This window comes from Malania oleifera, chromosome 8, assembly GCF_029873635.1.
Source record: "Malania oleifera isolate guangnan ecotype guangnan chromosome 8, ASM2987363v1, whole genome shotgun sequence".
Lineage (NCBI taxonomy): Eukaryota > Viridiplantae > Streptophyta > Magnoliopsida > Santalales > Ximeniaceae > Malania > Malania oleifera.
The window spans coordinates 63,215,067-63,464,540 of NC_080424.1; the positions used below are offsets into that span (position 1 = coordinate 63,215,067).

A 249,474-nucleotide genomic window follows, 5' to 3' on the forward strand; every position below is an offset into this window, starting at 1 on the left:
TTGTTGGGTGTCTCTAAGTGAACACCTTGTTGAAAGCTCTTTGTGAGCTATTGTGTATTGGCTTCTCCGCCCGAAGGAGGATTATAGTGGATTTTGGGAATCCTTGAGTTGGTCTCAAGGCATGGACATAGGCGGGGTGCCAAACCACGTAAATATCTTTGTGTTCAGCTTCTCTTCTTTCATATCTTATTTATTATTATTGAGATTTCCTGCATCTTTACACAACAACTTTATACACTTGCTCTTTGTAAGATTTTTGTAGTTGTAGAAAGTTGCACTTCACTGAAGAAAGTCTATTCACCCCCCCCCCCCTCTTGACATTCAACCAGGCCAACAAATACTTTCTTCTTGATTATAACCTTGTGTTACTAGTCTAGCTTTATTTCTTATAACTATCTCATTTTCATCCTTTTTATTTCTAAATACCCATTTAGTTCCTATGATTGATTTGTCTTTGGGTTTAGGTATAAGTTCCCACACTTGACTTCTTTCAAATTGATTTAGTTCCTCTTGCATAACTATAATCCAAGAATCATCTTTTAAGGCTTCTTCAATATTCTTGGGTTCATCTTGAGATAAAAAGGCATAATGGTTGCAAATATTTTTCAATGAGGCTCAAGTGGTTATTCCTTTTGAAGTTTCACCAAGAATTTGTTCTTTTGGGTGACTTTTGGCATATCTCCATTCTTTAGGTAGTTCTGGATTTTCTGCAATGTTTTCATTTGAAGTTTCATTACTATTTTCTTCTTTTATTTCAAGATCTTCTTCTTTTTGTGGAATATCTTCTTTTTCATCAATCTTAATTTTATTGTCATAATTGTTTGATTCATCAAATGTTATGTGAATTGATTCAATGATAGTAAGAGTTCTTCTATTATAAACCCTATAGGCTTTGCTATTTGTAGAGTAGCCTAAGAAGATACCTTCATCAGATTTTGCATCAAATTTTCCTAAATCATCTTTAGTGTTAAGGATAAAATATTTACATCCAAATACATGAAAGTATGAGATATTAGGTTTTCTATCTTTCCATAGTTCATATAACGTTTTGTCTATACTTAATCTTATAGACACCCTATTTACAATATAACATGCTGTATTTACAGCTTCAGCCCAAAAGTATTTAGGTAGGTTATTTTCGTTTATCATTGTTCTTGCCATTTCTTGTAGGGTTCTATTTTTTCTTTCTACCACTCCATTTTGTTGTGGAGTTCTAGGTGCTAAGAAATTATGACTTATTCCGTATTCATTATAGAATTTATCAACATCTTTGTTTCTAAATTCCTTACCTTGATCACTTCTAAAACTTGCTACATTATAGCCCTTTTCATTTTGTAATTTCTTACATAAGGTGATTAGCATGTCACAGGCTTCATCTTTGTTTGCTAGGAATAACACCCAAGTGAATCTTGAATAATCATCCACTATTACAAAAGCATATTGTTTTCCTCCTAAGCTTAAGGTTCTAGTTGGACCAAATAAGTCTAGGTGCAATAGTTCTAAGGGTCTTTTAGTAGATATATATTTTTTCCTTTTTAAAGCTTGTTTTGACTTGTTTTCCCTTTTAGCATGCATCACACATCTTGTCTTTTATGAATTTGGTATTTGGTAGTCCTTTTACAAGATTTTTCTTTGATAATTTGGATAATAGGTCCATGCTAGCATGTCCTAATTTCTTATGCTATAGCCAACTTATTTCATTTATTGCTGCCAAACAAGTTACGTTTTGATTCACTAGATTCTCAAGGTTTATACAATAAACATTATTTATCCTATAAGCTATAAACAAGGTTTTATTTTCTTTAGGATTTTGGATAACACATTTTTCTTTCTTAAAGGTTATTTCAAACCCTTTGTCACTCAATTGGCTAATGCTTAAAAGGTTGTGTTTTAATCCTTCTACTAATAACACACTATCAATGGTAATAGAAGGTTCTTTACCTATTCTCCCGATGCCAATAATCTTACCTTTGGCATTATCGCCGAAGGTGACATATCCTCCATCCTTTTGTCTTAGAGAGGTAAACTTGGACTTATCGTCGGTCATGTGTCTTGAACACCCGCTGTCCAAATACCACTTATCCGTTGACGATGTTGTCCTAAAACATACCTACAATGGAGGATTCATTGTGTTAGTCTTTGGAACCCAAATTCTTTTAACTTTCTTTGTTTTGTTGTTAGTTCCATTATTAACTTTCCATTCTCTTTGTACTTTAACATACTTTCTTTTTAGTGGGCAATCAAACATTACGTGACCTTTAGTCTTGCACATATAGCAAGTAGTGTGAAGTGCTAGCATAGTGCTTGGCTTCCTTGACGAAGTATCCCATGTAGAATTTCTTATTCTTTTTATTTGTTTTACCATTATAACATATTCCTTCTTTATTTCCATGTAGCCTTTGCTGTCCAATCATCTTTTCAAAATTATCTTTACCTTTTGTAAAGTTATATATAATTTTTTCCTTATCCTTTACTAATTTTTTAAGTTCATTCACTTCTAAATCCTTTTTATTCAAGTTTTCTTTATGAGTTTTCCCTAATTCTTGAGTTACTTTATTTACTTCCTCCTTTAACTTCTCAATACAGGAGTCTTTTTGATCCTTCAAGGTTATATTTCTTTTGGAATTTTTTATAAATCTTTTATGTAGGGAAAATAATTCAGCTTGTAATTCTTTGTATGAGGGCATACTATCACATAACTCATCACAATATTCATTGCAAGATTTTGTTGAAGAGTAGTAGGAGTTTACCTCTTCATCATTCGCCATGAAGCATATGTTTGCCATTTCTTGTCCACTTAATTCGTTTTCTGTTTTGCTGAAGCTTGAGTCATCCTAAGTAGCCTTCATAGCTTCCTTCTTTTTCTTCTTGTCTTTCTTGAGCAATGGGCAGTCCGGTTTGATATGCCCTGGTTTCTTGCAGTAATAGCATATTAGAGGTTAATTTTTACTTTTATTTTCTTTTCTACTTGATTCTCCTTTTTCAGTTTTCCTTACTTTCTAGGAAATCTTTTATTCCTTCTATAAAACTTACCTAGTCTCTTATTGATGAATGCTAATTCATCTTAATCTAAATCACTTGTCTCACTTTCCTCTTCACTTGAGCTGTGGCTAGATGCTTTTGGTGCAATAGATTTCTTATGCTTTGGTTCAGGATTTCTTTCTTTTAGAGTCATTTCATAGGTAAGGAGTGAACCTATGAGTTCATCTAAGGAGGTGGTCTTAAGGTTTCTTCCCTCGATAATTGTTGTAGCCATTGGTTCCCATATGGAGGGAAGGCCTCTCAAAATTTTCCTAATCATTTCATAGGTGGTATAAGTTTTTCCTAAGGCACTTAAGGAATTGATTATGTGGGTGAATCTTGTGTACACACTTGATATGGTTTCATTTGGATTCATTTTGAATGTTTCATACTCGCTTGTTAATATGTCTATCCTATTGTCCCTAACATCAACAGTTCCTTCATATGTAACTTCTAATTTGTCCCATATTTCTTTAGCCGTCTTGCAAGCCATGACTCTATTAAATTCGTTAGCGTCTAAAGTGCAATACAAAGCATTTATAGCACTCGAATTTATTTGAAGCATTTTATAATCTGAATCGATCATATCCTTTTTCTCTTTTGGAATCTGTTTTCCATCTACTATTTTAGTGGGAATGAGGTCTCCATCCATAACTACTTCCCATGCTTTACAATCCATGTGTTGGAGGTAGATTTGCATTCTCTTTTTCCAAAAGGTGTAGTTGTGTCCACAAAAGATTGGTGGACGAGTTGAGGATTGACCCTCTCTAAAAGGAGCTACTCCTATGTTTGCCATTTAGATCTTTTTATAGCTCTTGTTAGGAATTTGCTATAACTAAGCTCTGATACCAATTGAAATTAAGAATAGTTTCCCAAGAGGGGGGGTGAATTGGGATTTTAAAAATCTTTCATTTTTAATACTTTGTTTTATATCAACAATCTCAACAAGCAATCACAAAATCAAGTCAACCACAACCAATCAACAAAATAGTCAAAATCTTGATCTTTATATCAATAGCCCTGTATCAAAAAGTAAAGCATGCAGAATTTATATAAGCCATGTGTTATTTCACAATCACACTTCTTCTTTGTGTTTAATTATTAAACAAACTTTCAGATTAATAAGTTTAGGATGATCAACCAACGTAGTCCCTTTCGGTTTCCACAATCAATGTTGATCAAGCCAAAACGAATTATCTTCTAGTCTATTTAACAACCATACACTCAAAATTTAACAATTTAAAGCATACACGTAGGTTGTAAGTTTTGCTGAAAAATAAATAGTAAGGAAGAAGAGAGAGACACAAGGTTTTATGAGGTTCGGATTATACCCAGCCTACGTCCTCGCCTTTGGCAAACCAACAAAGGATTCACTAATTCAGTTTTGTTGACGGGTGGAACAATACCAATTACAACCACTCCTTCCTTTAGGCTTGAGCCCGCCTCTCCAAACGATATTCCCTCATTCGGTCGAATGATTCTACAACCTTGAATCGTCTATAGACAAGAAACAAGATAGAGAAAAGTTTGTGTACAAAAGACACTCTCACAGCAGAGTAGATTAGTACAAGATTCCGCACAAGTATACTTCAAAGTAAATCAAATATATAAAAGGATTGAAGCTCAAACTGAATTTAGATCACCAAATATCTTCCAAGTATTGAAACATTCAGACTTTGAAGGCTTTACTTCGAAATTTGTATCAGCAGTAACTCAGTAGTTGAAGTAGGATGAACACAAGAGAGTTTGAGAGCTTTTAGGAAATTTTGATTGCTGGAAAATTTCTCAGTGTAAAAATCTTTGAAGTTTGGGGCTATTCATAGAAGTTTAAAAGTAATTTCTTGCCCCTTAAGTTTATTTGGAGTAATCCCTAAGTTTTTCAAAAGAGTAGTGCCCAAGAAATCCATTTAAAAAATCTTCCCGTTGGAGTATTTTAAAAAAATATTTGAGTGGCAGTCGCCTACCACAACGTGACAGTCGCCTGCCATAAAAGAATTTCAAAATACAGAACACTAGCAGTCGCCTGCCAGAACCTAGGCAGTCGCCTGGCTTGACCACCCAAGCGCTTGGCTGTGCTCAGGCAGTCGCCTGGCACCCTACTACCTCTTTGAAAAATTCTTATTTAATTTGGACAGTCATCTGCCACATGGAGGCAGTCGCCTGGCCTATCAGATTTCAAAAAATTTTCTTCTTTTGAACCTTCATCCACTTTGATTTTTTAAAACATTCTTTAGGGTTTTTCTAACACCACTTTTCTAAGTTTCCTTTTGTTTTATAAGAGCTTCAATTCAGTTTATATTTGAAGTTTACTTGAAGTACTTACATTCAATCATTCTTAAAACTATATTCTTTTGATCTTCAATTGATTCTTTGTTCTTCAATCATCTTTGAGCTTCTGATGATCTTTCTTTCTTGGTCTTTTTGAATAGTACTTTCATCATAAGCTTTATCATCCTTTTGAGCTTTGAACTCTTTCTAAGCTTTGTCTTCTACCTGAAAAACTTTCATTTGAAAAAAACCATATTAAACATATCATGATTTGTTATCATAAAAATAAGAATTGTAAGCCTTGTTAGGCCAACAGATTCGGATGGATTTGGAGAGGCTAGGTATGGAGCTGATAGAGGGTGATCACCATACATTCATTGCCAACCTGGTGTTGTAGCCTACCTTACAAGAAAGAATTAAAGCTACTCAGAGAAATGACACAGAGTTAGTAGAGTTGATAGAGAAGGTGCAGGACGGGCAGGGAGAGGAGTTCAGTATATCAGATGATAGAGTCCTACGGTTTCGTACCAGACTATGTGTTCCTACAGATACTGAGATTTGGAGGGCTATCCTAGAGGAGGCACACTACACACGGTTAATCCTAGCAGTACTAAAATGTATCGGGATCTCTGAGAATCCTTCGGGTGGAGTGGCATGAAGAGAGAGATAACAGAATTCGTAGAGCGGTGTCTGATGTGCCAGTAGGTAAAGGCTAAGCACCAAAAGCTGGCAGGACAATTGTAGTCACTCCATATCCCTGAGTGGAAGTGGGACCATATATCCATGAATTTTGTCATAGGTTTACTTTTGGCGCTACATGGTCAGAATGCTATCTGGGTGATTGTAGACCAGCTGACAAAGATTGCCCACTTCTTACCTATTAAAGTCAGCTACCCTATGAATAAACTGGCAGAGATATATATATTCAGAAGATAGTTCAATCTCATGGAGTGCCAGTATCTATATTTTCAAACCGAGACCCACAATTCACATTGCGATTTCGGAGGAGCTTACAGGAGGTTTTTGGGTCTCAGTTATCATTCAGCACAACTTTTCATCCTCAGACTGATGGGCAGACAGAGAGGATGATCCAGATACTTGAGGATATGCTTCGAACATGTGTGCTGGATTTTCGGGGTAGTTGGACCTAGTATATGGTGAATAATTGAGAAATACTGAGCTTGCTGGATCTGCTTTAAATATCTGCTCAGTTAAATTGTGTTGGGTTTTGCAATTGCTTAGACAGATCCTAGGTTGTGCTATACTGCTTGTGATTAAAACTGAACCTAAGAGAAAATTTTAAATACCCAATTCACCCCCCTCTTGGGAATACAAAAATTCCAACGTATATTTTTAACCTCTCGAAGAGATGTTAAAATCGACCTCCTGAAGAGGTGAGACGTTTATTCTCCATATGAGGTAGTACACTTAACCTCTAGAAGAGGTGGTAAATTATTACCCATTTTCATATTGTAATTGAAATTATACTCCTGAAGAGTACAAATTGAGGAAAAACAATTCCTAAAGAAACATATTTAAGTACCCCTAGAAGGGTGGAAGTAATATTATGTCTATTGTTATCTCAATTTTGTTTTAGTTTTACATTTATTTTTTCTAAATTGTCTTATTATTGTTAATTTATTCAGATATCGAACCTAAACAAAGTTGAATTTGTTCCCCTTGATATCAAAGGTAACAATTATTTATCATGGATTCTTGATGTTGATATCCATCTAAATGCAATAAACTTGGGAAACATTATTTTAGATGAAAATACCGCCTCCCTGTAGGATCGCGTGAAAGTTATGATCTTCCTCCGTCATCATTTAGATGAAGAATTAAAACTAAATACCTCACTATCAAAGACCCACTTATCTCGTGGAAAAAATTTAAAGGATAGATTTGACCATCAAAAGATTGTGATTTTACCAAATGCTCGACATGAATAGTTGCACTTGAGGTTGCAAGATTTTAAAAAAGTCATTGAATATAACTTATTTCTGCATAAGAATAGTTCGAAGTTAAAATTATGTGGTGAAAAATATTACTAATGAAGACATGCTTGAAATGACATTTACTACTTTCCATCCCACTAATGTGCTCCTGTAACAGCAATATAGGGAGCTGAAATTTACTAAATTTTCTGAAATTATATCATGTCTTTTTGTTGCTGAGCAAAGTAATAATCTTTTGATGAAAAATTACCAAACTCATCCAATTAGTTCAACCACATTCCCTGAAGTGAATATGAATACATCCCATGGTCGAGGACGAGGCCAAAGGCATGGTCATGAGCATGGTCATGGCCATTGTTGAAATAATCATTGGCATCAACGTAAGGCTGCAATCCCCCAAAAGTGGGATAACCCCCAAAAGCAAGATAATGATCAGGATCAATGACCTAGGCATTATGAAAATCAATGCTACAAATGCGAAGGAAAAGGCCATTGGTCGCATACCTGTCGTACACCCAAACACTTGGTAGATCTATACCAAGCCTTTATAAAAGAAACAGAAAAGAGTAAAGAAGTTGAAACAAATTTTATTGATAATGTTGTTCCAATATACCCTAATGCTCAACAATCCAACTCTGTTTATCTTGATATTGCTGATTTCCTTTTAAATCAAGATGAAAATAATGATATAATATTTTAAGATATAAAGTCAACAATATTATATTTGGATTTCAATAAATAAATTATTGTATTTATTGTTGCTATGATAAATTATAATAATGGATTTTTAAAATATGTATTGTAGTGTGGATTGTACTAAAACTTTGATCAATTCTAAGATGTCTATGGAAGAAGTTTATTTAGTTGATAATGCTACAACACACAATTTTTCGAGATAGGAAATGTCTCCATTACTTGAATATATCTTCAACAAATGTTAATACAATATCTAGTCTTACAAATTTGGTTAAAAGCTCCAGAAGAGCTAATATAAAGTTGCCCAATAATACTTTATTACAAATTGATGGAGCTTTATATTCCAGCAGATCCAAAAGTAATCTTTTAAGCTGTAAAGATTTAAGACTCAATGAATATCACATTGAAACTACAAATGAAGGCAATAAATAATTTTTTTATATTACTTCTATTGTTTCTAAGAAGAAACAAATTTTAGAAAAATTGCCAACTTTATTTTCTAGATTGTATTATATAAAAATTAAAGCAGTTGAATAATATAATGTTTTGCATCAAAAGTGCAATGACCAAAAGTTATTTACACTTTGGCATGATTATCTTGGACATCCTAGAGATGTAATGATATGAAGAATCATTGAAAATTCACATGGTCATCCACTAAAGGACCAGAAGATTCTTTTATCAAGTGATTTCATGTATATTACTTACTCTCAAGGGAAATTAATTGTCAAACTATCTATTTCAAAGATAAGTCTTGAATCTCTTAGTTTTTTTTTCTTTTTTAGTAAAAGAGGACAGCACCTCCTTTCTTTATTAGAAAACCCCTCACTTATGGCGGAGGAAAATTGTGGTTACAGCAAAACAAGATACAAATAGATAACCACTAAACAACTCTAAACAGGCCTAGAAAAAATCAAAACCTTAAAACAAACCTAAACCCACCAAACAAAAAACGAGAGGTTGAACTAATGATAAAAGGAAATTAGACCCAACCTATCTATCCAAAGGATACCTTTCAGAGAATGTGGTAAAAGATGTTGTTTTTCGTAGATGACATTGTTTTCCAATTCTCTTTCTCTAGCGAGAAAATCAGCCGCACTATTGTCTTCTCTATATTGATGGATCACCATGAAGTTCACTCCTTCCAACTCTGCCACAAGGTCCTCACAAAAATCCCAAAGATACCACAAGGTACATCTACCTTTACGAAGCCAATCAACAACAATTCGCGAGTCACATTCAATAATCACATTATAATAATGAAGTCGTTTGCATAAGCGGATTCCTTTCAAAACTGCTTTTAATTCCACACTATTGTTCGTACTAATGCCAAAATATCTTGAAAAAACTGCTTTCTCCATGCCATGATAGTCTTGAATAATTCCTCCACCTCCTAAAGTATCCGGATTGCCCCTACAGCTCCCATCACAATTAAGTTTTATCCACCCTGCTGGAGGTTTAACCCACGAAATAATTTTTCCAGACCTGGCATGAACTCCCTGATGTTTAATTCGAAACTCCTTCATAATCATAATGTTCAACATCTTCAATTTTCGAAAAGAATTAGTGCTTTCAGCTAAAGAACTAACCCAGTATCGAACACTTCTCCACATCTGATTTGCACTTTGATATACTCCTTCCATTTTCACTTTGCATCTTCGATTCTAGAGGCACTAAGTAATCAAACACGGAATCAGTCCGATTAAAATACATTTAATAGATGATTTTCAAGCATAGTGGAACCAGTTTGCAATTCTGTTTTTCCAGGGTAGGAACTACTGGAACGAAATCCCCAACACCACATTAGCTTGACGCAAAACCTCTGAAGCCACCTCGCCTAAAGAAAGAACGTGATCAGTGTTTTCTTGGCTTCTCTGCATGCAACAATCACATGCCAAAGCCAACGATATTCCTATGGCCTGAATTATAGAATCTACTGCCAAGCATCTGAACTAGCCTTTCCTTAAACACATTGAGATTCTTTTGGGCAATGAAGAATGTCAAAACCAGTCATTCCACACAAAATTGTTACTTCTGCTCTTCACTACCTTCCATGCCATTTTTGTAGAGAAATTATCTTCAGGGGCAGGCTTCCAGATGAATATATTTTAACCACTCTTACTTGCCGGCACATTATGCAAAATTTCCATTGTTCTATTAGCCTCAACCAATTCCAGTAATAAATTAGAGTTCCAGTTATTATTCTGCAATATTTAGCCCTAAAGAGACCTGACTATAGATTGTTAGCCGTGAGCAATCTGAAGGCAAATTTCATAAGAAGAGATTTCTGAACTTTTTAAGATCTCTCAAGCCCATACCCCCTTCTGAGGTAGGCTTACGAATTCTCCCCCAAGAGCGCCAATAAATCCTCCTTTTACCTTCCCCCTCTCCCCATAAAAAATTAGCAAGGAGAGAGTTGATACGAGAAAATGTGACTTAGGAAACATTAATAACAGACATCAAATGTATAGGTATGCTAGATAACATATGTCTTAATAAAATCAATCTTCCACCTTACGAGAGTAACCTTAATTTCCACCCTGTAATTTTCTTTCTAATCTTCTCCACAAGAGGCTTCAAGATCCTGGAAGACAATTTTCCAAGAACGAAAGGCGCACCCAAATACGTAACTGAAAATTTACCTTCCATGAAACTCGTGATTCTCAATAAACTAAGTCTTCAAGTAGGAGTAATGTGTTTTGAAAGGAATACCGCTGACTTTGTTGTACTGATTTTTTGACCCGACCACTTTTCATATATCTCCACAGCGTAAACCAAATTTCTAATAGACCTCTTTCCCCCATTTGCAAAAATAAGAATATCATCCGCATATAGCAAATGCGAAACCAAAGGGGCCCCAATCGGATGATTAAATTGTCCAATACGACCCATCTCATAGTTTTTTCTAAGGAACCTTGTCAAAACCTCCTCCATTATTATGAATAAATGAGGGGAAAGTGGATCCCCTTGCCGCAATCTTCTAGTAGATTGAAAAAACCCTTTAAAAGTTCCGTTCATCATAACGGAAAACCATGGGGACTCCACAGAATTTTGTATGAGCTTACAAAACCTCTTAGAGAAACCAAAAGCTTTTAGAACCTCCAAAAGAAAATTCCAGTTTCACTCTGTCATAAGCTTTAGCCATATGAAGTTTTACCATCACATTGCCTCCAGCCATTTTTTTGTGCAAAGACTCAACCATTTCCTGTGCAAGCGTAATATTCTCAAAAATACTGCGCTCGAGGATAAAAGCACCTTGTTCATGTGAGACCAACTTACCAACAACCTCGGTTAGTTTAAAAACAATAATCTTGGAAAAAAATTTGTAAGCCACAGAGCATAAACTAATAGACCGGAATTTATCAAAGCTAGAAGGATTGTCCATCTTTAGAATTAAAACAATAAACGAAGAAGAAAAAAACCTGAAAATTGGAGTGCCCTGAAAAAAGCTCTTTGCCGCATCCAAGACATCTTTTTTTACAAAGTCCCAACAAGATATATAAAATTCATATCCAAATCCATCTGGTCCCGGATTGCTTTCTCTAGAAATAGAGAACACCACTTTTTTAACTTCTTCTTTCGTTGGATGGCATAGAGAAAATTATTATCAACGTCTGAAATTTACCTTTGAATTAACTCAGAGAGATCACAAAGTTCAACCACTCTGAAAAAAAAAAAAATAGAGCAGCAGCTTCATTATGTATTACTTCCACACCATCCAACATCCTCCCGTTGTTTAGAACCATACGGTCTATACGGCCCTTATTTCGCCTCTGGTTGATAACTGGGTGGAGCAATTTAGAGTTTTGATCCCCCTCAATTAACCAATTTTTTTTTCGCAATTTGTCTTGGGTGAGATGCTTCCTTATTCTCCCACACCCGAATCTCCAACTTAGTAGTCAAGTGATCGACTTCGACCTCCTCAGAAAAACCTGATTGTAACTAATTTTCTAGAGATTCCATTCTTTTCTTGAGAGCTTGTATGCTTTCTCCCACTCTCTAAAAGACATTTTTATTCCATGCACGTAAAACAAATTTTATTCAATCCGCTCCTAAAGAATCACACCAAATAGTTGTGAAAAGAATCCTAAGATATTTGATATGAACAATTGATTTATAACTTTGGTACCCTAAGGACACTAGATTTGAAATGATTAATTATTCAGATGCCAACTAGGCAAGATGTAAAATTGATAGAAAAAGTACAAGTGGTACATGTCATTTTCTAGGATGATCTCTAGTATCTTGGTTTTCAAATAAACAAAACTCTGTAACTTTATCTACTGCTAAAGCAGAGTATGTAGCACCAGGAAGTTGTTGTGATTCTTACAAAGAATTCGTGGTGATATATGCTGACCAATACATCCACCATCTGGACCATTTAGATATTTTATGGTTTTAATTGATGCATCTACTAGATGGTCACATGTTTCTCTACTTTCTACTCATAATATTGCATTTGCTAGACTTCTTTCTTAACTGATTAGATTACGAGCTTATTTTCCCTATTATGCAATTAAATCAATTCATTTTGATAATGCTAATGAATTTACATCCCAATTTTTTGATAACTATTGCATGTCACTTGGAATAGATGTTGAACATCCTGTTGCTTATACCCATACACAAAATAGTTTAGTTGAATCTTTTATTAAGAGACTTCAACTCATTTCTAGACCTATAATTATAAGAACCAAATTGTCTTTTATCTGTTTGGGGGCATGCTATTCTTTATGTTGTATTTTTAGTTCGTATAAGGCCAATTACTTACAATAAACTTTCACCCATGTAATTAGTTTCTGGGTAACAACCTAATATTTCTTATTTAAGAACTTTTGGTTGTGCAGTATATGTTCTTATTGCCCCTCCTCAAATAACTAAAATGGGTCCTCAACGTAAGCTTGATATCTATGATTTTGATTCCCCTTCTATTATTAAATATCTTGAACCTTTATTGTTTAAAACATGGTTTCAAGATTGTTATTTTGGTGAAGCAGTATTACTTACATTAGGGGGAACAAAATCAATGCCTGAAGCACAGTATGAAATCACATGTAATGCTAAGAGTTTATCTCATTTAAATTCTTACACAAATCAAAGTAAACTTGAAGTTAAGAAGAATATATATTTGCGAGGGATTGCAAATCAGTTACTTGATTCTCTTGCAGATACTGAAGCCATACTAAAATCTCATATACTTACTGCAAATATTTCAGCACGTATTGATGTCCCCAAAGGACAATAACTGACTAATAAACATAAACCACAAGTTAAGTGTGGAAGACCTATTGGTTCAAAAGATAAAACTCCCATAATGATAAAATTGAATTCTATAAATACTTCATAAAAGGTTATAGAGACGGATAATTCATTCGACATTTACAAACCCGTTTCTCCTAAAAATGAAATCCCTATTATGGAACATCTTGAGGAGAAATCTCCTGAAGAGAAAACTCCTAAAGAGACATCCCTTGAAAAGGGGCAGGTATCTGGAAATAATAATAAGATCTCAATTTATTATATAGGAGAAATGTGGGATAGAAATAAAGTTGTTGTCAACAACATATTTGCATATGTAGTAGTTATTGACATTACCAAAAGTAATGAGGATTCTAAACCTAAATCTATTAATGAATGTCGATATATAAGTGACTAGCCAAAATAAAAAGAGGCTATCACAGCCGAATTAAACTCTCTATTAAAAAGAGAAGTTTTTGGACCTATAGTCTAGACACTAGAAGATGTCCAACCCATTGGATACAAATGGGTATTTGTGCGCAAGCGAAATTAAAATAATGAAATTACTCAATATAAAGTAAGGCTTGTGGCACAAGATTTCTCGTAGAAATCCAAAATTGATTATGAGGAGACATATTCTCCCACAATGGATGAAATCACTTTTAAATTCTTAATTGGGCTAGTAGTTGCTGAACGACTGAGCATGCGTCTTATGGACACAGTAACAACATACTTATACATATCATTGGATAGTGAAGTTTATATAAAATCCTTGAAGAATTTAAATTGTCTGAAGCAAAACACATAAATGTATACTAAATTAAACTTCAACGTTTTTTATATGGATTAAAACATTTTAGACGCATATGGTACAATCATTTGAGTACCTTGTGAAAGAAGGATTCATAAATGATCCAATTTGTCAATGCATTTTTATTAAAAGATTAGAATCCATATTTTCTATAATTTCTATTTATGTTGTTGATTTGAATTTAGTTTTTACTTTGATGAAGAGTTCACTAAAGCTGTTGATTATTTAATGGAGAAATTTGAGATGAAAAATTTAGGAAAGACAAAATATTGTCTTGACTTATAAGTTGAATATGTAAATGGTGGAATTCTTATTCATAAATCTAAATATACTGAAAAGATATTAAGGCAATTCTATATGGACAAAGCTCATCCTTGGGATCTCCAATGATGGTGCGATCACTTGATGTTAAGAAAGATCAATTTCAACCTCATGATAAGAATGAGAAATTACTTGGTCTTGAAGTACCATATTTAAGTACTGTCAGTTTTTTGATGTAGCTGGTCAATTATACAAGACCCGACATTGCATTTATTGTAAATCTACTAGCAATATATGACTCTACTCCAACTCAACGTCACTGGAATTGAATTAAGCACATTTTACGCTATTTGAGAAGTACTACTGATTTGGGTTTATTATACTCATTTGATTCTAAGTCTCAACTAGTAAAATATGCATATGCTTGATATCTATCTAATCCCCACAATGCTAAATCTCAAACAAGATATGTATTTCTTTACGAAAAAACTGTTATATCTTAGAAACCAATAAAGTAGACGGTTACAGCAACATCTTCTAATCATTTTGAAATACTAGCTATCCATAAGGCTAGTAGAGAATGCCTGTGGCTCAGATCAATGAGTTCTCATATCAAAGCAAATTGTGGTCTTCAATCATTCAAGGGTATTCTAACAGTTTTATATGAAGACAAAAATGCATGTAAAGCTCAACTAAGAGGGGGATACATAAAGGGTGAAAAAACAAAACGTATCTCTCCAAAATTCTTCTATACACATGAACTTCAGAAGAATGATGATATAGATGTTCAGCTGATTCGATCAAGTGATAATTTAGTATATTTGTTCACCAAACTTTGCCTATTACAATATTCAAGAATTTGATTCATCTAATTGGAATGAGACATCTTAAAGATTTTAATAGAAGAAGTTAATATACGAGTGACATCTAAGAGGGAGTGTTATGAAAACCATAAAAATTAATGGCCATCCCTTCATTTTCCACCACCATAAACTATGTTCCTTCGTTTTCCATCACCATAAATTATGTGCTATCCTTATTGTCTTATAAAAGGGTCTCTCTCCCTCTCATTTTGATATAGACGCATAAGGTTTGGAGTAGGCATACGAATAGAAAGGATGCGAGAAGAGGAGAGATAGAAAGAAGAGAGATATTTTGTATAAGACCGGTTTCAAATCATCTTATAATTCCTCCAGAAATAGTGAAGTTTTTGATCCCATCTGTTCGTGGAATAGGTATAACTGAACCATGTAAAATTTCTGTCCCGTCTCTATTTATTTTTCTACATATTTTACAACAAATTTTAAATTTATACACCCCAAAATTTAAGTTTTGAAATCTATGCTCTCAAATAGTACCCAGAGATATCTAAATTTGATGATAGTTCCAATGCATCCACATTACAAAATTCTCACTATCATCCTATTTTTACATTTGATCACTTCAAATTTGAACACAAATTGTGGAACGAAAAGAGTAAGTCGAGATGATACTAGTGAGCCCTAATCTTCGGCCTAGTTCACACTTTCAAAAGGATGGGCCCAATTTATTTCTAGCTCGTTAATACATTTCACAGCGGACTTTTTGTCCTGGGCTGGAGCCTTGGCCCAGGCCCAGCTCAATTACGTGTAGAAGCAGCACAAAAAAAGCAAAACCAAAGAGTCCAAACTTCAAACTCCAAGTTGGAAAAATTGAAAATAAAAAGACTCAAGAATTAAGGGAGTCCTGTTTCTAACATGGTAGTAACATGCTCCCAAGTTACACAACGACGTATACAAAAGACGACGTCTCAATCAAATAGTCACGCCGATCTCCCCGTTCTGGGAAACGATTTTATGCCAGCTCACGCTTTAAACGACGCCGTTTACAAATTTGCAGAAGAGAAGACGACCCGTAATCGCAGTTGAAAGCGCCGCTTGGTAAAACCATTTTATGCCCTTGGAGCCGCTGGAGCGACGGCGATTTATTAAATTAAACCCCTCGGATTAATTCGTACTTCACCATTATTATAAAATAAATAAATATTTTCCCCTGACGAGGTTGATTCTCTCTCCTGCCGCTCCCTCTCTCATCTCCTTTTCCTCTCTCTTTGATTCCCCATCGACGCCATTGAAGCAACCTCCGAGGAATTCGACTACCTCAGATCTCGCATCAGCAAACCCTAGAACTCTCATGGACCGACCGAGCCCTGCGATCTCATCAGGTGCGCATTTCTTCGCATACTCGAATCCTATTCATTTTCAATCGTTCTTTGGAAATCTTCAATCTTAAACCTTGGATAACCGATATAGATTCCAATTTCTCTGAAAGATAATCACGATACGCAATGCTCTAATCACAAAGTGACCTCTTGGTATTTCTTTTTTCTATTTGCGAGATTCAAATACTCTTAGTTAGTAGTGTGGTTGGTTTTCATTTGGCTTTTGTGTAGCTTATTTGGATTTATTGGGCTCTAGTTTTATCCTACTTGACTTAATTGCGGGCATCTTGTCGAGCTGAGAACAATTAGTTCATTGATAAGTAACTAATGCTTTGTTTCATTGCGGAGTAAAACAAGAAAAGAGAAAGGAAGTAAATGTTACGTTTTTGGAAATTTTCTAATCTGACTTGTAAATGACTTAGATCATCTAGATAATTGGGCAAAAAATGGCCACTTGTTCCCAAAAAAAAGTATAAGACATGGTTGTTGTCTATATGCACATCCTCTGTCCATTTTTACCCCCTTTTTGGCTACGTTTATATTAAAGATTTTGTTTGGTAAAGTAAACAAAAGGATAATGGGAAAGAAATTCATTTTTCAATGTATCTTCTCTCTATGTATCAACTATCAAATCTGATTAAAAATAAAAATTTGCTCTAATATGATTAAGAATAAAAAAATCAAATGTTAATTATGTGTAAGATTAAAAGCTTGTGAATGATTTGTTATAAATTTAATTTTCTTTATTACTATAACCAAATTTGAAAATGAGGACTCCTTTTTTTTTTTTTTTGGTGAAATATTTTTCAAGTTCCAAATGGGGCCTTAAGCCAAGTACAAAAAAAAGTTATAGAGCTAGAATATTCTTTTGTCCTACTTACTTTTGGTCAATTTCTCACTACCTAAATGGTGCATAATTGTTTGAGTCCATTCATTTTTGAATATTTTATTGGAAATTCTGAATTCATGAGATAATTCAATTAATGCATTAGTATGGTGTTGCTATTTCACAACCCTCAGCTTTTAAACAATTTTATTTGCAAAGTGCTTTCTTTAAGTTTAAAGTGTTTTGAGTAGTTTTGCCAACTAAATTATTCTTTGTGCTGTATGAACTAGAACGTTGAGCTCGGATATTGATGCGAGGGAATATGACTTTTGTCGTGAGTTTTGATTTGCATAGTCTGCATCTTTTATGAATCCTGGTGGGGAAGGATGAACATAGTTAAGGGTGTTGCGGACCTTATTCGAAGGACTTCTGGTGGCCAAACTGGAGAATCTGGTTCAGGGTCTCAAGTGGAGAGGTTTTCTGCCCCTGCTCCCAAAATCTGCTTCAGGTATCTGTGTTTAGTGATCACACCTTAAATAATTATACTCTCTTATGCTGCCTTGTTATTCCTTTTGAAATCACAAAGTTAGTTTGTATCTCCTGCAAAGTGGCGAGCAACCTTGTAAATTAATAGAACTGCAATGTTGTTTTGAACACTGTTGGACAAACTCATTGCATAAGTGGTTGAAAAGAAACAATTTTGAACACATATTTGAACGTGTTGGCTGCCTTGTTTGCAACTTAGTTGAACACCTTTGAAAATTTTTGCCACCTCGGTGGCAACTTGAAGTGATGATAAAAATTAGAAATAGGATCAATCGTTGGTAATGCAGTGTTACTAGCCATTTTCCAAGAAAGAAAAAAGAAGAATCTTTATTGAATGATTTGCTTACAGAAAAAGGAGTCACACTTGAGATGCATGAGATCACATGGGTGTGTTGTGACTGGACCATACATTAAGTCAAACTTGGAAAGAGAAGGGGAGAATGGATTATGAATTAGTGGGAAGGCATAATAGGGTTTGGAGTTTAGATCCTTCTGGGAAGTTCTCATGTAAATCTTTTTTCATCTATTTGACTAGTGATTCTATTGTGGATCATTTTGCTTTGTATCCTTTGGTTTGGAAAGATAAAGCTCTCACAAAAATAAAAGCTTTCATTTGGACTGCGATACTTGAAAGAATTAATACCAATGATTTGCTTTAGAAGAGAAGACCTAATAAGGTCCTGCCCCTTGACATTCTTTTTGTCCTTTGGATGATGAGTGAAGAGGAAGGGGAGCTTAGGTGTGACGGTAAGGTTGTTGCCGTGTGACTTGGAGGTCATGGGTTTGAGGCGTGGAAGCAGCCTTTTGCAAAAATACAAGGTAAGGCTGCGTACTATAGACCCATTGTGGTCCTCCCCTTCCCCAAACCCCGCATACGTGGGGAGCTTTGTGCACCGGGCTGCCCTTTTTTTTTAATTTAACGATGAGTGAAGAGACTTGTGCGTATCTCTTTCTTCATTGCCCCTTCATGTTGGCTATTTGGCATATTTGGTGAATATTGGGTCTGTATGTACACTTTGAAGGCCTTTTATACCATAACTTTTAGGGTTTTTGGCAAAGGAAAGGATGGGAAAGCTTTATGGCGTTGCACTTTTATGGCTATTATTTGGTCTGTTTGGTTGGAAAGGAACACTAGAATATTCAAAGGTGTGGCTACTACTAACAATTTGCTTTGGAGTAGAGTGGTATATCTTGTGTTGCCGTGCAAATGGGTTTTTTTTTTTCATCATGTTTCTTTGGAAGACTTTCAGCGGGATTGGTTGGCCTTGTTACGTTGAGTTTTTCTTTGTTTAGGTTGCATTCTTTCGAACTAGTTTTATTTTGATGTGAAGGGAGGATTTTTTATTCTCCCTGCCTTTTTTATTTTCCTTTCTCTTTCTAATTTTCTGATGTACATTCTTCTCTCTTTTAATTCAATTCTTTGTTTATCAAAAAAAAGAAAGAAGTTCATGATGAAATCTTTCATTTTCATGATTTGAACCTCACATGGAAAATCTGATTTTCAGCCCAACACTTCAAGTCATCTAGACCTATGATTTGGAGTAAATCTTATCCATATATCTTGACACCTTTTACAGATGTCCTGGACCTTTGTCTTATGGCTATGTTAAAAATGTTCCATTGCCTTATAAATGTTAATGGCAGTGCTTAGACTGGATATGCTTTGTAGATACATTTTGTCAGTATAGATCTTGGGGTCATTATTTTGGTGAAGTATGTTTGCGAGTTAATTTATATATAATAATATATTTATGGAGTGTAGAAAAATTCTTAATTTATCCTGTTGAAACTCTTAAGTGACCTGCTTTTTGGAGCAAGCTAGAGGCATGATCAATATTTTAAGCACATAGTCATAGATTAACCCCCCTCCTCTTTTTAATGATTTATTATTTTTTTGAAAATATTTTAGGTGACAGCTGGTGTAAATGATGAAAAATGTTGAAAACTATGATAAATACAGAAAGATAAGAAAGGAGAATCTATACCAAAAGTAAGGAAAGATATGACAAGGAGGATGTAAATTATTACCTTGATATTTCAAAATAAGAGATGAATTTAGCTGAAAAACAGTTGCCCACTCTCTGAAAAGATTTCCTTGTTCCACCTTCTCACATTATCCTTCAACAGTCTTAATTTTCTTGTTAGACAGTGCTGAGAGACCCCTCCACTCTGAACTACCCACCTATTACTGACCAGCTCCCCAAACCCTTCTTCCCTTAGCCCTATATTTTTCTAAGCAAAAAGGAGTGCTGCATCTTGATAACATGCCACTGTAAAGAAACTGGGGATGGCTATTCGAGATTGACCTTAGGAAAAAATTTTGAGCTTGTCAGGTTACGTCTCCTTGCTCTCAGTGTAAACCAAGAATGCATTGATCCTTGAACATGCTGCCACATTCTTGTTGTTTGACCAAGTATAAAGACCCCTTGCAAAGGCAAGTCAATTAACTGCAATTCATTAATTCTTCGTTGTTCTGGAAACAGAGGAACTCGTGTAGGTATTGAAGTTGATGGGGGTGTTAAGTGCACCCTATGAAGGCGGCACAACAAGCTGCAGTGAAGTTATGTACTGAAAGGCAGAGAGCATTGTGTTGGTTAAGGTTCTTAAAAATGGTAGGGAAAGGTTTGTACGCATGACAAAGTCCAATAGCAAGAATCTGTACAACATACAAATTCCAGAAGGGGACCAGAAAAGAGCGTGGCGGGACTTCCTTGCTGCTGTGTTGAATTATCAGTGCCATCGATAGATGTTTCCAATCCTGTGGCAAATGGAGATGTTCTGACTGTGGCTCTTCAAATATTCAGAAAGTTGAGGAGGAAAAGGAGAGGGCTAGTGTGTTTCAGAGGTTATCATCGAACTCATCCTATGCAGATGTGACCAGACTAGCGTTGACAAAAAGAAAGGAAGATGGAGTGGAAATCACTTCCAAAGGGTTTGGGAGGCTATGCCTCTATTACTAATCCTTTTCCCTTGACAAAGGAGGGTGGGAACACTAGGAAAGACCTCACCTATGCTAGGGGTTTTCCTGTGGGGTCGACAGGGTTGGCTGCAGCTGGGGTGGCATTTCAGAGGTCTAATTTATTTGGGCGGGGCTGTGTGGGTCATTAAAAGAAAGGGACCAAATGTTGTATAGGGTCCAAATCCACAGCAATTAAGGTCAGTGGCGGAGGCAGAGAATGGCAGCCCAGGTCAAGTTAATTTGGATATCCTGGTTGGGCAGAATGGCAGATATAAGATGACAGTTTGGATCCAGAAAAACCAGTGGCAGAGGGTTATATTGTGGAGGCTTCTATGAGCAGCAAGAAGCAAGGTGACCTTTGCAATCAAGATGCGCCATCAACTGCAGCTCCATTTGAGAGGATGAACTCAATATCCGTAAGGGAAACAGAGGATGACTTGATGTATGATCCAGAAGAGGATATGGGTAGTATGTGTGGATTAGAGAAGGAGCTTTTGGTGGATCAGTTGAGAGATGCTTTTGAAAAGGGCGGGCTGGTTCAGATGTTTGAAGACTTCAGTGGGGATCTTGAAGAGGATGGGTTAAATAAAGTTGGTATTCTAGTAGCAAGTTCTCAGTATTTGGAGAAGGTTAGCTTTCATTCGGATTTAGATCTTACTCTAGCAGTCAATTAGATGAGAAATGAGTTTGAACTTGCTGAAGATAACTGGTTATTCCAATTATTCGAAAATGATGAGGATCTGAATGGTGACACTGTCATGAAAAATGAAGAATATTGGCCAATATAGGGATTCTTGATATGCATATACAAGTAAGGACTCTATTAATCGTTTTTCATATCAAATGATTGCCTTGAATGATAGGGGGTCTTTATCTTCTAACCCGAGCTTAGTTTTCTTCATGCCAATAACTTGGACATTTCTTCCTTGGGCAATTGGGAAGGGGGGTTAATGATGAGAAGGTAGATGCTTCGTTGGGGGATTTGAGTTCCTCTAGAGCTAGTATTGGTATCCTTCCCCTTCCCATTCAGCCTCATCTTAGCTAAGGGAGGTGAGAAAGACTTGATAGACTTGCACAAGCTCCTAGTAGACCTTGGCCTGAAACTAGTAGATCTTGTAGGAAAGAAGGTGAGGTTGAATTTGAGCCCTAGAACCTAGAAAGTTCATAAAGAACTGAGAAATTTGGTTTCCTCCATTAAATATTGGGTTGGGATGGGGGTAAGGGGATTGGGAAGGGAAAGCTGGTTAGGATATTAATATTATCAGTTGGAATGTGAGAGGTTTAAAGGGTGTGCGTGTGAGGAAAAGGAGCCTACTCGAGGAAGTACTCCCCATACATCATATTGATTTAGGAAACTAAATTGTAGATGGTTGACCAAGGGATTATCAGGAACATTTGGGGCAGTCAGTGTGGGGAATGGGACCTCTTACCCTCCTGAGGCGCCTCTGGTGGTGTTCTAGTTATGTGGGATTCTTGATCTATCTCTAAAGTAGATACTTTCTTGGTGTTCTTTTCCCTTTCTGTTCTTATTGAAGTGAAATTGAGGGGCCAATGGTGGGTATCTCTGTGTATGATCGTCCTAGACCAACTCTTGGGAGTGCTTTTTGGGATGAGTTGTATTACATTTATGGGTTTTGCTGACCTAGGTGGGTGTGGGAGGGGATTTTAATGCAGTTAGGTTTGTGGGGGAAGAAGAAAAGGTGGAGAGCGCCCCGGGGGGGGGGGGGGCATTAGAGCACTAGCCAATAGATTGGATAGAATTTTGTTTGGGAGGATGAATTCCCTTACCTTTCTCAAATTATTCTCCTGAGACCTACTTCTGATTACTTCCTTATTATGCTGGAATCTAGTAGGGTCTCATAGGGTCCCACTCCTTATAGGTTTGAGAACATGTGACTGAACCATGCTTCTTTAAGCCCTTAGTTTGGAGCTCGTGGGAAAAGGACATAGGGAGGGGTTGAGAAGGGTTTAGGTTTATGAGGAAGTTGAGATGTTTGAGGGAGAATTAAAAATTTGGAATAAATAGGTGTTTGGGAATGTTAGAATAAGAGAAGCCAACATCTTAGGTGAGCTGGATTTCTTGGACCGAAAGGAAGAGGAGATTAACCTTTTAGAGAAGTGAGGTGTAAAAATGATATATTTAAAGAGTGAATTGGAAGAGGTGATTCTCAAGGAAATGAGGAGTTGGAGACAAGACCAAATTTAAATGGATTAGAGAAGGATATTATAATATTGGCTTCTTCCGTAGGAGACCTAATGGAAATATGAGGAAAAATATGATTAGAGAGTTGGAGGTGCGAGGAGGGAGAATTATTAATGACCTTGATAGAATAACCTCTGAGATCTCAATTTTTTTTTGATAATCTTCATTCTGAAGAAGAGGGTTGTAGATCGTGGTTGACATTTTAGAGTTGGATCCCATCTCTAGAGATCAAATGCTTTGGTTAAAGAGACCTTTGAGGAGAAGGAGGTTGGGGGGGGGGGGGGGGCCTTAGTTTTTGGGATGGATAGGGATAAGGCTCTAGGTCTGGATGGTTTTAATCTAGTTTTTTTCCAAGATTGCTGGGTTACTATTAAGGATGAATTGCTTAAAATCTTTCATGAAATACTTTGCTCTATCCTATAAAGGTTTATTTTATTTTCCCTTTTCTTAAATATAAAGCCACCCGATGGAGGGGACAAGCTCTTGCATTGGTCTTCTTTCTTGCATATTCGCCCTTTCATCTCTCTTTTCTATCTCGTGTTCGTTTCTTGTTATCAATTAGGTGCAATGGTGGGGTTTCTTTCTATCTAGAGGGATGGGAAATCCTTCAATTTGAGGCTGGGTAAGGTAAGGAAGGTTGGAGCTATGTTTCTTCTTGAGAAGAATAGAAAATGCAATGGGTGGGTTCGACTCTCTTCAGGAGTAGCTTTATGGTTTTCTCAGGGGTTATTGGATCTTGCTGGTAGTTTGGGCAAGGGATTTTGAAGATTCAAGGTGGGTTATGTTGATTAGAGGATGGGGATTCATGCGACTAGGGCAAGGAAATTCTTGGAATTAGGACAAGGATGGAGGGAAAATAAGTATTCCATATTTGTTCCTAAAGGGCTTAACAGGGAAGGGTTGTCGTAGTTTGGGGATGCCTTTGCCCCTTGAAGAGTTCTTGTCAGGCAAGCTCGAATGGAGCAGACAACAAAAAATTCGATGGAAATCGCTCTTGGAGTTAGGTTGCTGTTGGAAGTGTTGGTGATGGTGGCAGTCATGGTCTTAAATTTCCACGAAATTGTCGAAATTTCCGATTTCCATCACCCTCGAAATTGAAATGGCAGTCAATTTTCGTCTTGCATGATTTCCGTCAAAATCTCAACGAATCATCTAAAATTTATTTAAATCTCAAATTTTAGCGAAACTTGTCAAATTTTTAACTATACGATGAAATTTCATCAGAATTCAAATGAGAAATTTAGGAGTGATGTGAAATTTCTATCTTAATTTATTTTATTTATTTTATCGAAAGAAAAGATTATTACAAGTGCTTTTGAAATTATATGAAAAAATAAACATACAAGTAACATTTTATTTAACCATTCATGTCTAAATTACCATTATTTGTATAATAAATAATATTGAAATAACTTATGAATTTCATTTGTATTAACTAAATATGTTTAATGTACATTATCTTACAAATAAATTTGATACGCATACTATTTTACAACTTCTCCACCTCATACAAAATATAGATGTATTTAATTTGTAATATATTAGTCCTAAAACTTATAATAATATGTTTTTTAACCATTTCTAAAGTTTCACAAAGAATTCCGTGCTTTACTACTAATTTCTGTTATTTTTTCAAATTGAAATTGAAATTTACATAGAAATCGAAATTCCTCGTTGAAATTTCCGTACTTTTGAAGCTCAAAATTTGAGTCGAAATCGAAATATAAGACCTTGGTGGCAGTTGATTGGCTTCAAAGAATATACAAGAGGTGGTTTGTGCTTGGTGTGGGGGAAGCTCGCTAGAGGAGTTCATTCAATTAGCATCTTAAGAACAACCGACGACATTGAAGGTTACGTTGCCAGCTGAGCAGTTGAAAACAAAGGCAGATAGGGTTTCTTGTGTGGATGACAAAAAGACGAAGAGTGAGGTGACTAGGTTTTCTTGTGTGGAAGACAGGTTGATGAAGATAGAGTGGGAGGGGCTTGGCTTGTTATCAATTAGCATTGATTTGGACCGTTTGTTTGAAAATAATAAAAGCCTATTGAATTCTTTGTTGTGCCTATTGGTTAAGGAGGTCCAAAAGCAGTCTCTGGATTTAAAATTGGGCTTGGGTAGTGGGGAAGCTTCATCAGAAGAGTAGAAAGGCCACTTAACTAGGAAGGCCCAAGAGCTTCTACAATTCCCTAAACATAACAGAGCTTGTGTTTGGGAAGTCTCTTCGTCTACAACTAGGGAGGATATGGGGGGTCATTGTCCTTCGAGGCGGCATCAAATCAAACAATGTCCATCTCTTAATGGTGTACAAGATGATTCGGTGTTTTGTTCTTCTTCTAATAACATCTTTGATGGCCATGATGAGGGATGCTTCGATAAAGGTAAAATGAATGAGGCAGAAGGAGGAAGACTTGATGGGTGTGTCGTTTCTCCTCGTTGAAGGGAAATGACACTAGGGGGGAGATCTAGGATTGTAAGGGAGTTTGGTTTAAGATTTTAATTCTTGCGATTTTGAGAATCAGGATGTCATTTCTGGTTTGGTGGGAAATCAAGATGGAAAGGGAGTCTGTTCAAATAATTTGAAGAGTGGTAATGTATATGCTTGTCGTAAGAAAATGCAAATGGGTTTTGAAGGGAGGAAATGCATTGAAGATAAGCGAGAGTTTATTGGTGCAAAAACACATAAAATTATAAAGAGACAAATGCATTTAACTTATGTGCTGTCTCCTCGATTAAAAGGTTTATGTCTCCTCGATTAAAAGGTTTAGAAGATATTAATCTATTTGAAGAGGAGGTCCCAAAAGATGTTAAAGAGGTAAAGGATGGAATTTTGCTTACTCTTGGTCAAGACGAAATTCCTAAAAAAGGCGCTGAAACTCAGAGGTTGTTGGATGACTTGGGCCTCATGTTGTTTTATCAAGGAGTTAATGAAGTCAAGCTTGATGGTGGCAAATCCAGGATGGAATAGGGTTAGTGGGAATTAGCTAATTTGAAGTGTTTGGTGAACTATTATGGGAAGGGGTTAAAGAGGGAATTTCTCGGCTGATTTTAGCAGTTGTTATTTTCTATTTTCATTGTTATTTATTTTTTTAGTTTTATTTGTTTCATTTTATTTTTTTTGAGGATTTAGTATCCTTGCCTAGATTGTACATTCTCTACCTTAATACATTTTATTTTATTATTAAAAAAAGGTCTTTCATGAATTTTATGGGAATAAGATTTTGAGTAAGAGCATTAACTCTACTTTATTGTCCTCGTGCCTAAGAAATCAAGGTCCATTAAGATAGAGGTCTTTAGACTTATTCTAGTCTAACAACAACAACAACAACAACAACAACAACAAACCAATCCTTAAGTCCCACTAGGTGGGGTCGACTACTTGAATCCTTTTTCGCCAATTTATGTGATCATGGACAATTTCCTTTGACAAATTTAGGGTTATTAAATCCTTACTCAATATCTCATTCCAAGTTATTTTAAGTCTACCCCTACCCCTTCTACTTCCTCTCAGTAACTAACTCACTCTTCTTCATTAACCCACCATGTGGCCTTCGTTGCTAGTGCCCAAACCATTTTAGTCGTCCATCTTATCTTCTACAGGAGCTGTGCTTAACTCACTGTCGAATATGTTCGTTTCTTAATTTATTTTTTAACGTTACACCACTCATCCATTTAAGCATTCTCATCTTGGCAACTTTTACTTTTTGGATATGCTATTTCTTAGTCGCTCAACATTCCGATCCATATAGTATAGCTGGTCTTACAGCCGTCCTATAAAATTTTCCTTTTAATTCTAAGGGTATTCTACGATCACAAAGAACATTTGAAGCACTTCTCCATTTTACCCAACTTGGTTTAACTTTATGCATTACATCTTCAAGTTCTCACTCAGCTTGCATAATAGATCCAAGGTATCGAAATCTATTAGTGCTATTGATTTCTTCATAATCAAGTTTAACTTTGTCTCTAATATTCCTCTGAGTCTTACTGAAATTACGTTGCATATATTGTCTGCTTTGAGCCCTCATTTTTTTTCTTTAGTGATGGACCAACTAACTAAGAGCATTCAAAATGAGGTTCCATGGTGTATGTTGTTTGCAGATGATATTGTATTGATTGATAAAAATAGGGGCGGAGTAGAGGCTAAGTTAGAATTATGGAGAGAAGATTTGGAATCTAGTAGCTTTAGTATAAGTAGAAATAAGACAGAATATATGAAATGTAAGTTTAGTAATGGTAGGAGGAATATTGGAAACAAAGTTAAACTTGATAATGAAGAAATAAATAGCACTTGTAGATTTTGATACTTTGGATCTATTATACAAACTGAAGGAGAAATTGAAGATGATGTAATGCATAGAGTTAAAGCAGGTTGAATTCTTACACTAACCAAATGCCAGAATTGTATTCCAGCAGTAATTTTTTTTTTTTTTGATAGCAAAGAAATTCATTAATAGGAAGAGAATTTTGAAGTGGGAGAAAAGGAATCTCCCAAAAAGTTCTAGAACAAACCAGAGAAAAACTAAAACATCAAAAAACAGAAACCAATCTTCCAATCCCTATTTAAATCCTGAAAGCTAGTATCTCTCAAAATTCCAAATCCAATACACCATAAAGAAGTCAAGAACTGAATCTTTTCCCACACCAAATGCAAATTCAACTTCTTCCCGGAAAAAAAAAAATCCTTGCATTACATTCCAACCAAATACCCCATAAAACTGCATACTTAATACACTTCCATGGAGCTGCCCTATCCTTCTTCCAAAGCCAGCAAAAGAAGTGATTAACAAATCTTCCATTGAATAGGGGCAGACCCAACTCTCTTCCATAATACTGAACAATTTATTCCAAATCCTTCATGCAAAATCACAATGTAGAAAGAGGTGAGAGGCTGTTTCAGAATTCCTATAACAGAGCACACAAAAATCTGGAGATAGAACCTTCAAAGGTCTCCTAATCTGCAGCAAAGTTATTGGTATTGATTTTGTTAAGCATAACCAACCAAGTAAATGCTTTAATTTTTGGGGATACTTTAGCCTTCCAAATAACTATATAATGAGGAAAGGGGAAATTTGAATAATTCAAAAACTCAAAGAATGATTTATAAGAAAACACCCCCAAATGATTTAGACACCAAGAACGAACGTCCCTACCCAAGGATAATTTGCAATCGTTCAATGCAGACAACAAAAAAGAGAACTACAACATCTCCCCGTCATTTAGGGGCCTCCTGAAATGAAAATTTTAAGAGACAAGAGAGCCCCTCCCATTATCCACAAAGAAAGAAATAACTCTGTTTGGCTTAGAGCACAATCTAAAAAGGTGAGGAAAAGAAATGGAAAAAGAATCGTTCCCGAGTTATAGGTTTTTCTAGAAACGGCTTCCTACTACAAATTTAGTGTGAGGGGTAAAAATAGAGTAAATCTAGGAAATAGACCTCCATGGACTCCCCAAAGAATATCTCAAGCTTGCATTGGTATCCCACCCATTCTCATCCAACCCAAATACTGCAAATAACTCTATGCTATAGGGATCTATCTTCCAAGGGGAAGCGCCACACCCATTTAGCTAAAAGAGCTGTGTTTTTACACACCAGGTTACCAAGACCTAACTCCTTTTTAGATTTACTAACCTCCTCCTAGTTTACTAAATGGTCCCTTCAACCCCCCAGACCATACTACAAAAAATTCCTCATAATTTTGTCAAGCTTGCTCACGACTCCCATTGGAATACTAAAAACAGATAAAAAAATACCAAGTGATGCTAGAGAGACAAGCTTGGATAAGCGTAATTCTACCTCCAAAAGAGAAAAGGGAACCCTTCCAACCATCAAATCTCTTCGTAGTATTCCTCTCCACTATTGGATTCCAAAATCTGTCCCCTCTAGGATTCCCACCCAGTGGAACCCCTAAATAAGTTAGGGGCCATTCCAATAAACCACTCCCTGCATTTGCTGCCCAAACTCTAGTCCTCTCATCGGGTACATTTAAGGCTGCTAAACTACTTTTCCCCATATAAATCTTAGGCCCAGAAATTCTCTTAAAAACATTAAGAATACCCAAAATTCTTCTAAATGAAAGATTATGATCGTCAAGAAAGAAAATGGTATCATCAGCAAATTGAAGATGAGGGACTACCACCCCTCACCCCCCCACACCTAATCCTTTAAGTCTTTGACCAACCCTTTATCAACCGCCCTATCCACCATCCTACTTAAAACATTAACTACAAGTACAAACAAAAAGGGGGATGATGGTTTTGCTTGTCTAATGCATCTTGAAGCAGTAAACCAAGATTTAGGTTCACCATTAACAAAAATTGAAGACCACACATAGACTAGTAGTCCCTAACGCCTTCGCTGTCTAAACCCCTCTTTCACGAAGACCTTATCTAGGAAACTCCAACTCACTCTATCATAAGCTTTCTCAAAATCTACTTTAAAAACAAATCCCCCTCTTCTTATTCCTACGAATGCTCTCCACCACCTCATTAGCCACCAAGATAGCATCCAGTATTTGTCTCCCACACACAAAAGCACTTTGGGCTCTAGAAATAGAATCATTGAGCACCGCATTGGCGCACTCAACCTATTAGTTAAGTCTTTAGTGATAATCTTATAAACACTAGAGACGAGACAAATAGGTCTAAAGTCCTCCACTTCAGAAGATTTAGCTTTCTTAGGCACCAAAGCTTTAATGTTAGAGTTGATACTCTTGCTAAAAACCCCATTCCCATAGAACTCATTGAAAACTTTCATCAAACCAGCCTTATCTCCCAACAATCTTGAAAGAATGCCATGTTAAACCCATCCACACTTGAAGCCTTATCTCTATCCATCCCCAAAACCATCCCCCTCACTTCCTCCTCATCACAAGGTCTCTCTAGCCAAAGCAATTGATCAGAAAAGATAGGATCCCAATCTAAACCCTTAATCATAGGTCTATTAAGACTATCCTTAGAGTACAAATTGCAAAAGAAGTCAGTAATAATAGAAGATATCAGACGCTGATCATTAGTACTCCTCCCATACCGTAAATCCAACTCCCTAATCAAATTCTTCCTCTTACTTCCACTGGCTAATCTATGGAGAAAAGAGGAATTACAATCACATTCTTTCACCCGCTTAAATGTTGTCATTTGTCCTCAATTCGTCATTTTCTGAAAGATCACCTCTTCCACCTCATTTTTAATAGAGAATCTTCTAGCCTTCTCGCCGTCCGACAACATTACCTCCTTTTCCTTTCTATTCTGACCTGCCAACTCGTTTAGAAGACTAGATTTGGATAGAAAGGAGGAGGTAATGTTGTTGGACAGCGAGAAAACATTAATGTTTGAAAATCTCATTCATTCATTCGCTCATGTGTTAGAAATGAAAGTCTAAAGTCTTACAACACTTTTTATGGATCCCTACTTGCGGATGTTGGTAGTAGGATTCAAGTTGTTGCGAAGCGAGAAATTTCTAAATCCAGCAATTACTTTCAAGCATATAAGTTGATGAATTAGTCTCACAAGAGACACTTAAAAATGATAATCCTATAAATAACCTAGAAAATAGCTTAAAATTATGAAAATTACAATTTTGCCCCCTAAAACATATAAAATTATGACTATCAAAAATTCACAATTATAAAATTACTGCTCTGCCTCTAAGATTTGTTGCTCCAGAAACAAGAAATGGCAATACTACATAGAAATGAAGCCTTGAAAGTTGTTTTTCCTTGACCCTTTAAGTGCCTGCATGATCATTTCCTTCTATCTGATTTCCTGGAATTATTCTACTTTTCATTTGAAGGCCCCCTTTTGATTATGTCATAAGTTACACCATGTTAAATGGTTGGACCTTGTTGTACACAGTTAAGGTAAAATTTGATCATACTAGGTTTTACTGAAACAGCCATAAGTAACACATGCATGATATTGTCAATGTAGAGAAGAGTTTAGCTGCGTGACTAGTGGTGTTTGACTTGCTTATATGGCCATGGGGCTTGTTGAAATGGAAATTACTATACTTACTACTTAGGTGTTATATAGTTTCAGGATCTATGCTTTTGTGGTTGCTGTATCATGTGTTAAATTTATGCAACAACTGCCTCCTTTGTGCTAAAGTGGAACATTTTTTTTTCTCGTGCTTTATTTTTCCTCTCTTTAATTCCAAAATTTCTGATAACATTGTTCAATTTTCATATTTCGTTGATCTTTTCGTTCCTTTACAGTGAAGTTGGTGATGAGGCATTTCTAAAATCACTTTGGGAGAGATACAATAATGCTGTTGATAAGGTAATTTTGGACAGTATGGTTGGTTTATGTATGTTGCTTCTGCTTAGTGATAAAATAATCTTGAGCATGACAGTGCTGCTCTATACAGATAGTTTAATTTTTCTTGCTTCGTTTTGGCATTTTTCTTATAGGGGATAATTTTTTTTAACTGATATGCAAAAAAGGATTGTAGGCAGCACTTTTGTAATTTTTCTTTGTTCATGAAAATCAGCTTGTCCTCTTGCTAATTGTACTTATTCTGTTTTAATTAGTTTCTTTCTCTATCTAAAAAGAGAAAAATTATGGATTTGTGATTATTTCATTGCATTATTTTTATTTTTATTTTTATTTTTTGGAGGTGGTGAGTGGAGGGAGGGAAATATGATGAATGTGTGAATGGTGATGTTGGTTGCAATGTTTTTTTTTTTTTTGATAAACAAAGAATTGTTTTGAAGGAAGAAAGGAGTACAATGCACCTATTCAGCCCTTTCTTTTCTTCGGAATGGGGCTCTGTTTCTTGAGATTTCCATTTTTCTAGGAATCTCAATGAAAGAGAGGTTGATGAGCTTACTGCCATGCTTAACATTCTGGAGCCTTTTATTCCTAATAATAGTGATGTGAGAGGGGTTTTTTTCTGCCAAATCCTTTTCCTTCACCTCCTTAAAACTCCTTCCTCTGATTCTTTTCTGAGTCATTTTTCTTGGTCCACATAATTTTGAAGGCTAATGCCCCTTTTAAGATCAGAACATTCATCTGGATTGTTTCCCTCAACATGCTTAAGCTTAATATATATGACTCTTACTACAGTGCAGACTGAATCCTGATATGTGCTCCAAGTGTAGTAAGTCCACTGAAACAAATACATGCCACTTCTTTCACTGCTAGATGGGTAACTGTCTTTGGTGGACTGTTTGTCATGTTTTAGGGAAGCTTGGATGGCTCTGCGGGTTGTGGAAGATTTCCTATAAGTGAGCTTCAGGAGTTTTGGCGAATCCAGAAATGGTAGGGCTTTATGGAGATGCACAGTTTTGCTACTTTGTGGTCCATTTGGATCAAGAGGAATTCAAGAATTGTCAATGACCGCAAAACTTCTCCTTGTTTTTTATGGGATAGAGTTAGTGTTTCTGGCCTCCTTTTTTGGGCTCATTCTTTTCTGGGGAATATTGCTGCCTGATCTGCAAGGGAATTGGGGGGCAGCTCTTTTGTTTGTAGAAAATCATGTTCTCCTCTCTTTAAACCTTCTTTCTCTGTTAATATTTTTTCTCTTACTATACTTTTTCTGTTAATATATTATGGCTATCTTTTGGTGTATTTGGTGAGAGAGAAATGCCAGATTTTTTAGGAACTTGGTGCCCCTCTTGAATTGCTTTGGATTATCATGTTTCTTGCGTCAATGTGGGTTTTGGAAAATGGCTTCCTTCATCATCTTTCTCTGGAAAATTTACAGTGGGCCTGGGTGGCTTTGCTTGAGTTGGGTTGTTTTTGAAATCCTTGTGTTCTGGAGCTTTTATTTTTCCTCTGGCAGATTTACAGCAGGAGTGGGTGGCTTTGCTCGAGTAGAGCTGTTTTGGTAATCTTTGTGTTCTGGAGTTTTTATTTTGCATCTTTTCTTTTCTTTTGGATGGATATCTTATTTCTCCATTTTTATCTTACCTTTTTATAGTTGTACTATTCTCCTCTATCCCTAATAAATTTCTTTGTTATAAAATACACACACACACACACACACACACACACGCATATATGTGTGTGTGCTCTTATCCAAGAAAAATAATGAATAAGAAAAAGATACTCTCCTGTTCCAGAAGGAAAGCAACTAAGAAAATTTTTTTTTTTGGGGGGGTGGGGGAGAGACAAATTGTGGATGCCATTTTGATTGCTAATGAGGTTGTAGAGGATAATTGGAGAAAAGGAGAAGGGGCTCATCTTTAAACTGGATTTTGAGAAAGCTTATGATAAAGTTGGTTGGAATTTTTTCTTGGATAAGATTTTTGAGAGGAAGGGGTTTGGAGAGAGATGGCATTGGTAGATTAGGGGTTATATGTCTAATGTGAGCTATTCAGTTTCAGTGAATGATGAGCATAATATTTAGGGCTTAAAGGGGGATTAGACAAGGTGACCCGTTGTGTAGACATGGTGAACCATGCTGTTGTATTATCTTTCTATTTTTAGATTCTAGCGGGGGTGTCTTGTAAGATTGAGAAAATCATGAGTGATTTCCTCTGCTCAGGGGTTGGAGGTTTTAGGGATCATTTGGTTAGTTGGGAGGTTGTGTGTAGGTCTAAACGGGATGGTGGTTTTGGTCTTGGTAATTTGGTGTCTAAAAACACTGCTCTCCTAGGAAAATGGCTTTGGCAGTTCGCCTGGAGGACTCTTCTCTTTGGCATGGAGTTGTTAAAAGCAAGTTTGGGCTGGATGAGAATGGGTGGGATAGCAGTATGAAGGCTAGATGTTCTTTGGGAAGTCTACGGAAAGCTATTTCTCAAATTTATCCCTTCTTTTTTCCCCATACCAAGTTTGAGTTGGGAAGGGTCATTTTATTAATTTTTGGAAAGATATTTGGTTCAGTAATGTTGTTTTGTCCACCTATTTTTCTCATATCTTTTGTTTGAGCTCAGGGTAGAATAGTACTCTTTCTTTTGTTGTTGACTTGGGTGGTCCTTTGCCTTCGTGGGATTTTTACTTTTGAAGGTTCTTTAATGATAGGGAAGTGGAAGAGTTATCCTTTTTGTTAGTTTTGTTGAATAACTGTCGCATTTCTTTGGGAGCGGATAGTTGTTCCTGGTCCTTGGATCCTTTGAGTGTCCATACTTGCAAATCATTTTGTGAATTTTTGACTGCTGTTCGGATCTACTTTTCCGCTTTACAATTCCATTTGGAAGGCCAAAGAACCCCAAAAATCAAGGCTTTTATCTGGTTGGTTGCGCTTAATAGAATCAATACCAATAACTTGTTGCAAGTTAGGAGACCAATGAAAGCATTCTCTCTAGATGTTTGTGTGCTTTGTTTTAACTTGTCAAAATCTGCATCCCATCTTTTATGCAGTGTCATTTTGCATTGAGGGTGCGGAATAAGTTATTTGGTTTTCTTGAAGACTGTTGGGTTTGTCCAGAGATGGTTGAGGATCTTTTGGCGAATTCATTTATTAGTTTTGGTAGGAGAAAGGAAGTGCAGCGCTTTGGAAATGTGCTTTCCTTGTGGTAATTTGGGGGCTTTTTCTGGAAAGTAATGCATATTTTTTTTTTGGGGAAGAAGTTGAAATTTTTTGCTGGTTTGGGAGAGGATTTACTGTATGACATCTCTTTGGTGTGTTTGTTATGGGAATTTTAAGGGGGCGAGTTTTTTGGATATTTAGTGCGATTGGTGATATTTGTCGGTTTGATATTGTGAGATGGAATTTTTTGTTTGTTTTCCTTTTCTTTGTTTTCACTTTTTTGTATTTTATTTTTTTTTTACCTGGTTTGTCCTAGATTTTGTTTAGGAGATATTCTCCTTGTATATTCTTTATCAATGAACTTCTTCTTTTTCTATATAAAAAAAGGATTATTGCAAAGGCATTGGCAGAGAGGATTAAGTTGGCAATGGGGAAAACAATTTCTAATTCTTAGGAAGCTTTTGTGGGGGTTGAAATTAGAATAGTGTTCCCAAGAGAAGGGGGGGGGGGTGAATTGGGTAAATTAAAAATTTAAATTCTTTTCAACTTCTTACTTGTTTTAATGCAACAACAAGAATGTAAGTAAATCAATCAACTTATGACCACAACCAAATCACACCACAAAGTACTGAAAATTAAAACACAATCCAATCATCCGCAATATGAAAATCAATCAATCATTCAAGAATTTGATGTTTTTTGGTAGCAGCCCTGTATTTATTTGCAAGCCCTGCTTTGGATTGAATTTCATTGCGTTTCTCTTAATTAAGATTTCCACAAATTAACCAACGTACTCCCTTGTGGGTTTCCACAAACGGTTAATTGAAACGTACTTTCTAAAATCAAGAGTATTCTTTGAATTTTGTTTTTAAGCCCTGCAACCTGCACTTAGCATACACAAGAATATATAGTGCAGAAAATAAAAGGAGTAGAGATGAGAAGAACACCAAGTTTTATGAGGTTCGGCTTATCCCCAGCCTACGTCCTCGCCTTTGGCCAATTCCACCGAAGGATTCCACTATGTATGCTCCTTTCCGTGTGGAGCAAGCCTTTTACAATATTCCCTCTTTTTCAGGAAGAGAAACCTCTCCAAGCGATCAACCCACGCTTGGTACAATGATCCAAATCAGCTTTGAACCGTCAAAATACAACGAGAAAGCTACAAGAATATGAGTACAATGAAACTCTCAAAACAGAGCAGAGTTGTACAAGTTAGAGCACATATTATACTTCAATCAAATAATAATAAAGAAAGTATGAAGCTTAAGTATAGAGATCACCAAGGGTTCGTTAAGTGATTGAGAAAACTCAGTGTTAGAACCGTTGATTGATGATTTAACAGCAATTTCAGAAGTTATCTCCCAGATGGAGTGTGAGCAATAGAGAACTTTGAGAGAGATTGAAAGCTTGAATGTAAGAGTGCTGTGTGATTACTTGGTGATTAAATTCTTAGGATTAAATGAGTATTTATAGGCATTTTAGGATTAGTTTCCTTGTTCCCCAAGTTACTTGGAGTGTCCACCAAGTTTTTATAACGTTCATAATTGAAAAACTAATTTTTAAAATTTTCTCGTTGGAGTTTAAAAATTTGAAATCCCGTGGAGTTAGTCGGCTAGACAGGCGACTGGGTAATGATTTTCATAGGGTCAGTCGATTGGACAGGCGGCTGAGACCCTTCTGTCTGCCATAAATTAAATTTGGTAAATTGTCATTCGGCTGGCTCGACCACGTTCAAAAGTTGTTAGTCGGCTGGCTCATTTTATTTTACAGTTGCATTCTTTGTCAGTCGGCTGACTGATCCTAGTTCATAATGGTCAGTCGGCTGGGCAGGTTTTCAACATATCGCTTTATGTCAGTCGGCTGAGCCATTCCAGGGTGTTCAGGTCAGTCGGCTAACCAGTCCATTCTTTTCCAAAAACTTCCAATTTTGATTTTGTATACTCTTGCAATTTAAAAGAATCAAATGTCACTTTATAAAATCATTTTCCAGGGTTTTCAAAAATTGGTCTCTAAGTCTTTGCACCTTAATGAGCTTCATATTTCTAAATTATATTTGATTTGAAGTACTTACAAACGACTTTACTGAATATGACTTTTTAAGTACTAAGTCTTCAAGTCTCTTGATGTTCATCTTGACCTTGAGTCCCTCTTAGCCTTTAAGCTTCTTCATTTGTCTTTTAATGCTTTAATACTCGGAGAAGCTTTCATTTGATTTGGCTTTGATTTCCATTTTGCTTACATGATAAACATGAGTGTAGAGTTATGTAATCCGGAAATAAAGTCACTCAACAACACATGTTAAAAACATCTTCATTTGTTATCATCAAAACAAGATTGAAAAGCCTAGTTAGGCCAATAGGGGTGTATATATGTATAAGTAATTCATTAAAAAAAGAGAAAAGAATTTACAATGGGTTGGGAATGAGAGATTGATGGAGGACCACCTTTATAGGAAAGATGTCTTTGGAGGACCTCTTTGTATTTTTAGGGATTTCATTTTAGTATTTGTAATTATGTTTTTAGTTGGGTCTTATTTGTAAATATGTTTTAGTTGTATTAGTGGTATAAGTGCTGGACATGTAAGTTATTGTACAGTTATTGTTTTGAATCAGATTGCAGTCTCTCTCTCTCTCTCTCTCTCTCTCTCTCAGGCTACTGCTACTACGGTGAGGGGATCCGTTGTCTGCCTTTCCTTTTTATATTAGTAGCTGATGGCCTTAGATAGGGGCTTTGTTCAAGGCATTGCTGTATGTTGGGAAGATGTGGTTGTTTCTCATTTGCAGATTGCTGATGATACCATGTTGTTCTTGTCAGATGATAGGATATCTTTTTGTGATACTCTCACCATTTTATTGGTGGAAAAGGATTCATGGAGCCACATGGGACTTAAGTCTTGGGCTGTTTTTCTTTTTTTGTTGTTGTTGTTATTGTTTTGTTTTTTTGTCTTTCTTTTTTTGACTGCAATTAATATTATTGCAGAGGTGACTTCTAGCTTTGCTTCCTTTGTTGATTGTGGGATCCAGCAGTGGCCTGTGGCATATTTAGGAGTTCCGTTTGGGGGGGGGGGGGGGGGGTGTAATCCTAGAACTGAGGGGCTTTGGAATCCACTCATTGTTAAGGCCTCTTGGAGTCTTGATGGGTGGAATTTTTTTTTTCCTCCCATGGGTGGTTGCATTACTGTAATCCAGGCATGTCTGGCTTCAATTCCCCTATACTTATTTCAAATTGTTCTGTGGAATTTTTTTTTTTCAATCAATGTGAGGGATTCGTAACACGGTATATAAGACTTGTGATTCAGGCAATCAAATATTTTGCGTGTAAGGCAAGCCCCCCAGAAATGGTTTCAGAAAATGGGTGATCAAAAGATCAAATCAATATGCATATCTTGGTGAGTTTTAATTTTGGTGGTCTTTCTTTTTGTTTCCTCTTCCTGTTATATTGATCAGAAGCATTTAGCAGTGCCATGTCAATTTAGAATAAGATTTTATGGGGGTTGCTAATGGGTTAGAGAGGATTATGAGATATTTCTTTGGTAAGGAGGGATTATATTGTGAGTTGGAAGGTTGTTTGTAGGTCAAAGGGGGAGGGGGATTGGGTCTTGGTAAATTGGTGGCTAAAAACATTGCTTTGGTGGGCAAGTGGCAATGGTGTTTCCCTTAGAAATTTATTCTTTATGGCATAGTGTCATCAAAAGTATATTTGGTTTGTGAGATAATGATGGGATGCTAAATTTATAGCTAGAGTTGTTCACAGAAGCCCGTGGAAATTCATTCCACACGTATCTTCTTTCTTTTTTCTTTGTGTCAAATATGAAGTGGGAGATGGTTGTAGGGTTCGGATTTGAGGATCTATGGTTTGATGAATTGTGTTTTTTAGCGGATTTTTCTTTTTATTTTTGGTATTACTTTGTATCTTGATGCATATGCTTCTTCTATCTTTGTTATTCACTTATTCATCACTCTTGGGTCTTGCGGGACTTTATATTCTGTATAAGTATTAAAGACAGGGAGACCCTGGAGCTTTCTTCTCTCTTAAATTTGCTGGTTTGCTGGCTTCTTTCAAATATTCTCATGCAGGAAATGGTAAGAGTTTGGTGTTTGGAGATGTCTGGGGCCTTATTCATGTAAATCATTTTACTCTCATCTTAACCATTCTCTTTATTCTTTTCTTCTTGCTAATTGGTTGTGGAGAGCTAAAAGTCCTTCGAAGGTAAAGGCGTTTGTGTAGATTGAAATTTTTAGTTAAGCCAACACTAACAATCTGTTGCTGATTTGTAAGCCTTACATGGCTTTTCCTCCTAATATTTGTATTTTGTGTTATGATCTCAATGAAGACCATGTACATTTACTCATTCATTGGTCTGTTGCTTGGAAAGTTTTTGGGGTAAGCTTTTTAATTTGACTGGAGCATGTTGGATTTGTCCTCATACTTCGGAGGAGTTTTTGTTGGCTTTGGAAAGCAGAAGATGGCCAAGGTTCTGTGTCAGTTCACTGTTTATGCAATTATTTGGGTTTTTTGGCTGGAGAGGAATGATTGGACTTTTTGTGTCTGATATTCATCTTTAGATCTTATTTAGGAAAGGGTTGTGTTTTTGGCTTCATTGTGGGTGTTGCTTTTGGTTGACTTTTATTTGACATTCAGCAGGATTGGTTGTGTTTTTGGTTCTGAGAAAATATTTAAATTAGGGAGAGCTCCTTCATTCTTCACCACCCCCCGCCCCTCCCAAAAAAAAAAAGGAAAAAAGAAGAAGAAGAAAATACTCAAAAACAGTTAGCTTGTATTGTAACAGTTTAACCTCCAAAAAAATTCATTTTAGGTTTTTTAGAAGAAGATTAGAACTAAACCTTCAATGTGTAGATTTTGAGTAAACTATTCCTCAAGCTTATTAATGATGGAAAGGGTTTGAAAAGGGGTTTCCTTGGCTAATATTGCTTAGTTTTATTTTGTGAGCTTTGTTTTTTTTGTTCACTTTTTTTTTTCCCTATATTCGGTGGACTCCTTGTCTCATGCATTGTACCTTCTCTTCTCTTTATCTAATATATCTTCTTTTGTCTAATTCTCAAATTTCTCCAACAAGATCCTAGCCTTTTGGATTCTTTGTTTTGTAGTAGGTTTTTTTTTTTTTTTTTGTATTTTTTTGCGTTTTTATTTTGTATATTTGAGAATTTCTTATTGTCTTTGTAGTCCTACAACAATAACAAGCCTTTAGTCCCACTAGGTGGGGTCCGCTACATGAATCCTTTTCCGCCAATTTACCCAATCGATAGCGTTTTCATCTTATAAAGGCTATTAAATCCTTGCTCACTAACTCATTCCAAGTTATTTTAGGCCTACCCCTACCCATTTTCATGCCAGAAACAATAACTAACTCACTCCTCTTCACAGGTGCTCTACTAGGCCTACGTTTCAAATGCCCAAACCATCTAAGCTGCCCCTCCCTTATCTTGTCTTTAGTTGGTGCTATGCCGAAATTATAGCGTACTTGCCCATTTTTTTTACTTTATCTTTTTATGTTATACCACTCATCCACCTTAACATTCGCATTTCAACAACTTTTACTTTTTGTACATGTTTCTTAGTTGCTCAACATTATGAGCCATAAAGCATAGTCGACCTTATAGCCATCTTATGTACTCTCCTATCTTCTTTTAATGAATTTCTTCTTTTTCTATACATAAAACAGTGATCACAAAAAATATAATAAAATATATTATGTAAAGCATAATAAAGTATATAATGGTAAATATATTAATATTAATAGAAAATAATTATGCTACAATTAAATATAATAATATTATAATATTGTTATTGATTTATGATATTATAATTTCATATTATATTACATAAGTTTTTAAACTATTCAGTATGTTGTGGCATAATTGACAAATTAGATTGATTTTCGATTCTTATTTCATTGTAGACCGAAGGTCTTAAATTTTGAGTTGGACACTTTAAAAGTAAAGAATCTTGGTGGTACGTTTGATACTGATGTCAATTTCAATTTCAATTTTTAAAAAATGTGGGAAATTAGTATTGAATGACGGAATTATTTAATGAATCTTTGGAAGCTATTAATAGACATTATATTGCAAGTTTTAGAATCAACATACTATAAATAGAATACATCAAGGACATTTTATTTTATTTTTTTGGTCAGCAAAGAAAAATTTTATTGAGAAAGGGCATCAAGGGGAGGACACCCAAGTGCAAAGGAAAGAGCAAGGGAGAAATATCCCTTGCTGATTAGTATCAAGAAAATCAGGATTATAAAGGAATCCCTCCCAATGAGCTCAGACTGCCAGCTAGATATCATAGCAATCCAACCGTCCATGGCAGCCTCAATGAGAGAAGTAGTTCCTTTAAAGGCTCTTTTGTTCCCTTTTCTCCACACAGCCCAAGAAATAGCAAAGGGAATGAGGTGGAAAGATTTTCTTCCTTCCTTATTTTGTTCTAATCCCTTTCCAAGTCCACAGTTCACCTTCCACTGTAACTGCAGCGACCCAGTTCTGTTTGACCATGGAAATGGCTAAGTTCCTCATTTCTTGGCCCATAAACAGTGCAGAAGGACATGATCATCCGTTTCTGCTTGCTCCAAGCATAAAAAGCATCTATTGACAACGTAGAATCCTTTTTTTTGAAGATTGTCCAATGTAAGGATCCTCCCTTGAGTTGCTTGCTTCCCATGTGAAAAAAGTTATCTTATTAGGGGCTGCTGTTTTCCAAATAAGCTGGTGTTTGTAGAATGAGCTAACTGTGAAGTTTCCATCCTTGCTCAAAACCCATTTTGGTTCATTGGTATGGGCTGACACTGAATCTTATAGAGACTGCCGAAAAAATCTGTAAGAGTATGAAGCTCCCAATCAAAAGCATTCGTATTCATGGGAATGCCCCAAATAATCCCCTGATTGGTGAGCTCAATGTGTTGGCTAATGAGGGCATCTTTGCTGCAAGCAAGCCTGAAGATGGAAGGGAAAGAGGAGCTGAGCTTGGTTTTGCCAGACCAGATATCATGCCAGAGGAACACATCCTCTCCACTCCCCAAATGAAAGTGGATGAGTGAGAGGAATTTCTCCCATCCTCTTCTGATATATCTCCAAACACCTGTACTGTGAGCTTCCTTCAAATCTTTTGAGGTCCAGCTGTTATGATGGAGCCATAGCAATGACATCCCTCCAGAAATGATTTTCGCTATGATGAATCCTCAAAGCCATTTAGGGTTTGTTAAAGATTGTAAGGGATTTGAGTCAAAGGATGCCTTTCTGCAAAGGTTCCTTAACAACCCCCAATTTAACAAGATGATACTTGAAAACCTCGCCCCTGTTCCGCTAAAGGAATCTTCTTTGTATACCTTCCTATCAAGGACATCTTATCAAATAAAAAAAAACATTAAGGACATGTATGTGGGGTATAATCATCATATTAAACATATTCAGTTAATACATAAATGACATTCATTTATATTCATAAATCAGTTACACTTTTGTCATTGTGCAAGCACAGCTAATTTAAACATAGAAGGTTGAATAAATTGTTGTGGTAATGTTTGAGTTCAATTTTGCAAAAAATAAAAAATTTTGGAATCCATCTTTCCTATTTTTCTTGTTATAATCTTTATTTTCGATAAGAAGAATTTTTAACACAAAAAATCCAATTTGAGTTTTGAATTTCAAATTTTTAGTTAAAGGATATTTTGTTCCATAGGCAAATTTTTGATAAATTTCTTTGAAATTTCAAGATTTGGATAAAGCTTGGATTATTTGTGGAAAATTTGTCTGAAGTTTCTAATCTTATGTTTAGAGAGGCCTTGGATTTGGGTTTGTGCTGGATTTGAATACTATGTGATATAAAATTGATATATGTCCAAATCTACTCAAATGTAAATCCTAGGTTGGAAATCCATGCTCCCATATGCAGCATAAAATTCTTTCAGTAAATTGAATTTCAAATTTCTATTATCTAAAAATGAATAAATGGAAATTTAAAATTCAATTTCGATGGCGCTGCTTGTTTTATTTTTGAACAGACCCTGTACCTGCAGTGGTGATGGTGCAGCATTGTTTATTTCTTCATCAGTTTATTCTTCTGTTTCTGTGCCTGAACTGGGAAACAGGGTTTAGGAAAGTATTCTCATGTGCTCTCTGTTTTGTTACAGACACCACCTAAAAAAATAATCACGTGGCCCAAAAAATCACTGTACTACATACTGTTAATTAATGTTGGTGGTAATACTTGATTGATTGCAGCTTGCATGTCTAGTTGTTCCTTCATGTGTTCACTAATTGGCTAAAATTTCAGGTGGAAAAAAGAAAATTGTTTCACATTTTTCTTAAGCAATTCCTTGTTGTATTCAAGAACTGGGAGCCTGCTTATTCTGGTCAGTTCCCAGAGGCTGCTTTGTCTACTATCGCTGCTGTGGATCATGCATCTCATTTTGATGATATAGTATTTGGCTGTTCTGCTGGACATCCTGCTGAAATTATTCTGGCGTTAACAGAAGAGGTTACAAAATTAATTGCTCTGGTCACTGATTGTAAGTTGACTACAAGACCTGCTGTTCAGATGTTGCTTCTTGGACTCTCTCTCTCTCTCTCTCTCTCTCTCTCTCTCTCTCTCTCTCTCTCTCTCTCCCCCTTTTTAGGTTATTTAAACTGCTAGCAAATTTTCTTCCAATTGAAAATTTGCTGCTTATTTTGGTGATGCTGGATACAGAGTTTTAATCCTAGCTTCTGTGAACTTTTTGAGAATTGGCAAACTTGATGTTTGATTTTTCCGTGCTCATCTCTCTGGTTGTGATAGGCTTGATACAGTTATTTATATATGTTGTTGTTTCTTTGTTGTTGCTAACAATTATGTATCTCTATACATTGTTTTTGGGATGGAAGTTTGATTAAAACAGAAGAAGGGTTCAGATGACTCCCAGAGCTTTGAATGAATGTTGATGAAGAGATGAGAAAATAGTGGAAGTGACTAGGGTCTGAGATTTATCTGAAGAACATAATCTGAATCATTATATGAGTTCCTATACTGGCCAATAAACCATAGGATAATTCTCACACCCATCTTTTGCCACGTTGCTAACAAGGACAAGGGATTTCGCTGAGAGGCTCTGCTTCAGGGTTAAAAGTCTTTAATTTCATTCAAGTTCTATTGAAATGTATTCTGCTCAACTTTGACCAAAGAAATGTACTGGGACCACTGTGCCAATTTGTAATTGTGTAGGTTTTTTTTGGGGGTACTATTTATAGGTCAATGATTTGCCATAGCCAGGCCTTGTCGTTGACTGGACAACAATGATATTTTTTGTCTAATAAGACTGTTCAGACCAAGATCTTAAATTTCAATTTTGACTCAAATTTCGAAGCTCCAAAAGTACATAAAATTTGACAAAAATTTAGATTTCGATTTGAAAAAATAACGGAAATTAGTAGTAAAGCATGGAATTCTTTGTGAAACTTTAGAAATTGTTAACATACATAATAATGTTAGTTTTAGGACTAATATATTACAAGTTAAATACATATATGTTGTGTATGAGGTGGAAAAGCTGTAATATAGTATGTGTATCAAACATATCTGTAAGATAATGTGCATTAAACATATTCAATTAATACAAATGAAATTCATAAATTATTTAAATATTATTTGTTATACAAATGCTGATAATTTTGACATGATTGGTTAAATAAAATGTCGTTGTAAGTTTATATTTTCATATAATTTTAAAAGCACTTGTAATGATCTTTTGTTTCGATAAAAATAAATAAAATAAATTAGGAGAGAAATTTCTCTTCACTCCTAAATCTCTCATTTGAATTTTGAGGAAATTTCATTGCATAGTTAAAATTTCAACAAGTTTTGCTAAAATTTTGAGATTTTGATAAATTTCAGATGATTCGTTAAGATTTCGATGGAAATTATACAAGATGAAAATCAACTGCCATTTTGATTTCAAGGGTGATGGAAACCTGAAATTTTGACGGAAATTTTGACAATTTCATGGAAATTTAAGAGCATGATTCAGACAATAAATAAGGAGACACGTAACATAGGATTATACACCTTTTCTTCTTCCTTAAGTAGGTGTATCAGGCACATTTGACCAATCAACTTTCAGAACTTCTAATAACTGAAGTTGCATATTAAGTTATGCATCATTCAAGATGAATGAAAACTTGAAGATGTCTTGCATTTTCATATAGTTAAATGTTGGTACGTTTAAGTGGAGAATTGCATCTGGTATGCAACATGCTATGTGATCATCAAGTGTTTATAAAATAAAAAGTAAAATTAGTGCTTTGAGGATACTTCCACACAGCTCTTAATCTTTGAGGAATTATTTGTTTCCTAGAAGATCACTTCATGACGGAAGACAGTTCAGGAAAATAATCAGTTTCTTGTTGTTTGGAGGGAAGTGGAAAATACACTCATTGACTTTTGAAAATTGCCTTTGCATTGTTGAAGTGGGAGTCAGTAATATGGAAATCATTTTGTGTTTTGTGAGTCTTCTTCTGTAGACTGTATAAGTTAGTTTTCACTTTTAAGGTGTACGCATTTATGATGGCTCTCTCTCTCTCTCTCTCTCTCTCTCTCTCTCTCTACTATGGCTTCAAAACAGCATGCAATTTTTAAGTGATTAATTAGACCTTCGATATGAGATTGGACAAGGTGGGGGAGGTATAACATTTCTAGCAGGTAAAACTCTCGAAGAGGTTGGTTTTTGGTTGGATGATGATCTATCAGATTTTGTTTGGTCTGAAAGGGGTTCTCGAAGTGTTTGTATGGGAAATCTGCAGTACTAGATAATGATTTGGTGGACGAGGGTGGGAAGTATCTGGAGTTAGGTCTAGTGTGGAATGGTTCAAAAGGGGTTGGATGACGAAGCTTTGTGAACAATTTACTAGCTAGAGTTCCCCCATGAACCTTGAGGCATAGGTGATGGAAGTTCCCAGATTGGGGAGCTGGATGGTGATGGAAGGGAAGTTATGTGAAGGAGAAGGTTGTGCTAGTAGAATCCAATTTAGGAAGGCAGGAAGTGGTGTATGGGAAAGATAAGGTATGCCTTTGTTGTGGGGGTGAGCTTCAACTGAAGGATCTTGGGATGTAGATGCTAGAAACAGCAGCGGCTCAATTGGAGTTGAATGCTCATATTGCTAAGGCACCTAGTTGTTCCGGAGGGTATATTGGTTGACGTGGCTAGGGTTATGCTTGGGGAAGCGGTGGCTAAGAAATCTGGCTTGGGCTGCGTGTTCCTTGTTTTGGATTTGGGCTGGATAATTGAAAAAGGAGGAGCCTCCTCTGTAACTAAGTTGGTCCATTTAATTGAACAAGCCCATAATGCTGTAGGCCTGCCTTTGGATGCTAATGATGGCTTGTCTCATCTGGGTCTTTCACAAAGGTCTAGGTCTTGAATCAGGCCCATAAGTAATCTAGACTACTTTTAGATTAGTTTTTTTTTTTTTTTTTTTTTGAGATAAGTACTTTTTCCATAAATGTACTTTTCTATAAGTGTGTCCAAACGATCCCTAACATCACTTTAAGGATATATGAGACAACTTCACATTGGGATCCATAGGAGTATTAGCCACTATAAATTATGTTTCAAATGCAAATCATTGAATCAAGTTCCAAACTCGTGAATTTGTCTATGAATGATTAAACAGATCATTAAGGTGATGATTTTGTAGCAACTTAGGGGCGTTGAGAAGATATTAAATACACAGGTATTTTCTCTCTATTTTTAAAATTCCAATAAGAGTTTCTAGTAGGATTGATAGAATTATGAGAGATTTTCTTTGGTCAGGGTTAGTGCGTCCTTGGGATCATTTGGTGAGTTTGGAGATGGTTTGTAGGACTAAGAGGGAGGGTGGTTTGGGTTTTGAAGTTTGGTGTCTAGAAACACGACTCTTTTGGCTAATTGGCTCTGGTGGTTCCTGCTAGAGGTTTTTTCATTGTGGCATAGAGTTATCAAAAGTAAATTTGAACTTGATGCGAATGGATGGGATACTAATTTTGGTTTTAGATGCTCTTCAAAAAGTATATGGAAAGCTATATCTCCAATTTACCCTCTCTTGATTCCCCATACTAAATTTGTTTTGGGTATGGGTTGTAATATCCATTTTTGGGAATATCTATGGATGGGGAATGTTGTTTTGTCCACCTCCTTTCCTTGCCTTTTTTCATTTGAGCTCAGGACAAAATGATCCCATTTCTTCGTTTAGAGTAGTCTCGGACGATCGTTTACCCTCTTGGGATTTCCATTTTAGTAGAGCCTTGAATGATAGGGAACCTATTGAGTTATCTATTGTATTGATTATGTTGAATAATTGTAGGGTATCCTCCAAAAATGATAGCTGATATTGGTTGTTGGATTCTTCGGGAGTCTATTCTTGTAAATCTTTCTTTGAATTCTTGGTTGGGACAAATTCCTCTTTACAAGGAAATATGGAAGGTCAAAATTCCCCCTAACATCAAAGTGTTTCTTTGGTTGGTTGTTGTATAAGATAAATACTAATGACTTGCTGCAGATGAGGAGACCTTTAAAGGTTTTCCTTCCTGATATTTGAATGATGTGCTTTAATTGTTTAGAGTTTGTTTCACGCTGAACAAGTTATTCAAATACTTTGAAGAAAGCTAGGTTTGTCTTAGAAGAGTAGAGTAGTTATTGGCAATTTCTTTTGTGGGGTTTGGGAGGAAGAAGCAAGGTATTGCATTATGGAATTGTACTATATTTGCGGTGTTTTGGGGCTTGTGGAAGGAATGTAATGCGCGTATATTTGCATGGAAGAAGTTACCATATTGGTTGGTGTGGGAAAAGATTTTTTTATTATTATTTATTTATTATTTTTTTATGGCTTCTTTATGGTGTATGGGCTATGGAAATTTCAAGGGAATGTGTTTTTCAGAAGTTCAGTGCGATTGGAAGTCTCTTCTGAGGGCGTTTTAAGTTTTTTGTCATTGTATATTTTTGCAATTTTTTTTTGGTATTCCTGAGGATTATCGGATTTTGTTAAGGGGATGTCCTCTCTCCTGCTTGTAAATTCTATCTTTATTTAATGACTTTCTTTTCCTATAAAAAAAAAAAAAATTAAATGCACAGTCAAATATCTATTGGTAACTTCAAGGGAATGTGTGCAGCTTTATGGTGTATGGGCTATGGAAATTTCAAGGGAATGTGTTTTTCAGAAGTTCAGTGCGATTGGAAGTCTCTTCTGAGGGCGTTTTAAGTTTTTTGTCATTGTATATTTTTGCAATTTTTTTTTGGTATTCCTGAGGATTATCGGATTTTGTTAAGGGGATGTCCTCTCTCCTGCTTGTAAATTCTATCTTTATTTAATGACTTTCTTTTCCTATAAAAAAAAAAAAAATTAAATGCACAGTCAAATATCTATTGGTAACTTCAAGGGAATGTGTGCAGCTTTATGGTGTATGGGCTATGGAAATTTCAAGGGAATGTGTTTTTCAGAAGTTCAGTGCGATTGGAAGTCTCTTCTGAGGGCGTTTTAAGTTTTTTGTCATTGTATATTTTTGCAATTTTTTTTTGGTATTCCTGAGGATTATCGGATTTTGTTAAGGGGATGTCCTCTCTCCTGCTTGTAAATTCTATCTTTATTTAATGACTTTCTTTTCCTATAAAAAAAAAAAAAAATTAAATGCACAGTCAAATATCTATTGGTAACCCTCTTTTATTTATGCCACCAACTCCTTTTTTTAATATGCTGTGCGGCTTTTGCTGGAAACTCAAACTTTATAATCTCTTATTGGCTTTTTACTAACAACCCATTTCCTTTATGGAGTACCTTTGGGAATGCCCAAGCAAAGAAGATTGTTATCCTCAATGGCATCAAAGAGATTGATGAGCAAGAATACCAAGGCCTTGATGATGAATAGAGAGCTATGTTTAAGAAGGAATTGAACGAGGTTATTAATGTAGAAGAGATATCTTGGAGGTAGAAATCCAGAGCTTTATAGCTCAAAGAGGGAGACTGTAATGCAAAATTCTTTCATTGGATAGCAAATGCTCACCATAGAAGTAACACCTTATCCAACATTGAAATTGGGGAAATCACCTTAACTAGGAAAGAATATTTTAGGAAAGGTATTTGTGATTTTTATAAAGACCTCTATATTGAACCGGAGGCTTGGAGACCTATAGTGGATGGTAAAGCGCTTGGACTGGATGGTTTCCGCTTGGCTTTCTTTCATGCTAACTCGAGCCTCCTTAAACATGACTTGTTACACATGTTCGAGGAGTTCCATAGATCAGGAAAATTCATCGGTTGCATCAAGGATTTTTGCCCATTAGCTTGGTGGGAAGCATTTATAAAATTATACGCCGAAGTACTAGCTAAGAGGTTCAAAAAAGCAATAGTGGAAGTCATTGGTTAGTATCTACATGCTTTTGTGGCTGTAGGACAAATTATGGATGTTGCCCTTATTGCTAATGAAGTAATGGATGCCTATCTGAAGGAAGGGAAAAAAGGATAATAGTGTGCAAACTGGATATGGAGACAGTATTTGATCATGTCAACTGAAACTTCCTTCCTTATCTCCTCTAGAAAATGGGCTTTGGGGAGCTATAGTGTAGTTGGATTGCTCAATGCATGAAACCCCAAGCTTCTCAATGCTCATAAATGGCTGCCCTTCTAATTTCTTTCTCTCCTTGAGAGGCTTGAGACAAGGAGATCCCTTGTCCCCTTTTCTTTTTATTTTGGTCATGGAGGTGCTTAGTCTCATGCTGATGAAAGCTACTGAAGGAGGGATCTTTAGAGGTCTCAGGGTGGGCAGAAATGGAAGGCCTACTGAAGTTTCTCATCTTCTTTTTGCAGATGATACTATTATTTTTTGTGAAGATGGCCCCCTTCATATCGTCAACCTCCATTGCATTTTGTTAGTGTTTGAAGCGGTCTCTGGTCTGAAACCTTGGTAAAAGTGAGCTTATTCCAATTGGGTTGCAAGATGGGAACCTTTCCTATTAATTACCTCAGTCTCCCCCTAGGAGCCAAATTCAAAGATAAAGGAGCCTAGGGCCCTATTATTGAAAAGTTTGAGAGGAGATTGGCAGGATGGAAAAGAAATTTCTTATCAAAAGGAGGCAGACTCACTTATTAGGAGCACTTTAATGAATCTTCCAATTTACTTCATGTCTCTCCTTCTCTTACTAGACTCAGCTGCTAGGAGATTGGAGGGAATTTATAGAAGATTTCTTTGGGGAAGCTTAGAGGAAGAGTTTAAATATCACCTTGTTAGATGGGGAGTGGTTAGACAACCTATTTGTTTGGGAGGTTTGTGGTTGTAATCCCTCCTCATTTTCATTAAAGCTCTCTTGAGGAAGTGGTTATGGAGGTTCATGAAGGAGAAAAACCACTTTTGCTAGGATATTGTTGTTTCTAAATATGGGCTTAAGCATAATGGTTGAGCGACACACAATAGTAGGGGACCCTATAGAGTGGGAGTTTGGAAATTCATCAGGAAAGGATGAGATGATTTTTTCCAATTTGTGACATTTCAAGTGGGGAATGGGGCCAATTTTTACTTCTGGCATGATGTGTGGCGTGAGAACAGTATTCTTAGAGTTGTCTTTCCTTCCATCTACAACTTGCCTTGTGACAAAAAATGCCCTTATCAATCATCATCTCCAAATCAATGATCAGGGAATTTTCCGAAATATTCCTTTTACTAGGAATGTGGCATATTTTTTACAAAATTCTCTATAATTTTCATCACCAAAACATCACCAACAAACCAAAATGTGCTTTGGACAAAAATAGTGTATTCATTGTTAAATCTTTCTACAAGAAGCTCTCCTTGATGGGACCAAGTTTCAACAACTTCCCTTGGATTTAGGGGTGTTCATGGGTCCGGTTGGGCTTAAACTTCCAGCTGATCTGATCCTGTTGGTTTGGTAAGAAGCCAATCTTAAGTTGAATTGTTGAGAATGCGATTTGGGTTGGTTGGGTTGGCTTGAAAATCGGGTGGTTTGGTTCATGTTGGCAGTTTAACTTAAAATAATGGGAAATAGAAAAAAAAAGAAGGAATGTGTGAGAATTTTTTCCAAACATAATAACATATGTTACATTGAAAATAATACATAAACTAGTATCATTCAAGTTGAATACATTAAATTAATAGACTTATATTGAAAAAAGAAAAAAAAAACAATAGTATCAATGTAATATTATGAGTAACACACTAAGTACTTTACAATTTTCAATTTTACATTGATAATACAAATATAAAGAAGGTTCCAAAACTAATAAAAAAAATATATATATTGTGTCTATTTTCTAACATGCATACCATCAACAACATAAAATAAAAAATGCAAAATATGTCTATTTTCATCCAAAAGGACTATAACATCATATCCATAAACATTACTACAATAGAAATGAAGTTAAAAACATAGACATTACGCATACCATCAACAACATAAAATAAAAAATGCAAAATATGTCTATTTTCATCCAAAAGGACTATAACATCATATCCATAAACATTACTACAATAGAAATAAAATTAAAAACATAGACATTAAAACATTCTAAAGTGTATGTGCCCATCCCATAGTCCATCCTATGCATTATTTCATAGGTCTTGAGTAATAGTAGATATATAATATATATATAAAAAAGAGGTGGCCCGGGTTGGGTTGAGTGAATTTGATGTTAAACCCACAAACCAAACCATATGATCAGGTTATGCAAAATAGGAAGCTACCAACTGACCCATAAACCATTCCAAACCGATTTTTTGGTTTGGATTGGGCGGGTTGGTCAGGTTGTTGAACACCCTTACTTGGATTCACATTTGGAGGACAGCAGCCCCTTCAAAGATTGCCATTTTTGTTTTGGAGTCCACACATGGAAATATTTTAACCCTTGACAATCTGCAAAAAAAGAGGGCCTACGGTCACAAATAGGGTTTTTCTTTGTACGGCTGATGCAGAATCAGTCAACCACATTCTTCTCCACTGCCCTTGGGCAAGGAACTTGTGGAATTTGGTTCTGTCCTTGACTGGATGGCAGTGGGTTATGGAAAATTCTGTTTGAGGGGAGATTTGGGCTTGGAATGGCATCAGGGCCTCCAAGGAGAAGCGAAAAGCTTTGAATCTTATCCCTCTTGCCATCTTTTGGTGTGCTTGGAAAGAAAGAAATAAGTGAGCCTTCAAAGATCAAATTACTCTGCTTCAAATTTGCAAAGAGCAGTGGATTGCTGTTGTTTCCAGCTCTGGGTTAGTGGGCAAATTGTTAATGATCATAATGTAATCCTTGATGTTTGCGACACTCTACAGAGTGGTTGATGTTTTCTACCACAGGTTGGCATCCCCTTGATGCCTTGCTAATATAAATTTCTCTTCACTGCTCCGAAAAAAAAAAATACTATGATCATCATTTTATTTATACATTTTTGACATTACCAAGTCCTTATCCTTACTTTCTCTAATCTAAAATATAAAATATCAACTGACCTATAGTATTTCACTGAAAGAACTATGCCTGCTTTTTAGGTTGTAAAAAATGGTAATTTTTTTTTTTTTCGTGACTATGGCTAAGAAATTTCAAAAATGACGTTGTAGCTGTGTTTCTAGTCAATATAGAATTGTAAACTTGGGCATATGGTTTGTTAAAAGTATTCTGAGCTTTATAATGTTGAGAGTGTGGTTATATTTTCTGGGAAGTTGGTGAATATTTCTTTGTTATGGGATAAGACTCATTACGTGGCTTCGCTACAGTGTGTTGGTTCTCAGTGCCTTAAGGAATGAATTTCTGTGGCATCCAATGGGATTGGCTATATTGTTTGGTTTGATTGATATTTTTTCCTTTTTTTTTTTGGTCTTCTTTTTGTTTTTGTTTTGTTCTGTTTAGGAGGATTTCTTATTCTGCTTTTGTATATTCTCCCTACTTTAATGGAATCATCTTCTTTTCTTATTAAAAAAAAAAGAAAAAAAAAATAAAAGGGGAGTGAGGTGGTGTCATAATCAGAGTGAGATTTTGTCATAGTTTGAGAAAGGTTTTGATTCTCACCTAGTTAGAAGAATCTTGTGACTAAATGGTGTGTCTTTAATACATGCTGAAGCAGGATAAGCTTCACTGAGCTCCAATAGCCCCTGTTTGATGTAGCCAAAATGAGAGACTTGACAGGCTAAGGGGGAAATCCTAATTGTGTGTACATGGGATACACCAGGCTGGTACTAGCCCATCAGCTAGCAAAGGCTAAGGAGCTTTGGGGGAATTCTTTTTCTGTGTTGAAGAAGGATGTGATTATGCCTTCAGTGGAGGCATTTCTGATGGTGAGGTTTTGGGGTTTTGAGAGTAGTAATGAAGGAATGGTGTCATGGAGGTGTGCTGTGTTTGCTTCTTTTTGGACTTTGTGGATTGAGAAGATCGCTAGAACCTTTCATGGAAAATTAATTTCTTTTCATTTATTGGGGGATAAAGTTGTTTTTTTATTTGCTTATTTTTGAGTGCATTCCTTGGGTTTCTTTTGGAGAATTTATTACCTGATATCCAACGGGATTTAAGGAAGGCTTTAATGTAATTATTTGTTGGTCCCGTTAGAAGGATGTCTTGATCTCTGTCGTTTGTAATTCCTTCCTTTCTATCTCTACTAATGAAATTCTTTTTCTTTGAAAAAGGAAAAAAAAATTATCAATAGCCAGTCATTCAATTCTATTCAGTCTAGTCCAGTCCTGCAAAATGCACCCTAATATGCTTTGTAACAATGGATCTTGTAGAAGTTCTTCCATTTTAGTTGTTATGTTTTCTAATTGAACCACTATTATGAGAAAATTGAAAGCTACAAGAGAACAGAGAATCATCATTGTCTATTTTACAAATTGTAAGTTGTACTAGCTTTATTTTGGTTTGCATCGCTGTTTGTTGAGTGATTTGATTCCATTCAAAAACTATTTCAAATTTGAAAATTTTAGATTATTCACTTGGAAAACATTTGGGTGACTGTCTATTTTGTATCATACTGTTGACAACTTTTTGGATGAGTATAGAGATGGTGGGTTACTTGATTATTTTTATGAGTTAAGTGTTTCTTTCCATGTCAACTAACTTCTGCACAAATTAACTGGGTTTGATAATCTGTCAGCTGATTTATGTTTTCCCCCATTTCTGATCCAGTTAATAGCAGTGTTGTACAATCAACAACAGGTTCATCTGGCATTCCCACTAGCTTGAATATCACCTTGGAAGGGTTTCCTGTCTTGGAAGCTTTGACAATTGTAACCCGCTCAATTCATAACTGCAGAGTTTATGGCTATTATGGTGGGATTCAAAAGCTTACCGCATTAATGAAAGGTATTTCATATGCTTTGTGACCCTTTTTTTTTTTTAAAAAAAAAAAGAAATTTGTGCTTCTTGTTGTATGTCTTAGGTGCTGTGATTCCCTATTTCCTTTATTCGTTATAATTAATTTTGGCATGGGCTTGTGTGATTTAAGTTGTTTTATCTTAATGTTCAATCTTTAATTTTACTTTTTTGTTGTTTTTGATTGTTTAATGTTGTAAATTTTTGAAGCTTGGTATACATTGTTGGCCCACAACCTAACAGCTTAAGCTTTTAGGTAAAGTGGTATTCTGACATGGTATCAGAGCTTGTTGCCAGGAGGTCCTGGGTTCTAGTTTTATTGCCCGCAATTATTTTGTGGTGTTCGAGAAAAAAAATTTATCGTGTGTTTATCTCTCCACATTCTATCGGGGTGCATGTTTGTTGGAGTGTTGAAGCCTGATGTACACTCTTGGCCCACAGCCTTGCTTAGGCTTCTAGTTTAAGTGGTATTCTAACAAAAATGAAAATGTACTATGATGTATGTGTTGAATTGGATTCTGTGGGTTTTAAGTTAGAAGGGCTTATTGGTGTTTTGCTGACTCATGAGTGCAGAAAGAAAAAGACAAGAAAAAGGTAAAAATTTTGATTTGGTGTACAGTCTTATACTGATCAGCAGAAGTTGTAAGGTTTCCTTGGGGCTTTGATCAACAAGAAAAGAAGATAACGAAAAGAAATAATTTTCATCCTGATAGTAAGATAATGCACTGTTTCCTTACAAGAAATTATCATCCCGGTAATTGTGCAAAGTTGGGAACATTTTGATGTTCATGGCATCTATGACTCAAAACCCATCAGTATTGACCATTTTTCATTCCTCCTTCTCACTGGGTTCCCTGTGCTTGTTCTTTGTGGATTTTCTTTATGAGGTATTTTTATCACAGGTTGAATCTGTATAACTTTCTTACTTGTATTGATGTTACGTAATTGGAAAATACGTTTCTAGGTGGTTATTTCTACCAAAGGAAGACCTTGTATAATGCCTCAAAGTGATATACTGTATGCATGCTTGGAGTTTCTAGCCACACTAAATGCATATGCTATATTGTCTATTTTGTTCCTTTGTGTCTGTGTTTTGTATTAAATATCCATTTGCAGATTCTCAGCAGTTGCCATGTTCTATTATCATCATCATGCTCTTACCAAAAGCTTAAATTTTGAATTTGATGGAATTTTTGAGGGTCTTAATTTATGGAAATTTCGATGGGAACTTCCATTTTAATTTAAATAAACAATGAAAATTTAAAGTAAATTATGGAGGTTATGAATGAAACTTTGGAAAAATGTTAAAGTAGATGACCATGAATAATTTAAAACAAAACAAAAGCCCTGGAGTCCTCCCTCCCCCTGCCCCCCCCCCCCCCCACTTTTCCAGTTTTTAATTAAAAAACCTGATATTTTGGCAGAAATTTCCCAAAGTTCCAAAATTTGAGAAAAAATTGCTGAAAGGAATTTGAACACAGTTTCCATTTCAACCCTCTTGAGATTTTGGTAGTTTTGCCGGGATTTACAATGCGTTTCATACCTTGGAATGGAGTGGAAAGGAATCAAACTTATTACTTGATTTTTGTACATTTTTTATTTAGTTTTTCACTCCAGTCGATTCTCACCTATTTCATTCTGCGAACTAAACACGACATTAATGCTTTGGTTTCTACTCATTGGTAAATCCCTTCTTTCTCCTTGAGGTGATTCAGAGCTTCAGAAAAAAATCAGGCGAATCAACACACTTCACAAATAATATTTTTCATACACTGGAATTTTAGTATAAAAATTTATGGGAAATCTATGCTTTACCAGAAATAATAGGAAGCCTTGAGTTAGAGTTACCTAGAATTTCGTGGGGTGGAAGTAGTGCACGACATATACTTTCGCTCTCATAGTCATTCTCATTCTTGCTCACTCTTCTAGGTCTTCATGGATTCACTCAAAGCTGGGAGTGGAAGAACTGTTCCACGAATTGGTGGATGAAAAATCCTTCAAGCTGGCGCATATAGAAAGGAAAACTTTAAGCCTGCACTTGAAAAAAGTCGGGGTAGGAGGCTTTGTTCGAGTGGAGGAGGAATCTCAGTTTTGTAGCTGGTGGATAAGGATTTCTGTATCTGCTGCAAGATGGGTTTATGAGTGTTTGCCATTATTGTTCAAGTTGGAGTGGGTCACTCGCTACAGGAAATTCATGAAAATTATATACTGAGTGGCATTTAAACCAAATAATAATAATATAATAATAATAATTATTATTATTTTTTCGGACCTTGGTCTACAATCGAATGACAAGGTTTGGTCAATCACCTGTTCATTCCTGGGGGCATGGAAGGGGAAGGCTGGTGTAGATTTCTGTTTGAGGTGTGGGAGCTCGTAGGTTTGTAGGAGACTAGAAAAATTGAGGCTCAACCTTTGGTGAATCAACCCTAGAGCCAAGGATGATGCCATTGCGGGAGTTGTGGAAATTACCAATTGGCGAATTTTGGAGTGGTGGCGGCTGGTGGTTTTGGGGAAGCTAGGGTTTGCGAGAGGAAAGGCACAAATGTATGCATGGGTTGGGCCAAGGAAAATCAATGTCATGATTAATCTGGCCCAGCTGTTGGAGAATAAGCCATGGGCTTGCTATGGGAGTGTGGCGCGTTTGCAAAATGATTTTGGCACTAGAAGCCAAATTTTTTCGAATGGCTTTTTAGGGAGGTCTTACGGGCCTGTGGCCCTAACACACTAGGGCGTTGTTTGGGCTGCAATGGGATAGCCATTTCTTTTCTGGCCATGCACCTCCAAACTCAGGGACTCAGTAAATTTGAAGAGGGTGTACAACTGAACCCTCCTCAAACTCAGTTCTTCCTTTAGAAGACTTGAAGCGTAGAAAGAGGATTGTGGGGGCAGCAGGAGTCGAAACAATTGAGCAGAATGAGATTGGTTCCTCTCCTTTTATATCTCACTTTCAACATTTGGTGGAAAAAAAGGGTATGTCAATTTGGAGGGAAAGGAAGCCCTTTTGGATGGTGATAAAATCAATGCTAGGAAGGGATAACAGGAACTAACTAATTTGCAGTGCTCTACCAACTACGATGGGAAGGGCTTGAAATGAGGTTTTCTTAGGTAGCTTTTTGTTGGGGAATTGAGGGGGCACTTGTATGGTTTTTGTTTAGGTTCTTTTTGAGGGCTAGGAAGTTGCAGTTTGGGTTGTCATTTAGTTTTAATTTTCTTTTTTGAGGATATCTTGTCGTCTATTGCTCATATCATCTTTTCTCTTAAATTATCTTCTTTTATTATCTAAAGAAACATGGTATATAGATTGTCACATTTTATTTTTACATAACAAAATAAATTTTATTTTAAGGTATTCCTAAATTTGTGAAAGAATTTTGAACCACCTGGCATGGTTGTTATCGAGTAAGAATTGTTTTTTCTGGCCGCTGGTTTGTCTCCAAAGTGATGTAGGATATTGTGAGAGAACTCTCACTGTTGATGAAGGGAAACTTTCAGTTAGGTTTGGAGTTTACGCTTGCTTCTACAATGCTGTTAGTCAGCCTCCTGTATAGCAGATTATGATGACTAAATGAGAATGTAGAATTGGACTGGGAAACTTATTGTATGCGTGGAGGCTTCAGTTTGTGCAGTCAGTTTTGTTCAGTGTGCTGTTTATTGCATTAATGTTTTTATCCTTCTGAACAAAGGTTCTTACTTTGGTGGTGATCTAACACTAGTATGAATATCAAAGAAAGTTGGCTGCGTTGGTTGATCTCTGTTTTCTCTTTTACAAAGGAAGAAGACAAAAATAGAAAGAAGAAAATTGTGTTTGCTGGGGGTTGAGTTTGGAGTGAGATGGGGGAGCTAAACCTGAATAGAGTTGACAGGGAATTTGGCAGCAAGCATGAGGCATTTTTTTTGAACTATTGTTTCCAAGTCTCTTTCTCTATGGGCAAAATGGTTTGCATACTATAGGCTATCATGCGGGGCCAGTTTGTTTAGGTACAATGATCAGATTACTGAGGATTCCAATAGTTCCACAAGTGTTGGTGGCAAGTACGTTTAGCATTTGACAATGGCTGCTTCCTATGGGCTCGTGATTAGAAAAGTTCTTTTGGAACTGGGGAACTTCTTTAGGACCATAAATTATGTAGATGCTGGAATTCTAAGCTCTGAAATCAACACATTAGACAAGATATGATGTGTGCACGACAAGGACTTAAATTTCGATGGTCTTGATGTACGGAAATTTCTACGGAGATTTTGATATGATGGAAATTTACAATGAAACGCTAGAAAATATTAAAACAGATGATTATGCTTAATATGATATCAAAATACATTAACAAAATGCATATATGACAAGTTTTTAGTGCGTAGGGTATATAAACTGCATATCATGAAGCATGCTATGAAGTGAAGAAAATTCAGATGATCATAAAGTTCTTGAGTCATTCATTTGATGATTTAAGCCAAAAAAATTATTATTTTAAATAACCACATTTTCAATAAATATCATACATTTAATGTTCTAATACCATATGGAGTTTCTTGGTGGGTCGAAGTCATCTCTCCTATTCCTATCATTGAGATTTTGAGATGACATATATTGTTTACAATAATCACTCCATGTCATATATTTCCAAAATATTGAGTATAGTACATGTGTTGTTCATACTCCTCCATAGTAATCTGATTCATAGCAGTGTATGCTCGGACAGAAGATCTTGCTGTACCTGCCACCTGGATGTTTTCTTGTAGGTTCTACTTGTTGTGTATGTCCATAGGATTGCCCTGCATTTGCACCCATATTCTTGGCTTGTTTGTCCATATTCATAGGTATGTGGTTGTCTATTTCCATATTGTTGTGCCTTCTTATATGCATATGGAAATGTAGCTCAAGGGTGTTGAAAACTTTATGAACTGCATCAAGCAAATAAGGATCTTCCTCAACACCTTCTTTGTATTGACATTTGTATTTTGAAAATATGTTGTCAATCAATCAAAGTAAAATGTAATAAGTAATTTGATATATGAATTTCTTGAAATTTATAAATATTTTAAATTTGGTACCTGCTGCATGAAGAGGATGTTTAAGGGTTCTCTCCTACCGGTCATTTGATTACTTTGAGAACCCATCTTGCACTTCGTGCGCCAACTTCAATGGCCTCTTTCATCGCCCTTTTTTGCTTCAAACACAACTCCTAATGTCGGCACACTTCACTATCGACGTGCACCATACTCGATATATTGGCTCATAAATGTTACAGACTTTGCCACTCTATCCCAAAAATTGATGGTTGAGGATTGTGCTTTCAATTTCTCTACCTAATTTTGTTTAACTAAGAGAATGCTTAGCCTATTCATCAGATATGTATAGAGAGTTTAAACCTTCTCTACCTTTCTCTCTCTCTTTGTTTTTTTTTTTTTTTTTTGTGATAAGCTATCAAGGGTAATGTAGTTTGTAGCAAACCGTGTACCCTCTGGACGCACAATATCCCCTTGATAGTGCTCCCTAATTTTAGCAAGAAACCTTCTATGGTAATACACAAAATTAGTGATTTGTCTCCCTTACAAGATCCCTTGTGCTTATTGCCTCTTTTTTTCCAATCTCCTAAAAAAATGGGATTAATGCAATGGACTAATCTAAAATACTAATAGAATAGAAAAGAACCATCTTTTCTGTGTACTTTCCTCGATTCTGTTGCTACTGTGGGATTTACACAATCGATAGGATCATATAGATATCCCTTTAGCAGCGCAAGGAGTCCAATACAAGTTTAATTTTTCATTAATTTTAGACCCGTTTTCTTGTATGCATTGCCATTATTTGTCACCAGCTAGACAACATGTTGCTTTCCTACCTACTGCACAACATGTTTTAATAGGCCATACATGTATTCATGGTATTTTATTTTGTCGATCTACTGACTCTAGAAAAATTGTACTCCGTTTGGAGTAAACCATGAAATTTATGATGGGTAATTTTCTATGGCCTGTCCATCCTTCACACATTACAGTGCAACCATAAGTGACCCACATTTTCTTCACTTATACGTGGCCTTCCATTTCTTTTACCTCTAAATCAAGTCATTTTGTTGTAATCTCATAGGGTGTCGATGGATCAACTCCCGCTCTAGCTGCTTGGCAATCCTACAACATGTTTTTAAGTGAGGTGATTTTGCCTTCTTGGGTGGAATATTATCATATATAAAAAACTTTGAATCAATTTATTCCTTTCTTCTTTTACTTGGAATAAAATTTTCAAGCTTTTTTGTTTTTCTATGTGGAGGGGGAGCTTAGGCGCAACGGTAAAGTTTGCGCCGTGTGACCTGGAGGTCATGAGTTTGAGGCGTGGAAACAATCTCTTGCAAAAATGTAAGGTAAGGCTGCGTACTATAGAAACATTGTGATCCGCCCCTTCCTCAGACCCTGCATACATGGGAGCTTTGTGCAGTGGGCTGCCCTTTTTGTTTTGCTATATCTAACTTGTAATACTGAGGAGGCTTTGAAATCTATGGCTTTGTTTCTGGCTCTCTCACACTTTGAGATTGCCTCATGGGAGGTCGCACCAGCCCTAAAACTGTCTTCTTGTTGGCTACCTGCAAACCTACGAAATTGGTCTTTTTCCCATTCCATTTGTTATGGAGCATAGAATGCTCGATAGTATGCAGACCTCTCATAAGGACAAATGCCAGACGGGTATACAATACCATCAACATCGTCCTCTTCATCAATTTATTGTAGTTGCATCAAATTCCGACGCAATTTATTTTTTATTTCTTCCATTCTCTCTACTTTCATTGCTTTAGCTGCCATTGTTTTACTTCTGGAGGTACTTGATCACAACATTTTATATTATGCCGTGGATCATAATTTGCTAAGTGCATCCTTTATCTTGTTGCTCCATCACTCTTCATTTGTATTCTGCACTATTTGCAAATAAATCCGTTCTTTACGTTGGGCATTGGTTACCCATGTTCCCATGCTTGACCTTGTTTTCTTCTTTCAGACATTTTTGTAGATAATTTTACTTTCCTACAAGACTACAGTGATTAGGTGTTAATCTAGTCAACAATTTAAAAAGGAAATTATTTAGATGCTAAATCAAGATAAAATTTATAAAGAAGACAAACACTGAAATATAAAATTAAATTTACAAAATTAATGATAATTTACAAAATTACTAATAAATTATGGAGATTAAATTATTTAAATAATTGAAATAGTTAATAATATAATAAGCTAACAAGTAGTAAATTACTAATTTTATTTGGTTTCTAGGGTACAATGATTATATGTTAATCAACAATTTGAAAGAAAATTATTTAGATGCTAAATCGAGATAAATTAATAAATAAAAGAAATATTAAAATATTAAATTAAATTTACAAAATTAATGATAATTTTATAAAATACTAATAAATTATGTTAAATTATTCAAATTAATGAAATAATTTGTACTATCATAAGCTAAGTAGTAAATTACTTCAATTTTATTTAGTTACTAAATTTACTCGTCAGTATTTTCTATTTACTAGGAGTCTAGGATTAAGGGGGTAAATGGGAGAGGTTAATAGGGATTTGGGATTTAAGGAGGGGCAATCTCGTTAATAGATTGGGATGGGGGAGGGGGGAGGGGGAGATTTTACGTAAATGAAGATTACTTAACCAGCTTCCCCTTTGCTTGTTGGCTGTCCTGTTGCTGCTCTTGCCCACTGTTTGTGGAGTTTGTAGCCTGCGACTCTGCAAGGGGGAAATTGCAGAGATGGGAGGAGGCACTTCCGGCTGGGACTTGGGAGATGGAGGTTGAGGATGAAGCCAAAGGCTAGAGGGAAGGAGAAGGATCAAAGTGTTGGAGCGGAAGGCTAGGGTTTTTCTTTGGAGTTTGAAGGTGGAGGCAGCCGTAGGCTAGGGTGTTTTTTGGAGTTCGAAGGCGGAAGATGGAAGAAGAAGCCTCTTTGTTGAGGATCTTGAAGCATGTATGCTTATGCGTGCAACACAGCTAATTTATAGAAAAAAATTTCCTTTTGTTTCAATTATTGTGTAGATATTTTCACTGCCAGGGTCTTCAACCTCTTGATGAATTTGTGGAATTGCTGGAGTGCTGCACATGGCTTGCGTCTGCAAAGCATCTCTGCAAGATTTTTTTTTTCTTTTTCTTGTCTCATCTAGTCCTCTGAAAAGTGAGAAATGAGCTGAGATTTGATTCAAATCTCTCCAGTCTCCACTGTATACTCACGGGCTGCACAAAAAGAACTGGCAAATCATGTGGGGAAAACAAAACGAAAGCAGAGGGGAGCACTGAAATTTCCCCCTCCAATTTTTTTTTTTTCATTTTTCCCATAATTTCCAGAAAATTTTGGGAGAGCAACTGAAATTTCCGAAATTTTCGATTAAAATTTACTGAAATCTTGAAATTTCAGTCAAATTTCTGCAAAAACAAATCTGTATCTCAATTTCATTTTGAGACCCCCCAAAATCCGAAATTTCGACATTTCGACCGAAATTTATGTCCTTGGTACGCGGTGATATGGCAACTTAGAAAAATAGAATACAGCATGGTGAGATGGCTATATATGTGTGCATTGTCTGTGTGTATATGTGGGCACATTTTATGCTTGTTTTTTCCAGTTTGATATAATACATACACATGTATGTGCACATGCATTTACCGTTGTCTTCCCTGTCACCTTATTTACAATCCCTATCATTGTCCAGGAAAAAATTGGTGCAGACAAAGATTTATTTATTAATTACTAAATATTATTATGGATGTGCTTTTCAAGTTGCATTTTGACTGTGATCTGGAATATTTGTTTCTTCCATTTGAAGTATAATACTTTGGTTGTTGTTTTGTCTTTCTGTTCTTTCTCTCTCTCTCTCTCTCTCTCGTATTTATTTTATTTTTTGCAGCGGCTGTTGTCCAACTCAAAACAATTACTAGCACACTTCCTGCTGATGAAACTCTATCAACTTATGCTGTAGAGAAGACCAGGATTTTGCTGAAAGTACTTGTATATGTTGTGTCAATAATATGTAGTTTCATTGATTTAAATGCAACTGTATACGAGAAGGTTCAGTTTTTCAGCAATGCTGTGGAATTTCCAGTTCCAGGGGGTGGTGCATTTTCAGTTGGTCCTCCTTATAATTTGAAGGTTCCTCATTGTGAAACAAGGCTTCATTGGCATCAAAAAGCTATTGTGTCGGTGATGGAAGCTGGTGGCCTTAATTGGTTAGTAGGTAAGGTATGAAATTTCAGGTTTTGTATCAAATGTTATCTTGATGGTATATGCTCAAAACTACTATCAATGCGTTCCGAACTTCTTTAGTGTGTGATGTAAATGTTTATTATTAAAGGCGTGCCTTTTGGATGGGATTTATTGGGCCTTAGTTTTGTGCTATGTCTTATAGTTGTATCAAATAACAGATTAAAAATTCTGTAGCTCATTAAAGCAAAATGATTAGATATTTGAAGGGGTTAATAGCTGAACTGTAGCAACGGCCCTCAAAAAATGCTTAAAATCCTTCTGAAATTTTTATCTTCTCTAGACCCTTACGATAATTCAAAGTGCTGAACCTTTAATTTAACGTGTACCAAAAGGGCTTGGTTTCCTTTGATACACATAAGTTTAGTATTCTTCACTTTTTAAATAGACATGTGTGTGTGTGTGTGTGTGTGTGTGTATTATTTTTCTTTGCAAATATTTGGCATAAACTTTTCTCTGCTACTATAAAGACATGATTTGGTGAGTGCGTGGTTTTTTTTTTTTGCATATAAATAACTTCTTGGCCCTAGTTAGATCACCACTTTACCTAAAACTGTAAGCTGTTAGGTTATGGGCCAACAATGTATATCAGGCCTTAACACTCTCCCATATGTGGACTGATAAACATCCAGTAAATAACAGCCATTGCAGGGAGTAAGATAATTATTGACGGCCAAATAAATGTGAGCAACAAGGCTAGAATGCAGGATCTCCTGGCAACCATGGTTCTGATACCATGTTGGATTAGCACTTTACCTAAAATATTAAGTTGATATCATTAATATTCTTAATGCATGGTTTTTTGTTGTTTCTTACATCCAGATTGGGGATGCTATTTCTGCATACCTTGTATCCTCTCTCTGTTTTCTCTTATTCATTGACATTGGTTGTGTTTCAGAACTGTTGCGTGTCATTAGAAGATTGAGCATGAAGGAAGAATGGACAGATTTATCTCTTCAATATTTGACTTTGAGAACTCTTCGTTTAGCATTATATGAAAATCCACGGGGTCAAAATCATTTTAGAAGTATTGGAGGACTTGAAGTTCTACTGGATGGACTAGGGCTTCCATCAAATCATGCATTAACATTGAAGAATTCCTCAGTTTCCAACACAGAAAGGTGAATCAGCATGTGGTATTGTTTATATCTTTAACCCTCAAGCCCCTTTTTTGAATCAGTTGGTGTGCCAAATATTTCCCTCATTTCTTGTTGACTTTGATGCATCACTGAAGGACTGTGGGTTTGGTTTTTCATTTTTCTTTTCTTTGTGAGCCCTTTGGCTGCATGTGTGGTTTTAATTGTCATGATTAATTTTGCATCATCTTGAGGGTGGAATTTGTTTGCAAGTAGTTAATTACCGATTTTTTTTTTTTCAATAACTGTTTAGATAACTCTTTTTGGCTCTTTTGTTTTCTTTATACGTCGACCTCGTCACAATATTGGGGTGGCTTTCTTGCTGATGGTGTTCTTTGTAAACAAGACATTCAATTTATGTTTAAAGTAGTTTTTCTACTTTTCTATGTTTTAAGTAGGTTAATAATTCAAACTTCAAAGAACTAGCATGTTTGTATGAAGATTTTTTGAGATGAGCGTGGGTGGAAAGTATTTTTTTTTCCTAATTATGTCACTAAAGTTTGTCAACTTCAGGCAATTAGATTGAAGTACTAGGGAATTAAAGAAGAGGATATAATCTGTTTATCTCATAATTGTTGGAGCTTGATTAATTCTTAAGGAGTGTAAGATTTGCTGGTGTTGAGGCTAATTTGGATACAAGAGTTGGAAAATTTGGGTGTTGATTTTTTAAGTCCTTTTGGGAATCAACTTTCTTGTCACTGCCTTGGGAGAGCAGTTTCCTCTTATTGCATGTTTGTTCCATATATATGTATGCATGCAAATGTGTACTTTTCATTGTTGATTTTGTTTGGCGGACATTCCCATGTTGTTTGTGCTCCTTGTTAAAAAAAGTTTCCATTTGCTGTCAGAAAAGGAGGTGAATCTGATCATGTGAATACTGTCACTAGATAGAATAATGAAAACCCCTTGTATTCAATGCTGCTTATGGTGGACGTATTACAAGACGTGAGTTGTTTATGCAGCTCTGTGTCTTGAATTTTTAAAGAAAAAAAGTAGAGGACAAGTGGAGTTTTCTCAGTTATAGATTCAGGTGGTTGAAGCTTTTGGCAAGGTAATGGATAAATGAAGTTTCTACAGGATAGATTGAAGCTGTTTAAGCATTTGACTTTCGTACCTGACGAATTAGAATTCAACAGCAGGATTTTGTTTGACAAATCTGTGTATATTGCTTTCTGAATATATTGTGCCTGGTGAATTCATAATCTTTTCTTATCCAAACCAAATGTAAATGAATGATGTTCGCCATATTTCATCTAATAGCTAATGAGATCTTCTGGCTAGTTGCCTAGTTGTGAAAATACTGAAGATTGGATATTGCCAATGCAGAGATACTTATTTTGAAAAATGAAAATTAGAATGGTGAAGTGGGTGGATGAACATGCTCAAAACACGTGCACCCAGAAGCATGTGGTACAACAGGAAATACTGGGGCATTAGGAAACACAATGGAGAAGGGAAATTTCTCTTTGAGACAAGGACACTGCATCTCATTAGTTGAAGAAGAGAATGTAAGGACAGCATTGGTCCATGAGGTTTTAAGAACATGCATATGAAAAAGATAAGACCCTGCTCTGTCAAATAAAGCTATATTCTTCCTTTCAGTCACTCTATTATGTGACGCATACAAACACAAGGAGCCTGGTGAATGATTCCTTTATATAGACAGAAGATCAAAATCTATTTTTGAATAAATTCAAAAGCATTAAATAAAAAAACTTTAATACTGATGCCAATTTGATTCTTTATTTAATCAACTACATGGAGAAACTCAGACCTATACCAATACAACCAAGTCATATAAGAGAAATCATTTTGTGAAGTCACAAAATACTGATTGCCTAATGGTTCTTAGCCCTACATGGATCCCATGTATCTGGATGAACAAGAAATAAGGACTCACTTTGATGAGATTGTGTGTAGATCTAAGGGACCATTTGGTGAGCTGGGATGTGGTGTGTAGGTCAAAATTGGATGGTGGGTTGGGTTTTAATAAGGTGGTGTCTAAAAACACTGCTCTCTTAGCTAGGTTTTGGTGTTTTCCCTTAGAGGATTCTTCCCTTTGGCATAGAGTCATTAGAAGCAAGGTTGGGTTGAGTGAGAATGGGTGGAATACCAACGTTAGTGTTAGATGTTCTTCAAAGTGCCCGTGGGGGTCTCTCTCTCAGATTTATTTCTTATTTATTCTTCATACTAAATTTGTTGTGGTTAGGGGTTCTCAAATTTGTTTTTGGAAAGATCTTCGGTTGGCCAATTTTTTTTTATCCACTTCTTTACCTCGTTTTTCCATTTGAGCTCAGGCCAGAATAGTGTTATATCTTTCTTTGTTGATTGGGGTGGTCTTAGGAGACCTCTTAATGATTGGGAGTTGGTTGAGCTGTTCTCTTTATTAATTTTGTTGAACAGTTGTCATCTTTCGTTAGATATGGATATTTGCTCTTGGTCCTTGGATCATTTGGGTCCTTTTTTTTTTTTTTTTTGTTGTTAATCATTTTGCGAATTCTTGACCCAATCTAATTCCTCTTTTATTCTTGATTTTAATTATTTGGAAGGCCAAAGTACAACCACACCCCTACCTCCCAAAAAAAAAAAACAGAAGAAAGATCAAGGGTTTTATTTGGTTGGTTGTGCTTAATAGAATCACTACAAACAACTTGTTTCAGATTAAGAGACCATTGATGGCACTTTCTCCAAATGTGTGCATGCTGTTGCCATCATAAGTTTTGACGGAGATTCTCATCTCTTTCTACATTATGTTTGTGCTTGGAAAATATGGAATAAGTTATCTGGCATTTTGGGAGAAAGTTGAGTTTGTGCAAAAACTGTGAAGGAATTTTTGGCTTCTTCATTTGTGGGGTTTTTGGTAGTAGAAAGGGTAGGGGTGTGCTATTGAAGTGTGGTTCTTTTGCAATGATGTGGGGGTTATGGTTGGAACATAATGCTAGTTTCTTTTTTGGGAAGAAGTCGATTTGATTGTTGGTTTGGGGAAATGTTCATTTTGGTGTGTTGGTTTTGGGTATTTCAAGGGAGTGATCTTTTTGGATATTCAGTGAGATTGGCATAACTTGATGGTTTGAGTTTGGGAGTGGTGGTTTTGTTTCTTTTACGTTCTTTTGTTGTTTTCTATTTTTCTTTCTAGCTTGTCCCAGATTTTAAAGGGAGATATGTCTTATTCTCTTTCTTTTTTTTTTAGTAAATTCTTAATATTTTAATGAATTTCATCTATTGCGTAGGATGGGGGTTTGGGTCTTGGGAAGTCGATGTTTTAGAACACTGCCTCAGCGGGCAAATGGTGTGGCAGTTCCCCTTTGAGGAGAAACCTTTTTGCCATAAAGTTAGGAAAAAGGTGAATTTTTCTTGCAGGCTAATGCAATGGGATGCTAACTTGGGATTAAGTTGTTCTGTGGAGAGAACTTGAAAGTGCTTTGCACAAATCTATTCTTTGTTTATTCCTTATATCAAAATATGCTGTGTGCTATGGTCTCGGATTTGTAACATCTGTTTTTGGGAAGACACATGGGTGGTGAATTACACGCTTTTCATTTATTTTCCATCTCTTGCTAGAGCAAAATGATGTCATTTCTTTCTTTCTTACTTCACATGGGCCTACTGCTTGGGATTTCCATTTTCTAGGGTCTCTAAATAATAGGAAGTTGGAGGAAGTCTCTTCTTTGTTATTGTTGAGGGATGTAATCTTTCAAGTGGGAGAGATAGTCATGGGCTTTGGATTCCTCAGGGGTTTATTCTTCTAGATCTTCATTTAATCATTTAACTAGAACTTTTAAGTCCTTTCCTTTTCTTCATTCTATCTGGAAAGCTGAAGTCCCCTCTAAGATAAAGGCATTTATTTGATTGACTATTCTCAATAGAGCTAACACCAAGAATCTGTTGCAGGGTAGGAGGGCTTTAAAGGAATTATTTCCAGATGTATGTTTCTTGTGTTTGGATAGCTCAGTATCTTATCTATTCTTGCCTTGCTCTTTCTATTGGCAGATTTGGAATGAGCAGTTTGACGTTTTTGAGGGAGAATGGGATTTGTGTGGGTTTGGTGAAGGATTTATTGCATATCTCTTTTACAGGATTTGTGAGGATGGATATGGTTCGGTTATGAAGACTTGTGGAATCTTTGCACTTATACATGGAATTTGGTTGGAAAGAAATGCTCACATTTTTTTAGGGAAGAAAATTACTTGTACTTTGCTATGAGAAAGGATTCAGTACGTGGCCTCTCCAGTCCTTCGCACAGGCTGTTTTAAAGGGGCGCCCTTTTCAGATCTTCAGCCAGATTGGACGGCGGTTCTACTTTTTTTTTTATGATAAAAGATGATAGATTAGGAAAGAGAATGTACAATCATAGTGAGGATACTAAATCATCAGAAAGAAAAGGGAAAAAATAAAAGCGAAAAAACAAAAAAGAGAGGAAAAAGATAAATAAAAATAAATAAAATTAAAACTGCTGCAATCAGCTAGGAAAACCCCTTTTTAATACCTATCCATCATAGTTCACTGACATTTCAAATTAGCTAATTGCCCCTGAACCTTCTTCACCTTAGATTTGCCACTGTCAAGCCTAACTTCATTTCCTCCTTGATTAGACAACATGATGCCCAAGTCATTCAACAAACTCTGAGTTTCAAGGTCCTTCCCAGAAATTTCTTTAACTGGAGTGGGCAGAATTCCATCCTTTACCTTATGTTCTTCTATAGGAAAGTCATCTTCAAAAATATTAATTCCATCTAAGGCTGCAGGTACTAGCCCTCTCGCCAACTGGCACCTCCACTATACTTAACCCACCTTTTGAATCTCTCTTAAGATTTTTTTTTGTGATTTTACTAGATGAATCTCAAATTTCTTCAATATGTTTCCTTTGACCCACCTTTTGAATTTCTATTAAGAATTTTTTGGTGATTTTACTAGATGAATCTCAAATTTCTTCAATATGTTTCCTCGTTTCAAAACCCTTTTGCAGTTCCTTACTCTGGACATGAACCATTTGATCTATCTGATTATCTGAATTAGCTCTCTTACCTTTTGACATTCCTTATGGACCCACAATAAATCCTGAATTTCATTCTCACAGTAATTAATATTCTTAGATGAATCTACCCCAATTTCATTCTCAGAGCCCTGACCACTAGCATAATAATTAATATTTTTAGAATCTCCCCCAGTTTCATTCTCAGAACCCTGCCCACTAGCATAATTCTTCTGAACGGGAAAAAAATTACCCTCAATTATATTAATTGAATTTTTAGAAACCAACCTTTCTATTCCTACCTCTTCTTTTCTGTTATTGGAACAACTACTCATCTTCTCTTGACTACCATGGGTCTGATATGATGTTAACCGAATCACTGATACAGTTGCAGCTTGCTTCTGCTCCGAAGGAAGCTGAAGTCCTGCCTCCTCACAGGATTTAGGAGTATGGGTTTCATTTAGATTGGGAGCCTGAATTTCATCTGGACTATTAATGCCAGTAGGAATAAGCTTTTGAGCATGCCCATTCAGTTGGCCCAACTGAAGCTTGAATGGATTGCTTTTTGTTCTCATTAAATAAGCCCAAAGTAGGATCAAAATTCTGATTCTGGGCCTCCTTGACTGAGGGGTCCTTCATCTGTTTTTAAAAGGCCTATGTTGCTGTTGAACAGCTGGCCCAAGTCTAACGTTATCCTCAAAGACCCAGGCTCAATCCATCCAATCTTCATCACACCTTTGTACAAGCAGAAAGCCCCAGCCCCCCCGGACTCCACCTCTCGGTCAGAGTCCTTGCCGGAATACTCAGTCCCTAAGCTGTCTCTGGACTCAGCCCCTCTTGCATCTTTTCCCCACAATGAACACACACCACCTCTGGCTGACTGTTAGAAGCCTCACAGGCACCATCAACTCTATTACCTGAAACTGCCCGACTCCATGAATGATTATTATTATTCCCTACACCATTAGTGACAGGATGAAGAGAGTTTACCAGAGCACTGAATTCTTCCCCAAATTGAAGCCACCCATTGCTTTTGGACTCTTCAGGAAAAAAATATAGAGTATCTCTTGCCTCTCCAACCATGCCCTAATTGAACTTACCTAGTTGCCTGCCTTCGTGACATGTATCATCACCCAGTATTCAGCAAAACCTACCCAAGATCTTTGAACACCCTTGCTTGACCTCCATCAAGAGAAAAAAATTCCTGCTAGAACCATGTTGCAGCAGCTGATGAAAGTCTTACCCATTGATTATGTTGCCAGTTCTTCTTAGGAACGAGTAGAGCTACCACCTTACCCACTTTATCCAATCTCAGATTGAAGGATTTCCCTTTGATCTGAACTGAATGAACCCCCACCATCAAAATCTACCAGCACCATGATAGAGCACCATATTGATATGAGAAAAAGGAAGATTTTTTTGTGTGAGAGAAACCCATCGCTGAATAGCGTCGGCGTCAGAGCACTGCTATGCTAGTGTCGGTGCAGTGTCATCTACATTCGAAACCCTCATATGCAGACCCAGCCTTTGCAATTGCAGCTCACTGGAGAGTTTGCAGTGGAGGAGAGCTCGTAGCTCACCTGAGAAAAGGCGCAGCTACTGCAAGTTACTGAAATGTGTGAGAGAGAGCAGGAGAGAGACAGGTGAGAGGATGATGTTGTTTGATCTACAATTGTATTGTTGTATGAAGGCGGTTTGACTTTGATTGTAGTCTTTCTTTTATGGTTTCTTCTTCCCATAGAAACGCGTCTTATTCTTGTACATTATTTCTTATTTAATGAAGTGTCTTCTTTTTTCTATTAGAAAGGATGGATGACTCACTATGAGATTCACTCGTTGGAACACTCGAGCATGCCACTGATAGATGAGAAAATATGGGCCTATTGTGTTTTCTTAATTAAGACACTTGACACTTTTGATGAGGAACAAACTTAAAAACCAGAAATACTTGTGTAACTTGCGAAGAGATGGATGTCAGAGTCGAGCATGCCACTGATTCAAAGTGACAAAATCAGAGTCAGAGAAACTGGAACTACCATCTCCAAAGTAATGTAAGCTATCCCTCTTATGCCTTCCACTAATCTTCTTCATCTGGAGACTGTATACCCCAATAAGAAGGACCAAATGTTATTGAGCTGTTAAGAGACTTGTCAAATGAGTTACAGTTGAGGGAAATTTAGCCACATACAATGCAGATGGGAGAGGATTATATGGAAATGGGAGAATGTTTTCATCAATGACAAGAGTAACTGACATCAATAAGAGAAATTTTAGAATGGAAAAGGTAGTATCTTCATCAATTAAATGAGTAACTGACATTAATGAGGGAAACTTAGAAATTGAATATCAAAATGCCAATTAGGTTGGTTCAGTTGAAGATTGGGGTCTACTACTGTGTATTTTTGTCGGTGATATTCTTATTACCTGCTGTGGTAAGAAACGAACTGAAAGGCCACACCTAGTGCTGAAGTAGAATACAGAGCTATGGCACACACTGTAATTGAGTTAATATTGTCGAATTCTCTAATGTCAGAAACTGAATTTCTGATGGCAAAGTAAGCATCTCTTGTAAAATATAAGCAACGCCAGATCCTTCTAGAGCCCAAATCTCCATTTCTCCTACCTGTTGCCCAAAGTCTATGGTTATGTTTGGAGATAATTAAGCTACTATCTGCATTGCAAATATTACTATATGTCATGACAGGACTGAGTACATTGAAGTTTGACTGTCGTGATAATTAAGCTACTATCTACATTGCAAATATTACTACATGGCATGGGAGGACTAAGTATATCGAAGTTTGACTGTCCTTCGTGAAAAAATGCAGTTATGAAGAGCTCTTTTTTTTTTAAAATTTATTTTAATATTTTTGTCATTTTTTTGGTTTTTTTTTTTTTTTTGGGGGGGGGGGGGGGAGAAAATATATTAAGAGAGAGGGAGGAATTACATCCTAGGAAAGGATAGGAAAACCTCAAGTCAAAAATAAAAATAACAAACAAAGTAAAAAAATAAAATAAACTAACAATAATTAATAAGAAAGCCCCTCTTTAAACCCTTTTCATTTTAGTTCACTAAACACTTCAAATTAGCTAGTTCTCTGTGACCCTTATTCACCTTACTTTTACGATTTTACCACCATGGCGCCATCGAGCCAAATTTTTGTTTCCTTAAGATTCAAACATCCATAAACCCTAACTGAAATCTCCTCATAGGGGGTGAGCAAAATTCCATCCTTGATACATTTTCTTTTCATCGATACCATCATTTCCAAAAATTGTAATCCCCTCCTTCCATTTGAGGTGGTGGCACATGCGTTTTCCAAAAGCAAATAAGATGAGTTAGAATCATAACCATATTGTTCCCAACCTCATCCAAAAGCAAACCTCTGTCATAATCAAATCACTAAGGACTTCACTGTCATTTGTTTTAAAATATTCCCCTAATTCTTCCTTTCCTTGCATACGCAAACCTTTGACACCCTTTTGAATAATTGGCTCTTCCACTACACAATCCTTCCTGTATCAATCCTTAGAAGTTTTTTTTTGTTACTTTGCCAAAAGTAACCCACTTTTCTTCAAACTTTTTCCTCATTTGCATTTCCTTTTGACGAGGATAGACCTTTTGGCCCTTAAATAGCTGCCTCACCATTAGATTTCTCCCCAAAACAACAATTGTCCCTTTTATTTTGTCCTCTCATTTTTGGGTTCTTTATAGAATCCTTGTTTCTTTCATTTGTTGCTGAAGGTTGATTGGAAATTCTGTCCTCTATGTGGGTTTCTTTTCCCACCAATTGAATAGAATCATCAACCAAACCCCTATAGTTGTTTGAGATGACCTTGTCTTTTGCCACCTCTCTCTCTTCAAAACTTTGAGAAATGTTGTATTTGTATCCTGAAAAGAAATATCTTCCTGGATTACATCTACTTCGAAGATGAACATTGCAATGTCAGAGTTGAAGCTTGAGTTTGCTTTGAAGATGAATGAAAAATTAAGATATCATGCTCTACTTATAAAAATTATTGAGTGAACTCTAGGCTTGACTACTTGCGAGTTCCTCCCTGATATGGGATCTAGGTTTAGAGGAGATAAATGAGATTGAAAGCCCTCCCTCAATTTAAAAGCCTTTTGGATTCTTTACTCTATTGTTATGAACAATGTTTTAAAAAGCAAATGTCTATGGCAAGGCATTTTAACCTTTAAGAGGGGAGCTGTTAGCCTTAAGGCGTTTAGGTGTAAGCCTTTTGGGAATTTTATTTATAGATAAAAATTTGTAAATAAATTACATGTATTTTAAAAAAATAGAGAAAATTTCAAATAAAATGTAAAAGGAAAAAAATCAAATATACTTTGTGAACTACTTGTTCGCCGTCCACAAATTGCTAACTTGGATTCATTATGTATATCATGACAAGAGATAGCCATATTATCACAAAGTTCAAATTATTACAGCCTAAGATACAATTCTCAATTAATTTGGAAAGATTGAGGTTCATGAGTTTTTGAAATCAACTCATTTATTATTAACGAAAGAAGATGTATTAAGATAGAGAATGTAGAATCAAAGCAAGGATAAGAAATCCTCAAAAAAATTAAATGAAAAATAAAAAAAACTCACAAAGAATAAATAAAAAAAATAATCGCAGAACAAAATAAAAAATAAAAGTTGCTATAATCCACCAAGAAATCCCTTATTCAAACTCTTTCAATCATAGTTCTCTGAACACTTCAAATTAGCTAATTCCCTCTGACCCTTCTTCACCTTGGATTTGCCAGCATCAAGCTTGACATCATTACCTCCCTGATCAGATAACTCGAGGCCCAAGTAATCCCACAACCTTTGAGTTTCGACGCCCTTCCTTGGAATTTCATCTTTAACGGGAGTAGGCAGAATTCTGTCCTTTTTATCATCTTTGGGGACCTTATCTTCAAATATATTAATGCCTTCTAAAACCTTCTAAAGGAGGAGGCAGCATGTAAGATAGATCCCCAAGACGATCAATAGAAGAATTGAAGGAATATCTGCACTGTTCTCGAATGAAAATGTTTAGTCCCTGTGCTGTCCTCATCTGAAACATTTTCTCATTTCTTACTCTCCTAACTCAATTTTGCCCTCTCTTCGATTGGATCTTTCACTATACTTTTTTTAATACACCTTTTGAATCACTCTTTATAATTTTATGTGTTTTCTAACCAGATAATTCTCGCGTATCTTCATTTTGTTTCCTCCCTTAAAAGTCCATCTGCGTTTTCTTTTGATGAGCGTACACCTTGCCGTTCCTTGAATTATCCGAACATACTTCCTTTCTAGCTTGATTTCCCACCAAACCAAAGATGAAATCCTAGTTTTCAAACTCACAAGAAATAAAATTCTTAGAACCAAACTATCCCCTTACATTCCTTCAGCTCCCCCTAATGTCATTTTCTTCCTATTAAGGAGAAGCATCATACCTATTAGACCTTCCTCCTTCCCTCACCTACACTTTACTTTTATTGGAGCATTGCTCGTCATGGCTATAAAAGATGTTATTCAAAGAAGAGAACTATATTGGATCACCTGTATTTCATTAAGATGGATGCTGTTTGACTTGTTGCTGTTATGAAGGATGGTGAACCCTTATATCCTCCCAAGTAGTGGGTGAAGAGGCTTCCTTATGCTCAAGGGGATGTAGAGTCTATTGGGCCTTCCTAGATAAGTGGCACATCTACTCTTCTGAAGAAGCTACCCTACTACCCAGGCCTATTTTTCAATCAAAAAACTGCTTTTGTGCCTCCTTAACTAATAAGCCCATCAAAGAGTTTAATAAACTCTTATTATTTTTGAACAACCAACCCAAATCAATCGTAATTGACAATAATGTCAATAAGCCAGGCTCAACACACTCTAGCTTTGTTATCCCGTCTTCCACACGAGAAACCCTAGCCATCTCATTTTTTGTCTTCCCATCATCCACGCAAGAAACCCTAACCACCCCTGATTCCAATTGCTCAGTTGGCAATGTTGCCTAAAATGCCATTGGTTGTACTTGAGAAGCTATTTGAATGAATTACCTTACCCTATAGTGAGCACAACCCTTCTCTATCATATTCTTAGAAATCAATCGACCCTCACCATTGTCTATGCTTCCAGTAACGACTTGATTGCGATTTCCATAGAACTTCTTGCTATCTGCTCCATTCAAGTCTAACTGCAAGAACTCTCCAAAGCAACGAAGGCATTCCCAAATGAAGACCACCCTTCCTCTTTCATCCCTTAGGAACAAAAATGGAATACTTCTTACCCTTCCCTCCATGTCCCAAGTCATGAATTTCCCTGGCATAGTCACATGAATCACCATCCAATAATCAACATAACCCACCTAGAATCTTCAAAATTCTTGCTTGACCTACTAGCAAAAGCTGAGAACACCTAAAAAATACCATGAAGCAGCTCCTAAAGAGAGTTGTACTAGCCGATTGCACTTACGTTTCTTCTCAAGAACTAACAAAGCTCCAACCTTCCTTACCTCATCCAACCTCAGATTGAAGGACTTCCTTTTGATTTGAATAGAGCGAACCCCTTACATCACGCCTAACTAGTAACATGATAACAAAAGAAAGGGAGAAAAGTGATGAAAGGGAGAAAGTGCGAGAGAGAAAACCATTGTGAGCTCTCTCCCAACCTTCAAAATTGACATTATATTATGACATTATATAAACTGGTATTTAAAATTTTCTAGCCAAATCTAACTTGTGAATTACACATTGAAAATGTGTAAGCCTCAACCAAAAAGGCACAAAGGCATGCGTTTTGTACGAATGCATAAGCCTCAGTGTGTAATGCGTTAGCCTTTTTGGAATCTGGTATTTAGAATTTTAGGTATGCATTGCCTTGAGGCGAGCTTGGATTGAGCCTTTTCCAAAACAGTGGTTTGAATTTGGGCTCGAACATTTAAGTGGCTCAACTGAGGATTACCCGAGCTTTCCTTCCATTCAATAGTTTGATCCAAATTCAAAACCTCTTCAAATTGGTTTTGGGCTCACTCATTAGGCTGGCTTATCAGAAATTAAGAAAGCTCCTCTTCCTTTCCACCATTCATCCCAAATCTAATACAATTATTTGAGATTGAAGCCTACACCACATAGTCTTTGTTGCCCACCTTTCTTGCAAGAAGCCCTATCGGTCTCTAACACTCTCGCGTCTCTACCCAAATCCCTAATCGGCTCGACTATGGGTGACCTAATCTCTGGAAGAACCTTATTAATTCCTCGCAACAAAAACCTAGGGTCCTCTGCTCGCATTTACCCACAATAACAAGCATAATGCTGCTTTTTCCCTAGTACCGCAACATTATTCAACGCAATTTTTCAATGGTGACTAACTTCATCCACAACTTGGTTCTCCTATAGCACAACTTGGCTCTACAAATCATTACTACCCATCTTTCCATCAAATCCAGCACCAGGAAGAAGAACCCTAAGCAACACATGGAATTTTTTCCTCTTTTTGTAAGTCTTATAATTTGCTAGGAGATTTGTTTACTGGGGTTATGTTTAGACTTGCTTCTTGAGCTGCTTGTACCAGGTTGGGGTTGGGTGATATTTATTCACCCCTAGCTTGAGGGGGAGTGCTATTAAAGTTAGTTTTAGTATAGGGTAGTATAGGTTAGGAGGCATTCTGTTCTATTTGATACTCTTTTTCTCTTCTTTCTCTCCTTTGCTAGTCCCTCTATACCTAGGTATTTTGTTCCCTAGTTAATCAAATGAGATTTTCCAAGTTCACAATAGGGTTGGGCCATGGTGTTAGTTATAAGAAAACTTAAAGTCATTGACCCAACTCTTTGAAGTGTTCAAAATTAATGTTTTATTTGGGCACGTAAATTAATCATCGCAATTTATCTTGTTGATAGGATTTATATAGTTGTCAAACAAATAGTATGATTGTCTTTGGCAAACCTTTGAAAATTGGTAATGTGGTGGTAGTGATGTTTTTGGTCCTTAATGATTGGGAAGAATGGGGGTGATGGTGAAGGGGCACTGGTGAAAATTTTAGTTATGGCATTGTAGGTAGGAGCACTTGCGAGTGTAGGACCTGAAGTAGTTGCTGTGACAATGGTTGTGGTAGATTTGGTGACCGTGGTAGTGCAATAGCAGTTGTGGTTCACAGTTACATATTTGTTTCCATAAGCACTGTGTTTTGATTTTTTAAGAGACATGTTTGCTAGCCCTTGAAGCAAGTTTTCTAGTCACACACAGACTATGTTCCACTCACTGTTTCTTAGTTACCTTTTCAATAGGTATATTAAGGAATTGTTATTGTTTATGGCCTCTTTTAGTCCAATACTTAAAAGATCTATTTTTGTAAATCCATCATGTTTTCCTTTTATGTGACTAGAACATAGATCATTGCGGCATCAAGTTGGTGGTTCACGTTGCATTTGATTTATTTACAAGAGATTGATTCATGATTCAAGGATGTCACTAAATCTTATAAGGTCATCACTTACAGTGCATGTGTGGTGGAAATAGCATCCATGAGATTAAATATATGATTGATTGGGATTAATCATAAGGATGTTCTGGGGGAAAGAGAGACAGAATAGTGGGGATGTAACACATAATGAAGTGGAGGGTAATACTCAGCCCACACTTCCAGATCTCAGGAAAATCATGAGCAATCAGAATTGACAAGCAAATGGAAAGGGACAAATCTGTAGTAAAAGAATGTTCTGTAAAATACAGTCGATTTTTTACTTGTATGATGAAAGAGTCAACTGGAGTTTAACATCTTTGAACATGATTCTGAAGTTAGTGGCTTCTATTGAATAGGAAAAAGCATGGTATAGGCATGGTATTAAATTTCCATAAAATTGTCGAAATTTCTGGTTTCCATCACCCTTGAAATTGAAAAGACAGTTGATTTCCGTCTTGTATAATTTTCATCAAAATCTCAATGAATCATCTGAAATTTATCGAAATCTTGAAATTTTAGTGAAACTTGTCAAAATTTTAACTATGCAATGAAAATTCCTCAGAATTCAAATGAGAGATTTAGGAGTGAAGTGAAATTTCTCTTTTAATTTATTTTATTTATTTTTATTGAAACAAAAGATTATTATAAGTGATTTTGAAACTATATGAAAAAATAAACTTACAGCAACATTTTATCTAACCATTCATATCTAAATTATCATTATTTGTATAATAGATAATATTTAAATGATTTATGAATTTCATTTGTGTTAACTGAATATGTTTAATGCACTTTATCTTACAAATACGTTTGATACACATACTGTATTACAACTTTTTTACCTCATACACAACATAGATGTATTTAACTTGTAATATATTAGTCTTAAAACTTACATTATTATTTCTTTTAACCATTTCTAAAGTTTCACAAAGAATTCCGTGCTTTACTACTGATTTCCATTGTTTTTTTAAATCGAAATTGAAATCGAAATTTCTGTTGAAATTTCCATACTTTTGGAGCTTTGAAATTTGAGTCAAAATTGAAACTTAGGACCTTGGGCATAGTGTAACAACAGCATGAATATATAGAACACAGTTGATTTATCTTCATATTTTGGAATGCATTCTAGAAGATATTAACTGATGTTTCATTGGTTCAGCACTGCATCACAAGTCATTTAATATAGACTTAAGTGATAATGAAATGGAGCAGTTTACTGTCTGTTTTCCCCTTAGTCTCAGAAGCCGTGTACTTGCATTGAAGGTCTGTCAGGAGTACCAGATGATTCTGCCAAAACTGATTGAAAATGAGACTGATGGACAGCAGAAGAGCTAAATACCCTGGATGTCATTATTGAATAGTGACATTCCTAAATCACATGTTCAGAGAGAGAGTGAGAGAGAGATGGAGGGGGAGGGTCTTCTTCCCTGTTTTCAGACTTCTTCTAAATAATGTATTCTATCTGATTCTAATTTTTCTTCTGGTATTCATGGTTGCTCAGTCCTGATGTCTTAATTTTATTAGTTGTGCTCTCTCTCTTTCTCACACACACACACACACACACACACGCACTCACACATGCATGCATGCACATACCATCCTCATATGCACCCAGCCTGATTGCATGCACAAAACATCTCTCACATGTACGCAACAGAGAGTTAATTATGTAGATTATTTTTCTGTAACACTTGGATTCAAATGCTGTGACTTCTTATTGGACTAGCTTCAGTGTGCTTTATATTCTTTTCAGTGTGTGACTGAGGAGGTAATAATTATTATGATTTAGGCCTGGAACAATGTGTGATATATTGGTAAATGCATGTTTCGTTACAATTCAGCTTATAAGGGATTGTATGAGTGATTGCTAAAAAAATTTGCAGCATTGCTTGTGATCGTAAGATTTGAAATAATAAATTATTAGATGTTGATTTTGTAATATTTCCATTTTGAGACATAACAGTTTAATGGTTTTGTTTACAAATCCTTGGTTTTCTTTTGCACAGTTAACTTCTCTTTCATTCTGGTTACCATGTTTATATGTTGCCAGTTCTTGTATATATATTAAAAAAAGATTATGCATGTGTATTTATAGTTTGAAACACAAGTTAACTTTGAATTATATATATATTTGGTTTTGCTTTCTCAAACATTATTTGCTGTATTTTATTGTGTATGCTCCTGCAGGCACTGATACATTGGTTGAATTATTTATTGCAGAGACGAGAATCCTTTGCTGCAGATTTTCCATCTCCACATTCTTTCTCTGGAAGTTCTTAGGGAGTCTGTGTATCCTTCATATTGTTTACTTTTTGTGAATCTGGGGGTTATCATGGTTTTGAAATTTTACAAAAATTCAATATGAAACAGTTTCTGTTATGAATGAAACTTCTATACATTTCTACATGCATTGTGTTGAATATTGGTTTGCATAATGATGTTACTACTAGTAATAACTTAAACTAATTCGATCCTTGCATGCATGCTGTATGTGTAGGTTCTTATGCTTGTGTTTATGAAGACCGCACACTGTTTTTTTAGTATCTCATATAATGCACTAGATGCTATTGATTTGGAGACCCAGTTGTTTAGTTATAAAAATCCTCATAATGCAACTTGAGCAATATGATTTCAATTTTGGTCTGTTATATGCAAGAAGGGGGTAAATTTGACTAATAATTAATGCATAAAAATTAGTGGGTGTCTCTGTTAGTATCATGAGCTTTATATCCATTATTTTTAGTATCATTTATTTACTTATTGTTAGTTCTTCTTAACTATTCTCCAGCTTTGGGAATTTAAATAACTTGCAGTTTCTATGTGAAAATGGAAGAGTACATAAGTTTGCAAATAGCTTTTGTTTGCCTGCTTTTATGCTTCAGGAGTATAAGCAGCTGGACAAGGACTTTTTAGCGAAGAAGGATTTTCAAATGCCTGTTTTTGATTCTAAAAAGAAGAATGATTTAGAATTTCAAATAGCTGAGCTTTTGGTTAGACTTCCAGCCAACGGTTCTTATTCTCAATGTTGGAATGATTATGCAGCAAACTTGAGCAGAGTCCTTTGTTCTTTCCTCCTCATTCCAGAAGAAAGTAAAACTCATGATGTGCAATTATCAGCTGGTCGAGGTGGCATGCCTATTTCTTCGGTGTATGGAGAACTTTCCATAAAATGGGTTATGAGGGTTCTTCTCGTTGTGTTCCCATGCATTAAGGCTTGTTCAAGTCAAAATGAGCTGCCAAAAAATTTAAGGTGAGATATTACAAAATATATGAAATTGCCTGTTTTGACTGACTAATAACTAATGATACCGTACATTACTATTTTGTGAGAAATAAATAATCAATGAGACTGTAACTTTTCCCCCCTTCTTGGCTTGTTTGCTCTATTTTCTTCAGGGCATTTGTTAGTACTCTGCAGCATTACGTTCTTTGTGCATTCAGGAAGGTTCTTCTTTCATCGCCTGTATTAATTGAGGTATTTCGGGAGGAGGGCATCTGGGACCTTTTTTTCTCCGAAAACTTTTTTTATTTTCAGCCAGCTTTGGAGGAATTCTCAGGAGAGGGTTGGTTACACAGTGTGGGTTCCCTGAGGAAATCTGAAGTATATTCTACCTCTAGCTGCACTAGCAGCCAAGAAAAGGCTAGTGAGATTGAAACTCTTCAAATGGAAGTAATTTCATTTGTGGAATTTGCTGCGACTTTTAACGGGAGTGCACACAACTTGGTAGGTTCTTTCCTTCTCACTGCAATAAACTGTGTGTGCAACACATTTTACCATTTATTGATTTCTATTTCTGCCGCTATTCAATCAGGAGAAGGAACAGGTTTTAGCATCCTATGTTGATATTTGCTGTCTAGCAAGAAAACATAATAAAAAAAAAGTGTGAAAGTTTGCAAACCTGGAGTTTTTGAGTATTAGGAGCTTTGAACTCCTTTGGAGGAGCTTCGGTCTAATCATCTTCCATGGTATGCTATCACAGCAAAAAGCCTAGCAATAAGGCCCATAAAAGGGCTTAACAGAACATGCCCTTGCTGTCCAAATGTCAAAGTGCTTTGAAGTTTCCAATCTTTAAACTAATCTCATAATGTTTGTAGGAGAACAAAGTGAAAGCCTCGCCCTCCCAATTCCTTGTGAGGTCTGAGTTTCATTATATCTTGTCCGTCTTCCTGAAAATATTTACACACCATGGTCTTGTTTGTTTGAAACCAGTCTAAGTAAGCTAGGGAATAAAATCGCTCTCCAAGTTTAGCACCCGTATCCAACTCACACATCCCGAAGTTTCCAATTCTTAAACTAATCTCATAATGTTTGTAGGAGAACAAAGTGAAAGCCTCGCCCTCCCAATTCCTTGTGAGGTCTGAGTTTCATTATACCTTGTCCGTCTTCCTGAAAATATTCACACACCATGGTCTTGTTTGTTTGAACCAGTTTAAGTAAGCTAGGGAATAAAATCGCTCTCCAAGTTTAGCACCCATATCCAGCTCTCACATCCCGAAGTTTCCAATTCTTTAACTAATCTCATAATGTTTGTAGGAGAACAAAGTGAAATCCTCGCCCTCCCAATTCCTTGTGAGGTCTGAGTTTCATTATACCTTGTCCGTCTTCCTGAAAATATTCACACACCACGGTCTTGCTTGTTTGAAACCAGTCTAAGTAAGCTAGGGAATAAAATCGCTCTCTAAGTTTAGCACCCGTACCCAGCTCACACATTTGCGCCCCCCCCCCTTCCTCCCCGCGGCCCAAAAAAAAGAACACAGACACATTTGACATAGCTTTTGCTCCCACTTTAGAGGATATAATACTAAAACAAAACCTCTCCATTCTTGCAAGAATTTCCAAATACCACATTGCTGCCTCTCACAAAATAAGCCGGTGCACTTTTAGAATAAAAATCTGATTTTTCCACGAACTTTTACAGTTGATTTAGGGTGCATACGAGGGTAAATTTTTGTGCAATTTGTTTTTGGAGATTTTCCATCCTCCATTTTGTTTTGCCTTTTAGGAGTTACCTGTCCTTTCCTTTGTTTTCTCCTCTCTCTTCAATAAATCTTCTTTTTTCTAATGAAAGAATACTGGCGAGCAAATTACTAGGCACCATTAGCTAGCACATAATGGGTGAAATCAAAGTTATCAATATAAGGGTTTGAGAGGGTAAAAGATGATGACTGGCAGGCATTTTAGATATAAATACTTCTGGACTGATCATTCTCAGGTGTAAGTTTTGACATTCTAATTTTACTTGTCTGTTTTATAAAAAGCTTGGCATATTAAACATAAAAAAATAATTAGTTATTTTAAAAAATTCTGACTGTTACCCTTAAAACTTGAGGGAATTTTGGGAAAATAACAATTGATTAGAGTTTATCATTCTGCACATGCACACACTGGTGCATGACTTGCTGTGATGCCTTTAAATGCAGTCAATTTAATTTTTCATACAGTAGAAATCAAGATATTCTTGTTTTAAAGTAGGATAAATAAAACTTTTAGTTTTCAAAAGAGCTTCAATTTTAGTGAATGTCACGTGTGTTTTGGAGATGAAGAACTAATTGAACATTTATTTTATTTTTAGGGTGAATAAAGACTACAAGTTGAACTAAAATGCACCAAAGGGTGCCAACTTGAATATTGAAGATGGACAAAAACAGCTAAACAAATGGAAATATAATTCTATCCATGGAGGAAAAGTGTAAAATTTCCACAAACTCGAACATAAAATTGTACGCTATATTGCATCCTTAATTTTTGTTACAGGCAACTCCTTCCTATCTCTCTGTGAACACATGAAAACATTGGTGCTATTGGTGACCAGTGCACATTAAATTTTGATATGATTGAAATAGGGGTAGAATTCGGTGTCTCGCGATGCTTCCCAAAGCCAACATCTTCCTCCAAGCGCAAGACCATGGAGTCGAGAGATAGTGAACATCATTAGTGGATATGTTAAAAGAATAGGGGATAGGATCATTACAATCAAGTTAGTTTTAGGCTTAGAGATAGTGAACGTCATTAGTGCATATGCTCTCTAAATAGGCGTAGCAGAAGATCTGAAATGACAATTTTGGGAAGATATGGATAATATTTTACAAGGGATTTTGGCGTTTGAAAAGATATTCATAGGAGTTGATTTGAATGGTCACATTGGGAAGGATAATATAGGGTATGAGAATACATGGAGGTCTTGGATATGGAGATAAAAATGAGTCTAGTGATACAATCTTAGATTTTACCATGTCTTACGATTTGGTTATATTGAATACTTGCTTTATAAAAAAGAAGAACACTTAATAACTTTCAAGAGTGGGTACAATAAAAGCCAAATAAATTTCTTTTTAACTAAGAACAGGGACCGTCTATCTTGTAAGGATTGGAAAGTTATCATAGGCAAAAGTTTGACTACACAATATAGAATCTTAGTATTAGATGTACATATTAAAGAATGGAAGAGAAAGAGTAGCATAAATCAACACAAGAGGACTAGATGGTGGAACTTGAAGGGAGATAATATAGTAAAATTCGAAGATAAAATGAACAAAGTGTGATTAGACAATAGGGATAAGGTTGTGCAAATACTATTTGGAATAAAATGGCGAAGTCTATCACAAGGATAGCAAATGAGGTTTTAGGTGAGTTGAAACGAAGATACTTGGGTAGTAAAGAAAGTTGGTGGTGGGATTAAGAAGTCCAAAAAGTCGTTAAGACAAAAAGAAATTGGTATAAGATATGGAAAAATTGTAGAAATATAGAAATTCTTGTACAATATAAAGCCAGAAAAAATGCAAAAAGGACTATCAATGAAACTAAACTAGAGCTTATGATACTTTATATACTAAGTTAGAAGCAAAATAAGGAGAAAAAAGACATTTATAGACTTGCTAGAGGGAGAGAAAGAAAATGCAAAGATTTAGGCTTTTGATTATGCCCAAAGAATAACGCGGTAGTTGTAGCACAACTTTGGGGTGTTGATCCCACAGAGAGACAAATTAAAAGAATAGTAGAAGGAACAAAGAAACTAAAGAAAAATATTAATTGATTAATGGCGAACAAAGATTAATTTTAAATGCAAATTAAAGTGAAGCAAAGTGAGTAACGGAAAAAGTATTAATTTTAAATGCAAAGTAAAGTGAAGCAAAGTGACTAACAAAAAAAGTACCCAAATTTGACGAACAATAAAGCGTTGGGAATCCCTTGCACAAATCCGGTATCTAAGTTTAAGCCTTCTATTTGGTTTTCGTTAAACAACTTACGAAGTTACTTTAGTAAGTTGTTTAACGAAAACCAAATAGAAGGCTTAGACTTAGAATTGTCAAATGAGGAAAAGACTAAAAATATAAGATTTATTCGCAAAATTAGAGTTAAGGAAGTTAAGTTTGCACTAAAAAAGATGAAAAATGGGAAAGCTATGGGACCAGATAACATCCCAATTGAAGTTTGGAAATGCTTGGGTGATAACGGAATTATATGGTTACCTAATTTATTTAATACAATTGTAAAAACTAAGAATATGCCAGATGAATGGAGGAAAAACACTTTAATACCTATATACAAAAATAAAAGAGATATTCAAAATTGTAATAACTATCGTGGAATTAAACTTAGGAGTCATACGATGAAACTATGGGAAAGGGTACTTGAACAAAGATTAAGGTTAGAAACGAAGATATCGGAAAATCAATTTGGTTTTATACCTGGGAGATCTAACGCAGAAGCTATTTATCTTTTAAGAAAATTAATGGAAAAGTTTAAGGAAAAGAAGAGGAACTTGCATATGTTATTTATTGACCTTGAGAAAGCATATGATAGGATACCTAGGGAAGTTCTATGGTGGGTTTTGGAAAAAAAGTGTGTATGTTGTAGGTATACCGATGTCATTAAGGATATGTACGATGGAGTGATGACTAGTGTAAGGACTATAGATGGAGAAACTAAAGAATTTCCAATTATCATAGGTGTACATCAAGGATCTGCTTTGAGTCCTTATCTTTTTGCTTTAGTGATAAATCAATTGACAAAGAGTATTCAAAAGGAGGTTCCATGGTATATGTTGTTTGCAGATGATATTGTATTGATCGACGAAATTAGGGACGGAGTAGAGGCTGACTTAGAATTACGGAGAGAAGCTTTGGAATTTAGAGACTTTAGGATAAGTAGAAATAAAACAAAATATATGAAATGTAATTTTAGTAATGATAGGAGGAATATTGGAGACAAAGTTAAACTTGATGATGAAGAAATAAATCGCACTTGTAGATTTCGATGCCTTGGATCTATTATGCAAGTTGAAAGAGAAATTGAAGATGATGTAATGCATAGAGTTAAAGCAGGTTGGTTAAAATGGAGAAGTGCTTCAAGTGTGCTATGTGATCGTAGAATACCCTTAAAATTGAAAGGGAAGTTTTATAGGACAACTATAAGACCAGCTATGCTATATGGATCAGAATGTTGGGCGACGAAGAAACATAATATCCAAAAAGTAAAAGTTGTCGAGATGAGAATGCTTAGATGGATGAGTGGTATAACATTGAAAGATAAATTAAGAAATGAACATATTCGTGGTAACTTAGGTGTAGCTCCTATAGAAGATAAGATAAGGGAGGGACGACTCAGATGGTATGGACACTTGCAACGTAGGCCTTATAGTGCACCTGTGAGGAAAAGTGACTTAGTTACTGTGGGGGGCAATAGAAGGGGTAAGGGTAGACCTAAAATAACTTGGGAGGAGATAGTGAGTAAGGATTTAATATCCTTGAATCTATCAAAAGAAATGGTCCATGATCGCATAAATTGGCGGAAAAGGATTCATATAGCCGACCCCACTTAGTGGGACTAAGGCTTGGTTTTGTTGTTTGTTGTTGTTAATTCATTGAATAACTCAATCGGGAACTCTATTCCCAAAATTCCCAATCGGAAGGTATAGATTTATAAACCAAAATTAAACCAAATGTAACCCTTTGAAAAATCATTCATCACTTTTAGAATACGTAAACTATTATCCCTATTGATAAAATCCAACGACGACAATATACTCAGGGAGCGATATTGCAGCAAAGAAGTAAATCAATATAGATAAATAATTGATCCAAACATAATCAGAGAACTAATCCATTCAATAGAAAAAGTATGACTGAATCCATAAACAAAATAAATTCTATGATTATTTAGAGAAGAAAACATCAGCAATGAATTGAGAATGATAAAACAAAGGAGTTTAGTAATTTAAAATCAAATACATAAATTAAAAATAAATTGAAAATACCATCTAGTGTGCAAGTTCATCCCTAGCCCTACTTGATAATTTAGTTCTCCATACTAAGATGAACGACAAGTAAATTTTAGAGAAAAGCTTCAAGTCTGCAGTCTTTCGTCTCCCCCTTCTTGACACAAAGTTTTGCTTTTATATGTCCCTCCACAAAACCCTAAAAATGGAATAATATAAAAAAAAACGCTGAAAAATATCCTCTGGTTTCCGGGCTTGGATTGCGGCCCACTTTTGACCTAGTAAACGTCTGGATTAGAGAAATACTATCTCACAATGAATTGTAGCTCTTTCCGTAAGCTTTCCAACGCCACTTGAATCACGCCAATCCAATATTAGATAAGAGAGTTATGATTAAAATACAGAAATATGTCCAGGCTGTCTCCTAGCGAATTTCGGACTTGGACTTCTTGCAATTTCCTTCTGTGATTTTTTTTCTTTTTTTCCTTGATCCAAATTGCTCTCAAAGCCGATGAGAGTCCTCCTTTGAATTTGACTGGGCTTTGACTTGCTGTTTTATAAACTCTGAAATTAAACATAAAAACTTGCTTAGGAGTATCCCAAAGTAAATAGAAACTCAATCCAATAATACACATTAATTCCAATGATTTCTATTCACATTTTAGCATTTTAGTTCAATAATAGGGTATTTAGAGAGCACTTTCGTACACTCATCACACTCCCCAACTTGTTTATTGCTAGTCGCTAGCAATATCTATGCAAATGTGATGAAAGAGACTGAGAAAATAATAAAATAGCCCATCAATTCACATTTTCCAGATTCACATATCTAAACAATCTTAGGAATTCAATAACCCTGTCACAAGAAGTCCACCTAAAGCAATCCACTGAGTGTTTGTGTGTTTCAAACTATATCCATCTAACCAGAAGTCCTGACACATGCAACATCAAGAACATCTCAAGAGAAAGGTTCAACTCCATAACTCACGGGTATAAAAGTGTTTTGTGTGAGGATTCTCTCTATGGAGTTGACAAGGGGTGTACACACACTCTCATGGGGAAATAGGCAATTATGTACAAGCAACAAGCAAACATTGATCTTATGATAGGAACACTAACAAATGAGACTTCCACCACTCTTTCCAAAAGCTTACTTAGGATCAGAATGGTCAACACAAAAGGTTGTAACGTGGCTTGGGTTCGGGGCTATATGAAAAAAAAATGAAAAGGATTCAAAAACTTCCAAGTACATACAAAGGGAATCTTTTTAAATATCTCAGTAGACCACACTTCTCACTTGATGTACTCTCCAACTTTTCAGACCATCGAATAATAATGCTTTTCCTTCTTCTTCCTCTATATATATAATTTGATGAACAAACACACACCACTTTGGTATTCTTGCCATTGCTACCAACTTTTCAGATTATCGAATAATAATGCTTTTCCTTCTTCTTCTTCTTCCTTTTTTTTTTTTTTTTTTCTCCTTCTTTTGAATCCCAACACATAAGAAAGAAAATGCAAATTCCACACTTAGTATACACTTGGAAATTAAAAAAAAAAGGTAGAAAAATCAGTGTATAAGCTATACTCCAATGTGGAGAGGCATGGATGATGTGGGTCTATGAAAAGAAAAAGCTACATGTGTTTATTGGCTCAAAGTTGGCTACAAGGGGTCTGTGATGGAAAGAGTTAGCTTGAAAGGCCCAACATTGATTTTAAGTTGACCTTCGTCATATCCCAAGTATATCCACCATCTTACCACGAACCATGTAATGATATTCTCAAAAGAAGTGCCCAATTTAACTGATCAATGAACGCTTATCACAATTTACTGCATTTGTAGGCTCTCAATCCTCTCCAAAACTTACATGAATACTTAAGTAAAAGAGTTCTCTAGCTACATGTGTCAAACCACCATCTTACCACAAAGATTTGATGAGTGCATTAGGGGTTCTGTGAATGCTTCAGCAAAAAAAAAAAAAATGATTATGGTGGGTTTGGTGAATTCACGAAGATGACTATAAATGAGAATGAGTACGCATGTGAAAAGGATGCATGTGTGAGTTAAATTTTTAAAAAAATTTGACACATGAAATTATGCCATAGAGTTCCAACAAGCACAAGCATTTTAAAAAACTGAATCTGCACCACCAACACCCCCCAACTTAAATGAAACATTGTCCTCAATGTTTAAGACTCAAAATTGAATGGGAAGTAGCTAAAAAGGGTAGAATACACCTGATGAGTGGCGTGGGTAGCTCGTTGAGCACCAAAGATTATAACCTAAAATGACAAAATGAAACTAACCAACAAACGAGAACAAAGAAAACACAACAAACATAAAGGAGAAGAAAGAAAATAAGAGAAAAAGAAAATAAAACAAATAAAGAAAAACATACCTACGTGGTTGGGTCAAGGTTGATAGACCAAATCCTCAAGTGGAATGTCCTCCACTTTTGGAACTTGCCTATCAATTAAAACTTTAAGGCGTTGACAATTTACTTTAAAGACCCGTCCATCCTTAGGATCCTCTATTTCTACCGCCCCATTTGCAAAAGCATTCTTCACTACAAAAGGGCCGGTCCGCCTAGACCGAAGTTTTCCTGGATGCTTATGGAGTTTAGAATCGTATAAGAACACTCGATCATTAGGCTTAAACGTTTTTCTCAAAATATTTTTGTCATGAAATGCTTTCATTTTAGCCTTATAGATTCTAGAGTTCTCATAAACATCATTTCTTCCTCTAACTCGGTCACTTGATATTTTCTAAGCTTACCTGCTTCTCTCATGTCAAAATTGAAATGCTTGATTGCCCAATAAGCTCGATGCTCAAGCTCCACAGCTAAGTGACAAGGCTTTCCAAAAACAAGCCTATAAGGTGACATGCCTTAGGGAGTTTTTAAAGTTGTACGGTAGGCCCAAAGCGCATCAACTAATCTCAAAGACCAATCTTTGCGATTTGGGTTGACTGTTTTTTCTAAAATTTGCTTAATTTCCCTGTTTGCAAGTTCTACCTGTCCACTTGTTTGGGGGTGGTAGGCAATGGAGATCTTATGTACCACCCTATATTTTTTCATCAAAGCTGCAAAAGAACGGTTGCAAAAATGTGTACCCAGTCACTAATGATAGCACGTGGTGTACGAAATCAAGATAACACATTCTCTTTGAGAAATTTAATTACCGTCCTATTATCATTGCTCCTGCAAGCTGCTGCCTCTACCCATTTTGACACATAATCTACTGCCACAATAATATATTGATATCCAAAAGGAGGAAATGGTCCCATAAAATCAATGCCCGAACAATAAAAAATTTCAATCGCTAAAATTGAGTTTAAAGACATCATTTTACGATGGGACATAACTCCTAACTTTTCACATGAGCGACAATAAATGTTTGCATCCTTAGACAAGGTGGGCCAATGTTTGCATCTTTAAACAAGGTGGGCCAATGAAATCCACACTGCAGAATTTTTGCAGCGGTTTTCTTAATTGAAAAGTGGCCCCCACAAGCTTGGGAGTGACAAAATTCTAAGACGCTAGCAATCTCTTCATCAGGGATGCAACGCTTTAAAATTTGGTCAGGGCAGTATTTGAAAAGAAAAGGGTCATCCCAATAGAAATTACGTACCTCAGTCATGAACTTCCTATTGTCTTGAGCGCTCCAATCCACTGGTATCTCACCTGCAGCCAAATAATTCATAATATGAGCAAACCATGTTAGAGAAGTAATAGAAAATAAATGCTCATCGGGAAAATCATCCCTAATTGGCAAGTTGTTAGAGGTGTCCTCAAATGTGAGCCTTGAGACATGGTCAGCTAGTACATTCTCCACTTCTTTCTTGTCTTTGATGGTGATGTCAAATTCCTGCAAAAGTAAAATCCACCGTATTAGTTGCGCCTTAGCATCCTTCTTTGTAAGAAGGTACTTAAGGGCTGCATGATCTGTGAAAATATTAATAGGAGCACCAATCAAGTAAGCACGAAACTTATCCAAAGCAAGCACTACAGCTAGCAACTCTTTTTCTGTAGTGGAGTAATTCATCTGAGCACTATTTAGAGTTCTACTAGCATAGTAAATGACAAAAGGCTTCCCCTCCCTTTGCTGTCCAAGAACAACACCTACAGCAAAATCACTAGCATCACACATGATCTCAAATGGTAAAGTCCAATTAAGTGGCTGCATTACGGGTGCTGAGGTAAGCTTGCCAGTAAGCATTTTAAAAGCCTCTTGACAAGCTTGTGTCCACTCAAATGGGGCATCTTTAGCTAGGAGGTCACATAGTGGTCTAGATATGATGGAGAAATTCTGTATGAACCTCCTATTAAAGCCCGCATGACCAAGGAAGGATCTCACATCCTTTACTGTCCTAGGTGTAGGCAACTTAGAAATTAATTCAATCTTAGATTGATCAATCTTTATCCCTCTAGAAGAAATAATATGCCTTAAGACAATATCTAAAGGTACCATAAAGTGGCATTTTTCCCAATTGAAAACCAATTCCTTCTCACAACGAGTCAACACTCTCCCTAAATTCAATAAGCATGCATCAAAAAAAGATCCAAAAACAATCAAGTCATCCATAAAAACTTCCATGCAATTTTCAACTATGTCACTAAAAATTGCTCATCATGCAACATTGAAAAGTAGTAGGTGCATTACACAATTCATATTCTCTATGTATTCTCTCATAACTTTTATTATCCCTTGGAACGTGTCCATTCAGATCTCTTTCTATAAATATTTTCTCAGTCCCTGGTATGCCTTGTATAATACTATCCATATCTTCCCAAAATTGTCTCTCAAGATTTTCTGCTAAACTTACTTGAGGAGCATAAGCACTAATGATACTTATTATCTCTTGGCCTAATATCATCTCGATTTTTATAATTCTATCCCCTACTCTGTTTACATCAACAACACTATCTTTTAAGACTGAATTTATGAAATGTAATTTCAATACTGTAAGGAGTACCAACAGAGAGAAGATTAAACTAGATACCAAGAGATTAATAGCATTGATAGATTTTGATATCTTGGATCTGTCATGCAAGGTGAAGGGGAAATTGAAGATGTTGTACATAGAATTAAGATAGGTTGGGTAATATGGAGGAGTGCATTAGGTGTGTTGTGTGATTGTAGAATACCTTTAAAATTAAAAGGAAAGTTTTATAAGACAGCTATAATGCTAGCTATGCTTTATGGTTCAGAATGCTGGGCAACTAAGAAAAAACGTATACAAAGAATTAAGTTCTTGAGATGCGTATGCTAAGGTGGATGAGTGGTTTAATACTAAAAAATAAAGTAAGAAATGAACGTATACGCAAAAAATTTTCGCATAGCACTAGTTGAAAACAAGATAAGGGAGGGGCGACTTAGATGATTTAGGCATTTAAAACAGAGGCCTAGTAGAGCACCTGTGAGGAGTGAGTTAGTTATGGTTTATAGCATGAAAAGGGGTAGCGTTAGGCCTAAAGTTACTTGGAATGAGGTAGTGAGGAAGGATTTAATAGCCCTTAATCTAATAGGGGAAAATGCTTTTGATTGTGTGATTTAACGTGAAAGGATTCATGTAGCCAACCCCACATAGTGGGACTTAAGGCTTGCTGCTGCTGCTGTTGTTCTTTATGCCCACATGTTGTACTTTCTCTTCTTTTTGTCTAACATATCGTCTTTTGTTACCAGAAAAAATTGCTGAATAATTGTCATATTTCTTTATGAATGAATTCTCGTTCTTGGTCCTTGGATGCTTCTAGGGTGTATTTGTGTAAATCATTTGGGATAGGACTTTGAAGACAAACACCATTATAGGCAATTCGTTGGCAAGTTGATTTACTTGACTATCACTAGACCTAACAGATCTTTTGCTGTGTGGGTGGTGAATAAGTTTATGGAAAATTCCAAACAACCACAATGGGATTTTGTTTGTTGGATTTTGTGGTATCTCAAAGCCTCTCTAAGAGGTTGGATGTATAAATGTAATACAAATTGTGAGATCATAGTGGTTGCTGGCAGCTCTTAATTTTCTCCAAATTTGTCTGTTGGGTAAGTGAGAAATTTAGAGATATTTCCCAATTTTATCCCTCATGAAAAATGAAAAATTAAAAAAATAAATTTTATTTTTGTCTAACAATATAATATAAATTTTTTTATTTATAACTATTAATTGTATAAATGGCGAGAAAATGTATTTATTTAAATTACGAACTTTTATTTATTCAATTGCATGTTAATTTATTTATCAAATAGTCATGCTCTTGACAGTTCAGAAGGATAAAATTGAATAAGAACACATATTCGGATAATTGATGCCAAACAGTTAAAATAATTTATCACTGGTTGAAAAAATCAGATTTTAATTATTTTAGTATTTAGATTCACTCAGCCATTCAAATTGAGTTCAAAAGTGGTTGACAGGATCATATTTGAATTCAATATTTAATACTTGGGGGTATTTTGGTTCGCAGTGTAAAAAGTATTTCCATGGAATGGCATTCTCGGGAATCTCATTCCTAGCAATAGGATTCCTGCCTCATGGGAATATTTTTGTTAGGTTCACGTGGTAAGATTCCTAGAAATTAGACGGGATTCGCATGTCAATGTTTGGTTCAACATGGGAATCTTGGCAGGTATTTTAAGAGGATGACCATTATATATCCTTGACATGCGTGTTACTAATATATGAAGAAAATTATATTTTTCAACCAAAAACCTACTAAAATTACATATTTAATTAAATCTATATCCTAAAATTTTCAACAATTAATTTTTTTAATAGCAAAAGAAGAGAATTTACATAAGGGAGAATGAGACATCTCCCAATAAAAGGCCTGGAAAAATCCAGAAAAAGAAACAAGTAAAAATACCAAAAAATTAAAAATCAGCATTCCAAAATGTTTCTTGAATCTCTATGTAATTGTGGAAACTAATTCCTTTGAAAAAACCCTAACCAGTGTGCCACAGTTAGGCCGAATACTGAATTTTTGATTTTTTTTTTTTTTCCAAGCCAGCACCCCATTTAATTTCTGCCGATTGAATATCCTTGCATGACGTTCCAACCATAACCCTCATAAAACTGCAAGTATATTTCACACTGCCATAGGACTTCCTTATCCTTTCTCCTACCAAAGCCTTCGAAAGAAATAGCTAGCAATTTACCAACCGAAGTGGGGTAAACCCAGCTCTATCTAGAAATACCAAAAAAACATATTGCAAATCTTCCAGAAAAATCCACAGTGCAAAAGAAGTTGAGAAGCCGTCTCAGAATTTTTGTAATAGAGACAGAGCCTTCATAGGTCTCCTAATTTGCAGCAAATTATTATTATTAATTTTATTGAGAACAACCAACCAAGTGAAAGACTTAATTTTTGGAGGAGCATTAGCCTTTTGAATGAAGCAATAGAGTGGGAAGAAGAATTGGAGCGAGTCAAGAATTAAAAAATAAAATTACAAGAAAACACTCCCAACTGATCCAAAGGCCAAACCAAACATCTCTCCCCGATGAAAGATTACTCCCATTCAATAAAGATAACAAAGAAGACAGCTCCACTAACTCCTTATCGTTAAGAGGTATGCTAAAATGGAGATTCTAGGAAACCAATGAGCTTCTCGAATCCCGAAGAAAGAAAGATATAACTTTATTCTGCTTGGAGCTCGGTCGAAGAAGATGTGGGAATGAATGGAGAAGGATGCATTACCCAGCCAAGGGTCTTTCCAAAAACGAATGTGAGAGCCCCTCCCTCCCTCAAGTTTAGTGTGTGGGATGAAAGGACAAATATGAGAAATGGACCTCCATGGACTATCCGAAGAACATCTTAAACTAACATTAGTATCCCACCCATTCTCATACAACCCGAACTTACTTCTTATTACTCTATGCCGAAGGGATGATTCTTCTAGAGGGTAGCACCATAGCTATTTAGTGAAAAAAGCTGTGTTTTTAGACACCAACTTCCCTAGACCCAACACTCCCGCCTTTTTTTACCTACAAACCTCACCCTAGCTAACTAAGTGGTCCTTGTGATCCTCCTTACCAGACCACAGAAAGTGTCTGATGATTCTATTCAGCTTGTTAGAAATCTTCATCAGAATCCTAAAAAAAAATAAGAAATTTAATGGAATGCTAGAAAGACAAGCTTGGATCGAGGTTATTCTACTCCCTAAAGTGATATCCCCCTTCTAACCATCTAACCTCTTTGTCACCCTTTCCGCTACCAAATTCCAAAAATCCATTGTTCTAAGATTACCCCTTAAGGGGATCAGTAGGTCATAGGCCAATCTAGAATGTCACACCTCACTTTAGTGGCCTTTTCCCTCGCTCGCTTCTCGACCACATTCAAAGTTGCTAATCCACTCTTCCTCATATGAATTTCAAGGCTCGACACCCTCTTGAAAATTTAAGAATGCCCAAAATTTCTCTAAAGAAAGGGCTATGCTCATCAAGGAAGTAAATGGTGTTGTTAGAAAACTGAAGATAAGAAACCACCATTCCCTTTCTCCCTACTTCTAGACCTTTAACCAACTAGGCAACCCCTTATCCATCATCCCACTTAACACACCAACTACAAGGACAAAGAGAAATGGGGATTGAGGGTCACCTTGTCTAATACCCCAAGAAGCTCTAAACCAATATTTCGGCTCACCTTTAACGATCATTGAGAACCACAAATTAGAGAAACAATCCCTATTCACCGATGCCAGTGCTTGCCAAAACCCTTCCTCTCAAGGGTTTTATCCAAGAACCTCCAACTCATTGTATCATAGGCTTTCTGGAAATCTACTTCAAAGACAAAACCCCTTTTTTATTCCTGTGAACATTCTCTGCCACCTCATTGGCTACAAGTATAGCATCTATTATTGCCTCCCCCAGCACGAATGTACTTTAGTAGTAGAAATAGCGTCAAGGAGTACCTCACTCATTCAATTGGCTAAGACATAAGTGATAATTTTATAAACATTAGAAACAAGGCTAGTAGGTCTAAATTCCTCAACCTTAATAGATCTGGACTCTTTAGGAAACAGGGCAATAAAAGAGGATTTGATGCTTTTGCTTAAAATCCCCTTTCGAAAGAATTCAGTAGAAACTTTAAACAAATTTCCCTTAACAATGTCCCAACAATCTCAGAAAAAAGCTATGTTAAACCCATCAGAGCCTGGGGCCTTATCCCTATCCATACCAAAAACCACCTGCTTCACTTCTTGCTTTTAAAAGGTTCTCTCTAACTAACTCTTCCAATCAACAAAACTTGGATTTCAATCCAACCCCTCTAACATCGGTTGATACTCGATAATATTCCTCCTTTAAATACAAGTTTTGAAAGCAGCTAGTAATAGCGAAGGCAATCTGACCTAATTTGAACAATTATAAACATAAAATATTTTAACACTTAATAATTGATTAACCGAAATAATTGAAGGCAATATAGTGTCTAGGCATTGATTACTAAATTAAATTTTATAATATAGTAACAATAGCACTTTTTATTTAATAAATTACACTTTTAAAAGGGGAAGATTCTCAAATAGCAAAGAAAGTTGGTGGTGGGACCGTGGGATAAAGATGCCCAAAAAACTGCAAAAAAAGGCCGTTAGTGAAGCTAAATATAGATCATTTAATAGTTTGTATGATAGATTAGATACAAAAGAAGATGAAAGAGATATATTTAAACTTGCTAAGGCTAGAGAAAGGAAGAGTAAGGACTTAGGAAATGTAAAATGTATAAAAAGTGAGGAGGATATTGTCTTGGTTAAGGACGAAAACATTAAAGAAAGATGGCAAAGTTACTTTAATAAGTTGTTTAATAAAAACCAAATAGAAGGCTTAAACTTAGATTTGACATTTGAGGAAAATACTAAAAATATGAGATTTATTCGCAAAATTAGAGTTAACGAAGTTAAGTTTGCACTAAAAAAGATGAAAAATGGCAAAGCTTGGATAACATCCCAATTGAAGTTTGGAAATGCTTAGGTGATAACGAAATTATATGGTTAACTAATTTATTTAATACAATTATAAAAACTAAGAAAATGCCTGATGAATGGAGGAAAACCACTTTAGTACCTATGTACAAAAATAAAGGAGCTATTCAAAATTGTAGTAACTATTATGGAACTAAACTTATGAGTCATGTGATGAAATAATGGGAAAGGGTAGTTGAACAAAGATTAAGGTTAGAAACGAAGGTCTCAGAAAATCAATTTGGTTTTATGCCTGGGAGATCTACCACAAATGCTATATATCTTTAAGAAGTTTAATGGAAAAGTTTTGGAAAAAAAAGAGGGACTTGCATATGGTATTTATTGACTCAAAGAAAGCAAAGAAAGCATATGATAGGATACCTAGTGAAGTTCTATGGTGGGTTTTAGAAAGAAATGGTGTATGCAGTAGGTATATTGATGTCATTAAGGATATGTACGATGGAGTATTGACTAGTGAAAGAACTATAGATGGAGAAACTAGAGAATTTCCAATCACCCTAGGTGTACATCAAGGATCTGCTTTGAGCCCTTATCTTTTTGATTTAGTGATGGACTAACTGATTAAGAGTATTCAAAAGGAGGTTCCATGGTGTATGTTGTTTGCAGATGATATTGTATTAATTGATTAAACTAGGGATGGAGTAGAGACTGAGTTAGAATTATAGAGAGAAGCTATGGAAACTAGAGGCTTTCAGATAAGTAGAAATAAAACAAAATATATGAAATGTAATAGGAGGAATATTGGAGACAAAGTTGAACTTGACAATAAAGAAATAAATAGTACTTGTAGATTTCGATACCTTGGATCTATTATGCAAGTTGAAGGAGAAATTGAAGATTATGTAATGACTAGAGTTAAAGCAAGTTAGGTAAAATGGAGAAGTACTTCAAGTGTGCTTTGTGATTGTAGAATACCCTTAAAGTTAAAAGGGAAGTTTATAGGACATCTATAAGACCAACTATGCTATATGGATCAGAATGTTGGGTGACAAAGAAACATAATATCCAAAAAGTAAAAGTTGTCGACATGAATATACTTAGATGGATGAATGGTATAAGGCTAAAAGATAAATTAAGGAATTAACATATTCACGGTAAGTTGAGTGTAGCTCCTATAGAAGAGAAGATAAGGAAGGGACGATTCAAATGGTATGGACACTTGCAACATAGGTCACATAGTGTGCCAGTGAGGAAAAGTGAGTTAGTTATTGTGGGAGGCAGTAGAAGGGGTAGGGGTAGACCCAAAATAACTTGAAAAGAGATAGTGAGTAAGGATTTAATATCCTTGAATCTATCAAAAGAAATGGTCCATAGTCGCATAAATTGGCTGAAAAGGATTCATAAAACCGGCCCACCTAGTGGGACTTAAGGCTTGGTTTTGTTGTTGTTGTTATACTTTTAATAGGAAATTAAAATGTTATCTAATAGAAATATTTACACTTTTTTGTAGACATTTTAAAAATAATTTATGTATTTAAATAAAATATTGTATATATATTTTTATAATTAAAAATAATCAATATCTATACCAATTTAAAATATTTATTTTTATTTTATTAATAATTTATTATTTTAGTTGTAATAATAGTGTGATTATATTATATTATAGGGCATAGTTGTCCAAAAGCCAAAATAGTGAGAGCAAAATTTGATACAAAAAGTAGGATTCTTATGGGAATGGGATTCCCATAAAACTTATCCACAGGGGGAGGTGGGAATAGAATGTCTATATGTCATGGGAATCCTTTCATTCCTAGGAATGTGAGCATTCCTGCCACATCAAATTCCCATGCTCAACCAAATGTGAGAATGTGATGCCATGAGCATTCACATTCTCGAGAATTTTGAAAGATGCCGCAAGCTGAACGGCCTTCAGTCTTAATTTTACCAAAGCTCACCTAGCTATACAACAAGGAGAAAGTGAATTACGGCTGAGAGTACCTCCCAAATTAGCTGAACTCATATATATTTATATATATACAGGTATGTATGTATGCATCAACTATGTTAAAGAGGCATTCATGTTAGACTTTTAGTATCAGGTTCTAATTGTTTTATTTTTTTAGAGGCACACACACTCGCACACACACATCAACTACGTTAAAGAAGCATTCATTTTTGACTTTTAGCATCAGGTGCTAATTATTTTATTTTTTCAGAGGCACACACACACACACACACACACATCAACTACATTAAAGAACGCTTCTTTAATGTAGTTGATTTGTGTCTGCTTTGTTATGAAAGTAGGGGGACTTGTTTGCATTTGTTTCTACATTGTCTTTTTTCCTAGAATATTTGAATTAATTTATTTAAATAATAAAAAATAAAAGGTGGTGCAATACAAGGAGAACAAGATGTCTGAAAAAATAACTATATAAGAGTGTAATCAATTACAAAACAGCTGTTCTCCAATATCTTTGAAGGTCGGGCAGCAACATCCCCCTAGAAAACCCAAACAAATGAGTGCGAGGCAAGAAACATGATTTTGTCTAACAAATTAGCTTCCAAGGGTTTGCAAGAGCTTTGTTGTTGCCTTGTGCTGTGGTAAAGTTTTCATCTTGTTTTTATTTTATTTTTTTATTTTTTATTTTTTATTTTTCGTGTTGGTTAGGCATTCTTGCCCTGCTCTTTCAGCTTCTTTCTTTCTTTTGTTTGTCAAATCCAATCTTTTAACATTTAAATTTAGACGGTAAAGGATGGAATTCAACAACTTGTCGTTGGTCTTGATAGTTGAAGTTTTTGAAGAATAAATGAACCTCTGCTTGGGGTTATTGAACTTAAATTGATAACTAGGGTATTTTGTTTTGCAGTTAATTGTTTCTGAATGAATTTATCTTCAAGGTTTGAACCAATTTAGTGGACTGTAGGTGTTCTAATTGTTTTTTTTTTAGTAGAAAAAGAAATTTATTAACAAGAAAGAGAAGAATTTACACCAAGATGGAAGATTAGGGGTCCTCCTAAAGATTTTTTTTTCCTTTTAAAAAAGAGGTTACAATAATGCTCCCCTTTAGTTCCTCTGAAGATTTGACAAAAGTAAACCCTGAAAAACCCAAAAGAATTGAGCCCAAAAAGACTTGCATTTCTTTCTATCCAAAAGGTCCAAAGGAGAGCAATGATAGCACATCTCCAATGGGGTCCTCCCTTTACTTCTCCCAATACCTTTGCAATGCACTTTTAAGACCCTTCCTAGCTTAAGACCTGTCGGAATCATTTAGGGACCAGTTCACAATTTCAGAGTTTCATTCAATCTCAGTATTTAACACTAGGTTTTACTAAATGGATCCTTAGTCTAGAGAAATTTCTACTGTTGGATGCATGCAGAAATTTGTTGCCATGGTCTTAAATTTCCACGAAATTGTTGAAATTTCCAATTTCCGTTACCCTCGAAATTGAAATGGCAGTCAATTTCCGTCTTGCATAATTTCTGTCGAAATCTCAACAAATCATCTGAAATTTTTCGAAACTTCGAAATTTTAGCAAAATTTGTCAAAATTTTAACTATGCAATGAAATTTTGTCGAAATTCAAACTTGAGATTCATGAGTGAAGTGAAATTTCTCTTTTAATTTATTTTATTTATTTTATTGAAACAAAAGGTTATCACAAGTGCTTTTGAAATTATATGAAAAAATAAACTTATAGTAATATTTTGTTTAACCATTCATGTCTAAATTATCAATATTTGTATAATAAATAATTTTTAAATGATTTATGAATTTCATTTGCATTAACTGAATATGTTTAATGTACATTATCTTACAAGCATGTTTGATACACATACTATTTTACGACTTTTCCACTTCATACAAAACATAGATGTATTTAATTTGTAATATATTAGTCTTAAAACTTATATTATTATGTTTGTTAACCTTTTCTAAAGTTTCACAAATAATTTCATGCTTTACTACTAGTTTCCGTTATTTTTTCAAATCGAAATCGAAATTGACATCGAAATCAAAATTTCCGTCAAAATTTCCATACTTTTGGAGCTTTGAAATTTGAGTCGAAATCGAAATTTAAGACCTTGCTTGTTGCCCTTTATGCTTGTATGACATTAGAAACTCTAGTAAACAAAAAAAACGTAAAGAGGATAATTTAAATCAAGAAAATCAGAATTTTGAGCATTTCATGCTCTGAAAAATGTACATGCACGCGTATGAATGGATGTGTGTGTTTTGAAGGATCAGATAAGACCTAAACATGTAGAAACTTATGACCTTTGCATGGAACTACACTTCTGTTTTACGGTATGTTATTGTGAACCTTCTGCTTTCTGTTTCCTACGGCTCCTGTCAGGAATATTTTTTCTTATTTGACCCTAGTTGCTTCTGTTAAAGGCTTTCATTAACCCATAATATATTTTTTACAAATTTTGCTAACCTCTATTTTTGCACGTGGCAGCCTGAATGTTCTGTTTTATTAGATGCCCTTGAGCAATCTGCTTGTAGTCCTGAGATTGCTGCCATTGTTGCCAAGAGCCTGCTCTGTATATTACAGCTTTCATCTGAGAAAACAATTGCTTCTTTCAAGACACTTGATGCTATTCCTCGGGTGCTTACAGTTGCTTGCATTCAAGCACGAGAGTCTAAAAGGGCTAGAAAAGTTGGTCCTTCGGGGGAGAGTATTTATGTGGAATCAGTATACCCTCAATGTTTTCAAAGATCTAGCTCATTCGAGACAGGTTTTCAAAGATCTAGCTCAACCAAGACAGCCCAAAGTTGGCTCAAAAGCATGGAAACATCCATGGAGCTCTTTTCAGAATATTTCTCTTCCGCAGACGGAGCAAAAAGTCTTGTCCTACATAGTTCTGTGTGCATTGACTGTTTGTTTGATTTATTTTGGGAAGAAGGATTGAGAAGTCAAGTGCTTACACATATTCTTGACCTAATGAAGGTATTCTGTTATGGTCTTACCTGTTTGATACATTCTTTCTTCATTTTTTCAATAGTGCCATTGAAATAACTCTAAATATAACATTTTCAGATTGCACCATTATCTGAGGAAGACCAAAGGGCAAAGCTGCAGTTATGTTCTAAGTACTTGGAGACATTTACTCAAATAAAGGAACGGGAAAAATGTTTTGCTGAACTATCGATTGATCTCTTGGTTGGCATGAGAGATATTCTTCTAACTGATCAAGTGGTATATTTGTTTAATGTGATGTATTATTCACTCTCAATAGTGTCATACTTCTAATATTTTAATATTTTGTAAATTTCGCATTATCAGATTGGCTTTATCATTATTTATATGTTCTAATATCTTGCCAAATGCATTTTCCTTCAGTACTATCAGGCATTGTTTCGTGATGGAGAATGCTTTTTGCATGTTGTCTCTTTATTAAATGGAAATCTTGATGTGGAGAATGGAGAGAAGCTGGTTTTAAATGTTCTTCAAACCCTGATCAGTCTGCTTACAAGTAATGATGCCTCAAAGGTGCTTTATTTATTAATGATTTATTTATTTATTATTTATTTATTTTTCTAGGGTTTCATATATTTTTTGGGTGTGAAGAGGGAGAGGGATGGGGGCCTGAGGGCTGCGGGGGAGGTGGTGGTTAGTGCTGCGATTCTTTTTTTCTGCAAAAAACAGATGTTGAGTTAGTTATTACTTGATTAATCATTCTTTGTTTATTTATGCCCATTATGATTAGAACCAATATATATGCAAATGCAGCACAGCCGTTAAAGTGGAATTGATAATGGATGCATTGAAAAGGAGGTCACCATCGTAGGTTTGTCTAGTTGATGCAGAATTTTCCATGAAGGGGTGTTGCTGCTGAAATTCTTAACGTAACTTTCGCTCATGTGATAATGTTCGTAGGGTTAAGTGGAAAAAAAAAACTAAATTAATATTAATTGCATATGCTTAGGTAAAATGGTTAGGTGAAACAAAGGCTTATGGGTGTTGCTGTAACTACTGAATTGAATGGGTCAAGTCGCAATTGAAATGTGGTGCTTGGGCTGCTGTAGTTCAAGGGGTTTGAGTAGCACCCTTAATATCTGCTATAGATTTTGGTGGGGCAGGATGTGCTCAATCCTACTATTTATAACTTCAAATATTTATAATTTGATTCTGTAAAATATTTCTTCATTAGAAAATTAGTATAGATCTTCAAAGTTATGAAAATGTCCAATGAGCTATGGAGATTTTGAGGCAAGAGTGAGGGGAGAGATGTGGAAGCAAGATAATTGAATTGGAAACCACCATTGTTTATGGCATACGGCATAATCCGGTTAATCTTGTAGAGCTGGTCTAGGTTGTAATGACATGGAAAGAGGCTAATTGATTAAGATGTAAGGTTGATGTGACTCTTCCCTCATGATTAAGCTAGTACGTGTTTTCACAATTATTTTGAAGCACAAAGGATGTTTTTTTAACTAGGACCAAGAATTGAAGGCCCAAATCTCCTTGAGTTTATCTCCTTGAATTGAAGGGGTTCACCCCTTCAAGTCACTACTTCTCCCCTGATTTCTTCCTTGAAGCCTCAGCAAGCCATCCCGTCTGCCATTTCTGATTGGACCCTCACCAGAAACCCTGAATCCATTGCTGACGGTTGATGCAGATCATCAGCGTAAAATAGGCACTGGAAGACATGGCGTCTCCACTCCTCACAGCTGCTGATGTTCCTTGAGCCACAATCACATCAGAATGGACCCTCTTGATTTCTCCTCCAGCTCCACTCCCCTACAAGAGGAAACATCTCTCAAAGCTTTCTAAAAATTCCACCAGCCCGTCGCTTCTTTTCCTTCAGAAATTCTAATAGAATTTGTAGCTGCTCCTTCCTTCACTCTTTCCAGGCACAAGAAACAACTCCCTTGGTTCAACAGCAATTTGACACCAAAAATGCCTGCTTCATTCCTTAAAAATATTCCCCCAAACAAAGGAAGAGAGAATAGAACAAGAAAAAAGAACCAATTTAGAAAATTAATGGAGAATTTTATTTTTTAATTCTGGGGGAAGATTTTCACTGAAAATTCCAGGTGGTGGTGAGATGTTTGAATGGTGGAATTTTTGAGTGAACTGGATGTATTTTTAAAAGGGTAACCAAAGAACATTCTGCAGTAGAGGCAGTCGAAATGCAGGAAGTTTGGTTTGTTTGATGTTATGAGAGTTCAAAATTGGGGGTCTGTGTTTCAGAGATTAAAAACTAACATTTATGGATATATTCAAAGCTAATATTCAATTGGTAATGGAAAAGAGTTGGGAGTTCTTGCCAGAATTTGCAGATGGTGGACTAAGATGGTGCTGGAGAAGTCAGTTGGAAGGAGAAATTTGTTGGGCAGTAATCTCAGGATTCCAATTTTAAATCCATCCTGAATTTGCTGGGAGATGGAGAGAATAAGGTAGTAGTTTGGGTGGGCTGGAGTTGCATAATTATATAGATGGACCTTCTTGTATTGGGCCTGCCAGTGTTGAAGGAGTTAGGCCACAGTATTATAACAACGAGGGCTTTCGGCTGGCTGTTCCTGGGCCTTTTAGTAGGGCTATGAGGCCCTCCCTTCCTCCCTCAACCAAGCTTTCCATTTTTCAACCAACACGTCTAAGTAAAGAGCCGATTAACAAAAAAAAACAATTACATTCTGATGCTTCTCTTCCTTGCTCATTTTTAAGCCCAATAATTCCAGTTCTTATGGGATTATAACTGCCTTCTTATTTAAATATACTTCTCTCCAAGTTCTTGCCTATTTTTCTTAGTTTCTAGTTCTCTTTGTCAATTCTCAGTCTACAACAACAACAAGAAGCCTTAAGTCCCACTAGGTGGGGTTGGCTACATGAATCCTTCTCCGCCAATTCACCTGATCCAAAGCATTTTCCTCTATTAGATTAAGGGCTATTAAATCCTTCTTACTACTTCATTCCAAGTTATTTTAGGCTTACCCCTACCCGTTTTTATGCTAGAAACCATAACTAACTCACTCCTCATAGGTGTTCTACTAGGCCTGCGTTTCAAATGTCCAAACCATTTAGGTCGCCCCCCCCTTATCTTGTTCTCAACTGGTGCTATGCCTAAATTATTGCGTATATGTTCATTTCTTACTTTATATTTTAATGTTAAACCACTCATCCACCTTAACATGTGCATCTCAGTAACTTTCATTTTTTGTAAATGTTTCTTAGTTGCCCAACATTCTGAACCATAAAGCATAGTTGGCCTTATCTGTCTTACAAAACTTTCCTTTTTAATTGTAAGGGTATTCTACAATCAAACAAAAACTTGATGCACTCCTCCATTTTATCCAACTTGTCTTAATTCTATGTACTACTTCTTCAATCTACCCTTCACCTTGCATTATAGATCCAAGATATCTAAATCTATCAGTGCTATTAATCTCTTAATTATCTGGTTTAATCTTCTCTCCGTTGCTACTCCTTACCTCACTGAAATTACATTTCCATTATTTTGTCTTATTCCTACTTATCCTAAACCCTTTAGACTCTAATGTGGCTCTCCAAAGTTCTAGTTTAGACTGCACCAAAGTTCTAGTTTAGACTGCACTCCGCTCCTACTATTAGTCTGATTGCTTTTAATTAGCCATTTTTGTGTGCTTCGACAATTGTTCCTTTTTCTTTTTCTGTTGTTTCTTCCTTTTTGTTCGTAGTGCATAGTGCTACTATTTTTAGCCATATCATATTCCTAATTACTTGCTTTTGCAGGATGCTTTTAGAGCTCTTGTTGGCAAGGGCTATCAGACTCTACAGAGTTTGCTATTGGACTTCTGCCAATCACAGCCAACGGATCCACTTTTAAATGCTTTGTTTGATATGCTTGTTGATGGAAAATTTGACATCAAAGCGAACCCTGTAATAAAGGTGATACGATGAAAAACCTTCAAAAAGTTCTGATGAACAATTACTAGTCTTCTGTCCATGTGATCCATAGTTATTGAAGTCATTTTTTATGTTGGATATTAGTTATCTTTGGCTTTAATAGTGTAAATTCAGTGCCTGCATTCATGTTTCTCACATAATTGCTTTCTTTATATTTTTTTTTCGGTGTCAGAATGAAGATGTAATCATACTTTATCTGAGCGTTCTGCAGAAGGTTGGTGATTTATTTCCCCTCTTTGATTCCTAGGATCTTAAAAAATTTGGAGCCAATACATACTTTGTTTTAGAACTTTGGTAGTCCCCTTCATTCTGTTATCTACCCCCCATCAGGCTGTTATTGTGAATCATAATATTGCTTTTTCATAATTGTGCAGAGCAGTGACTCTCTGCAGCATCATGGGCTCAATGTGTTCCTACATCTGCTTAAGGACTCTATTTCCAACCGAGCATCATGTGTTAGAGCGGGAATGCTTAATTTTCTTCTTGATTGGTTTTCTCAAGAAGATAATGAGAGTGTCATTTTGAAAATTGCTCAATTAATTCAGGTTACTGGTGGCCATAGTATATCTGGAAAGGACATTCGCAAAATCTTTGCCCTTCTCCGAAGTGAGAAGGTTGGGGCTCGTCAGCAGTATTGCTTATTATTGCTAACCAGTATTTCATCAATGCTGAGTGAGAAGGGACCAACTGCTTTTTTTGATCTCAATGGGATTAACTCTGTAAGTCCCAAGTTCTCGGAAGCAACTTCAATAAATAATTACAGCTACTCAGCCCATATAAAAAACATAGATTATTATAATCATTTATACATTAGAATTTAAATTATGAATTTTGTTAATGCTTTTCTTTATGTTGATGTATGGAGGTCCCCCCTCCCTCCCCGAAAATAGTGTTTAATTTTAAGAAAGTAACTTTGGGGCACTGGAATGGATATCAACGTAGTCAATCATTATCTGCCTTAAATTCATAGACATTAATTGTTTGTCAATGTTTTTCTGTTTCCTTGTATATTTACATGTTATATTTTTTACTGTGAATATTTTTTCATTTCAATTTCACATTTAATTCTACATTTCCATTTTCATTCTATTATTGAAATTTATGGCCATTATGTTCCACTATTTATGTCATGGAAACAGCACTGGACTCAGATTATCGTTGCGGTTCTAAAAATTTATGTTTTACTCTCTCTCTCTCTCTCTCTCTCTCTCTATATATATATATATATATATATATATATATATATATATATGCTCTGCTCTGTGCTGCTGCAGATGGAGAGACCTATAGTCACGTGTAGATATGTGCTGGGACAATGCATGCAAGTCTGGGACAGCATGGCGGTGCTGAGAAAGAAAAACTTAGGAGTCGTTTGGTATCATTGTCAAAAATTAGAGAAATGAAAAGCAGAAATAGAAGCTAAAAACTAGAAACCAGCAACCTGTTTGGTTAACATTTATAAAACTAATACAAATTAAAAACTCAATTAAAAAAAATGCTCATTTTCATCTTCAAATCAAATAATATTATAACAATATGATTAAAATAATAAAGTTACAAGTAATACTCATAAAAAAAACTACTATAATAAAAGTAAAATTTATTATAATTATTTTACTTAATTGTTATACTTTCAAATTTTACTTCACAATAAAGATTTTATTGGATATGACAATTGAAAAATAGTGAAAGTATTTTGTAATTGGCTATATTATTATTTTTTGAAATTTATGTATACATTTTTTTTAATTATATTTAAATTCATATGATCATTTGATTTTGATTTCAATTTAAAAGTGTTTAAAATGAATAATGTAATCCAAAAAAATTATTTCTTAATATTAAAATTTCTAGCAACAAGTTGTCAAAACAACTGAAAATTATAAAATCTAGTTTTTAGTTATTTGGCAAACAGTTGAAAACCGGTAACAGAAATAGAAAACTGACAATATGAACAAACACGATTTTATAATCTATTTCTTCATTGTGGAGAAACAAAAACAGAAAACAGAAAATAGCAACGATGCCAAATATGCCCTTACTTGTTTACTTCTTGTTTTATTAATTTATTTTATTGTTATTGTTATTGTTATTTATTATTGTAATTTTTTGCATAGGTTCTCACACTAATTGCTAGTTATCTAATAATTTAATTTGACATTTAGTTTCTCTTTGATTTAAAAGATCAAAATCAGTATTTTCCTAAAGATATCTTAAGCATTAAAGATAATGATTTGAGATTAATAATTGATTGAAAAGGAAATTTTTCATTGAGCATGACTATGTACGTCATGCCCTCCTAGATTTCTAGTGGCATGGGATCCTTGTGCACGAGGCTTTTTTTTTTTTTAATAATGCTTGTGTATAAATGCAAAAGAGAAGTTATGCAGTAAAATCAAGTTGAAAATTTTGAATTTTGAAATTCATGTACACATTTTTTTATTTGAATGTTAATTTCAATTTTTATTTTGAAAAAGATAGAAATGAGTAATAGAGCATGAAATATTTTGAATTTCATTGAGTTATACATTTCATTGATATTAATTTAATATGTTTAATACTTAACATAAGTATATTATTTTATAAACTGATGGAAGATATAAGCTGGAGACAAAAATCGAGATTGAATTGGGTTGGAAATGGAGATTGTAATTCTAGAATTTTTTATAGGGTCACAACTGGTAGGAAAAGAAGGAACCTAGTTAAAGAACTTGAAGATCATAGGGTAGAGATCATTAAGGATCTTGACCGTATTGAGAGTTTGATAACAAATTTCTATAGAAGCCTTTTTTTGAGGGAGGACATGGAAGGATTATGGTTGAGGGGTTGGATTGGTGCCCTATGTCAGGTGAAAAGGCTGCTTGGCTAGAGAGACCTTTTGGGAAAAAGAAGAGATTAAAAGATTGATTTTTGAGATAGATAAATGCTCCTGGACGTGATAGTTTTACTATAGGTTTTTTTAGGACAATTGTAAGATTTTGAAAGGGGACATTCTTGAAGTTTTTCTTGAACTCTTTGACAATGTAGCGGTAGGGAGGAGTATGAATATTAGTTTTATCACCTTGGTGCCTAAGGAAGATGGTGCTACTAAGGTCCAGGAGTTTAGAACAATTAATTTGGTTACTAGTGTTTATAAGATTATGGCTAAGGTGTTATCTAGAAGGTTGGCCACTGTTTTAGAGGACATTATCTCTCTTAGTTATAGTGCTTTTATAGGTGATAGACAAACCCTTGATGCTTCTTTGATAGCTAGTAGATCTAATGAGTTGGCTTCTTTAGCAGGTTGTGGTCTTTGGACTGGCCTTTGTCTTATCTAGGAGTCCCATTGGGTGATAATACCAGATCAGTGGGTTTTTAGCATCCCATGGCGGAAAGGGGTTCTAAACATTTGTATGGGTGGAAAGGTGCATTATTATCCTTTGATCATCACATTACTCTTATTCAGGCTTGTCTTGCTAGTATTCTTCATAATTACGTGTCTACTTTTAGGATTCCAGTGGGACTTCCCAGTAAGCATGAGAATATTATAAGAGCTTTTCTTTGGTCTGGGGTTGAGGAGAAGAGGGGTCATTTAGTTAGTTGGGAGGTTGTGTGTAGTTCTAAGGTGGGCGGGGATTTGGGTCTTGGTGAAAACACTTCTCTCTTTGCTTTATTTTTAAACGGGTTTAAATTGTAGAGAGGTGGAGGAGCTTGTAGAGTTTGGTGTTTGGATTTATCGGGGGTAATTTGTGTAAATATTTATTTTTGCACCTCTCTAAGCTGATTTAGTTATCCTTTTCTATTGGGGCATATGGAGGCTAAAGTTTGCTATAAGATGAAGGTGTTTGGCATGGCACTTAACTAGAGTTAACAACAACAATCTGTTGTAGAGTAGGAAGCCTTCCAAGGCTTTGCCTCCTGATATGTGACTCACGTGTTGGAGTAGTTCTGAGAGGCATGTCATTTGTTCTTACATTGTTCATTTGATGAGGCTTGTGGAATACTCTTTGCATTCTTGGTGACGTGTGCTTTTTCAAAATCGGTAGAGAAGCTCTTGACTATTTTATTTACTGGTTTTGGGAAAGGTAAAGATGTAAAGAGGTCATGAGGGTCTCGTTCTGCTGCATTATGTGGATTTGGATTGAAAGGTGTGCTAGAATTTTTTCTGGAAAGATATTATACTTATAGTGGGGATTTTTTTGGGACTGAGTGAGGTATTTGGCCTCTATTTGGGCTTATAGCATAGACTGTTCTATGGGATGCCGTTTTAAAGATGTTAAACCAGTTTTGTGTGACTCTATTAAGTTGATGTTATTTTTTTTTACTTCTCAATTTTTTTAGGGCTTCTTGTTCTTTATTTTACCTGCCTTTTTCTGTTCTCAATAAAGCTTATTTCTCTAAACAGCCCCCAACCAAAAAAAAGAAAAAAAAGAAGCAAGGAAATAGAAATAGAATCTACAAAATCAATTGCCGCTTGAATTAAGTGTTGAGCCATCTATCCTTCACAATTTTTAGAAAAGTTTTAATTTCTTTAGATGTCAAAATTGTCGATGGAATGAGCTCCAGAATCTTATTTCTAGCTTTATCTTTTCATTTAGGTTTAACAGCCTACAAAACTGAAAATTTCTAAGGGACCAAAAAAAGAGAGAAGAAGAACAGCTTGTGTAATCTACTGATCCATGTACCTGTACTACTTGGAATAGGTGCATGTATTGCTTAGCTTTGCTGTCATGACACTGTTGTTTTTCACTTGAAATGCACACAGGGGAACCTCATAGTTGGTACAGTTGAGGCAGTTCCTTGTAGTTGATATGGAAAGAAAAAGTTCCTTGTGCTTGATACAGTTGGCTGGGTAAACAGAAAACCAAGTAAACTTCATCTCCTCAGTGGAGAGATGTTGGCCTTATTGTGTTTGCTTCTACCTTAATCTTTTGCACGGATCCTAAAGTGAATAAGGAATCAATTACTTGCAACTAGAAAGGATAGGTTTAAAATCAGCCAGCATATCTCACTCAAACTGCAGTATAATCACAAAGATAAGGGCTTGAACAGGACTTTTTTGGAGGATAGATACATAATTTTATGAGAGATTTGGAACTTCTTCAGAATTCATAATGAGAAGAATGGTTAAAGCCACTTTAATGAATCAGTATATTAAGTTTTAATTAACTGGTGGGTGTTTTAGGTGATTTTGATGCAGTTGTTTGGATGTGTTGCAAAGTGGCAGTGTAGGCAGCATCCACCATGGTTGTGTTGATGATTGCAGGAGGGAAAACAATGACGCTGGTGTGGCAGTGGTGTTACCATGATGGTTATGCTGATGGGGGCATATAAAGCAGTGGCATGGCCCGCATGTTTATTGATGGTAGGGGTAGAGTAATTTTATGTTCATCTAGGAGTATGGAATGAGTAGTGGAGGCCACTTAACCTTCATAAGATTGCTAGCTGATTCCATGTTGCGAAAAATTTTTAGCCAACGAGCATTATGGTAAATGAGTATTTACAAACAGCGAGGTGAGATTTTAATAGTGTTGACTATCTATGTTTCTAGTAACTAATAATTAACCAGGTTTTTTAAATGTTTCATTGGTCAATGTATGTGAAAAATAAATATCGTTTATTATCCAATGGAACCATGCTGATTTCTCAAGAGTGGTATTTTTTTATTCACAAAAATAGTTTTTTAAAATATAGCTTTATTAGGTATTGAAATTTTTAGGAAATAAAGATTACAGGGCCAATTATATCTTACTGCTACTATTTCAAGGAAATATTACCTATATAGTTCATAATCTGGATGAATGGAAACTAGGATCAACTTTAACAAATTTTCCTCAAAATGAAAATCATTTAAGATATATAATTAATACAAATGACAATGTTTATTTGAGCAAATCTCTTTTTCTTTTTTTTCCCCATAAGATGATAAGAGGCCCAGCACTTCCTATTTTTTGACCAAAACATTGGTAGACGTCTGCTTATTTGGTCGCTCGAATTAGCTTGAGGATATCTCTTTGCTGCCAGGAAGAAGTTCGAACATGTGTAATTTACATTCATTGAATTAAAATGAAAGGTATTCCTGCTTTAGATTATCTGCTCCATGAGTTTTCTGTGGCTTGCTTCAGGTGGATATTTTATAATTTTGTTGCAGTTCAATAAGGTGCACCTGCCGACCTTTTGACTGAAATTCTACTCTCCCTTTTAATCTTTTTCTTGTAGGGTATTGCAATCAAAACGCCCATGCAGTGGCCTCTCAATAAGGGATTTTCTTTCTCATGTTGGCTCAGGGTAGAAAACTTCCCTAGAAATGGAACAATGGGGCTCTTCAGTTTCCTGACAGAACAGGGAAAAGGGTGCTTGGCTGTGCTTGCCAGAGACAAGCTGATTTACGATGTAAGAGTTCTTTTATTCTCCAGTAATTTCTGTTAGCATTCCAATTCGTTCAAAAAGAGAAAATTGTGTTCTTTAGCTTGTATGAAGATTGTGTCTGGTTAATGATAACTATAACTTGGTTTTTGCAGTCTATCAATGTGAAACGCCAGTGTGTTTCACTGAATGTGTTCCTTGTTAGAAAGAAATGGCAGTATCTCTGTATTACTCACAGCATTGGGAGAGCATTTTCTGGGGGTAGCCTTTTGAGGTGTTATGTGGATGGCAATCTTGTATTGTCTGAAAAATGCAGGTAACATTTTGGTTGTTATCATTTCCTCCTGAAAATTTATTTATCTAACTATTCTGTTTGCTTTTGACACTCGACCAGTTCCTCCTACGTGACTTGTCTTTTTAACATTTCAGATATGCAAAAGTTAATGAATTGTTGACAAATTGTTCAATTGGGACAAAAATAAATACGCCTTTGCATGATGATGAGAATTGTCCATACTCCATCAAAGATTCATCTTCTTTTCTTGGTCAGATTGGTCCTGTTTATATGTTTAGTGATGCCCTTACTTCTGAGCAAATACAAGGCATCTATTCCCTAGGACCAAGTTATATGTACTCCTTCCTTGATAATGAAATTGCACTAACTTCTGATAACCCCTTGCCTAGTGGGATTCTAGATGCTAAAGATGGCCTTGCATCTAAAATTATGTTTGGGCTCAACGCACAGGTTCTCTCTCTTTCTCTCTCTTTCCACAAAATGAAAGATCTTGCTTTCTTGTTTTTCCATAAAAAAGGCTCAAAGAAGCTGGTTCCTTTTCCAGGCGAGTGATGGTAAGACTTTGTTCAATGTTTCCCCGCTGTTGGATCATGCACTCAGTAAGAATTCATTTCAAGCTACTATAAAGGTTGGGACACAGCTTTGTTCTCGACGATTGCTGCAACAGATAATATATTGTGTTGGTGGTGTATCTGTATTCTTCCCCTTGTTCACTCAGTTTGATGAGCTTGAGAATGAAGAAATCGGACAATTTGGGCATGCATTGCTTGCACCTATCACAAAAGAGCGTCTAACAGCTGAAGTTATTGAGCTCATAGCTTCTGTCTTAGATGAGAATTTAGCAAATCAACAACAAATGCATCTTCTTTCTGGGTTCTTGATACTGGGTTTCTTATTGCAATCAGTCCCACCTGTTCAACTTAATTTGGAAACACTATCTGCTTTGAAGCAGATGTTTAATGTTGTTGCAAATTCTGGTATGTACACAAGCTCTTCTTCTGTCTTTATATGAGCGGCTAATACTCATTGTATTACCCTGTGCTTGTTTTTTGAATTCATTCTCATCTTCTGTTTCTCTAACCAAGTTTTCCATCATTTATATTTGACTTTTTGGCTATTCCTCAGGTTTATCAGAGCTTCTTGTGAAAGATGCTATATCCAGTATATTTCTTAATCCTCTTGTGTGGGTCTACACTGTTTACAAGGTGCAACGCGAGCTTTACATGTTTCTTATCCAACAATTTGATAATGATCCAAGGTTGCTGAAAAGTTTGTGCCGGCTTCCCCGTGTTATTGACATAATACGCCAATTTTACTGGGATAGTCCAAAATCTCGATCAGCTATTGGAATTAAACCTCTACTGCATCCCAAAACTAAACAAGTTATTGGGGAGAGACCTAGTAAAGAGGAAATACGTAAAATTCGTCTTCTTTTACTAAGCCTTGGTGAAATGAGTCTTAGGTAAAGAGTGTTGCACTTGAGATTTCATCCACTAACATTCTTAGATATGTACTTTAGCTCTGTCGCTCTTCTTCCGGTTGCCTTTTAAGCTAACTAATTTTGATGCAAAAGACTGTTATTATGGGCCTTAAAATTTTATTGAAAGATATTGGTCATATGCAGGCAGAACATTACAGCATCAGATTTGAAGGCCCTCATAGCTTTTTTTGAGACAAGTCAGGATATGACCTGCATTGAGGATGTTTTACATATGGTTATCCGTGCTGTATCTCAGAAGCCACTGCTTGCTGCTTTTCTGGAACAAGTTGATCTGATTGGTGGCTGTCATATTTTTGTCAATCTTCTTCAGAGGTATGGCTTCCATCTTAAAATTTTCATTAATGAGTGCTTTCATACCAGGCATGGTTAACAGTTATTTGTTGTAGTGGGGGAATGGACTCTCTTTTCAAGCATTTAAGATGTTTCCCTGATAGCATATAATCAATCTGATAGGAAGTGTCAAGAATTTAATATGCTTTACAAAATTATTTTAGGTTGAAAATTTTCATGTACATTATACATAGCATTACAAATCTTAAAAAAGAACAAACAAATAGTAAAATTTAGGTAATTCTGATTTGATTCTGCTGATAATTCAATCTCTGAAGTTGATTTGTACTGTAGATTGTCCATGCAGAATTTATATTGAGAATGCTGTCTATTCAATTCTGTTTATCGTAGGGAATATGAACCTATCAGACTGCTGAGCTTGCAGTTCCTAGGTAGACTTTTAGTTGGTCTTCCGTCTGAGAAGAAGGGCCCAAGATTTTTCAATATTGCAGTTGGAAGATCCAGATCTCTTTCAGAAAGTCACAGAAAAATCAGTTTAAGAATGCAACTCATTGTCTCTGCAATGTCTGATAGACTGTTCAGGTTTCCGCAGTCGGAGTATCTGTGTGCCACATTGTTTGATGTTCTCCTTGGCGGTGCTAGTCCTAAACAGGTAACTAGATATAAATCTTGCTTTCGACTCTCATTTAGTTGATTTAGTTGATCTTAAGTGATTTATCTGAATTGTTGTTCTGTTGCGTTCCTTCAGTTTATTTAAATTGATGTTCGCAGGTGTTGCAGAAACATAACCAGGCTGAGAAGCAAAGAAGCAAGGGAAATAACTCACAATTCTTTCTTCCTCAGATCTTGGTTCTTGTTTTCAGATTTCTGTCTGGCTGCGAGGATGCATCTGCAAGAATGAAAATAATTAGAGATTTGCTCGATCTTCTTGATTCAAACCCTTCCAATATTGAAGCTTTAATGGTAAATAGTTCAGATTATCAAATAATTTTTTATCCTACTGAACTATTGTCTAATTTATTAAATGTTCAAGTAGGAAAATGGATGGAATGCCTGGTTAATGGCTTCTATGAAGCTTGAGGTGTTGAAAAGCTACAGAATAGAGTCACAAGTTCTGGGGGAGAGTGAGATAAATGAGCAACATTTTGTGAGGACTTTGTACAGTGTTGTTCTTTGTCACTATATGCATTCTGTTAAAGGTGGCTGGCAACATTTAGAGGAGACAGTGAATTACCTGATTATGCTCTGTGAACAAGTATGTGGATATCATTCCCTCCACTTTAGGTATCTTAAATATATTTAATTTCAGATTCTTTTATGGTTTCGTTTAATAAGTTGAGGAAATTTCTGCAGAGTGGCATTCAGTATCGACTTTTGTTCCGTGATTTATTCATGGATTTAGTTCAGAGGCTAGTAGACTTACCTTCCGAGGATAACATATTTATTACACAACCATGTCGGGACAACACTTTATACCTTCTAAGGCTGGTTGATGAGATGCTGGTCTCTGAAGTTGATCATAACCTTCCGGTATCCAACTTGCCTGAACTGTTGACTATCTATTATTCCTTTCTCAATGACTACGAAAACTTATTTTTTGTTGCGCACTCATGTGGAAATTCCCCATTTCACCTTAAGTCTTTATACCAAGGGGAAAAGTTCCATGCTGAAATATTTCATACATGCATGCAGCAAAAATGATAACAAATAAACAGAAGCTGTCCAATCAAGAGTTCTCATGTAATGAATTTGTTTAGGACAAACCATCCATTAGTAGTAGTCACATCGTGTTAATGAAATTATTATTATCTTAGACAGTGAAAAAAAAAATAGAGAGAAAAGAAGAGCAAAAAAGCAGTATGCTTTTGACTTGAACCAAAATGTGAAATATATGCATCCAATGCTTCAAATCCTTTGAACTGCAATATTCCTCAATATAAGAGAGATAATATTTTTATATCAATATGCTGAAATTCTTTAGGGAAGCATAATATTTTTTTAGGAATTATCTAAATTCAATCTTGTTTAGTTTCATAATTTACATCAGTTATTACCAAAACCCAAGTTATTCAAATAAAAGGAGGCAATGCAAGCAAGAAGGATATCTAATGAAACATGTAATCATATTTTAACAATGCTGTAAAATCAAATATAACAGTTAATGAGTAATGCAAAGATAAAATAGGTTAGTCCTTGTTATGTGAAACATGATTAAGCTTTTTAGAACTAAGCAGAGTGAAAGAATGAGAGTGGAACACGGACAGGATTTGATGTGTTTTGAGTTTGATAATTTGGGGCCAAACATGATCACAATATCTATAGTTTGTGAAAATGAGAAGGATATGGAGAGAAGCATGGGGACATTATTCTGAGGCTGCATGCCCAAAACAATTTTTAAATGTAGTTGGATAAGATGGTTTGTGGTTCTTGGATCCGCTTGTCAAGAAGTTCAATTGGATGATGGCAAGAGAAAGGTGAAAAAGGGCCACCTGGAGTTAGCAAACTTGCAGTGTTCAATTAACTATGATGGAAAGGGTTTTAAAAGAGGATTTCTTAATTAGTTTATTTTTATTATTTATTTTTTTCCCATTTTGAGGATAATTTAAAAGGAGAAGAATTAGGAGCGTCTTTTGAGTTTGAAGGTTTTGTTGAAAAATAACCAGACTGTACTGTTGTACTGTTGGTATTGACTTATTGTTATAAATAAGCTTGAGTGCAATGTTGAAATAGTGTGTTTTTTTATGTTCTTATACTTTTTTTTTTTTTTTTTTAAAAACATATGTTGCAGCTGGTTTAATATGGAACTGCTTTTGTTTTTGTTTTTGTTTCTGTTTTTGTTTTTGCTTTTTTGTTTTATTCTTCCAACTAGTTCTTGAGGCATTTGCACCACACTTAATGTGTTAAAACTTTTAGCTGGTTTGGTAGCCAATTCTAATTTAAAATTTTCTTATCATGTGTTTTATAAAAGCTATTTAAACAAGAATTTTATGCATGGAGGCAGTTCATGCTGGCTTAGGAAGTGGAGAAGTTGGAAGGATTAAAAGCTCCTTGTCCTTTGGGAGAATTCTTGATGATCTACGAAAAATTGAGTTTTTTTGGAATGTTAATATATTATGGATTAATTCATGGCTAGAGTGTTTTCCTTTGTTTTTTATATAGGAGAATCTTGGTTCTGGATTGAAACATGGATTGATATGGTGTGGATTGAAGCATGACTGGTGGTAGTGGTGATTGGCAGGGCGTGTGCTAGGACTTAATATATTCAAAACCAGTACCAGATCCAGTTTAGCATTGCCTACCATTGTTGCAACCCAGAAAAGTGCCCATTTATTTCTTCTCTTATTAATGCCTTTTAAATTATCAACTGTAATGTTATCATTAATCATGCATTTTTTTTTATCAGTAAAGAGAAATATATATATATATATATACATTAGCAGAGCATCAAAGGGATGCATCCCAAGGTACAAAACATCAACCACTCTCTTCTTCTTTCCAAGCACACCAAAAGATGGTGAGAAGGATAAGATTCAAAGCATAGTTTTAAAACTCGGACTGCACTGGCCAGTCCGACTGGGTTGGACCAGAACCAGTCCCCTTTATAGTCCGCAACTCAAAAATGAGCCAAACTAGAATTAACCCGGCCCGATCCGGGCATCACCTAAACCAGCCAGACCCATTGAACTAGGCCAGTTGACCCAGTTCTCATTAATTCAGGAAAATAAAGGCATATTTGCATGAGGCAGGTGTTGAACCCAAGACCTCATGCTTGTAGGGTTACACTTGACAGTGCTGCCACAAAACCCACAACCAGCTTGTGTTATTCTCTCCACAAATTACTTATATAAGCAATTTATTTCCCATATATATATATTTTCACATCTATATATCTTTCTTTATCCATGCTTTCACATATTAACTAGCCCTAACTTAGCTTAAATAGAATGTTGCTAAATTCAAACTTTCTTCCTTTGAAAATTTTGTGACTCTAATTTTGGTCTTATTATATAATAAATTTCAAGAATATTTTATAAAATAAAAATTATATGCATAATCTAAATTTTTTTCGTAATTATTTTTTATTATTTTTGGCTAATAATTAATTATGAGTCTGACCATATATTTGTAATATTATCTTTGATTTTTGTAATATTTTTATTATTATTATTATTATCCAAGTAAGTAGTTACAACATAAGAGCCTTTTTTTTATTTCTGCTACTACTACTACTACTATTACTATTACTATTACTACTACTACTACTACTACTACTATTATTATAAAATGCTGACATCACTGAGTCAACCACTGATTCAACCCACCATTCCAACCAATCTGATCAATCCAGTGGCTTCACCAGGTCAATCACCGGTCCGGTCTGGGTTTCAAAACCATGATTCATAGCCTTTCTCTTATCCTTGGTGGCTCTGATGTCTTTCCAAGCCCAAATCTCCCCTCCAACGGTATTGCAGTAACCCACTGATATCTAGTCAACGACAAAACCATATTCCACAAGTTCCTTGTCCAGGGTTCATGCAAAGAAAACATCAATTTGTGACTGTAAGCCCCATTTTCTGCAAATTGTCAAGGGTTAAAATATTTCCACATGTGGTCTCCCAAACAAAAGAGGCAACCTTTGAAGTGGCTACTCCTCCAAATATGAATCCAAGGGGAGTTGTTGCAATTTGTTCCCATTGAGGAGAGCTTCTTTGTAGAAAGATTAAACAGTGAAACCTCCAATTTTGTCTAAAGCCATTTTGGTTTGTTGGGGATGTTTTGGTAATAGAAATTATAGAGATTTCTATAAAGGTCAAAGAGCGCATTAAGTTCCCAGCCTGCCACATTCTAGTAAAAGCAATATTCCAAAAAATTCCCTAATCAGTGATTTGGAGATGATGATTGATAGGACATTTTTTCACCAGCCAAGCTGTAGATGGAAGGAAAGGCAGTTCTAAGATTACTATTTTCACGCCACGCATCATGCCAAAAGTAAACGGTGGCCCTATTTCCCATTTGAAATATCACAAATTGGGGAAAAAAAAAAAGTCATCTCATCCTTTTCTTTCTGTCTCCTTTCAAGCTTCTCTATAATGGGGGTCCTAGACTCCTTTGTCTTTGAATTTGGCTCCAAGGGGGAGACCGAGGTAATTAATGACAAAGGATCCCATCTTGCAACTTAAAAGACCAGCAAGGAAGGTCATTCCCGTGTTCTTTCCAATTGGAATAAGCTCCCTTTTACCGAGGTTCACTTTCAAGCCTGAGACAGCTTCAAACCCCAACAAAATATGTTGGAGGTTGAGGAAATGAAGAGGTTCATCTTCTCAAAAATGTTAGTATCATCTACATAAAGATATGAGAAACTTATGTTGGCCTTCCATTTTTGCCCTCCTTGAGACCTCTAAAGATTCATGCTTCAATTGCTTTCATAAGCATGAAGCTTAGCACCTCCATAACAAAAATAAATAGAAAAGGGGAAAAGGGATCCTCTTGTCTCAAGCCTCTCGAGGAGTGAAAGAAATAAGAAGGGCAACCATTTATGTGCACTAAGAAACTTGAAATTTTGAATGCATTTGGCAATCCAATTACACCAAAGCTCCCCATGGCCCATTTGCTTCAGGAGCTAAAGAAGGAAGTTCCAATTGACATGATCAAATATATCTAGTTTTCACACTACTTCCCTTTATCCCTTTTTTAGCTAGGCATCCACCACCTCATTAGCAATAAGGACAACATCCATAATATGTATTCTAGCCACAAAAACATGCTGATACTAACCAATGACTTTTGGTATTGCTTTATTGATCCTCATAGGACTTTGGCAATAATTTTGTAAATGCTCCCCACCAAGCTAATAGGGCAAAAATCCTTGATGTTAATATCCCCAACTTTCTTCGGAAAACAAGTGACAAAGGTGGTATTGAATCTATTGATGCAATTGACAAATTTTCCTAATCTATGAAACTTGTCGAACACATTTAAAATGTCATGCTTGAGAAGGCTCCAGTTCGCTTGACAGAAAGCTAAGAAGAAACCATCTGGTCCGGGCACTTCATCCCGATTGCAATTTTTAATAGCTTGGAGAACTTCTACTTCATCAAAGGGTCTCTCAAGCCACTCCACAATATAGGAATCGAGATATGTGAAATTGATGCCATCCACTATAGGTCTCCAAAAATTGAGGTTTAGTGTAAAGGGCTTTGCAAAAAACACAAATGCCTTTTTTAAAATCCTCGTCCCTCATCAAGGTGGTTCCCCCAATTTCTATGTTGAATACAATGTTACATCTGCAATGAGCATTTGCTGTCCAGTGAAAGAATTTTGTATTACAGTCCCCTTTCTTGAGCCACAAAGCTTTGGATTTCTGCCACCAAGATATTACCCCAAGATTAATAATCTCATTCAATTCCTTCTTAAGCAGAGCTTTTTTGGCCCTTTGTTCATTGTCAAGACCTTGGATTATCTCCTACTCATCAAGTTCTTTGATGCCATTAAAGATAACAATCTTCTTCGCTTGGACATTTCCAAAGGTGTTTCTATTCCATATCTTTAGCTTTTCTTTTAATCTTTTCAATTTTGAGGCAAGCACAAATTTAGCCTTTCCCGTGACATGATTAGAGGAACGCCATGTTTTCATTAACTCCCCGAACCATCATGCTTTAACCACATATTCTTGAAGTGAAAGGGTGTTAACTCCCCAATTTAACTCCCGAGGTGTCAAGATTAGCAAGGAACTTATATGAGATTGGCCTAGGAAGTAGACTTTGAATCACGTAGCGAAAGTGAAGTTCCAAGTCTACCAAATTAGGAACCTACAGATCCTTGAAAAGGAAGGTGGCTCCCTAGAGTTAGACCAAGTGAAATTGCCCCCAATGAGAGGGAGATCAATGAGGGCATTCATGTTGATAAATCAAGGAATTCTCTCATGCAATTGGTCTCATGGCTGCCCCCACTTATTTCATGAAAATAAACAATAATGTTGAAATCATCTCCAATGGTCAAAGGAGCATTTTATCTACTTTAATCTTGAAGAGCTCATTCCAAAAAAGAGATTTGGAGGGTCCTTCGCCTGACTTGTAAAACCTTGTAAAAATCCATTGAAAGTTATCATTCAAGTGTTTGAACAAACAAGAGACTGAGAATGAATTAATGTAGTGGTCCAACAATTCCATAACACTGGGCTTGCGTAAGACAAGAATACCCACTAAGTGACCTATGCTCCAAGCAATATCCAATCTCAAGAGTCTTGGCAACAAATGTCTTTGATCAAAAGCTGCTCCATTATCTCCACCTTAGTTTCTTGCAAGCACACCACATCGTTCCTCTAGTCCTTAAGAAAGGATTTAATTACACTCTTCTTGGATTTGCCATTAAGACCCCTCACATTTGTGGAAATGATTTTCCTTTACATGATTTAACACAAGGGCTCTAGCTACTACATGCCTCTTAACATTTCTGAGCATCCTCTTATTTTCCCATAGTTCATTGCGCTTTCCCAACATTTTAATTCCCTATTGATATCCAACTTTTTGATACAACCCAATGGTTTTCAGAGATAACTTCCCATCTCCTCTCCTCTTTCTTTCAATATCCTCAAACAATTGCAAGGCTTTATCTTCAAACCCTTCGAAGGACACATGTATGGTTTTGCTTACCAATTTCAACTTCCAAAGAACCCAAACAGATACCTGATTCTTGAAGTGAGAGTTGTCTGAGTTCAAGTCATTCAAAGTATCAAAATTGGACCTATCAATCAAATCCTCAAAGTTGGGATTGGCTCACAAAGTGTCATGGCTAGTGTTTGGGGCTGGAACAAAGGCTAATCTTTCAACATCAGTATGAGATTTATAGGGTTCCTACTAAAAAACAGCCTCCTTTTGAGTTTTAGCTGCCTGTAAGGGGAGATCCTAAAGGGGGACAACCTTCTGAAAGTGGACTATTGTTTTAGCAACTTCAGAAGGAACATCATGAGGCTTAAAGGGAGAAAAAAGATGGGTTTGAGCTTCTAGTTGTCAATGAGATTGCTAGGCCGAAAAAGGCCCAAGTTGAGGCCCACTTAACATCCTCAAACAAGTCAAAAGCTTTGGGCCTACCTTTATCTTGCTTAGGGAAATCAAATAAACCATCTGCAGCATTGCACTTCTTCCCTAAGTGCATGAAACCACTCATCTTTCCCACCCCGTTTGAGTTGGGTGTCATGCCACTACTTAGCAAATGACTCAAAGGGTTGCCCCAATGAGGGAAAAGGCACAAGGGAGCTTATTAGTTGAAGAATGAATTCATTTCTACTAGGGAGGCCATTGGCTTCTTTTTCCAACTATTATCAACCAAAATGTTATGCCTTTATTGGTAGGAGGAAAAGGTCAACGGCCCAACTTGGCTGTCAAGGAGGAGATCTTTATCTAGCCATTAGATTCATACCCCTCTGAAAAAGTAAGGATTCTCTAACCCCTATTGTTAGTCTCCGTAAGAGCAAGGTAGTTCCCAAATTTGTCCAAGTTCAACTGCAAAGAAAGGGTTTTGTTCTTGTTCTTTGTTCGATGAAACCATAAAGTTTCCTGGGGTATGGTTTTTTTCAATGCTCAGAAGTCCTCCCAAGAATCAAGGAACCATCTGAACACCTCCATCTCCAAGAAGATGGAGATCCTCCTTCCTCTGTAGTATTCAATGATTCTAAGGAAGTCAGAGCTTCCCTCTTCAATATGACCAGGTTGAAGGACTAACTTTCAACCACCACAGTATGCTTTGCACCCATTGACATCTCGTCAGAGAGAGTCAACTGTCGGTGGAGGGTCCACGGGAGAAGAAAGCCAGTGCCACTCTTTCAAGAGAGTGGATTTGGCCTTACAGCTAACAAACAGAGGGTAACTTCAAACTAGAGGAAGACAGCAAACACCAAAAAACAGAAAAGAAAAATCGAGGAAAAATGATCGAAGATGGCTAAGAATGTGATGAACATTGATGAAGGTAGGGAAGGAGAAGAAAGTCGAGGAAGGGAGAAGAAAAAGAAGGTTCAAGCAAGAGAAAGAAGGAGAGGGGATGCAAACTAGGGCTTATGTTGAGATAAGGAGAGGACGGCTCAAGCAAGAGAAAAGGAGAGATCAAGCTTAGGTCAAATCTTGGGATTGGTACCTTCATTGACATCAACGAAGGGAAGCGATAATGGGAAGCAGCGAGGGTAGTCGTTGAAGGGAAGGCATTATTGAACAACATCATAAGGGATAACTTGCCTAGAAAACTTGAGGAATTCCTAAAATTACGTAGCCTACGAATGAATAGTTTAATACTTAGGCCATCTTGATATCTAACTTTTGAATCTGTAAATTAAGATTTAGATTATATAAATTGAATATTTTTAATTAACTTTATGTTTCTAATATTTTGCATATTTTTAAAGTTCAAGCAAGTCATTTATAAAGGAAATATTTTGCAAGAGAATAGTCCTATTCAACAAGAGTTCTTACCAAGTTGAACATTTCAACTTTAGATATTCTAGAAACCGTTAAATGAGGAAAATTTTTATTTGCATTCACTAGAGTCAAAGCTCAAGCAACTTGTTGAGTCTCACATGTCTGCTAAATTTTTGAAACTTTGCTAGCTTGTTGATCTAGATCTATGGACTTGTGGATTACCTGATATGTGGCATTTTGTTCACAGAATTCTAAATGCCGTTTGGCACTGTGGTTCCTGGGAATTTTGTTACCAAGGATATAGGATTCCAGAGAATATAGGATTACCATGTTTGGTTTTTAAGCTTATTATTGATAGATTGTTGGGCATGTTGTATCCCCATTTTTGGTTTATTCCTGGAATGATGATATAATATATTTCTATTCCCAAAATATCCTCAAGTTAGACAACTGATACTTAACAAAATAGAAATGCTATACCTAGTATTTTAGCCAAATTTCAATGGATAAAATAAAATGCTAAAAATTACACAGCTCATTGAAAACAAAATATAAAAAGCAATAATTAGAATCAGATTATAAATTACGACTTAACTTAAAGGCTAATTCAATAATGAAACTATTTTTTAATTGATAAAAATAATAATAACTATGCATTTCATTCATGTGTGCCAAGCTATGTCGTTTAACCATATGTGGGTCATTTCATACCTGGGGTATTTTCGAGTTTTCAAAATATAACTAGGGTCCTTTCCTCACTTCATCGCTTTGGTGATTCCCTTGGTTTGGCAATACGGATACCCATCTCTTGAAATGGGAATAGGGATGCCGGTGTTAGAAGAACTTTGTGGGAATATGTACCATTCCTGGGAATGAGATTCCAATTGTAAAATGCAAACCAAATGTGGGAATTCCTGGGAATCAATGAGAATTCCCAATAATCTTTGGTTGAATTCACAAACCAAAGGCCACAGTAAAGAACTAATTTTAATTGGGGCATTTCTTTGAGTCCCAAGCTTGTCACATTTGGAAATTGGTGACAAGTGAAATGTTTAAGCCTGCATTGTAAACTGAAGTTTATCGTTTCTCTATTGTGCCCTAATGTCCCACTAATGTGTGAAGAAAACATGGGCTACAAATAACCAGTACCGTATTTTATCTGGGAAAAATTCGCAGGAAATTCTTAACTTTTGTATTCTCAATGACTAATGCTATGAGAACTTATATTTTAGCTCTGGTATTGTTTGATGCAAATGAAATGGAACATGGTAGTATTGTACTATTATGTTGGCATTCCATACCATGCATGCATGATGTATTATTGTGTTAGTTTCTGCTACTATGTGATAACTCATATAAATTTTTGTGCTGCTGGCAGCTACATAGAAAGAATGACAATTTTTCTCCTTGTGCAGTATCCTGCAAGTACCTCAGATTTTTCTCCTGATTCTTTGGAGTTAGATAGTCACAAGGATCTTGGCTCTGCATTAATTGAGGCTTTGCAAGGAGAATTTGATGATTCAATATTCAGGTTCTGCCAACTTGATTTTTATTTTTTGTGCCTGAAAAGTATACCTGAAACCTGAGTCGGTACTAATCATTGTGCATTATTTTAATTTAGACTCTAGTTTTGATACTTAGTCTTACATTTCAAGCAAGTTCATGGTTACTTTTGCAGTTGTTGCATGCTATGATGTAATAAATTTGAGAAAACTACATACCAATTATGGTTGTTGTGAAGTGAATTGTGTGCCTATTTCAAAATTCGATAGTTTTCTTCTATTATCTTGAACTTGTTGAGATCATGGCGTAAAGTACAATTCTAAGGAAAAGTAAGATGACTAAGTAATGTAAGTTGTTTTCCTTGTTTCAGCAGCACAGAAATGAATAAGTTAAATCCAAGGTAAGATGACAAGTAATGTAAAATCTTTTACCTATTTCAGCTGCACAGAAATAAATAAAGTAAACAATTTTCTAGCTTTAAGCTTCAAGGACACGTAGATTTCTTTGAGGGTCTTTGTGTGTGTGTAGCATGCATGAGCATGTGTGCTTGTATGTTGGAAATTTGTAGGCCTGGCTCATCGGCTGTGCATACTTGAGGAAATAATGTGAATCTAGATTTCAGAGTGGAAAGGAAGGAGTATTAAACTTAAAAAATGTAAGAGATGTAGGTACAAGAGATCAGGACATTCTCCTTGCAATATGTGATAATTTGTTAATATTAAGAGCATGTGTTGATAAATGCTAATAATCCTGTTTCAAGAACAGTCATATCTTTACTACCAAGACTAAATCACTCTTGTTGGCAAACTTTATTCTTTTTGCAGAAGTTATACGTTAAATGAACTACCCAACTTACTGATTTATATTAGATAGCCCTTAGGCGCAATGGTAAGGTTGTCGCCCTATGACCTGGAGGTTACAAGTTCAAGACATGGAGACAGCCTCTTGCAAAAATGCAAGGTAAGGCTGCGTACTATAGACCCATTGTGGTCTGCCTTTTCCTCGGACCCCGCATACACAGGAGCTTTGTGCACCAGGCTGCCCTTTTTTTTTTAAATCTTCCTAAAAGACAAAACAAGAAGAAAAGAAGAAAAAGAATGAACAAAATAGAAAGCAGATGATATCAAGCTAACAGTGCCAGCCAATCCTGTAGAAGATCTTTAAATCACACTCCTTTGGAGGAATATGAAGAATAGGCCCATAAAGATGTCAGGAAACCTTTAAAGGCATCCTAGCTTCTAAGTTGAGAGTGTGTGCAATCATTGTCAAAATTGAAAACATATCACACAAATATCTGGAGATAAAGCTTTGTAAGGCATCCTAGCTTCTTGGTGTTAGGTCAATTATGGATTGTTAATGAAACAGAAGACTTGACCTTGGAAGGTACCTTATCTGCCTGAATTCAATTAACTAGAGGAAAAGAAACATGTGAGTGAATTAAATGAGAGAAAAATGATTTACTAGAAATGGTCCCAAAAACATCTGAAGTCCACACCCACTCTTTCTCCTAAAGGAAGGCTGAAATAATCTAGTAAACCAAGAAACAAAGAAAGCTCAACAGCAGTATCATTAAGATTTATGAGAAAATGGATATTTCAAGTGACGAAACCCTGTTTAATAACCATGAAAGAAGAAACAAGGGCATTATCCATAAAAGAAATATGATGAAGGTGAGAAAAATTAACACTAAAAGATGTACCCCACACTCAAACATCCTCCCACTTTACAATTTATTCACCTAGTAGTGTAATACTATTACTAAAAAATTAACACATTAATTTATAGTAAAGAATAATAGTGATGTTTTTCTATACTTAATGGTTTTTCTACACATTATTTGGTTTGTTGTTATGGACAAGGTCTTTAATTTTGATTTCAACTCAAATTTTGACGCTCCAAAAGTACGGAAATTTCAATTTCGATGTCAATTTAAATTTCGATTTGAAAAAGTAATGGAAATTAGTAGTAAAGCATGAAATTCTTTGTGAAACTTTAGAAATGGTTAACAAACATAATAATATAAGTTTTAGGACTAATATATTACAAATTAAATACATCTATGTTTTGTATGGGGTGGAAAAGTTGTAAAATAATGTGTATCAAACATATTTGTAAGATAATGTGCATTAAACATATCCAGTTAATACAAATGAAATTTATAAATCATTTAAATATTATTTATTATACTAATAATGATAATTTGGACATGAATGGTTAAATAAAATGTTACTGTAACTCTGTAAGTTTATTTTTTCATAAAATTTGAAAAGCACTTGTAATAATCTTTTGTTTCGATATAATAAATAAAATAAATTAAGATAGAAATTTCACTTCACTCCTAAATTTCTCATTTGAATTCTGACGAATTTCATCGTATAGTTAAAATTTAGACAAGCTTCTCTAAAATTTTGAGATTTCGATAAATTTCGGATGATTCGTTGTGATTTAGATGGAAATTATGCAAGACGAAAATCGATTGCCATTTCGATTTTGAGGGTGGCGAAAATCAGAAATTTCGACAATTTCGTGGAAATTTAAGATCATGGTTATGAATAGAGTTAACATAACAGTTTGCTACGGAGCAAGAGGCCTTTTAAGGCTTTATCTCCAGTTGTATGTGTGCTTTGTTTAGGTAGTTCTGAATCTGCCTGTCATTTGTTTGTGCATTGTTCCTTCTCATGGAGGATGTGGAACAAGTTATTTGGTACAATTGGAGAAAATTGGATTTGTCATGACTTGGTGGAGGATCTGTTGGCCACTTCATTCTTAGGTTTTAGCAGGAGTAAAGATGGGTCAGCCTTATGAAGATGTGGGTTATACGCTGTGTTGTGGGGTATTTTGGATGGAAAGGAATGGTTGCATTTTAAAGGGGATGAAGAGTCTAGTTTTTGGTTTGGGATAGGATTCAATATTTGGCTTCTTTGTGGGCTGTTGCAGCAGGTTGTTTGTTATATTTACGGATTTGTTCTTTTAGTTTTTCTTATATTCTTAGAAAGATTCCTTATTCTCCTTCTTTGTATATTCTTTATTCCTTAATAAAATCTCTTCGTTTTCCACTCCCCCCACCCCCTTCTGAATTCAACATCTTATACAACCTCATTAGCCATCAGAATTTCCCCTCCCTCCCCCAAAGAAAATGTCTTCCACCATAAAAAAGGACTCTCTGAAATGGTCATGTCTTCCAGAGAAGTACTCAACCTATAATCCAGAACCTTCAACAACGATCTTGTAAATTAGTAACCAGTCTAAAATAGGCCTAAAATCCTTCATGATAACAAATTGATCCTGGGGAACTAGGTGATAAAAAATCAACTGAGTCATCTTGCTAATACCTCATTACATTAGAACTTTTGAAAACCTTTAATACCTCTGCTTTCACCACCTTCTGACACTCTAAAATGAAAAGTCTTATTAAACTGATCTGGACCCATGCTGCTCCCATTAAGCCGTATCCCTTTCCATCCCAGAAACAACAAGGGATGCTATCTTTTTCTGAAACGGCTAGAGTGAGAATACACTTTATGCTACACCATTAAGCTTTATGTGGTGAAATGGTTAGTGTCGGCCCGAGTGTGTGTCTAAAGGGGGGGGAGGGGGTGAATAGACGTCTTTCGCGAATATTTAACTTTTTCTACAAAATAACTTTGGGCTAGAAACAAGTGAAATATATCACAATAAATAACAAATAAAAAGATTCACAACAAGTAAATAGTGAAGGGAGAGAAAAGCTCAACACAACGATGTTAACGTGATTCGGCACTAAGCTTACATACACGCCTTGAGACCAACTCAAGGATTCCCAAAATCCACTATGCAATCCCCCTTCAAGACGGAGAAGCCTTTACAATCACGGGTACACACCCCAACTCCTCACTAAGTGCTACAACACGATGCTCACCGAGAGTCACCTTGCAAAGGCTCACAATGAACCCCTTAATACAACAAATCAAAGTAACCAGATGAAATTTCAAAGTACTCCTTGAGCTTGATAATACAAATCAAAACCTCACACTACTCTCTTTGTAAATGATGTGTAAGACAAGAGTAAAGAGCAAGAGAGTTTTAGAGCTGAAATAAATCCCTAGAATGAATGCTCTATTAATGTGCTCAACAACCAAAATGCTTAACTAACTTCAAATGAATGCACAAGACTCATATTAAAGGGCAAAGTGACGAGCAGCTTGCTGGAGAGCCGTTGGGCATTAATAGAGAAAAGACAATTTGAAAAGTAGCAGTTACTGCACATTAAATGCGTTCTGTCGCCCGACACTCGTCGACGATTCCATGACCTCATCGACGAGTCTTACACATGCATTCATCGACGAAACCCTTGTGTTCATCGACGAGTCTTCTTTGCTGAATTCAAATAGGTCTCGGTTTCTCTTCGTCGACAATCCCCCTGTGTACGTCGACGAGCCACCTCTGTACATTGGTCGCCGAATCCCCTGTATTCGTCAACAAGGCTGCTCTGAGATTTTAGGTGGTCTCGGGATCTCATTGTTGATGATTCCCTTTTTACTTAAATGGGTGTGGACAAGTCCAAAAATGGTTTTTGTTCAAGTTAAAGTCTCATCTTGTCCAAAATTAATTTTTACCAATTATAAGATGTCTTGGTTTGATAAAATACGTTTGAAAGCCACTTTGACATCTTATGCAGTTAGGTGACTTGATATGCATGTGTGACCCTTATGCTTGCCTTGGAATTGTCCTGTATGTCAGAACTGAACTTGAGGAAAAATGTTAGCATACTTAAGAGCCACTAATAGGTTGTTGTCGTCAAAACAAACTGGAATGAGAACCCTTAGCCACTAGGGTTAACATTCTCCACCTTTTTTATGATTGCAATCCATTGGGGTTCTTTTAAAAAAAAATTTCTTAAAAATGCTCCTCCTCAAGATATGCATACATGTTTAAAAGATTTTAACAGTTCCTCCCCCTTAATGTATGCACTTTATGATCCCTTTACCATATTTTTTTTTTTTGGAAAATCAATAGAAATTTCGGCAACATGCCGTTTGTAAATGGAGCACTTTTCCATATATTCAGACTTGAAACAATTCAATATTTCAACAATATTTCATTCAACGCAAGCAGTTCAGTATACTCAGTATATCACCATATTTCATTCAACACAAGCAGTTCAGTATGATCAGTTCATTTAACACAAGCAGTTCAGTATACTCAGTATATCACCATATTCCATTCAACACAAATAGTTCAGTATGATTAGTTCATTCAACACAAGCATATTAGTATTTCACAACATTTCATATATGCAATTTAGGTTCAGAATTTCCTTGCAAGCATTAGTGGAGCATGATTGTTCTTTATTACAAGGTTAAAAATAAATACAAAGTACAAGATGATTTGCATCAAGAAACCAAAATTGATGCAAACAGCCAGTGAAATCCTTAACAAAAGAAAGAACTTTCATCTTTCAAGCCTCCATTCAAAAAGATACAAAACACTTTTTCTACCACCATTTTCTCCCCCTTTGCCATTATAAAAAAGAAATAGAGGGGGGTTCCTACCCAAAAGCTCCTATTGTGGGCGATCTAATTTAGCTAGGATGGTGGCTAGAGTAGCATCTAGGGAATCAAAGCGGGCACGATTTTGATGATCCATTTGTGCCATGACTGCATCAAGGGAGTCAAAGCGAGCATGATCGCATTGATCCGTTTGTGTCATAGCAAACTGTATCCCATCCAAGCGCTCAATGACTAGATCAACTTGTGGTTTTGCGGCTCCCTCATCCTCGTGCATTGCGGCTTCCACCTCATCTACCGGAGCCCTGCCCAATTCATTTTCTTTCACCCAAGTGTTGCTGTCCTCATCCTTCTCAAAATGCATATGATGAAGAGTGGCTTCTGTGTAGAAATCATCCTCAGTGAGGACCACACTAGGTGTGCTGGCGCCAGTAAGAGCAAAGTGATCGAAGAGTTTGGTGAGCAATCGGCCATACGGCAGACAACCTTGTTACTGTTTCAAGTTATCTTCTATATGCTGAATAATGATGGACGGCAAATATATTCCCTTTCCATTCCACAAGTAAAACATGACAAATATGTCTCCCAGGGTTACCCATTCATGTCTGCCCTTTCGCGGCGAGAGGTTATAAGAGATCATGTGGTGTAAGACTCAAAACTCAACCGTGAGGTCTTTTGATTTGGGTCTGGCTACTTCAGGAATTCCAGGGTTCCCAGTTATCAATTTCAAGGCCTCATGAGGATCAAACCAATCATAGCTCGTGGGCTACATCGCCTTAGGAAGGCTTCGGATAGGGAAAAAATTACAAGACAGGACATCTGAAAACAATTGATCCATTAAGCGGATGGTTTTTCGTCTCACGATGGAGTATGTTGCGCAACCGCGAGCAGAGGGAACAAAATTAGAGTAAAATTCTTGAACTAATTTAGTGTAGACAAGTTATTTTAGCGAGAACAGAGTGTCCCACCCAACGGCTTGGAATTTGGCTAACAATGTGGGAAAATTTTCTTCAAGAAACTCAAATAGGACGATCTTACCATGAATGATATCTCGCTTGGTGATACCATTGTGGTAGCAATAAGCAGCGTCTGAAGATACAAAGCTCCGGTTAGTTTCTGCGGCGGCCTTTCGGGATTGCTCAGTAGGAGGATTCCGAGAGGACCCTTCGCCGGCTTCAGGGTGTCTAGAGTCAACCGCCCTTCTCTTGGAGCGTGGAGCCATGGAATCTTGCAGAGCTTAAGGATTGAGGGGATGAGTACAGAGAGATTGGAAGAGAGGAGTTAGGGCTCAAAAGAGGGTTTAGGGTTCGTAAAATGAAGGATTTGGTGTGTTGGAATTTTAAGAGCCCCGATAGAATTCATCGACGAATATCGTCATTCGTCGACTAGTTACTCTTTCATTATCGTTGATGTGTGTAATTTTATCGTTGACGAGTGGCCATTTAATTTCGTCGACAAGAGCCTCTAGCTCATCGATGATTGCAGTTAAAACTGCTGCCTTAATGTTTAATTTAGCCACTAATGAACAAGATGATTTGCATTAATAAGATTTTCACTTATCCTTTCAAAAAGAAAGAGCAAAGTTACTTTCTTCTACTCCTTTGATGGCAAAGTCCTATTTTGAAAGCAAATTTGTAGATTCTCCCATATGTTTAGCTAGGAAGGAATGTCTTGGAGAAACCTTTGTTGCTTGTGAATCTTAGAGCATATTCATGGCACAGTTTAAGATAAGTCCTCTGGAGTGCACATACCTAACTCGTGCCTGATTTTACTGAATCTTTCTTCGTTTAGGGGTTTTGTTAAATATTAGCCAGTTGATCTTCGGTATTCACGTATACTAATTCAATGTCTCCCTTTTGTACGTGATCTTGAATAAAGTGGTGTTGTATCTCAATATGTTTAGTCCTAGAGTGCAAGCACGGGTTTTTCGAGATATTGATGGTACTAGTGTTGTCACAATAAATTGGTGTACCCTTAATCAAAATTGTAAAGTCCTCGAGTTGTTGCTTCATATATAAAGCTTGAGCGCAACAACTGCCTGCGGCTATGTATTCAGCCGCCGTGGTTGAGAGAGCAACCGAAGTTTGCTTCTTGCTAAACCACGAGACAAGTGAGTGTCCTAGAAAGTGACACGTACCACTGGTGCTTTTCCTGTCAGTTTTGCATCCCCCATAGTCAGCATCTGAATAGCAGGTGAGGCCAAAAGGAGCATTCTTAGGGTAAAAGAGCCCTAAGTCATGTGATCCTGCTAGGTATCTAAAGATTCTCTTGACGACATTGAGATGTGACTCTTTGGGAGGATTGGAACCTAGCACATAAGCAAATGCTGAACATAATGTCAGGTCTACTAGAAGTGAGGTATAGTAGGCTACCAATCATCCTTCTATATAGTTTTTTGTCAACATTTTTCCCTTTTTCATTACTATCAAGTTTCGTTGTTATGCTCATAGGCGTTGCTTTTGATTTTCCCATTTCAAGCCCAAATTTCTTAAGCATATCATTGACGTATTTTGCTTGATTAATGAAAATTCCATTCTTCATTTGTTTTATTTGCAACCCAAGGAAGAAAGTTAATTCGCCCATCATACTTATCTCAAATGTTTCTTGCATAGTTTGGGCAAATTCTTTACACATATTCTCATTAGTGGCACCGAAAATGATATCATCTACATAAATCTGTATGACTAGCAATCATATTCTTTATGTTTCAAGAGCAAGGTAGTGTCAAATTTTCCTCTTGTGAAGCCATCTTCCAAGAGAAACTTGCTTAATCGTTCATACCATGCTCTTGGTGCTTGCTTAAGTCCATAAAGAACTTTTGAGAGTTTTAAACACATATTGTAAATGACTCTCAAAACCTGGGGGATGTTTAACATAGATTTCTTCATTAATGTACCCATTTAGAAAAGCACTCTTTACATCCATTTGAAATAACTTGAAGTCTTTATAGCAAGCAAAGGCAAGTAACATCCTAATGGCTTCAAGTCTTGTTACTGGGGCATAAGTTTCATCATAGTCAATTCCTTCTTGTTGGTTATACCCTTGTGCAACTAATCTAGCTTTGTTTCTTACAATGTTACCATCTTCGTCTTTCTTATTCCTAAACACTCATTTAGTCCCTATTATTGTTTTGTTCTTGGGTTTAGGAACCAAATCCCATACTTTGTTTTTGAATTGGTCAAGTTCGTCTTGCGTTGCAATTATCCAATTTTCATCATTTTCAGCCTCCTCAAAATTCTTAGGCTCTAATTGGGACACGAAGGCTATATGATTGCATCCACTCTTCAAGTGGGATCTGGTACTGACTCCTTGGGATGGATTCCCTATGATTTGATCAATTAAATGGTTTCTAACGAATTTCCATGCTCTAGGGAGTTCCTGATTTTCTTCTTCAGGTCTTGCAGAATCTTCCTTAGGTGATGACACTTGATAATCATTTTTTATTTCTTGGGCATTTTCATTTTGGTCATCGTTAATCTCAAGTTGCTCAAGTTCCCTCTCAACTCTCATGGTAGTCACTTGATCATCTAAGCCAACTATTTCTTTGGGTGCATTTGGGTTAGTTTCATCAAAAGCATGTATTGATTCTTGAACAGTTTGAGTCCTTTTATTAAATACTCTATAGGCTTTACTGTTCATTGCATATCCTAGAAAGATCCCTTTATCGGATTTTGAATCAAATTTTGTTAGGTGATCTCTATCATTTAGAATAAAACATTTGCATCCAAAAACCTTGAAGTGTGAGATGTTTGGTTTTCTACCCTTCCAAATCTCATATGGGGTTTTTCCTATTTTGGATCTGATAATGACATAATTGCTAACGTAGCAGGCTGTACTAACAGCTTCTGCCCAAAAATATTTTGGAAGTTTATGTTCATTGAGCATTGTCCTAGCCATTTATTGGAGCATTCGGTTTTTTCTTTCTCCTACTCTGTTTTGCTGTGGAGTTATAGGTGCGGAGAAATTGTGTGAATAGCCATTTTCATTACAAAAATCTTCTAACTCTTGGTTTTTAAATTTTCTTCCCCTATCACTCCTAATGTGAACAATGGGCATACCTTTTTCATTTTGTACTTTTTTCACAGAAGTGAATGAAAGCTTTGCATGTGTCACTTTTGTTTGCTAAAAAGATAACCCATGAAAATCTAAAAAAGTCATTAACAACAACAAATGCATACACTTTTCCAGCTATGCTTGCAACATCATTTGGCCCAAACAAATCAAGGCAAATTAACTCTAATGGTCTTGTTGTGGAAAGCACTTTCTTAGTTTTAAAAGGTGATTTATTTTGTTTTCCATATTGGCAAGCATCACAAACTTTATCTTTAATATATTTATCTTTAGGTAAGTCATTTACTAGTTCTTTGGAAGATAGTTTACGCAAGCGGTCCATGCTAGCGTGTCCTAACCTCCTATGCCATAGCCAACTAGATTCACTTGTTACAGTCAAACACCTAACATCACAAGAATTAATATCATCAAACTCAATGGTGTATACGCTTGATTCTCATTTGCCTACCAATATAGTATTTCCATGTAAGTCAGTTATTGAGCATTGTGAGGATTGAAATAAAACATTTAGTCCTTTGTCACAAAGCTGACTAAACTCAACAAGTTGTGCTTAAGTGTATCTACGAGAGCAACATTATCAATAAAGAGAGAGGAATTACCTATTTTACCTTTAGCTATGATTCTTCCCTTGGCGTTGTCTCCGAATGTTACGAGCCCTTCTTTCTTGTAGATGAGTGAGAGAAATTTTCTGGCATCCCCCGTCATGTGTCTTGAGCACCAGCATCAAGGATCCATTTGTTTTTCATCAAAGAGGTCTTCAAGCAAACCTCATCTTGCTCATCCGCTATGAAGCAAAAATTTGCAACTTCTTCTTCATTTTCTCCGTCGGTTGAAAGTCCATCGAGCTCGTCCCATTCGGTTGCATTCATGGTTTTGTATTTCTTCTTATTCCCTTGTTGGTTGCTGCCTTTGTTTGTGAATAGGGGACATTCAGCCATCCGATGATCGGGCTTCTTACAATTGTAGCACTTCATGCTTGAATCTCCCTTACTCTTACCCTTTTTGTTTAGCAGGAAGTTTCTGATTCTCCTAGTGATAAGAGCAATCTCTTCGTCATTGTCACGCTCTTCTTCTTCTTCAATAATTTCCTTTTTGCTTCTCGTCTTTAGAGCCATGTCCAGTGTCTTTTTGAGCTTATCTACTTCAGCTGAAGTGTTCATCTTCTTGATTTCATAGGTCCTGAGAGACCCAATCAGCTCATCAAGAGTGACCTTGGATAGGTCCTTTGCTTCTTCAACTGCAGTAGACTTTGCGTGCCATGATTCTGGTAATGAGCGAAGCACCTTCTGCGCGTTGTCTTCCATAGAGTATTCCCTACCAAGTGCTTTCAATCCATTTGTTATATGTGTAAAGTGTGTAAGCATAGAAGTAATTGAATCACCTTCTTCCATTTTGAACATCTCATATTCTTTCACCAATCGGTATGATCTCACCTTCGTCATCCTTGAATACGTAATCTCCTTCAATGATTATATTCCACACTTTGTAGTCATATGCTTGGATGAAGATTGACATTCGGTCTTTCCATGCCGGATGGTTGATTTGCAGAACTTGGGTGGATGGTCAACGGATTGTCCTTGGGCAAACATATCTGTCATTTGATCTTTTCGCATGGATGTTACTCCGAATGTCTAGCGACTGGAGCTCTGATACCACTTGTCAGCCTGGGTGTGCGTCTAAAGGGGGGTGAATAGACGTCTTTCGCAAATATTTAACTTTTTCTACAAAATAACTTTGACCTAGAAACAAGTGAAATATATCACAATAAATAACAAATAAAAAGATTCACTACAAATAAATAGTGAAGGGAGAGAAAAGCTCAACACAACGATGTTAACGTGGTTCGGCACCAAGCCTACATCCACGCCTTGAGACTAACTCAAGGATTCTCAAAATCCACTAAGCAATCCTCCTTCAAGACGGAGAAGCCTTTACAATCACGGGTACGCACCCCAGCTACTCACTAAGTGCTACAACACGATGCTCACCAAGAGTTACCTTACAAAGGCTCACAAAGAACCCCTCAATACAACAAATCAAAGTAACCATATGCAACTTCAAAGTACTCCTTCTTGAGCTTGATAATACAAATCAAAACCTCACACTACTCTCTTTGTAAATGATGTGTAAGACAAGAGTAAAGAGCAAGAGAGTTTTAGAGCTGAAATAAATCCCTAGAATGAATGCTCTATTAATGTGCTCAACAACCAAAATGCTTAACTAACTTCAAATTAATGCACGAGACTCATATTAAAGGGCAAAGGGACGAACAACTTGCTAGAGAGCCGTTGGGCATTAATGGAGAAAAGATAATTTGAAAATTAGTCGTTACTGCGCATTAAATGCGTTCGTCCGCCTGACACTCGTCGACGATTCCATGACCTCGTCGACGAGTCTTTCACATGCATTCGTCGACGAACACAGGGGTCGACGAAACCCCTGTGTTCATCGACGAGTCTTCTCTGCTCAATTCAAATAGGTCTCGGTTTCTCTTCGTCAATGATTCCCCTATGTACATCAACGAGCCACCTCTGTACATTTATCGTCGAATCCCCTGTATTCGCCGACGAGGCTACTTTGAGATTTTAGGTGGTCTCAGGATCTCATCGCCGACGATTCCTTTGTGAATGTCGATGAGTCCCTTGATGAGTTCGTCGACGAATCCCTTTTTACTTAAATGGATGTGGACAAGTCCAAAAATGGTTTTTGTTCAAGTTAAAGTTCCATCTTGTCCAAAATTAATTTTTACCAATTAAAAGGTGTCTTGGTTTGATAAATATGTTTAAAAGCCACTTTGACATCTTATGCAGTTAGGTGACTTGGTATGCATGTGTGAACTCGTAATTAATGTTCTAACCTATTATGAACTATATGCATATGTAATTTGCTCGTCTCTTGCAAGATACTCTTGACCACACCATATTCGCAAGAGTTGTAACATACATCCTACCTCTCACCAACACAACCCAACAAAGATACAATTAGAGTTTTATATATATATATATATATATGCTTTGTTTGGGTGGTTGAGCTCCGGATGTGCCATGTGTGGAACTTTGTTGATGGTCATTGGCTCTTTGCTTGTTCGATACATGTCTGACCCTTATGCTTGCCTTGGAACTATCCTGTATATTTGAACTGAACTTGAGGAAAAATGTTAGCATACTTAAGAGCCAAACTAGAATGAGAACCCTTAGCCACTAGGGCTAACAGTGAGTGTTTAATTTATACAATTTTTAATATGAAAGCATATTGTGATTGCACAAGTGAAACTGTTTTTAGAACATACTTTCACGTTTGGTAATATAACTAAACATTATGTTCAATCATTTATTTTGCCCTATGCAGTTTCCATCATGTGTAGTTCTCATTGCCACTCGTTTATGGATCTTTTATGTTTTCTGACATAATATTTTTTTTATTTAATTGTTCAATTTCTAGGAATCCATGGGTTAGCAAACAAGCAGTCACTAATAAAGATGACCTAATAACTGACGAGTGGTGGAGTTTATATGATAATCTGTGGATTGTTATTGGCGAGATGAATGGTAAGGGGCGGAGCAAGACATTTCCTAAATCTTCATCAATGATGGGACCATCCTTTGGACAAAGAGCACGTGGCTTGGTAGAATCATTGAATATCCCTGCTGCAGAAGTGGCTGCAGTTGTTGTATCTGGAGGGATTGGCAATGCATTGGGTGTAAAATCAAATAAAAATGTTGATAAGGCTATGCTATTGAGAGGGGAGAAATGTCCGAGAATTGTTTTTCGACTTGTCATTATGTATCTCTGCAGATCTTCACTAGAAAGAGCATCACGATGTGTCCAACAGATCATTTCACTTCTGCCGTGTCTTCTGGCAGCCGATGATGAGCAAAGCAAGGGCAGATTACAGCTTTTCATTTGGTATAATTAATCTTTTTGACATTTGAACAAGATTGTGCATATTAGTTACTAATCATCTCAGTTTTCCTCAATTGTTTGATCTATAGATATATGTTAAACAGCATTCTTCACTAGGTATTGACTTTTAATTAAAATTATGGGCAGGTCTTTGCTTGCTGCTAGGTCACAGTATGGAATGCTGGATGATGGTGCTCGATTTCATGTTATATCACACTTGCTTCGAGAAGCAGTAAGCTGTGGGAAATCAATTCTTGCTACCAGTATTGCAGGCCGAGATGATTCATCAGATTCTGGTAGCAATCGAAGAGAAACAGGAGCAATTCATAATTTAATTCAGAAGGATCGAGTGCTTGCTGCGGTATATCTCAAATGAATTCCATAGATTTTTTCTTTAATGAGTAGTGATTATGTGCAATATGCATTGTTTGCAGCTGCCTTATTTTTTCCTTTTTATGGTAGCATTGTTGTCAGCTGAGGATGAGCCTTGACCCAAGGGTGATGTTGTTACATCCTACCCTGAAGGTTACAGATGTTTTTTTTTTCTTTTATTTTTTTCATTTCTTAATAGAAAAAAGAAGAAATTTCATTAAAAAGAAAGTATGAAAAGGTGAATAAGAAATCCTCCTTGGAATAAAAAGTACAAGAGGCAAAAATAAAATTAATTAAATCATGTAGCCTGCCAATCTCACTGTAAATATGAGAAGCAAAACCCTTTAGTACAATCATTACAAAGAGCATGAATCAGATTGAAATTAATTCACTTTGTTTGAGAAAAGATTTTGCAGAAGCTTATCAAAACCATGCATGTGAAGTCTCACTATCTGATTTGTTTACCGAACCCTTAGGGAGAGGTGCACTCCAACTTGGCAGACAGTATTACAATACTATCATATGTTGTGGGTATTTTATGTGTATGAGATATATTATAAATACATTGGGAGACATAGTTGTGGTTTTGTTGCTGTTTTGTGGGGTATTTGGTTGGAATGGAACACACAGTCTCTTTATGGGGAAGAAGATGGCGTGTGCTATGCTCTAGGATAGGGTATTGCATATGGTTTGTTTTGATTTAGAGAAAGCGTATAATAAGGTAACTATGGAAGTTCTATGGTGGCTTTAGGAAAAAAAGGTATATGTAGTAGGTATATTGATGTTATTAGTGATATGTACAATAGAGTAATGACTAGCGTTAGGACTACATGTGGAGAGGTTAGGGAATTTCCAGTCACATAGGTGTACATTTAGGATGTGATGTGCTTTGAGCCTTATCTTTTTGCTCTAGTGATGGATGAACTTACTAGGAGTATCCAAAATGAGGTTCCATGGTGTATGTTGTTTGCAAATGATATTGCTTTGATTGATGAAACTGGGGGTGGAGTAGAATTTAAGTCAGAATTATGGAGTATAGCTTTAGAATCAAGAAGTTTTAAGTGGAAATAAGACAGAATATATGAAATGTAATTTCAGTCATAGGAGAAATATTGGAGAGAAGGTTAAGCTTGACAGTCAAGAAATCAATTACATTAGTAGATCTTGATACCTTGGAGTACCCCTAAATCTCTCTCTCTCTCTCTCTCACACACACACGCGCGAGCATAAAAAACATTAATTTCACTAAGAGAGAAAAGCCGTACATTGAGCTCATCCAATATTTCTGCTATTGCTAATGTTCAGCCTAGAGAGTGGTTCACGGCTTCTCGGGGGCTTAGGCAAGTGGATCTGTTGTCTACATTTTTGTTTACCTGGGTGGCAGATGCCTTGAGTAGGATGTTCTTCCATGCACAGGGCTTGGTGTGGTGATCAGGGGTTTATTTGTTGCAAGGATTGCATGACTTCTCCTATTCTGCTGTGGTGTAGAAAAGTGCTCTTTGCCTCTTTTTGGCCCATTCCTTTGGGGGTTTTTTAAGGGTTATCAATGCGCAATCTTGTTTGGGATTGCAAGGTAATGTTACTTTAATTTTACGGTTCTTTTCTGTTTGCTTGTTGGAGGCCCTCTTGTTCTTATCTTGTTGTACTTCACATGTTCTCTGTTAATATATTTTTCTTATCCAAGAAGAAGATGTACAAATAGGAGCATAAGATATCTTCATAAAGTACCATGGAAAGGAAAAGGAAGAAAAACAGAAAACATCATATAACAAAACCAATCTATCTCTCTGAAAAACAAATCCCCTAAAAAGAACAAGATAAAAATGCAGAGACTAGAAACTCAAATCTATTCCAAAGCAATGGTTAATTTGATGACCATTCTTCAAAGAAATGTGCATTTCTTTCCACCCAAAATTCCCAAAGAAAAAGCGCCCACGAATCCGGACTACTTCCACCATCATTACTCTTACCAAAGCCTCTAAAAGAAGAAGCTCTACTTTTCTGGTGGAAAGGGGACAGCACTCGCCGCATGGGCAGGGATGGGGGGTAGTGAGGGTGATAAATTCACTGCGTCTAGTGCCAGCATAGCAAAGCATTTCTCTCTCCCCTATACAAACTCATAGTTGTTCCCAATGTCTTAAATTTTGATTTTGACTCAAATTTCAAAGCTCCAAAAATGCATAAATTTGGACAGAAATTTCAATTTTGATGCCAAGTTCAATTTTGATTTGAAACAATAACTGAAATCAGTAGTAAAGCATGCAATTTTTTTTTTTTTTTGAAACTTATGAAATGGTTAATCTACATAATAATGTAAGTTCTAGGACTAATATATTTCAAGTTAAATGCATCTATGCTGTGTATGAGGTGGAAAAATTGTAATATAATATGTGTATTGAACATATTTATAAGATAATGTACATTAAACATATTCAGTTAATACAAATGAAATAAATAAATCATTTAAATATTATATACAAATAATGATAATTTAGACATGAATGGTTAAATAAAATGTTGTTGTAAGTGTATTTGTTCATATAATTTCAAAAGCCCTCATAATAATCTTTTGTTTCTATAAAAAACTAAATTAAATTAAGAGAGACATTTCACTTCCCTCCTAAATCTCTCATTTGAATTCCGAGAAAATTTCATTCTATAGTTAAAATTTCGAGGTTGACAGAAACGGGAAATTTCAACGGAAATTTTGACAATTTCATGGAAATTTAAGACCATGGTTGCTCCTCATCACTATGGCTGCCCTAGGGCATGAAAGGAGGGAATCATAGTTGTTTACAGAGGCAGGGCATAAATCTTGAGGTTGTACTGTGGTTTTAAAACCTGCATCTCACCGCCTGGTCCAACCAGGTTCAATTGAAAATGTTCACCAGGGCTTTAAAAAAAAAAAAAGAACATTCACCAGGCCAATCCAGTCATGCACTGAGAACCGAAGATGGCATGAACCAGTATTGACTCTGCTGGCTGGATTAAACCAGAGTTAGCAGTGGGTCAACTTAGCTCCTTGACTTTGAAAATAAAAAATAAAAAATAAAAATAAATTGAGTTTGTTGGCAGCCATGAAGACTTCAAAGTATCTTGAAGTCTATGCATCGCCATTGTGCTAATTTGATTTGTTTCATTTTTGTCCAAGCAAAAGAACAATGAATAAACAAGTGAGAAAGATCCTCTGAACTATTATCACACACAACACGTGTCTGGTGGCAAAGCTTTAGAAGGGACCCACTCTGCAGCAGAGTGTAGGTGTTAACTCTATTAAGAACCAGCCAAACAAAAACCTTATTTTTAGAAGGATCTTTAACCTCCCAAACACCCTGATAGAGAGGAAAAATAGAATTAACTTTAGTAAGATGAGAAAAGAAAGATGTATGAGAATACTCCCCTGAAAAATCCAAAGACCAAACTCTAGCATATTTCTTCTACCAGGTATGACAATTATCCAATTTTCCAATGAAATCAGTATAGGAAACAACTCCACTTCTCTATCATTAAAAGGCCTTCTAAAGTGAAAATCCCAAGAAAAAGAATCCATATTGGAACTAAGGAAAGAGGAGGTCACATCATTATGACAGGGAAAGAGATGATATAACCGAGTAAAAGAAGAAGATAGAGCTGGCAACACCCACCACCCACCCCCCCCCCCCCCCCCCCCACCAAAAAAAAAAAAAGAAACCTAAGGATCTTCTCAAAACCCAATACATTTGCTTCTTCCCAATTGAAATTTAGTTAATGGGAGAAAGATAAATCTGAGAAATGAACTGTTAAGGTTGATATACATTGTTGGCTCACAACCTAAAAGCTTAAACTTATAGGTAAAGTGGTAATCAAAGATGGTATCAGAGTTGTTTGCCAGGAGGTCCAAGGTTCTAGTTTTGTCGCCTGTGTTTTTTGTGTGGTGTTTAAAAATTATAGTGTTCCTTGTGATGGGTGTCTTTTCTTATTTGTTTCTCTCTCCATGTGTTGTTGGGCTGCACATGCAGGGGAGTGTTAAAGCTTGATATACATTGTTGACCCCATCCTAGAAGCTTAAACTTCAAGGTGAAGTTTTAATATAACATGAACCTCCAAGGACTCTTAAAAGGATTTCTTACACCTCAATTGGCATCCCACCCATTAATATTTAACATACTTTTAGTACTATGTGCCAAAGAGAATTCACCTGCAAGGGAAACCTCCACAACAATTTAGCCAAAAGATAGGTGTGTTTATACACCACAGTACCAAGACCCATTCATCCTTTAGACCCACAAACCGCCTCCCACCTAACCAAATGATATCTCCTTTCTTCAGCACCTGACTGAAGAAAATCCCTCAAAATTAGAAACCCCCCAAAATTCTTTCTAACTAATGAGCTGACCCTCCTGAAATCTTAAAAGAGGTGAAAAAGAAAAAAAAAAAAATGCACCCGGATAGTATTTGAATAAAAAGCAGTTCTACCACCCAAGGAAAACAATGCTCCTTTCCACTGATCCAACCACTTAGCTACCTTAGACACCTCCAGATCCCAAAAGGCTGGCGAGGGTGACTTACCTTCCAAGGGAACTCCTAAATAGACTAAAGGCCCATTCAAAAAACCCATACCAAGATAGGAAAGTCAACTCCAAAACCTTCCCAGGGCTTAACATTAATCGGACCAGTACCATTCTTCCCCAGATTGATTCTAAGACCAGAGACTCTGAAAAATCTGCAGGGTAGTAAGAATGCTAACTAAGGAGTCCGTGTGATCATCTAAATAAATAATTGTATCATCTGCAAATTGCAAATTAGACACAACAACCTCCTCCTTCCCCACCTTAATACCTCTCGCTTCCCCCTTATCAACAGCCCAATCTATCATTCTACTCAAAACATCCACAACAAGAACAAACAAAAGGGGTGATAACAGATCCCCCTTGCCTAACTCCCCTAGAGGAAGAAAACTGATCTTTAGCCTGCCCATTAATAACTACAAGAAATAAGCATTCAACAGACAGCCCCTAATCCAACTCCTGCACCTAACACCAAAGCTTTTCCTCCTAATGTCCTCATCCAAAAAGTCCCAACTCTTTCTATCAAAGGTTTCTCGAAGTCTAATTTAAATGCAGTATGATTCTTCATTCTAAAACGTACGTCACTCATCCTAGCTCTACTCGACTTAATTATCTACTCGAGTTTGAGCTCTATAATACTACTTGAGTCAAGTTCAAGCCTAATCGAGCTTTTTAGTGCCTCTGCTTACAAATGATAACCTCCCAATTGCTGAAATACTGAGTCCTGATTTTAGATCAATAGTAAATTTTGATACCTTGGATATGTTATGCAAGATGATGGAGACATTGAAGAAGATGTAGTGCAAAGATTTAAAGCATGTCAAGTAAAATAGAGAAGTTCTTCGAGTGTGCTATGTGATCATAGAATACCCTTAAAATTAAAAAGAAAGTTCTATAGGATGACTGTAAGACCAGCTATACTATATGGATCAGAATGTTGGGTGACTAAGAAACAACATATCCAAAATGTAAAAGTTGTCGAGATGAGAATGCTAAGATGGATGAGTGATATAATGTTAAAAGATAAATTAAGATTTAGGAATGAACGTTTTCGTAATAAGTTGGGCATAGCTCTTGTAGAAGATAAGATAAGGGAGGTACGACTCGAGTGGTTTGGGCACTTGCAACATAACCGAAATAGTGCAACGAGGGATTGCAAGAATTTGTCAATCTAAATTCAAGTTCAAATCCAAGAATATTGAAAAAAAAAAAAATTCCTCAGCCCATAAAATCTTCATTGCTTCTTAATGATTTTAGGGCTGAAGAGCAAGAATCCTTGGATTTGTTTGGGTCTTTGGGAGAAAATAAAGGAAAAGAAAGGAAAGAAAGAAAGTTGAGAGACGGGATCTGTTCGGTTGGTGAGAAAAAAAAAACCAAAAGAGATAACAGAGTAAAGGAAAATGAAAGAAAAGAAAATGAAAAGAAACCTTAGAAGTGAAAGTAAAGGAAAGAAAAAGAAGGGGAATTTGAGTCAAAGTAGATGAAAGAGAAGAGAAGTGTTAGGGAAAAGGAACTTTTTCCTATTTAATGCAAATATAATGCAATTACTTTTAATATTTATTTTACTATACAATCTGAGCAGATTAAAATAATGAGAACAACTGAACAAGAAAAGAACCTGCAAGGCTGCAATAACTGAGGAAGACCAAAGATGAGGACGATGGTCTGCACGTTGCAATGGACTGTCAAGGCAAGGCTAGAAGGCCAAGGAACCGAGCAGTGAAGATGAGGAATATGGCACAGTTTTGTTAATGAGATAAAAATATGAAAGTATTGAATAAACCAATAAATTTAGTACTAGTCATAAATGTTTTATAGAATAAATTAACAAAATAAAATGAACAGTTGAAAATTTATAAATATTGCACAGAAGATAATGTTATAACTCAATATGGGTAAATTTTAAACGAATAAAAACAATTTCAAATAACTAAAACATAAAAGGATGACTTTTGTGTTTGAGATAGCTTGCACTCCAATTGAAAGTTTCTCCGACTTACTAAAGCTTCATTCAATGTTAAATACTTAAAAAAATATTGTCTGAATAAAGGCATTTATTAAATTTAATGAAATTGTTTGATTTTTTATTTTTTTTTTTCAAATTTTGCATGAAAATTGTCAAACCTTCAAATTCTCCATCAAAGTTGTACAAGAATGGTATTTATTGAGTTTTAGTCTGAAGATTTCGAGTCCAATTTCATTTTTTTTTTTTTGATGGAAAATTTTTGACAAATTTCATCAAAATATTGAGATTCCAATAAATTGTGGGATGATTCATGGACCTTCTGAAGGAAATTAATTAAGGAAAAGAGACCCTAAGGGAATATGAGATTTGACTACACAGAGGGCAATCTATGCAGTTGTAAATGTATTCAGCTATTAAATGCAAATGTGCTGGTTCAAGCGTTGACAGCAGCTATTTCGTGCTGCTAGGAAATGCATACAATTCCTAACTACCACCACCACAACCACCCCCCTGCCCCACACCCCCACCCTACTCCTTTTATCTTTTAAATACATAAAATGGTGCAGGGTGGATGTAACGGGATAATGCACATAATAGCCTTTAAAAGGATTTTTAAAAAATAATTTGAATCTGTCTAATTTTCTATTTTATCTTGTTTTTGTGTTAGAACATCAGGATATTAGGTGCATCAAACATTTGTATTCTTACCTGGAGCAAAGCACAGGCTTCACTTGAAGTCCCAATCTCAAAGCAGCTTCTTAGCTCTGCTGCTTTCTGCATGCCTCCAAAGTCCACACTCATGATTCTAAAGACAACTAATTGCAATTCACTGACCAAATTTGAACATAGACGATTTGGTGTCCAAATCAAAATGAAGTCAAATTTTTTAAAAAATTTTGGCATTGTTTATGTAATTTAATATATATATATATACTTAAATTTATGAAAGCATTTTTGGGTGGTGAAATTTTAATGATTAATTTAAAATTAAAAAAAATAAATTATGTTTTCTGTAGTAGACAGTGGATTAATAATTTGGAACATGTAAAATCTGGACAGTGAACTGTTATTTGTGGTTCACTGCCCACATTGAAAGCTACTTGGCTCTAGTATCTACTATTATAGTGCATGCTGTTTAATTATCTAGTTTTATTTTTCAGATTGCTGATGAGGCCAACTACGTAAAGACGTCAAAAGCTGACCGCACAAGGCAGTTGCAGGAGCTCCACGTAAGGATGGAAGAAAACTATTCCACAGAATGTAATCAAAAGAAAGCTTTAGAGGATGAGATACAGAGTAGCTTAAACACAATTCTCGCATTTGATGATAGCAGGAGAGCTGCATTCCAGCTTGCTTATGATGAGGAGCAGCAAATTGTTGCAGTAAGTGCAGGCATCTGTTATGTGCAGAAATGTGTGTTTGTGCACGTTCACGCATGTGTGTGTGGTGTTCAGTGGTAGTTTACATGATCTTATTACTTCACTGGCTTGTTTGCCTTATTTTTATCCGGGCAATTGGTATGGATTTTTTCATTAGCCTGTGTATAACTGCATGAATTGCTTCTACAGGAAAAATGGATACACATGTTTCGGACTCTCATTGATGAGCGAGGTCCATGGTCAGCTAATCCTTTTCCAAATAGTGCTATAAGACACTGGAAACTTGACAAGACAGAAGATGCATGGCGGCGCAGGCCAAAACTGAGACAAAATTACCATTTTGATGAAATGTTGTGTCACCCACCATGCACCACATCTAACATTGATGCTGTGCTTCCTGTAAATGACAGCAAATCCAGTTTTGGGGGCCATATTCCAGAGCAAATGAAGCAGTTTCTGCTGAAGGGAGTTCGCAGGATTACTGATGTGGGAAACTCTGAACCCAATGAAACTGATGCTGAAATAAGAGGGCAGGGCTCCATTCCTGATCCTCAAGAAAGTTCATACCAAGAGGCAGAGAAAGATACCATTGACCAGAAGGACATTGTTCAAGATAGGAATGATTCTTCTTCCACTTCATCTGATGCAGAAACTAGTGAGGTTGGTGTGACCAAATCAAAATGTATAAGAGCGATTGAATATGGCATTTTATCTCTTACATCTAAATTGCAATTTCAGGTTCTTGTGTCTGTTCCTTGTATACTTGTAACACCTAAGAAAAAATTGGCTGGACATCTGGCAGTCATGAAAAATATGTTGCATTTCTTTGGTGAGTTTTTGGTTGAAGGAACTGGAGGATCATCTGTTTTTAAGAACTTTAGTGCTTCAAGCTGTTCAGATTCATCCAAGCCTGATCAATGTGGAGTTAGAAAGCAAAAAATTATTAGATGGCCTCAAAATTTTGGTTTGGATTCCGAGAAAGGGAATGCAATTGATAATATCGATACTGCTCATGATAATGTATTTCTTAAGCAACATAAAACTATCAAGCGTCACCGAAGATGGAATATATGCAAGGTACAAGAACTTTAATATTTATCTTTATCAGTTTTAACTCATATCTCTTACTGACATTCTGATCGCTCTTTTTTTACTTTTCTTTTTTTTTTTCCCCTTTTTGCTGATCGCAGATAAAGGCTGTTTATTGGACTAGATATTTGCTTAGGTACACAGCAATAGAAATTTTTTCCAATGACTCAGTTGCCCCTATATTTTTTAATTTTGGATCACAAAAAGTTGCAAAGGATGTGGGAACCTTGATAGTTGCCACCAGAAATGAATCGATGCTTGTGAAGGGAAATAACAAGGATAAGAATGGGGCAATTTCTTTCGTTGATAGACGTGTAGCAGTGGAGCTTGCGGAAGCTGCCAGAGAGAGCTGGAGGAGAAGGGATATGACGAACTTTGAGTACCTAATGATTCTTAATACTCTTGCAGGCAGATCTTACAATGATTTAACACAGTATCCTGTCTTCCCATGGGTATTGGCTGATTATTCCTCTGAGATTCTTGACTTCAACAAGTCTTCAACCTTTCGAGATCTTTCAAAACCTGTTGGAGCATTGGACTTGAAACGGTTTGAGGTAAGCTCATTTCATCTATGGACAATTAAGGTACATATTGATTTCTAATTTTTCAACATCACATCTTCACAAATATCTGATTGTTAAGCTTTACCTGCACAGGTTTTTGAGGATCGATACCGTAATTTCAGTGATCCTGACATTCCCAGGTAATTTTAAAATTTAAAACCATGTAGTGGGATACTTATTGACTCTTGAAGTGCAAAAGAACATATCTTGATTAATTAGTCTAATTTTTACCATAATTTTATATTTTTGTTGCAGTTTCTACTATGGTTCCCATTACTCAAGCATGGGGATTGTGCTCTTTTACCTTCTTAGGCTAGAACCATTTACCGCTCTTCACCGTAATTTACAGGTACTTTGATTAATGACATGTCTGGGCATTGAGATCAGTGAGTTTTTCATCTAGATAAGAACTCAATCGAAATCCTGCCTTATTCATTTCATTAGATGATATTTTTTTCTCAAATGCTACTACTCTTCTAAAGTTCACTTGGGCTCCAGGTCCAGTAACCTTTTGCATTTTCTAGATATTGGTCTACTTCTCTCTTTTTCCTTCTGTTTCAGTAAATTAGTTTCTCAATTCCAAGTTAAAAACCAACCTTGCCCATTTTTTTTGCTTTTGGCAGGGTGGTAAATTTGATCATGCAGATCGTCTTTTTCAAAGCATCGAGGGCACATACCGAAACTGCCTTTCAAATACAAGTGATGTGAAGGAGCTAATACCAGAATTTTTTTACATGCCAGAGTTTCTTATTAATTCAAACTCTTATCATTTGGGAGTAAAACAAGATGGTGAACCTATAGGTGATATTTCTTTACCCCCTTGGGCCAAGGTATGCTCATAGCTTCCTCTTTAGGCGTTATGCACTTTTAACATTATGCAACACATTTAGCTTATTGTAGTCTGCACTTCTCCTTCAATTTGTTTCTATTTCTTGGGTCATTTTTCAGTTAAGTTTTTCGTAATTATACTATATCCTCATCTAATATGTATAGAAAATTATGGATGTAGTTTAAACAAATTTCCATCCATGTTATATTTAGGAACTGTTGTAGTGGGCTTAGTAAGCGAGCAATGTATAATGGCTATTGTGAAACATCAAACATGGCCCTGGACAGAAAATTGGGTAATGGTGTAAAAAAACTTGTGTAGCTCTGATTCTATATAATTATTTTTATTTTTTGGCTGTTGCTCTTATCTCGAACAGTTTTGTTTCCTCAGGTGGGGATTGATGGCAAATAGTTAATAGGAATGAGATGAACTTTTAACATCTTTGTATTTTAGATTTATCCTTCCTTAATTGGCGGTGTAGAAAAAATCATAGCACCATCATTTCTATCAAAATCATGAACTATGAAATAATAGGATTTTTTTTTAAAAAATTCCTAACGAAGTATATATCCATCAGTTTGCTTTGTTTTTGGGGTGCATTTACATGTCACTATGAAGGTCAGAAAGGTCACAATATGTGGCTAGCTGGGTCATTACCCTTAAGTATGGAAATTTTGAATTTCTCTTGGTTGGAGAATTGGAATTTTTGCAGCCTTAATCTGACCACTTCTTGGGTTCATTCTTATATATTAAAGATAAGCCCCTATAGCAAGGTATTTGACCCACATGAGAAGGCATAAACTTCAAGGCTTAATGCATCTGCCTTCTTTATAGAAAAGGAAAGTGTGCCAAGTTAGAGAGAATGGGTTCTTTCAGAATTTACCATTGGCAGATTTACAGAGAAATGTGGTTCCTTTACTCCAGTAGAGCTGTTTTGTAATGATTTTTTTTTTTTTTTGTATCATTTATTGCTTCTCTTGGAGATTATCTTATCCTCTCTTTTTTCTTTCTTTTTTCTTATGTACTCTTTTACTCTCTCTCTCTCTCTCTCTCTCTCTTGTAATTAAATTCTTTAGTTTTAAAAAAAAAAAAAATGCAGCAAGGAGGATAAGAGATCCTCCTAAATGAAACAAAAAAGACAAAGTAGAAAAAAGAAAAAAGCGCAAAAGTACTATAAGAAGCTGAAGCCAACAAGATGACCCAATCTTGCTGCTAGTTCAAGAATCAAATCCCATTAACTAATGCATCTATCAATTGAATTTCTCACTTAAGAAATAGAAATTTGTACATTAGGCTGCCAACAAACCATGCTTTGGGAGGGTCAGACACACAACCTTATCCTTGCATGTGGAGAGGTTGTTTCCATGGCTCAAACCCATGACAACACTCAAATTGATATGGAGCTATCCCACCCATTGAAGATGAATTATGAATAATAAAACTAAATTTTAGAAAGACATTTGGGAATTCCAGGAGCATTCTTTTGGATTGATGAAATGAAACTCTAGAAATTTGTGTTCATTCACCTTTTAAGAAGAAGAAGGAAGAAAATTCCAGTTTAAGGAAACTCAAAAAGCATTCCATTAGAAAATGATTTAAATCAGAATTAATATTTTTCTTTTTTAGTAAAGAAGTATATTTTAAAGGGGCACAAGTTGGTGCCAACCCAAATACCAAAGCTGCACAAAACTTAACAATGATATCAAGGGATGGCTGCTATGTGTATTTCGTGACTTGTCAGTGTTACTGGCCAATTTGCGTAAAAACACTCTACAGTAAATATTCTTTTCTGGAATAAGCTCAAGCCAAGCTGTCCTCTCTTCCTTTCACTGCACTTTCTACCAGTATCAAGGTGGCAGCTTCTTACTAAAATTAGGAATTGTTCCAGCTCAAAGTCAGCAATGTTCCTTCTAAAGTTTCCCTCCCAAAAGACCTGTTTTCTCTCCTTGAACAGCCAGCTACAAGGATCTCTTTACTGTTTGTCAGCCTGTAAAGACCACAAAACTTTAACTTTAATGGATCTTCTCACACCAGGAACCATCCCAAAAGGAAGCTAAACTTTCCTCTCCTGCCCTTAAGGTAATTCCTCCACAAAACTCCTGCCAATCTTTCCTTATGTTCTTCCATAAGCCAATTGAGGAGCTTTCCTATTTTCCATCACCTGCCACCCACCGACTCCAAATTTAGAAGTTGCCAATAACCTCCACAAATTGTATATTTCCTGCATAAAATTAGGATGGGGAATATGTAGTAGATAGGTAGGTTAGTCAGGGAACTTTTTGACCAGGTTAACCTAGACAGCAACTGGCCTTCCAACCAGCCCTCCTCTTGAATTTTTGTCTTATCAAATCCCGTATCCTTTTTATCTTTAGATTTAGATCCTACTTTCAGATCAAGGCAAGATCCTGCACTGTTGCCCAGTATTTCTACAGACCTTTGACAACTAAAGCCTTCCCCCACTGAAATTATTGTGCTTTTGTTCAAATTCAGATTCAGATGTGATACTGCTTCAGAAGACAAAGTTGTGTCAGATTCAACATATGATCCCATACTGCGTCACTCAAAATTATTGCGTCATCTGTCAACAGCAATTCGGAAGCCTTTATTTTTTCATTTTTTGGACATGCCACTCTGGAACCCTGGAAAGTATCATGCTTTTCTGCCTTAAAGATCCAAAAACTCTTAAGCAAGGACAGAAATCTGGTGTAAAATTCTCAGGGCTCCAAAAGAATATCATAAAGTAGTTTTTAAGATTCTGTATGGACTCCCTCAAAAGCTGTCTTATTTCGTACCCTCCAAAATAGAGAGTGGTGTCACTGGTGACAAAATCCACTCTCCTAGTACTTTGCTTATGATTTCTCATCTTCTGCAACTGAGCTGCCAGACTAGACACTACAATAGTTCCCTTTCCTGGCAGCATCGAAGCAGCAAATGATTAGCCAGCCCTTTCACCATCTTTTCCTTTCATAAGCAGCTCAGTTAATGATAACTTCTTCTTCTTTATTGATTGGTTCTCCTCTTTAAGTGAGGCTTCTCAGACCACTTCTTAGGCAAAGAATGCAACCATTTGAGGGTCTCCTGTTTTTTTTGTAGACCTCAAAGGAAACAAGGAACCTGGTATTTCAAAGACAGTTTCCCTTGCAAAACAATTAGAATCGATTGACCAAAGCATGAAGGGAGTTCGTGTTCCAGATGAAGCTCGGAAACTCAGAGGCGGTAGGGTTTCATTCAGGAAGGAGGTTGCAAAGAGAATTGGGTGGGTTGTATGCTCCTTATTTTGGACCTGGCCAAAGTAACTGAAAAAAGAGGGTCATTTTTTTGACTAAATTGGACTAATTATTTGAACAGTTCCAATGTTTAGGAAAGTTTGACTGGGGCTCTACTTTGGATCCAAAGGTAGGCTCTCCTCATTTAGGCTTCTGGCAGATGGGTCACAGTGGAAATCAGGCCCATCCTTGGGAAATGGTGACCCAAGCACTTCCTTGTTGGGTCCCAATAATGGGCAGGCTCAAACTTCTGCTCCTAGATCTCAGAAGATGAGTTTATGGAATGAGGACGTTCTATCCTCTGCTTATGGAGTCCTTACCGAGTCTCCAAATCTCCTAAATATGAGTCGAAATGACCTAGTATCAGAGCAAGTTCAGAATGTTAGCAGATTAGTTCCAAAACAAGATTGTGGTGTTAAAAATGTTTTTCAAGCCTCGAAGAGGGACTGGAAGGTGGCATGGAAAAGAGTGAAAAAGAAGAAGCTGGTTTGGGGGAGGGGGGGAATCTGATGTTCCTTTGTTTTAATTCCGATAGCTTTAAGGATAACAAGGTTTATGCTTGTCAAAAGGCAGCTTGTATGGGTGCTTAGATGAGGAAGGTATTTGAAAATAAGAGAGAAATTCTGGTGAGTTAGTAGCAAAATTATTTAGGAGAAATTCGAAAGGAGAGTTTAGAATTGTGGAAGACTCATGATAAGAATAAGACTGTTAGATGCATAATATCAATTAGTTGGGAATTTGTGTCAATTCTCTTATTTTCCTGCTGTTTCCTTGCATAATTTTTTATAGTAATGGATGATTACTTTCTGCTGAGAATTCCCAAATATCTCATATTTATTGTTGTGCATGGGTTATACAAAACCATTTCTTTTTCTGTTTTTCTTTGAAAGTCTAGTTTGACTATTTGAACTGTTTTTTCTCACCAAGGGGGAAAAAATGAAAACTTAGTTCAGAATTATTTGTGCAGGGCTCCCCTGAAGAATTTATAAACAAAAATCGTGAGGCCCTTGAAAGTGAATATGTTAGCTCAAATCTCCATCATTGGATTGATTTAGTGTTTGGTTACAAGCAGCGCGGAAAACCAGCTGTGGAGGTATACTCCGTGAAAATGCTTTCAGTCTATGCAAAATCTATTTTGTGAAACACTTGATAACATTTATGATCTGTTTAAAATTATCTTGGATTACAGGCGGCAAACATTTTTTATTATTTGACTTATGAAGGTGCTGTGGATCTGGACACCATGGAGGATGAACTCCAAAGATCAGCCATTGAAGACCAGATTGCAAATTTTGGCCAGACACCAATCCAGATCTTTCGCAAGAAACACCCTAGAAGAGGGCCTCCGATTCCTATTGCTCACCCATTGCACTTTGCTCCTGGTTCTATTAATTTGACTTCTGCCATTTCTAGTACAACTTTTCCTCCATCAGCTGTCTTATATGTTGGTATAGTGGACTCGAATATTGTCATTGTGAACCAGGGGCTCACCATGTCAGTGAAGATGTGGTTGACAACACAACTGCAGTCTGGTGGAAATTTTACATTCTCTGGCTCACAGGTTAGATTGTTGATTTTATACTACAATATTAGGTTGTCAATATAATTATATAAGAATGCCATTTCATTAAATATAATTTGTCAAACTTTTGCAGGACCCTTTTTTCGGAATTGGTTCTGATATTCTTTCTCCTCGTAAAATTGGGAGTCCATTGGCAGAAAATATTGAACTTGGAACTCCATGCTTTGCAACAATGCAGACAGCATCTGAAAATTTTTTGATCTCATGTGGCAATTGGGAAAATAGTTTTCAGGTTATATCCCTAAATGATGGAAGAATTGTGCAGAGCATTCGACAGCACAAAGATGTGGTTAGCTGTGTTGCAGGTACCTTCTTTATTAATGCAGAAAATGCTAGGCATAAAGTCAGCTTGAGAAAGTAAGCTAACCCACTCAAGTGTAGCAATTTGGTCATGCTATATTAAAATATGATGAATCTTATCATGGAACCCGAAACTGAACACTTTCATTGAATACACTAGAAATCTGTTCTTATTTCCCCTTTTATTATTATTATTATTATTATTATTATTATTATTATTATTATTATTATTATATATATATTTGTCCTTTTGTGTATATGTTTAGCATGACTTTCCATGACCCTTAAACTAAAATATTTTCTTCATTAGTGCTCAATGGCATCAAGTTTGTATCTTGAAATGCCATTGCCATCCTACCTTGGTGGAAAAGGCATCAAGAGGGTTGACACGGGCTTGGGCATTAACTGTTGGCTTCACAAAATAAATGTGAAGTTATATACTATAAGAATAGAGATGAACTTTTTAAGTACGATTAATAAGAACATCTGCGGCATACGATTTGCTTGACATCTATATTCAGAAATAATTATTCTTAAATGCAGAGAGGATTTTAAATTTTGATTTTGAATTAAATAAAGAGGCCCCAAAAATTTGGAAAATATCGATGGGGATTTCAATATTGATCTTGATATCAATTTCAATTTGAACATATGATGGAAATTAGTTGTAAAACATGAAATTTATTTTTAACTTTATAAACTGTTAGTAGAGAGATATAATGCATGATTTAGTACTTTATTGTAAATAAAATGCATAAATGGCACAGTATGTCATGCATAAGATGCAATAACTATAAAAGCATGTATTAAATCTTCTCAATTTATATAGATGCAATTCATGAAGAAAATATAGTAATTATATCACGTGTTGATGAATAAACACCCCCCCCCCTTCGCCTCTCTCAAAATCCTTGGTTTCTTTTTGAGTTGTATTTGACCATGGATACTGTTCACCACGAGAGAAGATGGATCTCATCATACTATCCTGATCAAAAGAAGTCCTTCGATCTGTGACCAGAGAAACCTGGGGAGGGTGGATTGGTTTTGTTGCTTGAAAGGAACCCTCTTCAAAATCAATAGGTCAGGGTTTCTTTGCAGCAGCACATCAGATCGCCAATAATTTGTCTTTTGTGTTTGATCAATTGGGGAATTTTTCCTGCAAAATAAGATATGGGAAGGTGGGTTATTGGATGGTGGTTAGGTTATGAGAAATGTTAAGTACTTGGAGCTAGGGTTGGAATCAGAAATGCTTTTATTTTCATCCCAGGTGGTGTCCATGACGAAGAATGCAGAGTTTTGCGAGAGAATTTTGTTTGTTGGTTCTGAAATGGAAGGAAGATGGTTGTGCAGTGAATGGAAATTTTGTGTTAGGGCAGCAAACAACATCGTCCTCGAAGGAAGTCGTTTCACCAGAAGTTTATCATATCTTTGCCAAATGTTTGAGGATATGCAGCAGAAGACTATTGGAGATGACATGAGGCAATTGGAATGCCAACATGCAGAGGACTGCAATCGATCTACAACAGTGGTAGCTAAATTTTCACAAGAGACATTCAAGGGGTTGAGAATGGATGGCCTGGGCCTGGGTCTCTCAGCATTCTGTAAGATCTGGGCCATTTGTTGGGTAATTTAGCCTCTTCAGGTATAGGCCTGAAATGGGCCCTACTTTCAGCCCAGTTGGGGGGCAATGAGGTCCTTTATGCCATACTAAAATGAAGTTAATGGGCCTCCATTTCAGGTACAAATTTTTTATTCATGTTTTCTGCTGACTAAATTGGGGTTAATGGGCCTTCTTTGAAGCAGGTGTAATTTCCGCAATTTTAAACTTGGAGTTAGAGTTGGAGTCAGAAATGATTTTATTTTCATCCCAGGTGGTGTACACAATGAAAGGTGGCAGAGTTTTGGGCGAGAATTTCGTTTGTTGGTTCTGGAATGGAAGGAACACGATTGTGCAGTGAATGGAAATTTTGTGGCAGGGCAGCAAACAACATAGTCTTGTAAGGAAGTTGTTTCACCAGGAATTTGTCATCTCTTCACAAAATGTTTGAGAATATGCAGCAGAAGACTATATTGGAGATGACGTGAGGCAATTGGAACACCAACATACAAGAGGACTGCAAATCAACCTATAACAGCGGCAGCTAGGTTTTCACAAGAGACAATCCAGGGGTTGAAGTGGGATGGTCTGGGCCTTTGTCTCTCAGTATTGTGTTAGATCTGCGCCATTTGTTGAGTAATCTGGCCTCTTCATGTGTAGGCCTGGAATGGGCTCTATTTTCAGCCCAGTTGGAAGGCAATGAGGTCTTTTCTGCCATATTATAATTGGAGTTAATGGGCCTCCATTTGAGGCACCAATTTTATATTTATGTTTTCACGTTACTCAGCCAAATTTAAACTCGAGGAAGGGCTTTTCAAACTCATTTATCTCCCTCTGAAGCAGGTGCATTTTCCATCTCAGTTTGTACAAGATGTGCCCACAAATAGTTAAGCCCAGTGTTCACACAAAAACCTTCGGTAAGTTTATGGACTCAGTCACTTGTCCATCAAGCTAACCCAAGTTCTAACTCCTGGCCTGCAACGTGGGGGGGGTTCTGTTTTACAGGTGGATCAGGCAGCTACTTCCTTTTCACAAGGAAAATATAACGTTTCTGTAAGTCTTGAAGGGAAGTATGCAGTAAAAGCCAGATTTGTCTCGAACAATTCAAGGAGTTTGGAAGAGGGTTCTGTATTTTTAATGGGGAAGAGAAAATTTGCAGAGGAGATGGTGTGCCTTCAACAGTGGCTGATGAAAGAGGGAGTTTTACAAAAACCATAAAGCTTGTGTGGGTGAGACACAGGGGAGATATTTGAAAGAAAATCTAGTGGTAAGGAAACTGCCTCTATAAGTTTACGGGCCAAAAGGTCTATGCTTGTCAGAAGGCGGTCCAGATGGGTGTTGAAGTGAGAAGAAGTTTGAAAAGAAGCAAGATAATTCTGTTGGGTTGCCCAAAAATTTTCGAGTAGAGATACAAGAGGGAATTCATGTATAGTAGAAGAGCTAAATGTTCAGAAAGGTGATAAAGTGAGAGGATTAGCAAAAGCAAGGACTCTACTGTCATTATCTCAGGCGTCCCTCAATTTCTTCTTCTCCTTGCTTTCGCTAACCTTCTCACTTTATCGCCTTTCTTTGATTTGATAGGGTTTGGTTTTGGTTGAGATTTGAGAACAATATGGATGTGTTTCTGTTTCATCTGATCTACTTGGGGATTTATTGTATATGTCGCCACCAAAAATGGAAGGATTGGAGGGGTTTAATATTTCTAGAATGATGAAATAGATGAGAAGCAAAAAAAAATGGAAAGGAAAAGTGAGATGATGGAATTTTGCCCACCCCTATGGAGGACATTTCTAGTAGATAAATGCAAGGAAGATATTGCTCTCTCCCAAAGGAAATATATTACTAATCTATTGGAATAGTCCGAGCTCCAAGGAGTCATGCCAGTGGTTACTCCTATAGATCTGATAAGATCCTAGGGTTTTATCGTAGAGAAATTGGGAAAAGCAAAAGAAAGGAAAATAGAAAGAGAAAATATTGTTGATTACTTCAAGAGGATCTACCTCCAAATCAGCCAAAGGCTATGAATTGTGATTGCTTCAATGAAAAAGCCCATAAGGTACATATATAGAGATTAGGGAGCCCTACTCCTAGTAGGAATGTACAGTATCCCAATCCAAGTCCTTAATGGACTGAATCCTAATTGATCAGGAATCCTAACACATTAAATAAAAATCCCAACATTTAAATAAAATCCTAGCATTAAATAGAATTCCAATTGATTTGGAAATCATAACATATTAATTAGAAATTGCAATTGATTTGGGAATCCTAACATTCCTTACCTCCTTCAAATCAGCCTTGTCCTCAAGGCCGAGTATTAATAAACTCTGGGAATATCTCCACTTTGTAACTGCATGCACAATGGCGACCATCTCTTTGTTATAAATAGACATGCCATTGTGGGATGGAGAAAGATCCTTACTAGTAAAAGCAATGGGGCGTCTGTCTTGCATATTAAAACTACACCAATGCCAACTCCTGATGCATCAGACTCAATGATGGACACCTTGTTAAAATCTTGCAAGGCAAGAAGAACTTGTAATAGCCATCGTGAGTTCTAAAAGTAGTCTTCTAATCGCCATCCTCGTGTATGCAAATCTGGTGATAGCCTAATCTCCACTTGAGTTTGGTGAACTGTTGGGCACCTCCCAACTCATCTAGCAATAGAGAAATGTGGTGATCACTTGTTCGCTGAGGTGGCAATATTGGTGTCTCCGCAAATAGGTTAGAAAATTCTGAAATAAAAGATTCTAGCCCTTCATCCTAGCCAAATTTAAGTCACTCTTGGGCTGACCACAGCGAACTTCATAACTAGTTCAGAAAAATGCCAAGCTATTTCACCTAAAGTCAACCATTCAATACCCAAAACCACTTCATAGTCTTCTAGTGGCAGCAAAAAAATCAACCCATGATTTTGCATAGTTAGTTTAACCTTTAGACACTTGCTCTGGCATGTCAGGGTCCTTCTATCTACAACCTTCACATCAAACTTTTTATATTGCTCCATAGGATAGGCTATTCGCTTAGCATTTTTAGTGTCCATAAAACTATTAGTGCTACCCCTAGCAATTAAAATAGTAATAGGTTAAGCCACTGATTCTCATGGTTTGAGGATTAGCATACCCAGCTAAAGCATGAACTAAATAAGTGATAGATTCATCATTATCATCAAAGTCCATAGCTTATTGATCTAAATAAGGGGAGTCATCCTTAACCTCTTTTGGCTCGTCCACAAGTTCAAGCATCAAAAGTCGTCCCTTTTTGCAACGGTGCCCTTTATGCCACTTCTCATCACAATACCAGCACAAACCCGTTGTCCGCTCTTTAAGTTCCTCCTGAGTCAATCTTTTGGCAGGAGGATTGTAAAGAATAGGTGGTGTGATAGCGTTGCTGACATTCTTCTTGCTAATGGTATTGCTAGAGCAATGTCGTTCTTCTCCCAATTTTTCTTCTAACCGTGCAAAGGAAATTGCAGCAGTCATAGTCCATGGTCAACGCACTTTGACCTCATGATGAATGTCTGGTAGGAGACCTTCAATAAAAGTACTTGCAAGTTGGCTTTCATTCTAAACTCTAGTCCTGTTTGACAGCCGCTCAAATTGTGTCTAATACTCCAATACAATGCGATTTAATGCTATTTTTGCGTATCTTGGCAAGCTCTCCATCAATATTCTCATATCCAGTGAGCCCAACTCGAACAAGTAGTCCAGAAACAAATTCTGGCCATGAAGGTATTTCATAACAAGCTTCAGTCCAGTTATACCATTGAATAGCATCGCCATCCAAGCTAATAGAAGCAATCTCAACTTTTGATGTTTCTAGAGTGCGGTGAAAGTGCGAGTATTTTTCAATCCTAGAAACCCAACTGGTAGGGTCATCACTATCCCACCGAGGAAATTCCATCTTCACTCGAGTAGGACCATGACCATGCTCTCCTTGGTAACCTCTTTCGTGCATGTACGACTGCTCCCTACAATTAGCTAGCATAGAGACATTATCTTCTCTCTCCTTATAGGAAGATGTAATAAGTAGTTTAGAGAGCATTGCGTGTATCCCTTTAAACTGAGGCTTCAAATTGAGAAACATTGGGAGATACAGAAGGTTGGTTAGCAAGGGTTATTTATCTAACTGTGACTCACGTGAAAACCTAGAGTTGTCCAAATCCTTTGAAACAAGAACACTAGGAAGCAGTATGATTTTGAAATTTCTCATGTAAAATAGAGGAAAGGATTAACAATTGAAATTTCTCATGAAAACAAAGGATTTCTAATGTTTGAAATTTCTCCTAAGGATTGAACATTTGTTAGATGAAAATTTCTCTTGGAAATCTAGGAAAGGATTAATGTTTGAGAAGTCTGGCCATTATGATATGTTGGTTACTCTAATGATGATTGGGCTAGTGATTACACAAAGGGTCTTTTTCTGGTGTATGCTGGAGGGAATTTGCTTGCTTGGAAGAATAAGAAGCAAGATGGTGTGACAAGTTCAAGTGCAAATGCAGAATAGAAAGCTATGGGCATACAGCATGTGAAATATTAGGGTCAAGTCCCTCATATAGGGTTTTGTAATGACAAACCAATGGAAGATATTTTGTGATAACCAAGCTGTCATACACATTGCTTCTGTTCTTGTGTTTCGTGAATAGACTAAACATATAGAATAGATTTGTCAATTTGTTAGAGATGTAGCGATGAACAAACAAATTGTCAACTGTTTATCAAGGGATCAATCGGGATATATCTAAGCTTATAATAACATATTTGTTCTTTAATGAGTTAAAGCAATAAGAGTAGTTGTTGGCTTTGTATATATTTTATAGTGTGGATGACCAAAATAAAAAATTATGAGGCTGAAAAAGAAAAACAATGACTTAAAATGAAATATATGCATGCAAATATTATTAGATAGGAGGTATAATATGACTCAATATAGAATATGGGTAAGGCTTTGAATGGATAAAAACAATTTAAAACCCAAAACTTAAACTCAGGCCTTTATTTTATGAGATGACTTGTAATATAATTGGCAGGTGAAATTGGTTTGAAGGGGGGCCATTATGTGCGTATTGTAAGATATTCTTAAATCAGTCTTTATGCTACAACTTGAAGTAAATATAAAGAATTAAAAATTTAATGTAGGATTTCAAAATTTTTATTGAATGTATAAATTCCATATTTGGCCAAAGTTAGCATGATCACCTACACACACACACACACACACACACACAAAATGCATGTATATCTTCAAACAGATTTAACATTTTGTAATGAACCCACTCTTTCCTAGCCTTAAAAATTGGCAGGTTATTCAATAAATAACTTCCCGAAAGGCATAATATTGATTTTTATTTTATATATATATTATTGGTGGAACTGGAGGGGAGTGTTGGTGGTGCCTAGGACTCCCTGGTCCCGCTACTGAATATAGTTGAATACTTGCCAAATTCTCAACATTCTTTGTTAACGCATAATTGTAAAAAATGCTTTACTGAATCTTGTGCATGTGTATCTTTGTTATATTTTGATATTGCAATCCTCTGATACATTCTCCTGCAGAATCTTTGATGTTAATCATTTGCTTCCTAGTTCCTTTACGTCTCATTAATAATTAATAATTCTGCAGTTACTTCTGATGGAAGCATTCTTGCTACTGGAAGTTATGACACAACAGTCATGGTGTGGGAGGTTTCTCATATGAGAGTCTCAGAGAAGAAAATACGGAATTCACAAACAGAGATGCCCCGAAAAGACTATGTCATTGTTGAAACACCCTTCCGTATTCTTTGTGGGCATGATGATATAATTACATGCTTATATGTTAGCATGGAGCTTGATATAGTTATCAGTGGGTCAAAAGATGGAACTTGTGTTTTCCATACCCTGCGTGAGGGTAGGTATGTAAGGTCCCTTCAGCATCCATCTGGTAGCGCATTGTCAAAGCTTGTTGCATCTCAGCATGGGCGGATTGTGTTTTATGCTGATGGTGACCTCAGCCTGCACCTGTATTCAATTAATGGAAAACACATTGCCACTTCTGAATCTAACGGGCGCCTGAACTGTGTTGAACTAAGCAGCTGTGGTGAATACTTGGTTTGTGCAGGTGATCAAGGGCAGATAATTGTGCGGTCTATGAACTCACTTGAGGTTGTGAAAAGGTACAATGGAGTTGGAAAGATAATAACATCTCTACAGGTGACCCCTGAAGAATGCTTCTTAGCAGGAACCAAGGATGGAAACCTTCTTGTGTATTCTATAGAAAATCTACAACTTCGGAAGGCTAGCCTTCCTCGAAATGTAAAGCATAAGGCTTCTGCAACCGGATAGATCTTTGCTTTAGGACTGCAGTTAGGGAGTGTACATTATTAGCACTGACCAGTGATGTCCATCTGAGGTAAGCTACTGTCTTATTTTTTTCACATGTTTTTATTTCATTGAAGATCTGTCTTCTACATTTACCTCTGCTTCATTTGCTTGCTGGAAACTTGAATTAAAACATGTCCACATTTACTTTGGGCTTCGTTTGGTTTCTGAGAAACTTGAATAAATGAAAGGAAAAGGAACATTGAAACTCAGTTACCTGTTTCAGTTTCTGAGAAAAGAAATGATGGCATGAGTTAAGTGGTGTATAACCATTGATTGAATTATATTTAGTTTTGTATTTTCATAAAAATTAGACATAAAACTTCAGATGACTTAAGCTTTTCCTTTCCTCTGTTTCACAGTAATGAAACAAATGGTTAATATTTCTTCATCCCCCATTAGTTAAAACACAATATTTTTTCTTGAAATCTCTTTCTTTAAGCATTTATTTTGCTTTTTGCTTTTTGCTTTTGTCTATGCATATCAAAAGCAGTTCGGAGTACATTATATAGTTCATAGGTCATTATTATTGTTTTATCCAGTGAAAAATGAGGTGTCGGTTTTCTTAACAAGTCTGCTTAAAGCCATGACATTTAGATTTGCTGGTTTGAGCGTATTATACATGTTTTTCAGCGCAGCATTTATATTAGTTTGGGACTGTTTAATAGCTTCTGAAATACAAAGGGTTTGGCATTTAGATTGTTGGTAGCAGGATTTGCCAATAGATAAGCTCTACTCATGACAATTACTTTTTTTCATGAAATATCTTACTAAAACAAAGATAATCAAGTTCAATAAGCATTAATCCTTAGAAATTATTATTTTTAGGACATTGCTTTTCCTTGCACCCACCTTACAGCGTCCCCCAAAAGGTGGGTGATGCCTGCTTTATCAAGCAATTGCATCAAATGTGATGTCCTTCGAAGACTAATTAAAACCACTGTTGAAGAAAATTGGAATAGTGCAGCTCTTCTAGTTTCTTTGAAGAACAATGTATTTAGTGCAAGTGGAGAATAAAAAAGTATGATTTTTGCATGCACGATTCCTTTATTACCCTAATCAATTGTTGAATTTGCCTTGTTTTCCCCCCTCCCGCAGGATAATTACTGGACATGCTGTCATGCCCTTTTTGGAGGATAGTCAGAGCCATAGGACCCTTTGTCCATCCAGGTTCATGTTCTGCACATGCAGATTCCAAAACACAGGACCCCCACCATCGAGGCATCCAATTTTATTGCACCACATGCATATTTTGAATAATTTGCCTGATGCCTATTTTTCTGCAAAAATCATGCTGATGGGTCCGATCTTGCGTATACAAATTTGATCATCTCCTCGCCATCTTTGAAGAGGTGCTGTAGCAGCATTCGTGTCTTAACTCATTCATGTACATTATTTCCTTTCGACTGTAAATTGGAAATGTTGTGTAATAGCAATAGTGGTCTTTTAGCGCATATTCTTTCCATATAGCCAGTGTTAGCCCCCATATAAATTTGTATAGATATAAACACTGCCTCTCCGAAAGTAAATAAAAAAAAAAATCATTTTTGGTCAAGAGATTTGTTCAAAGAACATAATTTCTGAGGCACAAACCTCGAAATTTTTTTTCTTTTATTTAGCCTTTACTCAATAATCTTCTCAATTGTGCTTCCAGTTTCTGGCGTAAGGCATCAGATTGCATTTCCTTGTCCAAGTGACATCATAGGGTGATTCAGGTGCTCAGTTTGCTTCAAGCGTAAAGTGTGTCATGTTAATGCTGGTACAGTAGTGCTATTGCTCTTTAAATATTTTTGTAGCTAATCTACTTCTATTGAGCAATAATTTCACCGCTGGCTGTTTCAGTGCAATTTATCAGATGCTCCATGAATGTGGTCTTCCTGCCTTATTAATTATTATGGCTGAAGGGGAAGTTCAGTTCAAATGGATTGATTTTATGCAGTGATTGTGCCAGATGGTTTTAACTTTGTTTTGCCGGGAAAAATTAAAAATATGTGCTTGGGCTATGTGCTTCTGTACAAATAAAACAGCACTACGGAAGTTTGTGAAAGATCAAACTGCCTATGAACCAAATAGTTCACTAGACCTGCACTCATCAATCTTGGTTTGGCATTTACAGTTCATTTGATTCGTAGAATAACAACTACTCCTTGGAATAAGATCTTAAAACTTTTTACCTCTCCTAAGATTTGATAAACAAAATTTTTTTGAAATTTCAAAAATCTCAAAAAATTGTTCCTGAGGTTTTAAGAATTTTAGATATCTCTCCTAAAGTTTGTCAAGGTAGAGACATATTTTACTGATAGACAAAATTTTTGAAGAAGTTTGTGTATTTTAACAAATCTAAGGCGAGATTCGTCATTTTTTAAACTTTTGAATATTAAGAAAGGTCTTTATCTTTTTTAACTTTTACCCTTTTTTGAATGTAGGTAATAGTTATTTTTATAGTATTGGAAACAAATGTAAGTTTGAAAATAGTTTTCTATTTTCCTTATTTTGAACTAATAAAAATTGATATATTTATATAATTTTTTTGTATAGGAGTAATGTTTCATAAGCCTCTCGATACTATGGGACTTTCTAAAATGGGGAATACGAGGGATCCATGATCTCACAATAAACCATGGAGTGCTCATCCCCAACAGCCCACCATCTTATATGGAGGCCATATTGCCCCCTTTATTGGTTAATTAGATTATTACATGTTGAATTTTTGTTTAATTTATGATTGTTGAGAATTTAATTAGGTATAATTCTCGTAGGTCCTTGCGTTGAACATATATTTTCTTTAAGGCATGTCAATATATAGTAATTATCTTCTTAAAATGCTCATCAGAATTCTCATAATTAATCAAATAATAACGTTGGTATCATATATAGACATTTACAAGAATTATATAAAACAAACCAAACAAATGATATTTTAAATGAGACTCCAAGGCCATAATATGAAGATATATATATATATATATATATATATATATATATATATATATATATATACAAAAAATATTATGTTGTGTATACTCATCGAAAATATTTTTATTTTCATTTTAATTTTTCAAATAATTATAAAAATATAACCTTATTTTTAGTTTTTCAAATTCAAAAAGAAAAGTTGAGGATATCGTTTTTCTTTTTTCTAGACCCTTTTAGTTGTAGAAAATAGTTTTTATTTTTTATTTTCAAGATGGTTACAAAAGAATCCAACTTTTTTTTTTTTTTGTTTTGCAACAATTATATTAAAAATTTGGAAAACATAAAAGGTTTTGGCATTATTAATTTGTGAACTATTTTTTTTTATTTCTGATTTTTTTTCAAATAATTATAAAAGCAACACCTTATTTTTTTAATTTTCTAAATTTGTATTAAAATTTTGAAAAATACCCTTTTATTGTTTTCTAGATTTTTCTTTGTTGCGCAAAACACATCCAGGGCAACTAAGGTTTTTTTTATTATTAATAAGGATCCAAATTTATGTGAGTGTGGACTATAGTCACTCAAATAATAATAATAATAATAATGATAAAAGACACCCACTTTCTCTAAAATTTGGTAAAAATAAAATACCAGATTTCAAAAATGTTTCAAAAATGTTATAAAAATGTCAGAAAGTTTACAAAAATGATACAATCCTCTTAAATCTTTTTCGCAAAGTATAATGGAGTATAATGGGAGGTTTGTGTCTTTTTAGCAATTCTCAAGGGATATCTTTAAAATTCATACTTAAAAAGAAGTCCCTAAAATTTTTAAATCTCAGGAGAGGTTAGTGTCTTTTGTCCTACTAATAATAATAACAATAATAATATGTAATTGGTTTAGAGCAACAAAATTTTTAGTAGGGTCTAAGTTCAAATAAATAGGATTCAGAGGACTAATTCAAATAAATAAGATTAGATTCCTAGCTATCTAGCAATACTCATAATTTTTTTTATTATGAGTCATAATTTTTTTTCATTTAAGCCTTAAATTATTGGATGAATAATTACTTAATCACTTATTGGGAAAAAGATTTTCAATCATATATAAGTTGATTATATTCCAAAACATGAAAACCTGTTATGAACAATTATAAAGTATTTTTTTGTCAAACTAAATGTAATGAAAAATTGACCCTTATTTATTTATTCTACAATATAATAATTCATTATTATGAATGAACAAGCATAAAATTTTAAAGAATTACTTTGTTCATGGGACGCAAACGGCTCAGCTACCACTAACAGTATATCTTAGATCCGCCACTTTGTAAATGATAGGAAGGATATGCTTTGATCCTAAGACCCATGCGCTCCATTCCTATCTCATAGCTAATCACAAACCCATTTAAGCCTGGCTTGTTTCGGAGAAAGTCTTGGGCTGCGAAGTTAAATAGGTCTTGTTTGGGAGAAAGTCTTGGGCTGCAAAGTTAAATAGGTCTTCTTCTTCTTCTTCCCTTTGATTTCTATTTATGGATTTATAGTTTTGTTCTCACTCATTTTACTTTATTTTTACACTTCTATTACTTTTTTTATATGAGTTAGTGTACTCCAAATAAAATTTTCTTAAATATAAGAAATCGTGGTGCTACTACAACTTCTATTCTCTATTCTTCTCTAATATCAATTTGATCTAGTTTTTTATTTTTACAATTACTCCTTAAAAAGGCATACCTTAATTTTCTAGAATTTTTCTCATTTTTTGGGATGTTTTATATTAATAAAGACATAAAATGATAATAGCAACACACTCATACGCACACATACATAAATACATACACCATATACTCATAAATACATAAACGTTTTTTTGGCTATAGTTTTTCAACAAATGTGGGCTTCTCACTTCTTCAATAAAGGAGGGCTGCAGGAATCAATAATGGTAGGCTGCAGATATCAACGAATTTGGGTTGCAGAAGGAAAAATTCAACTAAAATAGGCAGGGCTCTCTACTATAAATAGAGATGCCTACAAGGAGTTTCGATCATCCCAGGCATCAAAGAAATTCAAAGAAAATTAAGAGTATTTAGTATACTAGTGAAGTAGCCTATTTGTGAGAGACATTATCCACAAATTGAAGAATACAGTGTTTATTTTTATTTATATTTTTATTTTTAGTGGTATCCATCTTAGGGTGAAGTTTTGTAACACCATTATCATCATAGTGGAAGTTTGAAGTGGACTACGGTCCTGTGGTTTTTCCTTTTACGGGTTTTCCATATAAAAATTCTCGGTGTCATTTTATCTACTCTATTTATTTTATCCCATTTAATTTTATCTATTCTGGGCTTGGAAAATTTATCATTTCTAATATTTTTCCCAACAAAGTGGTATCAAAGCGAGGTTCCCAGTTTCTAAAAATTAAATGGAGAGGAGAGCACCGACAACATGATCAGATTGACTGCATTTAATTATGCAATTTGGAGGCCAAAGATGGAGGATCTTTTATATATTAAAGATATGTGGAAGCCCATCGTAACACAGATCCAAAAATCGGCGACTGTGACGGATGATAAAGATGGTGACAAATCGTCAATGTCGGTCGTCACTGATGCCAGTAGCAAACATCCATCATCTACAGATAGTGATTGGGTGGTGCTAAATCGAAAGTGTGCCGCTCAAATCCGCCAATGGATTAACAAGAGCATTTTCCAAAATTTTGCCAACGAACACGATGCTTACGTTCTTTGGCAATGAAAAGTAAGATGTACGCCCAAAAGGGGGGTGAATTGGGTTTTAAAAATTTCTATACAAACTCTTTTATAAGTTCCTTTATTTAATTTTGAATCCCAACTATCTTTATTTTCAGCTGTCACACACAAACACAATGATCAAGAATCCTTTGAACTTTAACCAACAATTATTCCAAGTTCAATATTAAAGACCGGCTTAGTTAAATTCTCAGATTTTCTCTAATATTCAAACTCAAAATCAATGAATAAATATGAGATCAAGACTTATTTTTAGATTTGACAAATAACTAAGTTTCAGCTTTAATATTTAGTTTCAAGCTCAAAATCTTTTCACAAAATTAATCTCAGCTTTACAATAATATTTCTTGAAATATATCTTGAAGAACAAATATTGCAATCAGCTCATAACAATTCAGCTTTTCTTTTCAAATTATAACATAATTGAATTTCTCAAGATTTATGTTAGTTGAGCAATAAAAACAATTCAAATTTCAGAGCTGTGTCAAAAACTCAATCAACAAATTAATTTCTAGCAATTAAGTAAGCATTCACTCAATTTATATATGCAGAAAATTAAAGATAGTAGGGTAAGAAGAGTTACGGTCTACAACATTCGGTCCAAGACCTACGTCCTTACCCCAAGCAAACCGTTGTGAGGATTTCCCTTTCCAACTTTTTTTATTAGGCCAAAGTTACAACCTATCTAATGAGAATCCCCTCTCATTAGTCCAACGATCCAATCCCTTGAACCATTAACAAATATCTCTAGCAAGAATCCCCTCTTGCTAGTCCAACTATTCAATAACCTAAACCATCAAAAATCAACAAGAAACGATTTGGTGTACAATGACACTTTCAAAAGAGATGATTAGTACAATTGAATGCAAAATAAATATACTTCAATTAAATATCAATATACAAAGAATCGAAGCTCATAAATTTATCACCGGGTTCTTTATTAGATTTGAATTTGTCAGTAATTGAGCAATGAACTGTGCGATCTGATCAACAAAAACTTCAACAAGAACTTCAACAGAGTATTTGCAATAATGTTTTGAAGATTATGAACAATATAGCTTGATTGCTAATTGTAATTGTTGGTGTATGAAATTTTTAGGTTTTCCATGTATTTATAAATGGAAAAAGCTTCTATTTCGTGTTCCTTAAGTTTCTTTGAGTATTTCCCAAGTTATTAAAAAATTTGGGTCCAAACAATCAAATTTGGAAACTTTTCTTCTCTATTTAAATTTGACTGTTACGAAGTTCAGTTGACTGGACTATTGGGGTTAGTCACCTAATCTTTTAAAATCTAGCGAAATTTCAAAGTCAGCTAAAATGGGCAACAAACGGCGAAGGATCGAAAAGAGAGAGAGTGTGTGGGCACAGGTTCTAGAGAGAGAGGGAGAGATATTTTGATTTATTAACCTTGAAGCAATTGAAAATCTATTTATAGACCCCTTGACCTAATCAAATTCGTCAACGAAATGACACCTTCGTCGATGAGCCACACAAGGTCGTTCGTCAACGAAGGAATGACCTCGTTGACGAACCCTAAGCATGATATTTTATGGACCTTATGGATCTCTTCGTTGATGAAGCTCTGAATTTTGGTGATGAATCTCAAAAGGGCCTTCGTCGATAAGAACATGGAGTTCATCGACGAAGCCAACTAAAAATCCCCTTTTTCCTTTCTCATTTAATTTCCTTATTTTCCTGATTCAGGTTTTTACAATCTCTCCTCCTTATAAAAATTTTGTCCTCGAAATTTGCTGGCTGTTTTTTATCACATTTTATAAACCATCACTGCTCTTACTCTAGGAAGAGCCTGCGACCACCCACATAGTAGCCCCGTCCCAAGTTTATTACTTGCCCTCACTTATGACGGAGGAATACCGTGGTTACGCATAATGTCTTGAGAGATTACAATATCCAAACACAACTCTCCCAAAGACCAAACATACTCTAAACCATAAATAAACTTACTTTAATTATAATACATACATACCACTTACTTACCATTCTGCTTACCTATTTAACTATGAGTGTCTCTGAAAAGATGAGGATACTTTTGACGTATCTCTGACTCTATCTCCCATGAAACCGTCTCTACGGTGTGATTACGCCACAGTACCTTCACTAACGAAATTCTCTTCGTACGTAACTCCTACTCTCTATAGTCTAGGATCGAAACTAGTATCTCCTCATATGCTAATGTGTCCCCGAGCTCCAATGACTCATAACTCATCACATGTGAAGGATCTGGAACATACCGCCTAAGCATGGATAAGTGGAACACATTGTGAATCCTAGACAATGCAGTTGGTAATGCTATCCTGTATGCCACTAAACCGACTCTCTCCAGAATCTCGAACGATCCGACGTACCTAGGGCTCAACTTACCCTTCCTACCAAACCTCATCACCCCTTTCATCGGAGCAATCCTAAAAAATATAGTATCACCCACCTCGAACTCTAACTCTCGTCGGCGTGTATCTACGTAACTCTTTCTACCGACTCTGAGCTGCTTTAATCTGTTCCTTGATGAGCTTGACCTTCTCTGAAGCTTGCTGGACCAGCTCTGGCCCCAAAATTTTCCGCTCACCAACCTCATCTTAAAACAATAGATATCGACACCTTCGAACATACAGTGCGTCATATGGTGCTATCCTAATACCAGCCTGGTAACTGTTGTTGTAGGCGAACTCAACCAATGGTAGATGTCTAATCCAATTGCCCCCAAAAATCCAGTACACATGCCGTCAACATTTCTAAAATTTGGATAGTCCTCTCTAACTGACCATCGGTCTATGGGTGGAACACAGTACTGAACATAAGTTGAGATTTCAACGCTCCTTGAAGACACTTCAATAATCAGGAAGTAAACTGTGGATCTCTATCTAAAACAATAGACACCGACACTTTATGCAACCTGACTATCTCCTGAACATATAGCTCTGCTAGTTTATCCATGGTATATGTAATGCCCCCACCCGACACATGGGCCTAGGGTGCTACTTTAATGACGTCTGAATACCTGATACCATCATATCATACACGATATGTAGCGAAATAAATAAAACAATCACAACATACTATTACCAGAGTTTAAACCAACATATATATATATATATATATATATCAAGGTTCTGTCCATACACATATTACATCTCAATCTAATAAGTCCACAAACTCGGTCCACGTAACCATAAATGCAAGCCCGAAGGCATACTTCAATAACTACTCACATCTGAGTCCTTGAAGACACTCACAAAAAGTAACTAAACTAGTCTCCACCCCCTAGATCCCGCTAAACTCAATCTCTAGGATTCCTTGAAAAGATATATTGTACAACGGGGTAAGACACCTCTTAGTAAGGAAGATTAAGTTAATGACAGTGTGTGGCAGCATGCTTTTCAGTGTATACTAGAATCATACTTCTCTCTTTTATTGAACATAGTATGTCTACTCATTTCTTATTTTGCATAACATATATCAATACTAGGAAAACAATTACATCATTACATAAATATGTAGATGTTGACTCTACGAGTCCAATCTGGTTTTGATAATGACAAATCACTTGGTATTTAATCTATGCATTGAGTTTGTGAACAAGACCTATATTAAGCATGCACAGAAGGATAACGAGTTATGGAAGTCACAAAGTAAAGCTAACAAATCTTGGCTAGATCCATGGAACTCAAAGAGTACAAGAATCAAGATGCAAGCGGCAAAGTTCAAGAACATCTTTGAAATGGGTATTTAGAACTCATGTACTTACATTTTCATATGATTTAATTTGAGGCTCAACATAACCTAGAATGATTTTAGGATTCATGCATTTCATGTATATCATTAGGGGACTTTCATGAACTTAGAAATACTTTTAAAATCATGGAAAATATGTTGTATAAAAAGCCAAGAAAGAAAGTAAAATAGATTTTTAAATTAAAAAAAAAAAAGAAAATTAAGAAAAAGGGGACTTCAGTAGCCTAAACTCACCCTCAGTAACCTGAAGAATTTCTTCAAGAGCCTGAAGATTAAGTTCGGTAGCCTAAAGATTAAGTTCGATAGCCTGAAGAATTAATGGGAAAACACAACAAGAAGGCTAAGGTACTTTGGTTGCCTGAAATGTAACTTCGGTTGCCTAAAGTGTAACTTCAATCGCCTGAAGTCACTTTAGGAGCCTGAACTTCAACATTAGTAGCCTGAAGTCGTGGGAAAGCTTAAAAATCAATTTTTTATTAATAGAACTCGAGAGCTTTTTCTTGGTCCAACGGTTGAGATCAATCCTAAGGGTAAAACACTATAAATACTAAATATCTAAACCCTAGAACCAAGCTAAGACACACAAGAAAGAGAAGAACACATCTTATTGAAAGAATATTGAGAAACTTGCTCTTATTACTATACGATTGCCTACACTTCAACTTCTACTCATAAAACTTGGGCAAATCAACTCAGAATCTCGAAGGGAACTCGTTTACTCATCTTGTTTTTCATTCTAGTATTGAGGTTTGATCATTCAAGTTATTATTTCCAAGATCTTCTCATCTCATTACTTGTTATTGAATATCATTAGAGAAATTGATCTTGAATGTGCATATACATATAAATATTTCTTTCAAGATCATTACTTGAGAAAGGTTTTAGCTCATGGTTGAATAGTGTTTGATTCAAGAGTATATCTATTTTTCAAAGAACTTCTCATTCCAAATCTATTGTTGAAATAAGTCCGGTGATTGATAGTGAGTATATTTTCACATAGATTATTTGGATAATCTCACTACTTGATTAAGTTTTTTTTTCATTGGTTAAAAGATTTGATTCTAGTGTGTGGTTGTTAAAGGATCTATATTTTAGATATATTAACGCTTGATTAAATATCCTTGGTTTTTATAAATAAACATTTTATTGAGGGATAGTTTTTTGAACAATAATATATTAAGTTTGTGAGTGTTGAACATCATTATCTATATATATATATATATATATATATATATATATATATATATATACATACTTGCATATAACAAAGATTGTGTTGAGATTGAATATTTGAAAAGAACCTTTTTTATTGTAATTGATATAATCTTCAAAGCTTTTTGATAAGTTCACAAAAGATATATTTGTGCATTTTTACCAAGTGAACTAGAACCCTAAAATTCTCCAAAGTGCTTAAAAATATATTTATTTGGGAGATTTCATAAAAAGAGTATTGTGTGTTGAAGCATAATCATTCATAAAACGATTGTATCGTTTCCATACATTCTGAGCTTCAAGTTATATCATATGTTAATGTATTAGGAATTTAAATTGTACTCACCAGCTTTTGTTAGAAGAAACATTGAGTGTTTGCAGATTTGAGCCTAAATTTTAAACATGGTTCGGGTTGTGAACCGGGTGTGAGGAGGAAGTTGTACCTCTTGTAAACAGCGGATTAGGAGGAAGTTGCACTTCTTGTAAACAGCGGAGTAGGAGGGAGTTGTACCTCTTGTAAGCAGCGGATTGTAAGGGAAGCTCCGTCCCAATTTAAAGAGCAGAGATTATAGTGGAATCCTTGAGTGGGTTGCTTAAGGTGAGGACATAGGTCGGGTTGGCTGAACCTCGTAAAATCTTGGTTGCATTCTCTCTTCCCTTATCCTTTTTATTTTCCGCATCGTATTTCAATTTCTTGTTTACTTGTGTATGTTGAATAACTTTACACGTATTTAATTGGGTAAAAGGGAATTCATTGATTTAGTAATTCAAATCAACATCAAATTCCAGCCATTAATTAGTTAAACATAGAAATAGGGATTGATTGGTAAATAAGTTTCAAATAATTTTTTAAAATACCCAATTCACCCCCCCCCCCTCTTGGGATTACACCTTAATCAACAATAGATATGCATAAAAGATACACCCAATAACTACTCGCCATGTATAAACCCCCGTGGTCAAGGTTGTGCGGCTGGAAGGCTTGACAAAAACCTGGGGGATCAACCCAAGCCAAGCCAACTCCCTGCTATACATGTCAGCAGGCTTCCGCAAGCTCGCTTACGGGTTCAATTGCATCTAGGTCAATGGGTTAGGACTACCCAACACTACACGCTCGTAAATGTGGGCGCATGCGGTCAACTGGTGAAACTCTCTCTAACAACGGCATCATGCTCACAACACTGGGTTCACAAGTTTCCTAAAGCATATCGTGCAATTTAAGTAAATAGAACTGTATTTTAAAACTCATTTCATAAAACCCAACCACTAGCCTTTTAACCTCACTTGGGCCTCTGCCCTCTCAGAAAGTACAATTTCGAGCCTTGACACCTCTATTACAACTCGGCCATTTAATACAAACTCCAACCTCAAGATAAACTCTGTTATTTATAAAATCCGGCCTCGGTCATTTAATACAAAATCGACCTCAGCCCTCTCATAAGTTCCTGCATTTCTAAAAAAAAAAATCCTATATTTTCGCAAACAGTTTAGTATTACACAAACATCTCATCTCTGGTGTTTCCATAACTCACAAAATAACATTCACCTGCCACACAATTTTCTATATTAAAAACATAGCCCATAGGCAACCATAAAAACATTGTATAAATGGTTTGTAGAAACAAACTGATCTTTCCACCTTTCACTTCTACTCAAAATATCATATAGTATATCCTAGGCTCAAAAACGAGTCTTTTGAATGGTTGGTTTAGAAATCTCAACTGAAAACATAACATACTCACCCCACAAATATTTCTATCAATTCAAAAATGATACAAAACTGCATTAAACATAATCCCCTTACCTAATTTCGAAACCGAAATGCTTGGAAACCAAATCCCAACCTTTATCACCAAACTTAAAATCTAATTCGCTAGAATTGTATATCCTAGCTCCTTGATCCTCGCAGTAACTTTCGATCATCGAAATGGGCGATGAACGGCGAAGAACTGTAAAGAGAGATAGTGAACTCGCCGGTGAGAGAGAGAGAGAGAGAGAGAGAGAGAGAGTTTTGGGTTTCTTAACCCTTAAAGCAATGAAAAATGATATTTATAGGCCTTTTGACTCGGTGAGACTCTTCGATGAATTGGTCCCTCGTTGACGAGACGTAGAAGATTGTTCGTCGCAGAACCTCCTCCCTCGTCGACCAACCCAAGCCTGATATTTTTCATGTCGGTCGAGATCTCTTCGTTGATGAGACTCTGAATCTCGGTGATGAAGCATGGAAAGGCATTCATTGACGAGAACGTTAGCTTCATCGATGAAGCCTGCAAAAATCCCCTTTTTATATTTTTCTTATTTTTATAAGTTCAGGTCTCTGCAATCTCCCCTCTTTATAAGAATTTCATCCTCGAAATTTTCTAACTGATACCAAACGTACTTTAACTTACAACTCAACTCTACATAAAAGTTGGCAGCCACCCACATAGTGGCTCCAGCCCAAGTTTATTACATACCCTCACTTATGGCGGAGGAATACCGTGGATACAACATAAAGTCTCATTACATCACACTCTTATACTAACCTCTCTCTCAATTACATGAAAATAACTAATAATCACACAACCTACCTTGCCTGTCTCGAGTTAACCCTCTCCGAAAAGTTGTGGGTACTTTTGGCGTATCTTAGTCTCTAACTCCCAAGAAACCTCCTCTACTGCGTGGTTCCGCCACAGTACTTTCATTAAAGGTATCTCCTTAGTACGCAACTGTTGTACCTTCTGGTCCAAAATCTAAACCAATACCTCCTCATATGATAATGCATCTCCGACCTCCAAAGGTTCATAACTAAGCATGTGCGACGGGTCTGGTATGTACTTCCTTAGCACGGATACGTGAAACACGTCATGAACTCTAGATAGTGCTGGAGGCAACGCTACCCGGTAAGCAACTGGACCTATGCTCTCTAGGATCTCAAATGGCCCGATGCATCAAGGGCTTAACTTCCCTTTCTTCCCAAACCTCATCACCCATTTCATCGGGGCAATCTTCAGGAATATCTTATCCCCGATGTCAAATTCTCACTCTCGTTGGCGAGTATCCGCATAACTCTTCTGCCGACTTTGAGCTGCCCTAACCCTTTCTTTGATAAGCTCGACCTTTGCGGAGGCCTGCTGGATCAGTTCTGATCCCAAAACTTGCCGCTCTCCTACCTCATCCAAGTATAATGGAGATCAACACTAGCGAACATACAATGCCTCATATGGTGCCATCTCTATATTGACATGGTAGCTATTATTATATGCAAACTCCATGAGTGGTAGAAACCGAATCCAACTGTCCCCAAAGTCTAGCACACACACCCGCAGCATATCTTCTAAGGTCTAAATGGTCCTCTTTGATTGTCCATCCGTCTGCGGGTGAAACGAGGTGCTAAAGGTGAGCTGCGATCCCAAGGCATCCTGCAAACCACCCTTCTAGAACCGAGAGGTAAATCATGGGCCTTGATCTGAAACTATAGAAACAGAGATGTCATGAAACCGCACTATCTCCTGCACATATAACTCTGTCAATATGTTCATAGAATAGTTGACTCTAATAGGAATGAAGTGTGTAGTCTTCGTTGCCAATCGACTATAACCAAGATGGCATTCTGCCCATGCAATGCTATAGGTAATCCCGATACAAAATCCATCGAGATGTGCTCCCATTTCCATTTGGGAATGTCAAGTGGTTGTAGTGGTCTTACTAGCCTCTGGTGTTTTTCCTTAACCTGCTGACATGTCAAGCATTGCTCCAAAAATCTAGAAATTTCCCTCTTCATGTTACTCCACCAGAATGATGCACGCAAGTATTTATACATCTTCGTACTTCCTGGATGAACAATATAGAGAGAGCGATGAGCCTCCTCTAGAATGACCTGTTTAATATTGGCATAATTAGGTACACAAATTTGGGTATGGAATCTCAACATCCCATCTGCAGCGACATTGAAATCCGGCTTCAACCCATTCTGCACTCCTTCCATAACCTCTACCAACTCCGTGTCTTCCTTCTGAGCTGTCTTGATTTTCTCTCACAAGGTTGGCTGAACAACTAAACTAGCGATGAATGTCTATGGATTTTCATCACTATCTCTACTCCCAACCTCTCCAGATCCATCATGACCTGATGTTGTAGGACAACTTTTGAAACCAACGCACTTACTGACTTTCGGCTCAAAGCATCAGCCACCACATTAGCTTTTCCTGGGTGGTAACTAATGGTGCAGTTATAGTCTTTAATCAACTCGAGCCATCTATTTTTCCTTATATTCAGCTTCTTCTAGGTGAAGCAGTATTTAAGGCTCGTATGGTCAGTAAAGATCTCGCACTTCTCACCGTAAAGGTAGTGCCGCAAGATCTTTAGTGCAAACACCACTGCTGCCAATTCTAAATCATGCGTAGGGTAGTTCTTCTCGTACTCCTTGAGTTGGCGAGAAGCATAAGCAATAACTTTACCCTGCTGCATCAAAACACACCTGAGTCCTTTCTAAGATGCGTCACTATAAATCGCATAACTACCATTCCCTAATGGAATGGTCAACATTGGAGCCATGACCAGATGTTGCTTCAACTCCTGAAAGCTCTACTCACAATCATTGGTCCAGTCAAACCTACTATTATTTTTCGTAAGTTATGTCAATGGACCTGACAGCCTAGAAAAGCCCTCAATAAAACGGCGGTAGTACCCTACTAGACCTAAGAAACTTCTGATCTCATAGACGTTCTTTGGTCTCGCCCAATTTACTACTACCTCTACTTTGCCTGGGTCTACTGATACTCCTTCTTTAGACACTACATGTCCCAAAAATGCAACCTGCTCAAGCCAGAATTCACATTTCCTGAATTTAGCAAACAACTTCTTCTCTCTATGTACCTGAAGTACTAGCCTCAAATGAGTCTCATGCTCTACAGGACTCCTTGAATAGATCAGGATGTCATCTATATATACTACCACAAACCGATCCAAGTACTTATGGAATACCTGGTTCATCAGGTCCATGAATGATGTAAGCGCATTCGTCAAACTGAATGGCATAACCAAAAATTTATAATGGTCATACCGGGTTTGAAAGGTCGTCTTTGATACATCATTTGACTTCACCTTCAGTTGGTGATACCCGGATCACAGATCAATCTTAGAGAAAACCTGAGTTCCCTTCAGTTGGTCAAACATGTCATCAATACGTGATAATGAGTATTCGTTCTTTATAGTTACCTTGTTTATCTCTCTGTAGTCGATGCACATCCTCATCGACCCATCCTTCTTCTTCATGAACAACGCTGGCGCTCCCCAAGGTGATACACTCGGTCTAATGAAGTCATTATCTTAGAGTTCTTGCAGTTGCTCCTTGAACTCCTTTAGCTATGCTGGAGCCATTCTATATGGCGCATTGGAGATTGGTGTCATCCCTGGTGCTAACTCAATAGAGAACTCCACTTCCCGATCTAGAGGCAACCTTAGTAAGTCCTCGGGAAAGACATCGAGAAAGTCCCGTATCACTGGAATATCGGCCAAATTTAGTCCTTCCTTTGGTACTGCTTTCACACACGCCAGATACACCTGGCAGCCATCTAGAAGTAACTTCCTTGCCTACACCACTGAGAGGATCTATGGTGCAGAGAGAGTACACGACCCTACAAATTTGAACTCTTCCTCCCCCAAAGGTCTAAACACTACCTCCTTTCAGCATGCTATGCTCACATAGATGAATGCTAACCAATCCATCCCTAAGATAATATCGAATCCCTGCATCTCCATAACGATGAGAATGGTAGACAACTTCCTCCCTTGAATTTCTATCGCATGGTCTTTAACCACCTTACTGCACACAATGACCGACCCCGTCGGTGTAGCCATTCCTAACTCGCCCTTAGACATATGATAACACGACGCACATACTTCCCAAGTCCAGTCCTTCAACCTAGAACCAAAACCATCAATGGATTTATCATGGCTTTTCTGAAATCATCATTCTAGGAAAAGCACAGAAGAACGTAAACAGAATCCCGTTTCCAAGCCTCTAGACTAAAACCAGACCTATCTCACCCTTTATCATTCTTAAGTCATCTCAACCTATACTCTGGTAATTAACACTGACCGTCAAAGTCTGTAGAACCTAGAAAACCTAGGCTCTAATACCACTTGTAACGCCCCGACCCGACACGTGGTGTAACGACCTACTATTTAAATGGTTTTTTTTTTTTTTAATACTATGACATTTAACATGCTCTAATATCAAACTGGATTAAACTCAATCATCAACCTAAGCAGCAAGAAACAGAAATCAAATAAATATAACCATACGTAGTTATATACAATACCAGAGTGCTAAAGTGTTTCCCAAAATATACATATATGTCTGTTTTCCAGAATACCCTCAACTGGCTAGGGCTATACAAAAATACTCACACTACTGTCAAGGCAATACCGAGGCCCCTCTATCTATGAGCCTGATCTGCTCGCTGACCTGGATCACCTGAAAAATGTTAAAGTAATTGGAATGAGCCAACGCTCAGTAAGATGAAATATGCTATTGCTAGTGTGTGGCAAATGAGTTGCAATACTATGAAAATCTATTATCATGTATAATTGAACCTGTAAATACAGTTCAAGTAATAGAAGCCACCCCCATTTTCATGTTTCTTAACATATCTGTATTTTCAATTTCTACTCAAAATACTTCTAATATAAATAAGTGTACTTTCTGTCTCTGTAAATCTGTATATATATAATAGTAATTGAAAACTTCCCTGTGGATATCTGTGTGTCATCAATTAACCCCTCATGACAGGGTTGTGCAGCCCGTAGGTGGGATCTACGCTGGCTGGCCAACCAAGGTAAACCATTATATTCCCTCAGTCTGATCTGCCCTCCTCAACCCATATCTGATGGGGAGCCTGTCCACGTCAGGGCACTATACGATCGACTTGCTACCGTGTATTATCTGAATAGGTGGTTGCACTCTGTAAACTGTATGTAGCTATGGTACCGTGCTCTGTAACGGTATGATCCAATAGGGTCTGATTCTATATAATACATCTCTATATACAACTATCTGTTTTACCATGATTCTGTAATAACTGTATAAATTATGACAATGAAATAAACCATAACTGTGTCAACTGTATCTTTGAATTAAACTATAATCTGTAAGTCATGGTACTGGAAACTGTATAATCATCGTGCTAAAAACTACATAATAATGGTATTCTGTAATTACTTTAAAACATATCCACTGGCTATATATTCTGTATAACATACCCTGAAAATACTGTAAAACATGCTTGTGTATTGTATTTATATTCTCAAGCTACATAGTGATTTAATGCATAATATTCATAATTAATAATCTGTATAATGTCCTGCTGTGAATAATAAACTGGTAAAAATATACATTTTATACTGGAAATCATTTTAGAACTACCTAATATAGCATATTTTCCTTACCTGATTTCTGCTAAAATCCCTCTACTGAGATGGGTCCTACACCCGCAGGGTTCTCTACTCAACACCCTGAAAATCATATATCCCAGAACAAAACTTCACTATTTCTACATCTATAGCATTTCCTACAACTGCTCGAAAGTCAAATTCTAAATAAAAGGCCTTACCCTTGATTCGGTATGAATTCCAACTTTGCCCCATCGACGATCCGCTCCAGCAGACTTAAAGAGAACTCCACCAGGAACGTCATGGTGGCCTCAGATAGTCAATCTGGCGACTGACAGGGCCAAAATCGAAGAGAAAATAGGGAGTTGTCGTAGGAGAGAGAGAGAGAAGAGAGCGGCGCTAATTTTCTGTGATTAAAATGAGTTTAGGCCTATTTATACTACGGAATTCGTCGATAAGCCACGTCATCTCGTCGACGAGTCCTTAAGTAATTTCTTCAATGAACCTTACCCTTCGTCGACAAAATTCAGAGTAGCCCAAATTCTTCTCTCGGTATTTTCTCGTTGACGAAACAGGACCTCGTCGACAAGGTCCTGAAGAACCCTCGTCGACGAAACCCCTGTGTTCATTGATGAGGCCTGAAAATTTCTTAAAATTATTATTATCTCCAAAGTGCAATGTCATCGACGAACGCAGAAGTCTACTACCTCCTTTTGTTCCTATTTCCATTTTCTTCCCTCTTTATTATTAAAATACTATTATTCTTCGAGTCACTACATTCTCCCCTCCTTATAAAATTTCGTCCTCGAAATTTACTATTCATATAATTCATTATCCCCTAAAGGAAAATGATCTACTTATTTTATTACCTGCCCTCACTTATGGCAGAGGAATACCATGGTTACATGGGTAGTTCTGGGAGATTACAACTATAAAATAAAATTCTCCCAAGACCAAAATACTACCTATCCTATACTCTATATTACAGTTACACTGTACCGAACAAAAGAAAATTACTATCCTAATATATACATCATCATTATAACTTCTCAAAACAAGTGGGGATACTTCCGTCTAATCTCATCTTCTAGCTCCCACGAGGTTTCCTCAATCGCGTGATTTCTCCACAGGACTTTTACTAACAATATCTTCTTATTGCGTAATTCCTGATCTTTTCTTTCTAAGATATGAACTAGAGCTTCGTCATATGCTAGATCACTCCTAAGTTCCAAGTCTGCATAGCTGATGATATGGGAAGGATCGGGGATGTATTTTCTTAACATAAAAACATGAAACACGTCATGAATCCTGGATAGAGATGGTGGTAAAGCCAGCCGATAGGCCACTGACCCAATCTTCTCGAGTATCTCAAATGGACCAATGAACCTAGGGCTCAACTTACCCTTCTTCCAAAACCTCATGATCCCCTTCAATGGTGCTATTTTCAGGAAAACATGCTTACCCACTTCAAATTCCAGTTCCTTGCGGCAAGTATCTGCGTAACTTTTCTGCCGACTCTACATTGCACTGATCCTGTCTCAAATAAGTCAGACTTTATCACACGCTTACTGAATTATCTCTGAACCCAAAAGTCGCCTTTCACCTACTTCATCCCAGAAAAGAGGAGATCGGCATCTCCTACCATATATTGCCTTGTAGGGTGCCATGCCGATGTTAGTTTGATAACTGTTATTATAAGCAAATTCAACAAGTAGCAAAAACTGAATCCAGCTACCACCAAAGTCTAGCACACAAGCATGAAGCATATCTTCTAATACCTGGATTTTTCTCTCAACCTGACCATCGGTCTGAGGGTGGAAAGCAATGTTGAATGCTAACTGAGTCCCCAAAGTCTCCTATAGACTCTTCCAAAATCGTGATGTAAAATGAGGGTCACAGTCTGAGACTACGGACACAAGCACTCCATGGGGTCGAACAATCTCCTGTATATAAATCTTTGCTAACTTGTTCATATGGTAGCTGACTTTAATGGGCAGAAAGTGTGTTGTCTTTGCCAACCTATCAACCACCACCCAAATGGCATTCTGACCATGCGGCACTGGCAGTAGCCCAGTAACAAAATTCATGGATACATGGTCCCACTTCCACTCAAAAATGAATAATGGCTGCAATTGACCAACCGGTCTCTGGTGCTCAACCTTAACCTACTGGCACATCAAACACTGCTGAACAAATTATGTTATTTCTCTCTTCATGCCACTCCACCAGAAATAATCTCGTAGATCCCTATACATTTTTTTACTACCAGGATGAATAGTGTATAGAGATCTATGTGCCTCTTCTAGAATCATTCTTCTGATGCCGACATCCACACGCACACACAATCTAGTGCAAAATCTGAGGGCCCCATCATCGGCAATACTGAATTTCTCTCCCTGACCATCCTGTATTCTGGCAAGCACCTCCACTAACTCTGGATCATCTCTCTGAGGAGCTTTAATTATCTCATAAAGTGTAGGTTGTACAACCAAATTGGAAATAAGCACTTGAGGATCATCTTCCACTAACTCCACACCGAGTCTTTCCAAGTCCATCTGAATTTGATGCTGAACTACCGTGCTAGCTGTGTCGTGTCTCCTGATTTATGGCTCAAAGCATCAACCAGCACATTTGCTTTACCTGGGTGGTAACTGATGGTACAATCGTAATCCTTGATAAGTTCCAGCCACCTCCTCTGCCGCATGTTTAACTCTTTTTGTGTAAAGAAATACTTTAGGCTCTTATGGTCAGAGAATATCTGACACCTCTAACCATATAAGTAATGTCTCCAATTCTTCAGTGCATATACAACCGCAGCTAATTCCAGATCGTGAGTAGGATAGTTCTTTTCATATTCTTTCAACTACCTGGACGCATATACTACCACCCTACCATGCTACATTCTTACACAACCGAGCCCTTTCAAAGATGCATCACTGTAGATAACATAACCATCACCTCCCAATGGAATCATCAGTACCGGTGCAATGTTGAGCCGCTGCTTTAATTCCTAAAAGCTCTTCTCGCACTCTTCATCCCACACAAATCTAGCATTCTTCCTAGTCAAATGCGTGAGAGGTCTTGATAAAGTTGAAAACCCCTCAACGAATCGTCGATAATAACCTGCCAGTCCTAAGAAACTTCTAACTTCCTGTACGTTCTTCGGCCTGGCCCAATTCACCACCGCGTCAATCTTGCTAGGATCCACTGCTATACCGTCTCTTGAGATCACATGGCCTAAAAATACAACCTTCTCAAGTCAGAACTCACACTTACTAAACTTAGCGTAACACTTCTCCTCCCTGAGTGTCTACAGCACATGTCTTAAATGCACCTCATGATCCTCAAAACTCCTCGAGTACACTAGTATATCATTAATGAAAACTACTACAAACTGATCAAGATACTGGTGAAAAACTCTATTCATCAAATCCATGAACATGGCTGGGGCATTCGTCAAACCAAACGGCATAACGAGGAATTCATAGTGCCCATACTTGGTTCTGAAAGTTTTCCTTGCTACATCCTCTGCTTTTACTCTTACTTGATGATACACGAATCTGAGGTCGATCTTGGAATATACCCATGTACCTTGGAGTTTATCAAACAAATCGTCTATACTGGGTAGAGGATATTTATTCTTAATAGTAACTTTGTTGATTTCTTTGTAATCGATACACATCCTCACAGACCCGTCTTTGTTCTTTACGAACAACACTGGAGCTCCCCACGGCGATATACTGGGTCTTATAAACCCCTTATTCAGGAAGTCTTGCAACTATTCCTTTAATTCTCCCAATTCAGCTGGAGCCATACGGTAGGGAACCTTAGAGATCGACGCAGTCCCTGAAGGTAAATCTATAGGAAAATCCACCTCGCACACAGGAGGCAATCCAGGTAACTCCTTTGGAAAAACATCTAGAAATTCTCATACTACTGGGGTAATGTCAATCTTCAATTCATTTTCTGATACTTCTTTCAAAAATGCTATAAACCTCTGACCTCCGTTCAAGAGTAATTCACTCGCCTGCCCGGCTGACACCAGTTGTGATGGAGCACACACCTATGAACCAATGAATCTAAATTCCCGCTTTCCAGGGGATCTAAAAATTACTTCTTTTTTACAACAATCGATGCTGGCATGATTGGAAGCCAATCAGTCCATACCCAATATTATATCAAACCCAAACATATCAAACACAATCAGATCTGCTGGTAGTACTCTCCCCTTAATTTCTATAGGATAGTCCCTGAGCACCTTTTTACAACGCAACACTGACTCTGACGGTGTAGCTACTGACAATTCTATATCTAATGACTGGGTCTCACTTCTAGATAATTTAACATAGGATGCAGATACAAAATAATGAGTGGCACCTGAATCAAATAAGACAATAACAGAATGCGATAAAACAATAAATGTACCTGTCATAACATTTGTAGCAGCCTCTGCATCACCCGATGTTAGCGTGTAAACCCTCACCGAGGCTACATTCCTCTGCTGATCTCCATGAGGTGCCTGATATCCTCCTCAATAGGGCCTGTGAGCTGGGACCTGATCTGGCTGACCTGGGCATTCGCGTACCACGTGACTATTGGGAATAAACAAACAAATTCCCGAAACCTGTGAGAAACAAAATAGAGAAAAATAACGCCAAAGAAAAATCAATCACACGCACAAGACAATATTTACGTGGTTCGGAAATTTTACCTACGTCCACGGAGTTGCAAGGATTTCAATATTATCAGGAAGAAAACATAGAGAGTGCGGTGATACAATGCTCTCCCTCTCGCTTTCTCGCAGGTACAACAACGCAAAAACTAATCACCCAAAAGCAATCTTTTTTATATGTTGTGCCTAGGGTTCCATTCCGAATGGGCTCCAAAATTACGGCCCAAGCCTTCGCTCCATGGACTAAGCCTTAGGATAGAAATCTCTAATAAATAGAGGTCGGGTCATCATCCAAATTAAAACACAACTAGGCTCCACAAAAGCCAAACAGTGACCAGGTCTTCCACAGCGATAACATATCCCTCTACCTACTCGGCACCCCCTTAAACGACGTCTCCCGCATATCTGACATACCAGGTAAGTCGGCGTACCCTGATTCCCACTGGGTCCTGTCATCAGCTGTTGATCTTTCCTATCTTGACCTCCTCTCCATGGACCCCTACTGGAGCCAGCCTGAAAACTCTGAGGTGCAGGCCTCTTCCTCTGACTCTGAGCTGCTAAACCCCTCCGAATACTACTCTCAATGATTGCAACTCTATCTACAACCTCTATGAATGTATGAGCCCTGAAACCAATCACCTGCTCAAACAAGTTCTGCATTAGTCCCTCTTCAAACTTCCTTGCATTTTTCTCTTCATCAGGTGCTAGATGCGAAGAAAAATGCAACAACTCGTGCATACTAGGATACGGTCATCTGCCCCTGTACTAGATGTAGAAACTCTGCTGCCTTCACGCTCAGAACGACAGAAGGAAAATATCGCTTGAAGAACAGCTCCTTGAATCGATCCCAAATCACTAGCACTGGAACCAACCTCTACTCCTCTATCAGTCGCGCTGCTCTCCACCAGTGCTTCGCCACCCCTGTCAACTTAAATGCTGCAAATACTACCTTCTGCTCATCCGTACATGGAAGCACTGCCAATGTATTTTCGATATCCTGGACCCAATTCTCAACCACAATCAGGTCATCACCTCTAGCAAAAGATGAGGGCTTCATCCACGTAAACTGCTCAATCGAACAGCTACGCTCCCCAGAGCTCCTGGCCATCTCAGCCATCACCTGCTGAGTGATTGTAAAAACCCCAAAAAGAGATATAAAATATTAGTGGATTGATTTCAAAAAAAAAATTAAATTAAAAATAAAAATAATTAATTAATTAATCGAAAATCCGAAGATACCACTGGACTCCATTCGCAGCTGCCATCATTTCTACCGGAGCGGATCGGTGGTAGGAGCGGCGTAAGCGTATTCCCTGGGGTAAGCCATTTTTTCCTTTTTCTTTAATTTCTTGCAAAATATAAGCCCAATTGACTAACGGACACCACCACGAGAATCTAGGGATGATTCTCTACAAGTCTAGTGGGACGGAATTCTCGTGGGGGTATCGGGCTAAAATCCCAAGTTTGAGGTGCGGCGATTATTAAGGGGCTTATTTTTAATTAATTAGCATTAATTTATAAATGCTAAAATATTAAGCACTTGGGACTGAAGTAGGATTTCTAGAATTTAGGCCTCGGGTGAGCGCCGTGGGTGTAATTTTGGGACCCGCAGGCAAAACTTGGAAAATTAAGTGGGGATGTTAAATAATAGTTTAAATGTTAATTTGAGGTATATGAAGCCTAAGGAAGGCTAGATGAGTATTATTTTGGAGAAATAAATTAATTAATCTGGGGAAAATGTAAATTGCAGGAATTAGATTTCGGGCGCCAAAGGCGTGAAATTTTGGGTCCTAAGGAATTTCTCAATAGTCAGGTAAGGGAATAAACTAAAACAGTAATTTTTCATACAAATTATTATTGATTATGAGTAAATTTATTTTCAGAAAAACATATGTTATATTGTGTATTACGAATGAAATGTACGATTGGGAAAATACTGTTATGATGATTAAAATGTATATGTATGTATGAGATGTAAGGAATTCACGATTTTAGAATATGAAGTATGACTTTTAACAGCATATGTGTGGCATGAATATTATTTTATGTGAAATTTATTATGATGTGAAAGATTTTATGAACCAAGCATTTATGGAAATATGAGTTATGTTGTGATAAATGATGTATTTTCAGTATATATATATACCTGAAACAATTTTGGCGCGAGGCCATATATTTATGTTATCGGCACGAGGCCGTATTTATGCTATCGGCACGAGGCCGTAATTATATTATTGGCGCGAGGCCATATGTATGATTTCGGCGTGAGGCCGTATCTATGTTTTCGGCACGAGGCCGTAATGATGTTATGTATGATCATGTATTATATGTTTTCATAACTAGGATGTTAGTTTAGTTCAGACCAGGAGCTCGGTACCATAGCTATGGGTTAATTTTGGCACGAGGCCTTATTAGTGCTACCGTCCCACGAGGGGATGGGAGATGGATAGCCGATGTGGCTTTCAGTAGAGTGTGGACGTCCACCTGGCAGTCCGGACCAGGGTGTGGCGGGCTCATCGTACTTACAGACATATTTGATTCGGCAGTGGTCGGCCAGCCATTGTCGGGTCCCGCCTTCGGGCTGCACAACCCGTCATGGGGGGTAATACATGACACCAGCTAGCTAGTCATCCTGGGTTTGTTTTCAGTACTACAGTTATAACAGATGATTTTATGTATGTTATGATTTATTATCAGATGTGAAAATATATGTTTACCCAGTACGATATGATGATGTTTATAGATTTATGAAATGTACTATATACGTATAAATGCATTAAATATTCATGTTGCCACACAGCTGTATTTAGTTTATTTTCCTTTACTGAGAAGTGTCTCACCCCCAAACTTAATTAATTTTTCAGGAGCTCTTGAGAGACTGGCGGGTTAGGGCCGCCGTTGAGCTAGTGAGATTACCCTGTGAGAAGGGTAAAATTTTGTAAAAAGGGTCAGAGTTATTTTTTGTTTGACCCTAGAGATATTTGGATGTATGTGAGGATGTATAGAATGCTCTGGTATTATGTTTTATGATTGGATATTTGAGATTTTACGTTTACTGCTGCTAGGTTTTCCGCTGTGTTTGACAGTTGTCCCCGCTACCCACGGGTTCGGGTTGACCATTTTATTTATTATGTGATATTTTATGTTAAGAAATTGAGGGACGTTACAGTGATGCTACGCAGTACAGCATTTGTATCTCCTCCACCTATGCTGGAAGGTCCTGGCCTATCCTCCCTAGCATTTGTGCCACTGCTTCCTGGGTCCATCATGAAACAAGAAACACACTTAAGCACTTTATCTCCTATACGGACCTATCATGTACCAATTCCAAATTAATTACCTTCCCTAACCTTAACTCAATATCCAGTTATGTCACCTAGACACACGACCCGACAAGAGTTTACTATGGTTTTCCTGAAATCATCACCCTAGGAAAAACACAGAAACCACCACGGAAATCCTGTATCCAGACAACCGAACAAACCTCAAATCCTTTTCCTATACTCTAGTATTGCTTCTGCTGCACTCTAAAGTCTACAGAACCTAGCAACCTAGGCTCTGATATCAAACTGTAACGACCTGCTCTTTAAATGGTTTTTTTTTATTTTTATACTATGACATTTAACATGCTCTGATACCAAACTGGATTAAACTCAATCATCAACCTAAGCAGCAAGAAGCAGAAATCAAATAAACATAACTATACGTAGTTATATACAATACCAGAGTGCTAAAGTGTTTCTCAAAATATACATATATGATTGTTTTCCAGAATACCCTCAACTGGCTAGGGTCATACAAAAATACTCCCAAAAATACTCACACTACTGTCAGGGCAAAACCGAGGCCCCTCTATCTGCGAGCCTGATCTGCTCGCCTACCTGGATCACCTGAAAAATGTTAAAGTAATTGGGATGAGCCAACGTTCAGTAAGACGAAATATGTTATTGCTAGTGTGTGGCAAAGAGTTACAATACTATGAAAATCTATTGCTATAAAATCATGTATAACTGAACATGTAAATACAGTACAAGTAATAGAAACCACCCCCATTTTCATGTTGCTTAACATATTTGTATTTTAAGTTTCTACTCAAAATACTTCTATTATAAATAAGTGTACATTCTGTCTCTGTAAATCTGTATATACATAATAGTAACTGAAAACTTCCTTGTGGATATCTGTGTGTCATGAATTAACCCCTCATGATAGGGTTGTGCGGCCCGTAAGCGGGATCTACCCTGGCTGGCCGACTAGGGTAAACCACTATACTCCCTCGGTCTGATCTGCTCTCCTCAACCCATATCTGATGGGGAGTCTGTCCATGTCAGGGTACTATACGATCGACCTGCTTCCACGTATTATCAGAATAGGTGGTTGCACTCTGTAAACTGTATGTAGCTACAGTACCGTGCTCTATAACAGTATGATCCAACAGGGCTTGATACTATATAATACATCTCTATATACAACCATCTATTTTACCATGATTCTGTAATAACTGTATAAACCATGACAATGAAATAAACTGTAACCGTGTCAACTGTATTTCTGAACTGAACTGTAATCTGTAAGTCATGGTACTGGAAACTGTATAATCATGGTACTGAAAATTACATAATCATGGTATTCTATAATTACTTTAAAACATATCTACTGGCTATATATTCTGTATAACATACCCTGAAAATACTGTAAAACATGCTTGTGTACTGTATTTATATTCTCAAGCCACACAGTGATTTAATACATAATATTCATAATTAATAATCTGTATAATGTCCTTCTGTGAATAATAAACTGGTAAAAATATACATTTTATACTAAAAATCATTTTAGAACTACCTAGCATAGCAAATTTCCCTTACCTCATTTCTGCTAAAATCCCCCTACTAAGACAGGTCCTACACCCGCAGGGTTCTCCACTCAACACCCTAAAAATCATATATCTTAGAACAAAACATCACTATTTCTACATCTATAGCATTTCCTACAACTGTTCGAAAGTCAAATTACGAATAAAAGGCCTTACCTTGGATTTGGGATGAATTCAAACTTTACCCCACCGACGATCCGCTCTGGCAGACTTGAAGAGAACTCCACTAGGAACGTCATGGTGGCCTTAGATCATCGATCCAGCGACTAACGAAGGCGAAATTGAAGAGAAAAGAGTCTGCGTTCGTCGACAAAGTCTACTGACTCCTTCTATTCTTGTTTCCATTTTCCTCCCTTCTTATTATTAAAATACTATTAGTATTAAAGTCACTACATGTGGGCCCAGGGTGCTACTTTAGTGACATCTAAGTACCTGATACCATCATATCATACACGATATGCAGCAAAATAAATAAAAAAATCTCAACATACTATTACCAGAGTCTAAATCAACATATATACATACATACATATATATATCAAGGTTCTGTCCATACACATATTACATCTCAATCTAATAAGTCCACTAACTCGGTCCATATGACCATAAATGCAAGCTTGAAGGCATACTACAATAATTACTCACATCCGAGTTCTTGAAGACACTCACAAAAAGTAACTAAACTAATCTCCACCCCCTAGATCCTGCTAAACTCAATCTCTGGGATTCCTTGAAAAGATATGTTGTACAACGGGGCAAGCCACCTCTCAGTGAGGAAGATTAAGTTAATGACAGTGTGTGGCAACATGCTTTTCAGTGTATACTAGAATCATACTTCTCTCTTTTACTGAACATAGTATGCCTACTCATTTCTCATTTCTCATAACATATATCAATACTGGGAGAACATTTACATCATTACATTTTACCATATCCTGATCATATTCGATAAAGATTCATCCATTATAGGGTAGTACCCTTGCTTAATATTGAAGACATACATATAAGGTACCGTCCAATAATTGGATAATCAGAAATACCTAAAGAACAGTATTTCAAAATTAATATTATTCAAAATTGCTCTTTGGCCTATGTAGTTGGATATATTCTCTTCCACGAAAATATTTTGAATATTGTCCATACACAATGAATATTCTTCCGAACTTAATGATAATTAAACTGTTAAGAGTATTTGCAAAATCTCACCTCACAAGCTCTCAAACTTCAAGTCAAACCTATTAGAAGAGTTCGAATGTGTCAAATGCCTAAGCTATATGTTATATGTTTCAATCTATATGATAATGCAGATGACTAGGAAACATGTGCATTGAGGACCATAAGAAAAGAAGCAGTATAGGCTTATGACTCAAAAGCAAAATGGTTTATGATTTTTTTTTGTCTTCTAAGCTAAAGTTGGTAAAGTCAAGTAAAAATCATTCAAAATCTTAGAACACTCGACTAAATTGGTGAAGAATGATTATAAGGAAAAGACATAAGAATATGATAAGTGCATAACTGAAGGGAAGCAAATTAGCTGGAAATATTATGGCCCTAAAACATAAGCATAATCACATTTAGTATCATATTTTGTATGTACATCTAGCATCAAATCATGAATGGTATGTTTCTTGTGCGCATATTTGATACAACATGTAAACCACGAGATTTTTGTTTAAAACTATACTGAACTAATCTTGTTGCATGCTTGAAAATACTTATTGGAGTTGAGCTCCATTTCTAGAGAAATAGTGTAAAGAACTCATATGCATCATAGTATCACTCTACTTAGTCTAAAAGATTTCACAATAATTGCTTATATGGCTTTGAACTAGTAGTGAATTTAAACCTTGATAAGTATAAGCATTTCATTTCATCTATGCAAGAATTCAAATTCATAAGGGGGAACATCTGGAAATTATTGTTTATCTTATTATGCTTACCAATATCTCGTTTGCCTAGATGTGCAGTGAACTTTCTGTGGCATGCACTCAATTATGATGATTCTATGGAATACTCTAATGAAAAATATATTACTCTGCCAAAAATTGCTTGAGTTAATCATATGATCTAATTTTGAAATGCATTGATATAATTAGGGTCTGTATGGTTAGTCCTTCTGGTTATAATTCTTTTCGGAATGTACTTAAAGCAAATATCTATAGCACAATTTAGTTTGAAGATCCAAAAAGTGAGAGATATATATACTAGAGTAAATCTTTGATGAGAACCAAAGCGGGAGAGATTTTTTTTAATTGCATAAGCTACTATGTGTATGAGCTTAAATGAATAAAACATGAGAGATACTTTTTTGAGTTAAAATAAACATGGTTGCCTAGAATTATATTAGATAACATAATTCAGGGGAAGCAACTTCACTTAAGATGTAATCACTTGGTATCAAATCAATCAAATGTTGGTATCGCATTAATTCACATTTGGTATCAAATCAATTAACATTTGTTCTCATTTGATATAACATTAGTCCACATTTGATATCACATCAATCAATATTTGGTATCCTCACATAGTCGTTGAATCTTATGCATTAGCAAGGGAAATGCTTGATGGGAGTAGTACAATTTTTCCAAAATCTAATGGTTGAACAAGATTAAAACTCTAAAATGTCCATTCATGACTTCTTATTTTACACCTTTTTGTTGCTGTCAAAAGGGGGAGAAGAATGAGCAAAAATAAAATTGTCATTGAAATAGAAGAATGAGCAAAATTGTTATTGAGACATGCAAAGGGGGAGAAAGAAAATTGCACACACAAACTTGTTTTCACATTTCATTTGGATTCAGGGTAAATACTTTGTGTATGAACATGAGCATGAACATATTGTCTTTCATTAAATATTTGATGCATTATTTGAGGGGGAGCCTTGTTAGGTGTAACCCATTATGTATTTTTGCTCGAGTATTTGTTATCATCAAAAAGGGGGAGATTGTTGACTCTACGAATCCAATCCTATTTTGATAATGACAAATCACTTGGTATTTGACCTATGCATTGAGTTTGTGAACAGGACATATATTAAGCATGCACAGAAAGATAACGAATCATGGAAGCCATAAAGTAAAGCTGACACATTTTGGCAAGCTCCATGAAAATCAAAGAGTACAAGAATCAAGATGCAAGCGGCAAATTTCAAGAACATCTTGGGAATGGGTATTTAAAACTTATGTATTTACATTGTTGTATGATTTAATTTGAGGCTCAACATAACTTAGAATGACTTTAGGATTCATGCATTTCACGTATATCATTAGGGGACTTTCATGGACTTAGAAATACTTTTAAAATCATGGAAAATATGTTTTATAAAAGACCCAAGAAAGAGAGCAAAGCATATTTTTTAAATTAGTAAATAAAAATTGAGAAAAAGGGCACTTTGGTAGCCTAAACTCAACCTCAGTCACCTGAAGAATTTCTTCAGAAGCCTGAAGATTAAATTTGGTAGCCTGAACAATTTATGGGAAACATGGCAAGTTGGTCGAGGCACTTCGGTCGCCTGAACTTGGGACTTCAGGCTCGCGACTTTAGGAGCCTGAACCACTCTTCAGTCACCTGACCCTGTATTCCAAGTTAATTTTTCAAAGTTTTAAGGAACTTCAGTCGCCTGGGATTCGACCTCAGTCGCCTAAACTTGCGGGAAAACTTAAAATTTTGATTTTTATTAAAAGAACTCGCAAGCTATTTCTTTGATCCAACGGTTGAGATCAATCCTAAGGGTAAGACACTATAAATATTGAATATCTAAACCCTAGAATAAAGTTAAGACAAACGAGAAGATCAACGTAAAGAGAAGAATACATATTATTAAAAGAATATTGAGAAACTTGCTCTTATTGCTATACGATTGCCTACACTTCAACTTCTACTCATCGAGCTTGGGAAAATCAACTCAAAATCTCAAAGGGAACTCATTTACTCATCTTTTTTTTCATTCTAGTATTAAGGTTTGATCTTTCAAAATAATATTTTCAAAAGTTTCTCATCCCATCACTTGTTATTGAATATCGTTAGAAAAGTTTGATCTTGAGTGTGCACAAACATATAAAAATTGCTTTTGACGAGATCATTACTTGAGAAAGTTTTTTAGCTATTGGTTTTTGATTCAAGAATATATATATATATATATATATATATATTATTCATAGAGCTTATTATTGAAAAATCTATTTTTGATTAAGTATTAAGAGGTTGATCTTGGGTATGCATGTATATATATTAAATCACTTTGATAAGATTACCACTTGAAAAAAGCTTTAGCTATTGATTAAATATTTTAGGTTTAAATGAGTTTTTCCATTCAAAGACTTGATACACAAATCCACTTGATTAGATATCCTTGGAGTTCTTAATTACATATATTGTTGAAGGATATTTTCTGAAATAGATCACATTGGTTTTTTATCTTTGGAATTCATATCTATATATATTTGCATATTACAAAGATCAGGTTGTGATTAAATATTTGAAAGAAAGCTTTTTGATATAGATTGATAAAATATTCAAGATAAAGCTTTTAAAAAGTTCACATTAGATATATTTGTGCATCTTTACAAAGTGAACTAGAACCCTAATATACTTCAAAGCATTTCAAATATATCTTTACTTGGGAGTTTTTTATTAAAGAGGGATTTGTGTGTTGAAGCATATCATACATAAACGATTGCTTCGTTTCATACATTCTCATCTTCAAGTTTAATCATAAGTTAATGTATTAGGAATTTGAATTGTACTCACTAGCTTTTGTTAGAAGCAATTTTGAGTGTTTTACAGATTCATTGTATTCACGGTTCGGTTTGTGAACCGGGTGTGAGGAGGAAGCTGTAACTCTTGTAAGCAGCGGATTAGGAGGGAGTTGTACCTATTGTAAGCAGCGGAGTAGGAGGGAGTTGTACCTCTTGTAAGCAGCGGATTGTAAGGGAAGCTCTGTCCCAATTTAAGGAGCAGGGATTTTAGTGAAATCCTTGAGTGGGTTGCTCAAGGCGAGGACGTAAGCCGAGTTGACTGAACCTCGTAAAAATTACGTTTGTCTTCTCTCTTCCCTTAACTCTTTACTTTCCGCACTACATTATATTATTTGCATTGCATGTGGATGTTGAATTACTTTACACACAATTAATTGGATAAAAGGAACTCATTGATAAAATAAATTTAATTCAATCTTAAATCCCAACAATTGATTTGTTAAGAATAAAAATAGGGATTAAGTGGTAAATAGATTCAAAGAATTTTTAAAATACCCAATTCACCCCTCCCCCTCTTGGGATTACACCTAATTCAACAGTTCGGTCGACTGTACTTAAGGTTTCAAAGGCAATTTTCCAAATCCGCGCGGTTCGGTTGACCGGATCAATTTGAACTATGAGGTTCGGTCAACCAGACAATTAGGGCTTCTCCCGAGGATGTTCAGTCGACCAGAGAATTGGAGTTCATTTTTTGGTCGGTCGACCAGGAGTTCAACTTGTTGACCGAAGGAGGTTCAGTCGACTAGGTCTTGCCTGTATATATCTGGTCGACAGACCGAGATGTCAACCTATTGACTCGGTGGGGGTTTGGTCGACTGAGGATCTCAGTATAACTGAGTTCAGTCGACCGAACATGCCATCCTTGGACATTTCAGTCTTATTCCACTTATAATGTTGTCTCTATACATATAATGATTAATTTTAAGGCAATAGGGAAAATTTTCATGCATAATAGTGTCCTATTGCAAAGTCTAAGGTCTTTGAGAGCCAACCAAAAAAATCCAGCATCAGTCAATCGAAGGCTGCCCTACAGTCATTTGGTTTCTCTCTGGTCATTTGAGCTTATCTACCCTATCATGCATGTAATGCATTAATTATTACAGATCATTAAGCTTTAAATTATTACAGACCTAATAAAACTCAATTAAATTACAACAAATAAAAGGTCTGGGTCTTTATCTGCTTCAAGTCTATGTGCGTGCACCATATGATACTTCCAATTGATCCTACACAAAAACTCATCAACCATTAAATACAAAGAGTATTTATCATTATCAAAACTGGGTATGACCCATAAGGTAAACAATATACATACATAATTATGATATCCACTTTTTTTATTTTAAAAAAAACATGGTTTAATATAAAATTCTTCCTTACCTAACCTCTTGAACTACACCCATAGGATCTCAATAAAATGTTTGTGGTGCTCGCCCAAACCCTAAAATTTCATTCCTAATATAATTAATTTACCTCCAAAATAATTTTCATATTTTTCTTTCAAGAACCCATATGTAACATATATGCATTTATTCATCAAACCCAACTAACCCCAGAACTCCAAACTAAAAATCCTAGTTTTAATCCATAAGCCCCTAACAAACTATTAAATCAACATTTCTCAACCCATAAACCTTAAATAAAACTTTAGAATCCCCATATCCAGGATTCCTAACCCTTACCTCAAATTTGGGATAATTCCCAAGTACTCAGAACCAAAATTCTGAGCCGACAATATTGTAGTGAATCTTGCCAGGAGTACCGTGGCAGCTTCCGATCATCGAACTAGCGAGAATCAGGCCTAGAAACTTAGAGAGAATGAGAGATGACAGTGGCGGAGTGAGAGTTGAGAGAGAGAAAGCATAGGCTTTTGTTTGCAAATTGCTAATTCCAATTTCAAATTCCAATTTGATTAGATTGCATGCAATAATGCAATATTACTAACTCACTAACCAATTTAATAATATTATATCATACAACTCCAATTTAATTTACTTTCTTTTTAGATTGCTTACAACCAAAGCCCACTAACATATTATATTATTATTTATATTATAGCTACTTTAACTATTACATGCAACCTTATCTAACCACTAACCTCCACTAACATATTATTATAACTTACTTTATCATATTATACTATATATACATATACATACACATTTACATATTACTTTATCATATTATATATATATATATATGTATATTTATATATCTATCATACCATTTATTTAATTACTTTAATTTAATAATTCTTAATTAATTATTTGATTAATATTTAATATTTTGTTTATTTATTTATTATTTTTTTTAATTATTTTAATCATTTTAAATTTCTAGGTCATTACATTCTCCCCTTCTAAGAAAATTTTGTCCTCGAAATTTCCTTACCAATTCATTTTTTCCTCATTTCAAACATTCATAAACTCATTCTATTTCATATATCCATACCATTCATAACATAACATCATCATATAACTTTTCCAACTATCCATAATTTAACTAAATCATTACTTTTTAAATCATCAATCCAGACCTGCTTCTCTGATGGCATCCTCCTCAACCTGAAGTGTATACACTCGGGCTGGTGCACCTTTCTAGTGGTACCTACTGCTTCCCTTTGTCCTGGTTCGGTGTAGGTATAATCATCTGCAGTTCCTGACAGTTTCTCTTAATATGCCCTTGTTTTCCACACTTGTAACGTTTGGAAGTTCCATACCAGCACTTACCCTATGCTTCTTATTGCATCTTTGGCATACGGAGGAAATCTAACTACCCTGCTGATCTGACTAACTCTGAACTCCCATCTCCTGTGTCGAGCCCACTGCATTTTTCCCTTTCTTCCCAGATCCCTGACCACCTTCAGACTGAAAGCTGGATGGTGCAGACCTCTTATTTTGCTCTATAGGTTCTGCACTGCCCTAGACGCTTTTTTCTAGCACCGATGCTTTATCAACTAAGTCTAAAAAATTCTAAACCTAAAATCCCACTACGAGTTCATAAATTTTGCGCCTCAAGCCCTTTTCAAATTTTCTGGCCTTCTTTGCTTCGTTCGGGATCAAAAACAGAGCAAAACGCGACAACTCCATAAACTTGGCCGCATATTCCCCCACAATCATATTTCCCTGAGTCAAATTTGTGAACTCCTCAATCTTTTCCTCTTTGATAGATAAAGGAAAATACCTGTCAAATAAAAGCTCCTTAAATCACTCCCAGGTTAGAGCTATCTTTACTGGCCTCTGGTCCTCTAGTAGCTTTACAGAAAGCCACCAGCCCATTGCCTTTCCAGTCATTTTAAATGCAGTATAACGGACCTTCTTCTAGTCCGTGCAATCTAGTGTAGCCATGATCTTTTCTATTTCCTGCATCCAATTTTTTTTATCTATTGGATCTGATCCTCCCACAAAGGCTGGAGGATTCATCCTCATGAACTCTTTAATGTTGCAACCCTGACCCACATGTGAACAGCTCTGCTTTTTTGAATCCTTCTTCATTTCGGCCCTGACTTGACTGGCAATACCCTTTAGCACCATGGAGGTGTCCAACTCCTTGTCACTAGAAGTCTCCTCATCATATTTTCCTTTAGGTTCAGCATCCTCACTCCTAGGATCCATCCTAAAAATAGGACAGAAGGGAGTTAGGAATTTCATATCATAACCCCAACCAACATAATCATTAAATTAAATCCAATAAAAATCCAAAATCTCCATATAAGGACCAACCTCACGGTTAAGAAACATCACCATCGATGGCTCTACCGTGGTTTTCTGAAACCGTCAACTGAATCAGAAAATCACAGAAGTCTGCCAAGGGATTTTTACCTCCAAGTTATAAGACAAAATCTGATACTTATCAACACCTAACCTACCCATCTCCCATTTTTTATCCTAACTCATTCCTCTACTCTGGTATAAATCATTTCCTAAGTTCTCAAAATCCCAAAATCATTGTTCGGATGCCAAATTGTAACGCCTCGAAATTCTACACCTGCTCGGGCACATTATACCTAAATAAGATCTGATAGTCCATTATAATTTATGTTGCGGAAAACATAAACTATAATCCTCAACAATAACTATCCCAGAGTTTTCTATTATCCATCAACATCAATCAACTATATCCATATACATACATATCCCCCAAAAGTGGAACTTTCAACCAGTAATCACAACCATACACATCTATACATATCCCAGGAAGCTTAAAACATAAAACATAACATTTACATCCCAAAAAAAAAATCAACCAAAAAGTATACCTTTTTCCTTTATCTCAAAAATGCTACTAAACCACTGAGCTCTATAAGCTCGATCCCGATGAGGTGCTAAAAAACATAATTTGCATTCGGGTAAGACACATCTCAGTATGGAAAGAATAATATATTAAAACAACGTGTGGCCAACATGAGTTTATAAATAACACGTCCTTTATTATTTAAAAACCATTAACATAATTTTTGAAATCATTCTCAGAACCTAATCATATGCATGCAAAGTATTTACCCACGAGAATGCTTAAGGATAGGGGTGATTACCCGCCCATACAAGTAGTGCCCCTCTACTCTGATACTTTAGGAAACCAACAGTCACCACTGAAGCATATCAGGGCACTCACCTTACTCAGTAAGCCCTTAGGTGGATTAATTATCTCGTACTCACACTATTCAAACAAAGGTTTGCCAGCGAAGGTTCCCAAGAATAGGGAAATCTACCCGCTCATACAAGTAGTTTCCCTCTACCCTAGTACGTTATGTAGCTATTGCTACATCTGAAACCACTTGAGCACTCGCCTTTCTCGGCAAGCTCCCGAGTAAAGAGTCTACCCCGCCCACAATACATAACATGTGATACTAGCATAAGTATTGATAATTTCATAGTACAACATTCTGCCTACCTTAATTTTGTATTACACTTCTATTTATGTTCTTATCTTAGACTTTTCATAGCATTTCACTTTACGTGGTTCTTTCATTTAACATTGTTCATGTTTCACATTTCATTTCCATTTTCGTTTCATTTTCATTTCATTTCATTACTACAGCTCCCTTTTGGCTGTCATTTCTACAACTCCCTTTTGGTTGTCATGAGGATTGTTGGCCTTACAAGGCTTAATATCCTATTTTGATGCTAACAAACAAGTTGATCTTAACATGCTATGTTAATTGATGTATTTTCAGGACTAAATGAAGAATGCAAGGTTAAAGAGTTCATGAGAGCTTGTACCTCAGATAAGGATGATTATATCAAGTTTGAAGCATGGATTTAAAGTTTAAAGCCTGAAGATCATTAGAGCATTGATATTAAAGAAATAGCTTCAAAGAATGAAAGCCCAAGTGATCAACATGAAAATTTCAAAGAAAGATGAAACAAGGATAAAGGCCTCAAGGAATTCAAGAAAAGAAAAAAGTCTAGAAAATTTCATGTAAGTACTTCAAAGAATTTCAATATGGATGCATGAAACTCTTAGGTAAATTTATTGGACCTAGATACCTTTGACCATACTTAGAAAATATTTTTATAAGGTCAATTATTGTTTAAAAAAGGTTAGAATTAGTTTTGGAATGAAAAGCACCAAAAAGAGGATTTCTTAAATGCTATCAATTTTTCTACATCTGCATTGATGCACATTTTTCTCTATTCAAAAAATATTTATTTTAAAATTTTTTCAACATGAAAGTTGTAGGATTTTCTCTTAGCTTTCATTTTACACCAAGATCATCAAATTTGGAGTTATACACAAAAAGTTATGATCAAAATATTGAAGGGTGCTTGAAGCTGACAGCTTGACACAACTGTCAAGAACTAGACAGTCGACTGCCAATGCACTTTGAGGCGTCTGTGCATGTTTGGATAAAGGACTGACACCCTACTGCTCCTTTGTTTTAACAGGACAGACGACTGCCCAAAATGGACAGTCATCTGCCATGCGGCTGTTTTGAATTTTTTTATAATGGACAAATTTTTTAATGGGGTTGTTTAGGGCTCAAAAATTATGGAAACTTGGGGGATACTTCAAGCCACTTGGGGATCAAGTTATACACTTTTTAAAGTCTATAAATAAGTCTCAAAGATCATTGAATCAATACAACCAAGAATTCAAATTCTGAAAAAATTCAAAGTCTCTCTCAAATTGCTCTCAAATTTTCAAGGCTCTCTCTTGCTCTCAAGCTCACATATTGTGCACGAATTCAATTGAGTTTTAGCTTATCTTTTTCCACCGAAATTGTGCTACAAATTCTAAATCTTTCAATCATTAAAAGAATTAATCGGTGATATACTTCCTTGAGCTTCAAGTTAATTTCCATATTGTGATTTACTTTGAAGTATATTAGTTGTGCTGTAATTGGTGTACTAACCAGCTCTTTGAGGAGCAAGTTCTTTGTACGCATCTATTTGATCTTTATCTTGTAGATTGAAGATTCCAAGGGTTATTTGGATCGTTGGCTAAGTAAGGGGATATTGCTTAGAGAGGCGGGCTCTAGCCTAGTTAAGGAGTGACTGGACGAGGGGATATCGTTTAGAGAAGGTGGGCTCTAGCCTTACCCAAGGACTGTTGTAAAGGTATGTTCCGCTCGTTAAAGGAACAGGTTTAGTGAATCCTTTGGTGGTTTACCAAAGGCGAGGACATAGGTTGGGTATAAGCCGAACCTCGTAAAAATCTCTGTCTCACTCTCTCTTTCTCTACTCTTTATTTTCAGTACATATTTAAATTGCATGGATGATTTAAATTGAAAATCATATATACTACGTATATTTGGGAATCAAGTAAACTTAAAGTTTTATTTTGAATTGGGTTGCGGAAACAGAAAGGAAGTACGTTGGTTAAACCATATCTTGCGAAAATCATACGAGAGTACGTTACTTGGTTAAACATCCCAAAGAGAAATTAACTAAGAGTTTATCTGAATTCTAAATATTTGGAAAGAGTGATTGGATTTTATATTGCACATCATATTGAAGAAGCAAATTCATTTATACAAGGTTTGGTTCAAATTTGACTAATATAAACAAACAACCATCTTGAGTTTTTATATTACACAAGTGCTGTGTATTGGCTTGGTTGTTTGCTTTCTAATTATAGTTGATTGGTTTGGTTGAATGATTGGATGTTTGTATGGTTAAGGATTAAATAAAGAAACTAAGTTCTTGAGTGTTTAACAAATTAAACAAACAAGTCACAAATTGGTTAAAAGAAATAAAATAAGTTTAAGAATTCTAAAAAGGAATTAAAAGAAATTTTTTAAAAGTCCAATTCACCTCCCCCCCCCCCCCCCTTTCTTGGGAAGCTATTCCTAATTTCAAGCATGATCTACAACACCCTTTTGGCTGTCATTTCATAGCATACAGTGCCCTTTTGGTTGTCATTTCATAGTTGCATTAATAGTCACATGCAGCATAATTCATGAACATTATCATTCATAATACATTTCTCGTATAACCTGTATCTCATACATATATCATAAAGTAGTACAAAATCTCTGTTTCCCTCATGCCACACAATTTTAACAGTAAAATTCATATGCATCTTATAAAATAAGCCAACCTACTTCTAGCGTTCATATACTAAAAATATACCTTAAAGTTCTCACATAATTATCTTGGAAATAATTTCTACTTTCATCATTCCATTTTCACATATACATATCTACTAAAACATCCTTAGGCTCAGAAATCATCATTTATCTGGTTGGCATTTTAACCAGTAAATAACATAAACATATACATACATAATTAAATTATCTTCTTTAAAAAAAAAAAACTTCGTTTAATATAAAATTCTTCCTTACTTGGCCTCTTGAACTACACCCGTAGGATCCAGATAAAATGTTTGTGGTGCTCTTCTAGACTTCTCCTACATATGTTTTGAAATATATTTTTTAGAAGATCATTAAGAGTACTTTGAACATATTTTCACCTACATATCTTTGTCTGAAAGGTCCCTTACATTTATTTGAGCAAAAATTATTTGAAGGCCAAATCCTAAATTCTCCTACAATTTTTATTGAAAATTATTTTTGGAGAATTTTTATTAGGTTCAAATCTCTAAGGTATTTATTATACACATCATTTTCAAAGATTGCAAAATTATCGTGAGAAAAACATTCATACTCTACTGAGCATAAATCATATCATCTGAGAGTGCATATAGAGCTTAAATTTGTACATCTCTACTTATTCGAAAAGCACTTTGTTTGTACAAAAAAATTGAACATCTTTGTATTCCAGGCATGACCTGAAGAGGAAGTCACCATCCTGTAAGGTGTACCAGTTTGGCTCAGCCTGATAATTGAGTTAAGGTGACTTCGTCTCGTAAGGAGAACTGGTTGTGGCTCAATCTCGTAATTAAGTTAGGGAAACTCTGCCCCGTAAGGAGAACTGGTTGTAGTTTAGCTCTGTAATTGAGTTGAGAAGTCTCCATCTCGTAAGAAGAGTTGTTAGTGGCATCGCCCCGCCCTGTTAAGTGAGCACTTAGTGGAATCCTCTAATTGGTTAGCTTGAGGTGGGGACATAAGCAGTATTGGTCGAACTTCGATAACAAATATCGTATTGCGCTTTCTCTTCCTTACACTGTTTAATTTCCACACTTTAAATTTGCGTACATGTATGTCTAAATATTTATTGTCTTGATTATTTTACATACATGTTTTTAACAGTGTTAGGTTTTGGAATTGCATAGAAAGACTTTAGGTTATGTATTACTAGCTATGGTTTAAATTGAACACACTTGACTTAGGAAAATTTTTTAAATACCCAAATCAACCCCCCCCCCTCCCCCGGGGGCGTCTTGGGAATACACCATTACTATCAACTCAAAGGCTCCTTCGGAGCCTTCATCACTCAAGAGTGATGGATCTCTTTGCCCACAACAGAGGTGTTTGTCTTAACTTCCACACCTTTACCATGTGCTTTCATGCATAGGTGGAAATTTATGCTACAAACTAGTAAAACAAGGCTTCTAACCCTCCTATTCACTTTGTTGCATACACTCAATTCCTCTCATTCTTTGACATAGAATAGTCAAATTTTAACCCATCAAAAGTGTGTCGTGTGTGAAGCAGAGTCTTCTTGTTGTGATGTGGACTCATGATGGTAAGATTTACGTGGCAGGGAATTAGTGGGTGAAGCATTGTGGGGCTTCTCCCACTGACTGCCTACCAAGTGGGCTTGTGCAATTCCTTCTTCCTTGCATATACCGGGCTTCTGTAATTCTTTCTACCTTATTTGGATGTCCACCTCTGACTTAATGAGTTGGGATAAGTTCATATGATGTGGTTTTGTTTTATTTCTTATTGATTTCAATTTCTCCAAATTTATTTTCAAAATATTTAACAAAATTATGACTTTTAGTGAAGAAATTATGATTCAAAAATTTAAAACCAAAACTTTCATGGCCAAGTAGCTCAAAGAAAACTTACTCAATCTATTGAAATCCAAAAAATTATCACAAAATCAGAAACTTGATTATCCTCAATTATAATCACAAGTTATATTCATGGATAATTTTCATTTCATAAGTTCGAAGAAATAAAAATTAGTTCTTCATGTGCATAACCATGAATGATTAGGAAAAGACTTCGATATCATCTGATAAATTTCTTTTGTAAACAATAACAAGAAATTTCCCAAATTAATCACAAGTATATGAACATTAAATAGATAATTAGAATATAGAAGAACCTTGTAACATGCACTCCATTGTTGAGGTCCTAAGGATAAGACTCTCCTAGTTACTTGAATTCTAACTTAAGGAAATCCTACTAATAATCATAAGCTCTTAGCGCAAACAAGGCTCCCACATTACCAAATTTCCATATTGTCTAGCATTTCCAAAATGTCTAGCATTTATTTACCCTAAATTTTTATAAAATCAACTTTGTAAGTCCACAAAGTTCTAATAAAAAAGACAAGTGAAGTGTGGGAGCCAAAATAAATCTTTCAATAAAATAATTATTGAATCATTCTAGGAATTAGATAAATGCTTCAGCATATAAGGTTTGTTTAGTTGCACAGAACACACAGTGAATTATATAAAATAAAGCTTACTTGATATAATTCATTAATCCTTCTTATTTATAAAGGACCTAGAAAAAATATTTGGAAGAATAAAATGTAATGTAAAATTGTATAAAAATTTATCCAAATTTATTCGAATCCAAATTCAACATCTAAAATTCATGCTCCTAAATGCAGCATCAATGCATAGGCAAAACGAGAGTTTTAGATATGTTAGAAATGGTCCAAACATCGAATTGAATTTTGTCTCTATAAGAAAGCTTGATGATGAGAGGTTATTGCAAGGCCTCCGATGATGGGTAGTGGAAGCTCATTAAAGGTTTGATGGTTAGAAAGAAGTATTTTACAATCTACTTTATGCACGTAAAGCTCTCCAAGTATATGTTAATATAATGAAAAATGATTCAATTTTGAAGTATGAGCCTAATTTTAAAGCTCAAATCATGGAGATGTGCGCGCATTTGATATTCTTCAAAATTTGTAGACATTAGGACAATCCGAGAACGACGTTAATTTCTCACATATTCAATACATAACTAATTAATTTCGAAGTATTTTATTTGTTTTAACAAAAATCTATCAAATGATTATGCTTTTATTTTTCAATAATACTCACCCGCTCAATACATAAAATGATCTTGAATATATTTTTAATTTTTAAATATACCTTAAAAAAAAGATAATTGAATTGATTCTAAATTTTTTATGATGCAAATTTTTAATGAATAAATCCCAAAGACTAATTCCTAAATCTTAAAAGCTTTTTTTTTTTTTTTTTTGGTTTTCTTTTTGGGTGAATTATTTTGATATTTTCTTGGGAATAGTATACATTAAAATTGGGAAGAACATGGCGTCATTTTTGTTTTTTTTTATTTTCAGTTATCCTTCCCGCCTCAGCCTGGACCCCCTGTTGTCCACGAGGTAACGGACAAAACTGCCAACGTGACGGTCGTTCTTGTCCGCGTCTCCGAACACACCCCTCATCTCCCTCGCGCTCACCCTCACCGCCTCCCCCTCCTCTTCCACCATCGCCAGCCTCACCGAGTCAGCCACCGAGTCACGGCTGAACCACCCGTCTCGCTCTTCCCTATCCACTTCCACCCCCAGTCTCTTCCCTTCCAACAACCTCGCGTTCAGCCCTTGATCATTCATCACCGGCAGCAGAACCAAAACTCGCCCGAGTCCCAGTCCCTCGATCACCGAGTTCCATCCACAGTGAGTCAAGAAACCTCCCACCGACCAGTGACTCAGTATCCTCACCTGCGGGGCCCAGCCCACGTAAACCATTCCCCGCCCCTCGACTCGCTCCTCGAACCCCTCTGGCAGCGCCGAGCAGTCCCGGGTCGATTCGTTCGGCTTCCTTATCACCCAGAGGAAAGGCAACCGCGATTGCTCAAGCCCAAGGGCCAACTCGGTGATCTGTTCTCCGCTCAGAGTCGCCTCGCTTCCTAGCGCAACGTAGACGACAGAGTCAGGTCGCTGCCGGTCCAACCATTCTTTAATCTCGACCCATCTCTCGTCGTCCTCATCTCTCTCCACCGGCGGGAGGAACCCAACCGGAACGACCGGTTTCTGGTAAAGTTGCGCGAGTAGTTCGAACCACTCCGGTTCGAACTCGGGAGAGCTTCTGATGGCAACAAAGTCGCAGTCCCGAACCGTGACCGTGTATCGGACCGTGTCCGACGTGCCGGATTCGTTCTCGCCGGCGCTCTCCGTGATCTTCTTCACCTCGTGGGGGCGAAACGCGAGGTTGGACTCGAGGGGGACCCAGTCGGGTACGGCGGCAAAGTCCTCCGCCGTCGATCGGGAGTCGCGGCGGGAGGGCGGGCCAATGTAGGCGAGGCAGGCGGCGGTGAAGAGGGAGAAGAAAGCGGAGGAGACGCCGAGCTCCGCCGCGAGCGGAGGGAGCCAGTGGGAGGCGTAATCGCAGAGGATCCAGTCGGCGGCGGCGGTCCGGAGGAAGGCGATCAAGCGTGTTTGGAGCAAATCGAAGGCTTGTTTGAGGAGCTGGGATTTGTGGGGAGGGATGTCGAGGGACGATTCGGCGTCGGGGGGTAAGTTATGGATTTGGGGGAGGGGAAGGGAAACGAGGGAGATGAGGGGAGAGAGAGCGGCGGGTGGTTTAGGGAGGCGGCGGAGGTTGCGGGGTGTGGAGACGAAGGAGACGCGGTGGCCCAGTTGGGCTAAGCGGGTGGAGAGATGGAAGAAAGGGATGAGGTGGCCCATGGCCAGCCATGGGAACATCACAACGTGAATTCGGACATCGCCGCCGTCTTGCGCGGCGGTGAGGACGGCGGCCGGGGTCGTGAGGGACATGGAGGATGGGGGAGATTTGGTACCCCGGGGATGGATTGAGGTTGAATTTGGAGTTGGAGTAGAAAGAGATATTGGGACTGAGGAGGATCTAACTATGATGTAATATACTGGAGAGGATATGGCAGTTGCGACGGCGGCAGCGCTGACAGTGAGTTTTTTCCTGATATATTATTATTTTAAAATAATATATTAAATAATATTCTATTTGAAAAAATATTAGGCTCACCTACAAAGCTAGGGAGTGTTGGTGAAACTGAATTTTATGGTTTTGGCCTGGCAAATGCAAGATATTGATTATGGTTTTGTTTTATATATAGTTGTAGTCCGAGTTTTTTTTCAGATTTATCCTTTTTAAAAATATATATATTAAATAATATATTTTTTTTAAAATAACTCTAACATAATCTTGTTAAAACAAAGAGCAAGATTTATCACGTGTCACATCCAAAATAAATATAAACAAATCTCGTTATTTGGTTTAGCGAGATTTAACTTGATACGCGTGCATACAAAATTTTTTGTGTTCTCTTTTTTTATTTATTTATTATAATAATGATTAATTAAACAATGGAAGAGAAGAATCATTTATTAATTTGAATTTTCACATAAAATAAATTACAATTTATAACTTAGTTAAAAATATTATTTTTATCATAAATTAATATAACAATCATATATTACAATTATACACTAATAGCAGGATTATATTTAATTAAATAGGGAAATTTTTTATTATTTTATTGAGTGGAAAATATTTAAATATTAATTAAAAATAATTATTATTGAAATTGTTAACTAATAATCTTAATAGTTGGATTAGGAATGAAAAACTAATCGATTGAGAAAATAAGGCTCACAGGTTTTTCGTAGAAGTGGAACAATGAAGGGCTGAGATAGTAGTGAAGGAAAATTGCACAATTCATGCTTGATATGGTGTATAGCTTCCCAAAATCTCTCCTTCTGTGGTAACATTTTTCGAGTTTTTTCCTGTTTTAACTTTTTTTTAAATGAATATATTAAATAATACCTCATTCTGGGAAGTATTTTCCAGAATAACTCTGACGTAATCTCGCTACTCCAAGTAGCGATATTTAACCAAATCTCGCTACTTGGAGTAGCGAGATTTACTTTTGCCTGAAGGGCTCATGCTAACACGTGTCAAATCTCGTTACTCCAAGTAGCGAGATTTAATTGGGAGAAATAATGCTCTACCAGCCGCCTTTCGACGCGTGGTAAATCTCTGCCAACCACCATTTGACGCGTGGTAAATCTCGCTACTCCAAGTAGCGAGATTTTGCTAGGATCATTAATGCTCTGCCAACCGCCTTTTGAATTACCTCCACCCGGCTCTCGACGCGTGGCAAATCTCGCTACTTGGAGTAGCGAGATTTGCTTCAGAATAACTTCGCCCGTTCTTCCTCCTTTCTTGCGCGAACAGAGTACCTATTGCAGAGCCGAGCAAGTGACCGTTGAAGGAAGACTCTAGAGCAGGCGACCGTTGCGGGCTTCATCAAATCGAAGGTTATATAAGGAGATGGGGTAAGTTATGTTTTCCATGTTCAATGCTTAGATTTTTACATTATTTTTATTTCATCGAAAGCTTTGATAATCTGATAGAGAGTTTGTGATTTGTATTAAAAGATTCGTGGACAAACATTACTCTTAAGGTTTGTATTTCATTGTTTTGGTATTTAAATTTATTTTTTTGCTGATAATATTTTATTTGTATTTCATTGTTTGGGTATTTGAATTTAATTTTTTGCTGATAATATTTTATTTTTTCCATTCAAACTGTTGTTCAATATTTATTTTTTTTTTTTTATTGTTGTTTCATTGTAAAATGCATTATCTTTCCTGCCCTAGAAATTGTTGAAGTTTCCTCCACTCACTAAATTTGTTGAATTTCCTTCTACTATTTTGAATATAATTGTGCAATTATAATTAGATCATATGGTTCAAAATGGGAAATTTTGTTATTCAATTCTTGAATTTTCTTGTACTGTTTTTAATATAATTGGGCACATCGACTAAAGTTGTGAACATAACATGTAAATTGTATAGTTTTAATTGATGCTTTGAGTTAATGTGAGTGCACATTATAATTATAAATTGTATTGTCATATGTATAAGATCCTAGGATCTTATACCTTATTTTCCGGGTTATTAATAATTATGTTGAAAATTTTAAAGTAAAAAATTCTGACTCTTATATTAATGCTAAAGAACTAAAAAAAAAAAAATGTGATATTTTTATAATCTACAAAAGAAGAATCTGAAAATTGAGAATTATTTTCTAAACATTGAACACATTCTTAGGCTTTTCTCTTCCCTTTATTCTTTTCTTTTCTCCAGTTAATTTAGGGCTATTTGAAAAATTAAAATTTAACAATATGTTTGGTTAATATTTATGAAAATTAATATAAATTAAATTTTTTAATTAAAAAATATTTATGTATTATTTTTAAATCAATTAATATTTTAAATATATAATTAAAAAATAAATTTACAAATAATATATAATAAAAATATTATAAAAATAAAAATACAATTTATTATAATTATTTTAATTAATTGTTGTACTATCCAAATTTATTTTATAATAAAATCTTTTTTTTACATGACAATTGAAAAATTGTGAAAAATATTATATTATTGCTTTTATAATTATATATATATATATATATATATATATATATATCTTAATTTGAATTCTATTTCAATTTTTTTTCATAAACAGTTAAAAATTGAAAATAAAAACTGAAAAATGACCACATAAAGAAACATATTTATATAATATGTTTTCTTTTTCACTTTTCTAATCTTTAACTAAATAGTTTTATTTTATTTTTAGATTTATGAATTGGTTCTTCAAAAAACTAAAAAAAAAAAAAAAAAATTAGGGCCAGCACAACACAATGATTCATATATATATATATTGTTGGATGCTACGCCTTCTCAATTTCAAAAGCTAACTCATAGGATAAATCTTGCCAAATACTTAATAATTGATTATTAGTACCTTTCACAATAATTCCAATAATCTCTCTCTCATACATGAGACTCCAATTTTAACCCATCTCGAGAAGAATGTTAAAACATGTTTTTGAAACTAGTATTTGGGGTGGGATTTTTTCCATACTTATATATATATATATATATATGTGTGTGTGTGTGTGTGTGTGTGTGTGTGTGTGTGTGTGTGTAGGCTATGGAAAAAATGTTGCTTTGGGAATGTGTGTGTGTAGGCTATGAAAATAAAATAAAATTTATTACCTCTTTGTCTGCCTACTCAAGAATCCAGCTATAATGTGACTTGCTGTCTGGACATCAATGAGTTCTCCCTCTCCTAGACTCAGATAATCATGTGGGCAAGGTTTAACAAGTTCTCTTTGAGTGAAGAGTTTTCTTAGTTCTCCAAGCTCATAGCCTAAATTTCTTTTGTATTTTGTTCACCAATACTCACAAGCCTACTACTTGGTTTCCAACAATCTACTCAATTCTAACTCACCCAAAATCACATACACAAAGGCAATGTTCACAGAATCACAGCTCTAGCTATGAAAGGTTATCTCACTCATCCTCTATCATTAGTCCATCCTATGTAATAGAACAATGGCTTTAACCAATATATAAATAGAGGCAACTGCTACACTGCATAGAAACTGCCAAAAAAGAAAGGTGCTTGAACAACTGACCATCATTAGAATCCTAAAGTAGTAGAAGACAATTCGTTGGATTACCCGAGTTATTTGGTAGGTGCAGCAGTTCTAAAAAATGCGGTTCCTTAGGGATCAAATTAAAATAAAAAATTCCATGAAAAAAGGCCCATATGTATAAGATCCTAGGGTGGGGGGTGCCTGAGGAGGCCACAGTCGACAGAGCACCATTAAAGATCCAACAGTACGAGGGTGAAGCCGGCCTCAATTAGTCACCGTCGATGACGCTGACTGGGAACACTGTAGAGATGATAGCTAAAAGGTCACATTATTAGAGGAGAGTAGTAATGAGTTTTTTCCTCCCCGAATTTATGTATTTTTCACCAATATATCGATATAAATGTAGTGTTCACATTTTAAAGCACTTGCCATAAGACAATCCCATTCCCATTTCATGAATCGGGATGTTATGCGTCTTAAGTAACATTTTTCCAAAAGATCCCTTCAACTCCTTTGAGTATGGCTGTTTGGATTAGCAATGAATCCTCAAAAGGCTACTTAACAAAATTGAACTTCAAATTAAGTGGCAACAATTTTGGAAAAATTACTTTTAAGAGCACCATTTCATAGTTCTTTGGATTCTAAGTTGAATTACAATTTTGGGAAAATCCGAAGTATATGTCATATGGGGAAAATCAATACATATTTATGTTGTTTATTCATAGACGCTGAATTCATCTATTTATTTTCTTGGTGGGAAAGTTAGGTCCAAACTCTAAGTTCATTCATTCATTAGAATTTGTATACATCTATTTGGTTTATAGTTATTAGTTATTTCGTCTCATTTACACATCACTTATACATACAATTTTCTCTTGCGTAGGTTTGTTTTATTTCCCGATCGCCGATCTAAATGGCAGGAAGCTCAAGCAGTGATCCAATCACGGTATTTTAATATATAGGGGGGAACATAATAACCGCATTAGATGGTGTTAGGTATAGTAGTCGGCCAGTTCGACTTATTCGAATTGGCCGTAGGTGTAAATTAAGTAAATTATATACGAAGATATATAAATATTTGCATATTGATCCAGATCAATATGCATTGCGAGTGACCGCAAGATACCCTGCGCGAGAGTTAAATAATACAGCATTCTACGAGGTTGTTCCGATATCAGATGATTATGGGTTGCGCATTGTATTGGACGCACACTGTGTTGGTGAGACATATTTAACGATGCAATTGTATGTCGAGACTATTCCTCAAGTGGGTGTAATTGCAGTTAGGCAACCAGATGAGCCCGCGGAGCAATTGGGTGAAGTCGGTGAAGACACCGAACAAAAACATCAGGTCGATGTTGGTGGGGAGGTTCGTGCTATGTCCACGGTCGATTTTAATGAATATCCGGGATCGTCGTTCCAGCCATCGGAGTACGAAGCACCTGTTCCTCACACGTTTCCGCAGGGAGGTTGAGAAGACGTCTCGAGTGCGGTACCAGCATCATTGTTTGCCATTGCGAACGACGCATTGGACGAGGGCATGAACATTACGAATGATGTTCATATTGAAGACGAACACATGCACGACCAGGAAATGGGTGAAGGGTTAAATGATGTCTCCAATGATGTGAACTTACCTCACCATGACACGGACGATGCAACGTTTGACGCGCAATTCATCGGCGAGCTTCCGATGTATGGTCATATTGACCTAGCTGCTTCAGATTTAACTACGGTCGATGAGCTTCCCATGCGCATCACTCGTTGGGAAGAATCCTCTAAGTTGAGTAAGGGGATGCTCTTCGGTTCGAAGGATCAGCTGATCGCTGCAGTGCGAATATATCACGCTCACACCCACCATGACTTCCATGTGGTGCGATCTACTCCTAAGTTGTGGGTTGCTAGGTGTAAGGACCACGATTGCGCGTGGAGATTGTGTGCCATGTATCCGATGATATACCGTTTTTTCGAAATCACCCAATATAGTGGTCCGCATACGTGTCTGAATGAACTTATATCGCAGGACCATAACCAAATCACGTCGTCCCTCATTGCTGGGGAGATAGTGAATATGATTAGGGGAGATGCGTCGACGTCGATTGCTACATTGAAGGAGTTAATTGATCGTCGATTCGGGTATTCAACATCTTATAAGAAGGTTTGGTTGGGCAAACAGAAGGCAATAGCCCAAGTCTTCGGCGATTGGGAGAAATCATATGAAACGTTACCGAAGTGGATGGAATCGATGCGCGCGTACAATCCTAGGACTACAGTCAGGTGGAGGTCAACTCCGGTTCTAGGTAGCACTAACAGCGCAACCTTCGTATCTGTATTTTGGTCATTTGCAGCATCTATTCAGGGTTTTCGTCACTGCCCTCCCGTTATATGTGTGGACGGGACACACTTGTATGGTAAGTACAAGGGCAAACTCCTTATTGCGACGTGCCCCGATGCAAATAGGCAAATATTTCCCCTTGCATTCGCTATTGTGCAAGAGGAAAGCCTCGACACATGGAATTGGTTTTTGTGTTCTCTGCGTTTGATTACTGACAGGGACGACATTTGCCTCATATCAGATCGACATCCAGGGATTATCGCTGCGGTGCAGCAAAATCCTGATTGGCAACCACCACGTGCGCACCACCGATTTTGCCTTCAACATGTCGTTAGCAACTTTAATATGAAAGTGCGGAGTGTTAATATGAAGCGAATGGCTGAGCGAGCCGGAAGGGAGCATCAGGTGAGAAAATTTGACACCTGTATGGAGAGGATATTCGACGAGGGTGGAGAGCTAGCCAAGTCGTTCTTCGATCAGATCCCTCCTCATATGTGGACTCAGTGCCACGACGGTGGAAAGAGGTATGGAAACATGACCACCAACCTGGTCGAATGTTTCAACACTGTCCTAAAAGGCGCACGTAGCCTTCCCATAATGGCTCTCGTGCAACTAACATTTTATCGTGTTGCACATTACTTTAATAGCCGACGGGAGTCTGCTCGTAACGCAATATCTGGAGGAAATACGTTAACTCCGCATATATTGCTAGCGATGGAAAGAAGGAAGCTGAAGGCGACCAGACAACGAGTCACGACGTTCAACCGGTCTAGGGGTACTTTTAGTATCATGACCGCGCAGCGGGGACCCCATAAAGGAAACAATGTCCAAACTTTGAGCACCCAGAGGTGCGAATGCTCCTGCGGGAAGTGGCAATCTTTACACTATCCCTGCTCGCACCTTCTTGCAGCCTGTGCCGAGACATGGCTAAATGCGAGCCAATTTGTTGAGCCATATTGGAGCACTGCCGAGCACTATGCAACATATGCTGTAGAATTTTATCCAATCATGCATGAGGCATATTGGCCAACTTGCTCATTGCCAAACTTGCAGGCAAATCCTGCATACGCTAGACATAAAGGTCGGTCTAGGAGCTCACGTATACATAACGAGATGGATGCTCGGGAAGGTCGAAAACATATCACGTGTAGCATATGCCGTCAAGAAGGACATAACCGCACAAGATGTCCGAGAAGGACCCAACCTGGGGATGCAGCTGGACCTTCGCACTGACCTATAACTTATAGGTTATCCGGGATTTGCATACTCTTACTCCTCGCGTCACGACAAGTTTTCAGCTGCCATTTTACTTATTCCTTATGAAAAATTTGTTTCCAAATGTTAAATCCTCAAACCGCTTTCATTTTTTGGTGAACAAGCGAATGCTCCATGCTCAATTTGTTTCTGAGCAATTGAGTCACTGTGTCCATCAATCGAGAATAGTGTATGTTCAAATGAAAACTTGGTGAGACATTTTCATTTGTACACATATAGGATAAACCTTGAGATTTTTGTTCGGTTCCACCATACAAAGCACCGGGGACAGATACTCAATTCTTATGATTTCTATGTTAATGCTTTCAATATTCTGGCTTGTTTGTAGGATCGATCCAAGGCCGTCCGATACTACTGTACTGTGTATGGGCGATAGGCATCGGTCCAGTCGGGGGTGGACCGATTCACATGCTGACGTGTTATATTACCGAGGGGGCAGTCAGAGCGTACAGGATAGGATAGGCGCAGACCCTCGCATTACTGATTGGATACATGATGCGGGTTTTTATGGGATATATCAGATTGGCCATATCCAGTTGGATTGGCATCTTGTGACCGCGTTGGTCGAGCGATGGAGGCCAGACACACACACTTTCCACTTGCCACACGGGGAGGCGACTATCACATTACAGGATGTCGCGGTGTTGTTCGGGCTACCGATTGATGGGTTGCCCGTCACTGGTCGTACAGCTGGACCAGTAAAGGATGGAGGAGTCGGTTAAGGGGGAGGACTTCACCGCATGTGCGAGAGATTGTTAGAAGTGGTGCCCCCAAATGGTGAGCTTGTTGGTGCCCGCATTCGCATACGGTTTCTAGAGGGGGAGATGTTTCACCAGCTTCCGGCTGATGCTGATAATCAGACTATAGCGTGTCACGCACGTGCCCACATGCTGCGATTGATATGTGGGATGCTGTTCTGCGACCTATCGGGGAGTTACGCACATTTGATGTTCCTTTCACTGCTCGCGGAGCGAGGAGAGATACCCCATTATAGTTGGGGTGCTGCGACGTTAGCCTGGCTGCACCGGGAGATGTGCCGCGCCGCTGACGTGTCGCACTCATAGATCGGAGGAGCACTCCGCTTATTGCAGGTTTGGGCATGGAAGAGATTCACGTCGTTAGCTCCTACGCGCCGCGGTGTCCAACGTCTTATTTAGAGGGATGAGGACGGACGACCGATTGACCCAACTCCACTCGCGTGGAGGTTAGTAACTCAACTGAAAATCATTTGCTTCAGTTGTAGTACGTAGTAGTGGTTACACCTTGCTAACTTACTTTTATTGTATACAAGTGGAGGGATCAGTTGTTGGCACCTAATGTTGCGCAACACACGTTGCCCTGGTACAGATTTGAGCTGGACATGCACCGGGAGCACGAGGTAGTCTCGGTTATGTGTATTGATAGTATTTTTCAAGATTTGCATATATTCCCATCCCACCTCTGACATTTACTATATGTCTACCTGCAGTTCATATGGGCGCCCTACACTGATGACATTGTTGCCGACCTACCACCTGGTTATGCAGTTGGGTCGGACCTCTGGGTTGCCCGAGTGCCACTCATATGTTTTCATATTGTCGAGTGGCATCTCCCAGACCGAGTGATGCGCCAGTTTGGCTTTCGACAGGGCATTCCCGGTCGCTTCTATACTTCGGGGGTCGATGTACGTGGGGAGGACTTGCACGAGATTGATGGTCGCGGTCCGGGGAACACAGATTGGGCTGCGGAACATGCCATGTACGTGAGTATGTGGGTACATAGGCGCGACTACATTGTTGAGGGAGTGCGGGCAGATGGCCCGATGCGTCCGAAGGATCCGTATTACGCGTGGTACAGGTCAATCACACGTCGCTTCGTAGATAGGACTGCGACGGTCTACATGAGCCTCGTACGCTTACTCAAACGTATACCTAATTTGTTACCGTGATGATTAGTAGTTCAATGTTTTAACCACTATTTTCGTATGCTACAGGCTGACGTATTACACCAGGTCGACTCGCTATCATCAGACCCCGCTGTGAGCGATTTAGCGAGAGTTGTTTTGGACATTGTCTACAAGAACGGGCGACGGATCCTTACCCCACGCCGGACCCCGGCCCCACGAGGTGGTCGAGCAGCTCTAGTACGAGGGGGTCGAGCAGCTACCTCCAGCCGTCCATCGAGTCCGGCCTTCTCACCGCCCATTGTACATGAGGAGTGTGTGTTTGGGCCGTCCGCTGCTGATTTTACGGGACCCTCTAGTAGATCGGCGGATTATCGATCTGACTCTGCCGTGACGCCGTCGATGTCGTACTTACTAGACGACCCTCTCGATGCGGAGGAGGTGGATGCACCCGGCTTTCCAGCTCGGACTCGTCCAGAGACTACATACGACATAGCTCTCCGTCCGCTTCACCTAGAAAGGGATTATCCAGTACGTATCAGACATGTAGCCCCTCGACGTGACCAGACGCCAGATGTGGAGGAGCAGCCAGGTGAGGGCATACGCAGACGGCAGCCACCCCGACACCGGAGACGACCTCCATGCGGTACCGAGTAGCCGATATATGTGTTTGTTAATTAGTTCATACTTTCATTTGTACATCAGATATATGTTTACAGCTTCATTTGTACATAATGAATTTATTCATTATTCATTTGGGCATAATGTATTTATTAATGACTTCATTTGTACAGCATCTATTTGTATAGAATATATCATTTTTCCTTTATTTCTACTTGTTTGGAGTATCATTTGTACATTATGTAATTGTTTGGAGTATCATTTGTACATAATGTAATTTTCTTAATTCTGAATCTATAGAGCAGCAATAGGTAAAGTGACAAGCAGGTATCATTTAGTGTACTAATTTGATATGTTGAATGTATACGAATCTGATGAATGTAACGTTGTGAACATACTGGTATCAACTGTATTTGAAGAATGTTTTATTTGCACAGGTGCGTGGATGGATATGCTCAATTTGTAAACAGGACTCTGCCAAAATTAGTATAGTATATTGATAGGTTCAATGTATACGATTCTCGTGAATGTAACGTTGTGAACATACTGGTATCAACTATATTTGAAGAATGTTTTATTTGCACAGGTGCGTGGATGGATATGCTCAATTTGTAAACAGGACGTTGCCGAAATTAGTATAGTATTTTGATAGGTTCAATGTATACGATTCTCGTGAATGTAACGTTGTGAACATACTGGTATCAACTGTATTTGAAGAATGTTTTATTTGCACAGGTGCATGGATGGATATGCTCAATTTGTAAACAGGACTCTGCCGAAATTAGTATAGTATTTTGATAGGTTCAATGTATACGATTCTCGTGAATGTAACGTTGTGAACATACTAGTATCAACTGTATTTGAATAATGTTTTATTTGCACAGGTGCATGGATGGATATGCTCAATTTTTAAACAGGACTCTGCCGAAATTAGTATACTATTTTGATAGGTTCAATGTATACGATTCTCATGAATGTAACATTGTGAAATATAATTTAGTCTCTCTATGTATGTTTCTTAGGTTTTATTTCTACTTTTAATTTCACAATATTGAAAGTAACACCAAACGGGCCCCCAAGGAAAAAGGAAAGAATTCAATTAGGTGCAATTCAACTTGAATAGGGTTGAAATGTATACTCAGTAAAAGAGCTGTATGATATGATGATTTATCTTTAGAACTACCAAAAAAAATATAATCCTAAAAAGTGTATACCGAGCCATTTGTATTTCTACAACAGTTGGTTCGTGGCATCATTGTATCCTTCGACTTTCGGATGCTTCAGAATTGTGTTACTAAAGATACAAAATTTTCATGAACATAAGAATTTTAATGTTTTGACCACAAACATATTGCTAATAGATTCCTTCGCATGGAGCATTAATCTTTTGTTCATAATAAGATTGATATGGAAAGGAGGGTATGTCTTCTTATTTTACATATAAAGTAAGATTTTTTACTAATTAATACCAAGTTGCGAATTTAGATATGAATGAATAGCTTCAAAGAAATGGAATTCGAACTAAACGAGGGAAAACATTGGAATACTTTGGAATCATTGAATGCACAAACCAAATGATAAGCAAAGGCACAATAAAACCAATCATTAAATCAGAAATGTAATGACAATCCAAAATGTAGAAAGTTAAACATAAGCCAGACGAAAATAATAACCTATGATCTGTAAAGGAGGAAGTTCTATTAACTCCTATCGATAATGGATACATATATGATGAAGAAGTAAAAGTTAAAAAACATTAAATGTAGGACAGTGTTGGCCCAACTCTATATGTTAGAACATGTTAATAACATAGAAGAAGGAAATAATTTACAAATTTTAGCTCATTTTGTATGATTCTTGAAGGGTTAAACCGTTTAACATTCGAAAATGTGAAGATAATCCGAAGGGGGATTGTCGTCTGAAGGAGAAGCAGAATCAGAATTCACCTTCTCTCAGCTCCTCACTGCCTTCTCTTCATTACCACCTACCCTGCAGGACACTGAATTGCTCTTCTTCTCTGGTGAAATACATGGATTCTCTACATGTATCAAAATGTCCATCAGCAGCTTCTGGCCTACTAGCTGAGGCTGTTGCTTATTATCTTGTCCTCTTTTTTCTCATGCAGCTGTTGCTGTCGATTTAGCATTTGTTGCTACTTGTTTTCATCTACCCCCATTCTTTCCATATTCTGGGCGACCAGCTACCACATCCACCTTAAAATCTTTATCGCTAAAATCATCGTTTTCATCTTCCCCATCAGATATCTCTGTAACAGTTAACGATTTTTCTGTGCTGCAGCCTTTGATACTTTCTTCCTCGCAGACACTTGGGGACTTTCATGTTAATTCCGAACATAAAGAACAATAAGTTTTGAAATGAGCAAAAGACTCCATAAGTATAATTGTAGTAGTCATTGGAGGAGTAATGACTAGTCTATCTGATCTGAGATCATTAGGGTGTTCCCTTAGTTGGACAAATGGTACAGTTTGGAGCAAATTGGCCAGGGTGATTGCTAATCAAAGATGGATTCTGGGGGATCTAAGGGCCTAAAAAAACCTGTCAAGGCTCTTATTGCATCCCACTTCTCCCAACAAAAACTGCACAACATTCCCTTGGATGGTGACTTGCAACTACTACTGAATGAAAGGAGAGGGACTGTGAAATCATAGATGGGAAAGGAGAGGGAATGTGAAATGATAGGTGGTCTGGGTGTGCTGGATGTGAAAGCCTGGCATCTTTCCTTGCTCACAAAAATACTCTGCAATATCCACTCTAAAAAGGCTTTGTCTGGTCCAAATGCGTCAATCAAATCTACCTGAAAGGTTCAAATCTGTGGGAGGCCAGGATATCAAATGATGAATTCTCATTATACAAAAAGCTCAATAGAATTAAGAATCAGATTATGTGAAGATGTGCGAACCACCTGGATCCATTGTTTCAGCTTTTTGAGGAATGAGACCTCGATCATTCTAGCTCTTTCATTTTCTATAACTTCTGGATAAGTAAAGGAACTATGGGACCAGTTCCTAGGTCCATGGTGGTTTGGAAGAGTGGAAGTACCCCTATACATGCTTTCACTCTTTCTCTAGGAATTATAAATAAACTACCTACTTGTGATAGGCGTATTAGGTTTGAAGGAAACCTGTATTGTTCCTTTTGGTTGGTAAGAGACTTGGTTTGACCTATACTGTTTATCTCATATGGAATTCCAGAAATAGGAAAAGGTTTGAAGGAAAATTCATATCTCCAATGGAGTTGATTGTGACCATTTAGAAACATATATACACAGTACTAGGCCAAAAGGTCCCTACATTTGCTCAGGCTGTCTTAAGATCCTGAGTGTTAACTTTATTGCTTGTAATTTTGATGGAGTTCATTCCCCCCCCCCCCCTATATCTGCCCAATGTTTCATGTAAATACTCATTTTGATCAATATATTTATTTTCGATCAAAATAACAATATGATAAATTGATGGATCATCGACTCTCTTTGTGCTATAGATAGCGGTAATAAATGGAACATAACATTTAAATATATATTTGTTTAAATTTCTTCTCAAGCTCTTGTTGGTTTCTACATCCAAATGGTGCTTGATTAGTTTGCCTCTGTTAATATTTAATATGCATTGTTGGCCCACAACCTAACAGCTTAAGCATTTAGGTAAAGTGGTATTCTAACTTGGTACTAGAGCTGGGTACCAAAAGGTCCTAGGTTCTAGTCTTAATGCCTGCCGTGGTGGTGTTTAAAAAATTATTGTATTCCCTGTAATGAGGGTTATTTATCAAGTGTCCATCTCTTCATGTGCTGTCGGACTACATGTGCGGGGCAGTGCCATAGCTTGCAATACATTGTTAGCCCACAACCTAACAGCTTAAGCTTTTAGGTAAAGTGGTATTTTTACAACCAATATGGAATGTCTAGTTTGCAATTTCAATTTGTGATATTGTGCATTTTTTTTCTAGAAATCAACTCAATATGGTCCTTGATGTTCAGATATTTGCATCTGATAGCTTTCTTGAATTGACGGAGTATACGCGCGAAGAAATTTTTGGGAAGAACTGTCAGTAGGATATATTATATTTTGCATTTTTTTTTCTAAAATATTGTTTATATTATTAAGCTAGAGTGCCTTGACCCAAGTTGCTGGTTGGAGAACACAATCCCATTCTATCTTAAACCGAGTAAGAGCCAAGTTCTTGTAAAATACATGGTGCCTTAGAGACATCCTTTTCCCCACTCACCTCTTGCTTTTAGATCATTCATGTTTTATTTTACAACTTCTCTTCGTGTTTTCATCTCATTGTATTTTGAAGCCTCTCAATTAGTCATTCACAAATATTTACAGGCATACAACCATAAGTTACATATGGAATGTTATATTCATTTATGTCTCCTTTATATTGAGGGATATGGATGTTAAAGCTTGATATACAATGTTGTCCCAAAACATAATAGCTTGAGCTTTTAGGTAAAGTGATAATGTAACATAGTATTGGAGCTGGTTACCAGGAGGTCTTGGGGTCTAGTCTTGTTGCTTGCATTTATTGTGTGGTTTTTAAAACTATTGTATTTCCTATAAGTGGTAATCTAACAATGGATATATTATCTTTTCACTGGGGGTTTGGGGAGCTTCTTGGTTCTCATTTGTTGGGGAAATTTCCTCCATTCTGAAATTATAATTGAAGTTTAGAACATTTGTTGGTAAATTTAAATGTGGAACGTAAAAGCAGATCAATCTCAATAATTTAGCGCCATTAATCATCATGCATGGGACTGATGCTTAGAAGCTCGAAGTCTTGGGGATTATAGGTTGCAGGCTTATTCTTGATTTTATCATGATATGTGATGGGGCTATCTCTGAAAGGCATGCATGCAAGACTTCATGCCATTTATCTTTTTTATTATGTCATTGGTCTAGTCTAAAGTCTGAACTCTTAAAGATTTCACGTTGACACTGAATGGTCTTGAATTCAACATTCTATATAGTTTAATATGTCCATGAACTCAAGTCTAACTTCATGCTTGTAAAGTAAAAGATAACTTCATACTTGTACTATGGGGGGGATATCATACAAATTTGATATGAAAAATATTAAATTCAAAATTTTGAATAGTATATGAAACAAATTGAAATGAGGATACACTTCTTAATTTTGTTGTCTTGCCTGATCTTAATAAACATTAAAATGGATCCAAAAACATAAGGGGGCAGCAATACAATATTAATGAATTTTTTATAAAATTATTATTATTATTATTATTATTATTATTATTATTATTATTATTATTATTATTATTATTATCCCCAAGATCCAGCACTATCTATGATAAGTATTTTTGTCATTTGACTTAATAAATGAAACTGTCGGATCCTTCTAATTTAAATATTAATATGAGTAAAGATATTTTTAAAAAATAGGCTAAAATCAACAAAATTAGATTTAATTTTTTTATTTTTATTTTTAAAAGTAACTAACACTTAAAATTGGGACTAAGGAATTGTGTTACAGATGACCTCCTCTTCCTCTTTCTTAATTATTCTCAAGCGATAACCACCCTTAGGCCTCCCTATTAAAGAAACTTTTTTTTTTAAGAAATGAATTACTAAAAAGGTGAATTACATTTTTATTGTGCATGTCAGTATAATGGATGTGATCTGCAGTTCAGAATTCTGAACCGTTGTTGCAGAGCATGCACAGTAGCCTGCATATAGCCATTATTTCCTACCATCCTATTTTTACTAGCATCCATCAACTACGAATACTAATAAGCAATAAAAATAATATAATGTATGTAAACATATTTAGTAATTATTTCTATAAAAAATTTTAAATTCCATCTTGGGATTTGCTGTCGTCCAAAGAGACTAAGCTCTCTGTCAACCATTTGATATTGTCCAATCAGATACTGACAAATCTGGGCTGACGTGGGCCATCCAACTCTGCACATTTTGGGGCTGTCCACTTGAGACGATCCATCCAACGAACCAAAAAACACCACAGCACAAGGAACCGAGTTTTTTCCTTATTTATCATTTTTTAAAATATAGATATTAAATAATATTTTTTTACAAAACTAATTCTTAAATTCACACGTGGAAAATCTCGCTACTCCACGGTGGCTACAAACCACGGTGTCGGGGGTTCGAATCCCTCCTCACCCACAACCGGCCTAAAGGGAAAGGACCTTTCCCTCTGGGGGTAGGAAAATCATGATCGGGATAGTGGACCCGAAGCTATGGAACTTGGGTATGGGTCTTTTGTCGAAATGGGAAATGGAATGGCCTTACTTTTTTTCTTTTGATTTCTTATTTATCTTATTATTGATCTTATCGTGAATGATGGAATCATTATATTCAATATAGTATGCACGGGCCAATCTGCATATTTTTTTTGTTTTACGCCTCGTAACTCTTCCTCAGCCAGGCTTGGGTTGAATAGCGGAGCAAGTACAAGTATTAGTATAAAAAATGCGTCCTTTGTCATTAATATGCTTGCTCACTGTAATTGCGGCCTCTCGGGAGAATCGATAACTGCATCTTTATTCATCATTTTTGGAGCTGTCCACCTAAGACGATCCATCCAACGAACCAAAAAACACCACAACACAAGGAACCGAGCTTTTTCCTTATTTATCATTTTTTAAAATATAGATATTAAATAATATTTTTTTACAAAACTAATTCTTAAATTGACACATGAAAAATCTCGCTACTCCAAGTAGCGAGATTTGTTTTTAGAAAAATAATTCTCCAGTTGACACGTGGTAAATCTCGCTACTCCAAGTAGCGAGATTTGGTTAAATATCGCTACTTGGAGTAGCGAGATTACGTCAGGATCATTCTGGGAAATACTTCCCAGAATGAGGTATTATTTAATATATTCTTTTAAAAAAAAAGTTAAAACGGGAAAAAACTCAACATTTTTCCTCACTCACAATCTTACTTTACCCATTTCCTAGTTTTCCTATCTCAGTTCATCCTAAAAATTCTCTTTCCTCTCTTAATTTTGATGTATCTTAATGGACAAAATCCTTCAATTTGTGTCTTTTTTCTTATTTGTGATTTTATCAAACTTTCTCTTATTAATAAATCCATCAATCTTTCCCTCAATAACAAAATTTATTAATATTTTTTAAAAAATATATAATTAATTCTCGATTTTGTCAAACTTTTCCTTATTGATAAATCCATCAACATTCCCCTAAATAATAAAATTTATTAATATTTTCTTTAAAATTTATAATTATTTCTCAATTTTATCAAATTTTCTCTTATTGATAAATTCATCAACATTTCCCTCAAAGTTGAAATCTACTCAACAAAGCCCCTCTTCTCTTTGCTGTTGGTTCGTCCGCGAGTAAAGAAAAGAAGAAAGTCAATATACAAGCAAATCTCGTTGGATGAACCAACGAGACCAACGAGATTTGCCACGCATCCAAAGACGAATGGATGAGCGAATCCCAATTTCGAAGCAAATCTCATTAGATGAATGAGTGAGATTTGCCACGCATTCAACGCCGTACCATTTTCCCAAATAGCGAGATTACGTTAGAGTCATTCCAAAAATTATTTTTTCCAAAAAGATATTATTTAATATATTTTTTATTAAAAAAAAGATAAATTAGAAAAGAAACTGATAGTCAAAGGGAAGGAAGATTGCAAATCCAACATGCTACACAAATAGCCAAAAATAAAAAATAAAAGCATAATCCTATATATTATTGCCCTACTCTGAATACTTTTTTTTGAAATAATTGTTTTAAATATATTCAAAATAGAGACATGTTCTCGGGTACCATACCCACGACTTAATTTCTTTATTTTTTATATATATTAATATAGGCATGTTAGGCTACCTTGTCCTGTTCACATGCCTACTACCAATACCATTATTTAATTATTATTAGATTTATTAATCATGGATACAAAATTAAAATAATATGTAATTTCAAAATATAAAATAATATGTAACTTTTTATTATTATTTTTTAAATATCAAATTGTCCAACTAAAAAGCCAGGGAGTGTTGGTGAAACTAAATTTTACGGTTTTGGCCTAGCAAATGCAAGATATTGATTATGGTTTTGTTTTATATATATTTGTTGTCAGAGTTTTTTTTCCAGATTTATCTCTTTTTTAAAAAATATATATATATTAAACAATACTTTTTTTGAAAAAAAATAATTTTTGGAATAACTCTAACATAATATCATTAAATCAAGTAGCGAGATTTGTCACGTGTCACATCCAAAATAAATATAAACAAATTATGTTACTTGATTTAGCGAGATTTGCCTTGACACACGTCTAGATAAGATTGAGTACCATTTAAATCTCACTTAAATCTCACTACACCAAGTAGTGAGATTTGTTGTGCATACCAAATTTTTTGTGTTCTCTTTTTTTATTTATTTATTATAATAATGATTAATTAAATAATTGGAAGGAAGAATCATTTATTAATTTAAATTTTCACAATCATTTATTAATTTAAATTTTCACATAGAATAAATTATAATTTATAACTTAGTTAAAAATATTATTTTTATCATAAATTAATATAACAGTCATATATTACAATTATACACTAATAGCAGGATTATATTTAATTAAATAGGAAAATCTTCTATTTTTTTTTATTGAGTAGAAAATATTTAAATATTAATTAAAAATAATTATTATTGAAATGGTTAGCTAATAATCTTAATAGTTGGATAAAGAATGAAAAATTAATCGACGGAGAAATTAAGGCTCAGAGGTTTTTCGTAGAAATGGAACAAGGAAGGGTTGAGATAGTAGCGAAGGAAAATTGCACAATTCATGCTTGCTACGGTGTATTGCTTCCCAAAATCTCTCCTTCTATGGTCACATTTTTCCTCACTCACAATCTTACTTTACCCATTTCTTAGTTTTCGTATCTCAGTTCACCCTAAAAATTCTCTTTCCTCTCTTATTTTTTATGTATCTCAATAGACACAATCCTTCAATTTGTGTCTTTTTTCTTATTTGCGATTTTGTCAAACTTTCTCTTATTGATAAATCCATCAACCTTTCCCTCAATAACAAAATTTATTAATATCTTTTTTAAAAATTTATAATTAATTCTTGATTTTGTCAAACTTTTTCTTATTAATAAATCCATCAACATTCCCCTAAATAACAAAATTTATTAATATTTTCTTTTAAATTTTTTCTCGATTTTGTCAAACTTTCTCTTATTAATAAATCCATCAATATTCTCCTAAATAACAAAATTTATTAATATTTTCTTTTAAAATTTATAATTAATTCTCGATTTTGTCAAACTTTCCCTTATTGATAAATTCATTCCCTAAATAACAAAATTTATTAATATTTTCTTTTAAATTTTTTCTCAATTTTGTCAAACTTTCCCTTGTTGATAAATCCATCAACATTCCCCTAAATGATAAAATTAATTAATATTTTCTTTTAAAATTTATAATTAATTCTCGATTTTATCAAACTTTCTCTTATTGATAAATCCATCAACCTTTCCCTCAAAATTGAAATCTACTCAGCAAAGCCCCTCTCCTCTTTGTTGTTGGTTCGTCCGCGAGCAAATAAAGGAAGAAAGTCAATATACAAGCAAATTTCACTGGATGAACCAACGAGATTTGCCACACATCCAAAGACAGATGGATGAGCGAATCTCAATTTTGAAGCAAATCTCACTAGATGAATCACTGAGATTTGCCATGCATTCAATGTCGTACCATTTTCCTAAATAGCAAGATTATGTCAGAGTCATTCCGAAAATTATTTTTCTCAAAAAAGATATTATTTAATATATTTTTTATTAAAAAAAAGATAAATAAAAAAATAAAAAATACTAGTAGTCAAAGGGAAGGAAGATTGCAAATCCGACATGCTACACGAATAGCCAAAAATAAAAAATAAAAGCATAATCCTATATATTATTGCCCTACTCTGAATACTTTTTTTTTAAATAATTGTTTTAAATATAATAACCAGAACTCGTTCAAAATAGCGACATGTTCTCGGGTACCATACCCACGACTTAATTTCTTTATTTTTCATATATATTAATATAGGCATGTTAGGCTACCTTGTCCTGCTCACATGCCTACTACCAATACCATTATTTAATTATTATTAGATTTATTAATCATGGATACAAAATTAAAATAATATATAATTTCAAAATATAATTTTTTAAATATCAAATTGTCCAAGTAATTGGGATGGTGGAGTAGAACTTATCTTAAATATCAAATTGTCCAATTAAAGTAAATTGAGTGTTTTTCCGATTTGTCTTTATTTTAAAATAATATATTAAATAATACCTTATTCAAGAAAAAATTTTCTCAAAATAATTCTGACGTAATCTCGCTGCATGATCCATCAAGATTAGATTTCATTGAACCAAGTAGCGAGATTTGTCACGTGTCACTCAATCAAATAGATGTTATTTACAATCGTCATTTAAGCTGCTCTTGACGCGTTTGACCAAATAGCGAGATTTACTGTGCATTCAATTTTTTTTTTATAATTAAAAGAGATTTCAGAGTTTTTGGTAATTCTATTTGCTATAAAATTTAATTTTTAATTTTATAACAAGTAATTGAAAAAGGATGTGAAAAGTAGAAAATTTTACAATTTATTAAATGAAGGTATTTTTATAATTTTTTTATGATATAAAAATAAAAAAATAAAAAGCAAAAAATAAAAATCATACTAAATATATCCTTGCATCCGAGACAGATAAGTTTTTTTTTTTTCCCTTTTTTTATTGACTCTTGAGTCGAACTTTCGAACTTCCAAAATTTTCAAGGATAAGGAAGAATAAAAGTTGTACTGATAAAGAATTGAGCATTGCAAAGCTCTCTCTCTCTCTCTCTCTCTCTCTCTCAGACAACATATTACATTTCTTTCTTGACCGCTGCATTTGTCACCGTCATCGATTTTACGTTTCAAATGATAATTTCATTCAAAGCTCTCTCTCTTTCTCTCTCTCTCTGAGACAACATATTACATTTCTTTCATGACCGCTGCATTTGTCGCATCATCGATTTTATGTTTCAAATGATATCTATGATATCACGAGCACCTCAAATGACGATTTTAAATGACATCCATTCGATTGAGTGATGCGTGACAAATTTTGTTGCTTGGTTCAGCGAGAGAGTTATTCTAAAAAATATTTTTTCAAATAAAGTATTATTTAATATATTATTTTAAAATAAGACAAATCGAAAAAAAAAAACTCAATTTACTCTAGTTAAGATAAGTTCTACTCCACCATGACAATTTGATTTTTAAAAAATAATAATAAAAAGTTACATATTATTTTATATTTTGAAATTACATATTATTTTAATTTTGTATCCACGATTAATAAATCTAATAATAATTAAATAATGGTATTGGTAGTGGGCATGTGAACAGGACAAGGTGGCCTAACGTGCCTATATTAGTATTAAAAAAAAAATAAAGAAATTAAGTCGTAGGGTAACATGTCTCTATTTTGAACGAATTCTGGTTATTATATTTAAAAAAATTATTTCAAAAAAAAAAAGTATTCAGTAGGGCAATAATATACAGGATTATGCTTTTATTTTTTTATTTTTGGCTATTTGTGTAGCATGTGGATTTGCAGTCTTCCTTCCCTCTGCCCAGAAAATCAAAGGGTGAACATTATGTGTCCAAAGGAAGCGGCTAGGGATAGATTATTCAGCATCATCATTCAACGTGTACTATCAAAATAAAATAAATAACTAGACTTGCAAAAATAGTTTTGGACTACAACTATATATAAAACAAAACCATAATCAATATCTTGCGTTTGCCATGCCAAAACCATAAAAATTAGTTTCACCAACACTCTCTAACTTAAAAAAAAAAAAAAAGGGCGCCACTCCTATCTTTATTAGCAAATTTTTCACTTATGGCGGAAGAATACCGTGGTTCCAATCTTGAGATTTGGGGAAAACAAAATCAAATTCCAAGAATCTAAAATTGACTTAACCAACTTATTCAAAACTATTAAAATTTGATTAAAGACATTTTTCTATATTCATTATTCAACAATACAAGGGTATATTTATATACACGAGTCAAGGAACAAGATCTTAAATTACTCCTAAATATCTGCTCTATAATAATTACACAATAAATGAAAAATGAAAAGTGTAGAAGATATTTCTCTAATACTCCCCTCAAGTTGGAGCATGGAGATCCGTAATGCCCAACTTGGTGATAAGTTTAGAAAATGTTCAAGACTCAAAGTTTCGATGAAGATATCAGCAAACTGACTGTGGGTAGGAATATGTTTAGTGAAGAAGAGGTCAGTTCTTAACTTTTCACGAACAATATGACAATCGATTTCTATATATTTTGTACGTTCGTGAAAAACAAGATTCTGGGTAATGTGAAGAGCCGCTTAGTTGTCATAATATAAGAGCATAAACTGAGAATGTGGTACACTAAGATCATTTAAAAGAGTTTTGAGTCATGTAAGTTCGCAAGTAATGGAAGCAAGCGCCCGGTACTCAGCTTCGACGGAGGAGCGAGACATTATAGGTTGTTTCTTAGTGCGCCAAGAAATTGAACTAGTGCCCAGCTGAATGAAAAAATCAATGGTGGAGCGACGAGTGAGGGGACAACTAGCCCAATTTGAATCAGAATAGGCGGAGACTTAAAGAGTGTTGGCAGTAGGAAAAATAAGCCCTGACCTGGAGATGTCTTAATGCATTGAAGAACGCGTATAACAATATCATAATGTGGTTGTCTGGGCCGGTGCATAAATTGACTAAGAATGTTGACTGGAAATATAATGTCGGGACGGGTGATGTTAAGATATATCAAACGTCCGACGAGTCGCCGAAACGAGCTTGGATCAGAGAGAAGATCACCATCAGTATTATTGAGTTTGAGATTCCATGGGAAAATTGGCACGACGAGTACCAAGATGGCCGCTATTAGTGAGGATGTCAAGGGCATATTTTTGTTGATTAAGAAATATGTCAGTAGGAGAGTGAGCAACTTCGAGGCCAAAGAAATATTTCAATTTGTCAAGATGCTTTAGTTTGAATTTTTGAGAAAACATGACTTTGAAAGTGTTAATATTGGAGAGATCATTGTCTGTCATGAGAATGTCATCAACATAAATAAGTATGAGAGTAAAAGACTGACCCCGAGAGCGGGTGAAGAAAGAATGATCTGCCTGAGATTGGATGAAACTCTCAGCAAGTAAAATAGAAGATAATTTAGAGAACCAATTGCGAGAGCCTTGCTTAAGGTCATAAAGGGATTTCTAAAGACGACAAACTTGAGTCTCCCCCATTTTGCAATAACCTGATGAAGGGGTCATATAAACCTCCTCATCGAGGTCACCATGGAGAAAGGCATTGTTGACATCCAATTGAAGGAGATGTCAATTATGAGCTGCAGTCACTACAACCAATTGGTTTTTTTCCAAGTGGAAAGTGTTGAAGAACCCATGTATGATTGGTTTCTAAGGCTTGAAGTTCAAAAGTCATGGCATCACGCCAATGTGGGTGTAGCACAGCTTGAGAATATAAGGTGGGTTCAGGATGTTGGGACATAACAGAAAGAAAAGTCAAATGTGGATTAGAAAAATGATGATAAGATAAAAAGAGGAGAGACAATGAACCGTACCTGAGGAAGATTTTGAAACTTGTGAAGTCGTGGAGGACTTTGGTAAAATAGGGCAGATATAATCATCCAAGTAAGAGGGATGTGTGACAGCTCGCTTGGGCTGTGAAGAGATAGGTGGAGAGGGTGGTGGGGAAGGGGGTGAGGGTGAGGGTGTCGAGGAGGAGACCAAAGGAGAAGGAGGGATAAATGAGGAGCTAGGGTTAGGTGTGGTTGGTTGGGTAGGTAAAGTATAGGAAGGGTGTATATCAGGAATAGGAAGGGGAAGGACGGGAGAAGATATAGGAGTTGGAGGTATGAGATGATAAGGAAAAACATTTTCTTCAAAAGTGACATCACGAGAGATAATTTTTTTTTTTTTTTTTTCAAGATCATATACATGATAAGCCTTATGATGAGTAGGATAACCTAAGAAAACACATCGAAGGGTACGAGAAGAGAATTTATCGCGATGTTGGCAAGCGGTTTGGGCATAGCATAAGCACTCAAACACTCGCAAGTGTGTATACGATGGTGGTTTCTGAAAAAGAAGTTCATAAGGGGACTTATGATTGAGGCTGAGTGAAAGAGTGCGGTTAATTAAATAAGTGGTTATGAGAATGCATTCATCCCAAAAAGAGATGGGAAGATTAGCTTGAAAACGTAAACAACAAGCCACATTAAGAAGATGTCGATGTTTACACTCGACAACACCATTCTATTGAGGGGTATCCACACATGTGCGCTCATAAAGAATGCTTTGATCATGAAAAAAAAATTGAAGTGGATTGGATGTGTAATAACCCCAAAAATGGTTATACAAGATTAGTAGAGTGATTTCAAAAAAATAAAAATAAAAAAATAAATAATAAATAATTTAAATTTAAATTTAAATTTAAAAAATTAAATAATTAATTAAATAATAACTATTAATTAAAATAATATTTATTATTATTTATTATTATTATTATTATTATTATTATTATTATTATTATTATTATTATTATTATTATTATGTAAACTAACCTTCCAAGAAGGATTTCAGGATCGCAAAGAGCAGGCAGCGCCCCCCTCCTGTGCGTCCTCTGTCTCTCTCTCCCACTCTCCTCAATTTCGCGACTGATATTCGTCCAATCGAAAATCAGAAAATACCGTTGGACTTAATTCTCCACTACTAACATTTCTATCAAAGCGGATTTGTTGTAAGAGCAGCGTAGGCATATCTCATAGGGTAAGGTAAATTCTCACTCTTACCTCAATTTTTCTTAAATCTTAAGCCGAATTGACAATTAGGTACCATCATGAGAATTTAGGGATGATTCTCTACAAGTCTAGCAAAGCAGATTTTTTGTGGGATCGTCGTAGGCATAACCTTAAAATTAGGATAAATTGGTCATTAAGGAATTAATTATTATTTAGTTAATGTAGATTTGGAATGTTAGAATATTGGGCATTTTGAGGTTGAACTTGGGTTATTGAATTCAGGATTTGGGTGAGCATCGCGGGTACAATTTCAGAATCCCTACAAATGTAGTTTAGGAAAACTTGGGTAAGTGAAATATTTTATAATTTTTAATGTTAATTTGGAGTATACGAAATCTAGGAAGTGATAAACAGAAGTTATTCTAGGAGTTGAGTTAAATAATTTGGGATAAATGTGAATTTAAGGTTTTTGGGTTGCGAACGCCGAGGGGCGTAGGAATTGGGTATATTTAACGAGATCTCAGTAAGTCAGGTTAAAGAAATAAATTATTACAGTTATTTTTTAGAATTACTGATTTAGTTAATACGTGAAAAAGAGAATATGTTATTTTTCCTGAAATTATTATGATATGAATATTAGATAAAATTGTGTGGCATATGACTTATATTGAATTGTGGTATTTTGGTATTTGAAATATAAAAGGTGATGAAAAGTGATAAATACTAATGAGTATTTTCTGAGAAATGTTGAGATAGATGATGGAATGTGCACAGAAAATGATGAAAATATTTTTATTGAAATGAATTAAAATATACTGATATGAGAATTGTTTTATTGAGAAATGTTGAAACGGGGATATATAAATATATTGAAAAGTATTTTCTGAAAAAATGATGAAATATGCAGTATAGAAACGTTTCACTAGGAAATGTTGAATAATGTGAAATGAGATATATATGTACTATTATGGAATGAATTTTGAAGTGTGAATATTAAAAATGGGAATATTGGAATATAAATTCTGCAATATAAACATTGAAATGTGGAAATTGAAATGTGAACATTGCAAAGTGCGAAAGCTGCAATGGGATTACTGAAATATGATTGATAAAATGTAAATATCGCATAATGATTGCGGGTATGTGGTAATGATAACCCTGAGGGATGGATATGGAAACCCTAATAATGGGTTATGATATTGAGCACACGGTACCGTTGCTAGTGGTGTTAGTGTAACCACACGGACTCGTGGAGCGTGTGGTGTGACAGTCAACTGAGCTGTTTAGTAGAGTTGTTGTGCCCCCTAAGTCCGGATCAGGGTTATAGGTCGGCCAGTCGTACTACAGATATGAGATATATGATATAATATTTTGATCGAACCGGGTCGTCCAACCGCGGTTAGATCTAGCCTTCGAGCCTCACAACCTTGACCATGGGGGGAAGCATGGCATGGAATATGGAGTGAGACCTTGACCATGGGATAAAGCATGGCGTAGCGAATATCCTCAAGGAAGCCATGAGTTACAGACATGGGTATATTGGTTACCAAGTACACTCATGAGCTAGATGAAAGTGGAAAGGAAATGGAAATGGAAATGAATTGAAAATGAGAATGAGAAAGAAAATGTGAAATGAAATTGTGTGAGTTAATATTATAAATAATTAAAGCAAAGTAAAACTCACTGCCTGAGAGCTTACTGAGTAAGGTGAGTGCCCTGATAAGTATCAATTGTAGCTGAACCCGAGTTATTCAGGTAAGAATACAAATGATATCAGGGCAGAGGGAAGCTGCTTGTATGAGCAGGTAAGCTTCCCTATTCTCAGGAATTTCATTGGTAAACATGAGTTGTGTACGAATGATTTTGGAAACGAAATTAAAAACTTTTGAAAGCTTGTGTTGGATATCTATATGACTTTATATATGGAATGGTATATTTTCTCAGAAAATACAATCACTAATATATTTATATATTATGATATAATGAAACTCATACTGTCACATACTGTAAATAATTTGTTCCGTCTTACTGAGATGTGTCTCACCCAAATTATCTAACTTTTCAGGGAATAGAGATAGGTCAGGTGATAGAACTCCGAGACAGTAGGAAGCTGAGATCCTGATATAGAGGGTGAGCTTTTAGACTAGGAAGGTGTAATTCCCTTAGGGTTGTGTTGTTTTTGGGTATGATAGAATGGGTGTACATGTATATTGACACTCTGGATATTGTATTTTGGATGGTATGTACATTATGTTTTCCGATGTTAGGTTGTGTATGTGAAATGTCTATTTACCCGGTACCCAATGCGGGTCGGGTTATGTTTATGGTATCAGAGTGGTTGACGTAGCCGATATATGATTGTTTAATATATATATATATATATATATATATATATATATATAATTGGTATGAAAATCGGGACATCACAAAATAGAAATTCTTTACCATTATTAGTGTGCACGTGCTTAATGGTGCAATTGAATTGATTTTTAATCATGGCGCAAAATTTTGTAAGGCAAGTAAAAGTATTAGATTTCATATGCATAAGATAAACCCATGTAGCACGAGAGTATTCATCCATGGTTGCTAAAAAATAATGTGCACCAGAAAGTGAGGCTGTAGTATAACCACCCCATATGTCGCAATAAATCTTATTAAAATAAAATGTGTTCTTATTTGTATTCAAAGAAAAAGGTAAACGAGTGTGTTTTGCTCTAGAACAAACATCACAAGCCAAATGAGAACAAGAAATATTTAAAATTTTCAGAAGACATGAAATACAAGGGTGACCAAGACGTTGATGTCAAAGAGTAGTGTTAAAAAAACGCATAGTGTCGGTATGAGTTATAGGAACAACGTCACCATTAGGAAGCTTAATGGGGCATGGCTAATTAAGAAGTTGAATATTGTCAAGAGAAGATAATTGGAAGTCATATAATCTAATGCACCTGAATCAACAATCCATTCAGTATTAGAAAAAGAAGCAGAATGACAAGAGGCAAGGTTACCAGCAAAGTTGGCAAAGTTGATGTTCGAGGGCAATAAGAAATCCAAGAGTTGACAGTATTGTTCATTGGTGAGACCAGAGATAGTAATCTCAAAAGAAGTTGTAGAACCTATGACATTGTTTGCAGCCATTGAAGAGCATGATTTTTTATCAAGTGTTCCACGAGATGGAGACTTGTTGTTGGGATAACCATGCAGCTTATAACATTGTATTTTCCAATGACCATTATGACCATAGTGGTCACATTTTGGATGAGCACGCCCTTGCCCCTTTCTATCAGAAGAATGAGAAAAATTATGAGGAACCACTATGGCAGCAGATTCTGTTGGAGTACTAGAGATATGAAGAAGGCGCTGCTTCTCTTCTTGATGCAAAATTGAATAGACTTTGGTGACGAAAGGTAAAGGATCCATGGCCAAAATTTGGTTGCGAATGGAAGCATATGAGTCCTGTAGCCCCATCAAAAACTAAAAAACTCGCTCAGTGTCTTACATTCGGATTAAATCAGTTAAGACACCACAAGTGCACTATGGTGCAGAGGCAAGCATGGCGAGCTCATCCTAATAACCTTTAAGTGTTGTAAAATACACAGAGATGGTCATGGAGCCTTGGGTAAGAGTAGCAATGTCACACTTCAATTTGAAAATTCTAGGATTGTTGCTTTGAGAGAAACGATTCTCAAGATCTAGCCATACATCATGGGGACATACATGATAGATCAAACTGTGAACAATGGATGGATCAATGGAGTTGAGGATTCCTGATAAGACCATATCACTGCAACATTCCCACAATTGAGTTTCTGTTGGGGAGGATGTTGGTTTGGGAAGAGTACCATTAACAAAACCAAATTTATTTTTGGCATTCAAGGCCATTTTCATAGTCCTTTTCCAGGTAAGATAATTGTCACCATTGAGAAGAGTGGAGACGAGGATGGCACATAGGTGATCAGCAGAATGGAGAAAATATAGAGAAAATGCATCTAGGGATGGTGGATTGGAGGAGGAGACCTCCAACGATGTGATGTTGGACATAACGTTAGATTAGTTCAAATGAACCAAACCGCCGAATCGGGTCAGATCTGATATTTATGAGGGACGGTTTCTATTGCTCTCGTCGGAGAAGACGACCGGGGACAATGAGCACTACGAAGACGACATTAAAAAGGAGAGAGAGATGACACCGGAAAACCACCGCCAAAAAATCAAGAACCTACTGAAATGACGCCAAAGATAGAGAGTGTCGGAGATGCACCAGCCGAGACTGAGAATTGGCACTGAACCAAAATGGGAACGCTGGAGATGCGCCAGTCGAAGGCTACTGCCGGAGAAGACTGGAGAACCGAACAGAGCTGCCGGAGAAGATGAACTGAGAGGTGGAGAGTTTCCAGAGAAGACGAACGGAGAAGCACTGAGACAACTGAAAGCTTTGAAGTTGAGGAACTGCAAAACGGCCGAAAAAAAAAACAGAGAGCCAAGAGAATGACACCGGAATGGAGAAGAACCAAAGAAGCTGGAGACAATGAGAGAAAGGCTGATACTAAGATGATTGGAAGGGAGAGGAGAGACGATATCGTAAAACTGATCACGAACTGCAGGGAATGTCGTAGGTGATCATAGTGTCAATGTGTTCACTGCTTCGGTGAAGATGATGACGACGACGTCATCAGAATTGGCTGCCGAGCAGAGTGAGGATGGGACCAGAGGGATGTCTGCCACCAAATAGAAGCCTGTTGCATGTGCAACAGTGTGTTCCTATTGCGTGCGTTCAGAAACAGTGGGCGACGGCAAGAAAAGTTAGGAAAAAATTAGGTTTTGCATGTGTTCAGAAACAGTGGGCGGCGGCAAGAAAGGTTAGGGAAAAAAATTAGGTTTTGGACTACTCTAATACCATGTTAAAATTTGAATAAAGGCATTTTTCTATATTCTTTATTCAACAATACAAGGGTATTTATATACATAAGTCAAGGAACAAGATCCTAAATTACTCCTAAATATCTTATCTATAATAATTACACAATAATGGAAAGTGTAGATATTTCTCTAATAAAAACCAATAAATCAATGACCAACAATCAAACAAATAAATAAGAACTAAATAACTATAAGTGGAAAACAAACAAAACTTTGAAAGATCTCGAGGAATAAATCAACCACTCCAACTTTCACAAACACCAGCACAAAGCATCACGAGCACAAGGAAGGAAATCAAAACAAATCCAATCGAATCATTCCCCTGACTTGCAGTGGAAGCTCATCCTAGCAACTATATGATCAAGATATAGCAGATTCACCCTACTTGGCAAAGAAATCCACACTTTGATTCGCCTCCCTGTAAACATTTTCCACTTTGTAATGTATGCCTCTCAATGCTAACACAAGCTCGTCCCACAATTCCCATAAGTTCCAAGCCGAACAATTCCCATAATTAATCCACTAAACCAATAAAGCAGAGTCATAGGCAATCTCCACTTGATCAAATCTGAGATCTTTGTACATATTAATCCCTATAATAATCGCTTTCAATTCAGTCATATTATTGGTTCCATAACCCAGTAATGAGGAAAAAGCTGTTTTAAATTGTGACAACCCGAATAATAATAGTATTTAAATAATAAAAAGGAAGAGAAATGGAAACAGTAACAAAAGGAGGAAGTCGACTTCGTCGACGAATACAGGGGATTCGTCGACGAGGGTTTAAGAGAATTCGTCAACGAAGACTGAATTTTTTCGATGAAAAAATACCAAGAAAGGTTTTGAGCCGACTAAATTTCGTCGACAAGGACAGAATTTCATCGACAAAATTAATAAAGGATTCGTCGACGAATGACGTCGCTCGTCGACGAATCTAGTTCTATAAATATAGAAAAAAAAATATGGATTTTACTTCATTATTAAGCAATCTCCCTCTCCTCTCTCTCCCCTTCAGTTCTCTCTCTCTCTTTCGTTGATTTTGGGTTAGATTTACGCCAGATCAACAATCCGAAGTCATCACGACGCTCCTGGGGAAGTTCTCTCCAAATCTACCAGAGCAGATTGTTGGTGAAAAAAAGTTGAAAATCATCCCTAAATTAAGGTATGGCTTTTTAAGTTAAATTTGATCTTATGGTAGTTATAAGAAATGATGTACACGTAGAAATACTGAAGTTTAGTACTGTGAGTTATCATTTTCAGGGTCTTGATCAGGAAATCCTACGGGTGTTAGGTGAGGATATTTTAGGGGCCTTCTCAGTAGTCAAGTAAGGGAATAAACTAAAGCAGTTACTTTCTTGCAAATTATTGTTATTTATGAGAAAATTTATTTTCAGGAAAAGCATACATTATATCTATATAATGCGAAAGAAATGTACGTTTGAGAAAATACTATTGCTATGTTGAAATGTATATATATGTATGAGATGCCAGAAACTGTGATTTTAGAATACAATGTATGGTTTTATACAGCAAATGTGTGACATGAATATTATTTTTCATGGAAGAATATCATGATATGACAAATATAAAAATGGAATACGTTTTAAGAAATTATGTAAGAGTACAATACATTACAATGTTGAAATACATGATAAATGATTTATTTTTAGAATGATATATATGATTTGTTTGGCGCAAGGCCGTAGTTTATGAAATGTTCGGTGCAAGGCTGTGATATATGAAATGTTCAGCGCAAGGCCGTGATATAAGAAAGATTTGGCGCAAGTTCATATTCATGCAATTATGAAAGATGTTATATGATTATGTATTATATGTTATCAGAACCCGAATGTTAGTTTAGTTCAGCTCAGAAGCTCGGTCCCGTAGCTATATAGATCAGATATCTATGTTCAGATTCGTGCTAACCACCCCACAAGGGGGCGGGAGATGGATAGTCGATGTGAGTTTCAGTGTAGAGTTATAGACGTCCATCTGGCAGTATGGACCAGGGTGAGGCAGGTTCATCGTACTTACAGACATATTTTTGACTCGGCAGTGGTCGGCTAGCCGTTGTCGGGTCCAGCCTTCGGGCCGCACAACCGTCGTGGGGGGTAATACATGACATTAGCCAGCTATTCATCTTAGGTATATTTTCAGTATTATCAGTTATAACAGACAATTTATGAACGTTATAATTTATTAGCAAATATGAAAATAAATGATTATTCAGTACAATATGATGAATGTTTTCAGATATATGAAATGTATTGTATATGTATAACTGCTTTACATATTCATATTGTCACACAGTTGTATTTAGTTTATTTTCCCTTACTGAGAAGTGTCTCAACCCCAAACATTAAATGATTTTCAGGAAACCCAGAGGGACCGGCTGGTCAAGGCCGCCGTTGAGTCAGTGATATTACCCCGTTAGGAGGGTAAGATTTTGTACTAGGATCAGGTGTATTTTTTTGTATGATCCTAGAGTTATTTTGATATTTTGGAGGTTGTACATAAATATAGTATATTGATGATGTAGAGCACCCTGGTACTATGTTTGATGGTTGAATGAATGTGATTTTATGTTTATTGCTGCTTAGGTTTCCGTTGTGATTGACAGGTGTCCCCATTACCCACGGGTTCGAATTGACTTTTCCATTTATTATATTACATTTGATATTAAGAAATTGAGATCGTTACATAAATAATCCTCTTTCATCTCTTATCACGCCTCCACCACCACAATTACCTAGGTTATCTCTACAGCTTCCATCCACATTCAACTTAACCCAACATATCCCAGGTTTACACCATCTGACTACACGAGGAAGACGAACCCTCACATTTTTAACTTGAATATCCAAAGCAGGAAGAATTGCAATATCCGTGCAAGAAGCACGTGCACATATAGTTAACCTGTCCAAAATGGATCTTAGCCAATATTTAATATTAAGCCACACAGTTCTCACCGAATCATGAATTGATTCGATGAGTCTAAGGTCTCCAAATGACGTGTAATAACCCCAAAAATAGTTAAACAAGATTAGTGGAATAATAATAATAATAATAATAATAATAATAATAATAATAATAATAATAATAATAATAATAGTAGTAGTAGTAGTAAATTAATTAAAATAATTAATTGATTATTATTATTATTATTATTATTATTAATTAAATAATATAATAAGATATATTGTTATATATATATATATAAGGATATAATAAAGTAATGTATAATATTATATTAATGTTATATATATTTTATGTTAGGTTACCTCCTGTAACTTCCTTAGGAGATTAGAATTTGAGAAATAGAGACGTCTCTCTCCTCACGTCTCTGTGCTCACTCTTCGTCTCTTCTCGTCTCCTCTCTCCCACTCTCCTCAATTTCTTGACAAATATTCAGTCAATCAAAAAATAGAAGATACTGTTGGGTTCCTATCTCCGCCACCGACATTCCTACCGAAGTAGATTTGTCGTGAGATTGACGTAGGCCCCACCCATGGGGAAAGGTATACTCCCTCTCTTTCCTCAATTTCTCCTTGAATCTTCAGCTAAATCGACGATCGGCACCACCACGGGGTCATAGTCTCATTCATCGTCGGTCGGAGCGAATTTTCAATTTGGGGATCTTAGGCACCACTCCAAAGCGAGAATGGGATTTAGGGAATTAAGGAAATTGGTTGTTTTCGGGCGTTTAATTATATTTGAAATTTATGGGCCTAGGAAATGTTAAAATAATATTTTATTTAGGATTAATTTGATTAAATTAGGATTATTGAATCAGGTTGTTAGCTTTGGTGTATTCCCAATAGAGGGGTGAATTGGGTCTTTAAAATTTTTTCCTAAGTTAAACTAGATGTTAGTAAAATACACAACTTAGAATCTTTCTATGCAATCCCAAATGCGCAAATAAATATAATATGCGAAAATTTAAATCATGCGCATCATTCACACTATAACATACACGTGTGGTAAATATAAAGTGCGAAAATATAAACGGACACATGATATGTTATCGAGGTTTGGCCAATATTGCCTACGTCCCCGCCTCTAACTTGAAAGCCTGAGGATTCCACTAATACTCACTTAATGGGTAGAGCGGCACTGTTTACAACTAGGTCAATCAGCAGGGCTGACCTCAACCTAAACACACATTCACAGGATAATGCACCTAACTTTCCTAACTAGGTCTAAGCCAATCCGAGACTATTCAATAGGGCTAGTCTCTCTCTTAGGCCCACACTTGGAATACAACGAATATGAAAATTTTTGTACACGAAAATGTGCTTCTCAACTAAGCAGATATGTACTACAATACGCATAGTATAATCAATGCACCTCAAGTATGTATGAACTATAAGTTCAGTGCTCTATGTGTGCAATCAACACTCAATAAGATGTATAATCTCAAATATGAGCAGAGTGTTCTAACAAGCTAATCTTTAAAAGTAAAGTATATCAAATCTCAATATCAGATTAGTGTTTTAAAGATGTTAGCAATAATATTCAAATGAACTCAAAAATATTTTCTCAAATGTATCTAGCACAAGAGTTGTTTGAAATCTAACTTTGTAAAATATTTTTGCACACAAAAGTATAAGCCCAAATGAGTATTGCATTGATAATGCAAACTCACTTAACTATATGATTTTTCCCAACCAAAGATTTATCAAATGAAATCGGGGGAAAAATCTAGCTCAACCCTCAATATGAAAATCAAATGTGTAATATACAAGTGAGGGTTTCTGGCACAATATAACAAACAATAAACACTCACAAGGCTACATTTCTCAAAGGAATGGAAGTATTATGAGTTTTTAGGGTTGGAATGAACAAATAAGGTTTAGGAAATTTGAGAGAGTTTTTCGCGAATCTTATTTGCTAATTGCCACTAATTTTTGCAAATGAACCCCTATATATATGGAGAATGGGTAAATTATGACCGTTGGGGACATATAGGGTATTAGATTTGTTTTAAAAATTATTAAGAAAATTAACCTAATTTACTTAATTTTAACCCTTGTAAAAAATAAGCAACCCGAGAGGTTTCGGGTGGCTGAACCATGGTTCGGTCACCGGAATAGACTCGGTTCTAAAAAGCATATTAAAAAGTTCGGTCACCCGAGTCCAGATTCGGTTGGCTGAATAAAAGACAAAAATCATTCTGTCGCGATTCGGGTGCCTGGTCATAAGTTCAGTAGCCCGAACTTGCCAATTCGGTCACCCAAGGGTATTTTGAACAAGAAGGTTCGGGCGCCTGGGTTGGTGAAAAGTAACCTGACACAAATTTGGTCGATCGAAGAAGATACGTGCAATTTGGTTCGGTCTGCTGAACACAAGTTAACACGTTGACTTGTTCATGGTTCAGTCGACCGAGGCATTTTGAACGCCACAAGTTCGGTCACCCGACCTCTCTCAAGATTTTCAATCAAGTCCAATTTTTGCTTCAATTAATTCCCCTAATTATGTAAGTGATATGGGGACTGTTTGTGCATTTGTTTAGGGACTTGAGGTCTTTTTATCCTACCGAAAAAATCTGGCGTCGGTCGACCGAAGGGTGTTCCCTAAGGTCTCTCTAAGGTCTTGAGCTTATAGTCCTACATACATGAATTGCATATTATTACAGACATTTTTTTAATTAAAATTACAGACCCAATGATTAAAAAAATACAACAATAAATATGTTGGGTCTTCACTTCTCTTCAGGTTGCCGCATGCCATTATATGAACTTGCCAATAAGAACCTGCTTGGCAACCATTAAATATTAGAGTATTTGTCATTATCAAAACTAGGAATGACCCATAGGGTCAACACATGGTTCGGGTGAGCGTCGCGGGCATCATTTTGAGGTCCCTACTAGCGTAGTTTTAAGAAACCAGGTAAGGGGATTAAGTTAAGTCAATAATTTTATGGAATTTGAATCGATTAAATTGTTATATTTATTTATTTATGAGTTCAAATATTATTTTGAAAACCAACCGTTCAACAGGAATTTTACAAACCTCGGATATATGGTACGGTATTTTTGAATATTATGAACGGTGGAAAATCTGAGTTATTTTACAAATTAAAAATACTGTGTATCTTGGTTGTCTTCTGGACTGTTTCCAAATACTGAAATTGTGTAGCAGATGATCTGAATGGGTTGGAAATTATAAAATACTAAACTTTTTGAGAAATACTAGAAATGCTTGTGAAAATATTAGAACTGTTTATGAGATGCAGGAGTTTGAAATAACGGCCAGTAGCCGGGTATTGTTTGATTGGCCAAGGGTCAGGATTATTATTTGACAGTCGATGGCCAGGGTTTTGTTTAAATGGCTGTGAGCCGGATTGTATTTGTGGTTGAGGGCCGGGTTTTTTGGAATAATAGGAAATATATGTGAATTGATGTTTTAAATGGTGATTTCTATTATCTAAATTGCATGATATGCTTTAGGAATCCTGGGGATCAGTGTATTGTGAGCACAGTGCCTTTGCTAGGGATTTGTTATGTGGCTGTGTGCGCTCACACCTGTGCTGAGAGGTGTAGGGTGGCCTTGTCCGATTTGCCTACGTGAGGTGAATGTATCCCCCTAGGTAAGGGCACTCAGACCAACAGCTGGAACTGCATATACCTGCGGAGTATGTTAGCAAAGAGTACAAAGGACTATTGTGTAGGTGGATCCCCCAGGACATTAGTCCAACCTTCGAGTCGCACAACCCGTACCATGGGCGAAGTAAATGGCGTGTTAGTCACAAAGAGTGTCTTATTTGCAAATCTGTTAATTTATGTGAATATGGATAATTAATAAGATAACTTCGAGGGCTTGCTAAGAAAGGTGAGTGCCCTAGTAGCAATAATGGTATTAAAGCAGAGGGAAGCTACTTGTATGGATAGGTAATTTTCCTTATCCTCAGCTAATTGTGTGTGTGAGTGTAAAATAGGAATGATTTCATAAATGTATTTATCTACTTAGTAAATTGGTTATTTTCTATACACTAAATGCATGTTGGCCACACACTGGCATCAACTTAGTTTTTCCCTTTCTGAGTTGTGCCTCACCCCTACTTTACAAATTATCTTTTTAGAAAATCCTAGGGATCGTGCCTGGCAGGCTAGAGGTTTCGAACTAGTGGTTTAAATTTATGTAGGTGGTATGTATGAACAAAGATTTTATTTTTTGTATAGTTTTATAGGATGTAATTATGTGATAATGGAGATATTTGTGTATAAAGATAGTTAGAATTCTGATAATGTAATTTGAGGATTTCATATTTTATTTCCACTGCATATATATGTTTCATATATGATGAATAAGGTATCAGGTACACAAACATCACTAAAGTAGCACCTCGAGCACACGTGACGGGTCAGGGTCGTTACAAGTGGTATCAGAGCCTTGATTTGCTAGGTTCTGCAGACTTTGATGGTTGATAATTACCAAATTATAGGTTAAGATAGGATAAGGATGAGAGTGGGTAGATTAGGCTAGGTTTTGGTCTAGAAGCTTGGAGGCGAAGATCCTTGATGGTTTTCTATGCTTTTCCTGGAATGAAGATTTTAGGAAAACCATGGTAAATCCATCGATGGTTTCGTTTCTGGGTTGAGAGACGGAAGCTCTAAAATTTAGGTTGGGACGTTAAGGAGGTCGAGTATGTGTGTGGAGTTAGTGTTATGTTAGATACTGATATCTTGTTGGTTTTGTAACAGAACTAGGGGAATGAATCTTTAAATTAAGAATTCATACGTATTAGTAGTTTCTTCATTTCATACTTGCTTCAATTATGATAAATGAAGAGTTTCTAAGTCGGTCTCGATCCTATCTTCGGGATGGATTCTAGGAGAAATGACATCATAGCTAGAGGGGATAATCAGGTGGATACCTCCAGTGAGGATGATGTTGATGCTTCAGCAGTGCTGCGAAATATAGCGCAGCAAGTTAGAAAGGAAAACCAAAGGGACTCTAGAAAGAAAGATCAGCCACCAATTGGTCGGGGCTGCACTTTTCAAAAGTTTACCCAGACGAATCTGTCGATTTTGTAGGAGAAGTGAACTTGGTCGCAGCTGAAGATTCGGTTCAAGAAATAGAAAAACTGCTGGGTGTGCTGGAGTGCACAAAGGAGCATAAGGTGCGGTTTGCCACCTTTAAATTGGTAGGGAAAGCGAAAAGGTGGTCAAGATCGATGAAGATGGTTAAAGAACAACGTCCAAGGCATACATCTATCACCTGGAGTTGTTTTAGGGAGGTCTTCTTTGATACTGCCACCCAAGAGGCGAAGGCTCGGGAGTTCCTACATCTGACCTAGGGACCCATGACTGTACAGTAGTATGCAGCTAGGTTCATGGAACAATCATGTTTCACTCCTCATATGGTCTTAGATGAGTCGAGGAAAGCACGGATGTTCGAGAGAGGTCTGAGCCAAGGAATACGTGCACAGGTGGTGGCGTTGTTGACTCAAAATTTCTATAAACTGGTGGATAGGGCCATGGCAGTTGAGGCTAGTATTCCGTAGGAGGAGAGAGCCGCAAACTAGAAGAAGAGGCCCTTGCCTTAGGGGTTTCAGACTAGCACTAGTCAGGGCTTATGGAGGCGGCTTAGTAATTTCTCAGGCCAGCGACAGGATACAGGATCTCAAGCCCATCAGGGGAGTCCGCTGTGATGACCCAAAAATATATATATATATATATATATATATATATATATATATATATATATATGATTAAAGTACAATAATAATAAAATAATAAAAATAGTCATTAAGTTAATATCAATACAGAAGTGTTTTTCTGTAGGATCCTTGATTCCATGTTTGATGCCTAAGAAAGACCTTGTCTTAGCGAGTGCTCAGAGACCATTGCGGCTCAGTCGCTCCCTGGAGGTCGGCCTGGTCAAAATGTAATTTCATAGGATAAACAGGATAGACACTATTTGTACACGTAAATAAGTATATATATATATAAAATAGTGTTTTGACAGACATAATTTGTAGAAATACATAATAAGATGATAATAATATAGGTATCAAATGTGGGGCCCACAAGACTATGTGGGGTCCACATGAGTCCCGGAGCCACAAGACTCTGTTTATATACTTAAATGAGTACATAAAACAATGTTTTAACTGATATAATTTGAAGAAATATATGATAAAATAATAATAATATAGGTATGCTATGCGGGGCCCACATGAGTCCCGAAGCCGTATGAAGGTTTTCACATGTCTCAAAACTATGCAGGATGCATAAAATCGTATAAGAGTTATTGGAGTTACGTACGATCCATTTGGGTCTCGAAATTGTGTGGGGCCCACAAGACTACATGGGGCCCACAAGACCATGTGGGGCCCACATGAGTTTTTAAAATTTAAATTTAATTCTTGTTCAAAAATAAAATAAAATAAAATAAATACTAAAAATAGTTTAAAATTAATAACAATGATAATAATAATGATTAAGAAAAATAATAAAATAATAAAATAATTAGTTAGGTAATTGATTAATTAATTAGGTAAGTAATTAATTAAAAATTTATTTAGTGGGAATTGTGGCAAGCACTCCCAAATGGCCTCCACTCAAGTTTAAAATTAATAACAATGATAATAATAATGATAATAATGATTAAGAAAAATAATAAAATAATAAAATAATTAGTTAGGTAATGGATTAATTAATTAGGTAAGTAATTAATTAAAAATTTATTTAGTGGGAATGGTGGCAAGCACTCCCAAATAGCCTCCACTCAACCCATACCTTGCCCATCCCTTGCCCATTCTTTAATTTTTAAAATTATAATTTCACCCATCTCCCCACACTTTTATAAATTCTATTTCTTTCCCAAAATTTTCCTATAAATAGGGAGCTCTCAACCTTCATTTTTCACAACAATTTTCCAAGGAAGAGAAAGATTAGTGAGTGAAAGAATTTGTGGTGGAGAGAGAATTTTTGAATAAATTCTTAATCACCCACTTTTTCCGATCTCATTTCTTAAAGATAATTATTGTGTTCGTAGCACACGGTAAAAGAAGAAGGTAAGTAAATTTGATTATGTTAGTATTTTTATTCAAAATTTATACCCGAGTTTATTTGTAAGTAAATTTGATTATGTTAGTATTTTTATTCAAAATTCATACCCGAGTTTATTATGTACGTAAATTTTAATTATGTTACTTAGTTCCACAAAATTTCTGAGTTTATTTTTACGCATATTTAATTATACCAATTCTATTTTTAATATACTTGCATCTATTTTTGGGTTAAGAAATGTTCCAATCCCCTCGGGTAAATTTTCAGCATTCAAAAATAAAATTATATATATTTTTAACACAAAAATTGTGTAGCATGAGTTTATTTTTACGTTGCATTTTTATGAAAATATGAGTAAAGATGAGATTTTCACGATATTATTTTTAAATTGCATAAATTATAATAAGATGATTTTAAAACCCCTTATGGCAACGAAAGTTCAAAGTTACAGATGCTCGGTACCGCAGCTTAAAGTTTATACGGATCAGAGTGCACCCACACTGTTTACAGAGTGGTTATTTATGTTAGTGGATTTCTCCTGAGTGCACACCTGGTTCCGGACCAGGACTTAATAAGGAAAATCTCACTTAAAGTTTACGTACGTTGATTTAGTTTGGTCGGCCAGCTAGCTAAGTCCAGTCTTCGGACCGCACAACCCAGTCATGGGGGTAAACATGACTTACGGCAAACAGGCCTAAGGGTGGTTTTTACAATATATGTTTATACATATTTAATTACGTGTACAAAGTTACTGATAATTTGAAGGAAAAGTGTAAGTTTACGTGAAAATGATTATTTTGGTGCTTATATGACGATCTAAGGAAAACGTATAAGAAAAAGTATATGTATGTTTATCATTAAATATTTTTACAGTTTTAAAGTTAAAAGTTTAATTTAGCAGTTATAGTATATGATTTAAAAATTTACTGTTGAATTGATGACAAAAGTTTTACGCAGAAATTGTTAAATTTATGTTTATTCTAAAAGCAATCTTGAAGTTATAGTATTCATTATTGTTTTACGAAATTCTTTAAAAACTCATTTTGACCACACACTAATAATAATCTTATTTACTTACTGAGCGTCGTCTCATCCCAATCATATTTTATTTCAGATAACTCTGAAGGACATGTCGGGAATCAAGCTTAGCAAGCATGCGGGTGGGGATTAAAAAAATAAAGATTGATTAAAAATATTAGTATGGTTTCAGATATTTATGTTTGTGTAATTTTCCTTCTTTTGAAATAAATGATTGTAATATGGATAATTAGCGCTCTGGTTTAATAAAAATTGAGTTTATTTGCTTCCGCTGTAAATCAGTAGTAAAAAGTTAATATCCCAGGCCCCTCGGGGTCGGGGTGTTACATCCGCAGCGTCCTATTTGTTTTAGATGCCATCAGAGGCATTGGGGCGAGTGCAAAAGAGGACCAATTGTCTGTTATCAGTGCAGTAGGACTGGATATATGGCGCGGGACTGCCGCGCGACATTCAACTATCCACCTCCACAACATCAATACCGAGGAGGTAATCAGGCACCCTAAGGGGGTCACCCGAAGGGGAGTTGAGATTAGAGGATATCCCAATAGTGAGGGATTTTCCTAATGTATTCCCTGAGGATTTGTTGGGACCACCTCCTGATCGTAAGGTAAAGGTTACTATTGATCCAGTTCCAGGGACAGTGCCGATTTCTAAAGCGTCGTACAGAATGACACCAGTAAAATTAAAAGAATTGAAGAAACAATTACAAGGATTATTATATAAGGGTTTATTAGGCCCAGCATGTAACCCTGAAAAGCGCCGGTATTGTTTGTGAAAAAGAAAGATGGGTCAATGCGAATGTGCATCGACTACATATTTTCATATTTCCATAAGTCGGCCAAAGTAGTGGGGATAGTTTAATCCTAAAATTAAGATGCCCATAAGAATGTAAGATACTAAGTGGGCAACAATTGGACACCTATATTTTGGAGAATTCTTTATTTCCTAGAAAGTGATGTTATCACCATAATGTGAAAACAAATACGAGAACAAGATGTCATGGGCATCACATTGCCAAGTATTCCGAAGGATCCTGTGAACCAAATAGCACCAAATCGAATCATCTTTAGCAACTTACCTAGAAGAAAAATCATAATGATGCTTGCACCTTTAGCAATCTTCTATCTAGAAGGAAAACCATACATGCTAGGACGTGGAGCCTTATCTTTTTGCTCTATCCTATGTGAATCCTACTTGGAAATGGGACACTAATTTAACTGCTTAGGCATTGGCTCGGTTGGGATTTGATTTGTATACAAACTAATGTGAAATCTTCAGTTGTTGTCTGCAATTGATTGTGGCTTTTGAAGCCATCTTCGGAATCTAACTCCAACTCTGTAATGAAATTTTTCATTCTACCATTCTCTCTAACACAAATAAATGTCACCCTTTCCTTCCTGGTCCATTTCACATAAGATTTATGCTGCTAGATAATGTCCGATCACTGATCATAGCTGACTAAACAACTTCATTAGTATTGTATTATGTACCAAAAACCAAGACACGTGTTTATTGCATATTTGTTTAGTCACTGGAGCAAGATCAGGGTTGGCTTGAGTCAGTATACCAGGACTTAGACTTGCCATAATTGCAATCCATGTTTTTCATTGAAGATATTTTTTCCAACTATATTTTGATATTCAACGTTTTCCAACATAGGTTAGAAGTTGAGTCTTAAGAACTATTTGAAGCGAGAAAAAAATAAAAAATAAAAAAATCTAGAAACCAATTTGGTAGGAAAATGATACTTTACCCTGATTTAAAAGTGTAAGCTTGTACATTAGTTTGGCATTGAAAAGGAATTGGGTGATTAGAATTACAGGGAATGTTTAGAAGCTTATATAATTTTTACTCAAACAAATCACAAGTTATGATGAGAGTTTGAAGTGCCTTTTATACATTTGATCTGACAGGTTAATGATTACACATTATGGTCTGAGATGTCCCAGCAGGTATGGTCCTTGATGAGTATGAGTCATTAATGCAAGTTCTCTGTTTAAATATGAGGCTAACTATTGGTGGTTATCAATTGAT

General features: G+C 36.2%; 3 protein-coding genes across 5 annotated transcripts; 2 read left to right on the forward strand and 1 right to left on the reverse strand.

Moving 5' to 3' along the window:
• Nucleotides 1-16,279: 16,279 nt before the first annotated feature.
• Nucleotides 16,280-163,756, forward strand: LOC131162391 (BEACH domain-containing protein B). Of its 3 annotated transcripts, none has more exons than XM_058118827.1 (41): nucleotides 16,280-16,453; nucleotides 17,567-17,784; nucleotides 31,193-31,256; nucleotides 42,685-42,919; nucleotides 53,520-53,696; nucleotides 62,601-62,927; nucleotides 63,852-64,074; nucleotides 79,735-79,803; nucleotides 80,303-80,764; nucleotides 80,911-81,238; nucleotides 101,120-101,611; nucleotides 101,702-101,860; nucleotides 102,005-102,154; nucleotides 105,377-105,532; nucleotides 105,723-105,764; nucleotides 105,925-106,269; nucleotides 111,749-111,922; nucleotides 112,051-112,211; nucleotides 112,325-112,640; nucleotides 112,735-113,167; nucleotides 113,316-113,652; nucleotides 113,815-114,003; nucleotides 114,373-114,634; nucleotides 114,754-114,945; nucleotides 115,019-115,237; nucleotides 115,318-115,512; nucleotides 124,805-124,920; nucleotides 137,891-138,355; nucleotides 138,500-138,713; nucleotides 146,398-146,619; nucleotides 146,806-147,276; nucleotides 147,355-147,693; nucleotides 147,807-148,259; nucleotides 148,362-148,408; nucleotides 148,524-148,617; nucleotides 148,892-149,098; nucleotides 153,331-153,456; nucleotides 153,553-153,924; nucleotides 154,019-154,250; nucleotides 161,465-162,232; nucleotides 163,300-163,756. In XM_058118827.1, the coding sequence occupies exons 2-40, from the start codon at nucleotides 17,663-17,665 to the stop codon at nucleotides 162,163-162,165; spliced, it is 9,888 nt and encodes a 3,295-aa protein (XP_057974810.1). In that variant the 5' UTR covers nucleotides 16,280-16,453; nucleotides 17,567-17,662; the 3' UTR covers nucleotides 162,166-162,232; nucleotides 163,300-163,756. The 3 variants fall into 3 exon arrangements, with proteins under 3 accessions (XP_057974810.1, XP_057974811.1, XP_057974812.1); XM_058118828.1 differs by having other exon boundaries at nucleotides 115,336-115,512; XM_058118829.1 differs by lacking the exons at nucleotides 16,280-16,453; nucleotides 17,567-17,784; nucleotides 31,193-31,256; nucleotides 42,685-42,919; nucleotides 53,520-53,696 and having other exon boundaries at nucleotides 62,889-62,932.
• Nucleotides 163,757-205,118: 41,362 nt separating this feature from the next.
• LOC131162559 (UDP-glycosyltransferase 91C1-like) lies at nucleotides 205,119-207,154 on the reverse strand. The gene has a single exon (XM_058119172.1). It carries the CDS (start codon nucleotides 206,855-206,857, stop codon nucleotides 205,421-205,423), a length of 1,437 nt encoding a protein of 478 aa, XP_057975155.1. The 5' UTR covers nucleotides 206,858-207,154; the 3' UTR covers nucleotides 205,119-205,420.
• Nucleotides 207,155-214,380: 7,226 nt separating this feature from the next.
• On the forward strand, nucleotides 214,381-216,827 carry LOC131161978 (uncharacterized). Its single transcript, XM_058118060.1, has 4 exons — nucleotides 214,381-215,327; nucleotides 215,415-215,501; nucleotides 215,592-216,011; nucleotides 216,096-216,827. The coding sequence occupies exons 2-4, from the start codon at nucleotides 215,484-215,486 to the stop codon at nucleotides 216,660-216,662; spliced, it is 1,005 nt and encodes a 334-aa protein (XP_057974043.1). The 5' UTR covers nucleotides 214,381-215,327; nucleotides 215,415-215,483; the 3' UTR covers nucleotides 216,663-216,827.
• The last annotated feature ends 32,647 nt before the right edge of the window (nucleotides 216,828-249,474 follow it).

Coding starts and splice junctions, on each gene's coding strand:
- LOC131162391 (XM_058118827.1), top strand. CDS start 17,663: ATGAACATAGTTAAGGGTGTTGCGGACCTTATTCGAAGGACTTCTGGT. Junction 31,257..42,684: donor ACAATAATGCTGTTGATAAG/GTAATTTTGGAC, acceptor CTAAAATTTCAG/GTGGAAAAAAGAAAATTGTT. Junction 80,765..80,910: donor GAGCTGCCAAAAAATTTAAG/GTGAGATATTAC, acceptor TATTTTCTTCAG/GGCATTTGTTAGTACTCTGC.
- LOC131162559 (XM_058119172.1), bottom strand. CDS start 206,857: ATGTCCCTCACGACCCCGGCCGCCGTCCTCACCGCCGCGCAAGACGGC.
- LOC131161978 (XM_058118060.1), top strand. Junction 216,012..216,095: donor CGACGGTCTACATGAGCCTC/GTACGCTTACTC, acceptor CGTATGCTACAG/GCTGACGTATTACACCAGGT.